Consider the following 271,558-nt stretch of genomic DNA (forward strand, 5'->3'; position numbering starts at 1 on the left):
TCAGATTGGCTTAGCTCCAGCCATTGAAGCCCCTTGGAGTGAACCATTAGATGGAAGATCTTCCTCTCTGTCTCTCCTCCTCTCTGTATATCTGCCTTTCCAATAAAAATAAATAAATCTTTAAAAAGTGGGGAGCAGGGAGGCAGACAGGAATGTTTCCTTGTAGCCAACTCCCATCTCCAAGCCTCACAAGATACAGCTTGGGGATTTTGCTGACTCTTCCCACCTGCCTCAGGCAGCCCAGCCCCAGCTCCTCCTTTCCTGGCCACAGGCAGCAGTGAGGCCACTCACTGTCCTGCGGCTCTTCCACTACCCCCATCAGCACTCGAATGCAACCATTCCCTGCTTAACCGACAGCTCTAAGAGGAGGCACTCAAACTGCCCTTTCTCCTTTGGTCACAATCAGGCGGTTGTTTATTTTTTAGGGGAGGGTCTCTCCCCCCCAAGTGCCCACAGTTGCTGGGGCTGGTCTGGTGCCCTCATGAATGTCCCAATCGCCTGAACCTTCATGGCCACCACCTCCAGGGTCTACAGCAGCAGCAAAGTGTGGGGGTGCAGGCACTTGAGCCTCCTGGCTGAATGCCTACCTCTCAACTAGCAGTGCCGTGTGATTCATCCTGATACATGTGAAACTCCAGTTTCCCCAGAAATCCTCTGATTCAGTTGAAACCACAGTTGGGAGTTTAGAATTTAATTTCCTAGGCGCTGTGTTCGTCGGTTTGGTTGTTCGGGGTCAGTGTTGAACACTTCTTGTGCCTTAACGTCGAGAGATGCCAGCATCTTGCTGCAGACTTGTGTGTTTCATTGGCTTGGCCCGGGAGAGTGTTGGGCTGTTCCCACAGCGAGGGAAATTAGAGGAGGCTGGAAACAGGATCAGGCTTTACTCCTGAACAGAGGTGTCATTTTCTAACAAAGAAGCAGGAAGTTTTTGTTCTCCAAAACATGCCCCCACCCAGGGGATGACTTTTCCCCTGAAAAAATGTTTTTGGCATCCTGTGAAGCGTTTGCCAGCCACGGAAGCTTCACCCTGCGGAGGCAACTAGGGGGCAGTGAAGACACCGCCTGGACCCCGCTGGCCACCAGCCAACCCCATCCTGGACCCTTGACTGATATCCAGTGCTGCCACAAGACAGGAAAGATAGTCCCAGGAGACCACAAAGGCCCTGCCTCTAACTAAAGAGGCCTTCACAATGTGATCACAACTGCGCACTGAGTTGTTTCAAGATTTTTAAAGTCAGTTTGAAAGGCTAGGCACCCATCAGGGTCACATTGATTTTTGGGTGTCTTGAGTTCACTGGTGAGCTGGCAACTTTGCCGTGCGTTGGGAATGGCAAGCAGTTGCTGGCTAGGGAACAGGAAGTTCCGGGGTGGAGGGAGCCGGGTGCGGAAAACATTCCGGGCCACGAGGACGCCTCCAGCCCTCAGGTCAGCTCGCTGCCCACCTGCCGCTGCCCCCTGCGCAGCTGCACGCTGGGCTTACTCAGCACGCACTGTGGAATGGCCACGGTCAACAACAGAGAGCATCTACTCCAACACTGGCATCCCATATGGGTGCGGATTCAATTCCCGACTGCTCCACTTCCCCTCCAGCTCCCTGCTTACAACCTGGGAAAGCAGTGAAGGACAGCCCAAGGTCTTGGGACCCTGCACCCGTGTGGGAGACCTGGAAGAAGCTCCTGGCTCCTAGCTTCAGATCCGCTCAGCTCTCTAGCCGATGCAGCCACTTAGAGAGTGAACCAGCGTGTGGAAGACCTTACGTCTCCTTCCCTGTAAATCTGCCTTTCCAGTAAAAAATGAATAAATCTTTAAATAAAGGACATTCAGAAGGAGCTCAGGAAAAACGGCGCCGGCAAGGCGGGGTCCTCATCGTGCCCACTGACCCCACTCAGCGTGCAGCCCTCGACAAGCCCCGTGCACCACCACCGTAGTTAGGCTCCATGGTCAACACTGAAGCCCTCCTCGGAGGCCTGTGAGCAGGCGGCGCACACCCACCTCCCAGGAGCACCAGCTGCTGGCTCGCACACCCAGCAAGGCCAGGCACCTGGCCTCGAGCTCGCGGGGGCTGCCACAGAGTTCGCAACGCAGCCTGGAAAAGAGGGGCGGCCGCCAAGAGCCGCGGTCTGGGAGAACAGCCTGCCCACCGTGCGCCTAGAGACACAAGGGCGCGTCAGCGGGTGGCCGAGTGCCCACCGACCCAGCGTCAGAGGGTGGCCGAGTGCCCACCGACCCAGCGTCAGCGGGTGGCCGAGTGCCCACCGACCCAGCGTCAGAGGGTGGCCGAGTGCCCACCGACCCAGCGTCAGCGCGTGGCCGAGTGCCCACCGACCCAGCGTCAGCGCGTGGCCGAGTGCCCACCGACCCAGCGTCAGCGCGTGGCCGAGTGCCCACCGACCCAGCTTGGGAGCCCGAGCCAGGCTACTTGTCCCCGGCCACAGTAGCCTCACACTACTCGTTGATTTGAGGGTGCCCTGTCCCAGACGCCCAAAACGCACTCCTTGCCACGTGGGATCATATCACTTGTGACAGGCAGGGGTGTTTGTGTGTTTCCAGGCGGAGGAAGAACGCGGTGGAAACTACCCTGCTTGACGCCCTGCCCTGAAGAGAAATCCTAGGCTGCCCGATAGGGCAGGTTCCGTAAACGGAGGCCATGGATGCCCCAGCACAGGGAAAAGCCAGCGCTTCTAGAAGCACTCCGCCATGGCCAGGACAGGTAAGGGCAGCCCGGAAGTGACTGCACGTCTCTTGCGTCAGAAGGACGCGCCGTCGCTCGCTCGCCACGCCCCCGGCGGCCCGCGCAGGCGCAGGCGGCTCTGCGTCCTGGCCGCTGCAGAGAGCGACGGTCACCTCTTTCTCGAACGCGTCGCCTCAGCGTCCGCTAAGGAGCGGGTTCCTGGCGAGTCCACACTCGGCGGAACGGGCCGACAGCCTGGAAAGGACATGTGGAAGAAGGGCCGGTGCGGTCCGAGACCTTGGCAGCCCGTCTGGGTCCCAGCTGCTCCCCTGCCGGCAGTCCTGGGGAGCCCGCACCCACATGAGAGCCCTGGCCGACGCTCCTGGCTTCTGCCTGGCCAAGCCGTGGCCATGGCTGCCGCTTTCGGAGTGAACCAGCTGATGGACGCTCCGTCCAGCTCAGGCTCAGTAACTCTGCCTTGCAAATCTTTTTTTTTAAGCTCTTGCCCGCCCCCCCCCCCCACCGCTTTTACTCAACATTGCCCCATTTAGTACAAGGTCCTAAACAAGGCAAAAGACAGAAAAAAAGAAGTAAAAGTCACCCAGATCAGAACTGAGGACGCAAAACTTTAATCACAATACCTTCATTTGAGTACAAAAAAAAAACCACCCTGGAATGAGTGAATTCAGCAAGATCAACTAGGAAGAGTATTTCAGAAGCTTACGGACAACTGAAAAGGTAAAATGTATCCAAAATATTTAAAGGTCATGAACAGCTTTTTCATTAATGCACATTTACCATGAGCCTTTAAAATAAAGATTGTTTTGTTTTGTTTTGTTTTGTTTTTTGGAAAGTCAGATTTACAGAGAGAAGAGACAGAGAGAAAAATCTTCCATCCAATGGTTCACTCCCCAAGCAGCCACAACGGCTGGAACTGAGCCGATCCGAAACCAGGAGCCTTTTCCAAGTTTCCCACATGGGTGCAGGGTCCCAAGGCTTTGGGCCATCCTCGACTGCTTTCCCAGGCCACAAGCAGGGAGCTGGATGGGAAGTGGAGCAGCTAGGATATGAACCGGCGCCCATAATGGGATCTTGGCATGTGCAAGGAGAGGACTTTAGCCACTAGGTTACCAGACCAGGCCCTTCCATGGATTTTTTGAAGACCCCATCAAATGCATGGCTCACAGAGACTTTTTGGATTGACATAATCTTAAAAAAAAAAAGTTACAGGGAAAGGAGGAGACTGAAGGTTAAGTTTTGTTCACTGTCCTGCTGGAATGCTGGCGTCGCAGGCAGTGGCTAGCTTACTCACTGCACCACAAGGCTGACCCCTAATTCCAACTTCTGTAACATGTACAACCTGCTTGTATTTCTATATTCCTCAGGCAATCCAGGGATAGCATGTGGAGACACCTTTTGCTGTGGCAGCGGAAGCACATGAGGTACATAGAATTAGCTTAACAGGATAGCATGCAACGTCTTGTCCACAAAAATCTAAAAAAGATTGCTGTAGCAAATGAAGAAGTGATTGTAACGTTCAAGACAGTGACGTCAGCACTGGTTAAGCCGCTTATTGTGGTATTGTAGTCCAGCTCAGGTTCCGTTTCTGATCCATTTCCCATTCAACTCCCTGCTCATGTGCCTAGGAAGGCAGCAGAGAAAGGCCTAACTGGTTGGTCATCCACGGGGGAGACCCGGAAGAAGCTCCTGTTCCTGGCTTGGGCCCAGCCCAGGCCAGCCCACCCCTGGGCCGTTAGAGGACGGAACCAAGACGTGGAAAACCTCTTTGCTTCTCTGTCTCTCCTTTTCTGTCACTGTACCTTTCAAATAAATCAGTTTAATGATAAAAAATCTGGGGCCTAGCACAATAGCTCCATGGCTAAATCCTCACCTTGCAAGTGCCAGGATCCCATATGGACACCAGTTCATGCTCCAGCTGCTCCACTTCCCTTCCAGATCCCTGCCTGGAAAAACAGTAGAGAATGACCCAAAGCCTCGGAACCCTGCACCTTTGTGGCAGACCCAGGGGGAGCTCCTGGCTCCTGGCTTCAGGATTGGCTCAGCTGCAGCCGTTGCAGCCATTTGGGGGGTGAACCAGTGGATGGAAGATCTCTCCCTCTTTTCATAAATCTGATCTACCTTTCCAATAAAAATAAATAGATAATAAAAATATGGAAAAGCCGAAAATATTTTGCAGCCATGTAAAGAGCCGGAGAAGGCATGCTTCTTGATTTCTAAATTTGCTGTAAAATTCATCATCAAGACGATGTGACATGAGGCTGAGGTCAGATGGCAACACCAGGAACTCCCAGTCAAGTCCCGAGAGGCCTACATAGATGAACCCGTGTAGGTTCATGGGGAAAGCCCCGACCCGCAGGTGCAGAAGGGAGGGTAGGAAAGCACTTTCATGACCTTGAGTTCAGCAGCGATGTCTTAAGATGCCCAAAGCATAATCTCCCAAAGGGAAAAAAATAAAGATTGGACCTCATCACAGTTTAAAATGGGTGTTCTCAAAAAAGACACCACTTCAAAAATGGACCAGCAGGGGGTGGTGTTGTGGCGTTGTAGGTAAAGTTGCCAAATGCAACACCAACATCCCTCCTCACAAAGCTGGTTCAAGTCGTAGCGGCTCCGCTTTGCATCCAGATCCTTGTTTACAGCTTGGGAAACCAGCAGGAGATAGTCCACGTGTTTAGGTCTCTGGAAGACACACATGGAGTTCCTGGCTCCTAACTTCAGCCTGACCCCAGCGCTGGCCATTTCTCCCCCTGTCTCTGGCACTCTTTAAACAAAAATAGTTTCATGTATTTAAAGAAAGGCAGAGTGACAGAGAAGAAAATACAAAGAGTTGTTTCATCTGCTGGTTCACAGTGGTCAGAACTGAGCCAGACTGAAGCCAGGAGCGAGGAGCCTCTTCCAGGTCTCCCACGTGGGTGCAGGGCACTTGGGCCATCCTCCACTGCTTTCCCAGGCCATGATCAGGAGGCTCGATGGGGAAGTGGAGTAGCTGGGACTTGAACCACGCCCGTGTGGTATGCTGGAACCATAGATGGAGGACTAGCCTGATATGCCACCATGGCAGCCCCTCAAAGAACTATTTTTTTAAAGATTTACTTATTTTTGTTGGAAAGACAGATTAAAAAGAGAAACACAGAGAAAAAGAAATTCCATCTGCTGACTCACTCCCCAAGTAGCTACAATGACCAGAGCTGAGCCGATCCGAAGCCAGGAGCCAGGAGCTTCTTCTGGGTCTCCCACGCAGGTACAGGGTCCCAAGGATTTAGGACGTCCATAATTGCTTTCCCAGGCCACAAGCAGGGAGCTGGATGGGAAGTGGAGCAGGTGGGACATGAACCAGCACCCATATGGGATCCTGGCACATGCAAGGCAAGGACCTTAACCCCTAGGCTACTGCGCTGGGCCCATAAATAAATCTTAAAAAGAAAAAAAAAGAACCAACAAGCTATAGATGGGAGGGGAAAATCTTTGGAATATGTCTTTGTAACCGAAAATGCTGAGCATCTTCTCAAGTCAGATGCGCCATCGGCAGGCAGGTTGTGTAAAGAGTTTGGTAGCGCAGCAGGCTGCTTGCATCCCGGTTGAACCTAGCTGCTGTGGCCATCTGGGGAGTGAGCCAGCTGGTGGGAGATCTTCTGTCTCTCCTGCTCTCGCTGGCACTCTGCCTTTCCAACCAATCGATCAATCTGAAGTAGGAAGGAACCACACTGCTCCAATCAGAGTAACCCAGGCTGAACACCAGCGAAAATTCCAAAAGGCAAGTTTTCCGTGAGAACGCCTGCTGACTTGAAAAAGATGCTGGGCGTCACTTCGGAACCACCTCTGTCCTTCCACAATGAAGTTAAGGCTGGTGATGCCAGGTCATTGGAAGGCGGCGGTGGGGGGGGTGTCACAGGAGGCCTCCTTGGAGACAGCAGCACCCCCTCTCCCCACTCCTGCCCGTGAGCCCTGCAGGATGGCTTCGCTCAGGCGCTTCTGCACCTGGGAGCTGGTTAGAAGGCCGGATTCTCTCGGCCCCACCCACATGTGCTTTAACAGCCCCTGCAGGTGAGGGCAGAAGGAGGAGGGCCTGGGAGAAGGGCTGATGGGTTCCTTGCTGCTGCCTTCCCAGGCTTCTTAACAGCCGGGTGTGGACAGTCTGCTGCTTGGTGAGCGGGAGGAGGCCGGTGATGGCGTGAGGGCTGCTCGAAGCCGTGCAGTAGGTCGGGGACGTCCCGGAGGGGGCTGCGCAGGAGGAGGGGGACGGGCCTCCAAACTGGGCACCTGCACCCCCTTTCCACCCCTGACCCTCATGCAGGTCACACCCTACAAGTGCTGGGAGGGTTCCGGGGGCAGCCAGGGGACCCCAGCGCAAACCCCACGCTTGCTGCTAATGTCATCTTCTCCCCCATATAAATACTGCTGTTTTATTTGTTTTTTAAAGATTTAATTGTGGCTGGGCAGGTTAAGCCAGTGCCTGCGGTGCCAGCATCCCAAAAGGGTGCCAGTTGGAGTCTCCGCTGCCCCCCCCTTCCAGTCCGACTGTGAGTGTGCCTGGGAAAGCAGTGGTAGGTGGCTCAAGCGCTTGGACTCCCGATCCCAATACAGGAGATGTGAACCCCCTGGCCGTGGCCCAGCCCTGGCCCATTTCAGTCCGGGGTTGGGGGTGTGAACTAGCACGCTCTCTCCCTTTTTTTTTTCCCACTCTCTGTAGCTGTATTTTTGGAATAAATGAAACAGGTCTTTTTTTAAAAAAATAAACTCCTTTGAAAGGCAAAATGAGAGAGAATCCTTCATCTGCTGGTTCACTCCCCGGATGTCCACAGTAGCACGGGGCTGAGTCAGGCTGAAGGCCATGGGTTAGCAGGAGTTGGATCAGGAGTAGAGCAGCTGGGACTGCTCAATATGGGCTGCCATTGTCATGGGTGACAGGTTAACCCTCTGTGCCACAACCCCAGCCCCCACCCTTTGTACATCTTAGGGGGAGACGAGTGCTATCGCATCATGGTAAACAAGGCCTCCACCTGAAGCCTTCTCTCGGCCTCCTTGATAAAACCTGTGCATTTCATCGCACCCTGCAGCCACTCTAACGCACCACGTGCTCTTTCTGTAACCCCGTCTTGGCACTTGTTATCCGGTGGCCTCCCCCTGCTCCCCTGTGGGTGTTCCTGGGTTGTTCTGCCCACTTGTCATTGTCCAGGAGTTTCTCAGAAGCCCTTGAGTGCGGTAGGCACCTCGGGAGTAGGGGAAACCAAGGCCTCTCCAGCTAATGCTGCCGGCCAGTTCTCAACATTACCCAGCAGGGTGAGCGCGAGCGTGGCCTAGGACCCGGCCTCTCACACCACAGTCCTTGTCCTGTCTGCCAACCAGGCCAGCTCCCACGCGAGACAGACATCATGAACCTCAGTAGCGACAGCAACACAGCGGGTAGACCTGTGAGGACATTGCCCTGGGGTGAGTGAGGAGGAGCGAGCCCCAGCGCCAGGGCAGAGCTCTGCCCACCCCGCTCTCCACACGCCTCCCTTCTCGCTTGCAGGGTGTGAACTGAGTCAAGAGAAGCGAACTTGCACCTGGAAGCCCCGCACAGAGGGGAAGGACTGCAGGCTGTGGCTGAGCACGGTGGGTGCCCCCTCTTCCTGCCTCCCTCCCCGACCAGGTGACATGGGTTACCCCACCAGCTCCCCAGGGTGATGAGGTGCCTCTGTTGGTTTGCAACTCAGATTTGCTTGGGGGAGAAAGCCAAAGATGAGCTGCACCGCGTGGAGGTCATGTCCCCAGCAGGCCAGGAAGACAAGAAGGTCCCACCCATCACCATTGCCTGCCTGCAGACCTCTGTCCTGCCCATGGTGAGCCCCATCCCCACCCCAGGGCAGGACAGGTGTAGGCTGTGCCGGGACTGTGGGGGAACTGGGGCAGTTGGAATGACTGCTCCTCCCACATCAGTGGGAGTGGCCAGGAGGCAGACAGAGCTCCCAGGTACCGGTTCACTCGCCACGGCCAGCCAAGTGCTGGATCAGACACTCCATCCACATCACCCGACAACCTGAGCCAGCACCTCCCGTCTCCCAGGTGTGCTCGAGGTGGAAGCGGGAGTCAGTTCTGGAACCCCGACATGGAACCCAAATCACATTTTTAAATCGTTACCTGCCAGTGCCTGAAACACCATGGATGGTTTATGCATTTGGCTGAAATTCTCGTTTCCCATCAGATCTGCTGTGTTTGGGAATAATGGCAAGTTGAGATTTTTTTTCTGTGTGTGTGTTTGCCGTGGGGGCTCGCCCTCCAGTCCTGTGCTGGCTAGCTGTGCTGGAGGTGACGCCTGTCGTCTTCCTGGCCACTGTGGAGTGATCGGCAAACACTACTTGTCAGGCCGAAGATGACTCCTTGAGTCCCACTCCGTTTTTACCATATTTGCAGGGCAGGAGGGGTGGGGGGAATCGCGTGGTGGTGTATTAGATTAAGCTGCCAATCTCATATGAGCATGCATTCAAGTCCTGGCTGCTCCGTTTCCACTCCAGCTCCCTGCTAGTGCACCTGGGAAAGCAGCAGAGGACGGCCCAAGGGCTTGGGTTCCTGCACCCACGCAAGACAGCCCAGTGCAGTTCTGGGCTCCTGACTTTGGACCAGCCCGTCTTTGGCTTTTGCAACCAACTGGGGAGTGAACCACCAGAAGGAAGATTTCTTTGTGCCTGTGCCTCTCTGTAACTTGGCCTTTCAAATACATATTTTTTTCTCTTTTCAATCATGGGGATTTTTTCCTGGGCATATACTTCTGAGTTCTTTCTGACTTAATCCATGATTATGGTGATGATATGAATCAAATATCTCAATCCTTTTGTGTTCCTGGCATATATGTGACTTGCTCCTAGCATAAATGCTAGAATTGCTTTTCTTTTCTTTTTATTATTATTATTGTTATTGGAAAGGCAGATTTTACAGAGAGAAGGAAAGACAAAAAGATCTTCCATCTGCTGGTTCACCCCCCAGGTGGTCGCAAGGGCCTGAGCTGAGCTGAGCTGATCCAAAGCCAGGAGCTTCTTCTAGGTCTCCCACGCGTGTGCAGGGTCCCAAGACTTTGAGCTGTCCTCGACTGCTTTCCCAGGCCACAAGCAGGGAGCTGGAAGGGAAGTGGAGCAGCCATGACATGAACTGGCTCCCATTTGGGATCCTGGCACATGCAAGGCGAAGACTTCAGCCACTAGGCTACTGCGCCGGGCCCAATGTTTCACTTTTTCATACCTTAAAAGCTGCATTTGGCTCTTTTTATTTTTCCTCCTGAGTACTATGTACACATTTTCAGCTTTGTGCTTTTTAAAATTTTTTGAATATTTTTCATTTGAGAGGCAGAGTTACAGAGAGAAGGAAAGAGATCTTCCATTTGCTGGCTTATTCTTCAAAAGGTTGTAAGAGATAGAGCTGGGCCAGTCTGAAACGCAGAGCCAGGAACCGGGTCTCCCCCACGGGTGCAGGAGCCCAAGGACTGGGGCCGTCCTCCACCACTTTCTCAGGTGCGTTAGTAGAGAGCTGGATTAGAAGTTGAGCAGCCGGGACTTGAACTAGTACCCACATGGAATGCCAGTGTTGCAAGCAGAGGCTTAGCCTACTATACGATGGTGCTGCCCTCCATTCTTCCTTTTTTTTTTTTTTTAACGAAAGATTTATTTATTTGAAAGAGTGACAGAGATCTTTCATTAATTGATTCACTTCCCTATGGCCACAAGGATGGAACTGGGCTGACCGAAAACCAGGAGCTTCTTCCAGGTCTGCCACGCACGTGCAGGGGCCCGAGCACTTGGGTCATCCTGCACTGCTCACCCAGGTGCAGCCACAGGGAGCTGCATGGACAGTGGGGCAACAGGAGGTGTGGCATCGCAGGCGGCCCTCCCCTGTGCATTTGCCTTTAACCAAACCGTTTTCAGGGTGTCACAGCTTAAGAGAGTTCTCCAGTCCCTCGCTGCGTTGGTCTGCGGGCATTCTCCTTCTTGTGTGGTTTCTTGGGGGAGCTGGTCTTTGAGCGCTTCCACCTGGGTGCTGTGTGTCGTGGCTGAGGAGCGTTCCAGTGTGTGCATGTGGGTTGCTCCTCACTACAGGGCCTTTGTGACTAGCCTGGGATTTCATACGAACTTCACGTGCTTTGGCCGTTCCCCAGCAAGCACACTGAGGCCTTACAGAAGTGAGAGCTACAACTAAGGGTGATTGGGTTCTTTATTATCCAAATTTTATCAAGCGAAAAACTGTTCCCACGATTGGCTCCTGCCCCCAGAGCTTGGGTTCCCGCAGGGGTGGCAGGAAGCAACTGTGTGAGCCATCACTGCTGACTTCCTGTATTAGCAGGAAGCTGGAGTCGGGAACCACAGTGGAGAAATGAGCCCAGATGCTCCAGCAGCGAACTGGGCGTCTTAACCCGCCTCTTAACCTACTAGGCCCCATCTGGATCTCGCAGGAGACTTCTCATTCCTGCTTCTCTGCCTGTCCTGGAGGCTGTGCCTGCAGCAGGCTTGCTGCAAGTCCTGGGTTTGGGTTCTTTTCATCTTCACCACTTGCGCTGGACCCCTTTTAGTAGGGGTGCCAGCCTCACCCAGGGGTCCTGGTTGTAACCCTCTTCCTCCTCCTCCTCTCCTGGCCAGAGGTGAGCCTGAAACTGTGAGGCGCTGGCTGCTGGCAGGTGCATCCTCCCGGCGCTTGCTCTCACACCTGCCCTGCTGCCGGTCTGACGCCTGACACTCCTTCCTGCCTGGTGTCATCTCACACAGAAAGGCTCGTCACATCTTCTGCAGCTTGTCCACAGCTCCTCTGCTTATTGTCCCACAGCCCTGAGCTGGTCTGCAAAGCCTTGGCTTCCTCCTCCCGCCACCAGGTGCCTCTCTGAGGACTGAAATGAAATAAAGCAGGCAGGCAGGCAGGTTCAGCTCAGTGCCTGGCTCGTGGGAGAGGCTCAGACACCACCAGCCATCCTCACCGCTGTTCTAGAGCATTCTTTAGCCATGGCAATGGGGAGAAACTGCCAGCTGCCCGTCGACCGTGCTGGTTGTCCAGAGGTGACTTCAAGCACAAGCCGGGCTCTACTGGGCACCGGGCACCGGTTAGCTGCATCAGGTGGGCATCTCAGTGGCATGGTTGCACAACCCTCTGGAGGTTCAACCCACAGAGCCTGGGGGACTCCCACAGGTCTAAGGTCAAGACTCTAGTTGATTGCATTTCTCCCTCCCTGGCGTCCAGAGTACATGCCAACTGGCCATGTACTCACAGGGCAGGCGTTGGCAGGGGGCAGGGCCTGGCATCTCCTCTTATATCCAGGGAGTGGGGGTACACTTCCCCCGCTCACAGCTGCCCCCCACCTGCTTAGAAGCCCCTCTTGTGATGACCTTGGTGACAAGGAGTGGCCAGGTGCACAACCTTCTTGTACTGGACACCCACACCTGAGCAGGTGTGAGTGCGTGTTGTGGGAGGGGTGAGCCCTGAGCACCCCTGCCCCGTCCCTTCCCCACTGCTTCTCCCCTCAGGTTGCCTTGTCCGAAGTGGACCTTGCCCCTCCCGTCACTTTCCAGCTGCGGGCCGGCTCGGGCCCTATGTTCCTCAGCGGTAAGGAATGTTACGGTGAGTCCCGGCAGCGACCTGGCGCCAGTGCAGGGCCCAGAGTGCAGGGCTGGGCACCTGCGAGGCTTCAGAACACGGGAGCCCTTCTGGAACTGTAGGAGTCCCGAAGGGTGGTGTGATGGTCAGAGCCTGCAGTGGAAGTGCCCAGTTCTCTGCTTGCCTGCCCGCTGCTGGCTGGCCTGCTCTCCACTAACCAGCCCCTCTTCCACAGGGCACTCACTTGCCCCACCCCCTGCCCCCTCAGGACAAGGTCTACACCTTTCAACCACTTGTCGCAGGCACCCCACACCAGGCTTCTGTGGGAGCTGGCCCAGAGCAGCCCCTCCTACCAGCCCTGTCCCCCACAAGGGCACATGGGGGTTTCCAGGGCACAGCAGCCTGGATGGAAGGTGGGCGTGGACCCCAAGACTGAGATGCGCCTCTCCTTTCCCCTGCCAACCCAGAAACTTCAGACCAATCTTGGGAAGAGGAAGAAGAGGAAGAGGAGGAAGAGGATGAGGAAGAGGAGGAAGAGGATGAGGAAGATGACGATGCAGACACCTCCCTGCAGGAGAGCCCTGTGAAACCCACCAAGAGGCAGATGTCTGTGAAGCAAGCGAGCGTGGCCAAGGTGGGCGACGGAGCCTGGCTCTTCTCAGGGACTTGGGAAGCACCTGGCACCCAGATCCCGGCCGGATGCCCCCCCCCCCCAGGTGCTGTTGTGCAAAACAGGCCGGGACCACAGCCAGGTGCTGGGCAGGAGTGTCGTGGGCCTTAGGGCGCCTGTCCTGGCCCTCGCCCAGCTCCCTTCATAATGCTGCTTCTTTGTTCCCAGAAGAAAAAGCTGGCGAAGGAAGACGAGGTGGTGAGGTAACTATTTCCATCTACCAGGTTCACCCAGATCTGTTAGCACGGGCGAGAGTGCTAGGGAGCACATGGTGTGTGGCACGCACACACAGGTACACACACACACAAGCACAGAGGACAGCCTGGAGCCGGGGCATGTCCTTTCTCTGAACCTGGGACCTTGTAAAGAGCCATCCAGAGCGTGGGGGAGATTCTGTGCCATGACATCATTGAAACAGCAGGAAGGAAAGAATTGCCAGTGGTCTCCCAGAGGCACAGTGTCCCGTGGCTCAGTGGCCTGCCACCTGAGGACCGTGAACAATCGGCTACCTGCAGGGGGCGGGAGTTAAGAAGTTAGCAAATCGTTCATTCTCACTGTATCTCACCTATCATGAGAAGTCTGACACCCCCTCCACCACAAGTACTCCCACATGTAAACAGTGGTGGGACCTACAATTTAAGTGATTCCTTGTCTGTTTGCCATCTTTTGGGCAAGGTAGTTAACATTCCTTCTATAAGGTAAAAGACACTAGATGAAAAACAGATGAGACTTAAGAAAGGGATGGGGAATCGTATTTTAAAAGGCAGGGTGGTCTGTGGTCCCTGGTCCCTGAGCAAGGCTCAGGGCTCCTCCCTAGCCCTGGGGGGGTGGGACTCAGCCTGCCTGAGGGACCTGAGGGGGCCCAGCCCAGCATTGAGCTGAGCTGCCTCCTCCCCTCCTTCCTCACAGCTCCACCCCCCTCCACTCCAGGTCTAATCTTCAAGTCAGGAGCCCAGTGCAGAAGGTGAGTAGATCTCAGAAGGGTCGGGGGTGTCTCTGGGGAGGGAGGACCTGGAGACCAGAGCTTTCCCTTCACCGCTCTCCTGCAGGCCAAGTCCACACCCCGCCCCAAGAAGCCAGGACCCAAGAAATGAGGAGGAACCCAGAGTGGCTGGGGCTGTGTGTTGGCGGGGGAGCCTTCAGTGGGAGCAGGTGCACCCACCCCGCACCTTGCACCTGTGTCTAAGTGCCATGGGTTCTAGGGTGGGGGTAAGGGAGTGTGGGGAGGAAGGGAGTCACAATAAAGATTGCTGTACCTGACTTTTCTTTTAAATATTTTATTTATTTTTCTTTGGAAAGGCACATTCACAAAGAACAATCTTCCATCTGCTGGTTCCCTCCCCAAGTGGCCACAATGGCTGGAGCTAAGCTGATCCAAAGTCAGGAGTTAGGAACTTCCTCTAGGTCTCCCACCCGGGTGCAGGGTCCCAAGGCTTTGAGCCGTCCTCTGCTGCTTTTTCAGGCCACAAGCAGGGAGCTGGAAGGGAAGTAGAGCAGCCAGGACAGGAACCAGTGCCCATAGGGGATCCTGGCACATGCAAGGTGAAAATTTAACCATATTGTGCTGGACCCAGTTTTGCTGTATCTGAATGTCCCCCTCCCCACCCTGGAGCTCTCCCATCCTCATGGCAAGGACCCCTCCTTCCCCAGTTTCATGCCCAGCAAAGGGTGGCCATAAAACAGCACCCAGGCTTTTCCACCACTCACCTTCCCTCCTCCTGGAACCTACCCACTTCACACACTACACCTCCTTAGTTCCTGGGCTCCTGCCCAGCCCTGGGCTCCTGCCCAGCCCTGGCCTCTGCCCTCAGCTAACAGCGTGTCACAGGTATTCCACAGGTTCTGATGCCACCATGAGGAGGTCCCTGCTCGGGACCAATGTGTATAGGGTCGGGGAAGATATGTACCCCTGCCACCCTGTCCTCACGCTGTTGTCACATACAGAACTGTGTTGGGACCTGGTAGGGAAGGGCCAGCTGGGGAAAAGCCAGGTGTCAGGAGGGCCTTGAGGGGAGAGGGATGTATAAGCAGACTATGGCTTGAAACAAGGGCTCAGTCATGGTCAGAGGGCAGGAAACGGGCAGCAGGTTGCCTCATGCGTGCCTCATGCTTGCCACCTGCTTGCCACCTGCCTCATTGAGAGAGTATGAGACTGAGTGTGTGTGTGTTTCCTCTGGGCTTTTCCCAGCCCCTTCCCAGAACAGGCATGGACCAGGACGAGGAGCTGGTCCAGCCCACCCACTCATGAGCCCACGTACAGGCCTGGGGAGGCCAGAGGAACTTATAAGCCTGCAGTCACAGCCGCTGGCAGAGCTCTGGTCCTCATGGGCATCTTGGTTGCACACAGTGAGTGGGGATGGACAGCTTGGCTGCCACACCCCAAAGCCCGAGGTCACACAGCTTACTGGGTGGTCGGGGAGACCAGAGCCCTTGCTTTTGACCCTTCTGCAGATGAGAAGAGGGGAGGGAGAGGAGCCAGGCATCCAGGTGGTCTCCAATCCCGTCTATGGCAGTGAGTGCCAATGTCCAGAGCGGTATACGTGTACATACCCACATCCACTGCACAGTTAACGGCATTGCTGGGTGTGGTTTGCCCAGCCACCTACAGCAGAGATCTCAGAGCCCTGAAATAGATAGGTTGGAGCTAGACTGTGTATATGTCCTTTGCCCTGCCTCTACTCCCATCCCAGCCCCCCTCCACCTACTGCTGAAGCAGGTGGTTGGTTGGTGCTTGCCTGCAGCTGGGCTGTTAGGAGAGGGCAGCTAATAGACACCCCAGACTGGGGGTGCTGAACTTGGCACTAGGGTGGAGATTAAGCCAGGCAGCCCAGCCAGTTCTCTAATCACCTCCTGCCAGCCCCCCCCCCATTGGAAGTCCCTGGGGGAAATGCCTGCCCCTATTTAGGTAAACTGAGGCTAAGCCACAGAAAGGGGGCGCTGGATTCTGTAGTGAGTGCTTTATCTCAGGTGATGGTCCTGGTGTCAATGTGTGGACAGCCTTGGCAGCCAGTTCCTTTTATTTTTTTAATTTAAAAGTGACAGGGGGGACAGAAATCTTTCTGCTGGCTCGCCCCCACCCCAAATGTACGCAACAGTCTGGGCTGTCAGGGTGAAGCCAGACACCAGCAGCTCTACCTGGGATCCCTCATGGGTGCTGGGGCCCAAGCACTGGGGCCCTTGTCAGCTGCCTTCCCAGGCGCAGTAGCAGGGAGTGGGTGGGAAGCGGAGCAGCTGGGACTCTGTACTAATAGGATGCTAGCATTGCAGACAGTGGTTTAACCTACCACACTTACAGGGCCCAGCCAGGGCCACTTCCTTATTATAAAATGGGAACCTGAGACAGGACACATAGCCTGCGGGGAGTGTCAGGCCAGCACACAGTCTGTGCTGCCTCCCTCCCTGCATGGGGCCACCACAAGTTGTCCATGAGGGGAATCAGAGAGCCAAGACTGCAGGTACCAACTACCAAGGGACAGGCTACCTACCGGCTGTGTCCCAGAACGCCTAAACCAGCCAGGCTGCAGCATCCATTACCAGGGAGACCCAGGCTGAACAACCACAGAGTGCCCAGGATGCAAGGCCCTGAACAGCCCCTCTTCCTGTACCCCCTCCTCCACCCCCCTCACCCCTGGCTGGGAGCTCTGACTGCTCAAGGGAACACCCCTCCATCATGGCACCACAAGCCTGAGCTGTCCCTGTGGCCTCTGTGCTTCTGCCTTAATCCCCAAGACCAAGGGCTGGGAGACCATTAGGCTTCAGAATGCCCTGCCTTGGAGTCCTGGGGCTGCAGCTGTGTGAAGCACCCTGTGGAAAAGGAAGGGGTTCAAAGGGACCTAAACTGATGTGAAGAATGAAGAGCACGAAAAACATCAGGGGGGCCAGCCATGGCCCCAGTCCCCGGGGGGTGCCAGCATCCTCCCTGTCCTTCTCCAGGTCTCTCAGGTGGAAAGAGGTGGGGGAATGGGGGATCTGAACTTGGAGGACGGGCTAAGCCCCTGCCAGGTTTGACATCCTTTGTGGTTTGGTGCCCAAGTTCCATTCCCTCCCTGCAACCCCAAAGAGACAGGTTATGCTGACCCCACCCTCCCCAGACCCTCTCTGGCTCAATACACCTGTCCTGCCACACCCAGCTGCCTGGTGTCTTGAGTCTGGGAGGGAGGAGCTGGCTGCGTACCTGGGGAGGGTGGTAGACCACTTTGTGGATTCACATAGCTCAGCTAGCTAGAAGGGACCTAGGGGTGAGAGTTTCACTGGGCTACTCATCTCTCTGGGTAAATAAACCTCATCCGGTCTTTCCCACCTCCCTCCCTGCCCCCTCCACATCTCCTGGGGGGTCTAGGGACCAGACTTGGGGCTCTGCTTTTTTAGATGGGAGGACTTCCCCAGGGAGCCCCCACCCCAGGCCCCACACGGTCCTCTCTCCCAGGGCAGGAAGCCAGCACTGATGGATGCAGAAGGAGCCAGGCAAGCACCTGGCAATCCTGAACTTGATGTTCACTCACCAGCGGGAGCACTGGCCCCCTATGCCCTCCTTCCCTCCTCCCTTTCTGCAAAATGGAGCTGCAGCCGGCCTGGCACCCTGCAACCAGGGGCTGAAGGTAGCATGAAGAGAATGCTGGGTGCTTCGTCCCAGGGGATTAGCAATCTGGGCCTGTGAGCCCACCAGCCTTCATCTGAAACCGGACTGGGAGAGGAGCCGTAGGGGTCCTTCCAAGTCCCCAAGCTGCACCTGGCCTGCCCCCCAACCTGTTGTGCCCACTGTCCTCAGCCACTTGCTCTGAGGCAGCCCGACCCCTCCTTGGTGGTGGCGGCGGCAAGCTGGGGGAGACTGGAAGAGCAGCCGCCCCACTCCCAGCTGAGCCCACCCCCTTGCCCCCTGGAGGGAGCCGCCTCCTTTAAACGCTGCTTCTAGGGAATTCAGGCCAGAACCTGCTGCTACCAGAGGAGGAGGAAGACCACGAGGACCTTAGGGCCTGCTCTGCACCTGTGGCTCACCCTTGGGGAAATGGGGTACCACTGTGCTGCCTGAAGGGCTCCCGGAGGAGTCAGCTGACCCTGAGACAGGAGGAGTGGGACCCGTCTTCTCTCATTGCCCCACACTGACCACTGCTGTCTGGGACGTCCAGTCTGGCGAGCCCCTCAGGCCGGAGACTTCCCTGCAGGAACTCTGGTGGTGGCTCTGTCCTCCGCCCCCCTACACCCCGCCCTTGCACACTGGGGCAGCCCAGCCCAAGGCTGGCAGCTCCCCCTGCCCGACCCACTTCGCAGCCTCACTGGCCAGGAAGGTGGACACCTCACGCCTCAGTCTCCCAATTACACCCTCCATCCCCTCCTCCTCCCCCTCGCCTTCCCTCTCCTCCTCCCCTTTCTCTCCTTCTCTCCCCCCCACCCCTGCAAAAACCTGTGGTTCCACAGACCTGGGCTTCTCTGGAACTCTGCTCCTGGGGTCTGCCCACGTCTGCTCCTGGACTTGGGGGAAGCAGAGAGCAAGCACCCCAAAGTGTCACGATGAGAACCACCGGCCGCCTGCTGCCCAGCCTCACTGTGTAAGTGCGCTGCCCGCTGGCTGCACTTTGCTGGCCTTACGCAGCCTAGGTCCAGGTCCCCCTTCCCGGGCAGGCCGGCAGCTGTGGCCCCTCGGGTGTGCTGTGAATACCCACACCTGGCCTGCCCTGTCTCCCCACACAGGTGCTTACAAGTCCTGATGCTCTGCTGTCAAACCCAGGTAGGCCGGCTCCTCCAGCTACCTTCCTCCACCCCCAATCTTTCCATTTCACCGAAGGGTTAGGGGAGGTGGGGGGACAGACACAGGGCACGGGAGGCGGGGGCGGTCTCTGCCTGTCTTCTCCCGCACCCCTCTCCTCTTTTTATGGGGACTCCCTGTAAAAGGCTTAGTGTGTGGTACTGGGCTGGAGTCTTGGGTGGGGAGAGGGATGCCAGGTGAGGTGAAGCAGGTCCGGATGTAAAGCATCCTTAGCCCACTCGCACTGACGCAGGTGTCTGGGGGCAGGGGATGGGGCATGGGGGAGGGTGACCCCTCACCTCCAGGGCCAGGGGGTCAGGCCCAGACAGGGTGGTTCGGGAGGAGACGCCGGGGTCAGCTTCTGCACTCTCCCCAGTCCCTACACACCACTGCCGTCACGCACGCCTCCCACCCCCACGCCCTTGCCCCCCCCATGGTGTGCAAGGCTCTTGGTCCCCCTTTTTTTGTGATTCTCCATGGAAGTGCAGTTATTAAAATGCACTGGCCCAGAACCGTGAGAGGAGCCGCCCCGGCTTTCCCAGGCAGGAGGCCGCTCCCTCTGCCCCTGCCTCTAAGTGGGGACTTGTTTTGAAGGTAAATGCCTTTTTTCCCCCTCTCTCTGGGCCAGGGGAGAGGGGCTGCCTTTGAAGCCGTGGGGGGGTGGGAGAGAGAAGCAGTCCCCCCTCTTCCTCCGTCTCGCCGCCATCCCCCCCCCTTTGGCTTCAGACATCCAGAGAAGAGTGGAGAAGAAAGCCCCCAGCCCCCCAGCTTGGCCCGGGAGGGGCGGGGGGGGGGTGGGCCCAACCTGTTCTGGAAGGGGAATTAGCACAATGGTGCGGCTAGCAGGGCCGTTTATGGCCTGGCTGAGGCCCCATTCAGGACTCCGGGAAGGTGGCAACGCTGTCCTTTCCCCCTCGCCCCCCTGGGAGGCGGGGAGAGCCGGCAGCCATGCTTGAGGGGCTGGCTGACAAGCAGCTGTCTGCAGGGCTGCAAGGGGAGGTCCCCCTGCGGCGGGGACATGAAAGGCACAGGCAAGGTCCCGTGGGGAGAGGGGAGCTGTGGGCTGTGGGCTGAGGAGGGGGGGCGTGGGGCTGCTTTTATAAAAGGCTTGTGCGGTGGAGGGGAGGGGGCTTCAGGGAGTGGGGGCTTCTCTCTCTTGACCTGGAACAGGCTGCCAAGAGGGGCGGGCGGCCTGAACCTGGGCCAGGCTGGGAAGAGGGTGGGAAGCACCCCACCCCTTAGCAGGCTGGCCAGGTTCCCCACCACTCCACATGCATCCCAAAGACAATGTTTTGTCCTGGGGTCCTGGCCCCCGAGACACTGATTCAACCGAAGGGTTAATCCCCCCCCCCAAACAAACACACGCACACAGGTTAAAGGAGACTGCCCCTTCACCTCCCTCTTCCTCCTGGAGACAGCCTGCCCCTCCTTCACAGTCTGATCCCAGTCTGGCCCTGTCCAGATGGCTGGGACAGGGTCTGGGATTAAGGATTGGAGGCAGGAGCCCTGACCAACAGCGACCAGGTGGAGAGAGATGGGGAGGCGAGGCAGCGGGTTTAGGGGATGCCATGGGCCACGTACCCCTGCTTCTCTCCTCGCTACCTTACAGATTAGATGGGTTAGGGATTGGGACAGTGCCTGGGTGGAGGGTGCTGTCCCTGCCCAGGTGGGCAGGTGGCAACATACCTGGCTTCCACCTACCTATGCCCAGGAACTAGCTCACCCTGAGCCTAGAGGGGAGAGGCTGCCAGGGGACCTGCTCCACCTAAGAATTGAGGCGGGGGAGGAGGAGATGACCATGAACTTGAATCCCAACTGGTGCTATCAGAGCAACCGTCCCCCCACCCCCACCCCGACCTCCTCCAGGGACCAGAGATACCTAGGGAGTGAACAGAGCTCTACTCTGCCAGTAGGGCAGGGACAAGCCAGGGAAGGGACATGCCATGTGCCATGTCCCCTTGCTCACAGGTGGACACAGAGCCTAGGGGAGGGGTTGGGGAGCAGGGAGCTGCCTGGCTCAGCCAGGGGCCTCAGAAATGTCAGGAGCCACTCATGCCCTTCCCAGGCAGGACACATCACCTGTCCCGTCCCCAGCACACTCACTCCTCCCTGCCTCGCCCCTCCCACCCCCGATGGACCAGCGGTGGTTGGCGCCCAAAGCAAATTGACACTATTTTTCCCTTGGTAACCGCAAAGGGGGAGAATCACCCGTCTCCTAATTTTAACCAGTATGTGAGGGACCAGGGTGCCATGACCGACCAGCTGAGCCGGCGGCAGATCCGTGAGTACCAGCTCTACAGCCGGACCAGCGGCAAACACGTGCAGGTCACTGGGCGACGCATCTCCGCCACCGCCGAGGACGGCAACAAGTTTGGTGAGACCAGGACCCCCAGCCCCAGGCGCCCCCCACCCACCACCTCCTTACCCAGGGTGAGGGGTGGGGCTGTAGGACAGGGGATGCGGTCACCCTCAAGTCCCCGAGGCCAAAGTGGGACCGAAGAAGTCCCCTTGGAGGAAGGAGCCCGATGGCCGGACCTGGCTGTTTCCCCACGCCCTCACCTGCCTGGGATGGCCAGGCTGGCCAGCAGCCCTGCCACATGATGAAGGGACAGATGGGCAGACGTAGCTCTTTCTCCCACACCCCAGCCAAGCTCATCGTGGAGACCGACACGTTTGGCAGCCGTGTGCGCATCAAGGGGGCAGAGAGCGAGAAGTACATCTGTATGAACAAACGCGGGAAGCTGATTGGCAAGGTGAGGCCGTCGGGAGGGCTCGGCTCCAGCGTGAGGGGCTGTGGCCGGGTGAAGAGGCAGGTGCCGTGAGCCTGCCTGGGATGCAAGTTCACGTATATCCAAGTGGGGGGCAGGGGCTGTCCCTGAACTTCTGCCAGCCAAGCTCATGCCAAGTCCAGCAGAGGGTAAACGGTCACTCTGCCCAGCAGCAGGGGACCAAGAGACCCACCCTCTTACTCCAAGGGCCCCAGTGTGGGCGGGGGAGGGGACAGGAGGGCTCCTCTGCGCGGAGCCCCCAGCCCGGCGAGCCCTCACGTGCATGCCCGCCAAGGCTTCGGTCCACACGGACTCCAGCGATGCCCGCAGACAGGGTGGGTGGACCAACTCGCCCGCTCTCCCCCACCCCCCTCTCTGCTCCTGCTCCCCCTCTGTCGCGCAGCCCAGCGGCAAGAGCAAGGACTGCGTGTTCACCGAGATCGTGCTGGAGAACAACTACACGGCCTTCCAGAACGCGCGGCACGAGGGCTGGTTCATGGCCTTCACGCGCCAGGGCCGGCCCCGCCAGGCGTCCCGCAGCCGCCAGAACCAGCGCGAGGCGCACTTCATCAAGCGCCTCTACCAGGGCCAACTGCCCTTCCCCAACCACGCCGAGAGGCAGAAGCAGTTCGAGTTCGTAGGCTCGGCCCCCACCCGCCGGACCAAGCGCACCCGGCGACCCCAGCCCCTCACGTAGGCTCCTCCCCGCACCACATCCCCCTCACCCTACCCCGCGTCCCTTGGCGATCCAAAGACTAGGCTGGGCTGGGCTGGGCTGGGCTGGGGGGCCGGGAGGGGCGCCCCGGAAGCATTAGCGCCTCCAGCGGAGGAGAGAGGGCAGGACTGCCGCAAGAAAGGCCGGGCAGGGCTTCCCCACCCCCGGCCCGCCCACCCACGGTGCACCCACCACCCCGTGCCACGCACGCACCACGCCTGAGGCGTTGCAAGCCCGGGAGGGAGCCGGTCTCAGCCTCTGCACCCCGCCCTGGACACCCCCACCCCGAGCTCCTTCTGGCCAGGCTTCTCTGTGTTTGTCTCTGGGGACGCAAAAAGAAAAAGGGGGGGGGGAAGCAAACGAGAGCTTGGCCACAACGCAGTATGGCATGATCCAGGCATGTCCCCCGTGTCCCCCCTTTCCAGCCCCTACTCGCCTCCAGCACCGGAATAAAACAAATTATCCCGCACACGGGCTGCCCGCGCGCCGGCCGGGGTTTGGGACGGGGGAGGGAGCCGTCCTGCGGGATGCGCGCAGGTGCAGGCGTGCTGGGCCCCGGGGCCGGCCCTCCCCGCGCGCGGGCTCCGGTTTCCTGGACTCGCGCGGCGCGTCCCGTGCTACCTGTTGGGGGACGAACGCCAGGCGCGCAGGGGCGCGGAGCCGCCCCTTCCCCTACACACACACACACCCCTCGCGGGCGGCGACATTGCTTTTTTCCGGTGAGGAGGGCCGAGGGCGGAGGAGGAGGGCGGCGGCGGGCGGAAGCGGGGAGGGGGCGGAAGGCGGCCTCAGTTCCCCCCTCTCCAGCACTCCCGCCCCGGGTTCCCGCTGGGGCGCGGGCGGGGGTCACACCTGAGGCAAATCCCAATTAGCGGCGGCTGAGGGGGGCCGCGCGCTCCGCCGGTGGCCTTTCCCACGGGCCGCCAGGTGCGCCTTGGTGAGTGGGCGAATCTTATCAAGGGGATGTGGGAGCGGAGCGAGCGGCGCTTCCTGGCAGGGACTCCCCACCTCCGGCGTCTTCTGCGCGCCCCCAGTTTCAGGTTCCCCTATCCCCTGCCCCCGCGCCTTTCGGAGAAAACGCGGGCGAGGAAGGATCGCTCCCAGTCGAGCTGAGAGGAACCCCGTGTCTGCCTCGCGGGGTCCGCGGAGTCGCCTGCAAATAGGAAGGTGGGCGCACCTGAAGCGCGAGCTGATAATGGCCAGGGCTGGATAAAGAGTCTGCTTCAAAGCTTGGACGATTTAGAAGGTGGGGACCTCGGGCCCCCAGAATACACCCCGTCCCTCCCACTTATCATAATCGCACCCCCATCACAAAGAACCTTTATCCTGCCGTGGAGGTGGGGGCGTCGGGATGGGGGCAGTTTTCTGGTGTGTTGTATGGGAAGCTACCAGCGGATAGCTGGCGAGTTCAATGGGACTTTCAACCTGGCGCAACAGCCGCCAATTAGCACAGGACAAAGGACGGGGGGCTCCCCAGGTGAGGAGGCAAACACTGTGTGTGTGTGTGTGTTGGGGAGACCTATCAAAGCCTCCGATTTCCTCAGGAATTTGAGACATTCTTTAAAACTCCAGCCGCCTTTTCCCCTCAATCCCACCCCCCACTCCTGGCCACCAGCCGGGCACTCAGGTCCTCCCGCCCCATCCAGACCCTCGCTGGGGTTAGAGACCGCTTCAAAGGTGGAAAGCGGCCCCTTTTGTCTGGCCTCTTGCTTTCTTGCCGGCCTTCCTCCGGCCCCTCCCTCGCTCTCTGTGACCTGCTCAGTGCTGGCAGGCCTCTGGAGGCCGAGGGCCAGAAAGCTCTCACTGTTCTCCCTCTCTGGCTCTTGCAGGTGAGACCTGGCCAGGCCGGACAGAAAACAGGGAGGGAAGCTGGTGCCACCGCAGGGGAGCAGCCTCCCCCAGCCTGGGCCTCGGGTGTCCGATGCCCTGCTTCTGGCCCTGGGTCTTTGGCAAACGTGGTGGGCAGCAGGAGGAGGGATCCCCAGGGACCCTAAGACATACTCACCAGGCTTCCTGGCCTCTGAAGGTTGGAAGCTGTGAGCACCCAGGCAGGTGGCATGGTGCCAGGCGTGGGGCGGTGCTAGCAGCTGATAAGAACCCCTTGGGGTTGGGATGCAGTGAAGAGGGGGCAGCCTTCCCCGCTGCCCCATGTCTGTTTTGGTTAGAGACTTCTGGCTGAGAGTCACTTTGAGACCCATCTCACCCAGCCCTGCCTTGTCCTGGAAAGGTGAGGCAGAGGAGAAGGGTACCGTGAGCAATCAGCAGGGGGCAGCCTGGTCCAGGGGGGACAGCCACTGACCTCCCTGGCCCCCTCCACGAGAGGCGAGCCCATGTGGCCACCCCATGTGTCACTTGTGGTCCCCTGATCGTTGTCCTGGGCTGCCTGTGAAACAGCTCTTGTGTGCCCTCGGGCTGTGAGCGCCCCGCCCCCGCCCCTGACCCTCTCAGGCTGCAACAGTATGCTTCACAGCCTTCTTCCACAGCTGGGCACTGCATCGAGGGCCCAACAAACCTCACCCTAAGCCAGGTGAGGCAGTGTGTCCCCCTGCCCCTGCCCTTCAGCACAGTGCTGTTGGATCTTTGTAAGGGCCTCTGTGGGGCCACGTGATGGGAATCAATTTCAAAATGAGCCTGCTTATCCATTGATGAAATGCCAAGGGGTTGCCTCAATGGAACCAAGATCAAATGAATTGCTGAACCAGACGGTGCAAACTCTCCTGCCCTCAGTATGCCAGAGACCTGCCTGTGGGCTCTGCTGGCACCAGAAGGCTCCTTCATGTGGCTGCTGGGACTCCTGGCCAGCCCCCTTCAGGGCACTGGCAGAACTGGAACTGAGGGTGCTGTCCTCAGCTCTGTCCACTAGGTTCCCTGAGAGCTCTCCACAGAGCTCTCTCAGCCTCCCCACTGGGCTTGCAAGCACTTACTCAATGACACCAACATGGGGACTTGAGAACATTCATGGTCATCCGTGGGAGACTGGAATCCTAAATATCTTCTGGTGCCACTGTTTAAGAGCCATGCAAGTCTTTTCTTAATAGACATTTTCCGTGAACTTTATTTTTTGAGGAGGCAAGAGCTCTGGGCCAGGAGCCAGAAACTCAGTCCAGGTCTCCTCCACATGGAGTGGGAGCCCACCTGATTTAGCCATCACCTGCTACCTTCCCAGGGTCTGCAGCAACAGCAGGCAGGGGCCAAAGTGAGTATGGAGTTCAGCTGTTCCCATAGGGAGACCAAAGCCAGGAGCCAAGTACCTGAATCATCCTTCACCCACCACCTGCCAGGGATGCATTAGCAGAAAGGTGAATTTCATTGTTGTTCTGTTTTCATTCTAAAGATTTCTTTTTATTGGAAAGGCAGACTTACAGAGAGGAGGATCCTTCTGTTCACGGACTCACTCCCCAAGTGGCCCCAATGGCCAGGGTTGGACTAGACTGAAGCCAGGAGCCAGGAGCCTCTTCCGGGACTCCCACGTGGGTGCGGGGTCCTAAGGCTTTGGGCCGTCCTCAACTGCTTTCCCAGGCCACAAGCAGGGAGCTGGATGGGAAGTGGAGCTGCCGGGACATGAATCAGTGCCCCTATGAGATCCTGGCACTTGACGGGGGAGGATTAGTTAATTGAGCCAATGTGCTGGGCCCTAAACATGGATTTCTTGAGTGATGTCTTAATTCCGCTGCCAAAAGCTCATCCCAACTACAGGCGTCTTAACCGGGGCCAAATAGCTACCCTTATATAGTCCCCTGGTTTTTGTTTTAATTTATTTTTATTTATTTGAAGGACAGGGAGGGAGAGAGAGATCCTCTATCTATGGGTTTACTCCCCCAAAAGCTGGAGACAGATGGAGCTGGGCCAGGCTAAAGCCAGGGTTCCAAAACTCAAGTAGAGTCTTCCATGTGGGGGTCAGAGAGCCAAGAACTGGAGCCGCCCGCTGTTGCCTCCCAGGGTGCATGTTAGCTGACAGCATAGCTAGGACTTAACCCAGGCACACGGTCCATGTGGGATGGAGGTGTCACCCATGGGCCCTCTTACTTGGCCCCAAACACTTGGCCCTCCGTGAGCTATTTGGGAGATCTTCTGTCTAGATGGATTTTCAGTTTTAAAAAAGATTTCATTTGAAAGGCAGAGTTACAGAAAGAGAGGCAAGACAGAGAGGTCTTCTACCCACTGGTTCACTCCCACTTTGCATTGGCCAAAGCTGGCCTGGACTCAAGCCAGGAGCCAGGAGCTTCTTCCGAGTCTCCCATGTGCGTGTGGGTGCTCAGGAACTTGGGCCCTCCTCCACTCCCTTCCCAGGCACATTAGCAGGGGACTTGGATCAGAAGTAGAATAGCTGGGACTTGAACTGGTGCCTGTACCACACTGCAGGCAGGGGCTTTTAACTGGCTACACTATGGCACTAGTCCTAGATTGTATTTTATTTTTTATTTTTGGCATCAAGATAAACTTTAATTCCACTTCTGGCGAACTTGGTGCAACACCCTCACCTTAAGCTTGAACCTGGACAGAGTCGGGTCTCTGTCCTGGTTCTGTTCGTCAGCAGGTGACCCCGACCTTAGCACAGAACACAGGTTTAGGTGTTTATTGATAAGTTATGCAGGCAGCTGCAGAAGCATTCTCATTGGTCAGGAAGCCTGCTGTGTCTTAAGGCAGAGGAGGGCTGAAGGGGCCGTGGGCTTGTGTCCACCCTCCATGCTTAGGTGGACTGGAGGACACAAGGGTCTTTTGGGGTACTTAAACAGCTAATCTAAATATATCTTCCCTAGCAACTTCTACGCACCACACCAGCCCATGACTTAGTGCATAAGGTGGGCAACATAGATCTCTCAAGGCCCTTGAAGTTTAACTGGAACTCTCGGCTGGGAGTTTTCCAAATCTCTGACATTTTGGGGGTCATGAGGCAGCCTTTGGGATCTCCGAGAGGAGGCAGAGAGAGAACAGGAACTGCTGGGAGCATGCGCCGAGCTCTGGAGGTGGCCCAGGCAGCTCCCCTCACCTTCACAGTTCCCACGTGGCAGGTATGGGCAAATGTACCCTTGGAGATGGGCACCGTCCGTGGTCAACAGAGTGGGTGCTGAGAAGACTTGGGGTATTGCATGACCCGTAGGAGGTGGGGAGATGCTGAAGGGGCAACTGGCCTGGGTAGAAAATGAGTGGGAAACTTAGGAAGCGTTTGGTCTTGGAACTAAGGGAAGCGAGGGCTTGGAGGCTGGCAGGGAGAAGGTGCAGCCCCCTCCCTGCTTCTCCCCTGCCTTCCACTGCAGTTGTGCCCGCCTCCCCATGCCCTGGGCCTGCCGGTCTCTGCGCAGAGAGTTAATATTTAGACAGTTGAGGGGCACCCCTGGCCTCTGGTAGGTCAGTGCACAGGGCGGGTCCAGGGGGCACTGGAGTGAGACCAAGAGAGGTAGACAAGAGAAGCTTGTGATGTGTGTCCTGGGGGAGGATCAGGGCCTGCTCAGGACACTGGCACCCAGTGACCTTGGCTGGGGACGGAAACCTGGGATCCATGCCTGTCTGCCTGCCTGCTGTGGACACAAGCACTCAGGGCTTCGGAAGGTAAGCCAGGGGGCAGCGGGCAGGTGGGCAGGTGTGTAGTGCGGTAAGGTAGTGGGCTGGGGAAGCTGGCCTGTGGTCATCCTAGCCTGACTTGGGAACAGGCAAGCCACCCCAGGGACCGGGCACCCTTCAGTTCAGCTGGGGGCACCAAAGGCTTGTGCGGTGCCCTGGGTAGAGCAGGCCAGGGGAGAGAGGATATAATGGCCCTGCTGCAGCCTCTTGGCTGGCCTGGGCTGGGCTGAGGAATGCGCATGCACACCCGTGCCCCAGGATCCCTTGCACCAAAGAGTGACCTTGGCAACTGCCACTCCTTGGGTCGACAGAGGGAGCCCTAACTCTGCAATGCCCCTTGGGTTCAGGGTCCCACTGGCTGGACAGGCCACAGACTGCTGCCAGCATGAGTTCCCGGGAGGGACTCAACTTGGGGTTCAGCAGCTAGCAGGGAGCTAGCCCAGGATCTGGCTTTTCTCCAGGTCCAGGAGACTTAAGGATTTGGGTGGGGGCTGGGAAGAATGGGGACCAGGGGTGGTCTCCAGTGCTCTCTTGCCTGCCACCCATGCAAGGGACTAATCTCCCCAGAGCCGAGTGTCCCTGAATTAGGGTTCTCCTCACCCTAAGGTCCCCCAGAGGGAACAAGGGAGGGGAGTTCGCCTTGCCCAGGCTTCCTGAAACCTTGCTCAGCCCAAGAAGCTTCCATCACTGGGGAGCAGGCAGTGGGAGCCAAGCTTCCTCTTCTTCCCCGCCCCTGCCGGAGCCCCGGCCGGGCTGCTGGTGGGTTGTCTTAGCAACGGGAGGCGGGGAGGCGATGCAGCCGGTGATGGAGGTGTTTGTCGCCAGGGAGGCTGCTGCGCTCCTGCCGCACGCCCCGGGCCCCTGAAGGTACCGCGCGAATCGCCCCCTCTCCCCACTCCTCTCTGCCCTCTCCCATGGGCCCCTCCCCCTCGCTGCCCCACCCCATCTTCGCTCTGTCCTCCCCGCCCAGGGTTTAGGACCCACCTCGTTCCAGTCTTTCCCAGCGGCAGGCTCATTCCAGCCTGCCTCTGGGGGCCCTTGCACCGGAAGCCATATCTCTCGGGGTGGGGTCTGGTGGGGGAGGGTTAGACGAGCCAGCAGCTGGTGGTCGGGAAATCAGGGACCAGACAGGCAGGGGTGGGATACGCAAGTCCTTGGTGCTTGCCCTGCTTGTCCTTCCCCCAACCCCTAGCCACGCGGTGACGGGGGACTGGGAAATGGATAACTCTGGGGTATGTATGTAATAGGGGGCTGGGGCCTCTGGCAGACCCTGATGCCAGGTTAGTAGGGTGGGGCCGGAGGAGATAAAAGGCAGGAGAGAGACTGGGCAGAGCTGGCAGCGCAGACACAGCGAGCACCCCTCCCCTTCCCCCCTCGTGCCGGCCTTTCCCTGCGAGGTGATTCTTGGGGCTTCTGACGCCGCCTTGGCGGGCGCAGCCAGCTTCGCACTCCGGGTCTCGTCTTCACCGCTCCTGCGCTCCTGCGTGCGTTCAGAAGCCCACACTGGAGGTGGTACGGCTGCTGCCTGCCCCTAGTGCACGGCACTCCACTTCTTCCAGAAAGAGACCCTGAGGACACGCACCTGTCCCCACCCCCAACACCCACCCACCCCTACACTGGTGATTTTCCATTTATACGCCCCAGAGCCCGCTCCCCAGATTCCCCCAACCACAACTGATGACATCAGCTGACCGGCTACTGGCAGTGGTTGCTAGGGCGACGGCCAGGCTGCCTAGGTAGGCAAGTCTGCAGGCCAGGCAGAGCTGGGTCATGGGGGTCTGGCCCCTGTTCCCCTTACCTCCTTAGGGCACACCCCCCAAAGGCACTGAGTGACTGACGAGCCTGGACTGACAGAGGTTCTGCCCCCAAATCGGAAAGTCACGTTCCCTAGTGCGCTCCCTGCGCCCGAGCCCTCTCCTGAAGCGGCGGGGGTGGGTGGCGGGCGGTCAGCGCTGGCAGCTAGCTCCTTTTTTTCATGAAACTGCCCTGCGAGGAAAAGCGGGATGCTTCTCATGGCCTCCGCCGTGCCCTATCGCGGTTCCCAAGGGATTCAGGTTACCCAAGTGCTGTTCCAGTCTCCAGCCTCCCGCCAAGGCTACGCCTGGGGTGACCAAGCTGGCACCTGTACTTACTTGCTCCTACCCTCCAAGGGGGCAGGGCCCGCCCTCTCCCAGGGGGCCCTGTTGCTGTTGATAAAGATGATGGGGTCCGGGAGAAGCCCATACCCGCCCGGCTCCCCTTAGCTATCCATGGGGCTCCCACCCCCGCCACGCGCCCTCTTCCTGCTGTTTGTGTGCGTGCAGGGAGAGGATGGCCGGCAGATTGTGCTTCGTCATGACGCCGGGTTAATGCTCCTCTTGTCTGAAACTGAGCTGCTGGGGTGGAAAAGAGCTCGCGCATCCCAACCCACGCCCTCCCCCACCCCACCCCACCCCAGTCCTCCGGCTCCCAGCCGCTGCCACCACCGCTGGCTGCACGCGCTTCACTGCCGGAGGTGGAGAGAAGTGTAGGCAGAGTGCGGGGACGCCTGGCCGCGCCCGTGCGCGCGCACCACACCGCCTCCCCACGGCCCTGGCTTGTGGAGAGCAGCAGCAGGCTGGGAGCCCTTGTGAGATCAGACCGCTCAGCCACGACCAGCTCCGCTCCTACGCCCGCTCCCACCCTTACCCACCCAAGCCTGCGCGCTTCCTGTTATTTGTGCTCCGTTGGGGGAACGCTCAGCTGGGTTCTTGGAAGAGACGCGGCTGGTTACACCTAGACTCCTGAGAACCGGGGGTGGGGGCTGGGTCCTCCCCCTGCCCCGCACCACCCCTTGGGGGGGCTCGGGGTATCTGGGCCTCCTGCGTGGGGAAGAGGTAGGTGGCCAGAGGACGGGGAGTAGGGGGATGGGGGCCGTCACCGCCAGGCTCCCCCTCTGCGCAGGCACTTGGGACTGTCCTACCTGCCTGGGGTTGATTTTTATCAAACCGCGCTGTGGTTAGGGGAGGGGCTGCTGGGGTCATGGGATCCATGCAGATGCCTGCTGGCTTTTCGCTGCCCGCCAAGCTGCCCTGACCTAGGCATCCCAATGCTGGGCCCTGGGAATAAAGGGTGGAGGAAGCCACTGTCTGTCTCCCTCCCATCAGGCTGCCGGACACTGGAGGCCGCGGCCGGGGGTGGGGGAAGGGGTCCTGGTTTGGGATCTGTTGATGTGCTGCCAGGGCTGGGGCAGAGTAGGCCCACATGGTGCTGGGGAAGGGGTGTCTGGGGCTCCCTGATCCTGGCTGTGCCCTTCCTGTGCCTCCCCCAGCCTGGTTACCAGGTTGTGAGAATCCGGGGAGCTGCGCTAGGAGGCAGGCTGTTGAGCTGTGAAAATGAGAGAGGGCGAGGGTGCCGTGACAGGTGAGGCCTGTGTGCGTGTATGTGGCCATGTGTCCCACGTGGGAGCAAGTGCTAGCACCTGCTGTGGGTCCCAAGGAGGAGAGCTTAGTAGGTGGGTGGGTGCCAGTGGGCGTTTCTACAGCAGCAGGGCATGTCATTGTGTGGGGGGCCTCACTGGGAGAGTGGGGGTGTCATGTGGCCACACGACAGGCTGTGGGGTGTTCCGTGTGCAGCTGTGTGTGTGAGGTCTGCCACCAGGCCCCCAGGGGCCTGAGCACACCTGGGACTCTTGTTCTGTCTACAGCCAGCTGCTGCCAAGCGCCTGGGTCAGCAGCCCCACCTGTGGGTGGGTGGGTAGCTGTCTGTTCAGTTGCTCTTGGAGCTGCTGAGTGGAAGATGCAAGTCCCTTCCATCAACATGGGCCACACAACCAGCTGTAAATACAGACTTGGAGCAGGTGGAGCCTGGGCTGGCTGACCCCTGCTGGGTCCTGAGCGGGAGGCCTGGCCCACAGAACAGGAGAAGACAACCAGAAGAGGAAAGTTAGGGAAGAGGAAGGGAAGCAACCGGGCTTGGCAAAGGCTCGGGGTGACCCATTGGCCCAGCCCCACCCCCCACAACACACACACACACACACACACACACACACACACACACGCAGCCCTGCCCCAGCTCCACCCACCTCACTCCTCTCCACCCTAGGATGCTGTTTTTGGGAACTGGTGACCTAGCTTGGATCCTGCCTTTATTTCTGGCTTTGAGTTGTTGCCACAGTAACTGCGGGGGTGTGGGGGGGGAGAGTGGGAGAAAGAGAGGAAAGGAGACTGAAAGCAGGAAGAATCTAAGGAAGACAGGGAAGGAGGTAGCCAGGCTTGTGAACGAGGGGGAGGAAAACACTGGACAGAGTGCTGCCACCTTGCCAGCTCCCCCGCCCCCACTAGAGGTGCGATCTGGTGAGGTAGGACCAGGATGCCTCCCTGTGGCAGGATTAGCCCTCAGGGTCACCTGGGCCCCAAGTTCAGGCTGAAGTAGCCTGGGGACCGATGGGCAGGTGTAGGAGGGAATCTCTGCCTTGCGTGGCCTTTGGCAAGTTAATCTCCCCATGGATCTTGTCTTCGTTTCTAAACCAGGAAGGCTCCATCCTGCGTGGGGCTGACAGAGAACATGTGAGATTGTCCTTATGATGGCAGGCACTGCCCAAGGCTGCCAAGCTGCTGGCCAGCCCGTGGGTCTCTGTGCAGGGCAGCAGAACCAGGATGAGTCATTACCTGGGTCCAGGGCGTGTGGTGATGGGTGTGGATGGGCGCCAGGCGGAAGGTCCCTGTGGGCGGGTCTTATCGCGCCATCCCTGCAGGCTGCAGTTGCCTTGGAGATGAGAGGGTGGGTGGTGTGAGGTGGGGCTGGGCTGGTGGCTCAGATAAGGCAGGGGATTGGGGTGGGACTGCGATGACGGGTGGGGGAGGGAAGCTGCGCCCCGTGTCTGCCTGGAGCCAGGAGTGTCTTCCGCCACCTGGGCTTGCCTTCCGCCCCCCCATGACGTTTTTGCTTTCCTTCTGTCCTTTCCGCCCTTCCTGCTGCAGCCTGCCCTTTGGGTCTGTGTCCACAGAGGTCATTGAGGGCCTTGGGAACTCACGCACACGGTTGGAGTGTGCGTGGATGAGAGGGGCCGACCCGGAACAGGTGCAGGAACAGTGCCGTGGGGGCGGGGCCATCTGTGGGTGGAGTAGGCAGCTTTCTGGCATAGTGTGATTTAAGAGAAGAATCCACCTCTCTCTCCTTCTCTCTGACCACACACATACATCCACTCTTCTACTCCAACAGCCTAGAATTGTACCAGTAAGAACTTCATTCTGTAAGGCTAGTCCTACATTACCATGCAAGGGTCTGAGACAGACTTTGTGTGCACTGAATATTTAAAACGTGTTTGAGAGGCAGAAAGAAAGAGACAGACAGCCACACAGGATGAGAGATCTTCTATCCACTGCTTCACTCCCTTAAATGCCCCCCACCCAAGTCTGGTAGCTGGGGCTGGGCCAGGCTGAGTGAAGCAGGGAGCCAGGAATTCCATCTGGGTCTCCCATGTGGGCGGCACGGATAGGAGCTGCTGCTGCTGCTCGGACATGATTTTGAATCCCATTCCAGGTGGCTGTGCTGGGGTCTGGTGTTTGTACACACGTGAGTGTGGGTCTTTTCCAAATAATGGTTATTTTATTTATTTACTTGAAAGCCCGGAAGAGAGAGGTATCGTCTACTTGCTGGTTCATTGTTCAAATAGAACAGCCAGGGCTGAGCCTAGCCAAGGCCCAGGAACCCAGAACTTCATCCAGGGCCCCCCTGAGAGGTAGTAAGCAACAAATCCTGGAGCCAGCACCTGTTGCTTCCCGGGCCACTCGCACATTGGCAGGAAGGTGGATCAGAAGCAGAGCCGGGACTTGAACTCAGGCAAGTCTGCATTAAGATGCAGGTGTCGGGCTTGGCGGTGTGGCCTAGTGGCTAAGGTCCTCGCCTTGGTTCCATATGGCCGCTGGTTCTAATCCCGGCAGCTCCACTTCCTCTCTGTCTCTCCTCCTCTCAGTATATCTGACTTTGTAATAAAATTAATTAATTAAAAAAAAAAACTTAAAAAAAAAAAAAAGATGCAGGTGTCCCAGCTGTGTCGTAACTGCTCTGCCACGTGCCTGCCATGGGTCCTCCTGGATGACCGCGTACACCTATGAGGAGATTGGCTCTGAACGCCCCACCCCAACCTCCTGATCTGGCAGCCACCACTCAGGCCACTGTCCTACCCCGAGGGGGTGACACCACAGCCAGCGCCAAGCTCAGCGGAGATTTGGGCACTTTTTCTTTCTTTTTGTTTTGTTTTTATTTTTCTTCCTCTCTTTATAGATTTATGTATTTTTATTGGAAAGGCAGATATACAGAGAAAGAGAGTCAGAAAAATCTTCTGTCTGCTGATTCAATCCCCAAGCGGCCGCAATGGCTGGAGCTGAGCTGATCCAAAGCCAGGAGCCAGGAACTTTTGAGTCTCCCACGCAGGTGCAGAGTCCTAAGCCTTTGAGCCGTCCTGAACTGCTTTCCCAGGCCACAAGCAGGGAGCTGGATGGGAACTGGGGCTGCTGGGATTAGAACTGGCACCCATATGGGATCCTGGCACATGCAAGGTGAGGACTTTAACCACTAGGCTACCACACTGGACCCTGCACTTTGTTTCTAAAGGGATCCGGTCCCTTCCTCCTCCCTTGGCAGTCTCCCACCTCCAGGAAAAGGGACACCCCATCTCTGTTTTCAGCCTCACCCCTCATGCAGCCTCCTGTTCGTTCTTACCTATTCACCTGCCTCCTAAGGTGAATTCCAACCTGACTTCTGCCCTGCCCACACACACACACTACCACCTGCTCCACCCCAGGTTTGGCACCTGCTGCCTCTGGGGTCTCTTCCATGTGTCACGCTTTCTGTTCCCATCCCCACTGCCCCCAGCCTGAGCACCTTGCACCCTCTGCCTAGCTATTCGGTCTCTCAAGCGGCAGCTACATCTGAAAAATGAATTCCAATGAATTCTTAATCTTCAGTGGCCCCCATTGCCCACAGAACCCAACCTTGCCCTCGGCTGGGCCCCCTCATCCCACTCCAAACGTTTCTCTGCCTCCACCCACCCCCCTACGCCATGACTCAGCCTTATCTGCCATTCCCCAGACACATCCCAAGTGTCCCCATGCTGTGCTTGCTTCGCAGCATGGATACCCAGTGTCTCCTCTTCCCTGCCCCCACCCCCGCCCACCGCTTTGTCCATTGAGAATCCCTTTTTGGAGGCAAGACACATGAAACCTGCATCCTCTGTGGGTGCCAGTTCAAGTCCCAGCTGCTCCACTTCCCTTCCAGCTGTCTGGAAGACGGCCCAAGTGCTTGGGCCCCTGCGCCCACGTGGCAGACCCCGATGAAGCTCCCCTCTGTTGCGGCTATTTGGGGAGTGAACCAGTGAGAGGAAGATCTTTGTCTCCTCTCCTCCCTCCTTCCTTTTTGTTTGTTTGTTTGTTTTTGTTGTTTTTACTGGAACTTTGCCTCTCAGGTAAACCTTTAAGCAAACACTCCCTTTCTCTGTAGACTATGCCGGCAACCAGAGTGTGCTTCAAATATCGCCCCCAAGCCCCACCTGTGCTCCCTTCCCTGACACTGCCAGCGGGAGGGGTCTGTCTCCGTGGCCCCTGCAGCCCTCTGTCCTATCTTATCAGCACATGGCAGTGTGTGGCTTGGTTTGGCATGGGTGGTGCGCCCAGTTTGTCTATGCTGTCAGGGGCTGTTCCCAAAGTGTCCCTTGGATGGCTAAAGCAGTAGGTGACGGAGGTGGCAGGTGGGCGCGGGAGGGACTTAGGTCACAGGGAGTAAGCAGGTTTGACAGCAGTAAAGACGGGTAGGAGAGAGCGAGCCACTCAGCCCGTACCTGGACACCTTTTGAGCAGCATAGCACGTGGTGGTCTGCAACGGCCACAAGACTCCTCATGGGACTCTGGTGGCCACAATCTTGCTGGGGGGCTCGGATTCCAAAAATCCTGGAGAAACCAGATGACCCTCCGATCTCTCACTGCCACTCCCCATCCTCCCACCCCAACCTCAGTACAACAGTAGACATTGAGAGTGATGCCAGGGGCAAAGACACCGGCATGCGCACCCCGCTACCCCCCGGGGCCCTCCTCCATCACCTTACCTGTAAAGTGGGCCGACTTTCCAGGATTCTCAGTGGGGATGCGTGCCCATCACCGTACCCCGCCAGTAGACAGCTCTCGCTGCCTTCAGAAGTGAGCTGTCAGCCTAGCAGGGACCTGATGCCAGGGTCTTCATGCTCCCACAACTCAAGAGTGCTGGAGGCCTCCCACACAGGGCCATGCGGGCAGGAGATGAGGGGGGTGGCAAGGGGATGCACTTGACTGATGGCTGCCACGGGAAGGCAGCCTGGCCAGGCACCTGGGTGGGGGGAAGTTCTGCTTGGGGGCCAAACAGGAGGTCCTACTGCCCACATTTAGGTAAGACGATGAGGAGTGCCAGCAACCAGGCGCTGCCACGACTCTGTTGCTAAGAGTGGCTACACAAAAGTCCCCCCAAGTTCATGGGTCCCTGGGATGACAAATAATAATATGCCACCTGCAGTGCGCCAATGGCTGCCAAAGTCCAGGCTTAGCCAGGAGCCAGGAGCTTCTTCCAGGGCTCCATGGTGGGTAGCAAGGCGCCCAAGCACTTGGCCAGCTGCTGCTTTCCCAAGGGCATCAGTAGGGATGCCTGATCAGAAATGGAGCAGCTGGGACTTGACACTGTTGTCAAGGGTCATGGCTTTGCCCTCTATGCCACAGTACCAGTCCAATGTGTAATGCTTTAAACTTTTCATGTTAGAACTGCCCTAATACTGACAGAGCAAGCCTAGGGCACAGAAATAGGCAGGTTCCTCAAAAAGTTCATGGATAGGGCCGGGCGCAGTAGCCTAGCGGCTGAAGTTCTCCCCTTTCAAGCGCTGAAATCCCATATAGATGCCAGTTCTAATCCCAGCAGCCCTGCTTCCCATCCAGCTTCCTGCCTGTGGCCTGGGAAAGCAGTGGAGGACAGCCCAAAGCCTTGGGACTCTGCATGCATGAGATCCAGAAAAAGTTCCTGGCTCTAATAAGTAAAGATTCATTTACTTTTAGTGGAAAAGTAGATTAGATTTACAGAGAACAGGAGAGACAGATCTTCCATCCACTAGTTCACGTGCCAAACGACTCAACCGGAGCTGAGCCGATCCAAAGCCAGGAGCCTGGAGCTTCTGCCAGGTCTCCCATGCGAGGCCCCAAGGCTTTGGACCATCCTCTGCTGCTTTCCCAGGACACACACAGGGAACTGGATGGGAAGTGGGGCAGGCAGATATGACCCAGTTGCCAATATGGGATCCTGGATTTAGCCATTGAGCCATCATGCTGGGTTCCCCCCTTCCAAATATATATATTTGACAGAGTGAGAGAGGGTTCTTTTTTTTTTTTTAAGGATTAATTTATTTTATGTGAAAGATTTTTAGACAGAAGTGGGGGGAAAGAGACACCGAGAGAGGTCTTCCGTCCACTGTTTCACACTCCAAATGGTTGTAACAGCCTGGAGCTTCTTCTGGGTCTCCCATGTGGGTACAGGGGCCCAAGCACTTGGGCTGTTGTCTGCTGCTTTCCCAAGCAGGGAGCTGGACCCGAAGTGGAGCCGCTGGGACCCAATACTCTGATATAGGGATAGGCATCGCAAGTGGTAACACGAGGGCGGCCTCTCTAGGAGGACCTGACAGGGCTGTGTAAGCCTTAGGCTTCCTTGCTCCCTCGTCCAGGTCTGACTCGCTGTGTGCTGGGTTTGCTGGCCTGGGCAGGGCGGGCGCAGGTGTGGCCTCGCAGGGGCAGGGCCCGCAATAGCAGCGTCAGTGGGAAGTGACCGACCCCTGCTGTCATTTCCCTTGCCGCCCTGGCGCAGGACAATGGCTTGTTGCCTTGCCTGGGGCACGCCTGCACACTCACTCGGGGGCTGCCTGGGGAGCTCCGGGACCCCACCCCCACCCTCCCCTTCTAGAGGCCCGACTTCCCTTTTCCCTCCAGACCCGGCCTGGACCAGGTTCGCCGAGGGATGAGGACGCTACGTCCAGCTGGGACGCCCGTGGTGCAGCAGCTAGGCCGTGCCTGACGCCTCATTCTCTCCCGGCGCGCGCGCACAGGGAGCGCCATCAGTAACCCCGCCTGGTGAGCGAGCACCCTGCTGCATGGAACGGCTACAGAAGGTGCGTAGGGGGCGGGAGGGTTGCAGGGCACTGCACCGGCCCCCAAGAGAGCGGGGGACGTCTGGGGGAAGGGTGGGGAGGTTGGCGCAGGAGTCGAGGGCGCCACCTAGCCTAGGGTAGACCCCCGCACCCACACGCATACAAACACCCACTCACATGCCCACGCGCCCGCCTTCTCGCTCTCCCCAGCAACCACTTACCTCCCCCGGGAGCGTGAGCTCCTCCCGCGACTCCAGTGTGCCCGGCTCTCCCTCCACCATCGTGGTGAGTAACCCCTGGTGAGACCAGCAGCACCTGCAGGTGGGGGCGAGGGGGAGGGGCAGGACACCTGCCGGTGCTAGCTAGAAGAGACGCCGCCCCCCACCCCCAATGTAGAGAAGGCCCCCTCTGCACAACTCACTTCTGCTAGGCTGTTTCTGCTTCTTGGACACCCAAAGGGCTAGGCCAGAGGAGTGACCGCTTGTAAGGTTGCGCTGTCTGGAAGCCTGGGTTGCCCAAGCCAGACCAGCCTGGACCTCAGATGGATCCTGGACGTTTGTTCCACTTGTACTGTTCCACCCCTCCCCCCACCAGGCCAAGATGGACAATCAGGTGCTGGGCTACAAGGACCTGGCTGCCATCCCCAAGGACAAGGCCATCCTGGACATCGAGCGGCCCGACCTCATGATCTACGAGCCGCATTTCACGTACTCCCTCCTGGAACACGTGGAACTGCCCAGGAGCCGGGAGGTGAGCCGGGAGTGGGTGGAATCCCCCTGGGCCCTTCTTTTTGTTTATCTGTTGGTTCAGCCCATCTGCCCTACACCCCCTGCCCGCCTTCCGACTCTGCTAGCCACAGCCAGGAGCCCAGAACCACCTCGCCTGCCACCTCCCAGAGTGCACATTAACATTGAGTCCTAGCTTTGGAAGCAGAGGCAGGACTCGAACCCAGGCACTCTGACAAGGAATGTCAGGTGTCTCCAGCAATGGCTTAACCATTGCACCAAATGCCTATCCTTTTCAAAAGTAAGTTTATTTATTTACTTATTTATTTGAAAGGCAGAGTTAGAAAGACAAGACAGATTTTCTATCCCTTGGGTCGCTCCCCCCATGGCTTCAACCCACCCTTATCTCCCACATGGATGCAGGGTCCCAAGGACCTGGACCATCTTCTGTTGCTTTTCCAGTCCATTAACAGGGAGCTGGATTGGAAGTGGGACAGCTGGATTACACCCATTTGGGATGCCAGCATTGCAGAAGGTCGCTTAGCTTGCAGTGCCACAGTGCCAGGAGGGTAGAACACTCAGAGCCCTGAGTGGCTGTGTTTACCTCCTAGCCATGCCAGCGGCTCAGTGTGTAATCTTGGGGGAAACCACTTGACCTTTCTGTGCCTCTATTTCTCCATCTGTAAAATGTGCCCAGAGGATTAACTGCCACCGTGCCAGTCGCAAATGCCTACACTTCTTGAAAAATATCTTTATTTATTAGAAAGGCAGAGTTGAGAGTGAGTTATCTTCCATCTGCTGGCTCACTCCCCAAATGGCTGCAATGCCCATAGGTGGGTAGAGCTGAAGCCAGTAGCCTGGGGATTTTCTGGGTCTGTATATGGGTACAGGAGTCCAAGGGCTTAAGCCATCCTCTGGTGCTTTTCCAGACCATCAGCAGGGGACTGGATTGGATGTGGGACAATTGGGACACCCACCAGCACTCGTATGGGATGCTGGCGTTGTAGGAGACAGCTTAGCCTGATAGGCCATGGTGCTGGCCCGCATCTACACTTCTGAGTTGGCTTTCTTGGAGCCCCAGCAATGCAAGAACCCACCAGTCAACCAACACACTGTACATGGAGGATGGTCAGTGGGCTGGCACGTTGAGAGCTGAGGTGGCTCTCAGCAAGGTGTGGCAATAGCACCTGGAGAGAGAATGCAACGGGCAGAAAGAGCCAGACCTCCTAAGCTGTGTGATGTGGTGGGCTCCGTGTCCCCTCCACCCTGGAGGACAGTCTGGGGGCATGCGATCACACCCAGCAGGTGCTTGTCACCTGCACTGAGGGTCAGGGTGCCCCCCTCTCTAGTCACAGACTGTTTCTTTGTTCCCTCAGCCCTGAGGGTAGGGCTGCCCCCACACCACGCACACACCCAGGAGGCTTCCCTTGGCTTGGGGGTGCCAGGCACCTTCTCCTAGGCCATGTGCTTCCACTTGCTTCTGGCAAGATCTGGGACTTCACCCAGCATGGACTGGGAAGCAGGGTGGGGGGTCAGCCTGGGAGCTAGCAAGGGTCCTAGAGACAGGGTGATGGAGGCAGGGGTGCTCCTGGCAAGGAGAGGCTGGGCTGGGGGGGAACGGTTCTTTGGTGGCTGCAGGAATGATAGTAGAATGCCCCCTCCCCCGCACCGTTGTGGCTCTGATCAGCCCTCCCATCTCCCTCCACAGCGCTCGCTGTCACCCAAGTCCACATCGCCACCACCCTCCCCAGAGGTGAGTCTACCCCATGCACCTGCAACTCGCCCAGCTCTGTGCCCATGCCCCCCACCACCCCACACCTCTGCGACATATTCAGGCTATGCTATGCAAAGGCCAGGGGGTCAATAGAGTCAGAGGACCACAGTGGGCCCCCAGGCCAGCTCTGTATCCCTCCGGTCTGTGCAACCCAGAGGCCTGTCAGCAGCCGGAACCCTTGGGTGGGGAGTGGGAGGCATGGCTGCCTGGACGGGGTAGGGAGAGGTGCCAGCAAGGAACAGCGGCACATGGTCCCTGCAGGTGTGGGCCGAGAGCCGGTCCTCTGGGATCCTCTCACACGCAGCAACTCCGAGAGCCACCGGGACGCCACGCACCAGCCTGCCCCATTTCCACCACCCTGGTAAGTGAAACTGTCCTTCTCCCATCCCCCCCACCACCCAGCAGACTGCCTTTGTCATTCTGGAACCCCTCATGGCTGAGCTGTGAGCTTTGCTGGAGCCAGGACCCCAGCCAGGGCTCCTGCCTGCCAGGAGAATGGGTGGGAGGTCCCCCAGTTTCAGGACTTCCCATTTCCTTCTGGGCTCCTGGCATCTGTCTCATGCTGAGCTGTGCCCCCTCCCACAGAGACCACTCGCCCAGACTTCAACATCTATAAGAAACCGCCCATCTACAAGCAGAGAGGTGAGGCCCCCCCACGTAGCGCATCTACTTCCCACCACATGTTGGCAGCCACGGGAAGTGGGGGTGCAGGGGAGTGAGTGACTGTGGCATGGCACCTCCTCTCGGGTCGGTGGGCAGAGGTGGGACCTGGGGCCATGGTGCCCATCTGCTGACCCCGCCCTTGGCCTTGGCAGAGTCCCTGGGAGGCAGCCCTCAGAGCAAGCATCTCATTGAGGACCTCATCATCGAGTCGTCCAGGTTCCCTGCTGCCCAGCCCCCCGACCCCAACCAGCCAGCCAAGATCGAGACGGACTACTGGCCATGCCCCCCATCGCTGGCCGTTGTGGGTAGGAGGAGAAACTGGCCAACAGCGGGGAGGTAGCTGGGGAGGCTCCCCCCGCCATCCCTCCACGACTGCCCCCCAGCCTCAGCATCTACTCCCAACACCGCCTGTGTGTCTCCCAGAGACAGAATGGAGGAAGCGGAAGGCATCCCGGAGAGGGGCCGAAGAAGAGGAGGAAGAGGAGGAGGATGACTCCGGAGATGAGATGAAGGCTCTCAGGGAGCGGCAGAAGGAAGAACTCAGTAAGGTAGCACCTTGTGCCTCCCACTGCAGCTTGTGGCCATGCTGGGTCCTTAGCTAGCCACAGGGTCATGGCGAAAGAAGCAGAGTGTGGGAAGATGAGAGCGTTGGCCACTGCCGGGGTCAAGGGCTGGGGACGAGGAGGCTGCTGGGCCGGAGCCCCCACAGAGCAGCCAGACCCACCATAGCGTCATCTTGGACTCAAAAGAGCTGAATGACCCCAGGCTCGGGGGCTCCAAGAGCTACCTGGGGGACCCAACATAATGGCTCAATTGGCTACATCCTTACCATGCAAGCACCAGCATCCCATATGAGCGCCAGTTCATGTCCCAGCTGCTCCACTTCCCATCCAGCTCCCTGCTGGTGGCCTGGGAAAAGCAGCAGAGGACGGCCCAAAGCCTTGGGAATTGCACTTGCATTGGAGACCCTGAAGAAGCTGCTGGCTCCTGGCTTCAGATTGGCTCAGCTCTGGCCATTTTGGCCCACACAGGTGCAGGGGCCCGAGGACTTGGACTATCCACTACTGTTTTCCCAGGCCATAAGCTGGGAGTTGGATGGAAGTAGAGCAGTCAGGACTCCAGCCAGCATCCCTGTGGGATGCTGGCATCGCAGGTAGAGGCTTAGCTTGCTGTACCACGGGGCTGGCCTCCAGTCCCCAGTTCTGAACCTGGTAGGGATGAGAGATCAGGACCTGAATGTTGGCATCTGCCCCCTCCCTGCTAGGTGACCTCCAACCTGGGCAAGATGATCTTGAAAGAAGAGATGGAGAAGTCGCTTCCCATCAGGCGGAAGACTCGCTCTCTGCCGGACCGGACGCCCTTCCACAGCTGTAAGTGCCAGGGTGGAGGAGGCTGGCTGGGAGGAGGGCATCCTTTCAGTTACACTTGGCGTCCTCTAGCCGTGACCCTGGCCATGACAGTGCCAGGCCTGGAGCTGCAGGCCTTGAGGAAAGATAGTGTTAGCTGAAATAGAGCCAGCCTGCTTGCTTGGAATTTTTTTTTTTTTAATTGTCTTTCAGAGAACAGGGGGGAGACCCTCCCCCTGCTGCTTCCCGCCAAGTGGCTACGGCGGTCTGGGCTGTGGCGAACAGAAATCAGAAGCCAGGAAATTCTGCTGGGTCCCCCATGTGGGTGTAGGGGCCCAAGCACTTGGGCCATCCTCCTGCTGCTCTCCCAGGCCACAGGCAGGGAGCTGGATGGGAAGTGGAGCAGCCAGGATAAGGACTGGCACCCCTATGGGATCCTGGGGCTTGCTTTGTAGCCACAAAGCCATTGTGCCCAGCTCTGCCTTTGTTGATTCTAACACTCACGGTGGGTCTACTTGCATGCCAGCCCTGGGCACACCGTGAGCAGGATAGATTTATCTGCCAGCGGACCGGCAGCCTGCACTCGTGTGCAGGGTTATGTGCTGTCCGGCTGATGCGCCTGTAGACTTGTGATCAGGCGTGGTGACTCTGGGAGACACGCTGTCAAAGAGCAGCATTGTAGGAGTCCCAGGGAGTGAGCAAGCTGGCTGTGCTTTGGTGCAGCGCCAGTGTTGCAGTCCAGGTGTGTCCACTTCCTGTGGCGCGTTCGCAACGCCTCGATCACACACAGTCACTGGGTAAGCCAGGCATTTTCCACACACTGTTCCAAAGCCCGTGTCGTTCTGTCCACTGGAGCGTGCAAGGCATGTGTGTTCGGATGTATTAGAATGGTCAGAACCTCTTTGTCGTGTTGAGGCTGCAGAGGCTAAATATGGAAGCAGAAATGCTGACTAAAGCGATCGGCAGCGAGTGGGGATGAGAGTCCCAGGGGCCGCGTTCTGTGGCACCACAGCCAGTGGAGATGGATGCCCGAGGGCAGAGACCCTGTTCAAGGCAACAGCTGTCTTACAGCTGTGAGTTTGCACCTGTCTCCGTGGTGAGCGGAGGAAATGACTATTTCTGTATTCCAAAGCCAAGACTTTAAAATGTTGTGACTAGGGCCCAGCGTGGTAGCCTAGCAACTAAACTCATCTCCTTGCATGCTCCGGGATCCCATATGAATGCCAGTTCTAATCCCAGTGACCCCGCTTCCCATCCAACTCCCTGCTTGTGGCCTGGGAAAGCAGCAGAGGACGGCCCAAAGCCTTGGGACCCTGCACCTGCGTGAGAGATCTGGAAGAGGCTCCTGGGTCCTGGCTTCAAACTGGCTCAGCTCCAGCCACTGCAGCCACTTGGGGAGTGAACCAGTGGATGGAAGATCTTTTTGTCTCTCCTCTCTCTAAATCTGCCTTTTCAATAATTAAAAAAAAAAAAATCTTAAAAAAATTCAGTGGAAAATGAGATGAAAAAGATAGGTTTATTGTGATTCAAAGTCCTTAAGGGTCTCCCCCGTCCCCTGCTGCTGCCAGGCAGGGGATAGGGGCTGACCCACCGAGGGCCTCTTGCTCTGTCTTACAGCTTTGCACCCAGGAACGTCCAAGTCGTCCTCTCTCCCTGCTTACGGCAGGACCACCCTCAGCCGGGTAAGGTCTGCCTCGGGACCAGAGATTCTGCGAGCATTGTGTGCGGTGGGGAGGGGGCAGGCCTCTGAGTGCTAGGAGAAACAAGGAGGTGGGGGTCCTCCTAAGCCTCTTCTGATCCCCCCCATGTCCCCTCCCAGCTACAGTCCACAGACTTCAGTCCCTCGGAGAGTGATTCCGGAAGCTCAGGTGAGCCCCTGTGCCTTTGGTGAAGGGATGTGGGCAGGGCAGAGGGAGGGGCATGGCGGTGCCCAGGTAGGGGCACAGGCCTCTGAGCCCTGACACTTGTCCCCCGCAGGCCTGCAGGTGAGCACTGCCTGATGCAGCCGAAGGCGGAGGAGCACCTTACAGCTAGGGCCAGGCAGAGCTGGAGGTTGGAGGTGGCGGGGGCAGGAGGGGGAGTGGGGCCACCACGTTGCCTGGGGAAGACACTTGGAGAAAGGAAGAGCCCGGGTAAGGCCGGGCAGGTCTCCCTGCCCGCTCTGGCTCACTGCGGCTTTGGTCTCCCTAGAACGGAGAGGGCCAGAGGGGGAGGATGGACCGGGGGAACTCCCTGCCCTGTGTACTGGAGCAGAAGGTGAGGGGCAGGGGACCCCCGCTGCCTGGAGAGCGTGGGGGTGGGCGCGGCCGGGGCCATGCCCGCGGAGCCCAATGCACTCGGCGGTGGGGGCCTCCTGGAGTCGGTGATTGGCAGGGCTGGGGTGGGGGACAGGGATGGCAACATGGCATGAACCCGGTGGCCTCTGCAGGCTGAGGAGGAATGGGCGGGTTTTGGTGTCAGTCTAAGGTGGTCCCCTACTCCCCCCACCCAGATCTACCCCTATGAAATGCTGATGGTGACCAACAGGGGGCGCACCAAGCTGCCTCCCGGGGTGGATCGCATGCGGCTGGAGGTATGCAGGGAAGAAGGGGGTGGGTGGGCTCTGGGCTGTCACCACGTCGTGGTGGTGACCTGGGGTACGTTGCCGGGGCCACCCACTTCCCCTCCCCTCCCCTCCCGCAGAGGCACCTGTCAGCCGAGGACTTCTCCAGAGTCTTCGCCATGTCCCCCGAGGAGTTCGGCAAGCTGGCCCTGTGGAAGCGCAACGAGCTCAAGAAGAAGGCCTCGCTCTTCTGACCGCCCCTCTTGGCGCCTCTCCTTCCCCTTCTGTGGCCGACCCCTCCCTACTGCTGCAGGGCTCTGGAGCGGGGGCGGGTGGGGGGACCCGGGGAAGTGCAAAGCCGAACCAGCCCCCTCTTGACTTGGAGGCTGCGAGCACAGGGAAGTGGGGGCCCACGGGTGCTAGGCAGCCATGGCTTTGGTTCCCAAAAGGAGTTGAGGGAGGCTGGGAGCCACCTTTCTTTTTCCCCGGCCCTTCCTCCCCGTCCATCCAGGTCCAGATAAGCAGGGTACTTACACTCTGTATTCTGTCCCTTCCCCCAACTCCAACATGAGGGTCCCCAGAGGAGGCCAGGAGGAAGAAGGAAGGGGGCCAGGCGTGCCAGCCAGCTGCCTGGAGCAGGGCCTAGTAGGACACTTTTGGCCAGCAGGGAGGGCTCACCTCTCTTCCCTTCCCACATGCGGGAGCTCAGCTCTGCGGGACCCTACCTGCCCAGAGCGGAGGCAGGTGCAGGGGAACACACTGGCACTCGAGGCACTAGACTGGTCCTGTCCTCCACTTGCAACCCCCGAGCTTCCAAGCTTCTGGCTGCAGACCCGGCTTCCCCAGAAGCCTTGGCTTAAGAGTGGAGACACCATCTACCCAAAGCCTCCCCATGCTGCTAGCACAGTGAGCTAGGACCCACTCCCACCGCCTGCCCCTGGAGGACTCCGTCTCCTGGCAGCCAGAGTCCCCCCCCCCCCCCCCACGCCCGGGAGTAGGTGCCAGCGGAACCTTGGCCTGCTGCTTGCCTTGGATGGAAGTTTAAGGGGCCAGGCTGGGCCCCTTCTGAGGGTCCTGGCCGCCAGGGCCCCCCGCTACTCCCAGGCACTCCCTCCTCCTCCACTGCGCTCTCTAAAGAATGTAATTTATTGGGGCACCCCCCGGCTGCTCTCTTCACCTCACTTTTGTGCCCTACCCACTCACACTCCGGCTTTCTGTCCAGACCGTACGTGTATATATAATTATATATATATATATATATAATATATATTTTCACCCAGGTCTGGCTTTGGTTCGTGCCCAGAGCCTGGCTGTCCCCTCTCTGCTGCGTGTGTGACACTGCTGGCAGGGGGACTGTCTGCTTGGAATTAAAAGGTTGCATCGGGTCCCTAAATCTGTTTGTTCTTCAAAGGCCACCAGCAGAACAGCGTGAGAGGAAGGCGGGGAGGTTGAGCAGTTGAGGACCCGTGACCCATCAGGGTGGAGTGGGGGGAAGCATCCATGACCATACTGTCCCCCAACCCTGGTCCCAGATCACAGGGGCTGGTCCAGGCGGGGTCCTATCTTTCCCCTCTCTCGGGGGTCTTCAGATAAGAGCCAGGAGGTGGAAGAAGAGGCCTCTGTTTTCCACCAAGACCTCGAAGACCCTGCCGCCCTGCTGTGACAGGCAAGTTCGACATTGGTTCTGTGGTACTCAGAGTCCATCACATGGTCTGGGACACATACACACCCACACACACTACATACACCACACACATACACAAATGCCACATACACCTCATGTCACACACAACCCCCACCCCACACGTCACACACAACCCTCCACACCACACACGTCACACACATACCACATACATGTCACACACACAGGAAACACTCAGCAATATAGCATCCACAGATGAGCCGATTGGCACTGACCAGGCAGGATGGAAGACGGGTAGTGGAGGACTCAGCCCAGGCCACAGGAGAAGGTGTGATTTGGTCTTGACTGGCTAGGCAAGGCCTTCCAAGGGAACAGATCTGGAACCATGTGTTGAGGGCATGAGAGGGAAGAGGGGTAGCAAGGGAGTGCAGTTTCTATTGGAAGAGCAAGAAGGAGACTGGCTGATGTGGAAAGAGGGTCCCAAGGACTTGAGCCGCCATCCGCTCTGTTCCCAGGCCCCTCGCAGGGAGCTGGATTAGGAAGTGAAGCAGGCGAGACATGAACCACGTTCATATGGGATCCCTGGGCCACAGGCGGGAGATGTACCAACATGCCACCCTGCTGGCCCCACAAATAAACATTTTAAGAGAAGACTTTTGAAATAAGAATCGCATTGGAAGGAATGATTTGAGAGACAGTACGCTCCCATCTGCAGCCAGCAGTGGGGCTGAGGCCAGGGGCCAGCAGCTCAATCTAGCTCGCTGCCACATGGGTGGTAAGAATCCAGTCCCTTGCGCTGTCACTGCTGACTCCCAGCGTGCCCATCAGTAAGGAGCTGGGAGAAGTGGACCGGAACTGGAAACCAGGCATTCCGGTGTGGGATTCAGCTATCCCAAGTAGTACAGTAACTCCTGCCCAAAATGCCTTCCCCTTCACTGGGAAGTATCTGTCGTGGGCAGATTGGATCCTAAGCCCCAAAAGATGATGGGTTCCAGAGACTTGGGAGCACTCAGCGTGAAGCTGGCCGGTCTCTCTAACAAAGCTTGGGGAGAAAGTCTCAAAGGACACACGCAGATGTAAAACCTTCAACTAGAGAGTGCTCTCCTAACTTTTTTGAAAAATAGATCTTTTTGAAGCTAGCATGATAGCTCAATTGGCTAATCTTCTGCCTGCATGCACCGGCATCCTATATAGGCACCGGTCCTAATCCCGGCAGCCCTGCTTCCCGTCTAGCTCCCTGCTTGTGGCCTGGGAAAGCAGTCCAAGACAGGCCAAAGTCTTGGGACCCTGCACCCACGTGGGAGACCTGGAAGAAGCTCCTGGCTCCTGGCTTTGGATCAGCTCAGCCATAGCTGTTGCGGCCATTTGTGGAGTAGTGAACTCAAAATTGAAAGATCCTCCTATGTCTCCTCTCTGTAAATCTACCTTTCTGGTAAAAATAAATCTTTAAAAAAAAGTTTAGCTATTAGCATATACTTGTCAGTTGAATCTTAGGGCTATTACGAAGGAACCAATGAGAACAGAATTAAGGCCACCTGTGTCCAGTGTCCCTTGCTGGGCCCTGCAAGCCTGCAGGTGACAGGAGAGATTTTGTTGCAAGGCCTTTCCGGTTAATTTCCCTGGCGGCAGAATTGAATGTATCGGTGTTCTCCAATGCACTTGGTATAGAACATGGGGACTGCATGTACGATGACTTGTTAGCGTAATGTCTAATGTAACTCCTGTGGGCTCTGGCTCCCCACTGCAGCCAGCTCCCCGCTGCTGCAGAGCCTGGGAGGTGCAGGGACAACGCAAGCCCTTGACTTCCTGCCACCCTGGGCTCCTCGCTTCAGCCCAGCCCAGCCCTGGCCATCATGGACATTTCAAGAGGAGTTGCAGATGGGAGCTCGCTCTCAAAGAAATCCAGCTGAAAGACATTCATGGAGAACATGTGCTGTGTCTTTTTTTTTTTTAATCTTTATTCAAAAGGCAGTGTGACAGAGAATGAGAGACAGAGAAATCTTCCATTGCTAGTTCATTTCCCAAATGGCCACAGTGGATGGAACCGAGTCAATCTGAAGCCAGGAGCCTCCTCCAGGCTTCCCTCCTGAATGCAGGATGAGCAGGGGAATAGATCGGAAGCAGAGCAGCCAGGATGTAAACCAGTGCCTGCATGGGATGCCAGTACTGCAGGCGCAGGATTAGCCTGTATGCCACCGTGCCAGGCCCATGTTGGTTATTTCTAAACGACGTCTAAAAGATGTTGCCGTCGTCCGGAATGGGAGACGCTGGGTTTTCACCATCTGTTAAGGCCGCGCAAGCACAACCGGAATGGGACTCCCAACACAAAATGAGCTCGCTTGCTCTCTTCACAAATAGGCCTGACGACTCTGCATGTCCGGGCTGCTGGAAAACAGTTGTTTCCGAGCAGTTGCCAGAGAACCCTGGCTCAGCCTGCTGGCAGCCTCCACTACCCAGCACCCACCAGCTTGCCCCAGTTCCCCACCCCAGCCTCTGAAGACCTCAGCCCCTAGAATAATAGCAGAGAAAGAACAGGCGAGACCCCAAGAAGGATGTAGGTTCCAGGATCCTGCAGACCCCCACCCTGGCAGAAGGGGGCAGTTGCCCTTCTTAGCTGAGCTGTGTCCGTGCTAAGTAGTAACGCACTTAGCCACATACCAGTCCTCCATTGAAATCTCCATAGAAATTTCTCTGTTCCCGGGAGGTCAAGCCAGGGGTAGCACAGTGGTGCTGGTGCGCGTTTCCGCCACTCCAGGAAGCTATGCGCCTGTTAAAGGCTTGGTGTTGCTCAACCCCCACCCCCCAATATGTCTAACGGTGCCAGAAAGACCTGGGGGTGGCAGAGGGGCGGCGGCTGGGGAGGGGGTGGGGGTGAAAAGGCAGTTGTACTGGTTTCAATCAGCCCACTTAGAAAGCTAACAAGCTGACTCTAGCATATAACTTGGCTTAACCAGACCAGTGTGTCTGCTTTGCCGGCATCTCGAGGCGGAATGCATAGAACGCCCGATGAGGGCTCCATTCGACTTTTTTCCCTTGCGCGCTGAGGTGGCCGGGGACGCATTTTTCCGTGTGTTCATTTGCAGGAGCTCAGGAACCGGGTACGGGGAGGGGACACTCAGATTGGACGCACACACAACTCCCCACCCCGCTGTGCAGCAGGAATGCTCAGTCCTCTTCCCCCTAAAGCACTTCCAAGTCTCCTTGCCTAGGGGTCTCTCTCGGAGTAGGGGCGCCCCGGCTCCGTGGGCCCTCAGGCTGCGCGCGCCCCCCCAGGCCGGGCTCGGCCGGGACACCGGAGCGGGGCGGAGCAACCGGCCCCGCCTCCGCCGCCGCACCGGGGCCGCCTCCCGCGCCGCCAGCACCGCCAGCACCGCCGCTCGGAGCCGCGCGCAGCCGGCCGGCCGCCATCATGCTGAGCCGGCTCGGGGCGCTGCTACAGGAGGCCGTGGGGGCGGTGAGGCCCGGGAGGCCGGGGCGGGCGCGGAGCGGGCGGCCGGGTGGCCGGGGAGGGGACGCGCATGGCCCTCCTCCCCGCACCCCGGGGTGGGGAGGGGACGCTAGGGACACCCTCAACTCCCGGCCTGGAAGGGACCGCAGCGCCCTTTCCGGTGTCCCTCGCGGCCGGCGGGTGCGCTCTCGGGAGTGGAGCGCCCGGCTCCCGTTTGCCTGGTCCGGCGCCGGCAGGACGCCCAGCTTGCCAGCTAGCTTCCTGCTTCCTGCTTCCTGCGGCCGGGGATGTGGCTTGGGACCCTTGCTCTTCTGTCCCGTGCGTGGCCTCCCCGGCCTCTGGGAGCCCTCGTTACCCTCGCCCTGAGTTCCCAGACCCCTCTGAGCCTCGGGCGCAGGCCTCCCACTTGGCCGCGAGGGTGCGGGTGGGTGGGCACCTGGCCCTTGCTTCTCAGCTGTCTGCGCTGAGGTCCAGGCGCAGCTGCCAGTTAGGCTGGTCTGGAGTGAGGCTGATACCAGCTCGTGGTGGGGGGCTGGGTGTGTGCGTGCGTGCGTGCTTGCGTGCGTAACAGGAAATGATAAGGAGTTGTTAAATTCCGCGAGTTCGTTTTTGCATTGCTCTTGAAACCCAGGGTGAGGTTGTCTTCATGGGGTGCTCAGGGTGACAGCTGTGGCTGGAGGAGCACTGGGTATCCCTGGGTATCCCAGTCCCAGCTACCCCTTCCCCCAAGCAGGAAAGAGTCCTCATGGAGAGTGGCCTGTGTCCCACACCCCCTCCCTTTCCCCAGCATTCCTGTCCGCTGAACTGGCTCTCTCTCCTTGTTAGATTCATTCATATTTGAAAGGCAGAATTGCAGAGAGAGATCTTCCATTCTCTAGTTCATTCCGGCAAGAGCTCAGGAGGTCCAAAGCAAGGAGCCAGGATGCTCCTCTGGCTCTCCCACTTGGGTGCAGGAGGACCAAGTCCTGGGCCGTCCTCTGCTGTCTTCCCAGGCACGTGAGCAAGGAGTTGTGTCAGAAGTGGGGCAACTGGGACTGGAACCAGCACTTCCCTGGGAGGGCAGCCTCACAGGCGGTGGTTTAAGGCACTGCCAGCTCCCCTACTGGAGGAGTATTCTGAGGGGTTACAGTCCAGACACCCTGTCTCAGAAACAGGCATAACTGCTTCTTGAGAGGAGGAACTGTGGCGTGAATGGATGCCCTGGGAGCTGGCTGAGCGAGCTCGTGGGGATTGTATATTCCCTGGCCCCTGGGAAGCTCGTGATCTCATGGACAAGGTGTGCAGAGCCCACGGCGCAGGGCTAGGTGTCGGGGGATGGCATGCTGGTACTCCCCAGGGAGTGTTTGGAGGACTGTGTGCGCGGGGTGCGCCACGTGAGGAAGGGTTGCAGTCCTGGCGCTTTGAAAGCTGCCACCAGGCACTAGGTGCTCAGCCCTGATGTCCTCACTTCTCCCCATCGCTGCCCCCTTCTTTGGGCTCTTCCTGGCATATGCTCCCCTCCCTCCCACAGCCACCTGCTACAGTCCCCCTCAAACACCTCTCACAACCCCCGTTACTACAGAGCGTTAGTACAGAGTGACATCCAGGCTTCCTGGCTTGGCCTCCAATCAGCACCACCCCCGCCCCCGCCCACCCCTATCCCCAGGCATTCCAGTGGGCACCATCTTTCCTTCCCCTCCAGCCCTGGCAGTTTAGGACACCCCTACCTCCCCGGCCAGATGCCCTGCCCTGATGGTCTGCGACCACTTGTGCTGCTGCTGCGTGCTGCTGGGCTGTGCGCTGGGATTCCAACTGCTGCACAACACGGTCCTGGAGGTGTGGCTACAGGTCAACCTGACATTGCTCAGGACATCTGTGCATCTTACACGCAGGAAGCACTGCCTAGCTTCCCAAGGTGCTGCTGGGCTTAGGGCATGAGGCTGGAAGGAGCTGCGTGCAGCTGGGCCACCTGTAGAAGGCCTGAGGGAGCTGCCCCTGGCTGTGTCCTCTCTCTGGCCACTTGCAGGGGCCTGGGCACATGCAGGGGATGTCACAGGGCATCTTGGGCCTATGCAAAGACCTAGAAATAGAGATGAGCACGTGTGGGTAGTAGGGACTGTTTGATGCTGTATTTGTTTTTAGGGGGTGGTACAGTGGCTCAACGGATTAATCCTCCACCTGCAAGTGCTGGCATCCTATAGGAGCATCAATCTGTGTCCCAGCTACTCCACTTTCCATCCAACTCCCTGCTTATGGCAAGGCAGTGGAAGATGACCTAAGTCCTTGGCATGCACTTGGATCACTTATGACGCCTTTAAAATGTCACTTGTCCTCTTTAAAAATCAGGGCTATTGGACCTGGCACAATAGCCTAGTGGCTAAAGTCCTCGCCTTGCACGCTCTAGGATCCCATATGGGTGCTGGTTCATATCCTGGCTGCTCCACTTCCCTTCCAGTTCCCTGCTGTGGCCTGGAAAACAGTTGAGGACGGCCCAAAGCCTTGGGACCCTGCACCCACGTGGGAGACCCGGAAGAAGCTCCTGGCTTCAGTTCGACTCAGCTCTGGCCATTGCGGCCACTTGGGAAGTGATCCAGCAAATGGAAGATCTTTCTCTCTGTCTCTCCTTCTCTCTATAAATCTGTCTTTCCAATAAAAATAAATCTTTGAAAGAGAAAATTATTTTATTGGAAAGGCAGAATTAGAGCGATCTTTCATCCACTGGTTTACTTCCCAAATGGCTGCAACTGCCAGACCTGGACCAGGGCAGAGCCAGGAGCCAGGAGCATCTTACCGGTCTCCTATGTGAACGTGGGAGCCCAAGCCCTTGGGCTGCCTGTCCCTGCTTTCCCAGGCGCATTAGCAAGGAGCTTAACTGCAAGTGGAGCAGCCAGGACTTGAACTGCTTCCGAATGGGACGCTAGCATCTCAGGTGGGGAGGCTTAACCTGATACACCGGCCCCAGGAGTGGCCTTTTCTTGGAGAAGTTTTCAGGGAGAGTGTTTGTTTCCTGGTCATGGCCAGTTCCAGCTGGAGCTTAGAAGTGGAGGGGAGGCTAGGGGCTTGCTTGGAATGGACTCACCAGCATACGCCAAGGTCAAGGAACCCTGTGAGGAGGAGGGGGCCACCGCCAGCTAAGGAGGGGTGTGTGGGGTGCAGTCTGAGGCCTTGGACGGGCCATTCTGCACTGTTCTGTTAGTGTTTCCTGTCCAGCTAAACGGAGCCTGGGACAGCCGTGAACATGGGTTTTCCCGGGCTGGACTCGAGAGGGCCCTGAAAGCCGTGTCTTGGCCATGTATTATAGGGGTGCCGTTTTGATGGCGCCTTTCCTTTGGGACGGGGTATGTTGTTGTGTCCCTGCCATGTCCCTCTGTTATAGAGTGACCACGTTACATCACAAAGCCTGACCCTAAAGGATCGGGCCCACCATGGCCCCGAGCGGGCACGCACGCGGGATGCGATGCGTTCTGATGAGTTGCCCGGTCTGCTCTCTCTCTGCAGCGGGAGCCTAGCATTGACCTGCTGCAGGCCTTCGTGGATCATTGGAAGGGCATCACTCACTACTACCTGGAGAGCACAGGTGAGCCTCCCATCTCTCCTTCACACACCGGGTGTGGGTGGGGTCGCCGGCAGGACAGAGCTGGTGGGAGACCCACCTTGGGGCCTCCTGTGGCCCTCTCAGCTCCCTGCCGATCTTTGGGGGAGTTGTGGAAGGGATGAGTGGAGACAAGAAACTTGGGGGTCTCCCTGGCCTGACTGTGCAAGGCAGAGGTGCTCCATTCACCCCAGCTTCTCTGGGGTAGGCAGACCCAGTTAGTTGTGCTCGTGTTTTTTTAAAAATTAGATTTTGCTGTATTCATTTGGAAAATAACATTGTTGCTGTCAGAGAGGGCTTCCATCCGCTGGTTCACTCCCCAAATGTCCACCATAGCCAGGGCTGGTCCAAGCCTAGATCTTAAGGCCAAACTCCATCTGGGCCTCCCACGGGGGTGGTGGGAGCCAGGTACTTGGGCCTCCATCTACTGCCTCCAGTTACATTGGCAGAAAGCTGAATCGGAAACAGAGTAGGTAGGACTGAACCCCAGAACTCCAACATAGGAGCTGACTCAATCCCAAGCCAGGAGCCAGGAGTTTCTTCAGGGTCTCCCACACAGGTGCAGGGTCCCAAGGCTTTGGGCCATCTTCTACTGCTGTCCCAGGCCTCAACCAGGGAGCTGGATAGGAAGTGGAGCAGCCAAGACTCGAACTGGCACCCATGTGGGAAGCTGGTGCTGCCAAGAAGAGCCTAATGTGCTATGCCACAGCGTCAGTCCCCAGCATATACCTTTGTTAATAGCATTCTTTGTAACACGAGAAACCCCCAAAAAGTTGAAAAGTGTCCTGTGGACCGTCGGAGGGACCGTCTGAGAGCCTGGTAGGCCTACCTGCTCACTCCTGGTGCTGCAGAGCCTGTCCCTGTGGGTCTGCCCTCTGCTTTATGGCCGGTTGAACAGTAATGTTGCCTGTGTCCACTAGGTGGCAGAAACTACCCCACCCCAATTGTGCCAAGTGTGAAGGCCTCTCCATTGGGCCTCACTCCTCCAGGGGCCAGGACTGCCCTCAGATCCCAGCGAGGTCCCTGCTGCAGCCTGGAGGACTCCGTGGACATCCCTGTCCATCAGGAGCTCCAAAAGAGCCTGTAAGCCACAGGGGCTTCACCCGGAAGCAGGCCTTTAAATTTCCAGAATGCTCCCTAAACCAGTGTTTTGGGGGCAGACAGGAAAAGGGGTGAGCCAGCTGTCGGCTCAGAAGACTGCCATAGCTATAAGGAAATCAGTATGGGCTCCTGCTAGTGTGTGTGTGTGGTAGGGAGGCACTGGCAGGCCTGGGGCCATCCTCCAGGTGGGCATGCATGCTGGGGCCTGGGCCTTGCCTGAAGGGCTTTGGTATCCTCACATCCCTAAGCCCCCACCTGTGTCGCTTCTACTTGGCCTCAAGCCCCTCTCCGTGTGTCCCATCCAGGAGCCCACCCTCTAACCCCGTTCTTGCCTGAATCTCCACCAGATGAGAACACCCCAGCCAAGAAGACAGACATTCCCTGGCGGCTGAAGCAGATGCTGGACATCCTGGTGTACGAGGAGGGCCAGCAGACGGCCGCTGACGAGGCTGGGCCCTGCCTGGAGTACCTGCTGCAGCACAAGATCCTGGAGACCCTGTGCACCCTGGGCAAGGCCGAGGTGGGCAGGCCCCAGCCACCCTGCACCTGCCGCCCGGAGCCCGGGCCTCTCCTGTGCGCCGTCTAGTTCCAACATGTGGGGGTGGGCAGGGGAGGAGTGCTGGGACTGTCACTCAGAGCAGGTGCTCTGTCAGCATCACCCCAGCCAAGGTGTCCCAAGTCCCCGACCTGTGCCAGGCGCTGACTGAAGTGGACAGCAGCCCTGGTGGTGGGAGAGAAGCAGGATGATATGCAGCCATGGGGGCTGGCCCCACGACCCCCAAGCGAACCCAAGTCCAGGGCTGCTCAGCTGCAGCCTGCAAAAGGTTGCAACAGGCCCAGCGCGACGGCTCAGCAGCTAGATGCTCGCCATGCCCGTGCTAGGATCCCCTATGGGCACTGGTTCCTGTCCCGGCTGCTCCACTTCCCATCCAGCTCCCTGCCTGTGGCCTGGGAAAGCAGTCGAGGACGGCCCAAAGCTTTGGGACCCTGCACCTGCATGGGAGATCCGGAAGAAGCTCCTGGCTCCTGGCTTGGAATTGGTTCAGCTCTTGCCATTGGGGCCATCTGGGGAGTGAATCAGTGGATGAAAGATCTTTCTGTCTTTCCTTCTGTCTGTAAATCTGCTTTTCCAGTAAAAAGAAATAAATCTTAAAAAAAAAAACAAAACGGAGAGAATACACCATTTGTGTGTAAACCACAAACAGCCGGTCATAACTATACTTCTTTTTTCCTTTTTGAAGACCATTTGTTTCTTTGGAAGGCAGAGCTGCAGAGAGGAGGAGACAGAGCGCGAGCTTCCATCCACTGAGATTCCTTCCCCAAAGGCCACAATAGCCAGAGCTGGGCCCACTGGAAATCAGGAGCCAGTGGCTTCTTCCGGGTCTCCCGTGTGGGTTCAGGGCCGTCCCCTGCTGTTTTCCCAGGTGCACTAGCTGGGAGCTGGGTTGGAAGTGGAGCAGCCAGGACTTGAATTAGCACCTATACAGGATGCCGGAGCCTCAGGCAAAGGCTTAGCTTACTCCATGGTGCCAATTGCCCCCATCCCCACCACACACAAACTTTGATCTGGGGCTGGCTGCCCCCGGAGACTCAGAGCATGTGGCTGGGAACGGCTGACTGCAGTGAGTGGTCAATGATGGCCGGGCAGGAGGAGAGGCAGGCTTGGAGGCAGCTGTGTGGGTGAGGCGGCTTGCGGCCCGCTGTGACAGGGCACTCTCCCTGGCCCGCAGTACCCACCGGGCATGCGGCAGCAGGTGCTCCAGTTCTTCAGCAAGGTCTTGGCCCAGGTGCGGCACCCACTGTTGCATTACCTCAGCGTCCACAGGCCTGTGCAGGTAAGGGGCCCAGGAGCCCAGGGGTGCTGCTGATGGGGGGGCTGGGGGGGGCACCCTCTTTCTCCGTTTCTCTCCCACTGTCTTCCAGAAACTTCTCCGGCTTGGGGGGCCAGCCCCTGGGTCCCTCACAGAAAAGGAGGAGGTGCAATTCACCACTGTTCTCTGCTCCAAAATCCAGCAGGATCCGGACTTGCTGGCTTACCTCCTGGAAGTGAGCATTGGCCGGGCGGGATGGGGAGCGCACCCGCAGGAGGGTCAGGAGGCCCTGGGGGGGCTTTGCTGGCTGAGCCTCCTCCCCCTCCCAGAGCTGACCCCCCCGCCGCATGCTCCTGGGCCTCACCCCTACCTCTGGCCTATCTCACTCCTCTCTCTTGGCAGGGGAAAAAGATGATAGGAAGGAAGAAGTCATCCAGAGACACAGCCAGCCTTGGGGACAGGGACCCAGCCCACGGCAGTGCCCCCGACAGGGGCCCCCAGCGGCCCGGCGAGCCCCGAGGAGCGCAGGCCTGGAGCAGCCCCCCGTCTGCTGAAGTCGAGGAGACGGATGGGGGCAGTGGGGAGAGCAGTCTGATCACAGCCCTGCTTGGGCTGTGCAGGAGCAAGGTCCGAGCACCTGGGGAGGGTGGCCCAGCATGGGGTGGGGGAGGATTTACTGCAGCAATTCCAGGGGTCCCTAGAAGCCATACTCCGTCTTTTTCAGAAGAGCCGGGTGGCCCTGAAGGCACAGGAGAACCTGCTGCTGCTGCTTAGTGTGGCCTCTCCGGCGGCTGCCACCTACCTGGCACATAGCAGCCCCTGCTGCCTTGCCATCGCCGAGCACCTCTGCAGGCTCTACCATGCCATGCCCGCCTTCCTGGATCCCGCAGACATCGCTGCTGCAGAGGGCATCAGCTGGAGGTGGGTGCCAGCTCGGCAGTGCCCTCAGCCGCTGCCCCCTTCTTCCATCAGGCTCTTTGCACCTTGCAGGGAAGCATCTGATCCCAGAGCCTCCCCCACCTCCCACCAAGAGAAGGTGGAGGGAGAGGGGCAGGGGCACTCAGCCAGGCTGCTTGGGCCCCTCTTCCCTCAGGTTACCCAGCGCCCCATCTGATGAGGCCTCCTTCCCGGGCAAGGAGGCCCTGGCTGCCTTCCTGGGCTGGTTTGATTACTGCGACCACCTTATCATGGAGGCACAGGCGGTGAGCAGGGCCGGGCACAGGCGGGGCGGCCTTACACTGCTGTTCTCTCTACTTGTCCCAGCAAACATGGGGTCAAGGGGCCCAAGCCACGAGGGACGGGGGTTGTGCTGTCAGGCCGGGCGCTGTGTCTGGTTGGTGAGAACCACCATGGTGGGCCTAAGACAGTGCCGTGTGGCCCTCAGGTGGTTGCTGAGGCCTTGGCAAGGGCCGTGGCACAGAAGTTGTTTGTGGAGACTCTGCAGCCGCAGCTTCTGCACGTGTGAGTATGTCCAGGTCCCCTGGGCATTGGCCCTGGCCTGGCTTCTGCTAAGGGCAGGTTCTGTCTGAGGGCTCCTGTCTGCCAGGCCCGCATGGTTGTCCGTGTAACTCGTGTGCCACGTGGGCTGATTGGGGTCTCCAAGCTGCTGGAGAGAAAAGGGGGCGTGACCCAAGACACAGGAGCCCAGGGAGGCACAGTGCCGTCCCTGCCCCATCTTAGCTGTCTGTGCGTGCACCTGCTCAGGCGCCCCTCCCTCTAGGTCTGAGCAGAGCATTCTCACCTCGACCGCTCTGTTGACGGCCATGCTGCGGCAGCTCCGCTCCCCGGCGCTGCTGCAGGAAGCCGTAGCCTTCCTCCTGGGCGCCGAGCGGCAACCCGAAGCCCCCGAGGACGACCCCTGCACCCTGTGTGCCCACCTCATCGGGCACTGCGACCACCTGTCAGATGAGGTATGGTGGAAGGGACTCTGCCTGCCGCTCCGCCCCCAGGGGGAAGCTTGGGGTGACTCCCCAAATGCTGCTTGCCATGCTAGCACTCTGAAGGGGTGAGCCACCCCCAAAACCAGCCTCATGGTGATTGGCAGACTTGCTTGCCCTTATTTCCCATATGTTGGAATGACCTACTTTTTTTTTTATTAAAAAATTTATTTGAAAGGCAGGGCTATATAGAGAGGGAGAAACAGATCATCCATCATTGGTTTCCAACAGCCAGGGCTGGGCCAGCGGGAAGCCCAGGAGACTGGAACTCCAAACTGGATCCCCCATGTGGGTGCAGGGGCCCAATCATTTGGACCAACCTCGGCTGCTTTCCCAGGTGCATAAGCAGGAAGCTAAATTGGAAGCATAGCAGCCAGGACTCGAACTGGCACCGATATGGGGTGCCGGTATCGGAGGCAGAAGCTTTGCTGCCTACACCGCCACATTGGCCCATCCATAGTTCTCACTGCACATTCTGTCTTGCACTGGGCTTGGCCAACCCTTGGGAGGAAGGACTAAATTAGTGACAGCAGAGTCCGGTGGGTGGTTGGGGTAGGGGGTGGGCGGGAGACTTGCCTGGCGACCGTCCCTCACACAGATCAGCATCGCCACGCTGCGGCTGTTTGAGGAGTTGCTGCAGCAGCCCCACGAACAGGTGCTGCACAGCCTGGTGCTGCGCCACCTCGACGGCCGTCTCTATGTGGCGCGGGGCTCGCCAGAGCCTGAGAACTATGAAGACACCCTGTAAGTGCCACCCAGCCCTGCCCAGCGCTCATGCCCCTGCCAGGCTTGCTCACTCATTCCCACGCTCACACGTTTGCTCAACCACAGGGATCTGGAAGAGGACCCCTACTTCCCCGACAGCTTCCCGGACAGCTTCCCCGATTCCAGCTTCCGGCCCTCCGCCAAGGCCCGGCCCCCTGCTCCCACCACCCGCTCTGGCTCTGCGCAGGAGGGTCAGACAGCAGTAACGGAGATCGTCAACAGGTGGGGAAGAGGTTAGACCATGGCAGCCACGTTGGTGTCCCCACATCCGGCGTGGGTCGCAGCCCTGCCATGGCGGGGTGAGTGGGGAGACCAGGGCACCTGCACAGCCAAGCCTCTTGTCTCTCAGCTTCCTTTGCCTGGTCCCCGAGGAGGCCAAGACCTCGGCCTTCCTGGAGGAGACGGGCTATGACACGTATGTCCACGATGCCTACGGCCTGGTGAGTGCCACCGACTACAGCCTTTGGGAATGGCTGGGTTTCTTCCTGCACCCCTACCTCACATTTCCCCTGCTGGGTTCAGTTTCAGGAATGCAGCTCCCGCGTGGCCCCCTGGGGCTGGCCCCCAACCCCTGCACCCTTGGACGTCCAGGAACCCGAGAGGCCTTTCTTTGAGGGCCGATTCCTTCGGGTGCTGTTTGACCGCATGGCCCGCATCTTGGATCAGGTGGGCCTCCCAGAACAGGAGCTACAGGGGTCGGGGGGACAGGGTGGGTGTTGGGGAGCCGCGAGTGGAAGTGGGCAGCTGCACGGTGGCCCCCGCCCTGCCCCGTCTCTGGGGGTGGGAGGCGCCATCTGGCCTCTACTATACACGCTGGGACACGTTCTGGGCCCTCAGCCCTGGGGAGTTCATCACTCACTCACTCACACACACACACACACACACATCACGTGAGCCTACCGCCCCTGCACATTCCCACTGTCCAGGCCCCAGGCTTGGCAGAGCCGCCTAGCGTCCCAGCTCGCCCCCTTCCCTGCCGCTGGGCATCGTCCACCGTCTGTTCCCTTCAGCCATACAGCCTGAACCTGCAAGTGACCTCGCTCCTGTCCCGGCTTGCCCTCTTCCCCCACCCCCACGTTCACGAATACCTGCTGGATCCCTATGTCAATCTGGCCCCTGGCTGCCGCAGCCTGTTCTCTGTGCTGGTCAGGGTAAGGACGGGAAGGGCTGCAGGGTGCCCGGGCTGTGTGAGGGGCATCCTGCCAGCTCCCGTCTCACTCTCCGCTCACCCCCGAAGGTGATAGGGGACCTCATGCAGAGGATTCAAAGGGTGCCCCAATTCCCAGGAAAACTGCTCCTGGTGCGTAAGCAGCTGATCGGCCAGGGGCCTGGGGAACAGTAAGTACCGGGGCCAGGTGGCTTGGTGGGAGGAGCCAGGGCGGTCCCGACCACTGGGCACGCCCCACCCAACCCCACCCCACCCCACCTGTCCTCTCTCCCCCTCCCCTTAGGCTGGACCACCAGACCCTCCTGCAGGGCGTGGTAGTGCTAGAAGAATTCTGCAAGGAGCTGGCCGCCATCGCTTTTGTCAAGTTCCCCCCACACGGCCCCCAGCTCAAGTTGCCCTCACCTCCGGAAGGGCAGGTCTGAGCTCAGAGGAGCTTCCTGCGCTCACCTCTGCCTAAGCACGCTGCCTCCCTCCCTCCTCTCCTGGGGGCTGGGGGGACTTTAGCTTCCAGGTCAAGGAACTCTGGGACCTGGTGGGCCACAGCAGACTGGGTCTCCGGGATGCCATGGGAGGGGGTAGCAAGGGAAACCGCTTGGTTGGCAGGCAGCCCATTGCCCTGGGGACCGTCCCTGGAGGTTAGGCTGGGCATATGCCAAGTGAGCCCCCAGACACTCATGTATCACGTGCCTGCTGTCCTCTGGACCAGCCATGGGTGCTCAGGGCCAAGGTCTGTGATTGAACTGCTGGGGCTGCGGAAATGGCTGCGGTGGCCAGAATGTCAGCTAAGACATGTGGGGTCAGGAGTCGTGTGTGTGTGTGTGTGTGTGTGTGTAAAACACCCAGGACCACAGCAGCTGCTGGGGCCCGACTCCCCTGCCTCACTGTCTTGAGCTGTGGAATGAGGCAGCAGAGAGAACCAAAGCAGAAGCGCCCACATCACACTTCATCCTCCTGGAGGCTCTTGCAAAATTTCCAACCACCTCATGGCCAGTGCCCAAAGCATGCTGTGTGCCCAGGCGGGGGCAGCTGCTAATGAGAACTTAGGTGCAGCTGCAGCCAGTGGCAGGCAAGCCGGGTAGGGGCGGGCGTGTTCTCTGGCGCCTCCTGAACCCGTCTCGGCAGGTCCAGCACACCTGGGCAGAGAGGTCAGAGACCAGGGAGGCTGGGTCCTGCCCCGTGTCTGGTGATCCCGAGGGAACACCCTTCCTCCTTGGGCCAGCGGGGACTACTCAGGGTATACTGATGGAGAGGCCTGGCAGCAAGGGGCCGAGGCACAGGCATCTGGTGGCCTTCTCCCTGCATGCCCTCTGTGGCGGGTGGGCAGGCAGGCGGGCGGCAGCCCCACCCTGGGGCTCAAATATGTCCTGACCTGTAGGAGCACACAGGGCGGGCAGGCGGCACCAGGCATTACCTCACAGGCGAGCTGCTGTTGCTGGCTGGGCTTCCTGGGCCAGGAGGCAAGCGCAGGCAAGAGCCCCCCACACTTCCTCTTTCTGCCCATGCTGGCTTCGGGCTGCCAGGAGGTGACATGAAAGAGGAGAAAACTTGGTGACCTCCGCCTCCTCTCCCTGCCTGCCTGCCTCCCGGGATGGAGAGAAGACTCGATGCTGCTGGCAGCCTGCATGCACACAGGGCAGGTGTGGGACAACGGCAGGTGGGCCATGCGGATGAAGGGCAGGATGTCCAGGCCCTCAGCTCTGGGCGGTACGCCCTGCTATTTGCACGGTTACTCCCCAAGACAGCACAGCAATAAACAGTGTGAGCCAGTGAACCTGGGCTGTGTGTGTTCTCTACTCTCCTTCTGCCCGGGGCTCCACCGCTAATTCAGGCCCATCCTCTACCCCCCCACCCCCCGACTCAGACAAATTCCTTTTCTAGCCCTGGGCGGCGGCGGCGGCGGCAGCGGGGGGCTGTAAATAGACAGGCTCTGGCAATGCAATCCTGACGCTCTTCCAACCTGCCAGGAGCCAGACTTTTCTTGGCCGTGTACTTGGCTCACCTATGGCTGCAAGCCTGCTGGCCTGCAGACATCCCGGTGCGGGGTGGGAATGGCAGACAGCACCTATGAGCACACAGCATACTGGTATGCCTGCTGGAGCTATGGTTATTTGACAGGTCTTCAGAGGGGGGGCAGTGCAGAGGGAGCACTCCAAGGCGAGGACTGTGACCATGGGCTGTCTTGGACTCAGCTGCAGCACATGCAATAATTGTCCCAGCTGCCCAGCATGGCTGAATGTGGCAGTGGTGGCAGGGGGCAGGGCTTCATCTGATAGCCTTCGCCTACTGATGTGTGCCCAGTCTTAGCAATATGATGCCGGGGGACCAGTGTAGGTCCCCCAGAGACCAAGAGCTGAGCCCAACACAAAGGTTTGAGTTCCATTCTTTAGAAGACATGTATCTTTGGTGGGTTAAGGCCTCTCACCAGCCCCCAGGGGACCACTAAGAGGAAAAGCAGCAGGGAGTTGGTGGCAGAGCAGCTGCGACAGGGGATTCTAAGGTTCTGGCCCTCCAGGGCTGGAGCGTGGTTACCATAACAGCCGAGGGAAAGCCTTGTCAGGTGTCCCCATTCATGAGCAACACCCTGAGCTTTCAATGTAGCAACTGGTTGTCACTCCCTGACACTAAGCACAGTTGAAAACCATCCCACGGAGGCAACGCAGTGGCCTAGCGGCTGGGGTCCTCACCTTGCATGCACCGGGATCACATACAGATACTGGTTCTAATCCCAGCGGCCCCGCTTCCCATTCAGCTCCCTGCTTGTGGCGTAGGAGAGCAGTCGAGGATGCCCCAAGGCTTTGGGACCCTGCACCTGTGTGGGAGACCTGGAAGAGGATCTGGGCGCCTGGCTTCAGATTGGCTCAGCTCAGGCTGTGGCGGAGCTTGGGCAGTGAATCATCAGATGGAAGATCTTCTCTGTCTCTCCTCCTATCTGTGTATCTGACTTTCCAATATAAATAAATAAATAAGAAAGAGAAAGAAGGGAAGAGAAGAGAAAAGAAAAGAAAGAAAAAGATCACCATCCCACATGCTATCCAGGGAGGGAAGTCTGGGTGGCGGCTGCTGGTGGCCCGGGAGCTACTGGGCAAGCAGAACCCTTGTGCGCTCCCACACAGAGACATTGGGGCAGCAAAGATAAAGAACAATGCCCTTTTACTCAGCCATGGCCCTGTGGCTCCCCATCCAAGTCCCAGGTACCTAAAAGACAGGGTGTGGCAGAGCAATGGACGTCCCCTATAATGCCAGGGATGGGGGTTGGGGGAGATGTATGGGTGTGCCCTCAGCAGCAGGACCCGTCACTGGGCCCTCAGCCCCGAAACCCTGGGGACCTGACCAAACTCTGCTCCCAACATGGAGCCCAGTTGGGCTTCCCTTGTTCCTGCCTCCCTCGGGGAGCCCCAGCACCTTCTTATCGGTTCAACGGCACCACTGAGCAATCGCGCAGTCTCTGGCGGAGCTGGCTCTGCAGGTCCTCGTCTGCCACCTTCCACCAAGCGTAGTTCTCACCCCGAACTTTCGGGGGCTCCTCGGCTCGGACACCTGCACTGTGGAAGGCCACGGCCACCAGCACGTCCAGGCAGATGCCGTCTGAGCCGTCCCTGCCCAGGTGCTGCAGCCCCAACACACCCTTGGGTTCCACTGTCAAGGTGTGCAGGGTCAGGCACTCCTGGAGCAGCCGCAGGACGGCCACCTTGAGGCCGCCCCTCTGCTCTGCGGGGGTGAAGTCACAAACAGTGACAGGCAGGTGAGGTGTCCCCACCGTGCCCACCAGCACCCACAGCGTCTGGACACCGATGAAGACAGCTATGAGCCGCTGGCACACCACACTGCAGGGAAGCTCCTGGGGCAGCAAGGGAGGGTGCCAGGCTTGCTGGAGGTACTGGGCAGCCAGCTCTAGCAGGTGCACGGTGTCATGGGCACGTAGTGGCGTGGCCAGGGAGGTGCGTGGGAACCAGCCAGCCTGCAGGGACTCAGCGTCTGCCTCCTTGGAAGTTTTGAGAATTCCACCTAAGGGGAGGGGGCAAGGAAGAACCAGGTGTGTGTGTGTGCCATGCCTGGCACAGGACATGGACAGCAGTGGGCACTCTGGGATACAGAGTGGATGGAGGGGAGGGGGGACAGGTAGCCAGCCCAGAACCACACTGCCCCCAGGTGAGCCCCCACTGCTCACACCTGTGGGGCGAGCCAGGAACACAAAACGGACCCAGCTGGGGCCCCGCTCTTCCACGGCCAGCAGAGTCACTGGTTCGCACTGCAGCCCAGCCTCTTCCTTCACTTCCCGCCGCAGAGCTTCCACAATGGTTTCCCCAGGCTCCATCCTCCCCGCCGGCAGGTACCACGCGCCCCGGCACTCACGCTTGGCCTCCTGGATCAGGAGCACTTCATCCTGGGAGAGGAGGAGAACTCAGCTTCCAGCACGCACACGAGAGAACCTGCCCCGTCACTGCCAGAGACCACCCCCATCTCTGCCCGCCGGCTGCCCCCCCCCCCCGGGGTCCTGGGAGCGAGGGGCTGAGTTTGCATGGGAAGGCTTGGGATTTAGGGTCTGAAACGCCCACTCCCTACAAAAGCCCTGTGCCATGGTGTTGCATATTCATCTGCCTGCAGTGCCAGCATCCCATATGGGCACAGGTTCCAGTTACTGAACCTGCTCTGCTTCTGGTCGGGCTGCCTGCTAACTACCTGGGACAGCAGCAGCGATTGGTTCAAGTTCTTGGGACCCTGAACCCATGTGCAAGACCCAGAAACAGCCCCTAGTTCCTAGCTCCTGGCTTTGGATTGGCACGCTCTGGTCCCTGCAGCTATTTGGGGAGTAAATCAGTAGACAGAAGATAACTCCCTGGTCAGCAGGCTTTAGTGTAGGTCTGATCATACCATCGCCAGGCTTGTGAGGGCGCAGGTGAGGCCAATGGGCCACTCAAGGAGAAAAGCTGCGTCCCCCACCCCGGGCCTCAGTTTCCCTCCGTGTACCCAGAAGGCAGCAGGGCGCGAGTGCTTTGCTTAACTAGGCGGGGGGCGTCACGCGCCGGCGAAAGGGGGTGAGGGCTGAAGCCCGCTGGCAGGCCCCGTTGCGAGTCCGTTCAGCCCCTCGCCCCGAACCAGCCTGGGTCCGGCCCGGAAGGAGTCCGCTCACCTTCTCGTTGAGGAACACGGCCAACACCACGTAGGACACGTTTGCTCGCAGCCGGGCCGGGGGCGGCGGCTTCCCACCGGCGGGCCCCGAATCCCAGTTCTGCACCTGCAGCCCCCTGCCCCCCAGCACGGCCGCCAGCGCCCTCGTCAGGTCCTCGGAGGCCATCGGCGCCCTGGGCCCCGCGCGGAGCCGCCACAGCCGGGCTGCGGAAGAGCGGGGAGGCCCCGCACCCTGAGCCCCGCGCCCCCGCCGCCGCCTGGGGACCCGGCCCAACGCGGAAGCGCTTGGAGAGCCCTAGCCAGCTGATTGGCTGCGCGCCGCCCCGGCCCGCCCGGATTGGCCGGCTCCGCCCGGGAGGCGGGACCAGCCCGTGACGGGAAGCCGAGCGCCGCGGAGAGCCCCAATGAACCCCCTGCTCGCCTCGGGCCCAGCTGTGCCGCTCTCCGTCCTGTGGCTCCCGCGGCCCATAACGTCATTTCACCCTCCACTCCAGCAGCGCACGCGTGTATGCGCCAGGCTCTGAGGCTGACGTCATGCTGCCTGCAGCGCGGGGCGCCGCGGCGATGAGGTCACAGGCGCGGTGACGTCACGGCGGCCTAGGGCGTCCTCCCCAGTTCCCCCTCCACCTGCGTCCCTGGCTCTCTCTTCGTCCTCAGGACCCTCAGGACGTTGGCCTAAGATGGTCACGGCCCAGATGACTTTCTTCTCACCCACCTCTAGCATGTACAGACGGCCATGATGCAGGGACCCCAGATGCTGATCTGGTGGAAGAGATGGGACGCAGACGTATAATCAGGCTGCAGGCTAGGAGCTAAAATGCTGGGTGTGGGCCACGGGTGGAGCGCCCCAGGGAGAGAAGCAGAGGGCAGGGCTGGGGGCCCAGCAGGCTCAGCAGGCCCGGTGGCCTCGGCACCTTTCCCACGCTGGGACCCTGTGCAGGGTGCCCCAGCCCCAGGAGAGGCCTCCCTGTAGCTCCTCCAGCTGCGGCTTAGGCTGTGACCACCCCCTTGCCTCCCTGCCCAGGAATTCCAGCCATGGCCCCTGCTGAGGTCCACAGAGCCGGGGAGGCAGGGGCTTCTCTGGTGGGCTCACTGGCTTTTGAGACACTTCCTTAAAAAAAAGAAAAATTTAATTGAAAAAGCTGCTGGTCCCAACTGCTCTGCAACATATCTCAAACAACTCAGTTTCCTGCGGCTAGGCTTAACAGCCTCCCCACCCAGATTTGCTGTTTGTGCGCGTGATCCCTCAGTTTTCCCATCTGTGAAGTGGGCGCAGCATGACTGCCAGACTCCCTGCTACTGCCTCCAGGGCATGACTGAGAGAAAGCCAGTGAGGTCATGTCTGGGCAGGGCCCTGGGAGCTTGGAGGCGTCCTGAGATAAACAGCAGACAGCCTAACCGCCTTGGAGAGCGAAGGCTGCCCTAAACCACAACTCCACGGCACCTCCGCCCCCGCCCACCACTTCTCACAGGGAGCGGCTCCTGTCCTGTCCAGCAGGCCCCACTGGTCCCTGGTGGGGAAGTGACGGGGTAGTCCCAGAGATGTAGTACACGGGTTCCCAGGCCCGGAGGCCCTTCCCCAGACTCCTGGGAGACACAGAGGCGAGAAGACAGCTGGAGTGGGCAACCACAGCACCTGGTGGACACCCGTGCCCCAGCTGGCATGCTGACCAGAGCAACGCTGAGCCAGCCACTTTGGGACCAAGGAGTGTGTGTGTGTGCGCATGCCAGCACATGACTTGGAAGGTCCTGGGGGTGGCAGCCACAGGGACAGGGACACGGCTGGACAGTCAAGCAGGTCAGGGCAGATCCCTGGCTCAGGACCAGTGAATGGTGAGGGGGGAGGGGTGGCCTGGCAGCAGAGCCACCTTGGACTGGCAGTGACCTGTCTTGGGAGTGGCTTCTTGTGGCCTCCAGGTTAATGTCAGACAGAGCACTGTTGGGCTCTGGGACAGAAGGATTAGTGGGCAGACAGGAAATCCCAAAGACTGTTATGGATGGTGGACTCCTTAGCTTTGCTGAGGACTTTTTTTTTTTTAAAGATTCATTATTGGGCCCGGCGGCGTGGTCTAGCGGCTAAAGTCCTCGCCTTGAAAGCCCCGGGATCCCATATGGGCGCCGGTTCTAATCCCAGCAGCTCCACTTCCCATCCAGCTCCCTGCTTGTGGCCTGGGAAAGCAGTTGAGGACGGCCCAATGCTTTGGGACACTGCACCCGCGTGGGAGAACCGGAAGAGGTTCCAGGTTCCCGGCATCGGATCGGCGCGCATTGGCCCGTTGCGGCTCACTTGGGGAGTGAATCATCGGACGGAAGATCTTCCTCTCTGTCTCTCCTCCTCTGTGTATATCTGGCTGTAATAAAATGAATAAATCTTAAAAAAAAAAAAAAAAGATTCATTATTATTTTTTTTATTGGAAAGGCAGATATACAGATAACAGGAGAAACAGAGAGGAAGATCTTCCATCCGCTGACTCACTCCCCAAATGGCTCCAACAGCTAGAACTGAACCGATCCCAAGCCAGGAGCCAGGAGGAGCTGCTTCTGAGTCTCCCACGCGGGTGCAGGGTCCCAAGGCTTTGGGCCGTTTTCCACTGCTTTCCCAGGCCATAGGCAGGGAGCTGGATGGGAAGTAGGGCTCATATGGGATTCCAGTGCATGCAAGGTGAGGACTTTAGCCACTAGGCTACCGCACCGGGCATTTTGCTGAGGATTTTATATGAGGGAAGGAAGGAGAGGTGTTGCCAACGTGGGGATGGTATGCCCGTGGCTCTGTCTGGGCTGGCGGCAGAAGGTGGACATTGAACTCCTGACCCTGGTGCATGTGGAGGCCTAAGGTCCTCAGCTGAGTCCCAGGGTCAGCCCCCCAGGGACTGGCTTTGTTCCCAGGTGCCTGGTCCAAGGACAAATGGGCATTGACTCACCTGGTGTTTACAAGGACCCAACACGAGGGTGCTTCCAGAAGTACGTGCAAAACAGGACTGAACGATGCTCATCTGGGTCCAAAAATTTCTTTCAAAATCCATGTGTGTGTGTTTTTTTTTCATAGCACACGTGTTCCAAAAACTATTTTCTTAAAAAAATATTTATTTGACAGAGAGGACTCTTGTCCATGGCTCATTCCCCAATTGCCCACAATTTTCAGGGCTGGACCAGGTCAAAGCCAGGAGCCCAGAACTCCATCCGCGTCTCTCCCATCCGGGGCTGCAAGGACCCTGATGGGCATAATTCAGGGGACATCATCTTCCCCCAGAAAAGGCCCTGTGTTGGGGTGCCAGCAGGGCACAGCCAGGGAAGGTCACATGGGATGAGAAATGGGTTTTGATGCTGCTTGGAACGCCGTGAGCTACGGAGTGCGTGAGGGAAAGGAGGGCTAGCCCGTGTTTTAATCCAGCAGGGAGCTGTGACGAGCAAGTCAGTGAGTCAGAGAACTTGGTTTAGATCCCAGTTCTGCCACTGAAATTGCGGCCTGCCCGTGGATGGTTTACTTTGCCCAAACCTGCCTACTTCCCCTTCTGTAAGGTGTAGGGAAACCACCTCAACCTCCATCGAGCGATGAGGAAGATGCTCACCAGACAAGAGTGGCAGGGTTAAGTTAGAGCGTCCTTCTAATGCAATCCTTAGTCTTTTTCTTTCCTTCTTCCTTTTTCTTTCTCTTTCTCTCTCCCTCCCTCCCTCCTTTCTTCTTTTCTCTCTCTCTCTTTCTACACGGGGCCCAGCATGATGGCCCAATGCATGCACCAAGATCCCATCTGGGTACCAACTCTTGTCCCAGCTGCTCCACTTCCCATCCAGCTCCCTGCTTGTGGCCTGGGAAAGCAGTTGAGGGTTAGGGTTAGGGTTAGGGTTAGGGCGGCCCAAAGCCTTGGGACCCTGCACCCACGTGGGAGACGCAGAAGAAACTCCTGGCTTCTGATTGGTTCAGCTCCAGCTGTCGCAGCCACTTGGGGAGTAAACCAGCAGACAGAAGATCTTTCTCTCTGTCTCTCCTCCTCTCTATAAATCTGACTTTCCAATAAAAAAAAATCTTTTTCAAAAAATGAAAGTTTAGGGTCCAGAATGGTGGCATACCAAGCTAATCATCTACCTGCGGTACCAGCGTATGGGTGCTGGTTCACATCCGGGCTACTCCATGTCCGATCCAGCTCTCCACTTCGGGACTGGGAAAGCAGCAGAGGATGACTCAAGTCCTTGGAACCCTACACCCCCACGGGTGACCTGGAAGAAGCTCCTGGCTCCCAGCTTCGGATTGTCTCAGCTCTGGCTGTTGTGGCCACTTGGGAAGAGAACCAGAGCTAGAAGGACTCTCCCCCAACCTCTCTCTCTGTGTAACTCTTTCAAATAAAATAAAACACAGGTTAGGACAACACAGAGAAATGTTAACAGTTACAATGCTGCAGGCACAAGCACAAGATGTGCTTGTTCCTCGCTAGGTACAACAGATCCTTGGAGGGAATACAAGAAGGCAATGGACAGACGCAAAAGAATACGGGTTAGGCTGGGGCAAGTAGACACAGGCGATTCTGCGATTTTCCACATGTTTTGATAGCATTTTATACTTATAATAAAAAATTTTATTTAATAAAAAAAATTCCCCAAACCACAGCAGGAAAAATTGGATATAACAAGAGCTGGACCATGTCTGGAGCCTGAGATACACCGGGAAGGGAGCGGGGTGGGCACAGCTACACCAGAAGGAAGGACGGATGGACTGTGGGGAGGAGGTGGGCAGCGTGTGATCCAAGCTCCATACCAGGCAGGCTGAACCTGACGGTGGCCGTGGCCACCCAGGACAGAAGGATCTGGACCTGGGCTCACCTGGGGCCCCAGGCCTGGCTCTCTCCAAGTCAGGATGGGCCCTGGGAATCTGCTGCTGGGACAGAACTAGGCGGGCCACCTTGCTGTTGGTCCCGAACTCTTCCTCCAAAGCATCTTCAGCAAGCATCCCCACCCCCACCCCCACCCCCACCCCCAGGGGCTCTGTCTGCTCCTTAGTGGGAGGGGTACTAGGAAGAGGAGCAGTTGAAGGGTCTAGCTCGCATACCCTCCCCCTCCCCCAGACCACAAAGCCTACAGGAGCTGGGCAACCTCGTGGTGGCAGTGGCGGTCAGAACACAGGCTTTAACGGATATCATGGGGAAGCAAGGAGAAGGGGGCACGGCAGAGTGGCACTGCCCATGTCCCCTCCCACCCCAGCCAGCCAGCCAGCCTTCCCCAGTTTGGCAGCCTCTTCTGGCCAGAAGGGTAGGTGTTTGACTGGAACTGAAGCGTTCAGGAACAGTAGTATGGGAGGCAGCGGAAGTCAGAGTTGCTTAAGCCAGAATGATTTCAAAGTTCCCCTGATGGGAGGGCTGATGTCTCCAGGGATGTTGAGGGGCAACGAGGGGGGCGAGTTGCAGGGAGGCAGTTGCCTCCAATGTGGGCTTGGTACCCCGTGGATTAGGGGGAGCTGGGGTGGGGCAGGCATCGCTCTGGCGGCCGTGCAGTTGTACCAGTGAAGTACCAGTGTGCCTTGCCTGTTGCCCAGAGGGGCGCTTGTGAGATGGACTCAAAACCCCAAGCTCCCCAGTGACATTCCCTCCAGAGGCGCCACCTGCTCCCACCCCCCCCGCCCCTTGTCACCTCCAACACCCAGGGGCCCACTATTTTTTAGCCTCCTGTAATGTCGCCACAGCCACCTTCACTGCTTGGAACACAGCCCAATCCATCTAGGAGAGAAGAAGCAGACCCAGAGTTTTTTTTTTTTTTTTTTTACGACATCCCAAACCCTCACCCTTGGTTCCCTCCTTGCCTTGGCACAAGAACTGGACTTGCTAAGCCCGCCCACCATAGCAGTGCCTTGACAGGGGTGGGTGGGTGGGTGTGTGTGTGTTGGGGGTGGAAGGAGCTAGACGATCTCAAACACCTGTAGCAGGTCAGCCAGGGTCATTCTCACCTGAGCAAAAAGCAGGCGGTGGTCGGCAGGCAGGCTGGGTCCCTGGTGGCAGAGCTGAGCAGAGAGGGTGCAGGTCTCAGGGGACAGGAAGTGCTGGGTGACACTGACCGTGCTGACCAGGCCTTGTACCTGTGCCGGGAAGAACACAGGAAGCCGGAGAGGATGCGGAGGATCAGCAGAGGGCTCCCGATCTCGCCTCCTCCTCCTCCCCCTGCCAGCCCTGGCTTCCTCTGAGCCTGCAGAGAGCACAAGGCCAGGTAACACAAGAGGCACGGCCAAGAGTGGGGCCCCAGGAGTGCCACAGGGGACCCAGAGTCCCTCCCCGTCAGTACACATGCTGGCCAGACCAGGACAAGATGCCATCTCAGGGGCCAACACCAATGACCTTGACCTGTCTCAGCTTCGGGCACCACTGCCTACCCCACCCAGTTCTGCTACTCCTCTCTCCACCCCTGCATAGCCCACCCACCACTGCCAGCCCCACCTGGTGGGGTGCTCCCGCGGGCACCAGCACAGCCTCTCCGGGGGCCTGCAGCAGGGTCCAGCAGCTCACACCCCACTCCTCCCGTAGGCGCCGCCGCAGCCCCGCATCCAGATAGTAGCTGCCTGGTGCGCCGGGTTCCAGGGTGCCTGCCGCCCGGGCAGGACATACCTCAAAGAAGGGAAGGATCAATGAACGGGCAGCAGTGGCTAGAAGGGTAGGGCAGAGCTGGGGGAGGACAGGGGTGTGGGACAAAGTCCTGGAGCCTGGGAGATCAGGTAGGGGCCCTGGTGTGTGTGTGTGTGTGTGTGTGTGTGTGTGTGTGTGTGTGTGTGTGTGTGTGTGTACACAGGGCAGGGCAGCTGGAGTGGCAGAGCGAACACTGGGCTGGACAGAAGCAAGGATGCAAGGTGCCATGGCAGGGCGTTCAGCTCTTTGCTTTTCCTGCGGGTGGAGAGGCCTTTGGTGGACTCCAGGATCCCATGTGTGGCTCCTCTGTCCCTTCTCCATGGTGACGCCCAAGAGATCACTTGGGTGTACAACCCTCACTCACATAGTGTTTGTCCCAGTGGCTTTTAACCTGCCTCTGAGTCGGCTTGGACTGCGCATTGAGCTGTGGATGAGCAGGTGTAACTGACCCAATGCTTTTATCAAGCTCTGCTGAGAGCATGGATCGGGAACAGGTGAGAATAGCCAGGAGTTCCCACTTACCAGGGGGTGGGCACCTGCTGGTCCAGCCTGAGGAGTTATGATGCCAGCTAAATCCAGCCAGTGCTTATGATAGGGGGATTTTGGAGAGAGCCCCAGTTGGGGGTTAAGACTTCCCTGCTCTGGAGATTCAAATCTATCCAGTGGCAAGTGCAGGGTGTCCCAGCCTGCCAGGGGAATGCCACGGCCCACAGCCAGCCACGCCCAGTCACACCACCTGTTTACAAAGAGGTTCCTCTGTCTGCTCCTGTTTGTGTATGTGCGTCTTTGGGATACACGAAATCCCACAACCTGGGACCTGCCCTAACCTTAACTCTGACGTCCTATCTCCCGCTGCTATCTGGAGTTTGCTGCCTTCTGTCCACTCCCATCATCCCTTTCTCCTGCCCAGTATCTTGGCCTGATCTCTGAGCTGCCTCCTCTGGGTTGCGGTGGGGGTGCTTGCACCTAGGGAATGCACACCCAGGGGTGCTGGTGCAGACAGTATGAGCTTCTGGGGTCAGGCAAGGGGCAAACAGAAGGGCTAGGGCTCCCTCCTCACCATCTGCAGAAAGCGGCGGATGCGCTGGGCGTCCTGTGCTCTGAACACATGCCACACGGTGCTGACCTGGCTGCCCGGAGACCACAGCCCCTCCCCATCCAGGCCCGACAGGACATCTGCGAAGGATATAGACCATTCAGGCAGGCCCCCCAAAAGGCAGAGGTGGACCTCTATAAGCAGAGCTTATTCTCCTCCCTGCCCTCCACCCTGCTTATCTCTGGCTGAGGACCCACCTCTCTGTGCCCGGTGCCAGGCAGGCAGCGGGCCTTCTGCATGTACCAGGACACTGACCAGGTCAGCCACTTCCACACACAGGTTTTTGGTCCCCAGGTGTCCACGGTGTGGGCTTACGCCTGCATAGGGCATGGGGAGCAGAGTCAGAGAAGCACCCCGGAGTCCCCCAGGAACTTGGCACATGAACTAAACATGTGCCCGGCAGCATGATGGCTCAATTGTCTAATCCTCTGCCTATAAGCACTGGCATCCTATATGGGTGCTGGTTCGTGTCCCGGCTGCTCCACTTCCCATCCCACTCCCTGCTTGTGGCCTGGGAAAGTTGTGGAGGATGGCCCAAAGCCTTGGACTCTGCACCCATGTGGGAGACGCTGAAGAAGCTCCTGGCTCCTAGCTTCAGATCAGCTCAACTCTGGCCATTGTGGCCTTTTGGGGAGTGAAGCAGCAGATGAAAAAAACTTTGTCTGTTGTGGGAGGGGCAGCAATAAGGGTTCACTCACCATAGGATGCCCAGAGCGTGGGTTCCAGTGGCTGCAGGGAAGGGCCTGGCGGGAGGTAGGTAGCCAGGTTGAGTTTTCCATGGCGTGCACAGTACTCCGGGAGAGGTAGGCTGGCAGCCAGGTTCTCTGCCCTAAGGAAAGAAGGGCCATCGGTGTCAGCGGGCCCAACCCAAGCACAGAAACCTGTCCCCCACCCCAGGGCAGCCTGCAGTCATCGTGGAGGGTCAGGGTCAGACGAGGAGCGGAGAGGGAGGTGTGGAGGAGGCGCAGGGTGTGGTCAGGGAGCCTGGGCTTCAGACACACCTACTGGTGTCTTGGTCCCCCAGAGCTCGGCGCAACAGGAGGACAGAGCCTTCGTCTGACTTGGAAGCACGACCTGAAGCTGCAGACAGAAGAGGCGCTGACCCAAGCTTCTACATGGCCACCGCACCCCCGCCCATCTCCTCTGGGTCACCCCCATCACTGTAGCTCAGGCTCCTGGCTGCTTACTCTCAGGCCGAGAAAATCCATTCCAGAAGGCTGTGCTGCTTAGGCTGCTGGGCTGGGGAGGCCCCAGGGGGGTCAGCGCCTGTACCTGGCCCCCCAGCGCCCCGAGGGCTTCCCTTGTCCACAGGTCGCCTCGCAGTGTCCTCTGAATCCCCGACACTAATACGGGCTGAAGGAAGCAAGATACGGCTGGGAATGAATGGGGCCGGGGAGGGGGGCAGCCATGACAGCTGTCGGGGCGGGGCTAGACCCTGCCGCTTCCCCCACCTCCCGCCCTACGTCCCCACGCCTTGGGGGTGGAGAACTCAGAGAGTGGATGGAGTAGGAGTTCCCGTCAGCCAGCCGCACCTGGCCCTGGCGCCAGTGCTCTTGGAACAGGTGGAGGCTCCGCCCCGGCCTGGGCTCCTGCAGCCACAGTAGAGCCCCATGGTGAGGCAGCCTAGGCCGCCCAGGGGACAGGGGCAGGCTCAGGCCCTTGCGCAGCCCGGGCCCCAGGGCCTTCTCCTGGATCTTGCGCTCCACCACCTGCGCGATGATACTGTCCAAGATGTTGGTGATGCGGTCATCCTGCGGGCAGGAGGGACACAGGGCAGGCAGGCAGGCTCAGCACTGGCCTGGCCCCTGGCCCAGGCTTCCAGGGACCCCTCCCCTGTTCGCCACCCCAGCTCTCTCCCAGCATTTCCTCATGCCCACGGGTTCGCTTACGCTGGGCAGGGCCGGGGTGACAGGTGCGAAAGCCATGTGGATTCGCTCATGTCCCAGGCAGAGTTTGACAGCGGTGGACGCCAGCAGTTCACAGAGGGAGGGACAGGGTAGCGGCCCTCCACCTGCACCGTCCTGTGTGGAGTTCTCGGTCGAATCTGGGGTTTCTGTGGGAATGGGTGGGGAACTTCCCACATTAGCAACCCTCAGCCCAACTCTGGGCTGGCTCTCTTAACCAGCCCGCCCAGCCTCCCTCCTGCACCGGCCACTCACCCTCTTTGATGTCCTTTGTCTTGTGGGTGTCTCCGTTGCAGGAAGGTTGTGACGTTGGCACAGTTTTCTCTGGCAGCTCCTTCTGCTCAACCCATCCACCACCGCCATCGCAAACCCACAGAGATTTAAACCGGGTTAGCCACAACCACCAGCCAGCATGAAAGAGTACTTTCTACCACTGCATGCGACGCCACCAGCATCCCAAAGAGGTGCCAGTTCTGCTGCTCCACTTCCCATCCAGCTCCCTGCTAATGGCCTGGGAAAGCAGTGGGCAATGGCCCAAAGCCTTGGAACCCTGCGCCTGCCTGGGAGACCAGGAAGAAGCTCCTGGCTCCTAGTTTCAGTCTGGGCTACCTTGGATGTTGCAATCAGTTGGGGAGTGAATCAGCACACAAAACATACTACTGTTTCTCTCTCTGCCTCCCTCGCTCTAACTTTTTCAAATAAATCATTAAAAAAAAAACTATGCAGAGATTTCAATCTTTCTTTTATCAAAATAAACTTATATTTTTATTCCATTTTCCATGAACTGTCTGAGGTTCCCCTCAGGTACCAAACTAGATGCAAACAGATACATAGATGAATGGACGGAAGGAAATACAACAAACAGTTAAGGGTGGAATCAGAGACCCCTGAAATTTCTTCCTTATACTTGTCTGTATTTCCCAAAAGTTCTGTGATAGCTATACAGTGCTGTGCCTGGCACACAACACACATTCCAAGCACTGACCCTGGACAAGTGTTATAATAAACACACAAACGTTGTAAGTGCATACCAAACGGCTGCTACGTATCGTGTGTCCTGGAGGAGCCCGTGGCCCCCAGAAGCAGCAAGCACTTCCAGCATGAAGTGCGAGGGATTGGACTAGAGTTTGCACAAAGTGGACTGTGCGGGTGGGGTCATCCACGAGGAAGGAGCTTAATCCCGGTGGAAGATGGCGAGGCCTCTGCGGTCACTCGCTCTCTTGTCCCTGTCCAACCCCATCAGAAGACTCACAATCCCCACCCCTCAAGGTCAGCCATGCGCAGGCATGATGCCTGTTCCCAGGGCCCCACCACAGCCTCTCACCTGCTGGCCTCCGTTCCCAGGGGCCCACACCCAGGCATCAGCTTGGCAGAGGCAATGTCCCCGGATGTCAAACTTGACCCAGACTTGGTGCATCGCGGTGCTCAGTTCCACCAAAGCTGGGGTGGAGGTGAGGTGGGAAGGAGAAGGGGACTGTGATCGCCCAGCCCAGCCCGCAGCCAACCAGGAGGGCGTGGCCTTGGGCCAGGGGACAGCCAGACAGGAGGGGGCTCCGCCCTCTGCACGCCCCACCCTCCACAATGGCTCACCCTGGCTGGAGACAAACTGGGTCAGCATCAGAGAGCAGGCAGGGTGCCCGGCCTCCTGGGCACATGGCTCCAAGGTCTGTTCCTGAGATCCTGTGCGGGTAGAGGAAGGGAGAGGCTGCAGGTCTACTAGAGAGCAAGGTCACCCTGGGTGAAGGCCAAGGATGTGACGTCCCGGTCCAATCCGCAGACCTTGTGAGTGAGCCTCAGCTGCTACAGAACACAGAGACCCCGATATGTGCAAGGAGCCCCACGTGGCGGTCACGCAGAAGAGAATGTTCCAGAACAGATTGTACCCTGGAACGCGGTTTGTTGGGAACACTGGGAAACTTGGAGTCCTTGGAAGGCCAAGTGGAGCCAATGCAGAGAAAGCTGAGACCCGTGGAGTGGGTCGGGCCAGACCGGAAACCCCTAGTCTCCATCCTGGGCAAGCAAGTGAGGAAGCACTCCCTTGGCTGTGCAACCCCGCACAAGTTGCTGAACCACTCTGTTTCCTGTCTGGAAGGCAGAGGCCCTGACTCCTACCTCACCACCAGTCCCACCCCCATCTCACCTGCTTTCTCCCTGGTCCTCCCAGCGCCCACCATGCGGCCACAGGCCACACACAGCCGGTGGCTGCAGCGGGGGCATCTCCAGTGGGTGTTGAAGAGTCCATGGTGGCAACGGCTACAGCAGCGTGCACTGTCCAGCTTGTCCTCGCTCACAGTTGGCCCCTGGCCTGCTGACCGCAGGAGAGAGCAGGGTCAGAAGGCCAAAGTGACGCGGGCCCCGGTGAGGAGCCAAACATAGCAGAAGAAACAAGGAGCAGCTGCCCTTGAGGCCCTCCTCCCACACCACCACCACGCCCCGCTGCCACCTGCTCCAGGCATGGGCCCCTGGTCACTGTCCCCTACAGTTCTGATAATGGTCCTTCTCCCTCCCTCCAAAGTCGACTGTGCCACCAGATTTAAAAGCCCAGGGGTCAACAGCCCTCTGAAAACAGAATGAAGGGGCCAGTGAGATGGTGTATCATGCTAATTCTCTGCCTGCCGTGCTGGTGTTTCTTATGGGCATCAGTTCATGTCCCAGATGCTCCACTGCTGATACAGCCGCCTGTGTTTTGCCTGGTAAAGCAATGGAGGATGCCTTAAGTCTCGGGTCCCTGCACTCACATGGGAGATCTGGAAAAATCTCCTCGCTCCTGGCTTTGGATCAACTCAGCTTTGGCCAGTGCAGCTATTTGCAGAGTGAACTAGTGGATAGAAGATCTTTCTCTCTGCCTTGCCTCTCTCAGTAAAAAAAAACTCTCCCTTCAGGCCCAATGCGAAAGCCTAGTGGCTAAAGTCCTTGCTTTACATGTGCCAGGATCCCATATGTGTGCCAGTTTGTGTCCCAGCTGCTCCACTTCCCATCCAGCTCCCTGCTTGTGGCCTGGGAAAGCAGTCAAGAACAGCCCAAAGCCTTGGGACCCTGCACCCACATGGGAGACCCAGAAGAGGCTTCTGGTTCCTGCTGTTGGATTGGCACAGTCTGGCCATTGCAGCTGCTTGGGGAGTGAACCAGCAGACAGAAGATCTTTCCCTTTGTATCTTTTTCTCTCTGTGAATCTGCCTTTCCAATAAAAACAAATAAATCTTTTAAAAAAAATAGAATGGAACTATAAGGAAACATTTGAGTACAAATCTAGTTTTGCCATCCATGCACATGGTAGGGGTTTCATGGGAAAAAAATGCATTTCATGGAGGACAGAGCCTGTGCGACAAAACATGAACTCTTGGTTTCGCAACCTTTTTTTTAAGGCATCCTCCTATCAAAAGAGGGAACTTTAAGAGATGGCTCCTTGGGCCAGCGCAATGGCACAGCAGGGAAAGGCAGTGCCTGAGATGACAACATCCTGGCAGCATCCTGGCTGCTCCATTTCACATCCTGCTCCCTGCTAATGTGGCCTAGTGCTTGGGCTCCTTGCACCCATGTTGCAGACTTGGAGATAGCTCCTGGCTCCTGGCTTCAGATCAGCCCAGCTCAGGCCGTTGTAAATATTTAGGGAATGACCCAGTGGATGGAAGATATCTCTCTCTCTCTCTCTCTCTGTAACTACCTTTCAAAAAACGAAATACAGGTGGGTCCTGCCATCACCCCAAAGCAGCAGAGTTTAAGGGGAGAAGATCCTTGCTAAGCCACTGTTAGCAGATGGAAGGCAGGAGGGGGCACTGCAGCCCACAAACACCTGCTCACTATTGCCAGGCTGCCTCACGAGGCGCTCAGCCTCTGGCCTGCCATACAGCTGCTCACATTCCAATGAGGAAGATGGACCCAGAGGACCCGAGGGTAGGAAGGAGCAGGGGTGGTGGGCAGCACCAGGTGGCCTCCGCAGGATGAGAGGCTCCTCATCCGACTGGGGAGGAATTCGACAGGGCCCTGGGGAGGTACCAGCGCCTGGATTCCCGGAAGGGGAGTGTACAGTGTGACTCCAAGCCGAGAATAGGAGGAGACGATCCTGCATGGGGCTATGGGGCGAGAGCCAAGAACCGCAACAACACCTGCCTGCTAGGCGTCCCCCCCCGCCGGGTCTCCCATCAGTTCCAGTCGCCCCTCTGGGACTTCCCCCCTCACCACGGCTCTTGGCACGCAGTCATGTTTTCCTGTTTTCTGACAAGTCCTGCTGTCTGCAAGAGGATTGAGCTGTACCATTTCCCAGCAAACACACTCAGCACCACCCAGCCAGCCAGAAATGTTGGCAGCACTAACAGCCTCAGATCCTGGCACATACCTAACAAACGGCAGGCAGTGCAGGTGGCTAGGAGCTGGGCAGGGGGAGGAGGGAGACACACATGGCGGGGGACCACCCCAACACAGGCCCTGGAGCCTGTCTGCTCACCTTCACGCTGTGCCCAGGCCAAGGCCTCTCGCTCCCTCCGCAGCAGGCGGCACAGCCGGTCACCCAAACCGCTCAACAGGTGCTTGGCAAGGCCCAGGTGGGTGCCATTCTCTGGGTCAGCTGCTGCGCTTCCCTCCTCAGAGCTGGGGACCCACTCTTCCTCCTGATGTTTCTGCTGCCGCCGCTCCCCTACCAAAAGCAGTCTGGGGAGTAGGTAAGAGAAGGTGAGGAGGGTGTGGCAAGGGGAAAGGAGAGGGCAGAGCCGAGGTTGAGGCCAATGGACTCACCTCTGCACTTGATGTGAGTGGCAGCTCAACCCCGCTCCCTCTCCGGCTGCCTGGGCACACTTGTGGCACTGAGCAATGCCAGCTGGAAGAGCTGCATCCTGGGGGCCAACCCTGCCATCCTGGGGTCCTGGGGGAGAGGTTGAGGGACAAAGGAGCTGGTCAGGTGTCTGGGTCTCCTGGGCTTATGGGAACCCCAGCCCATGGCTGAACACCCTCCCAAGAGGCCTCATTCAGAAGCAGCTGGAGTGTCCCCAACACCCCACCAACGGATAGACGGCTAAGCAGAGCAAAGGCAAGTGCTCCAACGGGCACAGGAGGCAAGGAGAGGGGTGGTCCGGGGTGCTGGGTGCCAGGCTCGTCCTCTTTGCACAAGTGTTAGCCTCAACTTTGATCCAGTGACGTCACTGGCCATGTGACAACAAAACAAGGCAATCTCAATGCCAGACAGACGCTGGAGAGGAAGATGGCCAGGGAATTTCAACTCCGGAGCCACAGCAGCAGCAACACCCTCAGAACAGCCAGGGTGTCCAGGAGGGTGCTGACAGACGCACACCAGGAGACACAAGGAGACAGTGGCCAGTGCCTGGAGGGACACGGTCCTGCTCCGTGTGGCTTCACAGTCCACGAAGCTGAGAACTGAGGCTGTGACAGCAGGGCAGAGGGGACCCTCTACAAGCGTGGCACGGGGGCCCAGGATGTATCCAAAGCCCTCCCTTCCGGCAGAGTTCCGTATCAAAGTCCATGACCTGGCTGGCTGGGAAAGAAAGAGGCAGAATGTGGGGTTCCTGAGGCCCTTTTAGAGCAGTAACCCCCAAAGGGTTCTGCGGTGCAGGGAATCGCAGTGGCAGGTATCCATGGGGTGTGGACGATCTGCCGGCGCGTCGTCAGAGTCTCTGATTGCGTGACCTCAGGGTTTCACCTTCACAGCTGTGTTCATGATGCACGTGTCATCTTGTCACCCATTGTACAGGTGCAGCCATCGAAGCCAGGAGAGGTGGCCGTCCCTCACCCGAGGTCACATTGCTATCAACTGGCAAGGTCGGGAGGCAGGCAGGCAGGCACTGTGGCTCCAGAGCCTATGCCCTGAACTGTGTCATCACATTGGCGCCAGCATGCCAAGGCTGGGGAGGAAATGAGATGGGCATACGGACGGACAGAAGCAACTCCCAAACAGACCACAGAGGTGCAGAAAGAGAAGCTGGGCCTTGTCTTGCAAAGCTCAGCCTGGCTGCTCCCCTAACCCCAGGCAGGCAGGATTCCTGCAGCTCCCTCTGCCTCCCTCCCCCCATCCCCAGTTACCTCTCTGATCAGCACGTGGTCTTCTTTCTGCTTCTGCTTGGTCACCTGCTGATGCACCCAGCAATTCCTGCCAGCCTTTAGGCCCCTGGCCTGTGACGCCCAACGCAGGGTCAGGTGGGCGCTTGGGGGCGGGGCTGCCTGTGGCTCCCTGCCCTTCAGGGCTGCCTGCCCTCTTGAGGTTCCTGAGCCCGGCCGCCAGGCCCTCCTGGCTCCCGGAGCAGTCCCCTGGGCACCCAAATTGCTCAGAGTGTCGCGTGAGCCATGTCTTCTTCAGCTTGGTGTGGTGGCTAGGGGGGCAGGCCCTGGGGCCCCCGGCCTTGATGGCTTCTTCGCTGGAGTCCCCTGCTTCACTGGGACTCCCGTCCAGGCCCTCCTGGCACTTCCCACATGGGCTGAGTCCCTCATCTCTGTCAGGTGGCTGGGATGGGCAGCAGCCACCCTGGGTGTTAGGAGCTCCAGGAGAGGGGCACCTAGGTATGGCTGGTGATGCCAGCTGGTAGCCGAGGCTCCCACTTCCTGGCACAGGCCAGACATTGCTGAAGGTATGAACTAGGCCTAGGCCTGGGGGACAAGGGGGCCAGAGCGGCCGGGGCACGGTGTCAGTGTGCCCCAGGAAAAGCGGGCCTGGATTCTGCTGCCTTCCGACTCCTGTCTGGCCATTCCTCGGGCGGGACTCTGGCCGCTCCCCTTCTCCGGCTCTCAGGAGACTGCCAGCAGCGGTCAAACCCAGCAAGCCAGGCTCCGCAGCTGCCGAGGGCTCCTTGGCTAGCCTGAGCGTGCTCGGATCCTTGTGGTAAAGGCCCTGAGGACGGGAGAACGGGTTATGCTGCAGCTGGCGTGGGTTCCCTGTGTCACCAAGGATGGGCAGAGCTGAGAACCCAAGGGGACAGGCTGCGGGAGTCCCTTTCCCCAAGGCCCTGCGGGACACCCCCTCTCAGGGCCCCCTCCCTTCTCCCTCCCCTCAAGGGCCTTCCATTGCCCCCACCATCCAGCAACAAAAGGTTTAAGGCCCAATCTGCCTGGATACCTGCCCTGCATCAAGAAGGGTTTGATATAATATTTGGGTCTAGGGGTTAGCTGAATGGTGAAGGGATGCTAGACAGGGTTACAGGGCTGTCGGGTGAAAGACGGGGAGGGTATTGCTTCTTACTACCCACCCCCTGCCCCAGCTTGCCCTGGGCAAGGCCATGCATTCCAAGCTCAGGGTGTTCATAGTTTGTCCTTGGGTGCATAATGGGTGAGTCAGCCGCTGCCGTGGCCTAAAGGCAGGCGAGGGCCAGTGAGGTGTTCAGAGCCAACTGTTTGGGGTTGACTTTGGGGCGTGGGACTGCTGAGAGCTGAGACTCCTCCACTGGGGGCTGCCTTAGCAGGAACCACCATGAGCTATCCTACCCTCCACTCCCACCCCATGGCCTAAGTCCCCAGGGACTCACCTTGCTGCCCAAGCTGAAGGCAGAGGGCACTTTGGGCTGGCCTCCAGTGTAGAGCCAGGGGTGTGGGGCCAGAGGCCAGTCACATGGTCGCTCTGGGGGCAGGCCAGACACCAGGTAAGGTGGCAAGCAGGTAGGCACCCACAAGGGAGCTCGCTCCAGGATCTTGGTCTCCAGGAGGAAGGGGCAGTGCAAGGGCCGGAAGGCCAAGGGGTCACTCTTGAGCTGGCTGGTGGCAGCAGCTGTGGCCGCGGCCTGCTCAGGAATCAAGGGGCTGTAGTGAGGTGGGCACACCGGCCCACAGAAGGCCAGCGGGTGGGTGAGCGCGGCCTCTTTCCAGCGCAGGCCTTCCTTGGGGCCCAGCCAGCTAGCTTTCCTCTCCCGACTCTGGAGGTCTTCGCCCTCTGCCAGAGGCAGCGCGTCCTTGGGGCCCTGGGGGAAGCCAGTGGGCAGCCAGGAGTCCGGGGTGCTCAGGATGCCCCTCCAGAAGGGGGCAGGCTCCCCCAGACACAGTGCCCCATGGGGCAGTGGGGGGCCTGGCTCTTGTCCCACGGGGCCGTTCTCAGGGGCCGTCTTCTCCCAGGCCGTGGTGTCCCTCAGAAAGCTGGGTGCAGTCTCCATTGCTCTCCTGCCCTCATGGGGCTCCTTCCCAGAGAGGGTCCCTGGAGGGAGCAGCAGAAGCAATAAAGTCCTCTGGCTGCCTGGCTCCGCGCCCCGGCAGCATTGAGGGCAGGCCCTTGGCCCACCTTGCTACCCCAGGGTCCTGCGTGTCTGGGATGTGGGGAGTTGACCCCTCTGTCTCTCCCTGCCACCAGACCCCTGGACCTGGATGGTCTGCCTGGGCCAGAGCCCTGACCAAAAGCTGCCATTCTTAGGGTGACCTGTTCTAGCCTTCTGAAGCCAGGACCCTGGGCTCCAGCCACAGGGGAAGAGAATGCAGCAACAATGGACTCCAGGAGGCAAAGGAGGCCCTGACGTGCCCCTGAGTAAATAACGTCACTCCTTCTCCTGGCGTCAATAGGACTAGGGTCTCAGAATACTTTCCACGTTGCTAACCCCACCCCCACCCCGTGCCTGAGGATGCTACTTGAGCTCCCCCCGCCATCCCCCAGCCAGTCTAGCAAGATGGAGAGACGCAGGTCTGGCTGGCAGGGCGGGTAGGGATATCAGCCAGGGCTGCTGGCTGCTGGCTCCCCCTACACCTGGGGCTGCCTCGTGCAGAAAGCCTGTCTCTTCCCAGTTCTCTTCAGATTTTTTTTGGCTTCTCCAGCAAAGAGTCCCAGGACAAATGTGCTAGGGCTGGAATCTCCGCCCTTGCCGTCAAGGAGATGAGCCGGGTTAGCCAGCCCAGGAGAGGGGGGATTAAGTGGCCTCGGCTGACCGGCCACTCCAGTCCTCTCTCCCCCTCCCCAAGGCGGCAGTACCAGGCCGCTGCTGGGAACTGGCTGCAGCCTGACCGCGTGTTGGGGGGAGGGAGGGCAGGAGGCGGGGAAAACGAGCCGAGCCCCAGAGAGAGGCAAGCGAGGGAAAATTGAACCGTGCGTGCAAGAGACCAGGATGACAGGTGGCACGCGCGCGCGGCGCGGTTCCCCTGCGCAGGCCCGAGAGCGGGGCGCCGTGGGAGTTACGGCATTGCGTGCGCGGACCAGCCACGCTGGGTACCCTGAGTTTGAGAGTTGAGGAGGCCAGGTCAGGCCCAAAGGGGTCCAGAAGAACTGTCTCAGCTCGCAAAGCGTCCAGAGCGCGCGTCCCTGGCGCAGCGTCGCAGGCGCTTACCTGGGCTTCACGGGCCGGGCTGGGCGGCGGTGGCGGTCGTCTTGGCCGGCGCTGGGCGCGCGCTCCCCATGGGCCGGCTCCCGGGCCTCCCGGCTGGCGGGCGGACCGGCGTGGACGACTCGTTCTCCGGCTCGGTCTATTCACCGCTCTCGCGTTCTCCTTTCCCCCCACGGAGGGCGGCGGAGGCGCTCTAGGGCCGCAGGTTGGAGGGGTCGGATTCCGGGATCTGGAGGATGCGGCACACGGCGCGGATCGGCCGCACCAGCTTCTGGGCCGACGCCGTGGGTTGCGCCATGGGACGCTGAGACTCCGTGCTGCGCCGCGGGGAGGACCGGATCGGGGCTAGGGAGCGGGGTGCCCCCAGAAGGAGAGAGGCAGCTGGGGCCCCGGGGGGAGGGGAGCGGGGAAAACGCGCACCCCGGATCGGAGGTGTCCGAGTCCGGGGGAAGAGAGAAAGGCCGAAGGCCCCGGGGGGGAGGGGGTCGCGCCTGGAAGGGCGACGGGCCGATCCGGTGACCCGGAGAGAGACACCAGCGAGGGCGCAGCAACCGCGCCGAGCGGCTAATGCAGGGAGAGCGCGGCGGGACCTCCGATCGCCATCGCCAGACGCGCAACTGAGAGTGGGGAAGCTGTTCCGCAGGTTTCTTCCTCCAGCACCCTGCGGGAAACAGGAGCCCGTGATTCGGCGCGCCCCGCCTGGGCCTGCCCCCTCCTGTGCCCCGGGGGCTTCCGCCAACGCCCCGCGATGCCACCGGCTGCGCACGGGGAGAATGAGCCCTTTGTTACCCCCCTCCAACCTCCCCCCCCCGCGGCACCCGGGCGCCTGCCGAGAGAGGCTCCCCCAGGGCAGCGTGCCAGCTTCCCAGCCGCCCCACCCTCCCGTGGGCCCGGCCCCGGAGCCTGGCAGGCGGGCAGAACCCCCCCCAACTATAGGTGCCAAGCCCGGGAACTAGAGCAAAGGGCGGCAGCGGCTGGCCCAGGCCACGGTGGGGCGGGGTGCCCCCCGGGGTGCTCGGGCGGGCCCCCCCCTTGGCTGCCAAGGGGCAGTGCCAGAGCTGGCAGGGGCAGTCGGGTTCTCACGGGTCAGTGATGGGGGCGACCTGACCAGCCTGCCCACTGGACCACTGTCTGCTGTTCCTCTCCAACTCTGGCACCTGGGCACATCAGCTGGCCATCTCCTCTCCCCCAACACCCCCAAACCCTACTAGGAGTCCAGTGGGTGAATGGGAGAGCCTGGGTCCTCCCAGCCTGGGCCTGGCCGTTAGGGCCTTAAGTTTCATTCAGTGTCCAGAGTTAAGAGATGGACGCGGAGGAGCTGGGCCCACCCAACTCCCGGGTTCCCCAGTCTGTCCTGTAGATCGGCTCTGGCCCCCCAGTGTTTCCAATGCTCCCAGGCTGGACTGGAGAGGCGCCCATGGGAGTGGCTCCTGGGAGGGAACAGCGAGTAGGAGAGGAAACCAACAACGAGCAGGGCACCCTCCACCCTGGAAGCATCCCGGCTGCTCTGCGGGGGTGGTTCCAGAGCAGAGCAGACACAAACAGACAGATTCAGACACACACAGAAACCCACACGCCCAGTGGGCGCTTCCCTTCCCTGAAGGCACCCCTGCCCGCCCCTCGGCTCCCTGCTTCCCTGTGGGAGCCGGCCTCTCTCAGCACTTCCCCTGGGGTGTTTGGGGGCCAGGAGTGTTCCCCCCACCCCCACCACTCACACCCGACCACCCCACGGAAGGGAGAGCTCTGGAAGCCTTCATCTTGGTCCCAGCTTGTACACACACTGCTCCCCTAACACCCCAACTCTGGTCCCTGGCCAGGGGAGCCTGCCTCCTGGTAGTCGTGGAGCAAAAAGTCCGTGGCTACGTGGCCGAAGAGGGAGGGTCTCTCACCCACACCCTGCAGGAGGGGTTCTCACGGGGCTGGAGACAGGCCCAAGGGACATGCCAGGTTCTTGGATTCCCCTCCAAGGGGTGGGGGCAATTAGGGGGTGGCTGAAGAACCGCAACTGGATCAGTCAATCATGCGTGCGTGGTCTGCAACAGTCTAGGCCTTGAGGCCCGGCCTCTCTTTCCCAGATGGACTCCTGGGGTGTCCTGGGGTTCCCCCCTCTGACCCCTGAACTCTATTGGGCCTCCCTCCTCAGCAGCCAAAGCTTGTGGGGCAGTCTGGTAGTTGGGGCCCCCGGGAAGAAGCCATGGTAGCATTGGGGGGAGGGGCGCTGGCCAGGAGGCCCAAGAGGGTTGGTCACTGTCATCTTGTAGGCAATGACCTCCCTCCGTCACCTCCAAACTCTACTCCAACCTCCACCATCTTCCTTCCCCCACCCCCAGCTTTCTCAGGTCATAGTCCTTGCACTAGACCCTGGCTGCTAGGGCAGATCCTGGGCCAGCAGCCACACCAGGAGAGGGGGGAGGGCTCGTCGGAGGCTGGGGGCAGGGGTCCGGGCAGGGGGCAGGCTTCCCTTCCCCATGCTCAGCAGCTCTCGGCCATCCACGCCCCCCACCCCACTCCATCCTGCAGGCCATAGGCCCCACAGAATCCTTGTCACGGCTGCTCTGGGCTTGAGGATGGAACAGGGCTTGAGACACGCAAAAGATACAAACACACCAGAAAAGCCCGCACAGAGTGGTAGACAAAAGCCAGCCAGCCGGCCAGGCAGCCCTGCGGCTGGCTGCCTGCATGCCTGCCTGGTGGGTCTGACCCCAGCCCACACCGACCCCGGCCCCCTCAGGCACTGACACACGCTCACTCACTCACTCGTGCTGGCGGGCACGGCAGCTGCCCTGGCCATCCCCAGAGCCCCTTACCTGGGCAGACCCAGTGCCCCCTCGGGTGGGCGAGCGAGCAGCCCCCCCACCCCCCCTTGCTCAGAGGGTAGGCGAGCAGGCGGGGCCGGGGGGCGAAAAGGAGCCCCGGAGAGTCAGGCCAAGCTGCCACTAATCCGGGCGGGGAGGGGGGGCACCCACGTCAGAGCGGGGACTGCCTGGGCGGAGGGCATCTGAGGACATCCCCTCCCACACACGCGGCCGCCTGGGCACCTAGCCCTGCTTCCCCAGCCCCTTCATCCTTCACACAGCTGAGTTGGCCGCCCCCCACTCATCCTGCCCCCACCCCCTGTAGCACCACTGGGGGGAGGGGAGAACAAGAGACATTCCCCGACCCCCAGGGCGGTGGGGGGAGAATTCTCCCAGGACCTGGGGGAGGGGAGGGGAAGAGCAAAGATGTTCTGGCAGATACGAGGAAGCTCTGTGGCTGATGCCACCCCCACTCCAACACCCCATCCACCCCCACCCACCTACCCACATCCTTAACCTAATTCCTCTTCTGGAGCCCCCTCCCCCCCACTCTGCAGTGTAACTACTGCATAAAGAGAGCCCCCTCACACTTCCCCAGGACACCCCTAGGATGCCCCTGACACTGACCAAGCTTTGGACTGTCCCAGCACAGGCAGCCAGCCCTCCCCACAGTATGCCCCCAGTCCCCGAGGCTGGGGTGGGGTGGGGGAGGGAGTCTGAGAGCTGGAGTGCTTGACTCCACCCCTTGAGGTGCCGGGGTGGGGTGGGGAGGGGAGGGGAACAGTACCCACCAGGATCGTCCAACCCAGGCCCCTGCTGGGGGACTGTGCTGCTGGAAGCAGAGGCTTATCAAGTGGCTGAGGGGGAAAGCTAAAAACACAGCCATGTGGCTGGTGTGTGCCTTGACCCCAGGGGTAGAGGCAGGGCCAGGGGAGCTGGACACCCAGTCAGGTGGGGACCGAAGAGGCTGAGAGGTGGACCAGGCACCTGCTTGGAGAAGGGAGCGCCCGGAGCTGAAGGTAGTCTGCACCCAGGAGCTGCTGCACCCCACCCCCACCCCAGGGTGCTGCTGGGGCAGGCCAGGTGGGAAGCAGCTGCTGCGGAGCAGGGCTAGGAGCCGGTGGCTCGGTGTGTGATCCTAAAGGGGTAGCCTCAGATGCCTCCACTCCCACCCTGATACTGAGCCCTAATCCTGCCCAGGTTGGACATGGCACAGGGACCTATCATACCAAGGAATCCTGTCTAGATGGTGCTGGGCAGAAGTTGGGTCCCCATGGAGGATGTTGGCAGTGGGGGTTGGGAAGGAAGCCCACTGACACCCAGACAAGCATCAAGTGCCCCGGAACCTCAGGATTATATGTCCACTTGGCCAGAGATGCCCCCTGCACTTGGACTTGTCCTCGCTCCTTCCCCTCTGGCCACAGGATGTCTTGGCACCTGGACAGCTGCAGTCAGCCACTGACCAGACCCAGGGCATTCTCAAGGCTTGGCAGTTGCGGGGGGGGGGGTGTCCCGGGCAGTGCAGGCCACAAAGCCCCGCCATGCACAAGGCTACATGGTCCTCTCCTGCAGGAGCTCAGGGTTGCTCTCCTCGGGGCTTCTTAGGGACTGTGCTGGCCCTGTGGTGGCAGCTGTGTTAACCAGGCCTGGAAGTCAGTGGGGGTAACCAAGGCAATGCGCATGCTCCCCAATGGCACTGCGGTGCAACCCCAAGTTCCAAGCCGAGACGGAATGAGCTGTGGTCGCTGCTAGCAGGGGCATGGCACCAGGCCGAGGCACCAGTGGCTGCAAAGGTGGAAGTACCTGTAGCTGACTTCCAGGGGCAGCCGATGTCTGTGTGGGGCCCTGAGACCACAGAGCTGGGTGGGGAGGAAGACCCACACAGACCAGCACCGCCAACGCTGCCAAGGGGCCCAGGACCACCTTGCTGCCCTCTGTGCACTGTCTTCAGTGGAATGAGGGGTACAGGAAGTCCCCCAACAACCTCAGACTCCAAGTCAACTCTGGGGCCTTGCATTCCTGCGTCCTAGGTAGTGCCGACCGTGGACAAGTCATGGCGGCCCAGCAGGCCTCAGTTTGTTGCATCCATAAAATGGACTCGGCCTCTACCCATCTGTCTGGGTGGGAGGATTCCAGGGAGATCGTCTCCGTGTGAAGCGCCTGGCACCAGGGCACACGGAGCATGTACCCTGCAAGGTGCGCTGCTTCTCTGCCTCCTGGGCAAGAAACGGCTTGTTTGCTTTGGTCCTGCAAAGCGATTACGTGCGTGAGCCCGAGGCAGGCTGCCTGTTGCAGAGCCTGATTTGCCCTCTCAGGAGCTGTGCCATCCTGAGCACATCATTTGTACCTTGTGTGCCCGCGTTTTCCGGTTTGTCTGCTGGGTTAGGAAACGCATTCGGGCGCGGGGGGCTCGGAGGACTGCTGGCTGTGTGGTGGTCCTCGCTCCAGGGAGCTGGTCACTGGCAGTGTTTCCATCCCTCTGGGGTTGGCTCATCCTGGTTGGGGGTGGGGGGGGCTGGCAGACACTGGCCGAGAATCCATGGCACCAGGCACGCCAGGGAATGCCGCGGCAGGACACAGCTGAGCTCTGGTGCCCAGCAGATCAAGTACCACCCCCGAGTAAAACCCGATAATCCCCACGCCAAGAGTTAATCCATGCTCCCTCGGGCCACTCCAGGTTACCAGCCCTGCTACCCTTCCTCCCAGCTTCTTCTTTTCCGGCTCTTTGCTTAATCCCAAGCGGGAGAGGCACAAGCAGACATGGTGGGGGTGGCTCAGAGGAGCGGCCCTGGGCACCGCGTGCAGCCCTGCAGCGTCCAAGGGTGGTGGGGGCCAGAGCCAGCACTGGCTGGCCCCAGAAGTTCACGGGCAGGCAAGGGGGAGGCACGGAGCCAGCCCAGGCCAAAAGAGCCTGGGTCCCCGGGGAAGGGAAAAGGGCAGGGAGGAGGAGGCGGTACAGGGGAGGCTCTGCGGATGGCACAGGCTAAGGAGCAGTGACCACAAGCGGCAGGGAGGGCCAATGGAGGCCACGCCGGATTCTGCATGGTTCCTGCGGCCAGCCAGCCAGCCAGCCAGCCAACAGCAGGCGGCTTCGCAGGGCGGCGGCTCTGGCCAGTCTCCCAGCACCGCCCTCCTTGACCTGGAAGCTGAGGGCAGACGAGATCCCGGCAGCTGCTGCCCTCTTGTGGCCATGGCTAGGAAGGCGCAGCTAATAGCCAGGAGGTGCTTGGGGACTGCAGCCTCAACCCCTCATCCTGTGTGTCCTTAATGTTTCTGGGAGCTGTGCCCGTAGCAGGCTGTGCACCCTCATCCTAAACCCCCAAGACACTCCATTTAATGTCGTGTGTGATAGGAAGTGTGGGAGATGCGTAAGGTTTTTATGTCATTTATTTTATCAAAACATCCACCAGCTGAACCTCTCTCACCAACTCAAGTCACACAGCCACGACACCCATGCACATGGTACGCACACACACGCCAGGCCTCGGAAGGCATGCACACAGCTTGGGGGCGGGAGGAACTTTGGGACCCACTCCTTGTGGGCAGAGGCAATAAATAAGGCCCCGGGGTGGGCTTGCTTTGGTACACAGTGGGTGCATCCAGACGCAGGGTCCCCCTGCAGTCAGCAGCCACCGCCAGCTCAGGAGCAGCAGGAGCAGGGTCCAGGGTGCAGGCAGCTTCAAGTGTGCCCTCTGGGAAGGTATAAGGTAAGACCAGGCCAGCCTCCACAGACCCTAGCTGGCCACGTCCGAGGGCAGAGTCTTTTTCCTCGTGCGGACCTTCAGGGAGCGGGAGGTGCCCTGGGCAGGGGGGAGGAGAGAGAGAGACAGAACAGGTGCATGATGAGAGGTGTGGGCGGGGAGGGCTGGCAGAGCCCCCACCTCCTTCCTTAGCACTGTCCTCCACCTACCTCTCGCAGGGGTGGCTTTCTCTTGATGGTGCGCAGGCTCTGGCTGCGGCTCAGCGGCTTCTCTCTGGGCCGGGCAGGTGGTTTGGAGGCGACCTCCGTGTCCGACCAGCACTCATCATCATTGGTGTCGCTGTCCTGCAGGCCCCCGGCCCGGTACCCTACGGGGAGAGGAGGCAGGAAACCCGCATTTACACTTGATTCCAATTTTGTCTGGGTGGGCAGCATCTCTCTCTGCGCCCACTCACCGATGGGTGGCCGCCTGCTGGGGACCTGTTCCTCCAGGTAGAGGGGATCCTGATAGCTGGGAGCAGGGTCGTCGGGGATGGAGCGTAGATCCTGCATGGAGAAGCTTCGCAGCCGGCCCGCCAGGGCACCCTGACTCTGTGGGGAGTCGGGGGCCTCTAGGTCAGGGTCTAGGGCTGACCTTCAGCAGTTCCCAACCAGAAGTGGCCAGGGCAGCTCTCCGGCCCTGGGTCCTCATGATACCCAGCGAGCGGAGGGGGCAGTGTGGCTGCAGATACCACCCCATGCTTCCACTGGCCCAAAAGGTGCTGCCTGGCTGGGGTAGGGGGGCACCTTGGTGGCGGCCTGCACGGCGGCCGAGGCGGCAATGTTGAGGCCCCGTTTCCCGAAGCTGAGCACCGTCTCATAGCTGCGCTCCTTGGCCTGCACGATGTACGTGTCAATCTCCTGCGGACCCAGGAGGAGGAGAAGCAGAAAGAGGAAGAAGGGGAGGCGGCTTGGGTACACAGTCCTGACTTCTGCAGGCAGCCACGCCTCCCGCCTGGCACACCCCCTTTTCCAGGATACCCCTCCATTCTTCCCAGGGGGTGGGGAGTACCTTTTCGTGGCGAGAGAGGGACGGATGTACAAATTTGCGGTACAGCAGGCTGGCCCCCTTGGTGTACGGCGACAGCAGCCACAGCACGAAGGCCATCTTGATCTCGTAGTAGAACGGAAACCTGGTGGGCAGCAGGTGAGCTAGGGCGTCGGGGAAGACCCCTGCAGAGTGTGGGCCACCTCCGCCCCCCACCCGTGCCCCGCGCACAGACCAGGACACGAAGACGTCCGTGACAGTCTCCGTTGCCATGAAGAGTGCGAAGACGATCCAGTACATCATCCAACGGACCTGTGGGTGCAAGGGTCAGCGGTCAGTGAGGTCAGCGGTCAGTGAGGTCAGCGGGCGGCCGGGCGCAGAGAGCCCGCCGGGGCCAGCCCAGTCCTGTCCTGCTGCTTGGCTGTCCTTCCCAGCCTGCCTTGACCCCTCCGTGGGAGACAGGGGGCTTCTGCCTCTGCAGCAGGAGGAGGGGCAGCCAGTCAGACCCTACCTCGCCCTCCCATCCCACTCCCAGGTCATCCCTGTACCTACATATTCCCGGATGTTCTTGGTCTTCACCGCTTTGTAGGAGGCGTAAGCCGGGTACAGCATCCCAAACACCAGCCTGGAAGAGAAGCCCCCCGCGGGGAGGGGGAGGGGTTCCACACTGCACCGGCTCTGCCAGGTGGATGCCTCCCTCCTGGACGGGGTGGGGGCGGGTGCCAGCGAGGTGCCAATGCTGGCCCTGTTTTTCCCGCTTGGCCCGTTGGCTTGCACAACTCAGGGGTGCCTGAGTCAGTGCCCCGGAGGCCACCTCTCCGCCCCGCTGTTTACAAACAGCCCCTGCCTGCCCAGGCAGGCCTGCACCAGCAGCCCATGGGGGCACGGACGGAGCCAGGACCCAGCTGCTCAAACAGGTGCCCCAAGCTCACCCACGACCGGGCTGTCCCCGCCCACTAGCAGGGCGACCAGGAGGTCCGACTGCAGTGAGCCGGGGAGGGGGATTGTCTGAGGAGTCGAAGGAGGGAGGCTGGGGCCAGGGGACTGGGGCGAATCATGGGATCATGTGATTATTCACGTGGAGGCAGACACCTGCGCTCCACCCACAACGTGCCCTATCGCCTGGTGCTTTGCCCAGACTCAGTGCTGGCCCCTGTGGCCTTCATCCCACGCCACCTGCCCCGCAGTGCGCGCTGGCCCGGGTGGGCGCAGGGGGGGCGCTGGTGGTCCAGGGGGGTGGCCAGGTGGACGGGGCCGAGCGTCCGCCCGCAGCCCCACAGGTCCGTTACCCTGGCGTTGCGCGCCGAGGAGGGGGTGGGGGTGTGAGGGCGTAACTCCCGGCCCAGCAGCTCCCACCCCAGTAGGTCCTGGGGGGGGGGGACCGGAAAGGGGGTCCGGAGAACGGCCATACTTACACCACCAAGCGACAGATCATCCAGGACACCATTGTGGGGACGAAGGGGGAAGACCCCTCCCCAACCCAGGAGGGAGTCCGCAGTCCAGCAACTCGGCCTGTGAGACGCAGGGGAAGCCGGATCGCGATCGCTCGGCCGGTTGGCCCCGGGGACCGGGAAGCCGCCTCCGGGGGGTGGGGACGGCGGGCGCGCCCCTCGGTCCACCGTCCGGGTGAACGCGGCCTCGGCTGGAGACGCTGGCGCGCTTCCTCGCGGGGCTGGAGCGGGCGGCCGCCTGCGCTGCGCTCCCGCGGGTGACCGCGGTCCGGTGCACCGGCCACCAGCAGCCCGGGGCTGCGGGGCGGGGTTTACGACTCAACTTGAAAGTTGCACGGAACTGTGAGCTGCCCAACCCCGGGGCTCGCGCGGCCGGCGCAGGCGCGGGGCGGGACGGGCGCGGGCACGGGGGACGGCCTCTTAAAGGGACGCAGCGCTCTGAGGAGGTCGCGAGGGGCGTCCGTGGCACAGGTGAAGGCGAGTGGAAGCCAGGTCAGAAAGCCACCTTCCCTCTCGCCTCGGTTTTTCCTCCGCTCTCTGTGAAATGGGAACGGCATTGGCACGCCATGAGTGTGTGTGTGTGTGTGTGTGTGTGTGTGTGGCGGGGGGAGGGTCCCCGGCGAGCACCAAACACGTGGTGGGTAGGTGGGTGGCTGGGTTAGTTTGAGCGGCTGTTAGGGAAGTTTATCCTGTTGCGTCCAGGCAAGAACAAGACTAGCTGCCCTAGGAACTAAGAAGCAGCAGGAAGCCCCTGTTTTGTAGGACGTTTGTGTGTGCTTTATAAAGATACTTATCGGACTGGCCAAGGTTACCTGTGGCTACAAGGGCTAAGCTACCTTCTTAGCTCCGGTTAGGGGGTCCGGGCTGCTCTGTTTCCCATTCAGCGGCCTGGGATACCTGGGGACCCCAACCCAAGTCCCTAGCTCCTGCACCCATGTGGGAGATCCAGCTGGAGTTCCACACTTCTGGCCTACACTGCTCTGTGTGCACCTTGGGGTGCCATTTAAGAGGCTGAACCCCCATATGGAAGCTCTCTGCTTTATTCCCAAATTGATCGCAACGGCTGGAACCAAGTCAGTCCAAAGCCAGGATTCAGGAATTTCCCCTGGGTCTCCAACATAGGTGCGGGAGCCCAAGGGCTTAAGCCATCCTCGGCCATTGCAGGAAGCTAGATTGGAAGTGGAGCAGCTAGGACTGAAACTAGCGTGCACATTGAGAGCTGGGGGAGGACTCCCCTGCTACAGCCAAGTGCCTGCCCATGCCTGGATTTCTTAGAATGTTTTATTCGAGAGAAGGCATGACACGGCCAGCCCCATCAAATGTCCAGGATGACCAGGGCTGGGCCAGCTCACACCTCCCAGCTGGGAGCCCAGTCCAGGTCTCCTGTGACATTGGCAGGTATCTGCTGCCTGCTGGGATGTGCACGGAGCTGGCAGCAGGAGCCACAGCTAGACTGGGTACTCTGTTCTAATTCACAGCCAGGCCAAATGCCTGTTCTAGGGTTATCTCATAATTCCGCTTTCCATGTCCCCCTCTTTTTAAAATTTTAGAGTGGTTTTTCTTTTTTAAGATTTTATTTATTTTCATTGCAAGGCGGATCCACAGAGAGAAGGAGAAACAGAGAGAAAGATCCTTCTTCCACTGGTCCACTCCCCAAGTGGCCATGGCCAAAACGAGCCCATCTGAAGTCAGGAGCCACCCCTCCAACCCCCTCACAGGTGCAGGGCCCCAAGGCTTTGGGCCATCCTCCACTGCCCGTCCAGGCCACAACCAGAGAACTGGAGTATAGCAGGACACTGTGACCCTGGAAGGTCAGGGAACACAGGATTAGTTGATTGGATAATATTTGCATGAGAACAACCGAATGGCTACCTTTTGTATACCTGATTGGATATCGTTTGTATAAGAACAGTTGAGTGGACAGCATGTGTGTGAGAACACTTGGTAGAATATACAAGACAAAAGGAGTTCCAAACAAGAGTACAGAAACAGTTCAGGGGTTTTGTTGCTAGACTCAATACCTCCACCCTTATCCTATATGACCCTCAGTGTATAAAGTCCGATGCCACTAATAAACTTCCGGCTTTGACCATCAGTCAGGGTCCACGCATGTTATTATCAGCTCTGTGCACCAAGTCCACATCGCTGCAGGACAGCGACACTGGAGTAACCAGGACACAAACTGGTGCCCACATGGGACCCTGGCACACGCAAGGCAAAGATTTAGCCACAAGGTAACTGAGCTAGGCCCCTAAATCTTAGGGTTTTTTTAAAAAGATTATTTTTTATTAGAAAGTCAGATATACAGAGAGGAGGAGAGACAGAGAGGAAGATCTCTGTCCGATGATTCACTCCCCAAGTGACCACAATGGCCGGTGCATGCCGATCTGAAGCCGGGAACCAGGAACCTCTTCCGGGTCTCCCACGCGGGTACAGGGTCCCAATGCATTGGGCCGTCCTCAACTGCTTTCCCAGGCCACAAGCAGGGAGCTGGATGGGAAGTGGAGCTGCCGGGATAAGAACCGGCGCCCATATGGGATCCCAGGGCGTTCAAGGCGAGGACTTTAGGCGCTAGGCCACGCCGCCGGGCCCCAAATTTTAGCTTTTAAGAAATGTTTTCATTTTATTTGAAAGGCAGAAAAACAGGGGAAAAGATTTTGCATCTGCTGGCTCATTCCCCCAGATGCCCACAACCACCATGGCCTGGCCAACCTAGAAGCAAGAATTAGGGACTTAGACTTTGTAACATCATCTCCACTGCCTTGGCTGCTGCCTCTGACATTGGAAAGAAGCGTGTCCCCTCCCCATCCCGCCGCAGGTGCTGGGGCAGGGGTGGGGTGGGAGCGAAGCTGTTTGGGGCCTGGGGACTTTTTATTACAGCCCTAGTTAACACCCACCCATCTGCAGAGGGCCATGGGAGCCTGGCGGAGGAGGCTTCTCGGGGGAGAAACAGCACGGTGATTATGTGGTCTTAATTATTATTATCAACAATGTGATGGTATTGCTGGGTGTGAGAATGGGCAGTGAAACCAGCCCCGAGGGGAAACTGAGTCTCCCCCTCCTTGCCACCCCTTACCACCCTCCCCTGCACATTCACCAACCCCCACCCTGCACTGAAGGGGTGCGGGGGAGGGTCCTAGCCACAGAGGGGGTGTCTCAGTGTGTCCTGTGGGAGGGGCATTGTCGCAGGCAGGTGCACCAGCTCAAGGGTGTGGAATGTTGCCTGTGCACTGGAGCCTGGAGCCTCATACCCTTGACCTTGCATGTGTCCCCTCTCCCTGAGCCCTGGCTGGCCAGTTGTGGTGGTGGCTCACACAGAGGCCCACTGCCCTGTTTGCACAGTCCAGGGTGTGAGGTCGGCCTGGGACCATCACCTCCGGGACTCTTTGTGGCTTGGTGTGGACCACGCATCTTATCTGGTCGTGAGCTGTTGACTCAGTGGCTTCATTCTACAGGATTGCTGTCTGGACACAGGGACAAGCCTCGGGGCAGGTGACCAGGCAGGCCATGCCCACTCTGGGCATCGGGGGTGGGGCGGACAGAGGAGAGCAGTATCTCCCCACCCCTATTCTTGTTTATGGATGGCAACCTCTGCCACATACAGAAGCTGGGCCTGGTTCCCACTTTAAGGAGCAAGAGAGGAAGACATGGCTACCTTTTACCCACAAGAAGGGTCATGCACAGGCCAACTTCCACTGCTGTCCCAGGGAGCTGGACTGGAATCGGAACAGCCAGGGACTCCACATGAAATGCCCGCACTACAGCGGCAGCCCCATCTGTTATGCCACAGCACCTGCCTGCTCACATACAGTATCATTGTTTTGTTTTGTTAAGATTTATTTATTTTGGGGCCTGGTGCAGTAGCCTAACAGATAAAGTCCTCGCTTTCCACGCACCAGGATTCCATATGGGCGCCAGTTCTGGTCCCGGCGGCTCCACTTCCCATCCAGCTCCCTGCTTGTGGCCTGGGAAAGCAGTGGAGGACAGCCCAAAACCTTGGGATCCTGCTCTCACGGCGGAGGCCCAGAAGAGGCTCTGGGCTCCTGGCTTTGGATCAGCACAGCTCCAGCCATTGTGGCTACTTGGGGAATGAGTCAATGAACAGAAGATCTTCCTCTCTGTCTCTCCTCCTCTCTGTATATCTGACTTTTAAGAAAAGATTCAATTATTCTTATTGGAAAGGCAGATTTACAGAGAGAAGGAAAGACAGAAAGAAAGATCTTCCATTTGCTGGTTCACTCCCTCAAGTGCTGCAACAGCCAGAGCTGAGCTAATCCAAAGCCAGGAGCCAGGAGCTTCTACCAGGTCTCCCACATGGATGCAGGGTCCCACGGCTTTGGGCCGCTCTCGATTGCTTTGCCAGGCTTGAAGCAGGGAGCTGGAAGGGAAGTGGAGCAAGCAGGACATGAACTGGCACCTGTATGGGATCTTGGCACATGCAAGGTGAAGATTTAGTCATTAAGCCACCGTGCTGGGCCCAGATTGCGTTAATCTGAGGGCTTCAAATGTATTTAACACACTCCAATCTCATGTCTCTGCCAGGTGTCAGGATGTACCGATTGTAGAGATGAGGAGACTAAGACCAACACATGGGCTTCTGTGTTAGGAGCTGGGGAGCTGGCAGAAGCAGGGTTGAGGTTACACCGACTGGCCTTGAACACTCACACCAGGTGAAGGGACAGCCCAAGTCCACAGCCACACGTGCCAGACCTGCTGCGTGATAGGTCCACGGTGTGACTCCCGGAGCTCTGGACCGGTTCCCCCAGCTCTCATCTCCCCTGCCTGTTCCTACGTGCTCACTAGGTGACAGGTGGTGGGAGGGGTCCCTGCAGGCTCAGAGAAGTGGAAGTGACCAGCCAGAGGGGCTATCCTTCCCTTGTCCTGACCCTGACCCTTTCACTGCAGCACACTGAGACAGCAAAACCGTCCCTTTGCTCCAGTCCTTGTGGTGGATGGACAGGGACCAGAGTGGAGTCCCCACTGTGCCACCCAGTGCATGTGTGCTTTCCGTAAGACCCCTTCCCGGGCACAGATATGACTCACACAGGGTGGTCTTCCAAAAATCTTTGTATGGGGGGCCCAGCACAATGGCTCAGTGGCTAAATCCTTGCTCTGCATACTCCAGGTATTCCATTCACTGGTTCACGCCCCCAGATGGCTGTGGCTGGCGTTGAGCTGATCTGAAGCTAGGAACCAAGAGCTTCCTCGGGAACTCTCGCATGTGCCAGATGGGCTGGAGGAGCAAGCTGGGCCCTGAGACACAACTCCTGCCCAGAAGCCCCACCTGCAGACAGTGAGGGCAGGTTGAGACAAGAGACTGCCCGGTTGGCCTTGGCTGTCCTGATCGGACGTGACCTCTTACAACAGACTCAGATGACAGGGAAGTCTCCAGGGACACTGCGGTGATGGCGGGAGGGGAACGGGAGACAGTGAGTCAGCCCAGGTGGTGAAGACGTGTTACAGGGTCTCAGCACCTGAGCGCCATGTCTGTGAACTCCCAACCCCATCACCAGCCAGCCTTGGTAGCTGGAGGAGGGGGGCGCCCTCTCCCCCAAAAAGGGAAGGAAGCCAGGAGGAGGAGGGGGGCCTGGAAGCTAGGGGGCCGCTGTGTGCAGCTGGAGGACGCCTGAAAGCCAGCAAGGGGGTGGAGCTTTTTATTGGAAGCAGGTGAGTCACAGCATTGCCACGCCCCCACCCCACACCAGTGGCTCTGGGTATCCTACACTCGGAGCCCCCCTGCTCCTTCTGGTCCAGGCTGTCATCCAGGGCAGTGCACCCCAGCCCTCGGCAGGGGGCAGCAGATGCCTGGCTCCCACACGCCCCATCCACAGGCTCCTGGCAGGGCTGGGTGTGTCTTTGGCCTTGAACCAAGCTGTGGCCCCAGACCCGCTGTAGCCAGACCCGCTCCCCCTGCACCTGCATAGGTGGCTCAGGTGCTTGCAGGTTACCCAAGGAGTCATCACAGCTCGGGGTTCTCGTCCCAGAGATGAGGTGGCCTGATCGGGGTGGGGCTGGGAGGACAGGGGCGTAGTGTGAGCCTGAGGAGGAAGGAAACGTATACAGGGTTGTTGTTTTTTTTTTCCAGATGGGGTCAAGTCCATGGTGGGCTGGGGCTCAGCGTCATAGCCAGTAGCTCCAGGGGTAACAAGGAGAGACAGCCCAATGTCATGGCTAATCACTGTGACAATTATTGCTTTGGGGCCAGGGGGCTTTGCTCCCAGGAGTGGGGAGGGGAAGCACAAGCTGGTACAGCCCTTGCCATCCTGAGCAGCTACAGGGCTGAGCAGGGGAGGATCCTCCCTTCCCCCTCCAGGACGAGCCCATGGGCAGCAGCCGACCCGCACATGTGCTCCGAGCTGTGGAGACGGTGCATGGGCGAGCATGTGGGAATGTGCCGGCGACTACGTATGTGGGAATAAGCGGGGCAGAGGCCTGTAAGTTTGTCTAGAAGCATGACGCAGGCGGCTGGGGGCTGCCACGTGGAGCTGAGCAGGTGAGCCACACCTAGAGCACCAATAGGAAAGGCTGCCCTGTCCCCGCCCAGCGCATCTTCCCAACCCCCTTACAGCTCATATGCCTGGTGGTGGGGACAGGGAGCAGGAAGGGAGGGGAACCAGGAGGAGCCAGCAGATGTAGGGGGAGGGGCACAGGCAGCCCACCTCCAGGAGTGTGCACGCACTGGGGGTTTGGCTGTGCCCGGGGTACGTGTGTGAAAGCATGGTGTTGATTGCAGGATGATGCCCGCTGCCTCGGGCCAGTCCTCACGTGTGTGTGTGTGTGTGTGTGTGTGTGTGCACGTTGAGGGCACAGATGTAGTGGCTATGCAGTATCTCCTCCACCTGGGATGTACCTGCCGGTTTTCTGTCCCTTTTCCCACCCCATTAGGCACTGAGATCCACCACCACGTGTCGGTATACCAGCGTCTGTCCCTTGAAGCTGGGGGCCAGGAGCAACTGGGCATCTCCAGCGGGCATATAACAGAAGGCCCGGGGGGCCTGCACAGCAAGCTCCTGGAAACGTACGAATTTCTGCCGCCCCTCATCCCACTGGTAGATCTGGGTGAAGGAGAAGTCGCTGCCCAACGCCAGGTAGCGGCGGCCGCCCACCAGGAAGGGCTGCAAAGCCAGCGAGCCCCGGGAGGGCAGGGCCTGAACTTCTGAGAAGCGAGTGCCTTCCCAACGCAGGATCTTGGAGTCTCCGATGTAGCGACTGAGACACAGGTAGCTGTCGCGGCCCACACGGAAGTGCTTCACAGCCTGGGCGTCGGGCACCTGGCTCACCTCCCCCTGGGCCACAAACTGTTTCTGGCTGCGGCTCCACTGGTAGATGACAGGCGCCTGGGAGCTGCTGGACACGATGAGCCGCGGCTTGCCCTCACCATCCACAAACTCTAGGTCGGTGTCCCGGTGCCAGGGGTGCAGGGCCTGGTGGGAGTAGAAGCCATTCTGGTGCCAGCGGTAGAGGCTGGTGGCGCCCGCCTTGGAGCTGTCGGCCACGGCGAAGTACCAGTCGCCGTCGATGCGGAAGGCCTCTAGGTCGTTGGGCTTCCGCACGCGCTGTGGGTCGATGTCCTGCAGCTTCGTGAAGCGCGTAGTGTTGGGGTCCCAGTGGTAGATGTAGGAGCCACCAAACAGCTGGGCCACCACCATGTACAGCTGGCCGTCCACCACCATCGGTTTGCAGTGCACAGCCGATGGGGCTGCCGGGACAGCAGACAGAGAGGCAGGCGTGGTCAGAATAGCTGGCAGCTGTCCCACCCCGTGAGAGAAGGAAACGGGTCCCCTCCAATGCTGGGCTCTGCACCTGCCCAGCACCACTCAATCAAACTCATAACTTTCTGTCTCACACCCAATTGTCTTTCTGAGCGTCAGCTCTGCCCCTGCCTCCCAGGAGGCGGGACCAAATATAAACCTCCCCTGAACTCTGAATCTTTAGTCATAACACCAGCTACTTGAGCTTTTCAACAAGCTGATTAACCTGAACACCGGAGCCAGGCTCCTTCAGTACCACCCCTCACTCACTACCACCCCTACCAAGCTAGGGTCAACACCGTCACATAAGACATAGGTACCTGGGATCCTATCGTAGTCGCGAAGCTGCCTTTCAACATAGTCCCACTTCAGGACAGTGCAAGCGCTGGCACCTGGCTGGGCCACGGCCACATAGAGGTCGCTGGAGTACAGGAAGGGCTCGGCCGAGACGGCGGGGAAGGGCAGGGTCTGATACAACACGAAATCTGTAGAGACCAGGAGGAGAGGTGCCTGGAGCAGGTGCTCCCAAAGATCGGGGAAGGGAGGGAGGGAGGATCCTGCTGGGGGTGGGGTGCAACTGGGGGGCAGTTTCCAGGTGAGAACAGGGGTGAGGGTGGGGGGAGCGACGGGGCTCCTCCTACCCGTGGTGATACAGTCAAACTCCCGCAACGGCAGGTCCTGCACCTTCTGCTCCTGGAAGCGGGGTGGGCTGGCGCAGTAGATGGGGGCCACGGTGGTATTGGTGTGTGCCAGCCACTCCACCAGCCACTTCACCTTGCAGTCACAGTTCAGGGAGTTACCCCTCAGGTCCCTGGATGGGGAGAGGGAGGCACAGCCCCACGGACAGAGGCTTGGCCTATCTGTTGCTTTGGTCAAGAGTCTTCTACACAGTGCCCGGAACTACACAATGCATTGCCTTTCCTCCAAAACATCCATCCACCCTCTGGGAGACTTCTTTTTCTCAACCAGATAAGGACGAAGGATTGTAGCCGTGCTTTGTGTCTTGCCTATAGATTCAGCTCAGGTACACAGCTTACTTGATCCCAATGCCACTAAACAGCCCCACTCCAAGCCCTCCCTCCCTCATCAGGTCTTAGGGTCACCCCGCTTCTGACTCCCCACCCCTCTCCTTCTGGGGCCTGCTGGACTCAGGCCTTACAAGTCGCTCAGGATGTCCAGGGGTCGAAAGATGTCTCTTGGGAGTGTTTGCAGGTTGTTGTTGGCCAGCGAACTGCAAGAGAGACCACCAAGGGAGGGCAGAACAAACTGGACAACTACCCAACCAAGCGATGACAGCAAATATCTGGGTGAATGGAGACCCTAGGGCCGACTACGCCAGCCAATGGACAGTGCAAGGGTTTCCTCATTCTTAGGTCAGTGAGATCGACAGCATTTCAGAAGTATCAAAACCATGTGGAAGACCCAGAAGAAACTCCACGTAAGCAGAACCCTTGGAGCATGCTCCACATTGGGGATCCTGGGTTGATATGGGCACCCCATCCCTGGGTGCTGGAGCGGTTGGGAGGCTGTGTGTGGCTTCTCCCCTTATCCACCCCCTTCCCTGAGATACAGGAAGAAGAAAAAGAAAATTTGGAAAAAACGGTCTCATCTACTTTCCCCCAACCCTCGATCCTTCCCACCCTGATCATGAAAAATAAAAATTAAAAAGAGAGAGAAAGAGACAGACCGGCCCCATCCTGGGTTACTGGATCACTCAGACATGGTGCCCGAGGCCAAGGCCACCCAACAGAGGCCTCTGGGGCCAAGCCGGTACTCACAGGTGGGTCAAGGATTTCAGCCCTCTGAAGGTGAACTTTGACAGGGCCCAGATGTCATTGTTTTCAATGAAGCTGTGGGGAGAGCAGTTGGAACCTCAGGGATCCCCCCTCCAAATTCCTCCAGGAGCCTGGAGCAGATTTCACCCTGAGCCCCAGCCTGGGGTCCAACCCGTGTTGCTGAAAGGCTGCTGGCCCTGGGATGGTACCCTCCGCTGTGTGGGTACCAAGGTCAGAGGGCTCAGGGGGAGTGCTCAGTGACCCTCCCTCGCTCCTCCCCCCGCCCAGTGCTCCCCCAGGCCCGTGCTCTCTGCTCCAGGCACCCCTCCCCTCCCTCCCACGCACAGGTACTGTAGGTGGGACAGTCCTGAGAAGGCGTTGTCTCCAATCAGCGTGAACTTGTTGGAGTTGAGCAACCTGGGGAGACAGAGGTGGAATATCAGGTAGCTGCCAAGGACCTGTCCCAGGCCCCAAGCCTCAGCCTGCTGCTTCACCTCCTCCTCAAACCGCCCCACAGGGCAGGGGATACCACAAGGCCTGGCTGGACAGACCCAGAGCATCCCTGCCCTCCCCAGGAGCTGGCAGGCCACACGCCAATTCCCAGGCTCCGTGCTTGCTCCTGAAGATGGGCAGGGGGCAAGCCTCTCCCATATATGTCTGGTGTTTCCTGTCTCCCCCACCCTTACCCCAAGAGAACCTCCTGCCTTCTCTCCCTTTCCATGGTCCCTGGGGTCGTGTGGGGAGAGTGGTTGGGGGGGTGGTTGTCTTTGAGATGCCTCTCCCTCATCTCTGGCATGGCCCAAGCTATTGCACGCAACTCCCTTGGGTGCCCTGAGAAGCTCATTCCATGGCCCACATGCCCCCTTCTGGGCTTGGGCACAGTCCAAGTTCCTGGCTCTTAGTCTCCAGCCCTGCCCCCACCCCTCCTGACAGGCTGCTCCACCCTCCAAAGCCAAAGTAAGGACACCTCCACCATCTCCCTCTCCAATTGCCCCCCGACACACACACACACACACACACACACACACCCCGGGCCCTGGCTTGCTCCCCAGCCTCTCCCCACCCCACCCGCCCCTGCAGTAGCCTTCGCCTGGCTGGCTCTGTGTCCATACAGGAACTGCAGCAGCGGTAGATGGGAGAAAGCTCCCTCCTGGATCTCGGAGAAGGCTGCGTTCACCAGGGTCCTGAGAGGGGGATATTGGAATCAGTACTGGGGTGGGGGAAGAGAGCCTGCAGGGTTGTGGGGGGCAGCTGAGGGCAGCGGCTTCTGTACTCACCAGCCCTGCCTCTGCCCTCCCCGGGCAACGGACCCCCTGGAGGAGCAGTAACCCCCAAAGGTGCTTCTCTTACTGGTACCTTCAGCACCATCCATGTACCCACAGAGTGCTGTCAAGGAGGGAGAAGCGACTCTGGCCAGCTCCCTAAGCCTCTTGAGCAAGGGGCAGTGGGGGTCTTGGAGGAGCTGGCTGCAAGCACCCACTGGCTGCCCTGAGCAGCTGGCTCCCATGCAGTGCTATGGAGAAAGGCACTTGTCCAGCACCCCCGCCCCCTCTCTGCCCGCCTTGCTGCCCGTTCTCCCTCCTCCTCCTCCTCTCCCTCCGACGACAAGGGGCCTTTCTTGGCCTTGGAGTGACATCACAGGCAGGGACCCAGAGGTTCATGTAAACACCCCAGTTTCACTACCAGGGGACATGCCTGCCACACAGTAGGTCTCTGTAATGGCCACCATGGGTCTGGGCCCCCTTCCCCTGGTCTTGGCCACCGCATCTGCTCCAATGCAGAACTAACTCCCTGTGAGCCCCTAAGCGCTCCCACCCTCACCCAGGCACTTCACCCAGGAAGATGGGGTTCCTGCCTTCCTCTGGCACCTCTTCCCCCACCCCTTACCCCCGCCCCAACCAAGGGGACACTCACAGGGAGATGACCTCGGAGGGCAGGCTCCTGGGCACGGCCTTGGAGTCCACGCAGAAGGCTGTGTCCCTGGTGCAGGAGCAGCTGGGCGGGCAGGGGGGAGTCTTGGGGGGTCTCTTGGCACTGACTTGGATCATTAGGCACAGGCTCAGCACGGACAGCGCCAGCAGCCCCTGCGCTGCGGGGCCCTGTGGGGTCCGCAGCCGCACCATGCCGCTTGCGGTCTGCAAGCACTCTCTCCTGCTGTCTGTCCCACCGTTCCCCCGCGAGCAGGGCCACTCCGGACAGCCAGCCTGCAGCCGCTGCCGCAGCTAGGGGCCCGCCCGCGGGCTGCGCAGAGTTGGCTGCTTCTGCCTTCCCCCTACTCCGGCCGCGCCGGCTGCGGTCCTCCGTCCCTTGCTCAGTCCTGCGCGCCGGCGCCAGCGGCTCAGAAGGGATGCGCGGGAGCCGGGAGCTGCAAGCCTCAGGTCTGAACGGGTGGGGTGGACGCTGACTGCAGCGTGGCGTGGCGGCGCCGGCGGCGGCGCGGGCGCGCGCGGGGGCGGAGAGGGGCAGGCCCGGGGCCTGGGAGTCGCCAGAGGACGTGGTAGTGGCGCCCTAGCCACGGCTGCCGCAGCTGCTGTGTGCCCTTTGGGGCCAACCCATCTTTAGGCCATCTGCTTGTGCCTTGGCAGTCAGGGCGCGGTACGCGGTGCAGGAGTGTGCCCACGTGGCTCAGGCCTGACTGTGCACACCTGTGTCTGCGGGGTAGGTCTTGGTTGAGTCCAGGGAATGTTGTGAGTGCCATATGTATACCATGGTTAGCTGGCTAGCTTATAAGCACAAGGGTGTGCACCCTGTTTGACCGTGCGCGCGGGTGTGTGTGTGTGGGGGGCGGTTACAAGGGAATTCACGCATCTCCACAGCTCCCCAACAGAACAGGTCTTTGTGTCTGCCCAGATGAATGGGGGATGTAGCCACTTGGGGTTGCAGCGGGAATGTGTGGGATTCGGGAACATTCCTCACTACACAGCTACTGCCTAGTGGGGCTGGGGGCCGGAGTGGGGATGGGGCTGGCCTCCTTTGGAGTCTAGTCCTTTGTTTAAGAAATGATTGGGCCAGGCACGGTAGCCTAGCGGCTAAATTCCTCACTTTGCACGCACCGGCATCTCATATGGGCATCAGTTCTAATCCCGGCAGCCCTGCTTCCCATCCAGCTCCTTGCTAGTGGCCTGGGAAAGCAGTGGAGGACAGGCCAAAGCCTTGGGACCCTGCACCCGCGTGGGAGACCCGGAAGAGGCTTCTGACTTCAGACAGGCACAGCTCTGGCCGTTGCTGCCACCCAGGGAATGAATCAACAGAGGGAAGATCTTCCTCTCTGTCTCTCCTCCTCTCTGTATATCTGACTTCCTAATAAAAACAAATAAATCTTAAAAAAAAAAAAAAACGAGAAAACCTGAGCTGTCCCATGAGGGGCCAGGAGCAATGCCTGCTGTCACAGCCGCTGGCCTTGACCTTTAGGGGCGGGTGGCAGGAGCCCCTTTCACAGATAAGGTTGTGGAGGTTTTGGCGGCAGCTGTCTTTTCACACTAAGGTCTTGGGAGTGCAGGCCCCCAGAGGCCCTAGGGATTCTTGCTAAGCTTCCGGGAAGTCCTTGAGGTCCAGCAATGGTCCTCTAAATGTTGAGAAGTTGTCCTTTTGGCCCAGGTGCCATCCCAGCAGTGCGCTGGAAATTTCCAGAAGCCACAGAATGTGTGTGTGTGTGTGTGTATGAAAGATCTGGGTCCAGCGCGGTGGCCTAGCTGCTGAAGTCCTCACCTTGAATTCGCCGGCATCCCATATGGGCGCCGGTTCTAATCCTGGCAGCTTCATTTCCCATCCAACTCTCTGCTTGTGGCTGGGAAAGCAGTTGAGTACAGCCCAAAGCCTTGGGATCCTGCACTGGCATGGGAGACTTGGAAGAGGCTCCTGGCTCCTGACTTTGAATAGGCTCAGATCTGGCCGTTTAGGCTGCTTGGGGAGTGAATCATCAGATGGATGATCTTCCTTTCTGTTTCTCCTCCTCTCTGTATATCTGACTTTCCAATAAAAAATAAAAAAATCTTTAAAAAAAAAGAGAGAGAGAGAGAGAAAGATCTTCCATTTAATTTTCACTCCCCAAATGGCCACAATGGCCAGAGCTGAGCTGATCTGAAGCCAGGAGCCAGGAGCTTCTTCTGGGTCTCCCACATGGGTGCAGGGTCCCAAGGCCTTGGACCATCTTCCACTGCTTTTTGAAGCTTTAAGCAGTAAGCTGGATGGGAAGTGGAGCAGCTGGGATACGAACCGGTGCCCATGTGGGACCCTGGTACTGCAAGCAGAGGCTTAACCACTATGTAAGCCTCTATTAATGATCTTAAATAAATATTTTAAAATCCCTTGATAAATATTAAAGCAGTCAATATTCCTAACTAGAAACCTACAGAGAAACATCTTCGACACATGTTAGAGTTGCCAAGGGGTTCTGGAACCAAAGCCTTTGAGAAAGCTGCTCTTTCCTGGATTACTACTGGGAGGAAGGGGCGTGTTGGGGGCCGCAGCGGGGGAGGATGACAGTCCTGGGGGCTCAAAGGGCAAGGGGATCCTGATGGAGTGGGGTAATAGCCTCTTGTGTGTCTAGTACTGTGCCGTTCTAACCTCAGTCCGTGGGGCCAAGCCCTCTAGCTTGAGATGCATGCCCAGCTGGCCCCAGAAACTGGGACCTCTCAGGCCTGGGCAGAGATTCACATCCTCCCAGTAAGGGATGCCCCTGGCCCGGGAGGCCCAGTGGGCACTGCCCATCCAGCTGTTTGTGCAGCCTTCCCCACGCCAGCCCGGAGGGGAGGGAAGTAGTAGGCAGGCGGTGGTGGGGGCAGGGGTAAGGGTGGCTAGGGCAGCTGAGCAGCTGTCCCCACCGTCCCCTGGCACAGCTCTGCCCAGCACACAAAGGAAAGAGTGAGTTGTGAGTTCTCTGCAGCTGAGGGGCTGGGTTGGGGAGAGGAGGGCGGGGAGGACCAGAGGAGACACACACAGAAGGGGTGGCTATCATGGGACTCTGTCCCACACACTTCCTGGGAGAACCCAGGGACAGGCCAAACAGAGCAGTCCAAGGGACTGTGCCCAGCTCTAGGGGGTGGAGACGATGACATCAGGCATGCTGCCAAGCGGACTGGCGTACACATAGTGTCACTGGGTCCTCATCACAGATCAGCAAGATGGACAGTAGTCCCATGTCACAGATGGACACGCGGAGGCCTCGAGAAGCAAAGTGACTCATTCTGGGCCAGCATCAAGATACAGAAAACATAAGACCCAGCAAAGTCAGCATGTTTGATTGAAACAGCTGCGGTAGGGGCTGGTCAGGGTGGGGGGCCCCATCCCCTTCAAGGTTCCCTAAGGTTGCAGACCTCTAACAGGTGGGTGCCAACATCTGAACTTCACCTGTGAAATACGAGGGTAGCAGAGTGTTTTTAAGAGAGTCAGCGATTGGCAGGGTAGTTACTAAAGATGTTACCTACCTACGATGTCCTACATCCCTCATCAGAGTGTGGCCGTTTGAGTCCCAGAGACTGTTTGGGATCCAGCTGCCTGCTAGTGTGCACCCTAGGAGGCAGCGAGTGATGGGTCAGGTGCTTGGGTCCCCGACATCCACATGGGAAGTCCATGTTTAAGTTTGCAGTTCCTAACTTCATAGCTGGGCCCAACCCCAGCTATCGTGGCAAAATTTGTGGAGTGTGAACCAGTGAATGGAAGATCTCTGACTCTGTTTAGTAAGGAAAAGAAAGGGCGGGGCATGATGGCTCAGTGACTAAATCCTCACCTTGCACACGCTGGGCTCCCATATGGGCATGGGTTCATGTCCCACCTGCTCCACTTGCCATCCAGCTCCCTGCTTGTGGCCTGGGAAAGCAGCAGAGGACGGCCCAAAGCCTTAGGACCCTGCACCTACGTGGGAGACCCAGAAGAAGCTCCTGGCTTCTGGCTTGGGATCGGTTCGGTTCTGGCTGTTGCTGCCATTTGGGAAGTGAACCAGCAGATGGAAGATCTTTCTGTCTTTCTCTGTGTAAATCTGCTTTCCCAATTAAAAAATAAATAAATCTTGAAACAAACAACAGGAAAACAATTTAAAAAGCCATACAGCTTGCAAGAACTTCAGCCCAAGGGTAGGTAGTCGGCAGGGGAGGCTGCAGAGGGCAGAGGCCTTCCAAGAAAGTTCATATTGGTCCCTGCTCGGACCAAGCCCCCAAACTGCTGGACAATGCTGCCCCCTGCCCCCTGCCAGAGATGCCCAGAAGGACCCCAAGGTGCTTGCTGTTCCCTTTGGCGGCTCTCCCCCCCGCCTGGCCGGCTGCCCACCTGGCTCAGCTCCAGCACCAGTGAGTCAGCCATTGATCCTGGCGTTGCCAGGACGACTGGGTGGAGGGGGCTCTGGGGAGCCGGCAGGGGTGGGCACTGCGGCTGAGTCGTCTCCTACATCTGGCACCTGCCCACAGCTCAGGCTGTGCTGACAGGGTGATGCTGTTTCCTCCCTGCCCCCTGCCCCAGTCAGCTGGGGCCACTCCCTCTGGCTGCTGATGGCTTGGGCAAATATTAAAAGGGAGCAGATTGTGGGGTGGGGGACTGAGGAAGGTTGTGGGAACAAACATTTCCTTCCTCCTCTCATGCCTGTATAGTTATGCAACATGGAGAGAGAGGGTCCTTGTGCCAGGGCTGGGGAATGGGCCCAGCTAATGACCCAGGAGCGGGGCCAAAATGTGAAGGAGCCAGGGCAAGGGATCGGCATGGAGTGGTGACAAAGGGGCTAGGTTGGGAGGTGGGTGGTGATGTAGGGCCCCGATGGACACATTTGCAAAAGCTGCCAAGTCAGACCATGACCACAAATGAAGGGAGAGTGGCAAGAGGAAAAGGTGGTGCCAACCTCGAAGCCACCTGCCAATGTGAGAGTCAAATACAGACAGAGCTTTGTGGGGAGGAGTAGGACAAGAAGGACCAGGGGGACAGTGATGGGGTAAGGAATCCTCTTGGGGGCACATAAGAGCAGGGAGACAGTGGGCCGTGGAGCCCCGCAGAGCAGGCAGCCTGGGGCCAGCGAGCAGGCACAGGGAGGCTGGGAGCCAGCCAGTCACCACACCCAGCCCCGAGCGAGCTTGCCTCAGGAGCTGGAACGCAGGGTCAGGCATAGAACCTGCCATCCCGCAAAGCAAGGACGGCACACGTTGAGTAAGAGTTTCCCACCAGTGGGGACAGAGTTTCCGAACTTGGAAAAGCATGGCTGGGGAAGAGGGCCAGTCGGAGGTCAGGTAGGAGATGTGTGGGATGAGGCCAGGGCAAGGTGGAAGAACCTTCCAGGTCTCCCAGAGAAAATGCATGTCTGATGTCACAGTCCTCCCTCTGGCCTCAACAGAGGTCTTTGGGGGGGTCTGCCAGCCCCCATCAAACTCACCCCCTAGAAATCCTTCTGGGGCAGCTGCCAGCAACAAGGGTGGGCAGAGGCCAGGAAACTCCTGTGGGGACTGGTGCCAAGGGCTGAGGGGCAGGTCTGCTCAGTTGGGGTCAAGAAGAGTCCCGTGCAGGGGCCAAGGGTCCTCTGGACTGCCGGTGGGGCTGCTGTTGCAGCTGGCTTATCGGGGCCTTGGCTCTGGAGGGTGAGGAACAAACAAACTTCAAAGCCAAGGACTTGGCTGGCCGGTGGCGAGGACCTGGCCCTTCACCTCTGCTCTCTCTTCCCAGGAGCACATATAAGGCCCTCGGCAGCCCCGGGAGGTAAGGCAGGAGAGAACCCGCAGCAGGATGGATGTGGGCAGCAAAGAGGTCTTGATGGAGAGCCCACCGGTGAGTGTGAGCAAGGTGTGTGTGTGTGTGTGTAGAATCCTGCCTCTCCCACCCTCCCCCAGAACTGCGGCCTCTTCCACATCAGTTTGCTCAGCCAACCTGTGACTATGTTCAGTTAGGACAGGGGACCCCAGGAATCCCTGAGACAGAACCCCTGGGGGAGAAGGATACGGGTCCAATCATTGCAATATAAAGAAATGCCAGCTGCCCTAGGAATTGGTCAGTAGACAGGGCTGGGAAGCTGGCAGCATTGTGGCACAGCAGGCTGAGCTGCCACCTGTGAGTCTGGCATCCTGTATCCAAGCTGGTTCAAGTCCTGGCTGCTCCACTTCTCCACCCAGGCCTAGCTACCCTGCAAATGCACCTGGAAGAGCAGCAGAAGGTGGTCCAAGGGCTCGGGTCTCACGTGGAAGCCCTGGATGGGGTTCTAGGCTCCTGGTTTCAGCCTGGCATAGCCAGTCTAGGGCCACTGGGAAGAGAAACAGTGGATAGAAGATCTCTCTCTCTGTGTCTCTCGCTCGCTCTCTCTTTTTTTAATTCTCCAGCTCCCTCCTTCTTCCCTGTCTCTCCGTCTTAAAAAACAAAAAATAGAGTTGTTAGAAAGTAGGTCAGAGGAGCCGTTGAGTACTTAGTGGGTCCTGGAGAGATGACAGGTGGATTCAGAGAAGAGGCTGGCCTGGCAGAAGGGGAGGGAAGTGCAGATGAAGCCATGGAGGCATGGAGAGCCTGGGCTAGCCGTGGCACTCATGGGACCCTGGCTGGCTGTGGCTGTGGGCTGGGGCTCTAGAAGAACGAGCACGGAACTTAGGTGCCTGTAGACTTGGGCCTTGCTCTAGGCTCCTGGGGGTTGGAACTCAGGCTGTTTCTTCCAGGAAGCCTCCTCTGCCCTTTGCGGTGGTGGCCAGTCATCCCTCTGAGCCTGTGTATGTGTGTGCGTGTGGGAGGGAGGGGGCCTGTCCAGCTGGCACAGGACTCAGCTGTCCCCTCTGGGCAGGACTACTCGGCAGCGCCCCGGGGCCGCTTCGGCATCCCTTGCTGCCCTCTGCACCTGAAGCGTCTTCTCATTGTGGTCGTGGTGGTGGTCCTGGTGGTCGTGGTGATCGTTGGGGCCCTGCTCATGGGGCTCCACATGAGCCAGAAGCACACGGAGATGGTGAGGGGGCTGGTTCTGGGAGGGATGAAGGGGACAATGAGGGACGAGGGAGGCGGGGGGTGGAGTGTGTGTGTAGGGCGTGATGTCCCCCCACCTTGGGAGCCCTCTGAGAACTAAGGGGCCCACAGGCACTGGAGTGGGGAGAGGCACCACGAGAATGTCTTCTGGCCTCCTACAGGTGCTAGAGATGAGCATGGGGGCACCAGAGGCCCAGCAGCATGTGGCCCTGAGCCAGCGTGGGGGCACCACGGCCACCTTCTCCATTGGCTCCACTGGCGTGGTCACCTATGATTACCAGCAGGTGGGTCGGCCTGCATCTCCTGACCCCAGGGTTGAGAGGGGGAGGGTACCCAGGCCCAGACTGGGGTCACCAGCTGCGAACTCATTACACCTGGCTCTCCCTACCCCCCAGTCCTTTGGCCTCCCGGGGGGGGGGTGCCCATTCCAGCTTAGGCAGTGGGCAAGGCAGGGGCCTTCCCATATGAACTCTGTAGCATGCCATACCCAGCTGCTGATTGCCTACAAGCCGGGCCCAGGAACCTGCTGCTACCTCATGAAGATGGCTCCGGACAGCATCCCCAGCCTGGAGGCTCTGACTAGAAAATTCCAGAACTTCCAGGTGGGTGTGTGGGTGCAAGGAGGCGGGGCTGTCTGCTTCTGCTTCTGGGGACTGCATCTGAGAGGCCAGTATCTCCCCCCCTGCCCCGCCCCCAGGCTCACCTGCCCTACCACCCCTGCTGCATCCCATGCCCCACCTTCCAAGTTGCTGGCCTCCAATGCTGGGCATCGGCCTCAGGTCCCATAATAAAGGCTGCAGGTGCATCTGAGTCTGGGGTCCCTGGGACTCCAAGCCTGTTACTCTTTCTAGGCCAAGCCTGCTGAGCCTGCCTCTCAGCTGGGCCCAGATGGGGGGCCCGGCGCCCCAGGCCCCGCGACCTCTGGAGGAGCAGACCTGGCCTTCCTGGGTGTGGCCATGCGCACCCTATGTGGTGATGTACCACTCATTTCCATCTAAGACCCCCTTGGACTGCAGGTGAGTTCGTGTCCTAGGGACCCCCGGCTCACAGCCACACGTGCGAGACCCCTCCTCTACCTCCAGTCCCGCTCCTTCGCTCTTTCGGGAGAGTCACCACAGTGCTTTTGTCCCCACAGGGGAAGCCCAGAAGCGCCTGGAGGGAGCCCGGAGCAGAGCCCGCCACCACAGGGGCCCGGCCTGGAGCAACGGGCAGGGAGAGGTGGGGAGTGGGCAGCGGAGAGAGGCAGTCCCCCACGGCCGGGGACCCCCTACCACAAGATATTAAAGCAGTCTGAGGTGAAACATCACCGTGGGTTCTGACTTTTGTCTTCTTCCGACTCCGTGCGCGTGGTCTGGCCTAGGGGAAGGAGGAGTGCTTCGGTGGAGCCAGGGCGCAGAGCCGAGAGCTCGGGGTGGGAGGAATGGGGTCCACCCCGGCGGGGCAAAAGGGGGCCGAATGGGGACGCGACCCGGGAGCCATCCACGGGCGCCAGGCGCCCCCCAGTGGTGTCTCCGGGAGGGATGGCGAGACGCGAGGGAGCGCGCGGGTCCGGGAAGGGAGCCACACAGGGCGACGCGGCCCGAGGCACAGGGACCGAGGCCAGGGGAAGAGCCAGCAGGCGAGCGCCCTGACAGCGTGTCGCCCGCCTCCGCGAGGGCCGGGTCCCGGGGCCGTGGGGAGCTGCCGCTAGAGGGCCCCTGCCCGGGAGCTGGCCGAGCCGTGCGCGCCCCTCCGGTTCCCCGGCCTCCCCGGATCCCCGGCCCTTAGGCCCCCGGAGCGGCCGGAGCCCCCCTCCAGGGTTGGCGCGCGCGGCTCGCTCGCCTCCGCCCCCGGCTGGCGTGCAGCCCGGCCCGGGCCTGGCCCGGCCCCGAGGTGGAGGGGCCGAGCTCGGGCGAGAACCCGCCCTCCAGCGAGCTCATTTCCCTAAAAAGCCGGAGAGGGGCAGGGGGAGGGGAGCGAGAAAGAAAGGCAGCGAAGAAGGGAAGGGAAAGGAAGGGAAGAGAAGGCAAGGGACGGTGAGGTTGCGGGGCCGCGGCCGAGGGCGAGCGCGGCCGGCCGGCGCGCGCGGGGGGCGGGAGACAGGAAGGAGGGAGGCGAGCGGAGGGAAGCGGGGGGAGCAAGCGAGCGAGCGAGCCCGCCGCTCGGGGGGAGCACCTCCCTTGCCTGCCTGCCTTGCCTTGCCTTGCCTTGCCTTGCCTGCCGGCCGTCAGTCGCCTCCCGCGCCGGGCGACCCACTGACCCCGCGCGCACCCCGCGCGCCCCGCGCCGCCAGCATGCCTGGCGTGGCCCGCCCGCCGCTGCCACTCGCGCTGCTGCTGTTGCTGCTGCTGCTCGCGCGCCCCGGCCGGCCCCTGGACTTGGCCGACTACACCTATGACCTGGGGGAAGACGACGACCCGGAGCCTCTCAACTACAAAGACCCCTGCAAGGCGGGTGAGCGCCAGCGCTGGGGTTCCCCCCTCCCCCCCTCCGTTGTCCGGGGCTCGCTGGGCCGGCGCGCACCGCAGGCGGGCGGGGGCGCAGGCTGCTTTAGGGTCTGGGGTTGGGTGGGGGGAGGACAGTCCAGTGTGGGAAGCCGGGAGCTGCCTGGTTGGCAATGCAGTGGGGGAACAAAAGAGCGAGGGATATAGGGAGGGGAAGTTTGGGGGACTTTGCGTACTGAAGTTTTGGCTGCCGCTGGTGGCCGCCGCTTGCGGCTGCTTGCGGTCCTTGGCGAGGATTCCCCGAGAAACCTTCATCCCGGGGATCCCTGGTCCCGAGAGAAAGCAGCCGGCGAGGAAGCTGTGTCTTCTGCAGGGAACTTTTCTGGCCAGATTCTGTTGCGAGCGACTGCGCGCGCCGCCTTTTCCCTTCTCCCCATCTCTGCTCCTTAGCACTGGTGGTTTCCAGCCCCGCCGTGCCCTGGGATGCACCCCCCTCCTGGGAGTGGGGGAGGGAGTGCTCCGCCGAGGACCCCCATCCCCAGGAGAAAGAGAGTTGTTCCAGGGGTCTTCCTCTGTCCTGTGGTTCCCGATGGCAACAGCTTTTTGGGAGACCAGCAGGGGACAGATGTCAAAGCTATAAAGAACCTAGCCTTGGAGGGGTGGGTGGTGGTGATGGTGAAGTTCCCCTTGCCCCTGCTGGCCGTGCCAGGAGGCCCCTGCCAAAACCAGGGTGGGGTGGAAAGTAGGTGAAATCCAAGAACTCTGCTTTTCTCTGCTCCCTCAGCCCCAGTGTGTGTGTGTGTGTGTCTCCCGTTCCACTGGTGAAGCCACCAGGGTCCTCTCTTGTGGTGACCGAATGGCTAGGAGCTTGGGTCCTTGGCCCCAGCCAACGACCCGGAGGCTGCCTGCTGAGGATGCAAAGCCGCAACAAGGAATAAGAAGGGACACTCTACTTCCTGGCTCCGGCTCTGACTTGAGTCTGTCACCCAACAGCTAGAGCTAGGTGCTGGCAACACTCTGGTGTGGCCTGTGTGTGTTGGGCACGAGGGGCTCTGGAAGTGGGGGAGGGCAGCTGTCTCTGGACCTGACCACCTGCCCCTACCCGGCCTGGGACCCTGATGGAGGTTCTCCTTGATGGAGGTACCCTCTGTGGGTGGAAGGCTGATAGGAAACAGGTGAGTGGGGGAAGGGGGGCACCAAGCCCTTGAACCCCCTTCCTCCTCCACACCTGCTGGGCTCCCAGAGGGAGCTGTCCTCTTTCTCACTGGATGTGGGGCTGGGGGTGGGGAGGAGGTGGGCAGAAGGCAGCATGAACACACAGCGTGGGCACTGGAGGCAGACGAGGTGGCTTGCCAACCTGGACCTGCCGCTCAGGGGCTGTCCCATGTTAGGCACGTTGATAGAACTGTCTGCATGTCATCTTCCTCATCTTTAAAATGGACCTGGTCATATGGTGGGGGAGTTGGTGGATGGGAAGGGAGCGTTGGGTACGTGTTGGCCACCTGCCTACTGCTGCCGGCTGCACCTCAGACCCCCTTCCCTTTGTTTTTATCTGGAGAGAGATACAAGCTTGAGTTCTGGGGATGAGATGGTGTCCCCATTAGCTGAGCTCCAGGTAAACAGGTTGGGCCTTGCTAATGCAAAATGCAGCATCACTTTGTGGATGGTAGGGTTGGAAGAGCTGGGGAAAGGTGGTGATAGGATGCCACACATGGCCAGTTCCATACCACGAAACTTTGTGTTTGTGGCCTAAAAAATCCAAAGCATTGTATCCAACGTGTAAGGTGTATAGGAAACCCAGGTCAGTTTCATAGTTTCCAGCTCTGAGATATCTCATGATGTAGAGATTTCAGAATCTGGAAGAAAAAAAAAAAAGCAAAACCCCAAATGCTCGTGGTCTCACTTCCCAGTTGAGGGTCAGTGCAGCTGGACGGAATTGCTGCTGTGGGAGGAAGATGAGGCAGGCTGCCTCCCGCCCTGTCCTCTGGGAGCTGACAATCACACACACACACACACACACACACACACCCCACCCCACCTTGCAGGGACCAGACCACATATGGTTATACAGACCTGGGCTATGTGAAGTGCCAGGCTGGAGGGTGGTGTGCCACTGGCTCCACACTTGGTGGCCCTGGGGCTGGCGCTGGGGTCTGCACAGAGTGGAACATAGTCTTGAATACAAGGGGCTAGAAGGGGCTGGAGTTGTGATACAGCCTGTTAAGTCAGTGCCCACAATACCAGCATTTCATCCTGGCACTGGTTCGTATCCTGGCTGCTCCAGTTCAGATCCAGCTCCCTGCCGATACCCCTGGGAAAGCAGTGGGAGATGGACCTAGTGCTTGGTCCCGTGGGAAGCCAAGATGGAGCTCTGGGCTGCTGACTTTGGCCAGGCCCAGCCTTGCCCACTGCGGAACTGAATCAGTAGATAGGAGATCTTTTTGTCTGCCTTTCTACTTCTGTATATCCCTGCCTTTTAGATATATAAGAAATTTTTATTAAAAAAAATGGGTGGGAAATCGCCATTCTGATGCATTTGATTTGTGCTAGTAACGGGTGTGATTTGGGGAACAGCAAGCAGCCAATGGCTCTATCCCCAGTCTCAGATTTCATGCTAGGGTGGGGCTGGCTGAGCTGGAACCTCAAAGGGGAGGAGGTGGCGGTGTTGGGGGGAGGATGGGGTGAAGTGAGGCTGGTGCGGAGCTGGGCCAGGCCCCAGGTTGGCCAAGAGGAGGTCTTGAACCCAAGCAGGCCAGGTACAGGTCTCACGAGGCACCCCTCCTTTGGGTTCCTGGTGTTGGTTCCTAAAGCCCATCCCTGGAGGAAGCTGAGACAGGGCTTTCCAGGCTTCTACACACACGTGTGCACACACATACACACATACATGTACCAGTCATTGCCAAGGTTCTACACGCAGGTGCACACACAAACACACCCTCTGCAGAACGCATGTACCTCTGTCCAACTCTGGGCCGGACTCCAGGTCCCGGCCCTCGAGGCACAAGTGTCTGGATTCTCCTCTGTGTAACTCTTGCCGTCTATGGCAGGTGACAGGGTGGGCAAGCATACCCTCTGACCTTTGCCCTCTCAGCTCCCTCCTCCTAAGGAGCAGGAGGGAGACCACATTCACCCCCGCCCTGGGTCCCCATGATCTTTCAGGTGTCCCTTCGTTTGAAGTCATTCTGGTGTGGCTCCTGCTACTGCAAGAGCACTGCTTAGGCCCTGGATAGCCTGAAAGGGACCCGGACAGCGGCAGGAAGCCAGGGAGGGTTTGTGTGTGTGCTGAGAGCTGGCCATTAAGCCCACCTCCCCTAGTCCTTACCTGGGGCATGTCCAGGTAGCTCTGTTTCTCTACCAGGTTGGGATGCCAACCCCTGGCATGGCAACCTTCCTCAAGATTCCCAGCTCTGCTCAGTTGCCTCTAGCCCACTGGCCAAAGGCCCTTAGCACCCAGTGAAAGACCCAGTAGGCTGGCTATAGGAGCAGGTGACACAGACTCCAGGGAGCCTCCTAGGAGGAGAGTACAGGCCCTGGACAGTCCCTTCCAGACACCCAGTGAGTCACCCGCCCACCAGACCCCTGGGCTGTGAGTCACCCTCTCTCAGTGCCCCGAGGGAGGAGGAAGAGCCAGGCAGGGTCCTGGGCTCCAGACAGAGGGGCCCAGTGGAACTCCCAGGTGCTGTGTGCCCTGGGGGAGTCCAGTTCCTGCAGGGATTTGGGGAGAAGGTACTAGGGAGGTGGTGGGGTGTGTTGCTGCTTGCAGCACCAGGGACCGCTTCAGAGTATCCCAGGGGATACTCTCTCACCTGTACACACTACACATTCCTGTCCGTTTCTTTTATTTTGTTTGTTGGAAAGGAGAGCTACTGAGAGAGGGATCTTCTAACCAGCGGTTCGCTCTGAAAAACCATCAGTGGCTGAGGTTGGGGCCAGTTCTCAGGCCGGCAGCCCTGCTGGAGTTTCCCACGTGGATGATAAGGACTCAAGCAGCCGAGCGCTCAGCTCCTGCCTGCTTTCGGGGGTGCACAGGCAGGAAGCCAGATCCAAAGTGGGTCTGGGATCCAAACCCAGGCACGCTGATGTGAGATATGGGTGTCATAGCCATCGAGTGGCCCAATGCCTGCCCTCCGCCTCCCCCGCCCATCACTCCCTCCATCTATTTCCTCTTCTTTTTTTAATTTAAGATTTCTTTATTTTTTATTGGAAAGGCAGATTTTTACAAAAGGAAGGAGAGATAGAAAAATCTTGTGTCAGCTGCTTCACTCCCCAAGTGACCGCAACAGCTGGAGCTGAGCCAATCCGAGCTTCTTCCGGGTCTCCCACGCGGGTGCAGGGTCCCAGGGCTTTGGACCATCCTCTGCTGTTTTCCAGGCCACAAGCCAGATGGCAAGTGGAGCAGCCAGGATACAAACCGGCGCCCATGTGGGATCCTGGTGCATGTAAGGCGAGGACTTTAGCCACTAGGCTACCGTACCTGCCACCCTCCATCTATTTCCAAGAGTGCCTGTCTCCTTTGGGTGAGGCGTGCGCATCTGCGGTTGTTTGTGTATTTGCACAGGGAAAGCAGCCGTGTGTGTGTGTGTGTGTGTGTGTGTGTGTGTGTGTGAGTGCATGCACATGTACCACTTGTGCCAAGAAGTACTCCGGATCCATGTAACCACAGCACACAGGCAGGAAAGGCCACGTGTGTGTTGGCCAGGCCTGCACGTCCTCTCCTGGCTAGATCACACTTCCTGTGCTACAGAGGCCTGGCCATGGAGTGGCCACAAGTGTCCCTGACTGCTAGGAGACTTTATGCCCCCTGTCGAGGACCATCACCACCCTAACCCTGACCTTGACCCAGGGGTTTTTTCTTTGCAGCAGGAGGCATCCCGGTCCCCTGTTTGACCTCATCCCAGATGAGCAGGACCCTCAGGCCCTGTTCCTGGCCATCTGCCCGCCCCTCCCTCCCACCCCCCACTCCATTCCCATGCATTCTTGGGCCATGGCATCCCCACTGCAGGGTGCCTGCTCCCAGCTGTGCTCTGCCTTCCAGTTGCCAGGGGCCCCCGGGGGACCCACAGGCCAGTGCTGACCCATGGCCTTTCTGTGCCGGGGTTGGCTGCCACCAGGGAACCGGAACGGGTGGCTGTGTGTGTCCTGCGAAGGCGTGCTGCTAGGCAAGCGTGGAGCTTCTGTGTGTGTGTGTAAGGGGGTGGGGTGTGTGGTTGGGGGTCCCCGTGAGGCGCTGTTTGCTCTGCTCCTGGAAGAGTTTATTCAGCTTGTCAGTGAGTACAGCAGGCCCAGCTGGGAGCCAGGCTGACTCTGAAGTCCTCGTGCTTTGTGACACAGCGAGAGGTGGGTGGGAACGGCCGGCCATGCACGTGTGTGATCATCCCCTCCACCCGCCATCCCACAACTGCAGATTCAGCCAGAAAAGAGGTGGGGGGGAGAAGCTCTGTGTCTGCCCCAGCCGCACCCTCCCAGTAGTGCAGCCTCGACGCAGCATTGCCGCGGTATTGGGTATCTTCAAAGTACAGAGGAGGTTGCGTGTCAGTGGTGTGCAAATGTGGTACTACTGCCTAGGATGAGGGACTCCGACAAAGGGAAGAGCTGCTGAGTGTGTGGGGTCCTGGGAAGCCCCTGATGCAAAGCGGTGATTGTGCCTACATGGGTGATGCCCGTTGGTGCAGATGGGGTAGGCTGTGGCACAGAGGAATCCCACCCAGTCTTGGTGAGACTGCTCACACTCTGGAATGGCAGGGGTACCTTCTGTGCCATCCTGGCAGTGGCTGAGCCGCTCACAGCCACCGAGAGTGACTCTTTATTTTACTATTATTTTTTAAAGATTTATTTCTTTCTATTACAAAGTCAGATATACAAAGAGCAGGAGAGACACAGAGAGGAAGATCTTCTGTCCAATGATTCACTCCCCAAGTGAGCCACAACGGCCGGTGCTGTGCCGATCCGAAGCCGGGAACCTCTTCCCAGTCTCCCACATGGGTGCAGGGTCCCAAAGCATTGGGCCGTCCTCGACTGCTTTCTGTATGCTGTTGACTGTAGGGCTGGCCTGTGGGGTGGGAAGCAGGTGTCACTGCCAGAGCACTCTGTCCCACCTCCAGCCCAGTCTCGCTCCATTCCTCCCTGCTTCCTTCCCAGGCTGAGTCCAGCAAGGAAGTCTCCCTCGTGGGGCCTTTGCACAGGCTGTGCTTCCCCTTGCCCCACACTCCTCTCCATCCATCTCTCCCTAGCTCTGGGAATCGAGATGGCCCATTTCCAGGAAGCCCTCTTTCTTTCAGGCCCTTTTCTCCCAGAGAGAGAGCGCGTGCGCCAGCCTGGGACTCAGCATTGCAGTGACTTGCGGGCTGCTCCAGGCCTGTGAGCTCTCAGTGTGTGTCTGGGTTTCCCACATCCGCCCGTCTGCCCGAGTGCCTATCTGGCATGTGGTTTCCTTTCCTTCGCTTCCCATTGATTTCATGGCTATGGCATTCGCTGCCGTGAACGTCATGGGCTCAGCAGAGTGTCAAGGTTACAGGCACACAAGGAGGAGATGCTGTGTCATCTGCCCCCCTCGTCTTTTCTGCCCAGCACTCACTGCTCCAGGCTGCTGTCTGTTTACTGGTGTGAAAGGTTGGTTCCCAGAGAGCTTGGGCTGCTTACTGGCCTCAGGCCTGGCCCCCAGTGGGAGCTAAGTAAGTGTTGGCTTAAGGGTGATGCAATCAGTGACCTAATTGTGCCTTCGTGGAATGGACAGCCTGGTAGGGGCTGGCCATCTGCTTGGTTTTTTTTTTAAGTTTTACTATTTTTTGCTTGAAAGTCAATATTATAGAGAGAGAGGGGAGAGAGAGATCTTCTACTTGCTGGTTCACTCCACAGATGGACACAATGGCCGGGGCTAAGCCAGGCTGAAGCCAGGAGCTTCTTCCGTGTCTCCCACATGTATGCAGGGACCCAGGACTTGGACCAGCTTGGGCCATTTTCCCAGGCTATGAATAGGGAGCTGGATGGGAGGTGGAGCTGCCAGGACATAAACTGGTGCCTATATGAGATGTTGGCATTGCAGTTGGTAGCTTTAACTGTTGTATCATAACGCTGGCCAGGTCTGGGGTTTAAAATATATACATTTAGTTATCTTTATTTTGAAAGGCAGAGAGAGAAGACAGTGAGAGCTCCAAACACCTGTGACAGGCAGAGCTGGATGAAGCTGAAGCCAGGAGCCTGGAACTCAGTCCAGAACCTGCACATGAGTGCCAGGGACCCAACGGCTTAAACCTGCTGCTTCCCAGAATCTGCACTGGCAGGAAGCTGGCATCAGAAACCCAGGCTCTCTGTTACAGATGTTGCATCCTAAATGATGTCTTAACCCAGTGCCCAACACTTGCCCTTCTGTCCGCTTTGCTGGAGTTTTGACAAGTAAAGAAGGATGGTTTTCCAAGAGATTGGTGATTGTGGTTTTATTTTTAAGACTTATTTATTTTTATTGGAAGGTTATATATACAGAGAGGAGAGGAGAGACAGAAAGATCTTCCATCCACTGGTTCACTTCCCAAGTGGCTACAATGGCCAGAGCTGAGCTGATCCAAAGCCAGGAGCTTCTTCACCCATGTGTATGCAGGGTTCCAAGCCTTTGGGCCGTCCTCGACTGCTTTCCCAGGCCACAAGAAGGCAGCTGGATGGGAAGCAGGGCTGCCGGGACACAAACGACACCTGTATGGATCCCGGCGCATGCAAGGAAAGGACCTTAGCTACTAGGCTACTGCACTGGTGTGTTTGAAAGAGTTACACAGATAGGGACAGAAATTTTTGCTCTCTGTTGGTTCACTCTCCAGAGGATGCAGCAGTGGGGGCTAAGCCAGGCTAAAGCCAGGAGCTTCTTGTGGGTCTCCCATCTGGGTGTGGGGGCCTAGGCCCTTGGACCACTTCCCACTGCTTCCCAGTCGCATTGGTGGGAGCAGCTGGGAACCTGGCACCCATTTGGGATGCTGGCATGGCAGGTAGCAGCTTTGCATGCTACACCACCACATTGGCCCCAGCAAGGGGATTCTTGGAAGATCATCCCGCGTTGCCCTTCCTCCTCCCGTGGCCTTGGAGGGGTACGGTAGCCATGGGGGCTGTGGGTGCGTAGAAGGATTTACCGGACCCCTGCCTCTTCCTCTCCAGCTGCCTTTCTCGGAGACATTGCCCTGGATGAGGAGGACCTGTGGGCCTTCCAGACACAGCGGGCTGCAATTCTTACCCAGCGCTCGGCCTGCAGGGCATCCATCAGAGCTACAGGTACGTCTGAGGACAGACTGTCCCCACCACATCCCAGAACTGGGTTCCAGACTTGCCGAAACAAGGGCCCTCTTTCTGTTCCCAGTGGGGCCCTCCCAGGACACAGGCCGTGAGCTTGAACCCAGCGCACAGGGCTTGTCTTCCCCTGGGATGTCTCTTTCCCCTCCCTAGAGTTCAGAACCCACATTATCGCTGCTGACACAGCTCACAAAGCACTCTCCAAACTGTTACCCAACTCCTCACACCCCTTTCCCCACACACACCTCCATAAGGAGGCGGCAGGTGCAGAAATCTACCAGAAGGAAAGTGGCTCGCTTAGTGTCCCGTGGCTTAGCTGGTGCCTGAGCTGCGGCTGGAACCCAGGCCGTTTCGCTCCGTTATCTGGGAAGCTTTGTCACTCCTCCCCAGCAGCCAGGAGGGCCTTCAATTTTGTCACTGCTTGGTGCAGGGCCACGGGCAGGGCTGTCATTGTTGGTGCTTGGCATGCTTGGGACGTGGTCCATTCTGAGACTCCGCAAGTAGCTTGGCCATTGCCAAAGGGCAGGATTCCCATACAGGTCCACTGTGGCCATACCAGAGTGCCCTGGTGTGGGCACCCAAAGAGTAAAGGTCACATTCCTCAGAGAGGGGCCTGGCATAGCCTGGCACCAAGTGAGGTTTACGTGGCTACAGCAGAGAAGAGGGGGCACGGTCCTGGTGTCTGTGACATGGAGACTGTGTGCTCCCCAGGTGTGAGGAGGGTCGTCTCCACCATCTCAGCTCTCTCACACCATCTCCTCGTCCACAGGCACAGCACTGTGCTCTGCCCCGGTTACTGTCAGTTCTCGTGAGCTGCGGGAGCTGGGAGGGCTTGGCGGAGTCACTCTGGGTCCATGGAGCTGCGAGGTTGCTCTGTGCTGGGTCCCTGAGCGCCCTGCGTTTGTGCACGCCCAGCTTCTTTTCTCCCCGCACCCTTAGGAGCTCGGGGTCATAGCGTTCTTGCCAACCGAACTGAAGATCATCTCATGTTGTTTCTGTCCACAGACATCTTTTCTTTTGGGTTGCTTTTTTTCTTTTTTTCTTTTTTTTTTTTTTAAAGATTTATTCATTTTATTACAGCCAGATATACACAGAGGAGGAGAGACAGAGAGGAAGATCTTCCGTCCGATGATTCACTCCCCAAGTGAGCCGCAACGGGCCAATGCGCGCCGATCTGAAGCCGGGAACCTGGAACCTCTTCCGGGTCTCCCACACGGGTGCAGTGTCCTAATGCATTGGGCCGTCCTCAACTGCCTTCCCAGGCCACAAGCAGGGAGCTGGATGGGAAGTGGAGCTGCCGGGATTAGAACCGGCGCCCATATGGGATCCTGGGGCTTTCAAGGCGAGGACTTTAGCCGCTAGGCCACGCCGCCGGGCCCTCTTTTTTCTAAAAGTTTATTTTTGCTTGAAAAGCAGAGTTGCAGAGAAAGAAGAGGAGACAGAGAGATAACTCTTTCATCTACTGGCTTACTCCCCACATGGCCACGATGGCCACACTGGTCTGGTCTGAACCTGGGAGCCAGGAGCATTTTTCCAGGTCTCCCATGTAGGCATAGGGACCCAAGGATTTGAGCCATCCTCTGCTACTTTCCCAGGCACATTAGCAGGGAACTGGATCAGAAGTGGAGCAGCTGGGCCTCGAACCAGCACCCATATGGGATGCCAGCACCACAGGCAGAGGCTTAATCTGATGTACCTGGCACTGGTCCCAACACACACTTTATTAAACAGGTGCTTGTTGTCTTGACATTAAACTTACAGCCAGCAACCATGGAACACATTTATCTAACACGTATGTGCCCTTTACACATTGCACCATGGCTTCCTTGTGCTCGGGCACACTGGAAGGCCAGTCTGAACAGCAGAATCCCCAACCAAAAGGAGAAAAAAAACAATGTCACTCCATGGTTCTCTCCAACACCTTCCTTTTGCCCTTCCAGGAAACACTTCCACCACCGCCTGCCCAAGCCCTAGCGGTCAGTCCCCGAGGGACACCCGTGGAAGATGGAAAGGCCGGGGCCGGGGCCGGAGCCGGGGCCGGCGAGCAGCCACCTCCAGACCCGAGCGGGTGTGGCCCGACGGGGTCATCCCCTTTGTCATTGGGGGCAACTTCACTGGTAGGCACGTGACTGGGGCGGAGGGAGGGAAGCGACAGGTCTAAGCTGCACCAGGGGGCCTTACCTGGGGGGGGGGTGGTTCTTCCTGGGCAGTCTGGTTTTGGGGAGGTGGATGCAGCGGGGCCCCTGTGGCAAACTGGCTTTGTTCCCTGCTCCGGCTAGGCAGCCAGCGGGCAGTGTTCCGGCAAGCCATGAGACACTGGGAAAAACATACCTGTGTCACCTTTCTGGAACGTACTGATGAAGACAGCTATATCGTGTTCACCTACCGGCCCTGCGGGTGAGCAGGGGACCCCCACACCCCAGCCCTGGGCACTGGACCCTTGGCCATGGCCCCCACCTGCATTCTTCCCTTCTCTGGCACCACTGCTGCTCGCAGCTGGGTACCAACTTGGGACCACCTGTTTCCCTGCACACCCTCATCCATCTCCCTCACTCTCCAGGTGATTCTGTCCTTACCCCCTTGCCCAACGACCCCCCCTCCCCTAGCACACAGTCTGAACACTTGGCCTCAAAGCAGCCCTCCCCTCTGCCCCTCCACTCCCACCCCTTGTCCATCACCACTGCCCCCCTGGCCCCTACAGCCTGGCCCGGCCCCTGAGTGGATGCACTCCCCCAGCTCGGGACCACCCCCCTGAGCTGGCCCCGCCCCCCAGGTGCTGCTCCTACGTGGGCCGCCGTGGCGGGGGCCCCCAGGCCATCTCCATCGGCAAGAACTGTGACAAGTTCGGCATCGTGGTCCATGAGCTGGGCCACGTCATTGGCTTCTGGCACGAGCACACACGGCCCGATCGGGACCGCCATGTGTCCATCGTGAGGGAAAACATCCAGCCAGGTACGCACCTGGGATTGGTGTGGGGGGATGGGGGGGACTGATCCATTGGCCATGTCCTGGGTCACCTCGATGTGACCGTCTCAGCTTCGCTGGGTAGCTGGGGCATTGCCCATGCCTTCTGCTTCCTCAGGGCCCTTCCTCAGACTGGCTGGGGCTGGGGTTCAGCAGCCCGTCCCTGAAGGCTGTTTTAGGTTTTAGCTTGATTCTTTGCTGCTTCTTGGCCACCTCCAAAGGTCCGCATTGCTCTCTCCGGCCCCCACTGCCTCCTCCTGGGCCTTCCCTCCAACAGACCCCCTGTTCCTTGGCCATTGGACAGGATACCTGCTGAGAGCCTCCCAGGCCCTTGGGTCTGGGAGCCACTCCACCTACCCATGTCCTCTCCCTGGCCTCTGCAGGTCAGGAGTACAACTTCCTGAAAATGGAGGTGCAGGAGGTGGAGTCCCTGGGGGAGACGTATGACTTTGATAGCATCATGCACTATGCCCGCAACACATTCTCCAGGTGAGAGCCAGGGCCGGGTTGGGGGACAGCTCCCCAATTCTGTTTCCTGCCTTGCCTCACACTGGCCAGCCCTGTGAGGGGCAGAGGCGGCCTTGACCCCAGACAGGGCGTCCATGGGCACCTCCTTCTTGGCTGGAGCAAGGTTCACCACCTGGTGCCGTGCACACAGGAGGTACACCTGAGTGGTGCCCAGGAGCCCACATCTGGCACTCTGCTGTGTGGTCCAGGGGGTGCCTGGTGACCCCAAGCTGGGGCTCTGGCTGAGTAGCTGTCTTCCTGGTCTTCCTCCTCCCTCCTTTTCCTCTTCTTCTTTCTCCATCCTCCTTCTCTTCCCTCTCTTCCCCCCCCTCCTCTTCTGTCTTCCTCTTCCATCTCCTCTTCCCCTCCTCCCCTCTCCTCCTCTCCCCTGCATTCCTCCTCGTGGAGCCATTCCTCCCGCCCCAAGGCTGAGCTCATCATCTGCCTCCCCCCACCACACGCACTCACTCACCCAGACCCCTTCCTTGTGGCTCCTGGCCCCTGCCGCATTCCGCCCAGCTGGGTGTGAGTCATAGGCCATGGGGAGGCCATGGCTGGCTGCTTCCCCCTGCTCTGCACCTCCCAGATGAAGGCACCAGCAGCAAGGGGCTGGGAGCTGTCGGGGCTGTCCCCAGGGTTGGGGCGGCCACGGTGGAACCTGCCCTTTGGCCCTGTTCCAGATGCTGTCACAAGCAAGGCAGAGAGGTGGCCTTGGGGGCAGAGGAGGGAGTGGGGATGGGACGTGGGAGAAGGATGGGGCTCCCCAGGCCGGTGACTGACCTCCCCCTCCTGGCCTCCTGTGGCAGAGTTGCCACGGGGGCACGCAGCGTGGCTGCCGGACAGCGGGCAGCATAATGACAGGGTGAGCCGGCTCCGCCCGTTCTTGTCCTTCTACTGGTGAGCAGGAATGTCCGCTGGGCGGAGTCTCACCCTGCGGGGGAGTCCCCTTGGGCCCCCCACCTGCCCTCAGGCCCTGCCTCTCTCCTCTCCGCAACCACACACACTATACCCCTTCCCCCACCAGGGGTATCTTCCTGGATACTATTGTGCCCAAGTACGAGGTGAATGGTGTGAAGCCACCCATCGGCCAGAGGACCCGGCTCAGCAAGGGGGACATCGCGCAGGCCCGCAAGCTCTACAAGTGCCCAGGTCCGGGCAGGGAGGGGCATGCGAGGCAAGGGGAGGTGAAGGGAAGGAGTGGCAGAGACTGCAGTGTGTGTGGCAGGGGTGGATGAGCAACCTCAGGGTCCAAGTGGGGCTGCCCCGAGTGTAGGGAGAGGCTGGCACCATCCCCTCTGCATGGGATCCTGGGGAGCAGGGAAGGGGCCAAGGCCCATCCCAGGGACTTGATCATGCCGGAAGCCTGGTTGCCTTGACCACAGGGCATCTGGCTTCCCTGTGAGCATCAGGCCAGGGTGGGCAGGTAGGAGGGTAGACGAAGGGTGGCTGGCCCCTCTCTTTGCTCAGCTCTGGGGTGGGTGAACTGGTCAGGGAGAGGGTGCCTGCGTGCAGCTGCCCCAGTCGCTTCCTCTTCTTTGGCAGCCTGTGGAGAGACCCTGCAGGACAGCACGGGCAACTTCTCCTCCCCTGAGTACCCCAACGGCTACTCGGCCCACATGCACTGTATCTGGCGCATCTCGGTCACGCCGGGCGAGAAGGTAACTGTGGCCTGGAGACTTACAGAGAGAAGGAGATACAGAGGGAAGGTCTTCCAATCATTGGGTTACTTCCCAGATGGCCACCCACAACGGCTGGAGCTGGACTGGTCTGGAGCCAGGAACCAAGAGCTTCTTCCCAGGTCTCCCACATGGGTACAGAATCCCAAGGACTTGAACTGTCCTCTGCTGTTTTCCAGGCTGTAAGCAGAGAGCTGGATGGGAAGTGGAGCATCTGGGACTTGAACCCTTGTGGGATACTGGCATTGTGGGTGGAGGTTTAACCTATGCCACAGTGCCTCCCGCCCCCCACCACCCCTCTGACTTTGTTTAATGGATCAGGAAGCTGAAGCTAGTTTACTTGCTGAAGGCTAACAAGACCTGAAGCGGGCTTGGAATTTTCCCTGGACTTGGGGCCTGGCCCAACCTTGTGTGTGCTGGTCCCCAGGCACCTGTGGGTGAGCTGCTAAGCCCCAGCTCTAGGCTGTCTCATCTGACTCCTCCAGGCTTTAGCCACAGGGTCCCCAAGGGCCTTTCACCTTGTGGGTGCCTCCTGAACAGCCCCAGCTCCCACTTAACAGTTGCCCGGCCAGGATGGTCTCAGCTACCAGCTTCCCTGTAACCTTGGGGATTCAGCCGCTGGTTCTCACACTTGCTGCGCCTTGCAAACCAGGAAAGCGGGTCAGAGCCGGCCCCCTCTTCATTGGCTTGGCTTGCATAGGGCTCTTCCAGGAAGAGTTACTTGTGCAGGCGAGCGGGGTGTACACATGTGAGCAGATCTTTGTTGGGTTACTCAGGCTATGGGTTGTGTTGTCCAACCGCAGCTCTGCATGCGGAGTCTCACCATGCAAGCAGCTGGTCATGCCCTTGACCTCTGTCTTGGGCTCCTCGGCTGAGCCCAGCCTGGCCACGTGTTTCCTTGCCAGCAGTCTGCTTAGTCAAGGACTGACGCTGTCCTTGATGGTTTGGGATTCATTCCCTGCACTGACACCTCACATGAGTGCGCACACACACACACACACACGCCCCATTGGACGAGTGAGAACACTTTTGTGCTGAATTCTCAAGATTACACCCGCTGACCACATCTGCAAGCTATTTGTCCTCTGATGTCACTGATGAGCCAAGGGACAGATGCCAATTAAAGAAGTGTTTGGGGAGTTGCCTCCTCCTCCTCCTCCTGTTCCGGGGGTTTCCGTTTCCTCTCCAAAGGCGGCTCCTTCGTGTGGATGGTGATTTGAAGGTCATTGTTGGGCATGACAGATTTTTGGAGTTGAGTGGTCCAGTCCTCATTGCTCTTCTTGTGGCTTTTCACCATCTTCTCCCCCAAAGTGAGCCCGTCCCTTGCCTGGGCTTCTTCTCATTCCAGTCGCTCTTTCTGACTGCAGTCTTGTTTGCTGTTTCCAGCCGACCAAGCCCTGACTTCCTTCATCCCTTGCCCAGGAGTCCCCGCGTCTCCAGCTTTGTAGTGTAACTCACAGATAGTACTGATAGTAGTGAGCAACCACTCTGTTTTAAAAAGATTTATTTATTTGAAATGCAGAGATACTGAGAGAGAGAGAGAGAGAAATCCTTCCTCTGCTGTTCAATCCTCAGATGGCCACCTTGGGCCAAGGTTGGACCAAGGTCACAGCTAAGAGTCTGAAGCTTCAGCCCGGTCTCCTGCATGGGTGTACGGACCCAAACCTTTGGCCCGTCCCCCACTGCTTTCCCAGGTGCCAGCTCTAGAGTTAGACCGGAAGTGGAGCAGCCAGGACTGAGACTGGGATGCTGACATCAAAGGTAGCAGCTTAACCCGTTATCGCTGTGACACGGACCCCATGCATCACGTTCTTTATGCGTGTTACACCTTCTTGCTTGGTTGATTTTTATTTGTTTGTTTTTATTTGAAAGGCAGTATTACAGAGAGAGAGAGGTATGCTGATTCACTCCCCAAATGGCTGCATTGGTCGGAGCTTGGACTGGTCTGAAGTCAGAGGCCAGAAACTTCTTCTGGGTCTCTCTCATGGGTGCAGGGACCCAAGCACTTGGGCCATCTTCCACTGCCTTCCCACTAGCGGGGAGTTGGATTGGAAGTGGAGCAGCCGGGATTCAAACCTGTGCCCATATGGGATGCCGGCATGACAGATGGAGGCTCAGCTGGTTATGCTACGGCTCCGACTCCTTGTCAAGTTTTTAATGAATTTCAGAGGAAGAGGGACAGGTGATCGTTCCCATCTGCTCGTTCACTCCCCAAGTGCTGGAATCATCAGAAGCTGGACGGGGACTGAAGCCAGGAGCTGGGGATGTCATCCAGGTCTCCCACGTGGGCAACAGCAGCCCTACTGCCTGAGCCATCATTGTGGCTTCCCAGGGTCTGCACTGGCGGGAAGCTGAGTCAGCATTGGAGCTGGGAATTAAACCCAGGCACTCTGCTGTCAACGCAGATGTGGGGCATGACCCATGCCTTTTTTTTTTTTTTTTTAAGATTTGTTTATTGGGCCTTACACAATGGCTCTGCGGCTAAATCCTCACTTTGGAAGTGCCAGTATGCCATATGGCACTGGTTTATATCCCAGTTACTCCACTTCCCACCCAGCTTCCTACTTGTGGCCTGGGAAAGCAGTCAAGGATGGCTCAAAGCCTGGGGACCCTGAACCCACGTGGGAGACCCAGAGGAAGCTCCTGGCTCCTGGCTCTGGATCAGCTCAGCTCTGGCCACTGGGGGAGTGAACCAGTGGATGGAAGATCTTACTCTCTGTTCACTGTAAATCTGCCTTTCCAATAAAATGCATACATATTTAAAAAGGAAAGATTTATTTATTATTTACTTGAAAGGCAGAGCAACAGAGGAGATGGAAAGGCCAAAAAAATTGATCAACTGGTTCACACTGCAGTAGCCTGGGCTGATCCAACTAAAGTCAGTACTCTCCAGGTCTTCCACGTGGGTGTCAGGGACTCAAACACTTGGGCCACCTCCCGCTGCCCTTTCCAGGTGCATTAGCAGGGCGCTGGATAGAAATTGGCAGAGTTGGGGCTCAAACTAGCACTGCGTCATGGGACGTTAGTGTCATAAGCTGCAGCTTACCTCACTGACACCAGCTCCATGGCCAATCTCTTCAGTACTAGTTTAAGTGCCCCATTCCTCTGCCTTTCTTGGTGCAATAGCAGGTAGCTGAATTGTAAGTGGAGCAGCTGGGACTGGACGTGGCAATCATACGGGATGCTGGCACTGCAGACAGCATATTTGATATGCCTCAGTGGCCAGCCCTGCCACATACTTCTGGAAGTCCCTTTGTATGGGGCTTCCAGAGTCACATACCCTTCTGACAAACCACTTTAGTTGAGCGACAACCTCTCCAGCAAGCCTGTGGGCCTGGCAGCTGGGACGGAGATGCAACTGGTAGTTCAAGGAGCGTGGGGTCAGGTGGCTCTTGTCGGGTTTTTTTTATGGTTCTGTCTGGAGCTCCAGGGAGAGAAGTAGGGTAGGGATCAAGATTCCAGATGAATCAGTGCCCAGCTGTAAAAAGGCATAAAGACCAGGCCTGGCCCTGGGTGAAACAGTCAGTTTGTAAGGGACCCAAGGTTGGTGCTGTGGACACATAAACACTGCAGGGGCCCGAGTCACCGCTTGATAATGGCCATGGTCTTTGTGAGTCAGCGTCGGGCACAGTAGAAGGTGTCCTGCACATAGGATTCTGTTATCCCCCAACTCACACTTTGACCTGTTACCCCTGCTGGGAGATGAGGGAACCCCAGCTGGCAAGGTGACGTTTTAGATGAAGCCTCTGATTGCAGTGCCAGCATTCCGTGTGGGCGATGCTTCGAGTCTCAGCTGCTCTGCCTCCAATCCAGCTCCCTGCTTGTGTCCTGGGAAAGCAGTGGAGGATGGCTCAAAGCCTGGAGACCCTGCACCCACATGGGAGACCTAGAAGAGACTTCTTACTTTGACTTGACCCAACCCCAGTTCTTTGAGATCCTTTGAAGGAATGAACCAGATAGAAGACCTCCTTTCCCTTCACTGTTAGTGTAATCCTGCTTTGCAGGTAAATAAGTCTTTAAGAAACAATGGTGTAGGAAGCAAGACTCAAGTGCTGGAGTGGATCTGCTCCAGTTCATGTGGAAGCGCCTTTTGCTTCTAGGCTACAGACTCCAAAGTCTGGCCTTTCAGGGAAAACTTGCCATGCACCTGCTCTGACGGCTGGACTTTGGCATCCGTTCTAGCGGCCAGGAGCTTGTTTTTCTCTTGCCTGCCAGTTCTCAGTTCATCATCACAAACACCCCTTGTTGATAGGAAAATCTTAGACAAACATGCTTGGTGCTGCGAGGGCTGTGGTGTAGTGGGTCAAGAAAGCCTATGACTTTGCAAGCACCTGCATTCCGTATGGGTGTTGGTTTGTGTCCCGGCTGCTCCACTTCCCATCCAGCTCCCTGCTTATGCACCTGGGAAAGAGGTGGAGGGTTGCTCAAGTCATTGGGACCCTGTACTCATGTGGGAGACCCAGGGCAAGCTCCTGGCTTCAGACTGGCCCAGCTCTGGCTGTTGGTGACCATTTGGGGAGTGAGCCAGCAATGGAAGTTCTCTCCGTTTGTGGGCAATGCTGCCTTTCAAGTAAATAAATATTTGAGGACACCCCTTCCCCCCAAGCCTGCTCTCACATCATAAGCAGCTGACGAAAAGCCAAGGCATGGAGCCCCAGCGAGGAGGGTGTTACAAGAAGATCCTGGTCAGCTGGCCATAGCTTGCTGAGCAGCCAGAGATAAGGACTGCGGCTGTCTTCCAGGCCGGCGGCGTCCACACTCCGCGCACGTCCCGGCTTTGTCATGTTCTCCCTGTTTTCCAAGCTCCAACCTACGTCCTCCCTGCTACTAAATCCTTGCCGTGCAAGCTGTCAGGGGGCTGCGGGGAGCTGTTTGTCTTCAGCGTGGTCCTTGAGCAGTGGCCATCACAGAGCAGGGGCAGAGAATCGAAGTTAGGTTTTTTGTTGTTGTTGTTTGTTTGCCTGTTTTTAAGATTTATTTATTTTAGGCCCGGTATGATGGCTCAATAGCTGAATCCTCTCCTTGTAAGCTCCAGGATACCATATGGGCACTGATTCATGTCCCCGGTGCTCCGTTTCCCATCCAGCGCCCTGCTTGTTGTCTGGGAAAGTAATGGAAGATGGCTCCTGGCTTCAGATTGGCTCAGCTCTGGCTGTTGTGGCCACTTGGGGAGTGAACCACTGGACAAGATATTGCTTGCCGTCTCTCCTCTCTCTATATATATCTGATTTCCCAATAAAAATAAAGATTTATTTATTTTTATTTGAAAGAGTTAGGGCCCGGCACGGTAGCCTAGCAGCTAAAGTCCTCGCCTTGAACGCCCCGGGATTCCATATGAGCGCCGGTTCTGGTCTCGGCGGCTCCACTTCCCATCCAGCTCCCTGCTTGTGGCCTGGGAAAGCAGTTGAGGACGGCCCAAAGCCTTGGGACCCTGCCCCCGTGTGAGAGACCCAGAGGAGGTTCCTGGTTCCCGGCTTCAGATTGGCACATCACCGGCCGTTGTGTTCACTTGGGGAGTGAATCATCGGAGGGAGGATCTTCTGTCTCTCCTCTTCTCTGTATATCTGACTTTGTAATAAAAATAAATAAATCTTTAAAAAAAAGAGAGAGAGAGGAAAGGCAAGGATTGAGATCTTCCATCTAATTTACTCACCAGATAGCAGGAGCTGGGCCAGTTAGAAGCCAGGAGCCAGGAGCTTCTTCTGGGTCTCCCATGGGGCCCAAGGATTTGAACCAGCCTCTGCTGCTTTCCCAGGTCAAAAGCAGAGTTGGATGGGAAGTGGAGCAGCTGGAACATGAACTGGCGCCCATTATGGAATGCCAGCGCTGTTGGCGGAGGCTTAACTTGCTCTGTCATGGTGCTCGTAAGGAAGTAACTTTCACCAAAGTGCTTAGATCTGCGTCTCAGCCATACCAACTGCTGAGTGTGTGATCTCGGGGGAAATTACTGGACCTCTCGCTTTATTTCTCCATCTGTAGGATGGGCTCAGTGGTCACAGCTCCTCCATGGAGTTCCTAGGAAGATGGGGCAGTTACAAAGATATTCTTGGAGTGCTAGCCGACCTGTGTCAGAAAGGCAACTGGTCCCTTTTATCTCAACCCGATTGAAGAAGACATCCTCCAGGGAGCTTCCCCAGCCCCGACCCCCATCATGGCCTCCATGTCCTTCCTGGGATTGCAGTGTGAACTGGTCATGTCTGAGCACTTGCGTGCGCAACTCTAGTGGGAAATGTGTGTGACTGAGTGCTTCCTGTGGGAGTTTAGTGAGACGGGAGGCAGTTAGGAACCTGTAAGAGACGTGGGTGGGAAGGCCCGATTGGACCAGTGTCTCCCCAAGAACCTCCACGGCCCCCCAGCTTCCCAGCGGAGCTTTGAGTAGGTTTAACATTTTTTTTCAAGACAGGGCCGCCAAGACCCAAGACGGCTACCAACCCACAGACCTGGAGTCACCAGCCAGGAAGTGGAGTGTGGGCCAGGGTTTTCTTTGGCGATGGCAGTGCCCCTGCCACCCAGGCACACAGCTGTGTCCACAGGGCAGTGGTCGATCCGACTCTTAATTAGCCACCTCTGGTCCCAATATAGCCTGTGCCTGGCCTCACAGGAAGATGGCCACTGTTATACCCTTCTTTCAGCGTGGGGGCTCTGCTTCTTCTGGCCCCCCTCTCTAGGTCTGGGATGGGCCCTGTCGGGGCTCTGCCAGCCGGGCGTGGCTGCTTCTCCAGAGAGCCTGAGCTTGTCTCCCCAGGACAGGGCTCCCAAGCACAAGGCAAGGGCCTGCTGCTTGGCCCGGCCCTGAACAGCATGGTGCTGGGCAGGCCCAGGAGTGCCATGTGGGGCTGGAGGAGGCTGTGAGCTTAGTAGCCCAAGCTCCTTCCCTTGACTGTCTGCATCCCTTCTTCCTCCAGCAGCTGCTTTGAGCTTTTTAAGACAGATTGTTTTAAATTTATTCCTTTCTGAAACAGGCATGTGCGTATGTATTTTTATATATAAACCCATCCCCTGGTTCGCTCCCTAAATACTTGGAACAGCTAGAACTGGACCAGCCTAAAGCCGGCAGCTGGGGATTCGGTCTGTACCTCCTACGTGGTGGGTGGCAGAGACCCAAGTCAGTCCTCTGGCTGTCACCTGCTTGCTGCGCCCCTCGATCCACAGGGTGGCGTATGCTAATGCAGGGAGCTGGCATGGGGAGTAAAGGGTATGGGCTAGTTAACCACCGTCCCCAGTGCCTCTTTGAAAACACGCTTTTGTTGTCGGAAGGATGTAAAAATGGCAAGTGCGTGCCTAAAATTTCAGAACCCTTTAGAAATGCATCACAACGTCACTTTCTCTCCTTGATCCTCCTTGGAGGTGGCGGGGCACTGGGGATGCCAGTGTGTCCCTGCAGCTCCTTCTAGGCATGTGTGGATACTCTGTGTGTGTGTGTATCTGTGTGCGGGCATGCGTGCATACAGAAGGGATCCTGGTCCCCCCAGTTAGCGTCACCTGCAGCTTGCTTTGCACTTGACCTTGAATATGGTCATCAGTCACCCCAGCCGGTGTACATTTCCCTGCTTCCTGTTCATGGCTGCTAAGTATTTCATTATCTCTGTTCTCACTCATAGAGTTCCCCCGGCAGGTCTGTACTGCTGGATGTTTGGTGGGTGTTTCCAAGCTTCCGTGATCAGCACACGCGCTCCCATAGCTAACCTTAGGCTTCTTTGTCTGTAGGTTCCTGTTTACTAACTACCCACTGTGTGCCCTCTTGGTTTGATTTTTGGTATTGGCAGGGGAGGCCAGGGAGGGACAGGCAGCAGTAGACACCTGAGTCACTCTGTACCAGGTCAGAGGTGGACACGTTGTGGGAAGGACAGTGGGGCTGGGGTAGGATTGGTCATTCCTGTGGGTGGGCAAGCAGGTGGGTGTGGGAGCAGCACCTGGCAGGAAGGAAGGAGCCCATTAGCTGGGGAGCCAGGATGAGCTGCCAGGCCCTGAGACTGAAACAGGCTCAACATGGAAGGTCCCTGTAGGGTCAAGTGGGGCTGAATTGTGGGTTTCATCAAAGGTGCAGTTTTCACATGAGTGCTGGGGAGGGAAGGTCACATGTCAAGATGTGCTGAAAAGGTGGGCCAGATTTGCTTTGCCATATGACGTGCCCCCTCCCCGCCCCCCGTCGCCTGGGACCCCTCGTTGCTGCCTCGGTGAGCTTGTTCGGTCCTTTGCTAGGAGCTAGGAGCCCAGGGAGTTGAGCCACTAGAGCCCGGCTCCCTGGGAAGAGCTGGGACAGGTTTTCAACTTCTGTATTGCAAAACACCAGGTCTTGCAGCAACGCTGATAACTCTGAGTGGGGTCAAAGAGGAATAGTAAGAGTGGTGCATTCTAAAAGTGTGATCTTGCCGGACCTAAGTGCAGGTCAGGTTCCTGTATAAATACAAGAGAAGCAGCACAGACTGAACTGGGGGTGGTGGGGAGGTCATGGATATGAGAGGCCTGGAAGTAGATCCAGGTGGATGTGAGAAGTCCTTGAACGTTTCCATACAGGTGGCGCTTGAGTGGGACCAGCAGCCAGAATCCCCTCTGCTTGGCCAGCCATGGCCTTGACCTGGCTATAGACAGCAGTTACCAGCACCTGCCTGGGGACCTTTTCTTTTTAAAATTTATTTGAGGGATTGGTACTGGGGCACAGTAGGACCAGCCTCTACCTGTGATGCTAGCATGCTATGTGGGCGCCAGTTCAAGTCCCAGTTGCTCCACTTCTGATACAACTCCCTGCTTATTACCAGGCAAGGCACTGGAGGATGATCCAAGGCCTTGGGCCCCTGTACCCATGTAGCGACCCAGGGGGATGCTGCTGGCTCCTGGCTTTGGTTCAGCTCTACTCCAGCCATTGTGGCCATTTGGAAAGTGAGCCAGTGGATGGAAGACACACTCTCACTGTGTGTGTGTGTGTGTGTAACTCTGCCTTGCAAATAAAAATAGAAAAGTCCATATGGGATTCTGGTGCATTCAAGGCGAGGACTCTAGCTGCTAGGCTACCACTGTGCTGGGCCTGGAGTTTATATTTTTTAAGTTGCCATGAGGCGAGCTGTGGCTGGCTCTTCAGTGCAAGGCAGGCGCTCCTGGCTTGGACTCCCCTGGTCTTAATTTTGTGATGAGAGCTCTGTGAGCCTAGAACCTGCCAGGTGACTATTCCTCCCTACCTGTGCAGCCCACCTGCGGTAGGCATGGCCCTGGCAGTGGGGATCAGATGTAGCACCATCGGTGTAACCCCCTTGCTCCTTGCGCCCCAGATTATCCTGAACTTCACGTCCATGGACCTGTACCGCAGCCGCCTGTGTTGGTACGACTACGTGGAGGTGCGTGATGGTTTCTGGAGGAAGGCACCTCTTCGAGGTAAACAAGCTCCCTCTAGACACTTCCACGCCGTCTCCTCTTTGCCCTCTCCCCGCACCCTTCCTCCTCCTTCTTCCTCACTGCTTTACCTCCTTCTCCCTCTTCCCTTCCCTCTCCTCTTCCTCTCCCCTCCTCCTCTCTCCATCTTCCTCCTCCTCCCCCTCTCCAAACCAACACCTGGCCAGGTGGTCCCCTCAGGAGCCCTGATGTCCACAGTTTAGACCCAGCTGGCTTCACCCACATACTCCCTGTGTGATTCAGGGTAAAAGTGCTCTGTCCACGTCTCCATCCAGATGTCCAGGGTCTTGCTCAGAGGGTGGCTGTCCACCAGGCTGCAACGGGGAAGCCATGGCAGGGCCCTCCCTGCTCCGGCTGCAGGCTGTTCTGAGCACCCTGAAACCCTCTCCACCCCGCGCCCCCTCCTCCCCCCACACACGGGTGCTTTCCAAGGCTCCGGGTGCATGGAGCAGCCTAGTTCTAAAGAAGTTTGTTTCCGTATGCCCGGGTCGGGCTGGGGGTCCTTGGACCTTGCTTGTTCCCCCCACCTTTGCCTCTGTGTGTGTTGTCTGGGTGGGACAGCGGGAGGGGATGGTAAGTGGGGCAGCGCCACAGAGCAGACGGTGCTGTAATCAACTGGGTGGCCTGAGGGCTCCGAATCCCAGCGTCTCAGATGTAGCGGAGCCAAAAAAAGTAGGCTTCTTTCGGTTCATCCAAGTTTAAAACTCCGGCTTAAGTTTTGTTATCGCATGCGTGTGTTTCCCATGACCCTTCTGACCCCCACCCCCTGCCTCAGACACACACACACACACACACACACAGTTCCTGGTCCTCAACTCTTTCACCTTAGTCACCCCAGCAGCTGTCGTTGCGACACTCCTTCCTGCCGACGTGTTAGGGCTCTCCCAGATCCCGGCAGCTGCCTTTTCCTTCAACTTGCATTCCTGGGCTGGCAGCCTCTGTCCCTGTGGGAGGCTGGGAAACACCCAGCCTTGTTGGCAGTGCAGTACACCCTTCGCTCCCGAGTCAATCCGTGCTGCCATTGTCTCCACGCATGGCCAGCCTGGCCTGCTGGCTGGGTTTCTATGCATGGGTGGGACTGTTCTAGAACCCCAGGCCCCGAATTCCGGGATTTAGTCAGGACGTGGGGCATTCCCCTCGCCTTCAGGCCTGTGGAAGGCTGCCTCGCTGTGGCATGCAGAGGGGACTGTGCTGGGTTTTGGCTTCCTGTTTTTACGTGGGGCCCACACTGGAGAACTGATGGAAACCTGGAGAACCTGGCAGAGGTGTGGTGTGGCGGGGTGGGACATCAGAACACGGCTTACAAGCGGAGCATGGACAGTCGCCCCTTGTGGAAAGCCATCTTTATCCCGTCTGGCAGCCTGGAGCTAAGCTGCCCTGACATGTGCAGGGTGGAAGCCTTCCAGAGGGGTGGGGCGGCAGGGCTCTTGGCATTCTCTCCTGTCCTCCTCCTCTGCACAGGTCGGTTCTGCGGGGGCAAGCTCCCCGAGCCCATCGTGTCCACAGACAGCCGCCTTTGGGTGGAATTCCGCAGCAGCAGTAACTGGGTTGGAAAGGGCTTCTTCGCGGTGTATGAAGGTAGGGGAAAGAGGACGGGGTGGTGGGGAGAGAGAGGAAGCAAACAAGGACCTCCCAGCAACCTGGAACCCAAGGGGCAAGGTTCTGGGCCTCCTAGGAAGGAAACAGAATGGCAGGGTTAACCGGGGCTAGAAGCTGTGGGTACTGACTAAGACTGGGGGCCTTAGGTATTGATTATAAGACTGAGTGCTGTGGGTACTAAGGCTGGGTGCTGTGGTACTAATGCTGGGTTCTATGGGTACTGGGTGCCCTGGTACTAGGAAGCTGGAGGAGAAGTGGGAGGGCCTTCCAGCAGGACAGAACATACTGATGAGTCCCCCTCCTGCATCCCCAAAGCCATCTGCGGGGGAGACGTGAAGAAGGACAATGGCCACATCCAGTCGCCCAATTACCCAGATGACTACCGGCCCAGCAAGGTCTGCGTCTGGAGGATCCAGGTGTCCGAGGGCTTCCATGTGGGCCTCACGTTCCAGTCCTTCGAGGTAGGTTGGGGCACGCTGGGGGAAGGGTGCAGCCGCCTCACCCCCACCTGCAGCCGGCTGATCATGCCCTCCAACCAATCCCCCCAGATCGAGCGCCACGATAGCTGTGCTTACGACTACCTGGAGGTGCGTGACGGGCACAGTGAGAGCAGCAACCTCATCGGGCGCTACTGCGGCTATGAGAAGCCGGACGACATCAAGAGCACCTCCAGCCGGCTCTGGCTCAAATTCGTCTCGGACGGCTCCATCAACAAAGCTGGATTCGCTGTCAACTTCTTCAAAGGTACCCGCTCCCCCACTTGGTCTGCCCCCACCCTGCCCAGCCTGGGTGCCCAGAGGTAGGGAGCTGGGGTCCACAGTGCTGGCTTCCCGCTACCCTGGAAAGCAGACACACAGAGCCTGCGGGTTTCTGAACTTGGCCTCCCTGGCAAGAGGCAGGAGAAGGGAGCCCAGGGTCCTATTCTGGGGTCTCTGCTATGCCCTCTCCCGCCTTCCCTACGCAGAGGTGGACGAGTGCTCTCGGCCCAACCGTGGGGGCTGCGAGCAGCGATGCCTCAACACCCTGGGCAGCTACAAGTGCAGCTGTGACCCCGGCTATGAGCTGGCCCCGGACAAGCGCCGCTGTGAAGGTGAGTGCCCCATCTGCCCACCCCACCCTCACCATAGTGCCCTGGCACAGCCCCATCCTAGGGAGAGGTAACGGGGTCCGCCTGTCCTGCCTGCCCTCCTCCCAAGTCCTGGATAGGAAACACCAGGATGCATTCAAGCCAAGTGTTCTGCATGCTGGCTTGGGAGTGGATTTTTTTTTTCATCCTGTTTGTTTTGGTTAAATACTGACCTTGGCCTGCCAAGTGATATCTGATCCATAAGGAAACTACTGTGTGCAGAGCTGTCTCATGCTTGTGTGTGTGTGCGATACAAGCCCTGGACCATCTCCTCTCTACTTCCCCGACCCAGCCCTGCCCTGTGGTGGGGACCCCCTGGTACATCACGCCACCCCCCTTATGTCCCAGCTGCCTGTGGTGGATTCCTCACCAAGCTGAACGGCTCCATCACCAGCCCCGGCTGGCCCAAGGAGTACCCACCAAACAAGAACTGCATCTGGCAGCTGGTGGCACCCACCCAGTACCGCATCTCCCTGCAGTTCGACTTCTTCGAGACCGAGGGCAATGACGTAAGTGCCACCCCCAACCCCACTTTTGTTGGGGGGTGGGCTAAAAGGGGCGGGAGTGGAGAGAGTGAGGACCCAGCTCCATGGCTGCCTCCTGTCTTGTGGAGGTTGCACCTGTTTCCCATCACAGTGGGATTCTGCACATCAGGGGTATGGACCTCGGCAGGTGTACCCAAGTCAAGGAGGCCTGTGTGTGTGGCTGGTAGGAATGAGGGCCCTCGGGGCAGGGCCAGCCTGTGGCCTGGTGCTTGTGCAGGTGGGCACGGCAGGATCTGATGAGGGGGCAGCAGGACGCGAGAGAGGCCGAAACACCCATGGCCCAGGGAACTTCCCCTAGACTGCGAGTTGTCAGGAAGGGAGGTGGAGAGGCTTCCCGGAGGAGGCAGCCAGCCTGGACCTGGGCTCTCCCGGCAGGTGTGCAAGTACGACTTCGTGGAGGTACGCAGCGGCCTCACAGCCGATTCCAAGCTGCATGGCAAGTTCTGCGGCTCCGAGAAACCTGAGGTCATCACCTCGCAGTACAACAACATGCGCGTGGAGTTCAAGTCCGACAACACTGTGTCCAAGAAGGGCTTTAAGGCCCACTTCTTCTCAGGTACCACCCAGCTCGCTCGCTGCTCCTAGCCCTGGCTGGCCTGGGGAGCTTACACCTGCTCTGCTCCTCCCCACACTCCCGCCTTCCCCAGAAGGTCCACATAGTGAAGAGGGGGAGGGCGTGGCGGCTCTCAGGAGCTCGATGCAAGGCCCAAGGGGGGCAGTCAGGGAACAGCCAAGTTCAAGTTGGCTTTGGCCAGGAAGCAGAGGGAGGATGAAGAGGAGGGTGTGGGATGGGGCAGATTTCTCTGGCTCTGGCAGCGCTTCTGCTAGGCTGCGTGCAGCCCCATCAACAGGAGACTGCGGTAGCCTCCCGTGCCACTTCTACGCTCCCCCTTAGCCAGGGCTGGGGTGCCCAGGAGCCCACCAGCTGGGAGCAGCCCCCCTGCTTGTGGGGCCGGTGAGGGGTGTGGGGGTTTCAGTGGAAACTGCAGACTCTTTCCCAGGAGTTTTCTCTCTCATGTGATGAATCCCTTGTGCTTGGCAGTAAGGCCTGTGCGGGATGGGGGTGTCTTCAGAGACCATGGGACTCTTGGAGCGGGACTGGGGGAAAGCAGGAGGCCCTGGGGCCTGCTGGCTGGAGCAGGTGGTTTTGTGGCTGAGTAGCCCAGGGGATCCTCAGCCCCAGCCCGCCCCGTGGGTCCAGGAAAGAAGCAAGAAGCCATGCCTGCATTTGTCCACACTGGCTCGCTTCTCCCCCTCCTGCATCCTGGAGTCCCCTAGGTGGCTGCCTGTACCCCTGCCTGCCCCACCTGGATGCCACGCACCTGGTCCCTTGCTTGGCACTGCCAGCCACCCTGCTCTGCTTCAAGTGCCCTGTTGAGCTTGACTCAAAGCCCTCCACTCCACTGCTTGCTGAGCCCCTCCCTTTGGCAATGCCAACCCCTTCCTTCCCTGTGCCCACCTGGAGAGTGGGGAGCTCCTCCGAGGTGCTCGTTGGGGGTCTGCTGCCCCGGAGGAGGGGACCATTACCTGCTTACTCTTTGTCTCTTCCCTGCCCTTCTGTTGCTCCAATCTTGGTGTCCCGGCGGGGGGTGGGGTAAGGGTGGAGGGAGCTGACCCTTAACCTTTGTCAGGCCTGCAGTTACTGCCTTGCCCCTCCCCCACCAGACACTGCCACCTGGCCCTCGGGCCTGCACAGACATGCATACATGCAAACATGTACATACATACACACACACATACGGGTGCGCACACACGTCACCCTGTTGTGTGAGAAGCCTGTCCAGGCCCCCTCGCCGCTGGGCATCAAGCACAGCCCCTGGGGGCGTGGGGGCTTCTGGTGGTGGCCCCCCCATCGAGGAGACCCTAAGGCATGAAGGAGAAGAGCGAACCGGAGGCCTCCCGTGAGACCCCAGCCACCCTCGAGGGCAGGTGGGCACTGTAGGGTGAGTGCCAACTCCTTGTCCAGGCCTGTGCCCGCCTCCCTCCACCGCCTGTCTCTGCCCCTTCTTCAGAGCTGCTCCCAGCTCCGAGGGTGAAGATACCCACTGCTCTCAACCTGTGCCCGAGCCCTCTGCCCCCCACCCTGCCATCTCTAGGAAGACCCTACTCTCCCTCACTTGTGCGCAACCAAGGACACACCTACTCAGGCGGTCCTCTGTGAGCATCCCTCTTGCCCTGCCACATGCCAGACACACTTCTTAAGGTGTTAGGGTTTGCAAGACACAGGGAGAGGTGGGAACTGAAACGCACCCGGAAAGTCTGTGCACTGGACATTCCCCTCCCCAGAGCCCTTGGGAAGAGAGCACGCCTCTTCACCTTGAACACGTATGGGTTGCTAGGGGGTCTTGCCCAGTTGAGCATGGTAAAGAAAAGCAGGGACTTCTGGGAGCTTGATGCTCCCAGCCCCGTCCCGGGTGGGAGACCCTTGTCCCTGGCCAGGTGGATGCCAGCAGGGAGCTTTTTATACCCCTGGCATTCATCTCTGAAATTCTGAGCAACCACTGGGCTCTGGTACCCTTCTCTGAATGCCTGCCTCTCTAGGCCAGGAGCGGAGTCAATCCCCCAGTAGCTAACAGAACCTAGGATGTGTGGCTGAGGGTCCCACATGTCTGGCCACGTGTTTGCCTGTGTGTCAGCACTCAGGTGTGTGTCTGTGTGAGTGTGCCCGTGTCTCCTAGCCTCTGAGCAGTCTGCTGATGGGCTTGTGCATCCTTGCGTGTGTGTTTTTGTCTTTAAGTGGGCTGCTGCGTGCGTACCCACACGTGTCCGGCGTGTGTGTGTATGTGTACATGTGTGGATGGGGCCCACAGGCCCTGGGTGGCTCTGTGTGTGAACAGTCTTCTGATGAGCTTGTACGTGTGCGTGTGTGTGTGTGTGTTTGTGCACTTGCTCCGTGATTACATGTCTGTGGATGTGTCCTCACACGCACACAGGGGTTTTTTTTGAAAACTTAGTGGAAAGTGGATCTTCTGGAAAAAAAAAAAAAAAAAAACAACGCAGGCCTAGCAGGCCTATCCACTTCCACAGACTTCACCAGGGCGCCCCCATGTGGGAGTGGGTGGTGGGTGATACACGCGTGGCTGGCGGCCACAGGCATGTCCATGCCACGGGTCAGCGGCTGTGTTCACGACAGTGACGCCACACGAACACCCCGGTGGGCAGGGACCCCGTAGGAGTGTGTCAGGGTCTCACACATGGGCTCCAACAGGAATCCAACTCCCCTTGCCCCCTTGCCCCCAGCCCCTGTGCCCCCAGTCCACCACCACTCCAATTCTTCTGTCTCCCCAGCATGCACGCCTCCGTGGTGCTGTCCCTTTAGGCCGTCTCCCTGCCATAGGCTGTCTCCTGTCCCCTGTCGCTGTGTCTCCCCCAACTTCAACCCCGCTAATCCAGCCCCGACTCCATTGCCCGTGACCTGGCTGCCCCGGACATGGCCGCCTGCCTGCATGTCCTGCCTGCCTGCCCGCTCTGCCCCGAGAAGTGGGGGTTGGGGGGAGTTTAATTCTTACTGCTCTCCCTCCCTGGCCCTCCTCTCCCCCAACCTCCCGACCCGCCCCCCGGGTCCCTTTTCTCCTTCTCTCTCTCGTTTCAGAAAAGAGGCCAGCTCTGCAGGCCCCCCGGGGACGCCCCCACCAGCTCAAATTCCGAGTGCAGAAAAGAAACCGGACCCCCCAGTGAGGCGGGCCAGGCCTCTCCCCCCCGACCCTTCATTACTCAGGAACCTCATTCAACCTTGGACGGACCGGGCTTGCGGGGGGGCTGGCTCCGGTGCCCGCCCGGCCCCCCACCTCCTCCGTGCTGGTCATCCCCCTGGCCGCACAGAACTGGTGCTCTCCTGCTCTTCCTCTTTGTCCTCCTCCTCCTCCTCTTCCTCCCAGTCACAGGGAGACTTAGTGCTGCCCTCGCCCCCCCCCCCCGGCCCCCAACACCGCCGCTCCCGACCCCACCCATCTCAGTGGTGTCTGTGACATTGCCCCGTTGTGAAGTAAAAGAAGGACCTCGCGTCCTGGTCCCTTCTCTTGCAGTCTGCTTGTCCGTGTGTCTGTTTTACCACTTGTCCGTCTGTCCAGTAAGCAGGTAATGGTTAGAGGGTGCCCCTCGCCCGCTGGTCAGCACCAACCCATGGCCCCACATCTATCCACCAACATTTCTTTTCCCCAGCAGCCAGGCCATGGCCCCCAACCCTAAAGCTGGCTCCGCTTGACTCAGTGCCTGGGACCGCCAGCGTCTCCCCTAAAGCCCTGTTGCCTCCTTGCTCCCCTTCCCCCCTGGCTGCAGCCGCGGTCCCCATGTGCTCGGGGTAGGGCTGGGAGTACAGACAGGCAGGCAGGCAGGCAGGAGACCTCGCCTCCCGGACCCCCGCACCCAGAGCCGGCCACCGGCCCTTTGCTCCCCTGCAGACAAGGATGAGTGCTCCAAGGACAACGGCGGCTGCCAGCAAGACTGCGTCAACACGTTCGGCAGCTACGAATGCCAGTGCCGCAGCGGCTTTGTCCTACATGACAACAAACACGACTGTAAGGAAGGTAAGGCTGGCCTGGCTGGCGGCTCAGGCCCCGAGCCCGGGACACAGGCCTGGGAGGGCCCGGCGCTGGGCAACCATCTCCATCATCTCCCTTGGTACGCAAGGGACTCCGGCCCCCTGCCTGGAACATCCAAGCTCTGCAATGGTCTGTTCATTTGATTTATTTTATTTCTTTATGTGAGTTACAGAAAGAGAGGGAGAGATCTTTCATCCACCGGTTCACTCCCCCAGATGGGCTACACTGGCCAGAGCTGGGCCTGTCCGAGGCCAGGAGCTACCTTTGGGTCTCCCACTTGCCTCGTAGGGACCCAAGTAATGGGGCGATCTTCTGTTGCTCTTCCAGCCCTGTGCTGGTGTGCCTGGGAAAACAGGACAAAGTTGCCTCAAGCAGCCAGACCACTGACATCCACCTGGGAGATGTGTAAAAGGCTCCTCCCCTCTGTGCAGCCCAGTACCTGTCACTGTGGCCACTGGGGAGGGAACCCGTGGATGGAAGATCTTTATCTGTCTGCCTCTCTGTAACTCTGCCTTTGAAATGCATGAATGAACTTTTAAGAATCACATTTTCCTTTTTTTAAAAAAAGATTTATTTATTTTTATTGAAAAGGCAGGTTTATAGAGAGAAGGAGAGACAGAGAGGAAGATCTTCCATCCACGGGTTCACTCACCAAGTAGCCACAATGGCCAGAGTTGAGCTGATTCGGAGCCAGGAGCTTCTTCTGAGTCTCCCACGCGGGTGCAAGGTCCCAAGGCTTTGGGCAGTCCTCGACTGATTTCTCAGGCCACAAGCAGGGAGCTGGATGGGAAGTGGGGCCGCTGGAATTAGAACCAGCGCCCATATGGGATCCTGGCATGTGCAAGGTGAGGACTTTAGCCACTAGGCTACCGCACCGCCAGGCCGAGATTTCTTTTTTAAAAAAAGCAAAGGAAAAAAATGTCAAGGGTGCAGGTGGTCTTCCTATCACTGAGTGAGTTTCAGGAAAGCTAAGGTCTCAGTGCCCTAGGGGAACTGGAAGTGGCCCCGGGGCCCAGGGTGGGGGCGGCCCTTTGCTGTGGCTGACCTCACTAGGGCGTGGGGAAGACTGAGTCAGGTACTAAAGTCCTCGTGCTGTCGCGACCAGTGGGTGACAGAGGTGATGTGCCTAGCTGGCTCAGACCAGAGATGCAGGGTGCGTGACCCTGGGAGAGCCTGCCCAGATTGCTTCCCTGGTCTGGCTTGCCACCAGGTGGGCTTCACCAGCTAGCCTTTTCCAGGCACAGGCAGCTGAGGGCAGTCAGCGACATGTGCCTGCGCTGAGGGGCTGGGGGGTGTAGTGGGCAGGAAGGGCCTCCCCCACAGGAGCTCTCAGACCTCCCACTGCCCTCACTCACTCCCCTACAGCCGGTTGTGACCACAAGGTGACGTCCACCAGCGGTACCCTCACCAGCCCCAACTGGCCAGACAGATACCCCAGCAAGAAGGAGTGTACCTGGGCCATCTCCAGTACCCCTGGTCATCGGGTCAAGCTGGTAAGGCGCCCAAGACCCCTCTTCACTCACCACCAAAGGCACCTGCTTGGACACTGTCTGTATCTGCCACCTCCAAAGACCCCAACAAGTCAAGGGAGCCTGGCTGAGGCCCTGTGCACACGCAGGCCTCCTTGTCCCAGCCCGTCCCTCACGCTGCACCTGTTCCCAGCCTGCGCAGTCACTGTGCTTCTTCCTCCTGCTCTCCTCTCCCTGGTGTCCCCCAGACCTTTGTGGAGATGGACATCGAGTCCCAGCCCGAATGCGCCTATGACCACTTGGAGGTGTTTGATGGGCGTGACGCCAAGGCCCCCGTCCTCGGCCGCTTCTGCGGCACCAAGAAGCCCGAGCCGGTGCTGGCTACAGGCAGCCGCATGTTCCTGCGTTTCTACTCCGACAACTCGGTGCAGCGGAAGGGCTTCCAAGCGTCCCACTCCACAGGTGAGGCGCCATGGGAGGTGGGGAGGTCCCCTGCCCTGCGCTGGGGAGGGCAGCATAGTGAGTGACCTGCTGGCCTGAGTCTCCAAAGCAGAGAGCTTCTGATCCCTGTAACCCCCCTGGGGCTGGGGACTGTGGGAGACTGGCAAGACAGGATGTACTGGAGGACTGGGCCAGGGGGCACTCAGGGTGGGTGCTGGGGAGGGGAAGGAGGGGAGAAAGGGTCATAGTTAGAGATTTTGAAGGTCAGAAAACAGGGCAGTGATGACGACTTATGGAGGAGGAAGCAGGAGCAGGAGTTAGATGCAATGGGGATAGGGAGGGCTGCATCTAATTGGCTGCATCTCTGAAGTCAGACTCAGGCGAACCAAGGATGCTGTTGGCTGCATATTCGAAAGTGCAGTCACACCCCCCCACCTCCTCATGTTCAACACCCCCCCACCCCGGAATACAGTCACTCACTCATTCCTTCATTCACTCAGGCTTGGTGCTTGTAACCTCAGTACAGGTCCCAAAAGCAAACCGTCACACCGGAGTCCCCAGCCCTCCAGGGGGCTTGCCCTGCAGGTGGCTCATTCCCTCGGCTTCGGGGGGGGGGGCTGAGTCTGTGGTGTGCATAGTTGGCTGTGACTCAGGCCCAAGCCTCACCCTGCCTGGCTGTGTGGGACACAGCCGGAGTGTGGGCAGCTGTAGCCGGAGAACACATCTGATCGGAGCAAGAAGAAAGCAAAGTGCGGGAGTGGAGGCTCTCCGGGCAGCGAAGGGACCCCGCCGAGTTCAGGGTGGGCCCAGGTGACCGCCCCGATGATGAATGGGTGTATGTGTGTGGGTGGCTGCAAAGGCTGGAGCCAGAGGCCTTGCAAGCCAGATGCAGGGCACCTGCCAGGTATCCCCAGGACGGATAATGGGGTCCAGGGCCTCCCTGACTCCTCCCCCTTCCCCTGATACAGGCCCCTCAGGGGTACTCAGAAGGAGTTGCTGGGGCAGCCACCTTGCCTGGCAGCTCCCCTGCTCTGCCCCTGCCAGCACAGAGGCCCGATGCGGAGGAGGCCCAGAACTCCCATCTGGCCCTCCGAGCCGCCGATTCTGGCTCCCGCCACGCTTTTCCAAAACCTGAGCCGCTATTTTAAAATCCAACATCTTGGTCTAAAACACACAGCTGCTCTCTTGGAAGTGGAAGTCCTGGCAAGGCCACACCCCCGCAGTCATGTGTGTGCGCAGATCCCCCTTTCAAAGGTCCCCTTTAGACCAAGCCTCATCCTACAATCCCCTCCCCACTACCCAGAGGTGAGCAACAGGGCACCTGCCCCTGGGCCTGTGGCAGGGGCGGTGTGGCCTCCAGGGCCCTGCAGAGCAGCTCCAGTGTATTGGCATGTGGCATGGCAGTACTCAAGGGGTGTTGGCCCCACGTCTTGTTGTTCCCTACCCCTTCCCATCCTTGCACCCCTTTGCAGAGTGCGGGGGCCAGGTACGGGCTGACTTGAAGACCAAGGACCTGTACTCCCACGCCCAGTTTGGCGACAACAACTACCCTGGCGGTGTAGACTGTGAGTGGGTCATCGTGGCCGAGGAGGGCTACGGTGTGGAGCTGGCCTTCCAGACGTTCGAGGTGGAAGAGGAGACCGACTGTGGCTATGACTACATGGAGCTCTTCGACGGCTATGACAGTACCGCCCCCAGGCTGGGGCGCTACTGCGGCTCCGGGGTGAGAACCCTTCACCCCACCCTGGCACCCCTCCGCCAGGCTTGCCTGGACAGCAGCAGCAGCCGCACCACCTGCCCTTCCCAGCAGGCATCCTGACATGCCTGCGGCTCAGCTGGCCTACTGCACCCCAGGGCCTTCCCTGCCCCCACCCCCGGAAACCTGGGCCTAAGAGTTCCTAGGGTGGGGCTGTCTTGGGGCCCATGCAGGACCTGTTTGGTGGAGCCTGGGAAGCAAAAAGGTCCTCCTCCTTTCCCCCACCCTCCGAAACCCCTTGCCCTGCTGTAAGACTGCTGTCAGGGCTGCTGCCTGTGGCCCTGCCACAGCTGGGAGAGGTAGAATATTCTACAAAGAGGCCGTTAGAGTGGAGAGCCAGGGATGGGATGGTATCTGAACTGAGTTGCTTTCGCCAGTCTTGGTATGTGTGTGTGTGGGGGGGGGCACTCCCAAACCTCTAGCCTCTACCTCTGTCCGTCTCTTCCCCGACCAGAGGGCAGCCCACCCTCAAAGCCATGCTCCTGCAGTTTCAGCAGCCCTGAGCCTCGCCTCCCGTTCTGCAAACAGGCCGTGGTGGACTCCACACGGGGTCCGTTTCTTTCTCAGCCACCCTGTGCTCCCCTCATCGGTTTCTGCTGTCATCTGGAATCCTTTCCAGCTTTCCCATCATACCCACCCCCCTGCACACAGGCACGCTTTCCCATACATGCACACACATGCAAAATGCTTTTCCCTGCATACTCGTACATGCATGTACACATGATTCCACATGCATGTGTGCTAGCATGCTTTCTTGTGCATGCTCACACCGGCACACATATATACACACCTGTCCTCTGGCACAGCTCACATGCACTACTGAATCTTACCTTCCTGCCCTGTGCCTCTCCTGGCCTTACTCCAGGGCAGCCTGGGGCCCCAGGGGGGAAGAGTGGGGTTCCCAGGAGCTGTGGCAGCTGCCGAGCCTGGCATTGGCTGAACTGGTCCCCTTAGGAGCAGAGCTCAGGCCTCTGCGTGTGACTGGCAGGGCTGGCAGAAAGGGAGAATTGGAGGTGGAGAAGCAGGCCCCTCTGCCTGCTGGTCCAGCAGCTCCAGCAGCCCTCCCCCACTGTCTTCCCATCTGAGTCACGTATGAAAAGCCAGATGTCCCCAGAGTCTTCTTCCAGAGACACCCAGGTCCTCCAGGGTGAGACCTCAACATGCCACCCCCACCCCTCCAGGTTCTCAGTTTCCCCTGTGCTTGAGGCCAGGGCCAAGGCAGTGACCTGCAGGCTGCCGTACTGTGAGTGGACTGTAGGGGGCGCTGCCTGGAGCAGACCATGGTCCATATACCAGGGAGGCAGTACGGCTGAGTCGGGCAGGGGGTCACTTCCAACCGGAGTTGGCTTGGCCTGCAGGAAGACAGCCCTCTCTGGTCTGCCCTGCTGCTCTGTAGGCTTGGAGAGCAGCGAGTTTTTGTTCCCTTTTGCAGTGGAGGGAAGGGAGGCAGCCAGCCGGAGACCACACAGCTTAACCAGCCAGTGTGGCAGTGGCCAGTGTGCAAGGGAAGACTGACCATGAACTTGAGATAGACTCCCTCCCCACCCTGTACCCATGCAGTTCAACCCCAGGCATGCCTTTTGAGGCCTGGGCTGGGGGCACTGTGAGGAAACTTAAGGAGCCCCTGCTGCCTACCCACCCACCCAGCTGTGTCCCTCCTTCTGTCGGCAGCCCCCTGAGGAGGTGTACTCGGCTGGAGACTCAGTCCTGGTGAAATTCCACTCGGACGACACCATCACCAAAAAAGGCTTCCACCTGCGGTATACCAGCACCAAGTTCCAGGACACACTCCACAGCCGGAAGTGACCGCTGCTGCCCTTGGCCACCAGGGGGCCAGTGGACCAGGCGCCAGGACCTTCAGGTGCCGCTGTCCACCTCCTCCTCCTCCTTGGAGATGGGGGCCTGGGGAGACTGCACTTCTCCATCAGCACTGCTCTGTGATGCCGGTGGTGGCAGTAACGGTGGCAGCAGTGGGCAGAGCGAGAGGGCAAGGGCCAGGAGGCCAGCGCTCTCCCTGAGACACTTGAAGGGACCATTGCCCCTCTCTGCCCGCCAGGGGGAGGGGCCTGTCAACAGTGCTGCCTCCCAGCCTGTCCAGCTCTACGTTACCATGACGGCAGAATCTGCCTTGGAACGTGTGCTTCTCCCACCCTCTTCCTGGGCTTTGAGTCCTGGCTCCCCACTCCCCACCCCCATGTTTCCTGGGGGACCACAGGAGGGGAGGGAAGGGAAGGGGAAGGGGAGGAGAAACCAGACGGAGGGTGTCTTTTGGGGCCCAGTGGCTAGCCAGTCATACCCAGGGCACCCCAGCCAATAAACAGAAAGTGTTACAGCCGATACACAGCTGCCGACCCTGTGGCCACGTGGGAGCAGGGCTGTCTGCAGCCAGATGTGCAGGCTGGCTGCATCCCAGAATGGGCCTGTGGCCCATGCACCTGTGGCCTTGCTGGCTGCCCTTTCCTCCCACCTTTCCAGGCCCCCCGAGGGTGTGATCTCACACTTGGGTGTGCACGTGTGCGTGCACACACACACACACACACACATACTGTCTTGCACTGGGCCCCGGCACTCTGCAGGCTCACGGCTGCACACATCCCTCCCACACATCGGGAGGGCTAGAACATTCTATAAAGAGGCTGTTTTGGTAGGGAGGGAGTAAGAGTTCGCATTGCGTGTGTCCATCTGGGATTGCTTTCTTACTGAGCTGGGGAAGGAGTCAGTGTTAGGAGGGGAGTCAGGGGCAGAGTGTGTTGGGGGAGCCAGGAAACTCCCAGTAGCTAGGCCTGGTGGGTCTGTTTGTTGTTGACCTCCCCCGCAGTACCACCCAGGGTCTGCCTTTCCCATAGCCACATGCTAAGCGCCAGCCCCTGTGGGTCCTCTCCTCTCCCACCTCTACCCCCACCCCTGCAGACAAGAGCCAGACACTTGTCGGGCAGCCACTGAGCAAACATTCCAGCCCAGGCCCCTCTCCCCAGGCAACCCCAGACTGTCTGGTCCAGCAGCCTTCTTCCTCCCCTGTCAACAGGAAGGCCGCCTCCTCCCTGCTCCCTGCCTGGGTCTCCCTAGTGAGGGAGAGAGACCTCCCTAGAAAGGACCCTGCTCTCCTATCTGGGCTCCCAGACTTCCGAGAGCCTCCAGGGACCTGTGAGTCTCCCTCTGGGCCCAGGCTGCTCTGTCCTGTCCTGCAGGGGCAGGCCCTGTTGCAGCTGCTGTCCGGCTGGGCCCAGCCCCGGGGGACCCTGGAAGCAGAAAGCAGCAGTGCAGCTGGGCACATAGCTCGCCCTCTCTCTCGCTTACTCACTCGCTTGGATCTCACAAGTACAGAGGGGTCCTCTTCCGGTCAGGGGGCAGCTCTGTCCTCCAGTGGGGGTCCCAGGCCAGGTGGTCATGGCCACCCCTTTTGGCTTCCTCCTCCCTCTGAGGCGTATGTTCAGGACAGCATGGTGGAGCCAGCAGTGGGATGGAAAGAAAACTCTGCCCTTCCCCCACCCTCTGCGATGGTTGGGGCCTCCTGGACATCTCACACCCGGACTCTGAGCATGCCCATCCACTTGGGCATGACTATGTAGCAGAATTTCTCTCAATGGCTGCATTTTCATCTGGAGCTTTAGGGACCCCAAGCCCGAGGGAGCTGACTTCACTATGTGGAGCCCCAGCACATGAACCAGGAATCCCCTCACCCTCCCCGGGAGCATATCCCAAGAGCATTCCTGGGGAGAGGAAGGTGGGTAGCAGTGTGCCTCCTTGGGGTGGGTTAGGTTACAGGCTGTAGGCCCTGGATTGCATAGTGAGTTAATACCCAGGGCAGGTGTTTGCCTAATGGTCAGTTATCTGGGTGCTTTTCCCAGCTCTAGCTCCTTATTCCAGCTGCCTCCTAATGTGTACCCTGGGAGGAGCCTGGGGATACCCAGATTGGGTGTTTGGCTCCCGGCTTGGGGGCAACCTTCCCCTGGCTCTTGCATGCAGGCACTAGGGGAGTGGACCGGCAGAGGGGGAGGTCTCTGTCCTCTGGGCCCAGGTCACCCTCACCTTCCGATTGCTCCTGGAGTCTTGGTGATGGCGGGTTAGGTAGGGGAAGCATCCGGGATCTACTGCTTAGCCCTGGCTGGGACTGGGTGAGAGGGGATAGGGTAGAGCTGGCATTGAGGTGCCCTAGCCCTTCTGCAGGAGACAAGTGTGGCCCCCAAAGTTGGAGGGGAAGGGGTTGAACTTTTCTCTGGGAGCAGCCCAAGCCTGGTAGTCACAAGCCCTGGCTGCGTCCTGCCTGTGATAGTGGCCTGGTCCCAGCACAGCTGCCTGCCAAAACCAGAAGAGACATCCAGTACAGTCTGTGAGGCAGCCAGAGCATGGAAGTTACTGTGCCCCTGTGCAGTAAGGAAGGTTGGGGCCCTGCTCTGCCTGTTCTGCCAGCCTCACGTGTTCCCCAGCGGTGGAGGGGTCCACAGCTCCACCGTCTGCTGGCTGTGTGACCCAAGGTGAATCACTTCCCATCTCTGTGCCTGGATAGAAACAACCCTGCTCCCCATGACGGGTGCTCCCAGCAGCCCAGTGCTGGCCATGTGCCAGGGGTGGCCATCTGGACAGAGCAAGGGGAAGCAGGCTGTGTGGAACAGGGCCTTTCTACCGTCCCCTGCTTCTGCCCCATGCCTGCGTCTCCCACCCAGGGGACTCTGAGCCAGGTTCTTTGCCCAAGAAGCCCTAAAAGGTACACCAAGGAAGACTGAAATGCACCCCTCCACAGGAGGAGGCATCCTGGGCAGGTCAGGAGCGGGGAGCCTGCAGTCACCCTGACCTTGAACTTCTGGACAACAGGTGCTCCTTCGCAATCAGCCTCCCCAGCATATGGTACTCCACAGCACCCCCTGGCATTATCCTGGACTACGCAGCATGGGGGTGGAGGCCCCTGGGAGACACCATTGGTCCCTGCACCATTGGCTTGCACACAGGTGAAAGAGACCTGGGGATAGGGCAGTCCCATGGGAAGATTCATGTTTCCTGGTCCAGCCCTCAGGCACTGCCTGCTACCTGCAAACTTCCGCCACCCCGATCACTTCTTTGTGCTTTATTTTCCTCATCTGAGAAGTGGAGACAGTGCTGCTCAGGGCCAGTGTATGCACCAAGGGGGTAAAAGCCCCTCACAGCAGGCTTGCAAGCCAGAGCTTCCTTCCTGTCTCAGGGAGGCGGTGCCCAGCCTCTCAGGGTGACACAGGCATCTGGCCCTGAGTCAGACTGACTGTTCTGGAACTGCTCCCTTCTGCAGAGGCCATACATTTGAATAGAAGGACAGGCACAGACGCAGGGGTGACTCAGAGCTGCGGGAGGGGGCAGGGGCACCTGCAGCTCCGGGGGTGGGGGCAGGGGGCGGGGAAGGGAATTCCAGCCATCCGGACTGAATGGTGCAGTGTGCAGGCCACAGCCGTGATAAGGGCAGCACATTGGGACTGGCAGGGATGGAGGGGCGGCCTCCAGGCTCCAAGAGGCTTCAGCTTCCCCCTGTGGAAACTTTGATGACCTTCAAAATCCCCTTCTAAGCTGAAGGTGTGAGTGCATGTATAGCAGGGTCTGGGTACATCATTGGAGATGATTCCAGGTGAGCTGATCTGGGGGCCGTCCCCACGCCAAGGGGGGGACACAGCTGCCCTGCGCCCCTGCCCCAGCTTCCTGGAGCCCAGCGCAAGCTAGTGCTGTATTTTTAGCGTTTGTTGATCCTTCCTGCAAAAGTCTTGTGTTGCAAGTCCTGTCAAAGAATGGGAGGAGGATATTAGGGAGTGTGTGTGTGTGTGTGGGGGGGTCTTTAGGAGTGAGGAGGTCACCCTGGTAGTGCCCCCAGGACCGCAGTGCTTGCCTCTGACCTGAGACCCAGGGCTGTGTGTGCTCCTCAACACCTCCGCCTCACCAGACACTGACCTGGGGACTTCAGCTGGCTTAGTGCCTGGAGCTCCAATCAAGAACTGGCGAGAGCCAGCAGCTGCCGCCCAGCCTTTGCAACCCAAGCAGACAGAGGCAGCCAGGTCCCTCGGGCCAAGGTGGTTTTATTGGTGCACATGGCAAGCACAGCAGAGGCGGGTGGGCCCTCCGGCCACAGGGGGCACAGCAGGGGCGGGGCGGGGAGAGGGCCTCAGGGGACCACGGTTCTCTCCTTCTCCACCCAGACCTCCCATGGAGACAGCTGACCACACCACTCCCTGGCCAGAGGGAAGGTGGGTCGTGTCACCCTGCCCTCTGAGAGCACAGCCTTGCTGGCCCCTTCCGCCAGCTCACCCCCAGAAAGCCACTGGGGATGGGGGAGGGGGCTGCTTTTTCCTCCATCAGTCTCGGACATGTCCACTGTCGTGGTGACTTGCACCACAGTAGGCAGCAGGAACTTCACAAGGATTCTCCCAGGCAGCAGGGTGGCGGGGCAAGTGATGGTGGGGAGGGAGGGAGGGTGGCCGAGCAGCATCCACAGCCCAGGACTCACACACTCACACACATACACACACACACACACACACAGGAACACAGGGTGCTGTGGCAGAGTGAGCGAGCAGAGTGCATGGCTGGCTGAGGTGACACCCCCCCACACAAGTCCTCCCTCTCCACGGTGGGGCCCCCATCAGGGTATGAGGTGGCCCCTTCCTAGCTGAGGAAGAGGCAGGGTTCCTTCTGGGTCTCAGGGGTCTCCTCCCCCTCCTTGACCCCAGTAGCTGCAACTGTAGCAGCAGCCGCTGGCGCTCCCTGAGCCGGGAGAGGCACACTTGGGGTACGGTGAAGTATGCAGAAAAAAAAGTGGGGGAGGGGGTGGAAGTCCCAACAGCTCGGAACCCCCAGAGCCGAGGGAGGGAGGGTTTCTTTCTAAAGCGCAGGAGGAGCGTTCATGTGGGCAGGGGTAGGAGGGCGGGGCAGCTCTCCCATGCAGCAAGTCAAGGGGGCACAAGACTATTTATATGGAAGGAAGGGGCAGCCCAGCTCAGTGGGAGGGGTCATTCTGGGGTGGACCTGAGTGGGGAGGGGCTGAAGAAGGGCACGTCCCACAGCTCTCTGCATCTCCCGGGGAGCAGTCCAGCTTCACGTGCCAGGTGCGTGTGTGCGTGCGTGCGTGCGTGCGTGGCTTTTGGCCCAGAGATGCTTCCCAGGTTTGGGAAGTGCAGGATGGGGTACCCAGAGGAAGGGGGAATGTTCCGGAAACCCTGCCTGCCGAGGCTAAGAAGCCTCCCAAAGTCCACTGAGCCTGAGGGGTGGGCCCTGCTGACCACCACCTGTTGCGTGGGATGCCAGGAGGTGGTAGAGGGGCAGATGGGGTGGAATGGAGGGAATGGGCTGGCGGGGAGGAGGGGGGCAGAGGAGAGAAAGCCAATTCTCTGAAAGTCTGCTAGCCATCTGCCTGCTGCCTGCCAGCCTTCTCTCCCCAGCGCCCCCAGCCGAACCCGGAGTGGGCGGTGGTGGCGGCGGGGCACCCCTAGCGGCCCACGCTGATGTTGCACGTCTTGCAGCTGGGGTCTTTCTTGGCATCGGCTGTGGACAGGCTCATGAGCTGGTGCCCGCTGATCTCGCCCAGGGTGCCCAGAGACAGGTCGACAGGCTCCGTGTAGATGATCTCCAGGATGAGGTCCTGGGCATGGCGGAAGACCAGCTCCCCATCCTCCACGCTGCAGGTCAGGAACTTGTTGCAGGCAATGTCCAGGAGGGGCAGGCGGTCACGGCAGAAGCGGTCGCCCAGGGAGCCCTTGGGCGCCAGCACAAGGATGGCATAGTGGTAGGCCGTGTACATGCAGTAAAAGTCCGCGAAGTAGAGGTTTGTGCTGGGGTTAAAGAGGCGCTGGGCGGGGATCTGGAAGCGCCAGCGGCCGTAGGGGGAGTCCTGCGGAGGCTGCCCGGTGTTGAATTCGGTGTTGCAGCTGAAGAAGACGCCGTGGAGCATGCCGCTGGTCGGAGAGCCATGGCTACCGCTGTTGTCCTTCAGGTAGGGCTGCAACATGTTCCCGCAGTGGGTCCTGCGTGGCCAAAAGGACTCCACTTAGGCAGGCTGCGGGCTGGCTGTGTGCTGAGTGCAGCCAGGAGGAGGAGGGAGGCAGCCAGCCAGCTGCTCTTCTCGCCCACCAGCAGGCTGCCTCCACTGGTCACAAATAAGACAGTTCCAGAATGCAAGTTTGGGAGGGACCTGGGACAGGCTCACCTAGCCCACTCCTGTGCAGAGATCTGTCGGCCCCCACACCCACCCAGTTGAAAGTCCCACCAGCCGCTGGTGACTGACAAAGCCCCTGGCAGGCACCTTCTAGGAACAGCCTCCAGCCCTGGGATTCTTGCTTCTGCCTGACCTGCCCTCCCCTCACCTTCTCCTCCTTCAAGTCCAGCATAGGGCTCTGTTCTTCCCCTCCTCCCTCCCGGGAACACCAGGAATTTGCCTTGTACAAATATTTGCTAGCTTACTATGCACAGGACCCTGAGTTAGCTCTACAACGAGGTGCACTAATTATGCTGCAGCTCCCAGACTGTCTTTGTGACCGGACTCTGAGGATTCCTGCAGGGGGCGCTGCGTCTTTATCCATGGTATCACTATGGTTATCACCTGGGCCCTACCTCCCCTTTTAATGCAAGCGCTGAAGCCCTCTCTGCCCTGGGGTGGGTTGAGTGCTGTGGCAGCTTGCCCTGGCTCTGGCATCCTATGGAACCAGACTTGGAGCAAGGTCCGCAGGCATGTCAGGGAGGGTGGACAACCTGGTCTTGCCTCGCCCTTGCTTCTCCCTGGCTCCACTGGATAACACCATCCTTGCAGGCCTCCAGTGCCCCACCCAAGGGCACGGGTTTGATCTTGGATCGTCAGCTTACACTTATGTGGGGACTGCCAAACCTTTCCTCTTTTCCCCCCAAGTGCACACATGCAAATGAGACTGGCTACTGTGCTTGGACAAAAGGTGCGGGAGCACCAGCTCACCTTGAAGTCCTCTCCCTTGCCTCCACAGCCTGCTGATCACCTGTGATGCCTGCCTATAACCTCCAGTCTCCCTGGCCAGCACCCAGTTTGCAGACTCCCAGCATCGTTTATCCCATACTCCTCTTACTCTGTCTCCTTTGGCCACAGGACCTAACCTGGAAGACAGATGCTCCATGTGGTGCAGCCTCATGGAGTCCCACTCGCCCAGCCTTGTCCCTGAGCCCAGTCCCAGCTCAGAGGCAGCCTGGCTAGATGAGGGTGTGGGGTGGTGTCAGACAGTCGGGGCAGGGGTTTGTGGAGGAGGAACGTACCTGGCGTGCTGGAAGTATTCCTTGTGGTGGTTGCGGTAGAAGACAGCGAAGCGCAGCATGCGGCCAGCGATCTGCTCCGCCTTCTCCTGGAGCTGGGCCAGGTGCTCCTTGGCATAGTCTGCAAGAGCCCGGGTGGATTCAGGGGCAGCTAAGGGCTGCCCTCTGAGGGCCTGCAGCCCCCTCAGCTCTGACTACATCAGCCCCTGCTCACCTGCACCCGCCCTCCGAGCGCCTGCCAGCCACCTTCTCATCCTCCTGCAGATGAGAGGAGTCTCAGACTTAGCCGGGAGCGTGCAGAGCTGCACGTTGCTGTTAGTGTCACCTCTGCACCCTCATTGCCAAAGACTTGGGGCTCTCTGTATCGGGGAGGACCCTGCCTCTCACCCCAGGCCACCCTCGTGTGGAAAAAGAACCAGCAGATGATTGAAGGACAGGAGAGGGACAGTCCTTTATGTCTAGCAGGTGGGGAAGCAGGCTGCCAACGTGTGAGCCAGCTGTGATGACAGGTGGGAGTTCTGAAGGAGGAGGCTGGGCAGACCGGAGCCCCCAGGCCTCTCACATGGTGTGGATAGACCAAGGTGTGGGTCAAGGGTATTGGGACTCTATGTCTCTGCAGGAGCCTGGGACACCCACTGGGTGGGACACTTTAGGGAGTAAGCCAGGAAACTCTTGCCTTGAGGGGGTTTCCTGCAGAGAGTGGGACTTGGCAGGGAACTGAACAGAAGTGGCCCTGGGAGAACAACACGGGCAGCCCAAGGAGACTCGGCTGAGCCTTGGCGGAGAGGACCAGCTGCTGCAGCCTTGGCAACTCGGGGCCAGGCCTGTTCCCTGCTCAGTCCTTCCTTGTGACTCACAGAGATCCACAGTGCCTCCCAGCATGTGGGAGGAGTGAGTTCAATGCCAGGGTGGAGGCGGGGTCTTATCCTGGGGGGTCCTCAGTGACCCACCCCAGCATGAGGAAGCCCAGGCTATGTTCCCACAGGAGTGTGCAGAGAGCACAGTGGTGGTGTTGAGGGGGTGGAACCAGGAGCAATGAATAGGGATGCCTTCCCAGACAAATAGGATCAACTCAGCATGAAGCCACAGATGCAGGTCGGATCAACAGGGTGGGGTCTGCCCATATGAGGGACCTGGAGGCCACCATGCCAAACACAACAAGCCAGGCACAGGGAGGATGAACGCACGCACTCTTGTGTGGGGCGACCCGGTTCGTAGAGACTAAGTGAAGTGGTGCATGCCAGGAGCTGCGGGGTGGGGGTGGGATGGGAACGGAGGCTTGCCGTGGGAGCATCTGTGACAAGATGGAGAAGTCCCAGATGTTGGCTCTACCCACAGCCACATGGGTATAGTCAGCAGCCCTGAGCCACACACTTCCAGAGGGCCCAGAGACTGGAGTTTTCTAAGTGGGTAGTACTTGTTCCAATTCAATGCGGTGCCCTTCATGGGAAGGGAGTTGCCAGTACACCTGTGGTGCCTGTTTCAGCCTTGGCACTGAAGGAATGGCAGCCTTGGCAGGTGTGTCTCCCCACTGGGGCCTCCGGCTGGTGCCTCCAGTGGCCTGCAGGCATCCCCAGGACTGAGCGGGATTCAGAGCAAGCCCTGCCCTTGTCTTGGGGAAAGTGGGGATCGGGGCTGCAGAGGTAGCAGTGGAGGGAGGTGGGGGCGGCCTCACCTCCTGTGCAGAACTCCACGGTCTCGCTCCAGCCTGACACCAGGTACTCGCCATCACTCTGCTTCACGGCTGTCTGCACCGCCACGCTGTACTCTGTGCGTGGGCTCAGGAACCAGTGGCCCCTCACCGTCATGGGCAGCGGCACTGCTTTGGCCACCAGCTTGGTGGGCACATCCTGAGGAGTGGGTTACAAATGGAGAACCCGGAGTCAAATGGTGGGAGACCAGGCCCCATCACACTGGTCCCCACAGGTCCTCTCCTGTTCTCCCTGAAGGGGAGGGCCTGGGTTTCAGGGATTCAGTAGTGCCCACCTGGGTACCCCCGACTCCCCACTTTGGGATGCCACATTCCTGCAAACAGCAAGTGGTGATGGCACAGCTGGACATTCTCTGGCCCTCGTTCTCCTGGGACGCAAGGACCAGGCCCCGGGGAGGAGGCCCACAGAGAAGAGGGCATGAACACATCTTGGTTTCTGAGGAGGCTTCCAGAGCTCAGCGCACAGGCAGCACCGTCTCCACGGCAACCGCAAATGCTGAGAAGGCAGGGAGGAAGGGAAAAATCTGCCTTACTCCTGGGGGGCGGGGGGAGGAGTGGGAGGGGACGGTTCAGGGGGTGGCATCGCACATTTGTGTCACCGTGGCAACTGGCCTGCCAAAAGACACCCAGATGAGGAGAGCCGGCTTGTAACCCACATGGCCACTGGGGCTGTAAGGCCTGAGGACCAGCCTCGTCTGTCTCACCCTCTGCCTCCTCCCCACCCACCAGCTGTGGATAGCAGGGGAAGGGGCAGGGAGGGCTTCCTCTCACCCACCAGGTACCCCGGCTTCAGCCTGGGAGGAAGCAGGGAGGATACTGCAGAAAATTATCCCTCTCACCTTCATTTTCTAAACCAGGCAAACTGTCAGCCAGGAGTGGCCAAGGGACAGCGAGAAAGGGAGGCAGGCCTGGGAGGTAAATGGGGTGCCCTGCTCAAAGCCATGGGGCTCAGCAGCAGGCTGCTGCTTTGTCAGAGCCTGCAACCGACATCACCCCCCTGGTCCGGGCCCCGACTCTGTCACAGCACGCACTCATTTTGGCCCTGTGCCAAACGCCACGCAATCATTCCTCACTGGGTCCCCTGGGTGTTATGGTTTCCCGGTCACCCACCAACCTGGGGCTCAGAGCTGGCCAAACCCAAGATGGCACAGTGCAGGTGCAGCTGGGCCTTTGATCCCCAGATCCTTCCCGAGGGTAGGAAGCAGGGGAGGGGTCCCCAGGACGCCCTCTGCTCACCCGGTGCTTGAACTTGTTGGAGTTCTTATTCTCCTTCTTGTTGAGATCGATGAAGTAGTGGGTGACCCGCTCCAGGTCACTGTCACCCATGGCCCAGGAGATGCGGAATGAGTCACAGGTGATGTTATTGATCTCGATGCTGTGGGGGGTGGACAGTAGCTCCATGCTCCCCTGTGGTGTGGCCCCTGCAAGGATCCGCATGGGGAAGAATTCACACCCCCTCCTGTTCCCTCCATCCCCGGGCAACCTTGGGGGGCACCACTCCCCACTCCTGCCATGCACCTATTTCATGAACCTGATGGGAATCAGCACACGGGGGGAAACAGAGCAGCAGTCGGGAGGGACCCAGGATGGGTGGAATGCTGTGTCCAGGCCGGGGACCAGGGTGAGGGTGGGGATTGGAGGGATGGGGAGGGGGCTCTCTGTCCTCCTTGGATGGAGGGGTCTGCAGTGCACATGACACCTGCCAGGTGGCCGAGATGGTGGCAGTGCTGTGAACGCCCGCCGGGCAGGGACAGATTTGCAGCAGATGGAGCCGAGGAGGGAGGGGGCCTTCAGCCAGCAGGCGTGAAAAGAGAAAGGGGTGGGGGTGGAGAGCACGGGTGGGAGGCGTGGGAGAAGCAGGAAGCACCTGCGGAGAATCTGGGGGGCAGGAGACAGGTGGTGGCAGCCAGGAGGCTGGGGGTACCAAGACCCTTGGGGATAAGGCCTGCCCTGGGTCTCCCCCTGCCCTGGGTCTCCCCCTGCCCTGGGTCTCCTGGGAAGTCAGGGGGTGACTCAGTCAGGGTCACAATCATGCAGAACAAATGCTAGGTAAGGTCACATGGTACGTTCATGGTGAGAGGGGGGAAGCATGGGCCCCAGCCCCCTTCAAAGCTGTGTTTTTTGGCGATTGCTTGTTCCCTCCGGGAAATCATTAGCTCTCACTCACTGGATCATTTCCCAAACTCCATCCCTGACAAGCCTCGCCCTAAGGATGCACTTCCATGACCCCATTCCGCAGATGAGGGAACTGAGGCAGGGAGATGCTCCAGCATGCCTGAGGCCACACAGCCAGCCGATGATGCGAGCTTTTGAGTCCCAGCCCTCCATGATGAAGCTAGGGTTGAGCACCCCTCGTGTGTGTGTGTGTGTGTGTGTGTGTGGCCCACGCATCATGCATGTGCATGCCCAGACACATATTTCCACTGTTGAGTTCTCCTTTCCTTTCAAGGAATTGCATTTTCTCACACCTCCCACTCCTTTACTTCCACCCGCACATCTGGTGCTTTTCCAGGTAGGAAAGGACCACCGTGCCACAGCCGCTCAGGCTTGCGCTCCGGTTAGGAGGAGCCTGGCTGTGACTCTGACCTGGCTCCCTGGAATTCCAGGCCTCCGGGGGACAGCAGGGAGAGGGCGGACAGATGGCAGCTCCTCCAGGGCGTGTACTCTGGCGCTTTCCCTGTTCCTTCCTCTGGCCCAGGTCCCGGCCGACACGGCCAGGCTGAGGGGTCACCTCTTCTCTCTCTCTTCCCTTCTCTTTCTCTGTCCTTTGCCGAGGCACTGGGAATGTGAGCCCCTTGTGCCTGCAAAAGCAGGTACTTTTATTTATAGCTTCTTGCAGATCCAACCCACACTTTCCCAGCAATTAATCCTGCTCCTGAGCCTGGCACCTCTACAGTAACCTGTGGGCTGCCTGAAGTGGAGAGGAGGGTGGTGTCACGGAAAGGGGGAAGGCACCATGACCGTCCTTACCTGCCTTAGGTGTCACTCAAGTCCTGTTTTCTTCTTAGCCTCCCACCTAGAGCCGAAAGCCAGGGAGGGAGGGTAGGTTCTGTGCGTGGGGAAATCTGATGTTAACTAGGCATCGGGAGGCTACGGGGTCCATCCCAAGCTCCAACAGAACTGGCTATGTGGGAACAATCCTGTGATGACGGACCTACCTGTAATTGGCAGGGAGGGGTGGGGGAGCAGTTGGAAGTTTCCATGCCTGGCTGGAGCGCCCCCGAGAGAACACACGTATGCCCCCTGCATGCCCACGCTCACACGTGAACCTTCTGCACTCCCACCCAAGAGACCTGAGTGTCCCCGTGCCGCCCCCCTCCCCTTACAAGTGAGGCAGCCTGTGCCTGGTAAGTGACACTCCTGATTCTAGGAGAGCCAGGATGGGCATGAACCCAGTTGCTGCATGCCCAGGCTATGAAGCTTGGGTCAAAAGCAACACCCACATTCCCTTATGAACCCAGCCCACGGCAGGCACGTACACGCCCGCACGCAACCTGCACACACACTGAGCACACCCACTTCTCCGCCCCCCTCACTCCCACACATCCAGGTCTCTCTTGCCATCCGACCTTGTCTACAGATGCCCGCCCCCAAACACACACATCCCTGGCATTCCCCTCTCGCCAGGCTGTCGCCTCCACACAGACACACATGTGTTCGGGTCCACGGGCTCAGGCACACACACGCATGCACGCACTCCCTCCTCTTAAGCCATATTTGGGGAAACGAGAAAAGCCACGGGCAGCAGCAACATGCATGCGCGCCGCCCCCGCAAGAAGGCACGCAGCCCCCTACGCCTGCCTGCGCACACATGTACATCCACACACACGTCAAACCACCCTCTCCTCGCCCCCCCCCCCCAGCGCCCCAGCTTGCACATCCTGGTATTTGCTTTCGAGTCTCCCTTCCTTGGGCTTAGAGAGTCACACAGACACTTTGAACACGGGGCTTGCCTCTGCACACACTCTGGCAGCCCAACAGGTATAGTCCCACAGACCTGCCACGGGCCACGCCGTGGCTCCCCTCACTGCCCACCCCATGCTGCCCAGGAGTTGTACCTTGCCACAGAGAGTCTCTTTCGGCAACAGACTCAACTATGCACACCCCAAGTGGCCTGTCCACTCCCAGCCCCCACCAACCCTCCTGCCTCCCGATGCCCATGCACTCATAGACCCCCCAATCACCACACACACAGTCTTCGATGTGTGTCAGAAAGCCATGTTCCCCAATATGTCAAAATCCACGCACATTCATCATCCACACTGGTGCCCTGAGCAATGCCTGAGGAAGAGCTGCCCCAGCCCACTCTCCCCGTTGGCATAGCTGATTGCAGCAGAATGGTCACGGGGAACTAACTGTGGGGCCCTGAAGGCTGGAGCCAGCTGGGAAGCTCTTTGCCAAGTGCCTGGAGGTGGCATGGAGTGGGGAACTGGAAGGGACAAGGTCGCTGGGCCCAGCCACCCAGGTGGGCACCCCTTCTCCTCACAGGGCAGGGGCATGAAGGACCCCAGTTCCTCTCCGGTATAGACCACAGGATGCTCACCTGTCTCCACGGGACTCTGCAGAGGAGGACGTGGCCAGGCGGAAGAGAGACAAGACCTCCTTGTGGCTGAACTGTCCAGGGCACAGGGTGGCGGGAAAGGAGGACAGCACGGATACCCGGGTCACACGTAGTGGTGTGCGCTCGTCCTCTCTGGCGCTACCCAAGAGGCAGCTTCCATGCCCCGCAGGCAGGCAGCTCCTGGCAGGCTCTCCGCAGCTCCTGCTGCCGCCACCGCTGCCTCCCCTCCCGTGGGGGGGAGAGCGATGATCCCCAGCCGAGCGAGCCGCGAGTCGGGGCGCGCAGGCAGAAGAGGCAAGAGCGAAATCCAAGCAGCGAGGTGGAGAGGCTTAGAAGGGGAGAGAGAGAAAGAGGGAGAGAGAGAGAAGAAAACGGGAGAGCCAGCCGAATCTGGCTCCACCAATGGGATCCGCGGCTGCACAGCGTCAGGTGATAGTCAGCAAGCTGGGTCCTTGCTGGCGGCGGCGGCTGGGTGGGAGGGGAAAGGGCAAAGTGGCCCTGGGGAGCCTCGCAATGACCACCTCTCCTCGACAGCTGCTGCCACCTCACCCCTCTGCTTCCAGGACATAGCGGTGCTCCCCCGCGCAGAGTCCCTCTAACACCCCCGCCCCTTGGAAACCTTCAGACTTCAACGCCAAGCTTCCAAACTTTAGAATGCTGGGAGATGGGCGGAGCTTAGCCCAACGGCCTGGGGCCCTCTGGAATCTGTTGGGGGCAGGTGTGGCGAAAGGGCAGGGAGACCTTGCAGGGGGGGTGGAATCTAGACGGGGCCTGTGAGATGGGGGGAACTCCTGTGCACAGCTTAATTTTTCCCCGGTGTTGGAGGTACTTTCATTGGTCCCTGGCTCCTTTTCTTACCAACGCCACCAAGAGATGCTGATCTGCAGGCCAGGGAGAAGCTGGCCTGCAGCCCAGTGGCCCTTGGGTGTGTTGGGGAGAATGAAGGAAGGGTTAAGGAGGCGCCTGCGGAGCCTGGGTGGCCTCACCCAGCACACCATGCATGCATCCAGAGGAAACATTCCTAAGGCTGTTCCACCACTAGGAGCAACAGCATTCCAGAGTCTGTGCTGGGGGTGGAAGGGTGTGGGCTCTGGCTCCATCACCTGCTGGCTGCCGCGTGACCTTGGGCAAGCCACAGCCTCCCGGGAGGGAGCTTCGGTTTCTTCACATGTCAAATGGGACCACACGAGCTTCTTGTCGGTCATGGGATGCATTTATTACGTAACGGACTTCACCCTGGGCTTGCCTCATTCTCCGAGCCAGCCAGCATCACCTGTCATCACTGCTGACCACATCTGCCTGTGGCAGAGGACCACCCACCACCTTCTGCTGGCACAAGCAGACTTGTAGGCGACATGGTTATGGTGCCAGAGGTCTTCCAAACTTCTAGTGGGAAAAGCCCGATGTGATTCCAAAGTGCTCTGGCATCCAGATCAACATGTTTTCAGTTCATGCTTTCCCGGGGACTTTTTTTAAAGATTTATTTATTTTTATTGCAAAGTCAGAGATATACAGAGAGGAGGAGAGACAGAGAGGAAGATCTTCCATCTGACAATTCACTCCCCAAGGGAGCACAACAGCCAGTGCTGTGCTGATCCAAAGCCAGGAGCCAGGAGCCAGGAGCCTCTTCCAGGTCTCCCACACGGGTGCAGGGTCCCAACTGCTTTCCCAGGCCACAAGCAGGGAGCTGGATGGCAAGTGGAGCTGCCGGGATTAGAACCGGCGCCCATATGGGATCCTAGTGCGTTCAAGGCGGCGAGGACTTTAGCTGCTAGGCCACCGTGCTGGACCCTCCTGGGGACTTTTGAAGACTCCACATGCAACAATTAAGTGGCAGAGTATAGGCAAGGTTTCAGAGAGGAAGTGCCAGCTTCAGGCAAACAGTGTGTCGCCAGTCCAGGTGCGGGGGGGTGGTCAGTGAGAGGCGAGGACCACGGAGAGGTTAGAGTGTTCACGTGGGTGTGGGCAGCTGTGCAAGTCTGAGCAGATCCTGAACCGCAGGACACCCTGTGCTGGCAGGTGCCCTCCCCCGACAGGATGAATCAAACACTCCCTGGCCGACCCCACCCATCGCAGCCCCGTGCTGAGATGTTGAAACTCCAGAGAGAGGTGCCTAAGTAACTGCCTATCACCTGGCGTCTGGCATCTGGACATGGGAGGATGGCAGGGGTCCCGGGACTTGGCAGCCCCTGCTAGGACAGAAACCCATCATGACACCAGATCTGCCCCTACCTTCTCAGGATGTGGTGCGTAGGTCACGTGAGCTCCTGGCTCCCTGGCCCTTTGAGAAGGTATGTGCGAGCATGGCAAGGTGAACTCTCTTGGGGCACCTGCCTCTTCTCGCTGGTGAGGACTCTTTGGGAGGGAAAGAGAGAGGGGGAAAGAATGAACTTACGCAAGTGCAAACTGCCAAGACACCCTGCTGCTGGGTTCCCATGTTAAGAGCTTTCACTATACACGTCCTATGAAATCCTTGCAGGATAGGAACATCTCCCTTTAGAATTTCAGAAGGGTGAGCATTGAGCTTCGTGGGCAAGACACTGTATCCCATGTTCAAATGCTTGGCTTTCATCGTGGCTTCTGTTCCCACTAATGTGCACCCTGGGAGGCAACAGGTTCAAGTATTTGGGCCAGGGCACTCAGATGGAAAAACCCAAAAGCAGCTCCTGGCTTTAGATCAACTTACCTCTGGCCATCGAAGCCATTTGGAGAGTGAACCAGCAGATCAATCTCTCTCTCTCTCTCTCTCTCTCTCTCTCTCTCTCTGTCCTTCTCTTTCTGTAACTCTCCATTTCAAATGAAAATTTAAAAAAATTTTTGTTTTTGACCATTCAGAAATATGCACGTAATAGATGTCATTTATTACTAACAGTAGAGCTAAAGTGTAAACTTGCTTCAGAACCTTCTCCCAGTTATCAACATCTTTTCATCACACTATCTCTCCATCATCTGCAACTGCTATCCTATATTCTTTTTGTTAGGTTATGGAACTGATCTCCTATTCTGTGACTATTGTTGTCTGTTCTAAACAAAGCTGCTGCGAGCCTCTTTACAGCAAAACCTCTCCCCTTTCCTTCATTACATTTCTCATAAAACGCTAAGGTGTATGGACTTTCTTTGAATACAGATTCAGACAAGCTATAAAAACCCCTTATGGAGAAATGTGAACCTGAACTGGATGTTTGGTAATATTTTGGGGTTGTTTCTTCTAACAGTAATATTGATTTTGAAAGACATTTTATTTCATTGAAAATTACAGAGAGGAGAGAGAGAGACAGAGTTCGAGCACCCAACCAGTGGTTTATTCCATAGATGGCAGTAAACACTTGAGCTATCTTAGGCTTTTCTCAGGTGCATCAGCAGGGAGCTGCATCGGAAGTGGAGCAGCTGGGACTTGAACTGGTGCTCATATGGAATGTCAGTGCCGCAGGCAGTAGCTTTACCCACTATGCCACAACGCCAACTCTTACTGCATTCCTATTTTTTTGTCTCAGGGAGTTTCTAATCTTTAGAGATACATATTGTAATATTCATGGGTGAGTTATATAACATCTGTGATTTGTTTCAAAACAATCCCAGAAAAATGGGTGGCAGTAGGGGGGAAACAAGGAGATGGTTAAGGCTGGGGACTTTGGGATTCAATCACCTATTCTCTCTCCCCGGGGGGCCTGGTGTGCAATTTCCACAACAAGTGCTCCATTTAAGCTACAGTGGTAAGGAGCGCACTCGGTAAGGACCAAGGCAGCTCCAGGAATGGGGCTCGTCAAACACTGGTGAGAGGCGGACTCTCAGCCTCCTTGATGACAGGGAGGGACACCGGCATTTGAGTCCGAAGGAGACTGAGTGCAAAGCAGGGACTCTGCACCGTGCGAGGGCAGGGCCAGGACGGAGGCCGACACATCTGAGCATCAGGTTGCCTGCCAGAAGCACAGGCAGCTTGCCGCTCGCTTCTGCACGTTCTAGCGCGTTCCCCACGGCTGCCCTAAGTGCAGCGATGCTCTGGGCTGAGGAAGCAGGTGCCCAGGCAGGCCATAAAAACAGCGGCCTACGGTGGCACGTGCAGAAGAACCGTGCAGATTTCCCAGGGCATATTGGCTTTATGTTATGGGTATTTCACATCGGCATCCCTTACCAGTTGTTTAGTTTTGAATTTAATAAAGTATATGAAAACGACTGTAAAAACTCAACATGCTTCTAAGCTAAGGAATAGAATAACATTTTTTTTTTTTTTTGGTTAGCATTTTAAAAATAAGAATGAGCATTGTGGCACAGCGGGTGAAGCTGCCCCGTGGGGTACTCACATCCCTTATTTGAGCCCCTGGTCCCAGTCCTGGCTACTCTTGTCCCATTTCAGTTTCCTATTGATGTGTCCTAGGAGGCAGTGGGGGATGGCTCCTGCGTGAGGGGGTTGTGTGGAGTTTTGGGCTCCTGGGCTTCAGCCTGGACCAGCCCTGACTGCCTAAAGTATTTGGGGAGTAAAACAACAGCTGGAAAAAGCCAAACCTTTCCCCTTGCTCTGTCTCTCAGGTAAAAATCAATAAACGAACATTAAAAAAACAACAAATTTTAAGATGTGGACAAGGCGGAACTATCAAAGAATGCTAAAATGCAATAGGAGAGACATTAATGAAATATCAGAGGGACAAATGATTCCAAGGGAAAAAGCTAGGGAAAAACAAGAGAATTGCAAGTGAAACGAGACACAGAGGGACTCCTAAAGACGCTTCTGACGGTACTGCTGCTAATCTGCAGTAGTTCCTCTTCATGTCATCTTTCCAATGGTCCTCAGAACTCACAGGAACCTAGGCCTGGCACTGTGGGGTAGTGGGTTAAGTCACCACCTGTGACACTGGTATTCTACTTTGGAGTGCTGGTTTGTGTCTCTAAGTCACTTGGCTTCTCATCCAGCTCCCTGCCTATTTCTGGGAAAAGCAGCAAGAATGGCTCAAGGACCTGGGCTCCTGCTGCCCACCTGGGAGACCCAGATTAAGCTCCTGTCTCCTGCCTTTGGCCTGGTCCAGCCCTGGGCATTGCAGCCATTTGGGGAGTGAACCAGCAGACGGAAGGTCTCTCTTCCTTCTCTGTCTCTCCCTCTTTCTCTGTAACTCTGCCTTTCTCTTTCTCTCAAAGACTTACTTTCATTAGAAAGTCACATTCACAGAGAGAAGAGACAAAAGATTTTCCATCTGCTGGTTTACTTCCCAAGTGCCCACAACGGCTGGAGCTGATCTGAAACCAGGAGCCAGGAGCTTCTTTCAGGTCTCCCACGTGGGTGCAGGGTCCCCAGGCTTTGGGCTGTCCTAAACTGCTTTCCCGGGCCACATGCAAGGAGCTGGATGGGAAATGGGGCCGCTAGGATTAGAACCAGCGCCCATATGGGATCCCAGTGGGTGCAAGGCAAGGACTTTAGCTACCAGGCTACTACGCCGGCCCCCTTCCGGCGTATTTTTTTTTTAAAAGAAAATAAAAGTATAGCATTTATAAACATGTATAGCACTTGTTACAAACACTTCATAATAATGCCTATGATTCTATATGTTTTTATTGTTGCAGTGCACTCAATTTTTTTTTTTTTTTTGAATTTGAAAGGCAGAGTTAAAAAGAGAGGAAGAGGGAGAAAGAGATCTTCCATTTACCGGTTCAGTAGCTGCATTGGCCAGGGCTGGGCCAGGCTGAAGCCAGGAGCTGGAACTCCATCCCAGCCTCCCAAGTGGCTGACAGGGACCCAAGCACTTGTGCCATCTTATCCTGCTTTCCTCGTGCCATCAGCAGGGAGGAGGATCAGAAGTGGGGCAACCAGGGCCGGAACTGGCACTCATGTGGGATGCCGACCCTGCAGGTGACAACTACATGTGCTACACCACAACGCTGGCCCCAGAGAGTGCATGTCTACCTACTAAGAGCAAATGACCGGGACAGCGTGCTGCGCTCTGCCAGCAGTCACCCACACAGCTCGTGTTGGCTGCCTCCCTGGATGCCACCCTTGTCTTATCTTCAACATCCTCTTCCTGCACTCCTGGCGGCTACAATACAGCTCGCCGTGGCTGGTTCATCTATGCACTCTGTACAGCAAATGAAATCACCCCAGAATGCATTTGTCAGAACGCACGTCCCTAGTTGAGTGCCTGGGTATTTTTGGTGACGTGTTTGAAAGCCATTTAGCATATGAAGAACCGTAATGTGCGAGTTCAGACTGGCCCTGTGGAAATGTGGCAGTTTCTCCTAAGCCTTTGCAGACAGCTAACCCTACAACCCACCCCTTGCACTCGCGGGCACTTATCTTAGAGACAGGATGTGGCATTACACACCAGCCGCGTGCGTGTATTCAATGCAGCTTGACCCCCTAACACCCCCAAAACGGGAAGCAATCCCGATGGCTCCCCAAGGGTGAACGGTGCCACACTCCAAGCATACTCAGCAAGGAAAAAGAAAAAAAGGAACGAACAGGAACAGTGCGTTGGAGCATTTCCAAGAAATGCTGCCGAATGGAAAGAAAAAAAAATTAAAAAACCACCCAGCCATCCATCCTACAGAGTCCCATACTGTCTGCCTCCATTTATGTAACACTTCTGAGAAGAACAAAATTATAGAAATGGAGAACGGATTCGCAGTGAGCAGAGCGGATGGAGAGTGGTATTACAGGAAAGGCACCTGGCAGGAGCCTCGGGCACACACGAACGTCACCAGGGTCAGCTTCCTGCCCGTGATCTCTGTGACGCGCAGAACACAGGGCCTCCAGTGGGAGACCGTGGCTAGGGAGACCCAGGGGAAGTTCCACGATCACTGCTTCAGCCTGGCCTAGTGGTCAGTCACTTGGGGCACGGACCAGTGGATAGACGTGTTCTGACTTCCAAATAAATAAATAAATAATAAAATCAGTGCGTGCCAACGTGGTAGCTCAACAGGCTCATTCTGCACCTGTAAGTTCTGGCATCCCATATGGGCTCTGGTTCACGTCCTGGATGTCCAGCTCCCTGCCGATGGCCGGAGAAAGCAGCAGAAGGTGGCCCAAAGCCTTGGGAGCCTATCCCCACGTGGGAGACCCAGAGGAAGCTGCTGGCCGCTAGCTTCTAGCTTTGGATCAGTTCAGTTGAACCAGTAGCGGAAGATCTTTCCTCTCTTTGTAACTCTCACTTTCAAATAAAAACAAATCATATATATAAAAAAACAGGCATACAAGAATTACCCATCGGGCTCGGCAGCGTGGCCTAGTGGCTAAGGTCCTCGCCTTGATCCCATATGGCCGCTGGTTCTAATCCCGGCAGCTCCACTTCCTCTCTATCTCTCCTCCTCTCAGTATATCTGACTTTGTAATAAAAATAAATAAAAAAAAAAGAATTACCCATCTGGTATCATAACAGACAGGTGAGAAGGAGTGGACAAAATTATGGTATAACATAAGAGCTCTGTGAAAGGGACTGAATATATTACAAGGAAATGGTTTCTTTTCCTCTAACATTCCTTAATGTTAAAAGATGTTTTCATATATTCCATCTCGTGGTTCACTCTCTGTGTGAACAAGCCAGGAGCCAGGAACTCCCAGGTGGACAAGAGTGCCTTGACCCTTGGCCAACCCTCAGCTGCTTTCCTAGGCGTGCAAGCAGGCAGCTGGATAAGAAGTGAAGCCAGGACTTGAACCTGTGCCCATATGGGCTGCAGATAAGGCAAGCGCCCCTTAAAGGGCAATTTTCTAATGTTCATCAGAGTCACATTAAAACTTTCTTAAACCTTCAAATCCTTCCACGTTTTGACCAAGGTCGCACACTGGGCTCATATGGTCATGAGGAGCCCAGGACGGGTGGGTGATCGGGCAGCGGTGGGCCCAGGCTCAGCTGCTCCAGAGGCGCCCATCGCCCAGCACCCACAAGGCGTCAGCCCCAGAACTCCATGGGGGCGGCTGGGAGCCGGGGCCAGGGTGTTGCCTGCTCCCTCCCTCCCCGCGGCAGTGACTGCGCCAAGGTCACCGCAGACAGCCCGCGGGGAAGGTTCTCACAGACTCGGGAAGCCCTGACTGTGGATCCGGGTCTGGCTCTCGGTCCCCGCGCCCCATCCCGAGTCACGCGACCCCACGGCTCCCTGCGCTACCGAGTCGTGGAGAAGTCCCACGTTGGATCCTGGAATTCGCCCAGGCGCTGCCTTCACCTCGGTGACCCCAGCACCCCTTTAGTCGGACTCCAAGAAGCCCTCTCCCGCAAGCGCCACAGCGTAACCACAGCCCAGGTCGGTCTCCCCCGTTTTCTCCCCCTCAAGCCAGCTTTTTCGCCCTCTCAACCCAGCTTTTCCCGACTCCGGGAAGAACCGGGAAGAGAAGGCGGAGGGGAAACGCAGACACCGCCTAATAAATACTGTGACTTGGCCCCGCCCCCTAGCGTCACTTCCGCCCCACGCCAAGATGGCGTCGCACGGGCCTTGCCACGCAGACTTCCGCCCGGCGCGGAGAGCGAGGGTCGGCGGCGAGTGGAGGCGGCGGTGAAGCGCGTTGGGCACGCGGGTGTGGAGCCGCAGTAGGGGTGTGTCCCTGCCTCGTACCTGGTCGGGGGCTCGGGGGGACGAGGACGGTGTGAGCCACCAGGCCGGGGAGCGGCGCCAGCGTGGGAAGGGGAGGAGCCGAGACGCCCCCGGAGGGCCGAGCTCAGGGGCGGGATGTGGGGTGGAGTGCGAGCGGCCGGCCACGTGGGTGGGGTTCCGTGTGGCTGCCGTCGAGTGACTCTGTCGCCCCTTGTCTTCCAGGCGACATGTCGGAAGGAAACGCCGCGGGCGAGCGCAGCGCTCCGGGAGGACCCCGACCCCTCCTCTCCGGGGCCCGGGGGCTAATCGGGCGGCGGCCAGCGCCCCCTCCCACGCCGGGCCGTCTGCCCTCCATCCGCTCCCGGGACTTGACTCTCGGGGGAGTCAAGAAGGTATCCCCGCCTCCCCTCCGCACACATACCCTGAATTGTTGAGAAGCTTGACTGGGCCCCACACCAAGTTCCTGGTGGTGGTGGTGGTGGAGGGGCTTGGGGTTCAGCTCTTGTGCCTGTGTGAGGGCCCTGTCTGCAAGGAGCTGGAGGGGAACTGCTATGTACCACATGGGAGGCCCGTGCAAGGCGGAGGATAAGCCAGTTGAGCCACGGCTCCCAGATTATTCCAAAATTCCAGCTTTGCAGCCTGGCACATCCTAGACAGGGCACTGGAGCTCTGTCAGGGTTGGGGGTGACCAGAAGTGATGACAGGGTGTGAAGCAGCCGGCTTTTAAAGACTCCGCTTCACCTAGGGCAAGCTTTGGTGCCAGGTCTAATGGTGTCACAGTGTGTGGGTGTGCTGTGGTCCCCGCTGGAGCCAGGCGGCCACGACTGCCCCTGTGCTATCTGTATAGTAGATTGCGGGTGAGCGACGACAGGAAATGGCAGGCCTTTGCATGTGTGTAGACAGTCCTAGAGGGTCTCCATTCAGAGGGTGGGCAGGTGCTAGCCGAAGCCCAGTTTGCGGTGTGTGACTGCTGCCACCGTGGCGGTGTCTGTCTAAAGGTCTGACAATGCTGTGGTGTGTGCGGAAGAGCCTCAGGGTGGTCTTGGGCCCTAGAAGATGCCCACTGTGAGGACGGGGCGTTTGTCCTGTATTTTAGGAGGTCAAGACGTAGCAAACCAGTGATTCCCGGCTGCATTTTACTTTCAGAAAACTTTCACTCCCAATATCATCGGTCGGAAGATCAAGGAGGAGTAAGTAACCGAGGGCCTCGTTTTGTGGCTCTGAGCTTGGCGGCTGTCGGGAAGGGGCTAGGTGATGGCTCCTCTGTGTGTGTGTCTCTCTGAGATTTATTTATCTTTATTGGAAAGGTAGATTTACAGAGAGGAAAGATGTAAAGAAGGGTCTTCCATCTGTTGGGTCACTCCGCAAGTGGCCACAGTGGCTAGAACTGAGCCAGTTGGAAGCCAGGAGCCAGGAGCTTCTTCTGGGTCTCCCACATGGGTGCAGGGTCTCAAGGCTTTCAGCTGTCTTCAGTTGCTTTCCTAGGCCACAAGTAGCAAGCTGGGTGGGAGGAGGAGCAGCTGGGTACCAACCTGTGACTATATAGGGTGCTGGAACTAGCAGGTGGAGGATTAGTCAGTTGAGCCGTGTTGTTGGCCCATTTAGTTCTTTTTGCTAGTGGTTGTTAACTTTGGCCCTCAGATGACCCTGTTAAAATTTTTTTTCAAGATTTGTTTGAATGGTAGAGTTACTAGGAATGGGTTGCGGGGAATGCCTTCATTTGCTCGGCATTGTGTTCATTCTCAAATGCCTGTAGTGGCTATGGCTCGGCCAGGCAGGAGCCGGAAACTTCTTCCTGGTCTGCCACGTAAGTGCAGGGGCCCAAGAACTTGGGCCATCTTCTGCCGCTCTCCCAGGCACATTAGCAGGGAGCTGGGTGGGAAGTGGAGCAGATGGGACACGAACCCATTCCCATGTGGAATTGTGAGCCTTGCAGGCAGCAGGGTAATCCACCCTGTCACAACGCTGACCCCGGTAAGGTGAAAAAGTGCAGGTGCCTGGTGCTTGGAAATTGCACTTGGCTTTGATTGCAGTATGCTGGAGTGATTCTCTTTTCCAGCTAGAATTAAGAGACAATAATTTAAACTAGGGGTGGGGGAATGCCCAGTGTATGGGCCATTTAAGACACACAAAATCATTTGGCCGTGCCGCATCAAGGCAACTGCAGGCAAAAGCTGAAATTTAATCGACCTACGTCAAGCTAGTGTTTAAGCTGGTCATTTTGTATGGCCCTTGAGTGATGTTATAAATGTGCAGATGACCCTTGGCAGAGATAAGCTGCCTTTCCTTTGGTTCAGACAGACAGGATTACACTTTCCCTTAAGTTCTGCCCCTTATGGCCTTTCTGCTTTTAGTCAATGTTGCCCCTCAGCCCAAAAAAATCTGTTTTGGTCAAGAAGATGAAGTAAGGCAGAGTGACCTTATCCAGGAAGCAAGGAAGGTGCTGACCTTGGGATGGCGTTCTCATGGGTGGTGGGGCTCAAGCTCCCCGATCAGTGGAGGAGTGTGTTGGAGCTAGTGCGGGCGGTTTCCCGGCATTCATTGGTCTTTCCCAGGCCCAAGGAGGAAGTGACTGTCAAGAAGGAGAAGCGCGAGAGAGACAGAGACCGACAGCGGGAGTGGCATGGCCGGGGCCGCGGCCGCCCGGAAGTGATCCAGTCCCACTCCATCTTCGAGCAGGGGCCTGCTGAGATGATGAAGAAGAAAGGTAACGAGGCAGGGGCAGGGGGTGCGGGGGCCAGTAATGGGCCCCAGTCAGGCTGTCCAGGAGAAGGCCGGCGCAGTGGACCCGCTCTGCAGCCCTTGTTTCCACCCAGGCTGTCAGCCTCCACCTAACGTGTTCCCACCGTACGGGGTGGTTTCCTGCAGGGAACTGGGATAAGACAGTGGACATGTCAGACCTGGGCCCCTCTCACATCATCAACATCAAGAAGGAGAAGAGGGAGACGGACGAGGAGACCAAGCAGATCCTGCGCATGCTGGAGAAGGATGACGTGGGTACTCGGAGGGTGGGGGAGGGCTGCTGGGGAACTCGTTGGCGGCCGGGGATCCGGATGGGCAGCAGCGGGCTCTCTGGTTAGACTGAGGTCTCTGTTGTGACCCTCCCGCTCTGCTCTGGCAGTTCATCGATGACCCCGGCCTGCGCAATGACACTCGGAACATGCCAGTGCAGCTGCCACTGGCACACTCGGGCTGGCTTTTTAAGGAGGAGAATGAAGAGCCAGATGTGAAGCCCTGGCTGGCTGGCCCCAAGGAGGAGGACATGGAGGTGGATGTGCCAGCTGTGAAAGGTATTGTGGGGTCATCACCTTCTCCAGGCTGTCCCCAAGAAATCCCTCCGGCCCGTCCTGAGGCTGCCACTCCTGGTGAAGTCCTCTTCCAGTCCAGCTGTCAAATCCGTGGGCTGGACCAGGAAGTGGCCACACCTCTGCTACAGGTCTTAAACGTGCCCTCTCACCCCTCTCCGTAATTGGCTCCTTGCTGAGCAGTCGCGGGATGGACTGGGGCACAGGGCTGGGCATGGGGAGGCAGCGCAGAAGACGCCCACTTGGTGTCTCTGCTGTGTTTGTCGCCCCGCGCAGTGAAAGAGGAGCCCCGAGATGAGGAGGAGGAGCCTAAGGCCAAGGTCCCTCTGCGAGCAGCCCGCAAGAGCCCGGGCCTGCCCAAGGACGTGTCTGTGGCGGAGCTGCTGAGGGAGCTGAGCCTCACCAAGGAGGAGGAGCTGCTCTTCCTGCAGCTGCCAGACACCCTCCCCGGCCAGCCGCCCACCCAGGACATCAAGCCCGTCAAGACAGAGGTGCAGGGAGAGGACGGGCAGATGGTGCTCATCAAACAGGAGAAGGACCGGGTAAGGCTTTGCCAGGACTCAGGTGAAACCCAGGAGTGCCGGGCCAGAAAGGGAGCTGCCCTGTTGGGGCAGAGCAGGTGTGCCACCCTCCCCACTGCCCATGCCGCCAGGTGGCACAAGCTTGTATTTTCAACCTCAGTGAGGGCCTTGGGACTGTATGCTTCCAGCCCCAGTTTCCTGTAGGTGTACCAGCTTTTTAGGATGAATTGTTCCAAACCTAAGCAGGTGCCTAGAAAAGTTCACAGAACATAGAGATAAAAGTTTATTTGGGTGCAGAAAATCTTGAAATGCATGCGTGTGGGTGGTCTCGAAAAAAAAAAATGAATGGAAATGCACATTATGAGAAACTGCCTGGCTTTCAGATGGTCCTGCACCAAAATTAACTTTCCGTTTTCCGCAGTCTTTTTTTACACCCACTTTGATGGGAGCGTGCACTCCCGAGTCCATCCCTCAGCTTTACCTGTTGGTATTCTGTCTGTCTGTCTGCCATGGGTTTTGGCTCTTCACCAGTAGCAGAAGGCCCCTTGGAAAAGGCCCTCGCTTGAGAGAACGTCCCTCTGGCCTTTGCTCTCAGTGCCTGCCTCCAGGAGATGGACTGGGGACTGTTGGTGGAAGATGGCCCAGTCTCCATGCCCCTCCCTCTCTCCGCAGGAAGCCAGGCTGGCAGAGAACGCTTGTACCCTGGCTGACCTCACGGAGGGTCAGGTGGGCAAGCTGCTCATCCGCAAGTCGGGCAAGGTGCAGCTGCTCCTGGGCAAGGTGACTCTGGACGTGACAATGGGCACCGCCTGCTCCTTCCTCCAGGTGAGCACCTCATACCACCCTGGGGGGGGGGGGGGCAGTGGGTGGGGGACAGACAGGCTCTGCAGGGCTGGAGCGGCGAGAAAGCAGGGCTGCTCGCCAAGGGGGAGTGTTGCTTAGTGCGCAGCACCCCGGCTCCGGTGCTAACACCAGTGGGTAGGGGGCCATGTCTGAGATTCTCATCCCTGCCTCTTGTCCCTTGCAGGAGCTGGTGTCTGTGGGCCTTGGAGACAGTAGGACGGGGGACATGACTGTCCTGGGACACGTGAAGCACAAACTTGTGTGTTCCCCCGATTTTGAGTCCCTCTTGGAGCACAGACACCGCTAGGCTGAGCAGATGGAGGAAGAATGGACTGCCCACGGCTGTTGCCTGCTGCAGACACCGTGTTCTGGAGGCTGTGACCCAGAAGGGGGCTGTGTGTGCACCCACTCCAGCCTTGAGCAGCCAGCCTCCCGGTTCTCCCCACAGGTGCCCCACGTGGCTCCCTCCCACATCAGGCAGCAGTGGCGTGGCGACCTTTCCACCACGTGGACGTGGCAAGTCCTTGCTGCTGGGGGCCTCGCCCTCACTATTTATTTTTCTATTTAAAATCTGCAGCCAAGGGCATCCTCTCAGTGGATGGTTGGCAGGGAAAGGACAGGCTCCACTTGGCACCGCAGGGCCACTGAAGGAGGGGAGGAGGAGGCCAGAGGGCCTAGTGCTTGGCCATCCTCCTCCTCCTCCTCCTCCCTGAAGCAGTGTGAGGTGGGGAGCAGGGATCGGGCCCAGACTTAAGTGCTCGGTCCCAGCTTGTCCACTGTTGATTCTGTGTTCATGGATGGACCCCCTAGTCTTCACGAGCCTCATGTGCCTCATCTGGAAAGTGGGGCTGGTACCTACCTCGCAGGTTGGTATGAGGACTAGGCAGAGTACTGTAGGTGACAGTTCCTTGCGCAAGGCCAGACGCACACCCTGTAGGCACTCAATAAATGCACATCGGTTCCGTTTGCTTGGCTGAGTCTACTTTCATATCAGATAGAGATTCCATGGCTCAGAAATGACCACTGTTGCGCACTCCCTGCTTTGGCACACTGGCTTCTTGTTTATGATTTTTAATTTTTATTGGAAAAGCAGATTTTACAGAGAGAAGGAGAGAGAAAGGTCTTCCATCTGTTGGTTTGCTCCACAGATGGCTGCAGCAGCTAGAGCTGAGCCAGTCCAAAACTTGTTCCGGGTCTCCCGTGTGGGTGCAGGGTCCCAAGGCTTTGGGCCATCCTCGACTGCTTTCCCAGGCAACCAGCAGGGAGCTGGATGGCAAGTGGAGCAGCCAGGACACAAATCAACACTCATGTGGAATTCCTGCGCATGCAAAGCAAGGATTTTGCTGTTGAGCCATTGTGCCAGGCCCAATTTGTGCTTGTTTATTAAACAGAGCTGCTATCCACTGGGTCTCTTCTCCAAATTTTACAAGAGCAGGGGCTGAGTAGAGCCAACCCCTGAAGCCACGGGCTCCATCTGGGTCTCCCATGTAGGTGACGGGCACCTGTTCCCGGAGCCATTGCTGCGGCCTTGTGGGGTAGGAAGTCAGGAGCCAGAGTTGCGTGTCAAGCCCAGGCACTGTGAGATGGGATGTGGGGTCTTAGCCAGCGAGGTCAGTCACCCTGTGCCTTTCCCTTCTTTGTCCCCCTTCTTTGTCTTCCCCCACCCTGAGTCCTGGTCCTTCCTGGTTTGCTCTTGGCCAAGTGCTTCTTCAGGAGTTAGTGCGTGTAGATTCTGTTGGAAGAACTGCAGTAAGTCAGAGGTGTGTCTCCACACCCAACACTTCTGGACTTCATGTCCTGCAGCACGTAAGTAGCCCGCGCTCCTACAAGCGTCTCTTGAACTGTTGCTCAGGAAATGACTGCGAGTACTCAACTCAGAGTAATTACCGCACAGTATCAAGTACTGCTAAGACAAAAAACCTTGGGTAAGAGAGAAGTTAGAATTTTCAACAGATGGCCTTCCACTTGAGCAGCCTTCAGTTTGAGAAGTCTGGCTGCCTCCTAGCCCAGCCTCAGCAGGTGCCACCTGCTGGCTGGATCCCACCCCCAGCTCACCACAGTGGCCAGGGAGTTGCTGGGACTGGGTGCCTGTTCCCTTCAGTAGGTGACTGTGCTCTGTGCAGCCCTGGAGGAGCAGCTTTTCTGCCCGTCTTAGCAAGGCTGGGGTTTTCCCTGATTTGGGGGGAGTGTAGGTGCTGATGGCACAGCTGCCCTTGGCACATTACTTCTAGAACCCAGAGGCTCCAGGAGGAATGCTTCCTGATGCCTGCCAGGCAGCCCATAGAGGCGTGACACATCTCCCTTCAGTCCTTCAGTTGCTGGAACCTGTTGTAAGCCCCTCACAGCTGGGGTTTGTCTTGCAGAAGCCCCAAGGCTGCACCGCCTGGAGTGCTGAGCAATGGCGATGCCCCTGCGGAGGTCTGTTGGAGAGTGCTGCTCTGCCTCTGCACTGCCAACTGGAGCGGGAACTGTTCCTTGGAAATAGGCTGTGAAAGCTGTGTGTGGTCTAAGATCCAACCTCTTCAGAAAGTCTGTTTGCATGGGAGTGTCAGTGAGCTGCCATCAGCCCCGTTCATTTCCCGAATGAACAGCTGGGGTTGGGAATTTAGTCTGTCTCACAGGGGTCCAGGAATGCGGTCATTTGTGCTGCCATCAGCTGGGAATTGAACCCAGGTCCTCTGATCCTATCCACTCCTAAACCCTTGCTCCCCCAGACAGCTTTGGTGCTTTTTAGGGCCCAGTACTTTCTTTTAAATTCTGATTCCCCTGAAGTTCCCATTGTAATCCTTTCTTTGGTTCAGAAATACCCATTTGCTTACCTTTTGCCCCTTTGTGTGTGTGAAGCCAGTGGCCCTTGGTTAAGTATGTTACAAGTCTTTAGCGCTTTAACTGCCAGGAAAGATCTGAGGAAACACCTTTACCCCTTGCACCTTCATTTTGTCATTTTACATGTCTTGTGGATTGAACCTGCTGACCCCTGTATCAATCCACATGGCCTCTCGACTCCTGAGGCCCAGAGGAGGTGTCGTCCATGAACATACCGAGGGCAGTGGGAAGAACGAGGCAGTTCTGCTCCTCTTGGCTGTCTCCAAAGCCTGTGTTTTCGCATGTATGTGCAGATAGCAGGAGAGAAGGCCAAAGCTGAATGTTCATATCTTGAGTGCAAATGAGTGTGAATGTATTACAAGCTGTGTCGGTGTGTTCAGTCCGTCAGAGGAAGGACGGCGAGCTTTTGCATTTTTCCAGCTATGTGGTGAACTGTTGTGTTCCGAGTCTGAGTTTGAATCTGCCACCAGTGAAGTCACCTTCCCGCAGCTGAGCTCAGGTGTGTCTCTTTTTAAAAATATTTATTTTTATTTTTATTGGAAAGTCAGACATACAGAGAGGAGGAGAGAATGGAAGATCTTCCATCGATGCTTCACTCCCCAATGGCTAGAGCTGTGCCAATCTGAAGCCAGGAGCCTGGAGCCTCTTTCGGGTCTCCCACGTGGGTGCAATGCCCAAGGCTTTGGGCCGTCCTCGACTGCTTTCCCAGGCCAAGAGCAGGGAGCTGGATGGGGAGTGGGGCCATTGGGATTAGAACGAGCATCCATCTGGGATCCTGGCACATAAAAGGTAAGGACTTTAGCTCTAGGTTACCACACCAGGCCCAGCTGTATCTCTTGATTTCACATACAAATGAAACAACGATAGCTTTTTTTTTTTTTTTTACAGATATATTTATTTTATTGGAAAGTAAGATATATACAGAGAGGAGGAGAGATGGAGGGAAATATTTTCTGTCCAAAGATTGACTCCCCAAGTGACTGCAATGGCTGGTGCTGCACCAATCTGAAGCCCGGAGCCCAGATCCTCTTCTGGGTCTCCCACACAGGTGCAGGGTCCCAAGGCTTTGGGCTGTCCTTAACTGCTTTCCCAAGCTACAAGCAGGGAGCTGGATGGGAAGCAGGGCTGCCGGGATTAGAACTGGCGCCCATATGGGATCCTGGTGTGTTCAAGGTGAGGACTTAAGCCGCTAGGCCACTGTGCCAGGCCCAACAATAGCTTTTTAGAGTGCACATGAAGCATTTGGTGCCTCTAACAGAGCATTGGTGATGGAGATTGGCCGACAGTGGCTTACGCAATAAGGGTCAGAAGTCTGGAAAGGGAGACATTTTCCAGAGCTGGACGGCAGCCACGACGTCATCAGGAGGTTTCCTGAATCAGTCTGCCATCCTCACTGTTGCAAAATGAACTTTCAAAAACAGCTCTGAGCGCCATTTGATGAAAACAGGAAGCCAAGTGGGCAGTGTAAAGGACGTTTCACGTCATCCTGTTCTTACTGGGGAGGGATGTCTTTCATGTGCTCCAGCAGACTTGAAGTGGGAGCTGGACCACTCTCCTGGAACCAGGAACTTGCAAACAGGTCAGGTAGACCAGTGAGCCCCATTGAGTCCCCCATCCCATTACTGGGCCGGGAGAAGGGGTTTTGCTTGGGGTCAGAGCAGAGCTGAGTGCAGTGAGCTGGATGAGCCCCACGAGCTGCCACTGTTGAACATTTGCTGTCTGGTAGGAAAGCTACAGACAGAGCGAGCTGCATTCCCCGTAGCATTTAGTCACTTTGTATTCTAGAGAAGAATATTTTCGGGCATGTCCTTTTAGACTCCCCAAATTATTTTTTAATTCTACATTTTTGCCTTTTCAATTTGAAAGGCAGAAAGATGTTCCCTTTTCTGATTTACCCCTCATACGTCTGCAGCAGCTTTGGCTGGAACAGGCCCCAGAGGCTGGAACTTCATCCTGTCCTCCCATGTGAACGGCAGTGACCCGAGTACTGAAGCCATCACCCTGCTGTCTTTCCAGGGTGCGCATTAGCAGGAAGCTGGAATTGGAAGTGGAGCCGAGAACTCAGACCCAGGCACTGTGGTATGGGATGCGGGCATTCCTAGTTCATCTCACCCACTGCATCCAGTGCTCCCCGAGGCATGCTGTTGTGTCATAGCCTCTGTTCACTGAGGACTATGTAGTCACCCCCTGGTCTCTTAGTGGGAGTTGGTTCTGGAACCAGGAAGAGCAGTCTGGGTTATTCAAGTAGTATCCATATAGTTGATCAATGTAGTTGGTCAAGTAGTATCCATGGCGAGGGTGCATTTTCTGGTGTGGCCAGCTGGATTCTAGGCACATAGATGTTGCGCCCTGTGCAATAGCTGAATGGCTAAATCTTCAGCTTTCAAATGCCAGGATCCCATATGGGCACTGGTTCACATCCTGGCTGTTCCACTTCCTTTCCAGTTCCCTATTTGTGGCCTGGGAAAGCAACAAAAGATGGCCCAAAGCCTAGGGACTCTGCACCCACATGGGAGGCCTGAAAGAAGCTCTAGGCTCCTGGCTTTGGATGGGCTCAGCTCTGGCCATTGCGGCCACTTGGGGAGTGAACCAGTGGATGGAAGATCTTCTGTCTTTCCTTCTCTCCGTAAATCTGATCTGCCTTTCCAATAGAAATAAATATATATATTTTGAAGATTTGTTTTTTTTATTGAACGTCAGATATACAGAGGAGGAGAGGAAGATCTTCCGTCCTTTGATTTACTTCCCAAGCGACTGCAAAGGCCAGAGCTAAGCCGTTCTGGAGCCAGGAGCCTGAGAGCTGCTTCTGTGCTGTCTCCCATGCAGGCACAGGGTCCCAAGGCGTTGGCAAGGTGGAATGGGCGTGGGGTTGACTATCCTTAGGTAGGCACCCTTCCTCCCAGCTACACTCTGTGTCGGATTCAGAGTACTGTACAAAATGGTCCTTCTGGATTCCTCCTCTCCAGTGAACCTGCTCACCTGGTTGGTCCGCCCCCTAGTGGTTGCCAAGCCTAAAGGGCTCTAGAGGACCGCTTGTGTGTTACAAACTGTATGTAGACTTTGTTAACTTCCACGTTAGTTATTTGTTCATCTCAAGTGTGACCATCTAAGTTTGAAGTTTTTCTCCCCAATAATTTTGTCTGCCAAACTGAATAAGAATTCTGCATGATACCTGCAGTTCCCAAAATATGCCCCCATACATCCTTCAGTTCACCCCAATAATGCCATAGTATTCCTCCAAGTTTCCAAGGGAAGCACAACGATACCCCACATCTGTAGGATAATATGCTAACTACTATGACTTTGGGTTACTCATAGTATCATTAAGGTAGACCACAGTTTCAGTGTTGTTCTGTTAGCCCTTTGATAACATTCTTTGTGTAGTTGAGTTTTCTAGTTGCCATGATAACAGATACTGTGTACATACCAGCAAATGAATGTGGTGTCGTCCAGTCTGATCCCAAGCTTGGAGTGGCCCCCAGTTCATCCCATTACCAAGTGATAGCTTGAAAATGGAACTTGTGGCATAGAGAATTAAGTCACTGCATGCAATGCTAGCATCCCGTATGGGTACTGGTTCAAATTCTGACTGCTTCACTTTCAATCCAGCTCCCTGCTTATGTGCCTGCCACTATGTGGGAGGCACATATGGAGTTCCAGTTCCTCACTGAAGCCTGGCCTACCCCCTGTCCATTGTGGCCATGTGGCTAGTGAACCAGCTCATAGAAGATTCCGTCTTAACTGCCACCTCCTCTTTCTGCAACTCTGCCTTTAACGTAAATAATCTTTAAAAGGTAGAATGAGTATAATTTTTTTTTCTTTAAATGCCCTGTCTCTCTTTGTTTTTTTTTAATGTCCACCAAATTTTGAACACATGAATATGTGTCAAGCTATTTGGTCCTGACCACTGTAGATGGATTGAATTTTGGAATCCCTGTTGCAGTTGCCTGGGCTGGGCCAGGTCAAATGATTTCACAGACCTTTGGCCACAGCCCAGACATCCCCACCCCTGCTCGAAGTAGAATCAACAGGATATGGATGTAGACAGAGGAAAGGGAGGTTAGGAGAGTAACTGGCTCATGACTATGGCAGTGGACAAGTCCCATGAGGTCATCTTCAGGCCAGGGACACTGTGAGGCTGGTGGCCTAGTCCCAAGGTACAAGTCCTCAGGATCAGGGAAGCTGATGGTACAACTCTCTGGTTGAGGTCAAAAGCCTGAGTATATGGCAAGGAGTGGGTGAGGTGTGGGGAGTGAGAAGCCTGGAGTCTTCACATCCTAGCACGTGAAGGGCGTGTCCCAGCTCTCACTGTTGCTAAGTGCGAAAGAGAGCACACTTGACCCAAGCGAAGGATGTTAGGAGGAATTTTGCTTCCCAAGCTTGGTGACTCCGGCTCCCACTGCACTCCAGGACCACTAAGCCAAGCCGCCAAAGTCAGGGGGTTTTAAGCTCTCATCCTGCAATCAGATGACAGCCACGCACTACAAACAAAGCTCCCATGTGCAGGAGGCAGGAAGGTTCCTGGCCTCGGATCGGTGCAGCACCGGCCGTTGCAGTCACTTGGGGAGTGAACGTCGGACGGAAGATCTTCCTCTCTCTTTCCTCCTCTCTGTATATCCATGTTTCCAATAAAAATAAGTCTTCGAAAAAAAAACTTTTAAGGATATTTTATATGTAATAAAATTATTTGATTAGGATACAGTATGATGACTCAATTGGCCAACCCTCCACCATGGAGGAGCTGCTCCACTTCCCATCCAGCTCCCTGCTTATGGCCTGGGAAGGCAGTGGAGGATGGCCCAAAGTCTTTGGGTCCTGTATCCACATGGGAGACCCTGAAGAAGCTCCTGGCTCATGGCTGAGCTCTCGTAAACCAGCAGATGGAAGAACTTTCTCTTCCTGTTCGTAAATCTGCCTTCCCAATAAATATAAATCTTTGAAAAATTATCAATTTTAGTAAGTGTAATTAATGCTGCAAACATCATCATATATTTTTAAGTGTATGTTCATATTCCTAATGAGTTCTCAGTCGCACTTCAAGTTCTCCCCACTCCCAGCCCCAGGCAAGCACTGGTTAACATGCTGTCCATAAAGGCTTCTCTTCCGGACATTTCACATAAACGAAGTCCTATGACATATGTCTGGTTTGTTCACCTAATGTACTGTGTTCACCTGAGACAGCATGGTACTGTCATGCATATACAATAGTGGTCTCAGGCAATTATATAAAGGAGCTGAAAATTTCCCATTTCTTAGTGACGTTATAACCATTGTAACATCGTAGCACAATTACTCATTATTTCTGGTCATGCTGATATAAACAAACCGACCTCACTTCCAGTCATATAAAAGTGTAGCAATACATATTTGCACAGTACATAATAGTTGAAAAAAAAGTAACAAATGACTATGTCATTGTTCTATGTATTATGTTGCTGTATGACTTTTTCCGTTTTGTTTGAAACGTAGGGACAGAGACAGAGATCTTTCATCTACTGGTTCACTCCCCCAAAAGCCTGCAACAACCAGGGCTTGATCAAGCCAAAGTTTAGAGCCTAGAGTTCAATCCAGATAACCCACAATGGGTGGCAGGATTGTGTGGGCATCCAAGTCCCTCAGGGTGGCAAAGGTGAGCTGTCATTGGAGCGCATTTCTGCGTTGCCCAAGTTGAAACTGCTCCTTAGCATGCCTGCCCAGTTGACGTGCAGCGTTCGTAGATCGTCATGATGCCAATTTAGAAAAAGTCCATGTTTTGTTTCTTCACAGTTTCCAAGAGAGACCCAATCATTTAGGCCAGGGATGTTCTGAAGATCAGATTTGCTGTAGTAGCTGCGAATCCCTCCATGCAGTTGCAATAAACCCGCAGCTCCATCCTCGGCCATAGAATTTGTCAGGCTATTCTGGAACCAACATGAGATGATTTTCCTGTTCCCACAGTTCACTTATTGTTGCTTCCCAACCCGAGTATTTTCATCATTTGGGGATTTCTGTTTGGATGATCGTTCTGTCCACAACAGTTTTATAACTGCTTGGAGCCAATTTAAGCCGACTATTACCTATTACTAGAGCAACAAGTCCACACAGCGTCCAAGCACGATGGATTATCTGCCTTCCCATAAGCTGTTAGGCAGAGGCGGAAGCTAATCGAAGTAACACCATGCTTGCTAAGTAAGCCTATTTATATGAGTGAGCTCTGACAATTAGGGGAGCCTGGAACTAAAAAATGAGTTTGTTTTGGTGCAAAAGAATTTTGAAATCCATCCACCCAAAAGGTCTTCCAAAAGTCCATAGAAAAATGTATGTTATGAAAAACGATGCATGAGTTTCAAACTTTTTAGCACCAAAAATAACCTTGTCTTTGGATTTCTTTATTCCACGAACATTTAAGAAATTGAGAGGAACAGAGCAAGTGAGGCAGAGCGCTCCCATCTGTTGGCTCATTCCCCAAATGCCTGCAGGGAATGTAGCTCCCACCAGAAAGTGTTTTTTTCTGTTGTCGTTTTTACTGCAGCAGGCATTTGGAAAGGGATGTGCAACGCTCTGCGTGAGACCGATTACACGACATGCTTTGCCTGGGCTCTTCACAGCTTGTCCAGCTGTTCTGTTTATTGAAGCCAGCCAACTGTTTCGGAGATTTCTTCACCTCCTTCATGTTCCTAGTAGTAAAACTGGAGAGTGTTTCTCCTTCCTCCCTCCCCTCCTCCTCCTCCTCCTCCTCCTCCTCTTCCTCCCCCTCCTCCTGCAACTCCGTCTCCTCCCCTTCCCCTCTCCTCCTCCTCATCATTCATCAAGATGAATGACATGATCCTCAATGTTATTACCCAAGTTCTTTTTCTTTCTTTCTTTTTTATTTGAAAGGCAGAATTATAGAGAGAAGACACAGATCTCCCATCCAGTGGCTCACTACTTCTCAGATGGACATTAACAGCTGGAGCTGAGCTGGTCTGAAGCCAGGGGCCAGCATCCTCCTCTGGGTCTCCCATGTGCATGCAGGGGCCCAAGGACTTGGGCCATCTGCTGCTGCTTTCCCAGTAGCATTATCCAAGGCTGTATTGGAAATGGAGCAGCCAGGCCTTAAACTGGCGTCCATAGGGATACGGGCATTGTCACCCCTGTCTTTGTGTGGCTTGAAAGTCACGTGGTGTATATGCGTTGTGGCTGGCTGTTCTATCTACACATGGCTTGTACATGAAGGTTTTTGAAGTTTGCAGTTTTTCTCAGCTTGCTCAATTAGCCCTATTTTTGACTTCCGCCTCAAGGTTGTGGATAAGAGAGGCAGAGAGAGACTAGGAAAAGAATTTCGGAATTTGCCTTTCTCAACTTCTCTTGTTAACCCTTGGCTGTCCCCTGCCTCACTATGTTCAACAGTCTACAAAGAGTGTAGGGACATCTTTTTCCCTTAAGATTTATTTTGAAAAGCAGAGTGAGAGTGAAAGAGAAATCTTCTACCCACCAGTTCACTCCCCTAAATGGACACAACAGCCGGGTTTGCGCCAGGCCAGGGAACTCTGTCCTGGTCTCCTATGTGGGCGGCAGGGGCCCAGGCACTTGGGCGATCTTCTACTGTTCTCCTTGGTACACTTGGCAGGGAGCTGGATCAGACACAGACGTGCCCAGATTTGAACCTGCACTCCGACTTGGGACTTGGGTCTGACAAAGGGGCGTCCCAAGGCTGGCTTCTTTTTGGATGTGGGTACACCTGCCTTTAAAAGCCTTAAGTGTGACTCTAAATCATCTTGTAAAACCTGGGTGTTCTTATTTGAGAAAATGGTTGGGATGCGGGGAGGAATCTTTGGGTAGCCATCTTGTGTGGCTGCAGGCCTAGCTAATGATGTAGCTTTTGGCTCACAGATTTAGGCAGCATCTCTCGGGGTTATCACTTGGTCTCATTAACGTATGTACTTTTGCAAACAAGCCTAGGGCGCTTAATCCTATTTTACACATAAGTCAAGCCCAGGGCTCCTATCACATCATTATGTGTTTGAACTTGAACTCCAGTTGAGTACCTAAAATTCCCAATTCCTCTAACGGACAGGGTCGGCCCCAAGTCACGGTCAATACGAACGTGGAAGCCAAACGTGTACACAGGCCGCGTCCTCGCAAAGCGAGCGACAACAGCAAACACCTGCCGACTCACACCTCCCGGCTTCCCCTTGCTCACGTACTCAGCCCAGCCTGTTGGAAAGGGGCGAGTCCCTCTCTCAAACCAGCCAATGAAATGGCTGGGTCGAGTGTGTGTGGCAGTTGTTTTGGCCTATGGCTCAAGCACCCCTGACAGCCCTCCCCTCCGTGCCCCCATGACCGGAAATGAATAACCGGGCGAGGGGCCTGTGCAATTCTTCCGCGTGGCGGTGGTTGTGCGCGCCCTGTGGTTCTCGTGAGGCTCTGTGGAGGCCGGCTAAGGCGACAGAACTCAGCCCAGGTGTGGAAGGCCAGGAGGGCTGAGGTGGCTCGTGTGCTGGCTGGGCCTTGGCACCCTTGTGCCCCCGAGGCTGGTGGGGGGCTGCGAGGCCTGGGGGGAGGGACAGCGCGGCCGGGAAGACGTTACTCGAGGCCGCCTGTGTGGGGGAGCGTGGACAGGCCCACGGGGGCCGGGATGGGCGCGCGAGGAGGGTTGCGGCCCAACAGGGAGGGATTTTGCTAGGTAGTGACCTGGAGTGGACAGGACCCCCAACCTACTCGCTGTGGTTTTGGGGTTGGCGTGAGGGGAACAGAAAGACAAAAGGTTCATGTCGTGCAGCAGCCTGGTTTATTGGGAGTGAGCGAGGCCAGCCCAGAGCCCGTGGAGAGGCTGAGAGAGGCTAGGCCCGGCCTGTCCTGGCGGCCCTTTCCTGTTGACCCTGTCCATTGGCTAAGTAACAAATCAAGAGTCCACGTTAAAGGACCTTCCCCTTCTCCAGCCCCTCGGACGAAAAGAGGTGCTTGAAACCCCACGAGTGGGGACGGCAGGCGGGGAAGGGTTCAGGAAGAGGCCCTTCCGGATCCTGAATGAAGTCGGCCCGCTGAGTACGGTGTAATTGGCTTGTTGGAGATTCTTGCAAGGAGGCGTGAAGATCCCAGGCTTAACTGAAAAAGGGATTTTAGCCAGAGAGGGAGACCTGTTCTGCCTCTGAGAGTTCAAATAGCTGTGAGTATAGAAAGATGATTTTTCCCCCGAAGATGATGAATAATTTCCACCTGCCCTACGGATTTATAAATTGTGTTAATCAGTCTTGTCTTTGTATAGGCGTGGCCTAATTTATCGGCAGCTGATACTTAAGATTTTTTTTTTTTATTTTCTTCCCCTACGTTGGGAAAGGATTGTTTTCCACTTACTAAAAGATTGTTTCAGGGGGCAGGATCGGGGGCAGGATGAGGAGAGGAGCCCCTTAAAGACAGCTGTAGGCTATGAAGTGATTGCTGAAGGCCTGCTGGGCTTCAGTATGCGGGGAGGGGGCCCCTCCCTGGTGGAGGGGAGTGAAACAAGGGTTTTCTGGAAATGAACTAGATTAAAAACTGAAGCAACTCATGAGATCAAGGCGATACATTTAATATGATCATAGTTCTGAAAAAATAAATAAAGGACCCTGAGGATAGAGATGGAAAGCAAGATGCCAGCCTAGGACAATTTGTTGGCGATAATTATGAACTGAATAATCGTGAAAGGTAAAATGTATCAGCCTAGATCGTTACATGCCATTACATGCCCACTGCTTTCTTCCACCAACATATAAGATGGTTGGCTTACTGGGCTTGAGTTTTCTGAGGGTTGTTCGGTGGAAGGTGTTCAAGACAGGCTCGGGCCTCCTAAGGGATTGCTGGTAGAGGGTGTTTTAAGGACCGGGAGCTGTTGAAATGAAAATGTTCCGAGAGTCTGACACTTGTAAAGGAGTCTGTGTTCCCAGAAGAGGAAGGAAAACAGCTGGGACCTTTTCCACCGTTTTGCACTGCCGGCAGGTCATTCGTTCACCGGAACAGGCTACACACCGGTGTCCTCTCTGAGCCTGCCTATGGATCCTGTTCGGCCACCGTTCAGGGGCCCTGCTCCTGTCCATCCATCTCAATGTGTGCGGATGCCAGGCTCTTGGTCAACAGCTGCGAAACCTCTGGACCCCAGCCTGGGCAGGGCAGGACCTCTAGGACGCGGTCACATGTTTGGCAAGCCAGAGGAACCCAGCACGCAGGCTGGGCCACCACAAAAGGTAAGATTCAGAAAGTGTAATAGTCTTCCTTAGTCTTCCCATCCAGCTTACCTGGATGAGAAGAAGTAAGGGGTTTCAGAGTGCAGGGAAAATTGCCACATTTAATCTGAGAAGGAGGGGGTTTTTTTCTTTGTTCATCGACAAATTTTTGCACTGGCTGGGCCTATAATTCAAATCCGTGAATTGCTAGGCTCAAGAAAGTGGCTCGTAATGAATGCTAAGTGGACCAGGAGAAATGTCAGCCCTTTAGCTTCCATTAAGGGTGCTTCTATAGAAATAACCTCTTGTTCCTTCCTCAGCTTTTATGTTCTCTCTCTGAGTTGCACTCCTGCCTCTGAGATTATTAGAGGTTGAGTATTCCTTATTTGTTTTGGATTTCAGGTTCTTTTGTTTTTGCTTTTGAAATGCTTTCATATCCATAGTGAGATACCTGGATAGGGACCCAACGCCGAACGCAAAATTCATTTGTTTCACATGTACCTTATAGTCTTTTTTAAAATTATTATTTTTTCTTTTTTTGAAGATTTTTTTTTACATTTTATTATTATTGCTATCATTTTATGATACAGGTCCATATTCCCTTATCCCAGCCCCAATTCCCTCCCCCACCTAGTTCCTCTACATCATTACTAACACATAGTTCTTCATACTCAGTCATATGTCCATCATTGCGGGCATGGACAATGGCAGAGAGTCCAGCAGCCTATAGTCAAGATATAGTAAACAGTTTCATTGTCAGTCCATCTTTGGAAGCAGAAATGCATACCACACTGCATCCTCACATCTGGATGTTAGTCTCCATTTCACAGCTACTGTACATCCCCTTAAATGAAAAGTCATGATACAAAATCAACAATAGAAAGAAATAGAAATTTACAATGCCATGAAGTTAAATGACATGTTACTAGATATGACAGTCTCCATTACACAGCTACTATACATCCTCTTAAATGAAGAGCCACAAAACAAAATCAACATCTGGGAGAAAAAAATTAACAACACCAAGAAGTTAAATAACATGCTACTAAATGACTAACGTGTAGCTGAAGAAATGAAAATCAAGAACCTTCTTGAAGAAAATTATGCCACTGCATGATCTATGAGTCATTGAATGATTTAATCAGAAGGAAGTGTTTTGAAGAGATGAAATCAACAGAAAACAACAAAACCCAGGTGATATAGTTTCCCCTGATATTTGTTGAAGTGTGTCTCCTCCAGACAATAAACAGATGGGTTTTGCTTTTTAATCCAGTCTGCTAATCTATGACGTTTGATTGAGCTTAAGCCATTTACATTCAGAGTTTAATATACATGGTGTGGGCCCGGCGGCGGGGCCTAGTGGCTAAAAGTCCTCGCCTTGAACGCCCCGGGATCCCATATGGGCGCCGGTTCTAATCCCGGCAGCTCCACTTCCCATCCAGCTCCCTGCTTGTGGCCTGGGAAAGCAGTCAAGGATGGCCCAATGCATTGGGACCCTGCACCCGCGTGGGAGACCTGGAAGAGGTTCCTGGTTCCCGGCTTCGGATCGGCGTGCACCGGCCCGTTGCAGCTCACTTGGGGAGTGAATCATCGGACGGAAGATCTTCCTCTCTGTCTCTCCTCCTCTCTGTATATCTGACTTTGTAATAAAATAAATAAATCTTTTAAAAAAATATACATGGTGTTACTTTGGTCCTCTCATTTTAGGAATGGGTTGTTCATTGGTTTAGTCTTCTGTTGTCATTTTACTGGGATGTTCTTCCCATTTTCCTTTGGTTTTGGTAGGTGCTATATCCTCTTCTCTGTAAAGAGAACATCTTGAAGTATCATTTGTGGGCAGGTTTGAAAGAGGCAAATTCTTTTAGCTTTTCTTTACTGTGGAACAAGTTTATTTCATTTTCAAAGATGAAAGAAAGCTTTGCTGGATATGTTATCCTAGGCTGACAATTTTTTTCTTTTAGAATCTGGAATCTATCACTCCATTCTCTTCTTGCCTGTAGAGTTTCCTGTGAGAGATCTCCTGTGAGTTTAATTGGCATTGCTTTATATGTCAGTTGATTTTTTTCATGTGCATTTTTAAGGATCTTTTCCTTATATTCAGTTGAAAAGAGCTTGATGATCATGTGTCGTGGTGAAGATTGCTTTTGCTCAACTCTGTTGGGAGTTTTGTGCCCCTCCTGGATGCTGTTTTCCAATTTCTCTAGATTAGGGAAATTTTCCCTTATTTCATTAAATAAATTTTTAAACCCAGCTTCTCTTTCTGCACCTTCTCTAACTCCCATAACTTATATTTGTCCTTTTAATAGTGTCTTTCAATTCTTGAATACTTTTTAGCTTAACCCAGCTCTGCTTCCAGCTTTCTGCTTATTTCCCCCTGGTGGCAGGAAATATCTTCTGATTTTGGGATTCTTTCTTCTGCCTCCTTCATTCTGTTTTGGAGACTGTGCACTGTACTTTTAATTTGCTCCACTGTATTCATTTCTGATATATCAGCTTTAAATTGATTCATTTCCATTGTGTCACATTCCTTGAATTCCTTGAATGCCTGCTGGACTTGCTTCTCATTGTTGACAAGTTTTATAACAAGTGTTTTGAATTCTGTATCCCCCATTTTCTCGATGTCTTTCTCAACTGTGAGGTTGGCAAAGGGTTTTGCTCCTTTGCAGGGAAGCCTTCTATAATATTCGTTGTGCCTTTTTCTCTTCTCTTGGTCATTGTACTTGTGGTTATCAGATTCTTCTCCTTGGGGCAGGTTTCTAAGCTGTGTCACCCTAGGTCTACAGTTTGATTTTTTACTAATTTTAGTTGGTACACGGCTCTTTGTTTGCAGTCACTTGTGCAACTCCCTCCAGCAAGTTCCAGGTCTGGGTTCTTCTGTTAGATTTTCACCATGGTCTTCTTAGCCCCAGCTCCTGGCTCACCAGTCTCCACCTCCTGTGATACTGTGCTGAAGTTGCACCGTTGTCTGTACAACCTTTTTCGCACTTTCGGTTGGAACAGGTGTCTTATATAGCTAGGTTGTTGCTGGTGCTGATCTTGCCAGAACCTGTTGGCCATTAGGTCTGAGGGCCACACATACCTATTTTGACCCATATGAAGCCATAGTCAGTATTATTTTCCTGTGGGACCAGTGCAATCCGCTGAGCTTAGCACATGCACAAGTTACTGTTGTCTCCTGCAAATCTTAAATTCTTTGCCTCATTGTACAAAATTGCGCCTGATATGCCACTGCTAGAATTCTTGATCTGATGGTGATCAGGTCTGAGAGCTACCCTGACCTGTCTTGGGTGGAATCTGTAGGATGCCACGTTGTTGCAGTTCACTCAGTCAGAAATTAGTTCACTCCCAGATCCGTTATTGTGTAGTCCTGCCCCATAACCCTTGCCTCCTTAAACAAAATGGCACCTGATACAGCTCTAGCAGGCGGACTGGACTATGAAATCCACCCTGTTCCTGCACTGCCCATCTGGGATCTGCCGCTCAGTCTCTGCTTCGGTCAAATCAAACAGACCAGCAGGACGGACAGTTCTTTGTCTGGGTTCACCTCTGGAGCTCCCAGTAAACGTCGCTTCCCACCTTTTTGCTGGTGGAGTTCCTGCTGCCGCTGGAGTTGCGATCACCGCTGGGGTATCAGTCATTGCAACACCACACCATCATGTCTGCTGCTTTGCTGTGTCTGTCAGTCTCCAGGTACCCCTCTGCTGTTCTGTCCTCTTCCAGTTCCTGGAATGTGCCCTCTCTGCTTCACACTGGCTAATATTTCTCTGTTTAAACATGTCTTTACTCTGTTTCGCCATCTTGATTCTCTTTAGCACCTCTAAAATTTTAAGATTCTTACCAAGACTTAAAAAGCTATCATTTCTGGTTTTGATAAAGAAAGGGGTCCCTTCTCTTTGGTTTACTCGCCCACCGTAGCCTGAACTGGACTGGGCTGCTCTGTGTGGAAACTAGGAGCCGGGAACTCAGTCTCAATCTCCTGTCTGAGTAGCGGGGCTCCAATTACGTGTGCCATCACCACGGCCTCTAGGGGGCTGTGTTAGCTGGAGCCAGGTACTGAACTTTGATATGAGATGTGGGTCTGGCACTTGCTAGGCCAGATTGCTGACCCACAGGGTTTAAGCAACATTTTGGAAGAACTTTATTTTGTTCACAGGAGGCTGTGGGTCTGGTCTCCATGTTCCGAGGCCTGGGCCTTGATGTGGCGTCCCGGACGTCTGTGAAACGGGAAATGCCTGCGTCAGGTATGTGGAGTGCCAACCTTGAGACGTGGTGCTGGGGTGCATGCTTGTTTTGTTCCCAAGTCCATCCAGTGTATCCTCAGAAAAACAAGCACGCTCTCAAGCTGAACTCACGGGTGCACTTTGGTTTGGTCCTCTCAGGTAGAGGCATTTTAGGGAGAGGCTTGTCTGCCCGCATGCCACGTAAGGAGAAAGAGGAACCAGGTCTCACTTTGCCGGATCCTTCCATGTTGGCAGCCAGTGATAGCAAGATGGCAGAAGCTTCTGTCGGGTGGAATAGGTGAGTCCAGTTAGTTTCTTGTGTAATCATCACATTTAGCTGGGATATCGTAAGTCTATAGAGAAGTTCCAAGAAGGGTTATGTTATCTCACAACGAGGGAATTTGTGCTTTTATATTAACAGTATTTTCCCAGAGTGGTTAGCAATTGTTGAGCCAGGTCAGTCATGGTTCCCTAGAGGGCATTTGCCCTCCTCACACGTCAGCCTGATCCATGTGTCCCACTCTGTGCCCCTTCCCCCTCTGTTCTGCTGTCCTAAGATGGCTGGGAGTGTCAGTGTGGCGAGCAGTTGATGCATGAGCCACGTTGGCGTGTTGGTAGATTTTGAGGGAGCCCCAAGGCTGTGCTTGCATCTCTTTGGCCCCTCCAGATGAGACTGGAGCCTCGCGTGGTGGGGGTCCTGCGGTGGGGCGTGGGTAGACACACCTTGGAGAAAGCCCTCACTCGCTTCTCTGGCATTTCAGAATGCTTGGAAGAGGGAGTTCGGAGGCTGCTCTAGTCCCACTGGGGAGAGCAGCCGGTGGCGTGAGCAGGGGCCTGGACAAGCCTCCCAGCACATTTGGCCTCACTTCCTGGAATCCCGCGCGGCTGTCCCCGCCTCCCCCGCTGCCCCAGTCTTCACTGCATTCTCCAGAATGTCCTTCACTCCTGACTGCGGAACACAAGGACAGGTAAGGCAGGACTGCTGCCCTCTGCTGCTGCCCGATCCGAGAAGGAGCCCCTGGGAGGTGTCTGCGGGGGGCTGGCTGCGGGATCACGGGTCGCTGTTTGTGTGAAGTCCCCAGAGTCTGATGGAGAGGAGGTTTAGTTGTGCACGTGTGGCCGGTACCGAGAAGGGGCTCCCTCCCAGTCTAAGCAGACCTTTCGTTGCTTCCCAGTTCTCTGCCAGGTCGAGGGGAAGGAAGTCATCTATGAGAACCAGTGTCGTTTTGGTCTTTCTCTGCACAGCTCCTTGCTGGGTTCTTAGCTAGCCTAGTTCCTGCAGTGCTGCTGCTGGGACAGGTGGGGCAGATGTTGCTTGCAGTCTGCCTCCTAGCCTTCTGAACTTACATTTATGTCTTGGTTCTTAAATTTGTTTATAAAGTATGAAAAAAAAATTGGTGATGGTGGTGTGGGCTGGTGGATTTTGTTTTGTTTTGTTTAGATAAGGTGGGTGCTTTAAGCAAACCTTTGTTTTCCAGAGAGGTTTTTGTGAAGCAGGGATCAAAGGGAACTCCTCAGTCTCTGGGATTGAACCTCATCAAGATCCAGTGTCATAATGAAGCAGTGTATCAGTACCACGTGACCTTCAGGTAGCCACAGCATCTGTGTTCTCTGTGGTGTTTGCTTCTTGGCTGGCAGTCCTGAGACCGTTCCCCTGCATGCTGTTCTGTGTGATGGCCTGGGGACCTCCCCATGCTGTTCTGTGTGGTGCCTGGGGACCTCCCCATGCTGTTCTGTGTGATGCCTGGGGACCTCCCCATGCGGCGGTGCATGCACTCAGACCCTCGCAGGAGGTGGAAGCTTTACAGCCCCAGTTCAGATTTTGACCTTCAAAGTTATTAACGTTTTATTTAGTGCCAGGTCCTCATCCACTGGTTTCACTCCTCAGATGCCTGCCATAGCCCAGACAAGGTCAGGCCTCTGCAGAGAGCCTGGAACTCAGTTTAGGTGTTCCGCATACTTGACAGGGATCCAGTTAGCGGGGCTGTCACCTGCTGCCTCACAGCCGCACACTGGTAGGACTTTGGAATGGGAAGTATTAGTGGGGACTTGAACTTGGACTATCATCCGATGCTGGTGTCCCAAGCCGCAGACTGCTGTACAAACCTGCCTGCCCCCAGGTTTCAGTTTGACGGGCGCAGGTTTATGTTTGGTGCTAGCTGTGAGTTTAATCTGAATCTAATCTCGGTGACTCCGCTTCCCATCCAGCTCTCTGCCTGTGGCCTGGGAAAGCCGTTGAGGATGGCCCAAAGCCTTGGGACCCTGCACCCGCCTGGGAGACCTGGAGGAAGCTCCTGGCTCCGGATCAGCTCAGCTCCAGCTGTTGCAGCTCCTTGGGGAGTGAATCAGCAGACAGAAGAGCTTCCTCTTTGTCTCTTCTCTCTGTATATCAGACTTTCCAATAATAATAAATATCTTTTTAAAGAAACTGTAGTTTTACATATTTGTGCATCAAAATAAACTTTAAAAAAAGATTTAATTTTTTTATTAGAAAGTCAGATTTACAAAGAGGAGAAACAGAAAGATCCTCCATCTGCTGGTTCACTCCCCAAGAGGCCACAGTGACCAGAGCTGAGCTGATCTGGAGCCAGGAGCTCTTCCAGGTCTCTTTCTCTCCAGGTCCCTAGGCCCTGGGCCATTCTTGACTGCTTTCCCAGGCCATAAGCAGGGAACTGGATGGGAAGTGGAGCATCTGGGACACGAATCAGCACCTGTATGGGAGCCTGGCACATGCAAGGTGAGGACTGTTGGGGAGCGGAGAGAAGAGAGGTGAACATTACAGGATTGAGTTGTGGCATAATGTGCTAAACTTCCATCTGCGGTGCTGCTATCTCATAGTGGTATCTGTTTTGATCCCAGCTGCCCCACTTCTGATCTGTCTCCCTGCTGATGTACCTGGGAAAGCAGCAGAGGATGGCTCCAGTGCTTGGGCTTCCTGAACTTACGTTGAAGACCTGGATGAAGCTTCTGGCTCCTGGCTTCAGCCTGGCCCAGGCCTGGTTCTTAGAGGAGTGTTTGGGGGGGGCAACCAGCAGGTGGAAGTTCTGACTCTCCAAACTCCACTCTTAAGTCTTCCTTTGTAATAAATAAATCATCATCATGATCATTTTTTTTTTTTTCCGAGAGAGGAGAATCCTTTTCCTGAGAACAGATTGACAGGATTTTAGGAGACAGAGGAGGAGGAGCCTCCTGAGCGTCTGCGTTGAACGGCCAGGGACCTGTCATGGACTTAGGTCTGTGACCTGTGGGCCTGGACCTCCGCCACCTGAGGTGGCCCTGGGCACGGAGAGCACATCGAGTAACAGATTGGCGTCACCTTGTCCTGCCGCGCGTGGGGAGAGGCTGAGGAGCCCAGCCCTGTGTTGGTGTCAAGTATTTTACGTATTTGTTTTTAAGGATTTATTTATTTGAAAGACTGATATACAGAGAGATTTTCCACCTACTAGTTCCCTGCTCGGATGGCTGCGGTGGCTCGAGCTGGGCTGCTATGACATAACGTCACGAGCCAGAAACTTCTTAGGCCATCCTGCTTCCCCGACACGTGAGCAGGGAGTGACATCAGAAATGGAGCAGCTGGGACTTAAACTGGCGTCCATGTGAGAAGTTGGCCCTGCAGGTGGAAGCTTAATGCCTCCAACGCAGTGTTTGCCAGTGATTTTTTTTTTTTTTTTGAATCTTCATGAAGTTGAACACTTTTCACCCTTCGTAGTCATGGATTTGTTTAACAGTTTGCAGATGTTCAAGCTTTACTCTGACATATTGGAGCAATCGGTGTATAAAACAGCTGTTGGAGTTTTTCAAAGCTGTGAGATTTGTGACTGGAAAAAAAGTTGAAACTGCCATGAGTCAAAAATGGTTGGAGTGTAATCCTGCTTTTCAAAAACATTCTCTTTAAAAGCCAGCCACCTCTCAAGATTCCAGAACAAGGATTAACAAACTGTGATTGGTTCAAAGGTCAGACGTGGTCCACTGCCCGTTTTACTGATAGTTTTCTTGGCATATGGCCACACATATATTGTCTATGGCTTCTCTTGGGCCGTGTGTTGTGAATATTTGTGAAGTATTTCTGTCTGGTGCTTTGTGTAGAAGTTTCTAGATCCCCTGGTCTAAAGTCTGTAAGAATGTATGTTGACATGTTACGGCAGTTGTCTTTAAGCAGCTTTTTTACCTATATTCTAATATTTTTGCCAAGGCTTTAATGAGAAACAGAACCATTGGAAAGATTTATTTATTTTCATTGGAAAGGCAGAATTACAGAGAGAAGGAGAAATAGAGAAGGAAAGCTCTTTCATCCACTGGCTCACTCTCCAAATGACCACAATGACCAGAGCTGGAGCCAGGAGCGTCTTCGAGGTCTCCCACACAGGTGCAAGGGCCAAAGGTTCTGAGCCATCCTCTGCTGCTTTCCCAGGCTGTTAGCAGAGAGCTGGATTGGAAGTGGAGCAGTCAGGACAGGAGCTGGAGCCCATGTGGCATTCCGGAGCTCGCAGGTGGAGTTATTGCACCAACCCCCAGGATTGAGTTTTTAAATATGACCACTAGATGGGGCAGCAGTTAAATTGAGTACTTCACTAACATGCCTGTTGTGTAGCTGTAGTAAAGATTGCTGTTGAATCAAATGGAAGTAAAATTCTCTTATTTTTCCTAGCCCCAATGTGGAGTGCAAAAGTATGAGGTTTGGCATGCTGAAGGACCACCAGGCTGTCACTGGAAATGTCACTGCTTTCGACGGCTCCATTCTCTATCTGCCTGTTAAGCTTCAGCAGGTGAGACCAGTCAGGACATGCTGCTGGATGAGACCTAAGAGTGCTCTGGAGTGGCCTGGGTGAATGGCTGGAGCTGCGCCGATCTGAAGCTAGGAGCCAGTTGCTTCTTCTGGGTCTCCCGTGTGGGAGCAGAGGCCCCAAGACTTGAGTCATCTCCCACTGCTTTCCCAGGCACGTTAACAGGGACCTGGATCAGAAGTGGAGCAGCTGGGACATGACCCAATACCCATAGGGGGGGTGCTAGCACTGCAGCTGGAGGCTTAGTCCACTGTGCCAAGGGGCCAGCTTCTTTTTTGCAATTTCTTTTTATAAAAGCTATGGGAGTCTCTCATACTGCACTCTATAGCAGCTGACTAGGCAAGGCCAGAGTCAGAAAGCATGAAGTGTATTCTGAGCAGTCACCTGCAGCCTTCCAGGGTGTGCCTAGCAGGAAGTGCAATTTGGAATGGAACTGGGCCTTGAACGCAGGTACCTTGCGGGCATCCCATGTGGCGCCACGTGTTCACCCTCAGAAAGTTGTAAGGTGTTTTCGTGTTCTCTGGAACACGGCAGGGTCCTGTCAGGACTTGATGATTTCGTCATTTTTCTTTACCTGTGCATGTTCGTTTCTTAGGTTGTTGAGTTAAAAAGCCAGCGGAAGACGGATGACGCCGAGATCAACATCAAGATCCAGTTGACGAAGATCCTGGAGCCCTGCTCGGACCTCTGCATTCCCTTCTACAATGTTGTCTTCCGCCGGTGAGGGAGCGCCTGAAGGCTGGTGTTTGCCGAAGTCCTCAGGAAGCTGGCATGGAGTCCAGTGTCTGTCTGGATGGGTTTGGAAACATTGAGCACTGATGTTGACTTAATTTCAAAATTATCTTATAGGTGGTAGGCCAGAGTTGGGTATATAAAATCAGGGTTTTTTTTTTTTTTTTTTTTTGATTCTTTAAGGAATTTTGAAGTGGTGTTTTAAGTACTTCTTTTTTTTTTTTTAAAGATTGATTTAGTTTACTTGAATGTCAGTGTTACAGAGAGAAGAGGAGAAGGAGATAGATTTTCCATCTGCTGGTGTGCTCCTCAGATGGCTGCAGGTCAGAACTGAGCTGATCCAAAGCTGGAGCTTCTTCCGGGTCTCCCACGTGGATACAGGGATCCACGGCTTCGGGCTGTCCTCTGCTGCTTTCCCAGGCCACAAGCAGGGAGCTGGATTAGAAGTGGAGCAGACTGACCCGAACAGTCACTCATATGGGATGCCAGTGGTGCAGGCTGAAGATTAGCGGGCTATGCCACCACCACTGTACTGGCCTATTTAGTGTATTTAAAACAGAGCTGTTAGAAAGGGGCTACTTACAAGGGATAGTGTGTGCAAACATTTCCTGGAAGAATTTTTCTAGTCTGATGAATTTCTTGGAATACAGGAAGTTAATGATTCTGCATTTTACTTTGAGAATCTGTTTTCCTGCCACTGTGGTTCCCAGGCTGCCTCTTAATGAAATAGAAGCACATCAGTGTCGTGTACAGCACAGCTGGGAACAAGCAGCTCTGTCTGTCATACTGCTATTTGCAAACTTAAAAACTGGCTCTCGTGTTCTTTGGGATCAGTCGTGCACGGGGCTGTGAGTGAAGCCTGGGCGATGAACTCAAGCTTTAGTCAGCTACCGAGCAGTCTGTTGCACACACGTCAGGATGAATGCTTTGATAATAACTTTTTATTTCAGCACGCTTATTCTCAACATAAAAGCTGTATTGTACAGAGAGCACAGACTTTTTACAAAATGTGTCTTTGAAAGAGTTACAGGGAGAGAGAAAAAGAGGTCTTCCATCCTCTGATTTATTCCCCAGATGGTCACACAACCTGGGCTGGGCCAGGACAAGCTGGGAGCGTCCTCAGGGTCTCCCACGTGGTTGGCAGCTTGGCCCACCTGCTGCTGACCCAGGTCATTAGCAAGAGCTAAACGGGATGACTGGGTGTGGAGCAGCCTGCATGTGACCTGGTGCCTGTATGTGCCGTCCTAGCCAGAAGCCTTACCTGCTGCACCGCAGCACCGGCCCCGAGCACACGCTTCAGAGCCGTCAGGCGTCCACAGCACAGTGTGATAGGGTATTGGAGCATGGTTTGTGGTTACGCTGTTAGGCAGCTGTTCTCGCTTTTCATTTCAGGGTAATGAAGCTCTTAGATATGAAGCTTGTGGGGAGGAACTTCTACGATCCCACGAGTGCCATGGTGCTACAGCAACACAGGTTGGTGGCCGGTTCCCCCCGCTCACATTTGGATGTTCTGGATGTTAAAGACTGTGGAAATATTTGTGGTAGTAAATAAGTTATCAGTAAATCTCCTCTCGAGTTTGGGTTTTTTTTTAAGCAACTGTACCATGATGCTGACTCCATTTCTGTGCTAGGTTTTTGTCATTATTTCTCTGGAAGGGCAACAGCGGCTGAAGTGTTGTGCAGAACCCCTGGGTAAAGATCACCTCTCTCTCTCCCAAGGTTGCAGATCTGGCCGGGCTACGCAGCCAGTATCCGGAGGACTGATGGAGGGCTCTTCCTGCTTGCTGACGTCTCCCATAAGGTCATTCGGAACGATTCTGTGCTGGATGTCATGTGAGTGAGCAACAGCATCTCCCTTGACGTGCTGCTGACTTTCTGGAAGGTTTAGGTGTGACGGGTGCTGAGCCAGCTTAGGCAGAGCTCTGCTTGCATTTGTCAGTGTATTATAGATTAAGAGAACGGAATGGATGGATGTACCCTTGTTCCTAAGACCTACTGCAATGCGCCTCTGCGTGAATGTCCGCTGTGTTTTGAAGAATTTGACTTAACACAGAAGGCTTGGTTTGGGGTGAATGTTGGGGTACACATAGGTTAGCTGCTGCTCGGGCTGCTCGGGCTGCTTGTATCTCATACCAGGGTCCTGCTTGGAATCTGGGCTCTTCTACTTCGTCTAGCTTCCTGCTCATGCGTTCTGGAAGGTAGCAGGGGATGGCTCCGGTGCTTGGGACCCTGCCAGCTGTGTGGGTGGCCCAAACAGAGTTTGCGCTCCTGGTTTCAACCTGGTCCAACCCTGCCTGTTGTGTGCATTAACGCAGTAAACCAGCAGATGGAAGATCTCTGTTAATTTTTCTGCTGTTTAAGTGGGTCAGTATTTTAAAATTTTTATTTGCTTTTTAAAAGATGTATTTTTATTGGAAAGGCAGATTTACAGAGAGATCTTCCATTTGCTGGTTTACTCCCCAAATGGATGCAACTACCAGAGCTGAGCCGATCCAGAGCCAGCAGCTCGGAGCTTCCTCTGGGTCTCCCAGGGTTGTGCAGGGTGACTCGGGCCAAGGCAGTGAGCTGAGAGTGGTGGAAGAAAGAGATGATGACAGAGGGCTCTGTAGGGATGCTGTGTGTGAGGCCTCAGGGCCCTGACTACAGAGCTCCTTCAGGGGTGGCTGTAGAAGCACCCCTCTTCTGGCAGCATGGAGGGTAGTCTTGGGAAAGTGAGGCAGAAGTGGGGGATACCAGTTCAGATGCTATGGGATGCTGATCTATATTGTTAGTTTTTGAAGGTGGAGACACGTAAAGGCACACAGAGAGCTACCATCTGGTTCATTCCCCAGCTTACAGTGCCTCAGGCAGAGCCGAGCTGAAGCCTGGTGCCCGGAAGTTCCTTTATAATCTCTCGGGGGGTATGGTAGGAGCCCGATTCCTGGAGTTGCCCCTTGCTGCCTCCCAAATCCCAGGTTCTGGCTCTGCTGGCGTGCACCCTGAGAGCAGCCGCTGGTGCTGGCCAGGAACCCGCAGCCCCGCCAGCCACGGGAGACCCAGCTGGAGCTCTGGGCTCCTGGGCCGCCAGTGATTCAGATGAATGAAAGACCCCTCCCTCCCTTTCAGATCAATGGAAATAAATGATTTTGTTGAGGAGAAAAATGTGCAATTAAAAATGGCATTTGATTTCTTTTTGTACTTTGGCATTTCTTGAGTGACAAGTACATTCAACATTTCTAGAAAATAACATTTGCCTGAAACCGTAGGGTTTTTTTTTTATTCAAAGTAAAATAGGTGCAGTTTAAAAAAAAATAAAATAAATAGGTACAGTTTAAAGTTGTTGTCTTTTATGTCTTCTCCAGCTTTGCATGTTACGATAACAAGATGTAGGCCTGTAGTCTTTATTCCCCACTACCCAGGCCCTCTATCATTTACTCAGTTGCCCCCTCCCAATCTCCAACCTTCCTTTTCCAGTATAAGGAAACAGTTGGGGGACAGCATTGTAGCACAGCAGGATCCCAGCCTCCCTTAGGAGCATTGATTTATGTCTGGCTGTTCCACTTTTTTTTTTTTAAGATTTATTTTATTTTTTTATTACAAAGTCAGATATACAGAGAGGAGGAGAGACCAAAGATCTTCTGTCTGATGATTCACTCCCCCAAGTGGCTGCCATGGCCAGAGCTGATCCGCTCTGAAACCAGGAGTCAGGAGTTTCTTTCTGAGTCTTCCCTGTGGGTGTAGGGTCCAAGGCTTTGGGCCATCCTCCACTGCTTTCCCAGGCCACAAGCAGGGAGCTGGATGGGAAACAGAACCCCTGGGATACGAACTGGCACCCATGTGGGATCCCGGTGGGTGCAAGGTGAGCCCTTGGCTGCTCCACTTCTGACCCAGCGCCTTTCTCATGCATATGCAAGAACAGCAGAGCATGTATCCTGCCTCGCACGTGGGCGTCCACGCGGCACTCCTGACTGCTGCCCTGTGCCTGGTGTGGTCATGGTCCAGTGGATCAGGGATCCGTCTCCCCCCTTGATCTGTAACACTGCCTTCCAAATGATTAAGTAAATAAATTTCTGTAAAGAAAAAGAAAACAATAATTAGAAAAAAGGCATTTCTTGAGAGAAAATGAGAATCGTCATAAGGGATATTAACTATAACTTAAACTGTTAGTATGAATTCTATACTGTTGGTTGCTTCTGACTTTCATAGTTAAGCATCTGTGTATTGTGGACCCACAGCAGTTTCACCTCTGTTCACCTGCTGTGACACGTGGGTCATGTTAGTCATTCTAACCCATTCACTTCACAATGTGAAATAGGCACACCCTGTACCTGGTTAGTATTACATAGAAGGATAAGGCGATATTTTCAGTCACCTAGTTATGTGTGGTACACATAATTCTAAGTGATTTAGGTAAAATTTATGTGAAAGTTCACAGGAGACCTGTGTGATGAAAAAGTGCGTGTGGGTTTGAAGTGTTTTGCACCAAAATAGACTTGTCTTGACTTCCCTGTTCTGTTTCCACTAACCTCCATGATTATCACCTTTACATCTGCATCTGGCCATGGTGGTGCCCACAGCCCTTCAGCCTGGCAGGTTCCTTCTGCAGTGGCCAGCTGCCCTGGCCCTTTCCTTGGCTCCCTGGGTGTGTGTGTGTGTGTGCGCGCGCTTGCTGAGCGCTGCTGTGCTGCCCGCTTACGGCACTGTTCCTGACCTTACCTGCGTGTGCGCCGTCTCATCCTTCACCTGTAGCATCTTACTAGTGGCTTCTGATAGGCCCATATTTGGTGCTTTGCCTGCAGGTAGGAAAGAGCAAATATAGTTGAGAGAATGTTTTATTGTGCCTTTTGTAGTCTGCATTCTAGTAACGATGGTGAAAGCAAGTAATTGTTAGAACACCTCTTTTTAAAGAAGCTTGTGACTCTTACGTGGGTGCTGCTTCTAATGATTTTTCTTCTGCACTGTTGCTGCTGATTATTTTCTGTTTGAAGAAAGTGAACACATGGCTAGAGCCTTCTGGAGCTGCTACCTGGCCGTGGTGATAGCCCTGCCTTACACATAGTGCTGTGTGTGTACCATGTGATCCAGAAGTCTTTCTTCTTTCTCAAAGGCACGCCATGTATCAGCAGAACAAGGAGAACTTCCAGGATGAGTGCAGTAAGCTTCTGGTTGGCAATATCGTTATCACCCGATACAACAATCGCACCTACCGCATCGACGATGTGGACTGGAATAAGACTCCAAAAGACAGCTTCACCATGTCTGACGGCAAGGAGGTCACGTTTCTGGAATACTACAGGTGGACAGAGACTCTGGGTTTGGGCCCAAGGGTGGGGGTAGAATGTCGTCTCCCAGCCTTCAGCAGGATGTTGGAGTTACCTGATATCTTGACATTTTCAAAATACTTGAATGAGTGATGTGCCTTAGATTAGATGAGTTTGTTTATGGGAATATATTATTCTCAGAAATTCCTTGAATGCTTTGGGAAGCTGCTATATAATTTTTTTCTCAGGGCTTTGAATTGTCTTTATGTTGCTGATTTTGTTAGATGTCTGGTTATAAGATGAGCTTTAATTCATTAATCATGGCTATCATTTTGCTTTTTTGTTCCCTAGGCTCTGCACCCTAATACACTTTTTCTTTGGCTTTGAGTCTTATTTCTCTTGTATGTAACCGACAGTGTAGTGTGAACCTGCTTTTTCCTCTTATAAATGAAGTCTTTGGCATAGATTCTAGACAAGGGCATTGTGCAGATGTATACTTCAGTCCTGGTTGTGAGCTCTGGACTGTGTTGCTGTGAGAGTGGTAACGCCGTTACTGAAATGTTTCCCTGCTTCCACCTTTAGCAAAAACTACGGGATCACCGTGAAGGAAGAGGACCAGCCGCTGCTGATTCACAGGCCCAGCGAGAGGCAGAACCACCATGGGATGGTGAGCAGACTGTCCGGCGTCCATGTCCGGTCCTGTGCGTCATTCTGTGGGTTGCTCTTGTAGCTTGCTCTCGCAGCTGTTGAGGGATGGGGTGGAGCACTGCTGACAGCGTGGTTGAGGGAAGCTGTGCACGGTTTGTGACGTGGATTCTCTCTTGAAGTCTCCACAAGGAGGAGCTAAATATCCAAGAGTGATTTTAGTTGAAGATGCGACTAGTTTCTTGTGATGCAAGGTGCAAACTTTGGGTTCACTAAGGAGAGGGTAGACGTTTCTTTTCACAGAGAGTTGGCCTGGAGGAAGGTCTCTTGCCTCCAGACTCCTGGAACTGCTCAGGCTGAAGAGAAGCCAAGGGCCGAGAGCTGGAAACACATAGTTTGATGGGATATATTGTTTTACCATTGTCTAGAGCCCCAGCAGAGACAGGGTTATTTTGTTTCTCTAGTTTTCATTTCCTTTGGACAGCTGCAGCATTTTCCCCTTTCCCTGATAAGGCAGGCTGTGTGTACTATGACTGAACGGAGAAAAGTACTAATCCCCTGTCCTTGTCTGGGGTCTCACATTCCTTGGTATCCAAAGGAGGTCACTACAGGACCAGCCCTGGACCATAGGGTATCTGTGGGTCAGGGAAGCCCTGTCCTATTCCCATTGCCTTATTTTCCCCCTGTGTTTTTTTCTCCAAAGCTCCTGAAAGGTGAAATCCTACTGCTGCCTGAGCTTTCCTTCATGACTGGAATCCCAGAGAAAATGAAGAAGGACTTCAGAGCTATGAAGGTCAGAGTTCCATTTGTTCCCACAAAGTGCCTTCTGGGTAACAGTCTGAGTTAGAAGCAGGCCGGGTTCTGGCCCTGACACTGGCTTGAGCTGTTGCCTGGGCAGATCCCTCCTCCCAGCTGCTAGCTTTCCTCTCTGTGAAACATGATCAGTGTCTCTTGCTGTACTCAGTGTGTCAGAGCCCATCACGGCCTCCTTTGAGGGACTCAGTTATCAGGTCAAAAGAAACCAGCAGCTCTGTCTTCATCCTCCCTGGTCAGATGACCATCTGGGAGGTTCTTTGCGAGTGCTGGATTATTGTAACTTCCTGTAAACCTCCAGCTGAATTCAAAGCGTGGAGGAGGTGATGCAGCAGAAAGTCACATGTCCGAAGACGTGGCTGGGGCCTGTCTGGTGGGCTTAGGCCCCACGGAAGCTCACTGCCAGCAGAGACTGGCGTGGCTTGCCCAGCAGTGTGGGTACCAGGCTTGCACACGCTCTCTTCCGCTGAGAGAGCTGCTCGTGCTCTGCTGCGTCGCTGTCAGCTCCTTGTCTGCCTGACATGTCGCGTCAGATTGTTGAACATCACGAAGTGAAGCTCAAAGTTCCCATAAAACGTTTATTTCCTTCGTGTTGACTCTGCCCCTCCTGCCTTGGCTGTGTGGGTCACAGTGCCTTCCTTATGACTCCCAGTTGCCTAATAATTTTATGGTCACGGTGCTATCCATGATAATGTAACCACCTGAACTTCCTGAACAGTGGCTTTGCAGTTTATTGGTCCTAGAACCACAGAGAACTCATGTGATCTAGACTCTTCATATACCTGTGAGATATTGCTCAGTTAAATATGGAGCAGGTCAAACACTGTGGCAAGTTCTGAGCAAAAAGTACCTATCTTGTGATGATACTGAGTGGCTAGTAAAGCATGACATAAAATATAAGAGTGATGATGGATTTCTGTATGTTTGCCTGGATGACTGGCATAAGGATGGCAGGGCCAGGATGGCACTTCAGGTCTCCCACTTGGGTGACAGGACCCCAGTGCCTTGAGACATCACTGCTGCCCCACTGTGGGAAGCTGGAGTCAGAAGGACAGGCACTCGGAGGCAGGACACAGCTGTCTTCACTGCCAGGCTGACTGGCCACTCCACGGCTCTGTCTTAGAGACATTGGGGTCCTCACACTGGACAGAGGGGTGCTTAAAATGAATCCTCGCCATTCTCTCTCTCTTCAGGATTTGACCCAGCAGATCAACCTGAGCCCGAAGCAGCACCATAATGCTCTAGAGTGCTTGCTCCAAAGAATTTCCAAGAATGAAATGGCCAACAGTGAGCTGACGCGCTGGGGGCTCTGTCTGCAGAAGGATGTGCATAAGGTAAGCTAGGTCACCTGGTGGCGTGGGAAACGGTGCTTGTCACCAGGGTCTTAGAGTTCAGTGACATAACGTGATAACTTGCTAACTTACCTTAATTTCAGAATTTTTGCCTTGTTTACATTCTGGCTTGCTTTCTGCTTTTCATTCCCAGTCAGGATACTTACATTTCCTTGACCTCATTTAATCTGATTTCCCAGGGAATGGAGCTATTAATTTCTGGACAGATAGCAAAAGGAATATTGACTTAATTTTCAGGGTCCAAACCCTACTTAATTTTTAAAATGTATTTTCTTTCTTTGAAAAGCAAAGCTAGAAACATGAGTTTCCATTACTGGTTCATCTCCCCAAATGGTTTCATTGGCAGTGGCTCAGCCAGGTCAAAGCCAGGAGCCTGGAATTCCATCTTGGGCTCCTATGTGGCAAGAAACTAAGCACTTGAGCCATCTTCCACCAGTTTGCCAGGTGTATTCGCAGAGAACAAGATTCCAGCCGGTGCTAATTTGGGATGCTGGTGTCACCGGCAGAGGCTTAATCCACAGGGCGGCAAGGCTGATCCCCTTTTTAAATTATTCTTAAGACATCGGATGTCTTTCTCTCGCTTGCGTGCTCTCTCTTTTAGATATTTTTATTTGAAAGTCAGATTTACAGAGAAAAGGCGAGACAGAAAGAACTTCCACCCACTTGTTTGCTTCCCAAGGTCAGAGCTGAGCCAATCCAAAGCCAGGATCCAGGAGTTTCTTCTGGGTCTCCCACATGAGTGCAGGGTCACAAAACTTTGAGCTGTCCTCTACTGCTTTTCCAGGAAACAAGCAGGGAGCTGAATGGAAAGTGGAGCGGCCAGGACACAAAGTGGCACCCATGTGGGATGCCAATGCATGCCATGCAAGGACTTTAGCCACTAGGCTGCTGCACCAGGCCCGTATCTTTTCTTTTCTTTTGTTTTTTTTTAGACTTTATTGTGGACTTTTATTGCTCAGAAGGTTCAGTTCACAGTAATCAGGCAGACCTATGGGGTGCTGCCTGATGATCCTACGTAAAATTTGTAGCCAGACCTCTTCTTACCCTGTGAAAATTAAAAAAAAAATGTTTATGAGATATTTATAAGGTGAGGAAATGACAGACAAATTCAGGCATACAGAGTGAGCGGGGAGGGGAAGGTGAAATAGAGACCTCTCCCCATTTGACCTCTAGCTCGCTTTCCATGAGTCTGGGAATGGGAGTGATCACAAATTAAGCCGTCGTATTGTTTTTAGAGCTATAGATCTGATGGATACATTTTTTTCTATTTTAGTTTTTCATAGTTATGACATGGCTTTTTTTCTGGTGTGAACAGTAATCAATGGTTAGCTTTATTAAGAAATGTTGTACTTAGTTTTCTACCTTTACTTTTGTCCTTAACATAGTGTTTGGAGGATAGGAAAGGGTTTGCACTAACACTGAAGATGCTGGTTGGCATGCTCACATGCCGTATTAGGGTCAGTGGGTTTGTGTCTGGGATCTCTTCTGGGCTCTGCCTTCCTGGTAATGTCCACCCTTGGGGGCATCAGGTGCTAGCTCAGGTGGTCCCCTTGAAACCATATAAGAGAGCTTGGATTGAGTTTCTGTCTCCTGCCTTTGACATGGCCCAGTACCAGCTGTCGGGGGCGTTTGGAGAGTGAACCATAATTGGGAGTTCATTTTTCCTCCCTTTCATGTCTGTCAAATACATTTTCTAAATGTAGCATTAATTTTTTTTGAGTCAGCATTCGACATGCAATTAAGATTTCAGTTGGGATGTCTATCCCCCAACTCAGGTAATTTGGGCAACCCTTGTTCCTCTGCTTTAGCTCCAGCTTCCTGCTGCTGCAGACCCTGGAGGAAGCAGGTGATGGCTCAGGCGGTTGGTCCCTGCCACCTTTTTGGGAGACTTGGATGGCGTTCTTGGCTTAGGCTTATTTTAAAGGTGGCAGTTGAGCACTTGCCAGGTGAACCAACAGATGGAAGATCTTTGACCTTACAGAAAAGTAAAAATAAATATGTATTTAAGAACTGGCCAAAGATTATTTTTCTCCATTCCCTGGTGCTAAGGAGACTGTTTTGGAGTTGTTTCTTGTGATGCCATGTTGGAAGCGTGGATGAAAGAGCAGTACCTGGTAGATCTTACCTGTGTGATCCAGATTTTTATTGACATGGACTCTACTGCTAGGAGTCTCATCTTCCTGCTATTCTGAAAAGCTTTAATAGGTAGGATTTGTGTTAGGGCTTACCAGACCTCACAGAGAACAGAAACACTGTTTTACTAAATAGTAATTTGTGGGTGACTCATGTCATAGCTATTTTATGTTCTATTTAGATTGAAGGACGTGTTTTACCAATGGAAAGAATTAACCTAAGAAACACTTCATTTATCACATCTCAGGATCTAAACTGGGTTAAGGAAGTAACCAGAGACCTTTCCATCTTGACTGTAAGTACTTCAAGTAGTACAGAGGACCAGTGTTCTAAAAAATGTGAAAATTAGGGAGTTGAACTGATGGAGTTACTGATCTGAATTACCTGCTAAGCAGAGCAGTTGATGAGTAGTTTGCCTGTCCCCAAACTTAGGAAGTGTCAGCAAGTTGCTATGGAAATTCCTGAAGTGCCAGCCTATTAATATTTTTTTCCTCCTCTTCACCAAAGAGTTTCTGGAGAGTGATTTTATCCATGAAAGAAGTCAAATTTGATTAAAACGGTGCCCCACAAAGGCAACTACTATATTAGCTATTTGCATTGAAGAATAAAAGGTATATAGTGGTTTCTGAATGTTTTTGGTTAGCCTAGTGTTTGTGGCCATGTGCAGCCTAACTTTCCTGAAGTTTATATTGAAATACGATACAGGCAAGGTGCACTTAAAAGTGTTAAACTTGATGAATTTTCACAGATTTGTGTAATCAGGAACAAGGTTTAAGAAACAACCTGCCCAGCCCCACGGGCTTTCCCCTTGATGCCTCCGTAGGGAGTGGGTTACTCCCTGTCTCTCAGCACGCACACTCTAACCTCTACTGACTTCTGACGGCAGAGGTGTTTTCAATGACTGTTGTATGTTGTATATTCGTGGAGTCACACAGTGCACTTTTGGTCTGGCTTCCCTCTTCTGCAGCCTTGTATTGGTGACTGTCGTCCATACTGTTGGCCATGGTTGTAGAACTTCCTTTCTCAGTTTCTATATTGTATTTCATATGTTGCAGCATGCTTATCACCTTTGTCCCTGTTAATAACAGGAGTCAGATAAGCTGAGGGTGTGAAGAGCAATTTATTCCTTAGGAAAAAAAAATCTTCTAAGTGCAAAGTTAGAATGTCTTTAGTTGCAAAAAGTACTAAAAACTAGCCTGTGGTTGTTCCTAGATCCCCATGCATTTCTGGGCACTTTTTTACCCAAAGAGAGCAACGGATCAGGCACGAGAACTGGTTAACATGTTGGAGAAGATAGCCGGCCCTATTGGCATGCGCATGAGCCCCCCAGCCTGGGTTGAGCTGAAGGATGACCGCATAGAGACCTATATCAGAACCATTCAGTCCATGCTGGGAGTTGAGGTAACTAACTAATTTGAATCAATGTGTAGTATCTCTGTTGTAAAATGCTTGAATGTCTGATTTTAAATTACTTGAGTATCAATCTGTTGACATATAGGAGCCTCTGTGTTACCCATGTACACGTGAAATACTGAACTGAGAAAGTATTCTCACGTTCCTTGGTTTGCCTGATTCTCTGTTGGTTGGTGTTCTCTCTCTCTCTCTCTCGGACTGTTTTTGTCACGTACTTGACTATGAGAAGAGGTTCATTATCTATCGAACATGTTGTACTCAGGAAAGCAGCTACTTGGACCAGGTGCCAGCCTGCACGATTCAGCCCTGAGCTGTCATGGTTTGGTCTGACTCAAGAGACCAGCTGCTTTGGTGATACCCTTGGCAGGTGGCCCATCAGTTGGGGCCTGAGTCTGAGCAGGTCACAGCACCCACAGCTCAGTAGCTTATCTGGTAGTAAATAAGAGTAAGATTAGGGATAGAGCAAAGGCAGATGGAAGGTTTGGGAGGCGTAGCTCGCCTTTGAATTGCAGACTTTGGTGGAGAGAATTGTTCTGGGACGACCAGTGTGCACGCTCTGTTTGATCCATCCCTCTGGGTCTGTCATTTGTAGCAACAGTGTTGAATGCTGCCTTTCTAGGTTCCTCCTGATCGCTCAGCTACCCTGCCTCATGGCACCCCTCAAGCCTGTTTGTTGATATTCTTGGCTACATCCACTCCCTTCATTCGCAGCTTCTCATGTCTCATTTATCATGAGAACACGCAGCCAGCAGTTTCCACTCATGATTGAACATTCATAGCGTGCCCAGCCTCATCTCGTGTTGGGCTGGTATTTCTCTGCCATCTTCAGGACACTCTGTGTGGTTACTGTTCTGTTTACGAGTGATCGCATACACAGATGTCTACATCAGATAGAGAAGTAACGTAACTGGATGAAGTGGGACTAGAGGGGGTTACTATAGTGAATTAACAATCCTGTGATCCAGAGAGAGAAGTAGTATTGCCAAATTGACTTTTGTTTTGGAAAGGAATCCAAAAATCTGGGTTTTCCTATGTGTACATCACTGTATGCTCAAGTATTTATTTAAACAGACAAATTAGTTATCTTTATAGGGAATTAAAAAAAAAGATAAATCTGTTTGCTGTGTTCAGCCCATCAATTCCCAATGTATGTCATGGCCACGTGACTGATAGAATTGCTGGGACATGTGTCCTCTGAGAAGCCTTACCTGACAAGCCAGTCTTGAGTTGAAGCCATGTACTGCTGACCTCTGATTTACAGCATTTTCCAGCACAGAGGGTTGGCAGTCTTATTCAACTTGAGTTCTCCTTTTTTTTTTGTTCAGACTTTGGGAGGTCCTGTGTCTCAGATGTCCTGAACACTGAAGCTGCTAGCTGTAATGTCACTCTCTAGTTAGAGAGGTAGGGGCCGTTGTTTAAGGACCCTGCAGGAGCTTCCCTCACCCTGTGCCACCTGCTGCTGCTGTATCCCATTTTGTCTCAAGCTTCTGTGGAACAAATGCTAGAGGCTGCCTACTTTCACCACTTTGGAGGGAGCTGAAAGTGAGCAATGTAGCCCTATGTGCCTTGAAACCTCTTCCTTCTCCAGACATCCAGTCTCCTGGTGGAGACATTTTCAGTATGCTACTACATTGCCTGTTCATGCAGAGCAGCCCTGAGCCAAACACATGCTACTTCTGGTTCAGTGTTCGCCATCTTTGTTTGAGTTCCCTGTCTCCGTTAAAAGGCTCGTGGCCTTGCAGGTTCCGACTGCCTTGACTCGGTGGCCATGCCAGTCTGAGTGTTCCAAAGCCTGACTTGCTTCCTCTTGCTTTTACCCAGGGGAAGATCCAGATGGTTGTCTGCATCATCATGGGAACCCGGGATGACCTCTACGGGGCCATCAAGAAGCTGTGCTGCGTGCAGTCCCCGGTGCCCTCCCAGGTGAGTGGGCCTTGGGAAGGAGACACGCGTATGTGCCACAACCTGAAGTAGCTGTGAGAAGCCAGGGTACGGCGAGCCTGCCGGAGAACAGTGGATGTGCTGAGAGTAACCTGGGGAATGGCGGATAGCCAGCCCTTCCTAAGTGCTGCCTAGGCGCCCCCAGGACTGACCTGCTTGCTGGGAGGGTCAGACATGGGGTGGTTCCCTGTGAGTGGGTTCTGAGAGCACACTCCTTTGCTCCGAATGGGGAAAGCTGATTTTCCTATGGGACTGAGAATTGCATGCCGTAGGAGACCCTGGGGAAAGCTTTTGTTGGTTGGCTGTCTTGTTTGCTTTGGCATATGCACAGGCATGACTGGCAACGCCAGAATTGGAGTGATTAGCTCTTGTCTGCTGGCCTGCATTTCTGAAGTACGGTATGTGCTTGAGACTTAGCATCCTTTTCTGAGGAATGACTCATGCCTTGCGTTTCCCCACATTTTGTGATCCCTTCACTTGTAGGTCATCAACGTCCGGACCATTGGGCAGCCCACCAGGCTTCGGAGCGTGGCCCAGAAAATCTTGCTTCAGATAAACTGTAAACTGGGCGGTGAGCTCTGGGGAGTGGATATTCCTCTGGTGAGTGATGCTGCCGTGTCCTCACTCACCTTGTTCTCTGGAGAGAGCCGCCTGCCCGTTCCCTGATCTTCCTCCTCTAGTCCCCCTGAGTGCCTGTCGAAGTATTTACTCTGTAGTCTCAGTGGTTCCCTGCCGGTTGTCCAAGCCCAGCGACTAAAAATAGTTTTTACGTTTCTAAATGCTGAAAACAATAGAAATAAGACCAGTTGTTCATGACACATGACAACTATGTGAAACTAAGCTTTTAGTGTATTCCAGTGTCATTTAACACAGTTTATTTGGTTTATAGCCATCCTTGTTTTTGTACTGTGCTTACTTTTGAGGGGGGAAGATGGAACCCCTGAGCTTTTAAATCTGTATCCTGAAAAATGTGGAACCTACTCAGTTTATATAAATTAAAAATAAGAGTGTAAAATATCCAGTTCCATTAAAAAGAATCCTCATCATAAGAAAAGGCCAGATTGAGGAGCTCCTAGAGATCTGAAGACTCACAGAGCCTAGAAGGTCCCTGTGTGATCCTTTTCACAAAAAATGTGAGATGACCTCTAATGTAGAACTCTATCTCACCATGTTTATGGTTTTTTTTAATATTTATTTTCATTGGAAAGTCACATTTACAGAGAGGAGGAGAGACAGAGAAAAAAAAATCTTTTATCTATTGGCTCACTCTGCAGTGACCAGAGCTGAGCCAATCCAAAGCTGGCAACCAGGCCTTCTTCCAGGTCTCCTGTGTGCGTGCAGGGTTCCAAGGCTTTGGGCTGTTCTCTACTGTCTTCCCAGACCACAGCAGGGAGCTGAAAGGGAAGTTGAGCAGCTGGGATGTGAACCAGTGCCCATATGTGATCCCAGCACTCGTAAGGTGAAGGACTTAGCCACTAAGCCATTGTGCCAGGCCCCAGCATGTTTAATAGTTGTCAAATCAGGCTGACATCATGGGACAGTAGGTTAAGCTGCCACCTGTGACTCTTGGCATCCCATATAGGCACCAGTACAACTTAGGACTGCTCTGTCGCTTTTCTCTGTAACTCTGCCTTTCAGCAACAACAGCAAAAAAAGTCTTAAAGAAAAATAACCTGTCAAATTGATGGTCGTCTTTCTCTTTGTTTCCAGAATTAATGTTTGCATGTAAACAGTCGGGGCCGTTCACTCTGTGCTCCAGCTAACGAGTAACACAGAGCATAGAGTGCGTGGGTTTGGCATTTACTTTCTTCTCTTCTCCCCCAGAAACAGCTGATGGTGATTGGCATGGATGTTTACCATGACCCCAGCAGAGGCATGCGCTCCGTGGTCGGCTTCGTGGCAAGCATCAACCTGTATGTGCCACTCCTACTTGCATTGCGCTCACTTGCATGTTCTGGTGCTAATCTTACTGTAAGCCCTGAAAAGATTTTCAAGTATAATGGGTCGTAGGCTGCCATGTTCCTCTTCTTATGGTGCTTGTTGAAGCAGCCGGTTGACCAGGTTGTCTGGGAAGCTCCCAGCGTGGAGCTGCCTCTTTCAAGGATGGGGCTGTCCCACACAGTTGGTTCCCTCCTGCCCCTAGAAATGAGGGTTTTTGGTTGGTTGTCTGGGATTATAAAATAAGACATTCTCATTCCAGTTACCTGTGGAGATTTATAAAGTTTTGTATTACCCATCTTTTGCCAACTAGCACCGAGACATTAATGTGTATATATTTAAGATTCCCTTCTATGTATATGCATTAATGCATTTATTTGTATGCGTTTTGTATGTAAATGGGACTACTATACGTGTTGTTCCCCAGCTTGCTTTATGTGGACACCTGCTTGTATCACTGTGAGTAAATCTCCGTCAGTCCCTTCTCAGCAGCCGCACAGAATTTGTTGTGTGCTATGTCCCCTGACTGGTCCTCTGTTGGTGGCTGCAATGCTAGGTTTTTGATCAGATGTGGTTTTATTATAAATGCCTGCGATTGTATGTATGTTTTTGCATTCTAGAACACGGGGTAAGGATATCTTACATCACTGTGTGTTTTTCATGCAGCATAAACTCTTGTTGTATATTTGTTGGTAGATTGACTGATAGAGACATGCAGACCACAGGGCGCTCCCCGTGACTGCTCCTTCATCTTTGTCTCTCTCCCTTCCTCCCCCTCTCTCCCTCTCTCCCACCCCCTGCCCCGGGCCTGCCCCAGCACTCTCACTAAGTGGTACTCGCGAGTGGTGTTCCAGATGCCACATCAGGAGATCGTGGATAGCCTGAAGCTGTGCCTGGTGGGCTCTTTGAAAAAGTTCTATGAGGTGAGGAGAACCAAAGTTCTGTTTCTGGGTTCTGCAGGCCTACGTGGGTGAATGCTTCGGAGCAGGATCCTGAATCCAAGGTGAGTGTCTGCAGCCTCCCTGTGGCCAGCAGCTCAGAGCTCCTACCGTTGGGCCTCCGCTCGTCCAGATCGGCTCCAAGAGCTAAATGCTCTGGCTTGGTAGTCAGTTGGATGACTGCAGATGCAATCTTTATCCCCTTATCAAGGGAGTTAGGGATAAATTTCAGCAATTAAAGAAGCTTATGAATTTACTCAGCTTTTTATGACTGTCATTAGGCTCTGGCTCTTTTCATTTTAGTTTGCGACAAATGCCTCCGTGTCGGTCACCCCGTAGAACTCCTAAGAATGTGAACCCTGGAGAATTACTGTCATTAGTCTGATAGTAGGTTTGGAACAGTGAGCAAGCAAGGCATTAATTTTTGTCTTGGCCAGTATATCAAAGGAAGGTCTGATAGTGGGTTTCATTTCTCAGGGTCAAGGTTAGCGCTCTGTACTGAGGTTAAACAGTATGAAACATATAATTTAATGTAATTGAAGTTAGTCCCTAGAACACTACCACCTTGTCTTTTTATACTTCTCAAAGTGTCCACATAGTTTGATACTGTTGGTGTTAGAGGATTCATAAAGTAAGAAAAATATGGGAGATTTTTCTTTGCAAGGGGACATGGGCTATGCTGCTTTGTCACCAAGTTCTTGCAGATCGTCTCTGTTTTCCTTTGAGATTCTGTGTGATCCAGATGACTTAAGAGAAACCTTTCCCGTTGTCCTCCCCCCCCCATCCCTTAGCTGGAATTGTTGCTCTGTGCCCTCCTCTGGCCCTTGGTGTTCCGTGTAGTGCTTCCCACCGCCTGCCTATGGCAGTTACTTGTATCTTTATTTGTTTTTCCCACTGAGTTGCAGGCTATGATGACTGTAGAACACATCAGCCTGAAAGTTAGTGGCCTGCGGTGAGCTGGGAGGATATTTGTGGCCAGGACTTTGGACAGCACGCAGTGGGCTCCAGTTCTGCAAGGGGGCCTCAACCTGTGGTCTCCCCACATGACAGTCTGGGCTCCCTCAGCTGTATGGCAGCAGGGATCCAAGTGTGAACACTCCACGAGACCGAGAGTCAGGTGGAAGGCTGATGCTCTCTCTGCCACAGCCTTAAAGGCAATGTAGAATCTCTTCTATTTTCTGTTTGTTGACAAATATGCCGAGTCCCAGCTAGGTTGAAGAAAGTTCTAGAAGAACATGAGTGACTGGAGCTACTGCCATGGCAATTTCCAGAAGGCATACTCTGCCACAAGCTTTGGAGCTTTCTTGGTTTTCTGTCCGTTACAGTGGCTTGCACCCAGCTGCTTCCTGGTGACGCTCCTTGTGGTGTATTACATAGAATTTCTAGTGTCACAGACTTGAGTTAAATACCAGTTCTGTTTTTATTTTTTCGTTTTAAACGTTCGCTATGAACTTTGGTGCTATTCATTAAACTCCCCTGATCCAGGTCAAAGAGAAAATATACTTAGATTTATTCTGAGTCTGGCAAAAAGCTAGTATACCTCGATATCCTGTGGATCAACAGGCTTCGTTTCAGTCAAATCCTTCCTAGGTTCTCCCTTCCACGCTGCCTTTGGCCACTTAGCCAGCTGGTCTGCACTAGTGCCCTTAGCAAGACAGGTCTTTAAAGTGTTCCATCACGTCTCTTCTGGAGCCTGTCCCATCCCGTGTGGTCTCGTAGCATATCGTATACCCTTGTTGAAGGTTCTGGCTCCTCCAGACTGCGTGCTGATCTTCCCCAGAGGCTGAGGGGCAACCCTGGAAGTTCTGCTACCTCCGATAGTTCTCTTCTTCTGGGTTTTCATTTCCATTTAGATCATTGCTTGCTCGTCTGGGTGCATCTTCTTCGTTCTGTGTCTGTGATTCGCCCCCTCAATTCATGTCAAATAATTCATGTTAAATACTAAAAGGCACCTAAATATGTTTATCACTTCCTTAAGTAGATGACTTTCCTGTTTTCCCTTTTCTGTATGGAGATTTTCTTTGGCAAACAAAAAGATTTATTTATATTGCAAAGGCAGATATACAGAGAGAGAGACAGAGAGGAAGATCTTCTGTCCGTTGATTTACTCCCAAGCAGCTGCACAGGCTAGAGCTGAGACAGTCCAAAGCCAGGAGCCAGGAGCTTCTTCTGGGTCTCCTACGCGGGTGCAGGATGCCAAGGCCTTGGGCTGTCCCTGACTGCTTTCCAAGGCACAAGCAGGGAGCTGAGTGAAAAGTGGGGCTGCCAGGATTAGAACCAGCACCCATATGGGATCCTGGTGCGTTCAAAGTGAGGACTTTAGGTGCTTGGCTACCGCACTGGGCCCAACCACATTTTTAAAAGCATCTTATGGGTGGGCATTTACCCTAGCAGTTCAAGTGCCCATGGCCCGTATCAGGAGTGCCTGAGTTTGAACCCCAGCTTCAGTTCCTTCACAAGCCCATTCCTAGTATCTCAATCCATGTTGACACATTCAACAGTTATTTTTCTGTTATGATCTTACCCATACCAATCACAAGTTCTAGCTTCCTACAAATGCAGTTCTTGGGAGGTGTTGGTAATGGCTGGAGTCGTTGGGTTTCTGTCATCCATGTGGAAGAACTGAATTGAGTTCCTGGCTTTGAGCTTGGCCCTGGTCGACACCAGCCATTGTGGTGGGCATTGGGTTGTGAACCAGCAGTGCAAGCTCTGTCAAAATACATGTATGTCTTGGAGTAGAGAACCTGGGCTCATCAAAGGAGTTGGGGATAAATTTCAGCTTGCATGCTTCTCTGGCTCCAGGCTCCAAGTTTCTGTGGGCTCTAGAACATTGCAAAAGTGATGACTACCACATGGAATCCAGATTGGGTTCTTGGCGACTGGCTTCAGCCTGGTCCAGCCCCAGTCACGTGGGTACTTGGGGAATAAACCAGCAGGTGGGAGCCCATTCTTGCTCCTCTGTGTACTCTGTCTGCCTCTGAAATTAAGAACAAAGCAAAGCATACCTCAAGTTGTGATTATTCTCAAATCTAAGAGCCAGACTCCTAGATCATCCTGTGTCAGGTTGAATATACAAATGTTGCTTTCCTGGCAGTGTTTTTCAAGTACACAGTTAATATTTATTCATTAAATAGCTCCTCAGTAATTATTAGGTGCTGGACACTGTTCTAGGCACTGGAGAAACAGCGATGACGTGAACAGATGAGGCCGAGCCTTCACAGGGCTCACATTCTAGCAGCGATTGCTTTGTCTGTATAATACACGATGGAGTCTGTGTTATAGGTTTAAAAATGAGTGTAGGTTTATTTTTAAATGTTTGCATATTTTATTTGAAGGAATGATAGAGAAGGAGTAGGAGAGACAGATCTTCTGTCTGCTGGTTCACTCCCCCAAGCATTCAACAGAAGCAGGGCTTGGCTGGAGTGAAGCTAGGAGCCTAGACCACTTTCTCAGTCTCCCACATGGGTGGCAGGGACCCAAATACTTGAGCCATCGTCTGATGCCTTCTAGGCTATGTTTTAGCAGAAAAGTGGATCAGAAGCAGATTAGCTGATTCTCAAATCCTGTACTTCAGTGTGGGATCTAGGTGTCCCAAGCAATGACTTCATTGCTGTGCCAAATGCCTGCCCTGAGTGTAGCTTTTGACATGTTGCTTGGAATGCTTAAAAAGTGATACAAAGGGCTCAGGCAATGGCTCAGTGATTAAATCCTCCCTCTGCATTCTCTGGGATTCCATATGGGTACCAGTTCACGTCCAGTTGCTCCTCTTCCCATCCAGCTCCCTACTTGGGGCCTGGAAAAGCAGCAAAGAATGACCCAAAGCCTTGGCACCCTGCACCCACGTGGGAGACCCAGAAGAAGCTCCTGGCTCCTAGCTTGGGATCGGCTCAGTTCTGGACATTGTGGAGTGAGCCTTTTGGAGAATGAACCAGCAGATGAAAGATCTGTCTCCTTCTCTCAATAAATCTGATTTGCCTTTCCAATAAAAATATTTTTTGAAGTAATACAGTAATGTAAAATGACTGGGTGTTGCTCCGGGTTAGAGCTACATGTTTTATGATATTTGACCTGAGACTTGAGTGTCAAGGAGGAGCAGCTCTATCATGGTAGACAACTAGGCAAATGGAATGGCTGGATGTTCATGGCTTAAATGTAAGCGTAAGCTTGGTGCTGTGGTGTGTTTATGGACGGAACAAGTTCCAGAGACTGGAACGGCAAGAAGCGTTCAGATCGTTTTCCTCTCTAAGTTAGATTTGTACTGTTTTTGAGTTGAGGTGAAAGAAAGTAGCCTAGGTTAGAGGTGACACAGACGCTGCCTCGAGGTCGGCCGTTTGGGTGGAGGTGCCAACCCTTCCCGAGGGCATAGATGTGAGTGCAAGAAGAATGCAAGAGGCAAGAACAATAATTTAACAAACTCAGTTATTAAAGCCACTTTCTTAGAAAAGGGAAAGTTGAGTTTGTTTTGCTTTTGTTGTATTTGATATGCTTGTTCAGCATCTCTGCGGAGCTGTGAGGTGGGATGGTGTGGGATTCTGGGAGGAGGTAAGAATTGGGAGCCACCTGCAATTAGATGACACAGCCATCACCCAGAGAGACAGTTAGACCAGGAATAACACGCCAGACCTGGGATTCAAATAGTGATTTAGACGTCATACAGGTAAGAGGTCAGTGAGGAAAATGAAAACCAAGGAGATGTCACAGAAACCTATTGAAGAATGCATCGTGAAAGGGAGAGGGTGACGGTTCCTACGGATACTTCTGGTTAGTGTGGATAAGGCCATAGCAGAAATACAGCTGTTGGATGTGTCAACACGAGTGAGCTACTAGGAATGGGATCCTGATGGTAATGAGTTATAAGAAGTTAAGAGCATGTGGCAATACATTTTTTGTCCTTTGAAAAATACCTTTTTTTCATCAGAAGTTTGTGTGTGTGTGTGTGTGTGTGTGTGTGTGTGTGTGATGGTACAGAGGGGAAAAAAAGCAAACCCACTTGTGCAGATCACAACCGATCACTTCTGACACCAGATGTGTGGCTTCTCGCCACACAGCAAGCGTGTCGCAGTCACCAGCTGTATGGCCTCCAATTCAGTTCTGACACTGTCTGCCAGAGATGGCTTCGGGCCTCCCAGCTGGAGGACTCGGGTTCCAAAGTTTACCCTTCCCTTCTTTCAGATGCCAGGTGTTCTCTGTGCTTCTGACAAGCCTGCTGTAAGTCAAGGAAGGTTTCTGTAGCCCCTTCTTTGGGATGGATTAATTTTCTTGAGTGTTCCACAGAGCTAAAGGAAACACATTTTATAGGATACTACAAAGGAGAGAGATGCAGAAATGCACAGGGCAAGTTGTGGGCTTCACTACCCTCTCCAGCAACTTCTGCATTTTGAGTTACAGAGAAGCTCTCTAAGTCTGAATGCCTGGTACCCGCTGTGCACGAGCAGGGAGCTGGGCTAGAAGCAATATGGGATGTAGGTGACACCGGTGACCCTCTGCGTGTGGGATAGTTCCTACTTCTGATACCCGCTGCAAGTCAGGGCATGGAAATTCCCATAATATGCTCAGGTTTGTGTGTGGGGGGAGTGGTAAGGGTTTTATTCATTTTTTTCAGTTCTAATAGATTTTTATTTTGAATTATGTGGCACAATTTTGTATAGGCTGGGAGTCCCCCCCAAACTCCCACCCCCATCAGATTATTTCCATTTTGTTACAATAGTGTAGTCCTTCATAAGGAATCATAATTCTCTTATTTAAGTGTACCCCAACATTGTTGGCACAGACAATGTCAGACAGTCCAGCATCCCATTGTCTACACAGGTCCAACAATTTCATTGGGATCCATCTTTCGTCTGGAAGCAGGGATGCATATTCCATTATACCCCCAAATCTGTATTTGATAGACCCCAGTACTCCATCACTATACATTTCCGTAAGTGGGAAGCCATGAAACAAGGTCAACAAGTGGTGTGAGTTAGAATAGCCACAACAACAACAACAACAACAACAACAACAACATCAACAACAAATTACAGCACCATGAAAAAATGCACTGCTGAGTAACCAACATATGGGTTCATTTATTTTTTAAAGCCAGAGAGAGAGAAGGAGGGAGGGAGGGAGGGAGGGAGGGAGGGAGGGAGGGAGGGAGGGAGAGAGAGCCAGAGAGGTTTTCATCCTCTGGGTCACTCTTCAGGTGACCACAACAGCCAGTACTGGGCCAGGTGAGTCAGAAGCAGGGGCGTCTTCAGGTCTCCCATGTGGGTGCTGGGGCCCACACGCTTGGGCTATCTGCTGCTTTGCTCAGGTCATTTGCAGGAAGATGGGTTGGAAGCGGAGCAGCCAGGTTATGAACTGGTGCTCATATGGCATGCTGGTGTTTGAGGCAGCAGCAGCTTTGCCTACTTTGCCACAACACTAGCCTCCGTGCTCAGGTTTTTTTTTGAAAAATGATTATTTATAGAGACAGAAGGAGAGTTCCTGTCTGCTAGTTCATCCTTAAAATGTCCATGACGGCTCCCAGCTGGGTCCGAATCCAGACACTGAAGGCAGTCCAAGTTGCCCTCCACGGTGGCATGCAGTGCCTCCCCAGGATCAGGGGAGGAGCCAGGACACAAACTCAGGCATGTGAACGGTCCAGCCCTGGGTGAAATGCCCACCCCCCGCTCAGCTTTGCTAATGTGTGGAAGGTGATCTGTGGAGCCCCCTGAAAGCTGTCTGTGCTCGTGGTGGCCGTTCGTCATGAGGTAAGGATACAGGTTACAGTTAGCTCAGGGAGGGTATGCGTACACAGAATCCAGAAATACCATACTGCGCATGGCGCTTCTGCTCTCTTCTTGTGGAGTACCAACCAAGGATGCTTACTCCAGCCCGCGTGCTCAGAGGTGCATAGGGGCTCCAGGACACAGGTACGATGGTTGGAGCAGTGGATCACCTTTGTGGCTGATCTGAGCTGTCTCCAAGAGCCCTAAGCACTACCCGAGGCCATCACCAAAGTCTTGTGTTTCTAGCTAAGTAGGCAGAGCTCTCAGGTAAGCAGAGACTACCCTGCAGGAGCCGCGGGCAAAGACCAGACTTCTCAGTGTGGAAAGTGAAGTCTTCCTATCCAGCTGCCCTCTGGACTTGGACTAGAGTTCTTTTACAGCACAACCATACTTATGTGGCAGTTTACATTTATATGATAGTCACAGCAGGTGTATCATTGTGAGTATGCCTGACCTATGAAAGAGCCAGAGTGAGGGAGCAACGGATTAGGAGAAAAAAAATTTTTTTTTCACTAAGAAACCAATGCACACATTTTCAGTTTTGTAAAATTTGTATTTCATGAACATACCCTTAAAATTGTATTGGGGGAGGGGGCAAGAAGCAGAGATGGCTCCCATCCGCACGTTCACTCCCCAGATGTTAGCAGTGGCTGGTGCTAGTCCAGGCCAGAGCTGGTACCTGAGTAACACGACCCAGCTACTTCTCAAGCATCACCTGCTGCCTCCCAAGGTGTCCACTGGCAGGAAGCTGAAAACAGGGCTGCACTGGAACCCAGGCATTCCCCTGTGGGGGATACACATCCCAAAGGGCAGCTCGCCCAGGACACCACACTTATCCCCATTTTTTCAAGGCCAGGCTTAGTGCGATTGCTCAGTTGGCTGTGAGTGCCAGTTCTGGTCCCAAAAAGCTTCCTGCTTGTGCCCTGGAAAAGCAGTCGAAGACAGCCCAAAGTCTTGGGATTCTGCACCTGCATGGGAGACCCAGAAGAAGCCCCCGGCTTCTGGCTTTGGATTGGCTCGGCTCCAGCCATAGCAGCCACTTAGGGAGTGAGCCAACAGAAGTTTCTGCTTTCTGTAAAGTTGCCCTTCCAGTAAAAATCTTGAAGTCTCTACTAATTTGTTTACTCTTTTGCCCTGGTGTACCAGCATGCCAACTGTAAAAGTTAGCTAATGGTTAGCTAAACCTAGTCTTCCTCAGGCGACACATTTCCATTGTGACATCCTGAAGAGGCTTTCGCCCCGCCTCCTAGTACAGCCCATTCCCAGTATTACCACAAGACTGTTCATCTGAGTTAGTTGAATCTTACTGTTACATGGAAGATTAGTGATACAGTATGGATGATTAGTTCAGCTCATCATCCTGTTGTATGACTGAAATGTCTCCCAGAGTCGTGCCATGAGGTTGGCAGGCCACAGGATAGTGGACATTTCAGCAACAGCTGTTTCAGTTGGTCCAACAGATGGTATCATCTCTCATTTAAATCTTCTCTTGAGCCACCAACACAATACTGTATTTCCCTTACTGTGTAACCATTTATTCATGCTTTTATACCACGCTCCCTTTCTTCCTTCTCCATTTATTTCCAAACCTTTGTACCTTTTTAGGGGATTAGCTTTGGCCATTGTACTGCTCTGGGTTGCTGGCAGTACTTGCTGCTAGTCTAGTGTCCGTCCCTCGGGTCCCGTTGACACGTGGCAGGGTTGTGGCAGTGTAGACCAGCAGGTGTCACGGGCAGCACAGCTGAATTCCCAGTGAGACTCACTCGGCCAGACGGAGTGAAAGCAGTGTGCCCTGGCTGTTCTGCAAACATCAAGTTTCAGGGTGTAGTTGCAGTTTCTTGCTTAGAGATCGGGGGGGGGGACTAGTTGTATCCCCAAGATGATGGAATCCTTTTGTGGCACCTGAGAATATGGCCTTATTGAGAAGTCATTTCTGAAGTGGAGAAAGGCAGGCGTTGTGGCATAGTGAGTTAAGCTGCCACCTTGGATGCCCACATTCCATATCTGAATGTCAGTTCAGGCCCTGGCTACTCTTCTTAGGACCCAGGTTTTGACTGGTGCTTCTCTGGAAGCAGCAGCCAACAGCCTAGGTGCTTAGGCTCCTGCCACCTGTGTGGTCTGAAGTCAGGAACCCGGAACTTTCCAGGTTCTCCCACATGAGTGCAGGGGCCTGAGGGCTTGGACCATCCTTCACTGCTTCCCCCAACTTATCAGGGAGCTGGGTGGAAAGTGGAGCAACCAGGACTCAAACTGGCATCCTTATGGGATGTCAGCACTGCAAGCCCAGGGTTAACTTGTTACGCCGTGGTACTGGCCCATGTCTCTAATTTCCAAGCTTGCTTAGTACCCCATAAAAATGCTATGTACCATGAAGTAATCATTCCTAATTCACCTTTCTCCCAACTCCTGTGGTAACTTCTTCGTGTGGAACTGCTATTTAAGTATATCTTACTGCAGTAACGATAAAGCATGTGATCTTTCACTGAGCGTGAACTTTTTGTTTAGTTCCATCCACATTGTAGTATTTACCAATATTTTGCTCTCTTACGGCTGAATAATATCCCATTATCAATTCCTAACAATCTGCTCATCTGTTGGACATTAGGACAGAGAATTACAAACAGATCTTTCGTCACTGTTTCACTCCCCAACTGCCCACAGCAGCAGGGGCTGGGTCGGGAGCCAGAGACAGACTGTCTCTGTCTCCCATGTAAGTGGCAGGGACCCAGCCGAGCCGTCACCTGCCACCACCTGGGTGCACATCAGTGGGAAGATGAGAGCGGAGCTGAGACTGGGGCATCCTGATGTGGGATTGTGTATGAAGTGGCGTCTGGATTTGTTACACTAAATGTCTGCCCCCATTGTCACCTTTTACTGTTGTAGCTAATGTCTCTATGAACATGCCTCTACATGTATTTGAGTACCTGTGTTTAGTTCTGTGGTGAAAAGGCTGGTCACGTGGTCATTCCTTGTTTCGCCTCTAAGGAACTACCAAGCCATTTTTCACGGTGGCTGGACCATTTTCCAGGCCTACCAATAGGGCACAAGGGTTCTAGTTTCTTCACTTCTTCACGTTGTTAGTACTTGCTGCTTTCTGCTGGTTTCCAAAAGTAACATTTTTCATATTATTGTTTCACCTACTTGAAAGCGTGAGAATATACAGGAATGAATCCTCCATCTACTGTTTTTTTCCCCCAAATTCCAGTAACAGCTCGGTTGGGCCTGGCTGAAGCCAGGGGTCTCAAACTTTGTCTGGGTCTCCCAAATAGTGATGGAGCCAAGTCTTGAGTGATCATCGGCCACCTCACAGGAAACGTTAGCAGAAAATCAAGAAGCTGGGACTTAAAGTGGCACTCCGGTGTAAGATGTGGGCATCCTACATGGTGAACCCTGATTATTTTTTTTTTAAGATATTTCAGTTTATTTGTAAGAGTTCCCTAGGGCGAAAGAATGAGGGAGGCAGGGAGAGAGAGAGAGAATCTGTCTTCACCCAATGGCTCACTCTCCAGATTGCCACAGTGACAGGAACTCGGCCAGGCGGATGGCAGAGGTTTCCTCTGGGTCTCCCATGTGGGTGCAGGGCCGAGCTCTTGGCCATCTTCTGCTGCATTTTCAGGCGCACTGGGAGAGAGCTGGATCAAAAGTGGAGCAGCTGGGTGACACTTTTTGATACACCACAATGCTGGTTTCTGATTCAGGCTTCCAGAACATTTTCTGCCGTGTGTATGTGGCTCTTGCTTTCCTACTTTTTGCGATGCCTCGTAATTCTTCATTGAAAACTGGATCATCTTTAAAAATATTTACTCAGAGCCAGGGAGAGGGGGGCTTGTTGGGGACGGGGATGGTGTTTCCACCTTCATGCCGCAGCCGGGGGCTGCGAACTTCATCTAGATAGGTCTCTGATGTGCGTCAGGAATCCAGGTAGGCGAGGCATCATCCATTGCCTGCCAGGCTGCACTTGAGCAGGAAGCCTGATTAAAGTGGAGGTGCTTTGCTAGATGCCAGGCACTTTGCCAGCCTGTGAAGTGGACATTTTTAGTAATACAACATGAGAACACTGCAAATCAGATGTCCACCTCCAGGTGCTGCTGTGTGATCGCTCTGATCTGAACTGTGCGTGGACTGGAGGGAAGGTCACCTTCATGCTTGGCCAGTACTGGCCAGAGCTCTCTTCTGAGGACTTTGCCTTTCTCCCTGCTGCTGACTGCCGCCGTGCCGCGGGCTGGAGGAAGGAAAGGCAGCAAGGCAAGGGAAAGCCCTTCAGGGCTCCCCGTGGGGTCCCTCCGGTGTGCTGGACAGAGTGCTCCGCGGAGGTTCGCATCCCACCATTCAAAAGCGTTGGCTTTCCACCGTGGTTGTCCATGTCCTTGTTGCTTATTCTGCCTTTCAAGTCCTTCCTGAGGAGTGCTTTGGAAAATTCAATGAGTTTTTTTTTTTTTTTGAAAGATTTATTTATTTACTTGGAAGGCAGAGAGAGATCTTTCATCCACTGGGTTCACTCCCCCAATGGCTGCAATGGCCATAGCTGAGCTGGTTCAAAGCCAAAAGCCAGGAGTTTTTTGGGTATCCCATGTGGGTGCAGGGGCAGTGGGTTAAGGCACCAGTTGGGATGCCCATCTTCTGTACTGGAGTGCCTGGGTCACGCCCTGATGCCGCCATGGTTTCACTCCAGCTGCTTGTTAATAAGCTGGGAGGCCTGGATGCTGGTTCAGTTCTTGGGTTCCTGCCCCATGTGGGAGACCTGGAGGAAGCTCCCGGATCCTGGTTTTGATCCACTTAGAGCTGTTGCAGACACTTAGAGAACAGGCTAGCGAGTGGAATCTCCTTTCGGGGTCTCTTTCGGGGTCACTGTGCATGTCAAATAAATTAACCTCTTAAAAATTCCGTTAAAAAATTTTTTGAATAGAGAAAATTCATTAAGAGTTTTAATAGTGAATTGGAAACTGATAAGTAATGAGGCTACTTCAAAATATGAAAGTGAAAATAGGAAGTTTATTTTGGTGTAAAAAGAATTTGGAATCCATGCATAGGTTTTTCTTTAAAAAAAGTCCATGAACTTTTTAGAAACCTCTTACATGTGTAGATTTCAAAAGAAAAAGTAACTCAAACTACTAGTTTTGCAGTCCTGGAAGGAAACTGACACATGACATTGTTATATACTGAAGATAACTTTGAATAACGAGGACTAACCATAGACTTTCCATGGCAAATGAGAAGTGGAAAGATTGTCAACGAGAGGCTTTCACAAAAGAAAAGCACACACAAAAAATGGATAAATGGCAAATTATCCCAGATAGAAATTTAGAAAGAACTAAAGAGATGACAATAAAAAGGAAAATTATGAGAGCAAATTTAAATACATACCACCTAAAATAATAAGGTCATAGATATATTTGTGTATAAATATGAATAAGATCCACAACAGTACATTTAATGTTATATATAGGATAATTCCCATGTGCTTGGGCCTTTGCGTTGTTGAAAAAGAGGTAAAAATATAAATTTAAATCGTGCTTTGATACAATGAAGACAATAGGTTGTATTCTCTTGGGTAGCCATTGTAGAATAAAAATGTATCAGATGGGACAGCAAAACACGTTTAAATGTCTTTAAATGGAAGAAAGAGAACACAGCCAGGGCAGGTGTGAAGCACAGTGGGTTGACCAGTTTGGGACGCCCACATCGCGTGTCAGAGTGCCTGGGCGCAGCCGCAGCTGCTCTGCGTCTAACCGAGCTTCCTGCCCGCGGCCGGCCTGGGAAGCAGCAGGTGATGGCCGAAGTGGTTGCGTTCCTGCCACCCATGCGGGAGATTTGACTCCCAGTTCTTACCTGGTTGTCACTGGCATTTGGGGATCCCCAGATGAAAAATACTTTCTCTCTCTCTCTAGCTCTCTGTTTCTGTATCTCTGTGTATTGCCCTGCTTTTGAAATACATCTTCAAAATAAAGGCTTTTGAAAAAAAGATGTAGGTGACTAGATGGGGGACGTGGCAATATTTACACAATGAAAACACGCTAAGGAGAAAACTATGTGTTACATGATGCCTTTTGTAAGAATTCAGGTGGCCAGCCTGGTGGCTCAGCAGACTAACCCTCCACCTGTAAGCACTGGGATCCCAGATGGGTGCTAGTTTGTGTCCCAGCTGCTGCACTTCCAGTCTGGCTCCCACCTTATTACCTGGGAGAACAGAATGGCCCAAGTCCTTGGGACCCTGCACCCACACGGGAGACTCACATAGGAGCTCAGATCTGGGCAACAAAGATCTGTCTCCCCTTCTTTCTGTAAGTCTGCCTTTCCAGTAAAAATACACATTTAAAAAATTGGTCATGATATAGATTTCTGTAAAGACAGGAAGTAGATGAGGCTGCCTTGGCCAGAGTCAGGGTGTGGGGGGATGAGTAGGATGTGATCACTAAGGAGCGTGGAACTCTCTGGGTTATGAAATACCATCAACTTGATGTTGGTACTGGTTACATACAAAAACCTGGGTTGTACATTTTGAGTTCCAGAAAGTAAAACATGTCTCAGGTCTATAGAGACTGGCAGGAGATTAGCAGTTTGCAAAGGATGAGTTGATCAGGAAAGAGGGTATAGTTTCAGGTTCTTTTTAGATGGAATAGAAAATTTGATACTGTTGATACATGCACAACTTTGTGAATACATTATAAATATATAATACTAAAATATGCTATGTATTCTGAAGTATACTGCTTAATTGTGTACTTCAATAAATTTCATGGTGTGTGAGTTTTAAAACACAAAGGACATACTGAAACAAAAACAGGCCTGGTGCAGTAGCCTAGTGGCTAAGATTCTTGCCTTGCGTCCACCGTTTTGTGTCCCAGCTGCTCCACTTCCAATCCAACTCCCTGCTCGTGGCCTGGGAAAGTAGTGGATGGCCCAAAGCCTAGGGACCCTGAACCTGCGTGGGAGACCCAGAAGAAGTTCCTGGTTCCTGGCTTTGGATTGGCTCAGCTTTGGCTATTGTGACCACTGGGGGAGTGAATCAGTAGATGGAAGATCTTCCTCTCTGTCTTTCTCTCTGTATTTCTGCCTTTGCAATGAAAATAAATCTTCAAAAACAAAAGCCGGTACAGTTTTGTAACTGACAGACCTGTCCTACAAGAAACGGTTTCTCTAGGCTGAAGTGAAATGACAATAGGTAACTTGAATCCACAGACAGAAGTAAGTATTAAAAGGTACTGCATGGGTACATGTACGATGGCAAAAAGATATTGGTGATAACTTTTCTGATTTAAGAGCTGCCTAAAACAGCAATTACAAGTCTAGATATATTTCCTTGCAGCTTATAAAATTGTAATGTGTATGGTGATGCAGCCATGTAGCATGTGGGAGGGAATGGACCCATGTAAGCAAACTTTCTGAAAATACTGAAATTAATTTTGTATTAACCAAGTGCATGAGAATGTTGTAAATTATTAACCTTGGTCTTCAGGAAAATAAGAAAACAATTAAAATATACAGTAGACAACCATAATAGTATCTAAAAGCAATCTGTTTAACCCAGAACATGGACAAATAGAAGAATAAAAATAGTAGAAAAATCTAGCAAGATAGGAGGTGTAAATCTTATAATGATATTACATGTAAACACACCCAAATGCTACAGTTGAGAGATTGAAAGAATGGATTAAAATCAGATTGTTTAGGCAAGCTGTCTACAAAAGGTATTTATAACTTTAAAGGTAGCACAAGCTATGCCAGGGTAGCAAAGTAAGCTCAAAATATGGAAAATATTTTATAGAGAATCTAAAAACATCAGTGAAATCCATGGTTGTTTTGTTTTTGCCGAGAAAACGGAAAATCTTTAGAGCATGCATTAAAAAATGAAGGAACCTTATTAAAATCAGGAAATGAAGAGCGACCATCAGGCCTGACTCTTTTTTTTTTTTTTTAAAGATTTTATTATTATTGGAAAGCCGGATATACAGAGAGGAGGAGAGACAGAGAGGAAGATCTTCCATCCGATGTTTCACTCTCCAAGTGAGCTGCAACGGGCCGGTGCACGCCGATCCGAAGCCGGGAACCAGGAACCTCCTCCGGGTCTCACACGCGGATGCAGGGTCCCAAAACCTTGGGCCGTCCTCGACTGCTTTCCCAGGCCACAAGCAGGGAGCTGGATGGGAAGTGGAGCTGCCGGGATTAGAACTGGATGGGAAGTAGAGCTGCCGGGATTAGAACCGGAGCCCATATGGGATCCCGGGGCTTTCAAGGAAAAGACTCTAGCTGCTAGGCCACGGCGCCGGGCCCCATCAGGGCTGACTTTAAAGGGAGTGAGGGTCTTTGGCCCTGCATTCAAGACACTGGTTAGGAAGCTTTCATCGTGTAGAGGAGTGCCCAGGGCGCAAGTCCTGTCTCCACCTGATGCAGTGGACAGCCCACGCACACTGTGGAAGGCAGCAGGTGATCGCTCAGGCTTTGGGTCCGCATCTGACACGGGAGACCAGATGCCGCTGTGCGTCCTGGCTTCCACCTTGGCCAACATGGCTGCTGCAGGTCTTTCGGCAGTGCCTGGGTGGGAGGTCTGTGTCTCGCTGAGAGGTCTGTGTCTCGCTGAGCCTTTCGAATGAGTTTCTTGAGAAGAATGAGAAAATACTGGGGGCTATCATATGCCCAAATGAGGGGTTTCTGGCCAGATAGGAACTAATCTTTTGATTTATAGCTGACATTTAAAGGAGAATTAATGTCACCCCTTTAAAAACTCTCCCTAAAATATAGAGCATTTGCCATGAAAGGGAGCATCAAAAGATTTTTGGAAATTTCACATTATGTTTTTCTTTTTTAAGTTTTAAAAAGTCTGTTTGAAAGACAAAGATCTTCCATCTCTGATTTACCCCCCAGATCCCCACAAGAGCCCAGCCTGGGCCGAGCTGAAGCCAAGAATCCATCTCTGTGTCTCGTGTGGGTGGCAGCGGCCCCCGTCTTGGGCCATCTGCTGCTTTCCCAGGCACACTGCTAGACTGCAAGTAGAGCGACCAGAGCTTAAACTGGCACTCTGGTGTGGGTTGCTGGCATCACAAGTGGAGGCTTAACCTGTGCCACAGTACCCACTCTTACCGTGTTGGTGAAGTTCCATTCTATTCCTAGCTTACTGGCAGTTGGTAATTTTAAGAAATTTGTTTATTTTGATTTGAAGGGCATTTACAGAAAGGAAGGACAGGAATTTTTCATCTGCTGGTTCACTCCCCAACGGCAAGAGATGAGCTGATCTGATCAAGTGCTAGGAGGCGGGAGCTGCTTTTGGGTCCTCTGATTTCCCAGGTCATAAGCAGGGCACTGGATCAAAATGTAGCAGCTGGGAGTTGAACGAGTGCCCCTGTGAGATGCCGGCACTGTAGGTAGGGGGTTAGTGTGCTATGCCCCCGTCGTTTATTTTTAACCACAAATGGATGTTGAATGCTTTTTCTGTCTAGTGAAGTGATTATATGATTTTTCTTCTTTAATCTATGTGGTGAGTTATTCTTTATTTTTTAATGTTTAGCCAGCCTTATAAAACTGCTTGTTTTATTAGTTTTCTGTAACTACTTATAAAAAAGCACCACAAAGTCAATAGTTCAAAACACAGAAATGTATTCTCTTGCAGCTCCAAAGAGTTGAGGTTTTGAAATAGTTATCATTAGGGCCTTGCTTCTTCTGAAAGCGGTAGGGAAGGGTATTTCTTCAGGTTTTGCTTCTTACGGTTGCTGGAAACCCTTGGTGTGTCTGTCGACAGCTGCGTCTCTCTCAGCTCTGACGTCTGAGTTTGTGTCTCTAAACTTGCTCTTTTATGGCCAGTCGCTGGACAAGGACCCACCCCAGTCCAGTCTCCCTCCACCTTCACTCGGTTATGCCTGCAAGACGCTGCTTCTAATAGAGTTCTTGTATTCATGGGTTCCAGCTGGGCATGAATGGAGAAGGGCAGCATTAACTTGGGTGCAGACAAGGTGTATAATTCTGTTGGTACTGTGAGAGTCACTTCAGTGATGCACTTTGCATCTTTGTTCCTGAGAAATACCGATCTGTAGTTTTGTTGTGATGCTCTTAGCATGAAGAACTTCTTTGTGACACCGATTTCTGTTTCCTTAACGACCAGTGAGAACTGTGCTGCTTTTCACATCTGTGTTTTCTACTTACATAAGCTCTGTGGAGAAATGTCTGTTCAAATTCTGTCGGATTTAGGTTGCCTGCGCCAGGGAGGTCTGAGAGTTCTTTTTGTGTGCTGGATACTGGACCCTCTAGTGAAGTAGGGAAGTGCCCGAGAAAGTTCCTGGAGGGGTAGGAGTTTGTGGGCATGGTTAAGACATGTCCTGGGCTGCCTGCATTCCATGGTGGGGCGCTTGCATTCAAATCCAAATCTGGCTTCCAGGTCAGGCTCCATGGGATCTATTAGGTGTACTTGACGGCTCAAGTACTTGGGCCCCTGCCACCTTTGTGGGAGGCCCAGATAGAAATCTCAGCTCCTGGCTTTGGTCTGGACTAGCGCTGACACTGGGCCGTTCAGGGAGGGAATCGTTAGATGAAAGGTGTCTGTGTGTGTCTCCCTGTCTCTTGCTCACTCTGCCTTTCAGATAAAATGAGTAGTTTTTGAAAATTACAAAAATGCTACGGCTCACCTCACATGTGCTTGATCAGGATAGACTAAATGCATCCCCTCCCCCCCACAGAAGGTCAAGAACTAGACAAAGCCAGTCCCTCTCAGCACTCCCATTTATCTTCACACTGGAAGTGCCAGCTGATGCAATTAAAAAGAAATTAAAGATACACAGATTGGGAGGATACAAAGAAAACTATAAGTAACTTGATTATGTAAAACAAAAAATTCCAGGAAATAAAAAACGCTTGCTAACTTGATGACAGATGGATATGAAATGAATACGCACGGGCAGACTTTGGCCTTCCATCTGCTAGGTTCTCCCCAAGTGACCACAACAGCCTGCATCCCAAGGACTTGGGCTCTGCATGGGAGACCTAGAAGAAGCTCCTGGCTCCTGGCTCCTGGCTCCGGATTGACTCAGCTCTGGCTGCTGTGGCCTTTTGGGAAGTGAATAATCAGATGAAAGAGCTTTCTCTCTGTAAATCTGATCTGCTTTTCTAATAAAAACAAAACCAAAAAAACCTTGTCATATGTATTAAAAACACAAAGCTAGAATTTCCAGCGGATAACAGGATGGCATTGTGGTGACCTAGGATTTGGTGATTTGTTTTTCAGATATCCTGAAAACAGTGTCTGTGAAAGAAAAAAAAATAATAGGTGAATTTCACTGAAAAATGTTTTTTAGATTTATTTATTTTTATTACAAAGTCAGATATACAGAGAGGAGGAGAGACAGAGAGGAAGATCTCTGTCCGATGATTCACTCCCCAAGTGACCACAATGGCCGGTGCGTGCCGATCTGAAGCCGGGAACCAGGAACCTCTTCCGGGTCTCCCACGCGGGTACAGGGTCCCAAAGCTTTGGGCCGTCCTCGACTGCTTTCCCAGGCCACAAGCAGGGAGCTGGATGGGAAGTGGCGCTGCCGGGATTAGAACTGGCGCCCATATGGGATCCCAGGGCTTTCAAGGCGAGGACTTCAGCCGCTAGGCCACGCCGCCGGGCCCATGCCTAAACCTTTTTATGATGTGAAGGGGAAAGATGACCCACAGAGATGAACACTTCATTTTTTAAAAGAATTTTCCTATTGCTTAATAATTGGAGCCATGTCTTTCTTGTTCATAAGGCCTAATGTAGCACCTCACACTCGATATCTGGTCAACACATGTAAGAGGAAGAGGTGATGGGCGCCAGCGCTGCGGCATAGCACGCTAAGTCTCTGCCTGCAGCCCCACCGCTCACTGGCCACTGGTTCTTTTCTTGGTTTTTCCATTTCCCTTCCAGTTGCATGCTTGTGACCTGGGAAATGAGCAGAGGATGACTCAAGTCCCTGGGCCCTGCACCCATGTGGGAGCCCCATGGAAGTTTCCTGGCTCCTGGTTTCAGACTGGTTCAGCTGTGGCCATTTGGGGAGAGAGCCAGCAACTAAGGATCTCCGTGTTTCTCTCTTTCCTTATCTCTCTGTAAATCTACTTTTCAAATAAAAATGAAATCTTAAAGGAGGTGATGTCAGAGAACATTGTAGACAGGTTAAATTTCTGTTTTTCACTCCACTGATTTCACTATAGCCCTCCTCTACTCCAGAATATATCTTTCCCTGATAACTGTGGTATGTAGTTTTTTATTTATACAAAAATATGTGGATAAGGTATGTTATTTTATCCCTCTTTGCTTTTATAAGAAAGTAAAGTGATAATTTTTCTCCATTTTCAACTGGGGAAGCCAAGTATTCAAGGTCATTGCTAAGGAACAGTGGACTCCGACTTGGTCCGAAGGCTCCTGACGAAGGCCACCGTTCTCTCTTGTGTCCTTCTCTGGGATGAGTGTTTCTTGGATCCAAGCTCCTGTGCCCACCCATTTAACAGGTTGTCATTTGGAGGACCTTGGAAAGTGGGGTGTGACTGGGGGGGACTGATTGGACCCCCGAGAGCGTGGTGCCCTGGTGTGGAGACTGATCCCTTGGGAGAAGGCCCTGAGTGGGGCTGGCTTCCAACCGAGGTTCCAGAAACAGGGATCTAAGGAAAGCCCAAAGCTGCCATGTGGTCCCTTCACTCCTTAAGCTCTCAGGATCAGGGGCAGGGGAGGAGGATGTTGCCCGTGGCATCCGGGTCTTGTACAAGTTGTTCGCTTCATGCCTGAGGGCAGCTGTGTCCTTCCAGCGGGACATGTCAGAGTCATTTGGGGGCTTAACTGTGAGAATGCCGTTGGCACCCAGTGTACGAAGACCAGGGATGCAGCAGTACTAGGGTATGGTATAGCTCAGGACAGCTGCCCAGTGCCCTGGTGCTGAGGACAAGACCACCAGACTGGTAGTCACACCAGCCTGTCTTCTGTTGGGAGGCAGAGGAAACGGAAGTGCTGTTACCCAGGAGAAGGGAGTAGATGTTGAATGGGAAAAGTAAAAACAAAAAAACAAAAAGTGTGTAACGTCGGCAGTAATTGCAGTGTCCAGTCTGTGACGAGGAACTTCCTGTTTGTAAATGTACTTGAAGATTCTTAGGAAAGGGGCATTTGGACAATATTTGAAAATGTGAATTTAAATTTCAAGAAGATTCCAGGTATTTTTTTTTCTCCACTGCCCCCCCAGGTATTTATTTCTTTAAAAAATTTCTTTAAGTGTCTTCTATAAAACTTGTGAAGGGTACAACAATGCATATTAAATTCACACTTAATTCATCATGTCAATTTTTGAGGGGAATTTAATAGAAACCTAGAATGGACCACACTCAAGTGGTCAAAACAAACTTTTTTTTCCCTTGTAATTTTTACTTATTTGCAAGGTAGAGAGAGAGCTGGGGAGAGGTCTTTTATCTGCTAGTTCACTGCCCAGTTGCCTGAAGCAAGCCAGGGAAAGCCGGGAGCCAGGAACTCAGCCTCTGTGTGGGTGGCAGGGACCCAGCTGACTTGAGCCATGAGCTGTGGCACATGAGCAGCAAGATGGATCGGAAGCAGAATAGCCAGGACTCAAACCAGTTCGTCTGGTCTGGGATGTGGGCATCCCAAGCCATGGCTTCCCCTGCTGTGCAACAGTGCCCATCCCCGGAATGACTTCCTAACCCCTGTGCGAGCCACCCACTTCCAGGACCAAATAAACCAAGGCACTTGGAGGGGCACCTGTCACGTTAGACACAGTGGAGCCTCTGTGTTAGCATGTTCCTGACATCCCCCCAGTCTTGCCTAAGCAGTTGTCCGTGGTAAAAATGCATGTAGCAGGAAGACTGTTGAGCCTGCGATTGGACTGCCACTCCTCTTTAACTTTGTCCACACTGTGGATGTGACTCATGACTGGTCTATTTTGCTTTCGTGTTTTACGATACCTTTGCTGCTCCGGGCTTGTTTTATAACCCTGTGGCAGTCTGGAAGAGATTAGAAGTGTCATCCTCCCCCCCCCCCCCCACCTATTGCCTCCCATCTCCTTGCCCTTAGGACACCGTTGTTCATGAGGCAAGCTGCTAAGAGCCCGAGCCGTGTGACCCGAGTGAGCCCCACAGGGCTCCTGACCAGAAGTGTCATTTCAGGTGAACCACTGTCTGCCAGAGAAGATCGTGGTCTACCGGGACGGAGTGTCCGATGGCCAGCTGAAAACGGTCGCCAACTACGAGATCCCCCAGCTGCAGAAATGCTTCGAAGCTTTTGAGAATTATCAGCCCAAGATGGTGGTCTTCGTAGTTCAGAAGAAGATCAGCACCAATCTGTACCTGGCTGCCACGGAGCACTTCGTGACCCCCTCCCCTGGGACTGTGGTGGATCACACGATAACGAGCTGCGAGTGGTAAGTGGCGCAGCAGAGTCCCGTGGGTTAGCAAGGCCACAGCAGACCCCTTGTCTGTCTCCTGGCTCTTGGAACAGGGAGGTTGCCTGGAGAGACATGGGATAGAATCCTGAGATCCTTTTGGTGGCAAAGCAATCTTTTTAAAAAAGCTATCTGAGACCAACAAGGATGACAAACCTTTTGCCTCTGACCTACAAAATACTGAACACAATGTTTTCGTGAGAAAATTCAAGCTGCACCTTCTCCGTGGGGATGAAGTATTTTCTGTCATCAATCTTCTATAAAAATGTTAAAAATGTTTTTAAAATGTATGTGAGAATCAGAGAGATGGATCTTCATCCTCTGGCTCGTTCCCCAAATGGCCCCAAGCAGCCAGGGCTGGACCAGGCCCACCTCAGCCACCATTCTGTTATTACTTTTTTAATGTGGTTCATATATTTTGAAAGAGTTAAAGAGGGAGAGACAGAGATCTTCCATCTGCTTCTTCACTCCCAGGAGGGCCACAGTGAACAGGCTGAAGTCAAAATTTTTTTCTGGGTCTCCCGCATGGTAACGGGCCCAGATGCTTGAGCTGCTCTTCCCAGGCTCCTAACAGCTGGATTAGATGTGGAGCAGCTGGGACGTGAACTAGTGCCCATGTGGGATGCCGCTGCAGGCAATGGCTCTACCCACTACGCCATAATGCCAATTCCCTGCCACCATTCTTAAATAGTCTCTTGAGGAATTTTAACAGAATTTTAGCCTTACCTGGGGGCTGGTATTTTGGTTGGTAAGCTACTGACTGCAACTCCAGCATCCCTTACAGGTGCTGCTTTGAAACTTGGCTGCATCCACTTTGGTCCAGCTCCCTGCCAATGCCCCTGGAAAAGCAGTGGAGGATGGCCCACGTTTTGGGCCCCTCTGCACCTGTGTGTGAGACCGAGATGAAACTCTGGGTTCTTGACTTTGGCCTGGCCCAGCTCAGCTGTGAAGGCATTTGGGGAGATAATTGACAGATGGAAGATTCTTTCTCTTTCCCATCTGCCACCACTTCCCTCCCTCTCTATAACTCTGCCTTTCAAATAATTTGGAAGATCGGTAGCCTATCTTTTCAGCCCTGTCTGGACACATGACTGGATCCCTAATCTGTGCTTTTATCTTGCTAGGGTGGATTTCTACCTCCTTGCACATCACGTGAGGCAGGGCTGTGGCATCCCTACGCATTACGTGTGCGTGCTCAACACGGCCAACCTGAGCCCTGATCACATGCAGAGGTGAGCCGGTCGTTCACTCCCTTCTCCTCCTGGGCAATAGCTCTGGCCAGCTAGCTGGCGAGGCCTTGCCTGCCCTCAGCCAGTGTGCTGGCCCAGAGGGTCTTCCTCTCCCTCACAATAGTGGTATTTTGTTGAGGAATGATAATCCTGGATTTACAGCAGAATTACTTGAATGACTTTCCACCACAACACTGCTGATGCTGGCCTTAAGCCCCAATCATCTGATGTACCTGGACTCTAGGATGCAGGTGATGACGACAGCCAGCCCTGATTGGAGCTGGGATGCCCTTGAGGTCAGAGGAGTGAAGTGCCTTGTGGTCCTGACCTTCTGCAGCTTCCATGGCCGACAAAACCAACTTTGTCTTCTTTTCCTTGTTTTGACATAAAAACAGGGAACTGCCTCAAGGGAGTTTGCCCGTGTGTTCTGACTTACACGTGACATTAGAAACAGTTCCACACGTGTGTTCCCGGGCTCCCCAGTTTGCTGGTGAGCAGCTGAGCCGTCGCATCCCTGACGGTGGTAAGTACATCCCTGCTAGAGGTGGCAGGTGATAAGGATCGTGTTTTCTTTTTGGCCTGCAGGTTGACTTTCAAACTGTGCCACATGTACTGGAATTGGCCCGGTACCATCCGAGTCCCAGCTCCTTGCAAATATGCCCACAAGCTAGCCTTCCTGTCAGGCCAGATCTTGCATCATGAGCCAGCCATCCAACTGTGCGAGAACCTGTTCTTCCTGTGACTGCCCAGCCCAGGTCTCAGCTGGGCTGACTGCGGAGCTGGCTTGAGAGCAGCATTTTCCCTTTCTCCAACCCTGTAGAATAAGATATCTTTTGTTCTCCTAAAGCTGGTGTCGCCAAAAGCCAGGTGTCAGCTAGGAAGTGCCCTGTGTCCCTTGCAGAGCGGAGGGGAGCAGCACGCGCTGCAGAAACCCAGTTAGGCCTCAGAGCTGTCCTCGCTGAGCAGTTCCCACTCCTGGCAGCAGCATGGAGCAAGCAGATGAAACCTTTGCAGGTTTCTTGAAGCAGAGTTAGTCCACACAGGCCACCTGGAGAGGCGATGGAAAGAGCCGCTGTGGCTGGTGGCTGGTGTGAAGGGCATGTAATCAGATTGGCTCATGGGAGAGTCAGTTCTTTGTGGGGAGTTTACAACGCCTGTGACTTGAATTGGATGTTCAAGTGGCTTTCAGCTGTCCTTTGGCCTCCTGAAAGAATCCAAGTGAAGTTGTGTTTAGTTTGTTTTTTTTTAAAGTATACCTTTCAGACACATTGTGGGAGATCATATTGAGGTCTTGTTCCCTGCCAGTGTACCGACATGAGCGTTACCTCTTCATGGCTGGCGTTCAGTTAAATCTGTTGGTTAAGTTACAATCTTGGCCCGCCGGCAGAGTTTGAGATGAGGTGTGGGTGGCCTTGGTTGCTGTTGAGAGGGGGGATTGCCTGCTTCTCTTGTGCAATAACCTCTAATTGGTGGGTGGTTCATTTTGCCGGGAACTTTTTGGAACGCAGGCTGAGATTTGCAGAAGTCGGCTTTGGAAAAACATGACATTCCTACCAAAGTCCAGACGGGACACATTACATGTACTGCTTGTCCACCGGGGCCTGCAAGAGTCAGTGTTTTTGGGGAGACCCTGTCGTTCTGTGTTGGTTTCTCACCCCTCCCCCACTCTTCTTATTTTCAAATCTTCTTTCAGACCCTTCGGGCAGCTTTCTAACATGTCTTGCCTTCGTGGGGTTTTAAAAGCCAGTTTTATGCAACGTCTCAGATTTGTATTTATTTTGGGGCTGAGAGTGACAGGAAAGGACACGGTGGAAATGCCCTTTTCATCTGACGCTGTGTGAGAGGACACACTTCAGCCTCAAGGTCCTTAAAAGAGCAAAGCCCAGAAAGTTCTCAGTTGACTGCAGGACCCAGCACAGTGCCAGGAGCAATGAGTGTGGCGGGTTCTCTGGGTTCGCATGGAGTCTGTAACATGGGGTGAGGCTACGACCTGGAATTTAAACCCTGTGAACTCGAGCTAAATGAGCCCTTGGTCTCTGCTGAGCAACGGAGTTTCCTGATTTTCTTTGGCAGCAGTTTGAATTTCACATTACAAGTTGGATTTCCTGATAGCCCTTTTTCCCCCTTTTCTTAGAAAATAAGAACAGACAGACAGCTTGACTAGAATCCTAAGATGTGTTCACTTTTTAGTCCCAGTTTGCTTGTCTTGCTTTTCGGTTTTCATGCCAAGTGATTGGACCATGAGGTGGAAATAAAGCCAGTCTGTAGGGGTGCACACTTGTGCCTAAAGTCTCGTCGTCTCTGTTGCCTGGTGGGCTGCTGCTCCTGCCGCAGCGGCCACTCTCCCTGCATCCCTCTGTGCTGCCCAGGTGTGCAGGCCTGGCCCCACGGTGAGGAGCCAGGTCATGTCACTGCGAGACTTGCTGGGGACAGCAGCAGTCTCCGGTCTGGAGCGGATCACTGGGCTGCTGGTGTGTGCGTGCGCCTCCTTAGAGCACTTTTCTCCCACAGAGGGGCAGAGATTCAGCTTCGAAAGATCCACCTTCCTCACCTTTTTTTTTGTTTACTGTTTTATGTATATTTTCTTTTTAAGCTAACTTATTTTATAAAGATTTACTTAATTTTATGGGAAAGGCAGATCAGATTTATGGGCCGGCGCTGAGGGCATAGTGGGTAGAGCCATTGCCTGTGGCACAGGCTTCCCATAGGGACAGCTGTTTGAGACCTGGATGCTCTAGTTCCCAGCCAGCTCCCTGCTAACATGCCTGAAAGGCAGTGGAGGCTGGTCCAGGTGCTTGACCCGGAAGAAGCTGCTCTGGGGGTGAACCCCAGGGGGAAGGGTCTCCGCTTCTCCCTTTCTCTGTGACTCTGCCTTTCAAACAAGTAAGTCTTCAAAGAATAGGTCACCCCAAAGAGCCTCCCTTCATGTGGAGATTGTTTTGAAATACAAGCAAATTGCTTAATGTGCCTAAAAAAAACCAACAAAGCATGGATCGCCCTTTAAGGAGCTGCTGTTCTCGATAAAGGGTTCACACCAGTGTGCGTCAGTTTGAACACAGTCCCCTCGGTGTTAATCTCGTGGGATTAACTTGGAGCTGAAAAGGCCAAGTGGATCATCAAGCTGGATGAGCATTGTAACCAAAGTCGGCTAACTAGTATACATAGAAGTATGTGGGTCAGGTCCGGGCTAATCCTCCACTTGCAAGTGCCAAGATCCCACACTGTTGCTGGTTCCTGTCCTGGGTGCTCCAGTTCCCATCCAGCTCCTTGCTTGGAGGCTGGGAAAGCAGCAGAGGATGGGCCCGGACCTTGGGTGCTTGCATCTGCTTGGGAGACCCAGAAGCTCCTGGCTCCTGGCTTTGGATTGGCTCAGCTCTGGCCATTGCGACCACTTGCGGAGTCAACCAGCAGATGGAAGATGCTCTCTAATCTACCTTTCCAATAAAAATAAATCGTAAGAAAAATGTGGATGAGAAAAGTAGGGAGGTGGGTTCCAGTTTGTATTCCAAACTAACCTTAGAAACACACCGTACCTTGCGTGGCTTCCATATGGGGATGAATGAAGACGTTCCCCTAGATGATGCTTCACAGCCCTGCACTTTACATCCACCCCTCACGTGGCAGTCCCACACGCCCTCTTCCCCGGGACACAGCCTCGGGAATGGAAGCAGGAGACTGCATGATGCACAATACCTGTGAGCTGACCCGCGCCCCTAGGCCATCGCCTGTGCAAGTCCCACCCACTCCACTTCCCACCCAGCTCCCTTCTGATGCACTTGGGAAGGCCATGGAGGATGGCCAAGTGTCTGGGTCCCTGCCACCCTCATGGGGGGGGACCCAGATGGAATTCTGGGTTGCTGGCGTCAGCCGGGCCCAGCCATCTGGACAGTGAAATCAGTAAAGGGAAGATCTCTGATTATTTCTCCCTCTCTGTAACTGCCTCTCAAATACGCAATTAAATGACTGAAAAGATGAATAAGCCCCAGGTGGAGACACCGTGAAACTCAGAAATCCTCAGGTACACATCCATCCCATTTGTGTGTCCAGGTATGGCTCCGCCTCCCATGCCATGAGGGGGCTGCTGGGCCCAGGGCCGCCTTCTCCTGCCTTCTCCTGTAGCCCTCCCCGCGCCGGCTGGATGTACTGTCACTTTGCACAATTCTCTCACACACCTTCCTTCTGCCTACACCCTCGCCCTTGTATTTCTCTCCATGTTTACTAGTTGCTGGAAATCGGCTACCATTAGAAAACATTCAGTGTTCCTGAATTTCATGGCTTTTCCTATTTCCATGTTAATCCTACAAGATGAATGTAACAAGGGGCTTCTTGATGCTGAAGCAGGTAAACGTGGCTCATTCTGATTGGCTGCTCTGCCATCTCCCAGCTTGTAGGAAGACTGGTCCATTTTAAAAGTTGCTGGATTCCACGGCACTGAGTTTAAATAACTACTCTGGGTCATGCAAACAGTGGCCTCCCATAAAGGCTGTGTAACAAATCCAGCCGCTTTTGTTTGTTTACTGTGTGGAGTGCATAACCTCCCAAGGCAGGTAGATATTTACAAAAGGTTACCTTGCGTTTTTTTCTTGTTAAAAAATAAGAGGAAGGAAGGAAGGAAAAGAAAGAGAAGAAAAAGCTGGAACCCCTCTCCAGCCAAATCCAGTTGAACCTTCGGCTGGTGGGAGAGCCTGGATGGGGAAAGCTCTTGTCCCCTCCCCACTGATCAGCTTGTGGGTGCAAACCCAGCCAGGAGGGCCCCACCCTCACCCAGTACCAATCAGGGCTCGGGTCTCCTTTCCCTGGTTTGTTTCTCAAAGCTTCCCTGTCTCCGGGAAGTCCTCCTGTGTTTCTTGTCTGGTAGCTGTGGGATCTTTTTGGAAGGGAACCGGTAACAGCCCAAAGTGTCCCAATTTCTGTTCTCAGTTCCCTTAAATATTGCCCAATATGAAACTTACCATGAGCTGGCCTGTCCCTTCATCCGACAAATATTTATCAGGAACCTGTTATGTGCAAGGTGTTGCGTTAGGGGTGCAAATACATACAGGAATCTCTTCTAATTAAGACAGATGAACCAGCTAAGTCTCAAGTTTTCATTTTTCCGAATGCATCAATGAGATTGACACAAGAACAAGAGGTTGGAAATCCTCTAGAGCTTACAGTAATATCCGCTAAGCCTCACGAAGAACACAAATTCAGACTGCCTTACAAACGGCGCTGGCTGAATCGATCCTTCCCCTCGTTTCGCAAGTTACAAAGTGGCCTCCCTGACATGTGCGACACTCGCTTTTGGTGGAAGGGCGCAAAGCGTTTCAAAGGCTTACGGGACATTGTTGACATGACCCGGCCTATGTTGTCACTGTCACTGCTCTTGCTCGGGGAAGATGGCCTTGGGGCCAGCAGTAGGGCTGTGAGGGTGACGTGGCTTTCCTCCGAGGCTCTCACTGCAGCGTGTTAGGTGTGCCCAGCAGAGAGTTCTCTCTGAAACACGATGAAGTTAGGACATTTCTCTTGCCTTTGCTCACAGCTTTGGGGCTGATCCATACAGTGAGGCTACACAGATCAACAAGTGACCAAAGACTGATGCGGCTGTTCATTTCAAGCAATGAGAACTGTTCAGGTGTATCCTATGAAAACCCAGGTCACCACCTCTCACCATGCAGTGCATGGTTCTCATCCTTTGATAGGGCAGCTTTTTTCAAACTTGAAATATAGATGACAAATAACCAACTTCTGGAAAATTTTCTTGAGTTGAATAAAGAGAGGGAGAGACAGAGATCTCTCATCCACCGGTTCACTGCCCAAGTGGCCACAACGGCCAGAGCTGAGCTGAGTTGATCCCAGGAGCTAGGAACTTCTTTTGGGTTTCCTGTGTGGGTACAGGGCCCCAAGACTGGGCCATCCTAAACTGCATTCTCAGGCCACAAGCAGGGAGCTGGACAAGAAGTGCAGCAGCCGGGACACAAAGCAGTGCCCATGTGGAGTGAGAGAAGGTTGGCACAACAAACAGGATTAGCTTACTGTGCGAAGGTTCCGAGGAAGAACTTCCTTGAATGCATCTCACGATCAGTTATGTACCTCTCTTCTTGTTAAGCTGAATATTTAGTGGAAGTAACGTTTTCAGTGAAGTTAATGCTGTTTTGTTCCCCAACAGTTTATGCCATTTTCTCAATGAAAAAATGCTTCAATTATTCACCTGTTTTCTCTAAAGAAAACTCTAAAAACATTAACTTTAAAGTTACCCTAAGTGGGGGCGGGGTGGTGGCAGGAGTTCTGCGGCGGGTCACGCTGCTATCTGTGGTGCCGCCATCCCCTACTGGCACCAGTTCAAGTCCTAGTTGCTCCACTTCCCATCCAGCTTCCTGCTGATGTGCCCAGGAAAGCAGCAGATGAGGGGCCGAGTGCTTGGGCCCGGGGATGGTGGGGGTCCTGGCTCCTGGCTTTGGCCTGACCCAGCTGTGGCTGTCTCTGCCTTTTGGGGGTAAACCAGTGGATGGAAGATCTCTCCATCTCTTTCCGTAACTCTGCCTTCCAAAGGAATAAAGAGCTCTTTTAAAATAATTTTTTAAAATAAGGTTGTCATAAATGGTATAGTTATTGCTCAACTTAACTTTACATAGGTGTCTTGTACCTAGTGTGATGGGACATAATCAGGTTAAGGTCTGATGCAGCTAGAAGGAGATTTTAAGAGAAACAGCAGTAATCTCTGATCGTGAAATCCACGTGTTAAACCCTGGTGGGAGCTCTTTGCACTACGCATGTGTATTAAGCACCTTGTGAATTACTGGTGCACTGTGTTGTCACTTGAATATTCGAGTTGCAATGTTAAGTGTTTTTTAATGTGGGTTACTGTAACAAGAAAAAGTGGACCAAATATACTTGAGGTGATTCAAGAAGCGCGGTGGATTTAGAAGTGTGTGCAGGGCTTAGGGCCAAGGACAGCGAGAGGCCAAAGGGGCGAGGACGCCTCCAAGCTGGCTAGGGTGGGCCACCAGGTAGGGTTTCCTGAGGGGTCGATGCTCAGAGTGGAAGCCCTTTTTATTTGGCACAGCTCCTCTGTTAATGATTAATTCTGTTCCCCTCAGGGGTGACTGATAACTTATCGCTGGGCCCCTGTGGACTTTAGCAGCTGCACCTCCAGTCTTTGATGGTGAACAACTGTGGATGCTGTGATAGGTCGTGAGTGGGGAGGACGGCGTGAGTGGGGAGGACGACACCTGGCCCGGAGGAGACAGGGTGGCCTGTCTGCAGGTAGTGCTTTTGGGGCAGCGCCACGCACTGCTTCTGGGATCCACGCAGGTCCATCACCCATTTCCTTGCCGTTCCCCAGTCCTTGAAAGAAGGGCGGTGAACACGGCCCCGATTCCGGGGGACCCACAGTCCCAGCCAGCTGGCACCTGAAAAAAACAACACTGCACTTGCAACCAAGGCAGGCAGGGTTTCTGGGAAGACGAGGCAGAGAGCGGGCTTGGGAGAAATTCACATTCCTCTGGAATGACCTGGTTAATAAACGCAGCGCGGTTGGTTCCATCACTGCCCACACCTCTAGGCGCACACACTGAGAATCGGGCCTGCTGTCACCTGCCTTCAGGACTGGTCCTCGCTCCCCCAGCCCTGGGTTCCTTGGGCCACTAGATTGTCCACCAGGGGACAGCAGGAGCCGCAGGGGTTCTAGTCCCCTGTCCCGGCCCGCTCCACAGCACTGCCCTGGAGGACTGAGGGGAAGAGGTCTTTCCCCCAGGGGGCTCACGGGGGCCCCAAGAGCACGTGCCACAGTCCGGCTAGACAGCCCCTCCCGTCGGTCTCCCCCCACCCCCACCTCAATCCCATGGGGCTGCAGCTGGCAGAGCGGCGGGAGGAAATTATGAGCAAACCAAGAAGCAGCTTCCTGAGCGGCTGCTTTTCGGATGGGGGTGCGGGGAAAGCACTTCCCAGGGCCTAATATCCATCTCAATAGGCCCATTGCGCGCCGTCCTCCGGTCCCCTGGAAGCGACCCTCCTCACCAAAAAGCAAAACAAGCCAAAAACTCCCGCCTCCTCGGCTACGGGGAGAGCAGTGCTGGTTTCCTAAAGGGCCAGGAGGGCGCGGGCCACAGTGGTGTGACCTCTGATTGGGACAGTGAGGGCAAAGAGGAGACTTGGAGCTCGGACGGGACTTCTCCTGGCTTGGGAGAAACTTTCCCGTTTCTCCGGCGTGCCGCCTTCTCCAGAGCTTTACCGGGACTAGGAGGACAAGAGAGGAGCGTGTAGAGGAGGATACGTGTGCAAAAGCAGGTCGGAGCCGGGCGAGCGGCGCGCTTCCGCCGGTCGTGCCTGCCCGGAGCGCAGGTGGCCGGGGCGCACTCGGTCAAGGTCTGTGGGGGCGGCTTCTAGCGAGGAGGAGGAGTCTCGGGGCCGAGGCCGATGCCCTAGCCAGTATCCGCGGGCGGGCAGCAGCCGGACTGGCGCAGCCCGGCCGCCCCACGTGGCAGGCCCAGGAGGGGAACGGGGTGGGGCCCGCGCGGGCGGCCGGGGGGCGGGCCCGCCGTGACGCGCCCGGGTATATAGCCGGGCATGCGCGGCGCCAGCGGCCGCACGCAGGGAGGGGGCCGGGCGCTGGCTGTCTTGGCAGACGCACACCTCGAGTGGCTGCTTCTGCTGCTGCTGCTTCTGTTAGCGCCGCCGGCCGCCGGGGCCTGGCGGGCTAGTGCGCAGGGCCTCCTGCCGGCTGTCAGAACCACGTACAGGTGAGCAGGAGTGTATGCGGGGCTGGGCCCCAAGGGAGGGCATCAGGCCCCGGCCTGATGTGTTCGGGCACGGGGTGATGGGGGAGGCGCCGGCTGGGAGAATAGGGGTGGGGGTGGGGGTGGAGGTGGCTCCGCGTTTCTGCCCAGGACTCGGGGCAGCCAGGCAGGAGGCGGGCGCACCTGGCCCTGGGGTGCCACGGTGGCGAGGGCGGCGAGGTCACAGCGGCGCTCGGTGCAGTTTGTGAGAAGCCCGCGGGGATGCGGGAGGCGGAGAAGGACGCACAGGACTTGGGTACCGGCGCTTCCAGGCGGAGCACTGGGGTCCACGGCGCGCAGGCCAGCCTCGTGGGGCACAGCCGTGGGGGGTACCTCCCGGACTTTGCTTTCCAGGAAATGTGTCCCCGCCCCCCATCCCCTGCATCCTTGCCGGACCCACTTTCCAGACGCAGGAAAAAGCCCTAGATCTAACTGGCGCTCGGTTCTCCAGGCTCTCCCCCGCTCCACTTTCGAGCGGGAGGGTGATGGCTTGGGTTGTTTCTGGGCCGGTGCTGACCAAGTAAGGTGGGCTAGCTCAAACTGCCCTCTCTCGGAGGGTGGCACCCTGGGGCCGTCCAGGTGGCTCAGCTGCAACCACGAGGTCCGATGTGGAGTCAGACTGTGCGTGCGCTCTGGCTTTGTAAGTAGGTTCTGCTCAGAGGGGCAGCTGGTGACCTTGCTGGGCCTGGGCTGGGGGAGAGTGGGCCCGGACGTCCGAAACCGGGTGAGAGCTGACTTTCTCTTTCTCTCTTTCTCTCTATCCCTCCCTCTCTCCCCCACCTCTCTCTGTCTCCCAGCCTGCTCCAGGGGTCTGAAGGGGAGGTGAGGGGTTAGAACAGTTCCCTGTATCAACACTGGAGTGCAAGCTCTGTATTTGCTAGGCTGTGTCCTCAATGAGCCAGAGAACTGACTCGCCTGTTCCTGGAAGGGATCCCACTCTGTTACCCCTTAAAACACAAGCCCTAAAGCCTGAGACAGGGCTGTGTAGCCCCCTCCCCCAACCCCACCACTCTGGACTCCTTGCTGGACCCTGGCATCCCCTTCCTTGCCACCAAGTGAGGGGCTTGTTTCTGCTTCTAGAAAAATAATTTTCCCTCTTCCCCCTGGACTCTGCTTTTGGTGAGAGGAGGAGATGGGAGAGCTGGACTGGGCCGGGCAGGGCTGATGGGAGATGAGCCCCGGGTGTTGGTCAGACCCCCAGTTACCAAGTGGGGCGAGGAGTTGGGGAGGAAGCTGCCGGTCCCAGCCTAGTCAGGAAGACTTCATAAATTGTGGACAGAGCCAAGCCCAGGGGCTGCCCGGGGAGCAAGGGACCTGTGGTGCAGCTGCAGGGCCAGGCTGCAGGCCTGCTGTGCCCAAGCAGGGGTCTGGAGGAGGCAGGATTGAGGGCCGGCCACACACTTCTGTCCCTGCCCACTGCCTGCCGTGGGGCACTGGTGCCACTGTGGCCGTGCTGGGACGCACAGCACAGGGCTTGTGGCATGCCCAAGTGGGTTATTTAGGGATCCCAGAAGCTCATGGGTGGGGTGGGCTACGGGAGTGGGAGGAGCCCAGATCCACTGGTGAGTTCAAAGCAGTTTCCCTGTCCTACAAGGGGGACTCCATTTTTCCTGGCCTAACCCTCTCTTGTCCTACTCACTGGTTCACTGATTGATTTTAAAGAAAAGTAACCACCCCTCTCCATACACACAGAGACAGACACACATTTGTTTTAGTTCTGGGAACAACTCTGGTTTTCTTTAGAGGAAAAATACTCCTCCTCTAGGCTAATAATAGTCAGGACTAACAAGGCGTCTGTGTGTCATGTCTGTCTCAGACCTGCTTCCTTCTCTCCTCTCTCTCTCCTCTCTCCTCTCTTCTCTCTCCTTTCTTGCTTCCTAATGAACTGTCTGCAGTTGGAAGGCAGAGTTACAGAGAGGGGGAAACAGAGATATACAATTTTCCATCTGCTGGTTCACTCCCCAAATGTACACAACAGCCACAGCTGGGTGGGCGTGAAGCCAGAAGCTTCTTTCTCGTCTCCCACGTTGTTAGCTGGCAAAGACCTGAGAACTTGCATCCTTTGATTTCCCCCCCCCCCCAGGCCATTAATGGGAAGCTGGATGGGAAGTGGAGCAGCTGGGACTCGAACTGGTATCCGTATGAGTTGCTGGTCTTGCAGGTGGCAGCTTAATGAACTGTGCCACGATAGCAGCTCCTGGGTTCTGTTTTCCCTCCCCTTTGCTGCCTTCACCCCTGCCTGGTCCGTGAGGATTCTCAGTTAGCTCCTCTCTACGCAGAAGTCCTTAGTTGAGGACCTGCTTGGCCGTGGTACACGATGAAGGGTTGTCAGCTGGAGGGCAGGCTGGTGACTGTTGCTAGCAGCCCATCTTTCTCTGGCGCACTTGGGGAGAGGAAGGGCCAGCAGCAGCTGTGCTTGCTGGAAGCCAAGGCTGGGCATGGCCAAGGCTGGGCATGGCTTCTGTGGTAGTGGTTCCTTCTTTTTTTTTTTTAAAGATTTATTCATTTTATTACAGCCAGATATACACAGAGGAGGAGAGACAGAGAGGAAGATCTTCCGTCCGATGATTCACTCCCCAAGTGAGCCGCAACGGGCCGGTGCGCGCCGATCAGAAGCCGGGAACCTGGAACCTCTTCCGGGTCTCCCACGCGGGTGCAGGGTCCCAATGCATTGGGCTGTCCTCAACTGCTTTCCCAGGCCACAAGCAGGGAGCTGGATGGGAAGTGGAGCTGCTGGGATTAGAACCGGCGCCCATATGGGATCCCGGGGCTTTCAAGGCGAGGACCTTAGCCACTAGGCCACGCCGCCAGGCCCGGTAGTGGTTCCTTCTGCAAGAGTCCCTCTTGTCTGTACCCTCTCTCCCTGGGATGGAGCCAGGCTGGAGCTCCCCACATCCCTCTTCCTCTCCCCCACAGCCTGCCCCAGCTGTTCCCAGCCATGGTGTGGTGCCCGCTCTGAGCTGGACTGCCTCTGCTGGACTGGGCATCTGTCTAGGCTGCCTGACCCCTTCAGGAGCGTGGTGGCAGGGGAAGGGGGGCTCCCTGTCTGTAGGTCATAAACAGGGTTCATCAGCAGTGGGGATTAGAGGCTGCTGTTCGGCATTGGGGTTAGGAAACACTTGAGGCAGGCACGGCCTCAATTGGAGTGCTTGGATTCAAGTTTTGGCTCCACTTCCTGTCCAGCTCCCTGCTAAGGCGTACCTTGGGAGGTGATAGGGGATGGCTCAAGGGCTTGGAGCCCTGCCACCTATGTGGGAGACCTGGATGAAGCCGTGGACATTTGGGGAGGAAAGCATGGGGTAGGGATTCTCTTCTCTGTCTCCCCCTCTTCCCTTCTCTTCAAAGGTTGAGAGTTGAAGCATGTTTTTAAATGATCTACTCTTAAAGCATGTTTATATCTTTAATCAAATAAAAGTTTTATTTATTTGAAAGGCAGGCAAGGTCTTCCACCCAGTGCTTCACTTACCAAATGTCCACACAGCTGGGGCTAGGCCAGGCCAAAGCTAGAAACCCAGAACTCGGCCTGTGTTTCCCACGTGGGTGGCAGGAGACCCGTCATCACCTACGGCCCCCCGGCTACTCATCAGAAGAAAAGTCCAGATCCAAACCCAGGAACCCCGATGTGTGTGGGATATGAGATGCTAGCATTTTATGCAAGAACTTCTCTCCTACCCCCCAGCCCCTGCCAAGATTTATTTTATTTATTTGGAAGGCAGGGTTACAGAGAGAGAGAGACAAAGATCTTTCATCTACTGGTTCACTCCCCTAAAAGGCCACAATGGCCAGAGCTGGGCTCATCCAAAGCCAGAAGCTTCTTTTAAGTCTCCCATATGGGTTCAGGGGCTCAAGGACTTGGACCATTCTCCACTGCTTTCCCGGGCCACAAGCAGGGAACTGGATGGGAAGTGGAGCAGCCGGGACTTGAACCGGCGCCCATATGGGATGCCGGTGCTACAGGCAATGGGTTAGCCTGATACACTGTGACACCAATCCTAGGCAGGATCTTAATCACAGTGCCAAAACCAACCCCTATTTTTAGTCACCAAGACTTTGGTTTAGGGCCAAGGCCTTTTCGTTGAGTCTTTCGATCTTTTATTTAGACTTGCAAATTGTGTGTTAAAAATCACACCACAGTATGTCATCTGAGAGTTCTCATTTCCTTGATTTTATTCAATTTTTTTTCCCAAGAGGCTTATATTTATATAGTTCAACTCCAAATCAGTGAAATATAGCCTGTTTTCTTGGCCTAGAACAATGGCTCAGTTGGCTAATCTTCCTCTCACAAGTCCTGGGATCCTATGTGGTTGCTGGTTTGGGTCCCAACTGCTCCACTTCCATCCAGCTCCTTGTTTGTGGCCTGGGAAAGCAGCGGAGGATTGCCCAAAGCTTTGGGACGCTGCAACCCCATGGGAGATCCAGAGGAAGCTCCTGTTTCCTGGCTTCAGCTCAGCTCAGCTTTGACTATTGCAGCCATATAGAGAGTAAATCAGCAGATGAAAGATCTTTCTGTCTCTCCTTCTCTGTAAAATTTGCCTTTCCAATGAATATAAAATAAACCTTTTTAAAAACTGTTTCTCTTTTTTTTTTTTAAAGTAAAAGATTTATTTGTTCAAAAGGCAGGTGACAGACTGGGCACTGGGAGAGACAGATCTTCCATCTGCCAGTTCACTCCCCAGATGGTAAGAGTAGCTGGAGCTGGGCCAGGGTGAAGCCCGGAGCTTGGAACTCCATCCAGGTCTCCCAAGCACGTGGCCCATCCTCTGCTGCCTTGCCCAGCGCACTCCCAGGGAGCTGGATGGGAAGTAAGTGCGAGGTAGCACCTTAGTCCTTGCTTGGTCCCTCCGCTAGCACCTGGGTCAGAGCCTTCCCTGTCAGCACATGGATCCCCGCGGTGTGTTCGTGGGGTGGCTGTGTCGCAGTCCGCAAGGGAGAGGTTCTGTCTTACTCTGCAGCAGCGTGCCTTGTCTCAGCCTTTTGCCATTATAGACGATGCTGTGATGGATAATTGTGTACAAAAGGTGATTCCTGCAGATGTAAGACCACAGAATGGGCACATTTTGCAAAGTGGATCTCCTGTTGCTTTCGTTGGAAATGCTCTAAGACGACAGCTTAGGAGACCCTTGCAAACCAAGTCACGTTCAGAATTTGTTTGTTTTTTTGTTTGTAAGATTTATTTATTTTTATTTGACAGACAGAGTTGCAGAACAAGGAGGGAGAGAGGCAGAGAGAGAAAGAGAACCTTCCATCCACTGGTTCCAGGTGCCTGCAGTGGCCAAAGCTGAGCTGGTCTGAAGCCAGGAGCCAGCTTCTTCCAGGCCCTTCTTCCTGGTCTCCCATGTGGGCGCAGGGGTCCGAGGACGTGGGTTATCCACTGCTGCTTTCCCAGGCCATTAACAGGGCCCAGATCTCCAATGTGGCTTCAGGGGCACAAACACTTCAGCCATCCTCTGCTGCTTTCCCAGGCACATTAGGAGGGAGATGGTTTAGAAGTGGAGCAACTGGGACTGAACTGGTGCTTCTATTACTATATAGTTGCCCCAAGCGGAGGCTTAACCTACTACGCAGTGGCCAGCCCCTGTATTTGTTTTGAAAACACTGAACAGCAGTGGCCTTAGGAGGTTGGGAACTAAGGCATGCTGAGTCTTGGCCAAGAGACCTTTCCCTGAGTTCCTAGCCTGGAGCTGGGAGCAGCCATAGGGGAGAGAAAGGTTAGGATACTGAGTCCCATACAGAGCTGCAGCCCTCTGGCTGCAGGGACTTGCCAGGTCTGGCAGAGTTCGGCTCAGAGCGCTTCTCCTCCAGGAAGTCAGGTAGCATGCCATCTCCATCCCCCAGGTGCCTGTAAAATATGCATGGAGGAGAGCTGTGTGCCTGGGGAAGATGAGCCACTCTCCCTTGGTGCGTGCTGCACTGTGGTGAGTGAGTGCATGATTGACAGAGCAGAGACAAGGAAGGGTCCCGCCCCGCCTCCGCCCTGAGCTCTCAGAAACTCGCAGCCACAGCTGAACACAGCCCTGGAGAGGCTGTCTCGGCACATGGGAACTTGAGAAATGGACTTTACAGAATTTTGTTTGTTTTTAAAAGGCAGAGTTACAGAAACAGAGCAAGCTTCCATCTGCTGGTTCACCCCCCAGATGACAGGCTAAAAAAAACCTCCATCCAGGCCTGCCACATGGGTGCAGGGGTCCAGGCACTCGGGCCATCTCTGCCCTTTGCCCAGGCATATTGACTGGGAGCTGGACCAGAAATGGAGCAGCTGGGACTTGAGTTGGCACTCACATGGGACATTGTTGTATGCAGTGGCTTAACTCCGCTATGCCACAAAGCAGGCACCAGAAGATAAGCTTTTCTCAGAATTTAAAAAATTTCACCAGGGCCAGTGTGATGGCTCAGTGGTTAAATCCTCACCTTGCACCTGCCAGGATCCCATATGGGCTCCAGTTTGTGTCCTGGCTGCTCCGCTTCCCATCCAGTTCCCTGCTTGTGGGCCTGAGTAAGCAGTAGAGGATGGCACAAAGCCTTGAGACTCTACACCTGTGTGGGAGACCCGGAAGAAACTCCTGGCTCCTGGCTTCAGCTTGACTCAGCTCCAGTTGTTATGACCACTTGGGGAGTGAACAGGCAACAGAGAAGAGAATTCTCTCTGTAGAACTGGCTCTCCAATAACTCATCATCATCATCTGCTTCTTCTTTTTCAAACACACCGGAGGAGCCAACATTCTGTGTAGCGGGTAAAGGCACCACTGGTAGCACCAGTACCCCGTAGGAGTACTAGTTTGAGTCTTGGCTTTTTAACTTTTTTTTTCCTTAAATATATTTATTTGAATGACAGTTTTACAGGGAGGAGAGACAGAGATCTTTCACTAGCTGGTTCACTCCCCAGATGGCCTCAACTGCCAGAGCAGGGCTGATCAGGAGCCAGGAGCTTCCTTCAGGTCTCCCATGTGGGTGGAAGGGAGCCAAGCACTTGGACCATCTGCTGCGGCCTTCCCAGGCACCCCAGCGGGGAGCTGAATGGGAACTGGAATAGCCAAGACTGGAGCTGGTACCCATACGGGATACGGGCACTGCAGGCAGTAGCCTTGGTCACTATGCCTCAGCACCCGCCCCGCCTGTATACCATCCAGGTACCCCCTGGCAGGTGGGCATTCCCTGTGTGCTGCCCTCCAAGCTTTGTCCCCTTCCTGCTGAGCGCCGTTACACTCCTGGCTTCAGAGTTCTTCGGTTCAATGGAGATTGGAGAGGGTGGGAGCACAGTGTGTTCTCACATCAGAAGCTGCAAAGATGGCTCAATCCAGGGTCAGAGCCAGCTGCCTCATGTTTCTGTAAGAATTCACTGCTCCCAGTCAGTCTGTCTGTAAAATGGGTTCATGAGAAGGCACGCCTAGCCCAGGCACAGGCCCCTGCACATGGGACTGAAACTTAGTGCTTCGCTGCTGCAGGGCCTGGAGGACTATCGCTCTGTCCCTTTGTTCATTCCTCCATCTGTCTGTTGGTTGGGGTAGCTGAGCAGTCATTTCCTAGTTTCTGTGGGTCAGGAGTTCTTATCTGGAGTCTGGAGGGGGTAGGGGCAGAGGAGAGCCCTCTGCCAGATTCCCCTGGCTGTGCTAGAACCTGCTTCCTTGGAGCCAGGAGGACAGAAGTTTCCCATCCCCTTGGCATTTTCTTGGGCAACCCCGGGAAGGCAGGGAAGAGGGGGCAGCAGCCCTGGAAGCCCTCCACAGCTTCCTCCCCTCCTCTATCTGAAGTCCAGCCCTGCTGAGTCCTTCCCTCGGGCTTCTCTCTCTGCCAGGGTGAGCTCACTGATGAGTTCTGGCCCACGTGGGATGATTTCCCAATGTGAGGTCGACTAGCTGGGTCACCTGACTCCCGCACCACCCCTTTTGCCAGATGAGACCACAGGAACCATGTCTTATTTGCACACCCCTCCCACACCCAGGCCAGGGTCGAGGGTCTCTGGGAATTGTGCTGATCACAGCCAAAAACTGCACCAGGCTGTGACTCCAGCTCTCCAGTGTCCTCCCCTGTGTGTTAGCTTCCCCTTGGCTTGGAACAAGCAACGGCTCTTGGTTCCCTCACAGCCCTGGAGGCGGGAAATCTCTGTGGCAAGCCTTGGCAGGGTCGGGTACCTTCTGGCAGCTTCCCCTGGAGGGGTGCCCCTGCTCTCTGTGGCTGCGGAGGGTCTCATCTCCACCCCTCCTCTGCTTCCGTGCACAGGAGCTGGTAGATAGATTTAGGACCTGTCTTAACTTGCACGTGACTTTCATCTCAAGATCCTTAACTGACAAAACCCCTTTTTTCAAGTCACACCTCCTTCAGAGATTTCAGGGGACTGAGGTGTTGGGGAGCCCCCGGTGCAGGACCCTGCAGGAGAACAGAGGATGACATTTCAGACTTGGCACGGGTCCCTGGCCTGAGGCTGCCTGCACCCTGCTGTGCTGACTCAGCTCTGAAACTAAGTGGATCTTGAGCCGGGCCTCAGCACACAGGTTCAGGTGGCCTTTGTGGGCTATTGCGCTGCTAGGTGTAACTGTGTCCCTCAAGGGCGGGCATGTCAGCAGTCGGGGGATGCCTGTGTGTGCAAAGGGGGAACTGAGCTCGGAGAGGTTCCACGTATGACAAAATGTCACACCAGGGGACTTTTCAGGGTCGGGTCCAGGAGTCAGGTGCAGCAGCCTCAGTGTTGGGTATACCAGATGTCTGTGTGTCCGGAGGCAAGCTCTGATCCAGGAGAACCTGGTGCAGTGACCAGGGCAGGTGGCAGAATTTACCTGCGAGTGAAGATCTGCCGAAACAGAGGACATGGCTTCCCGTCCGGTGTCTCGGGCTCCCTTGCGCATCTCCTGTGGGTCTCTGTCTTGACAACCTACCTTCAGGCAGTCCACGTTCTTCATTAGAAATACTGATGAATGGGGAAAAGACAATAGAAACTACTGTTGGAGGCCCAACACACTGTATTTGGCTACTTGTGTTTTTAGGAGTTTTTTTTTTTTAAAAGGTTATTTTTATTTATTTGAAAGTTACAGAGAGAAAGTGAGTATCCATCTGCTAGTTCACTCTCCAGAAGGCTTTAATTTTGGGGGGCCGGGCCAGGTCAAACCCACGAGCCAGGAGCTTCATCCAGTTTCCTACATAGGTGGCAAGGCTTCAAGCTTTGAAGCTATCTCTTACTGCCTTCCTAGGCGCCTTAGCAGGAAGCTGAACAGAAGTGGAGCAGGTTGGACTCTAGCCTGTAATCATGTGGAATACTGGTGGCACAGAGAGGGTGGCTTGACCCACTGTACCAGAATGCTGGCCCCGGTATTTTTAGCCCTTTTCTTTGAATATGCTTTTTAGTGGCTGCAATGGCTGGAGCTGAGCCGATCCAAAGCAGGAACCAGGAGGTTCCTCTGGGTCCCCCATGTGGGTGCAGGGTCCCAGGGCTTTGGACCATCTTTCACTGCCTTCCCAGACCACAAGCAGGGAGTTGGATTGGAAGTGGAGCACCCTATGGGATCCTGGCAGGTGCAAGGTGAAAATTTAGCCACTGAGCCATCGTACTGGGCCCTCCCCATGGTTCTTGCCCCAGATGACTAACATGTACCAAACATACTGGAGAATAAGTATTGTGTTAAAATTCAATATCTTGGGCCCGGCGGCGTGGCCTAGCGGCTAAAGTCCTCACCTTGAAAGCCCCGGGATCCCATATGGGCGCCGGTTCTGGTCCCGGCAGCTCCACTTCCCATCCAGCTCCCTGCTTGTGGCCTGGGAAGGCAGTTGAGGACGCCCAATGCACTGGGACCCTGCACCCGCATGGGAGACCCGGAAGAGGTTCCAGGTTCCCGGCTTCTGATCGGCGCGCACCGGCCTGTTGCGGCTCACTTGGGGAATGAATCATCGGACGGAAGATCTTCCTCTCTGTCTCTCCTCCTCTGTGTATATCTGGCTGTAATAAAATGAATAAATCTTTAAAAAAAAAATAAAAAAATAAAATTCACTATCTTATTGGATTTTATCACCTACTCTGAGGGTGAACCAGTTAGGGACTTCTTTTGTTTCCCCAAAAGGGAAAGAAATCCTGGCAGCAGACGTGACCCAATGCCTGGAGGCTGGTCGGTGATTCAGTCTTCAGACCTACACTTGCAGTCGGCTAGGCTCAGGGCTCTTAACCTCAATATTTGAGGAGTTAATTGGACTGCCTGCCTTTATTTTGGGAACAATGTAATACTTTGTGTTGTACACTTGCTTCGCTTGCAATTTTGTTACCCCCAGGTGGGAAGCAGTGTTTCATTTTTCTTCCTGGGCTGCATTCCCTGTGCCCTGAGCAAGGGGTACCTGCTGCTTATTATTGAACATGCACTTCTTCAGAACCTTTTTTGAAAGATTTATTTTATTTGTTATTGAAAAGGCAGATTTATAGAGAAGGAGAAACAGAGAGAAAGATCTTACATCTTCTGGTTCACTCCCCTAGCGGCCACAACAGCTGGAGCTGAGCTGAGCTGAAGCCAGGAGCCAGGAGCTCCTTTGGGATCTCCCACGTGGGTGCAGGGTCCCATGCTCGGCTGCTTTCCCAGGCCACCAGCAGGGAGCTAGATGGGAAGTGGATCCGCTGGGACCTGAACTGGCGCCAAGAGCTTGAAGTGGGAAGATGACTACTTGAGCCATTGCACCAGGCCCTGAATGTACACTTGTGATAATTCCCAGGGGGCTGACGTAATGACGCAGCAGGTTAAGCTCTTGATTGCTTGGACGCCACCGTCCTGCCTGCACTGCTTCCAGGCCAGCTTCCTGCTAGTGCTGGGAGAGCAGCAGAAGATGGCCCAAGTACCTGGATTTCTGTCTCCTACATGGGAGATCCGGGTGGTGTTCCAGGCTCCTGGCTTTGTTCTGACCCAGCCCCAGCGGTTGGAGCCACTAAGGAGTGAACCAACAGATGAAAGAGCTCCGTTTCTCTCTTGAGTCTCCTTCTCTTCCCCTTTCCTCTCGCTTTTACTCTACCTTTCCAATAAATAAAATAACATTTTAAGATTCCCTAGAGCTAAATATTTACTGCCATTCACTATCGTTTCCGTAGGTAGTGAATTTTCCAAAATGAGAAAAATGATGTAAAATGTTTAAAAGAATAAATGCCCACAGATAGTCAAGAGCATTTTAAAAAATGGAGATGCGGGGAAGTTGGACTTGGAAATTTTGTGGAATGTAACAGTGTTGTGAGGTGGATCGGTGGGATGGAATAGAAATGTCCAAAACACAGGCCTGAATATGTACGAGCATTTAGCAGACAACGATGGTACTGTTTTGTAATCATCGTCTCAGTTCTGTTCTGAGATTCGGTGTCTTCCCTGTAAAGCAAGGATGATACCTGCATCCCCCTTGCAAGGTGCCTGTTTGCTGCTGCTGTTGCACGTGTCTGAAGTAGGCAGAGGGTGCAAACCGTGCCCCCATTGGCGAGAGTTTTCCTTCCTACCATAGGACGCTGTTATTGAAGTTCCTTAGGGCTCAGGAGGGACTGGAAAATCTTCCCCCTTCTCTCTCTCTCTCCTCTGTGATTAACATTATGTGTTTGAAAGACAGAGCCTAAGGGAGATAGCCATCTCTTCCATCTGCTGGTTCACTCTGCAAATGGCCAGAAATCAACCAGTCCAGAGTCTGGAGCCTAGCACACCATCTGGGTCTGCCATGTAGGTGCAGGAGTCCAGGCCCTTGCGTGGACCATCCTCCACTGCTTTACCCAGGACATAAGCAGGGAACTAGATCAGAAGTAGAACAGCCTGGACTCAAACCAGCACCCAGGCGAGACGGTGGTGCTTGCAGCTGGAGGTTTAGGATGCTCTGCCGCTGCGCTGGCCTCTGAACAGTCGTAAAATTCTATCTTAATTTTGTTTGAAAGACAGAGATCTTCCATGTAGTGATTTGCTCCTTAAATGCCTGCCATGAGCAGGGCTGGGCTAAGCTGAAGCTGGGATGCCAAGAACTCCATCAGAGTCCGCCGTGGGGGTGACGGGACCCGAGCGCTTTGGCCATCATCTGCTGCCACTTCCGGGGTACGCCTTAGCAGAAGCCTGGATTAGTGAAGAGTGAACCGACAGGTGGCCGATCTTTCTCTAGCTGACTCTTTCTGAAATAAATAAGATCTTAAAACTGTCAGTAATTGCGATCGATGAAGTGAAAAGGCAAATGACTGATTAGCGGTGTTTGGACACGAGGCGGAAGGTCACTCAGTGAACTCTTACGTGAGCCATTAAGGAGAAGGGCGGTGTCTCAGCAAAGTTAGCACAAAAGACTGCCAGGTGGGGTATCCGAGAAGAGAGAGAAGTGCCGGTGAACCTCAGAGCGGGTTTGGACGTGCCAGTCACCAAAGAAGGGCCAATTAAAGGATCGCAAGAGCGTGTGTTTTCTCCCATCCAGGTGGCACGGATGTAAGGGTGGGGTGGATGCCAGGACCCAGGCATGTGGACAGCCGAGCATAAACCATGACTGGGAGAGTGGGTTAGCAGGTGGTGCGGTGAATTCTTAGCATGTACCGTGTGCCCTGGATCTGTCATCACTGCCCCTTTCCCCCCTTGGGTACTTTTTCTTTCTTTCTTTTTTTTAAGGATGTATTTGCTTATTTATATGAAAGAGTTACAGAGGGAGTGCTCTTCAGCCAGCTGGTTTACTCCCCACATGGCTGCAAATGATCAATTATAGGCCTGTGCAAAGCTGAGAACCGGGAGCTTCTGCCAGGCCTGCCGCACGGGTACAGGAGCCCAGACACTTGAACCATCCTCTGCTGCTTTCCCAGGCCACTAGCAGAGAGCTGGGTGGGAAGTGGAGCAGCTGAGCCTCGAACCAGCACCCATATGGGATGCTGGCATTGCAGGGGGAGGCGTTACTTACTTGCCCCACCCCCCTTAGAGGTCTTAACCTTGCTCTCCTGGGAATGGAGGAAGCCGAGATTCCCCCCAGTCCCACCCCACGGGTTGCAGGAGCTGGAAAGGTGGCAGATCCAAGCAGCTGCAATAGTTTCTAGTGCAGTTTTTTTTTTACTGGAAGTTCCGAGGTTTTTGGAAGCTGCAAGCTGGCTGCACTGGCGAGCATTCCTTCCATCCTTTCCTGGAAGCCAGAGGGCTCTGCGGGCCAGCCCTGGGGACTCCTGGTTTTTCAGAGTTTGACTATGGAGGCTTGACCAGGGAAACCGCTGCTGGTCTGTTGCTCTTTCACAAGCAGGGGACACAAGGGTTGTTCGTTCCTTCCCCTGCTCGCTGGTGCTGTGTCCCCCGTGCGCTGCCATCCCAAACCCGTGTGACACCCGTGTGCCTGTCTGTTCCTTCTCTCCCACCTCCCCCGTGTTGGACATATTCCATGGGACAGGCTGAGTCCCTGGGTCGGGTCCAGAGGGCAGCAAGCCACGGCCATCCCCACTGCCTTTCCCAGAAAGGTGCAAACAGTTCAAAGTCACTCACTCGCCCAGGCTGGGCAGCTCACCAGACTTGGCCCCCTGGATGGGGGTGGGGTGCCAGTGTTTCCAGCCAGCCAGCTCTGGAAACAGATTCTGAGCCCCACTGTCTGCTCCCCACCTCAGCCGCCCCTCCGACACCCACGGATGCTGCACCCCTTGAGGAGCCTCCTCCCCAGTTGAGTCCTTGACCGTGAGCCAGCCAGCCTAGCCTGGAGTGTGCTGTGCGCCGCAGCTGCTCCATCTGGCCATGACCTTGGTTGTCTGTCCCCCTCCCTGCACCCCTCCCTCTCCTTGGCCGTTCGCCCAGCCCCCTCCCCCTGCACTGCAGGATCTGTGTAGTTGGCTGGTATACCCTCCTGAAGAGACTCAGAGTTTCCGTGAGTGGAGGAGAATTCTAGAAACAGCCTGCATCCCGGGCCTTGGCCACCTTCTCCGTCTTCCTTCACAAAAAGCGAAAACGTTCCTTGGGCAAGATTATTAGGTGGGCTGTACTCTCAGGACAGTGGGGAAGGTGGGAGGCCACCTGACACCCTGCCTTCCCCTCCACCTTCCTCTTGGACAGCCGCCCTCACACACACACACACACACACACGTGTGCGCACATGCACCACCCCCACCTCATGTTTTATTTGCATTTCTACATGCTGCCCAGGAGTCCAGCTGCGTGGCAACATGTGTGGCTCTCTGAAGTCTTAGGTGTACTGCAAGACTGGGATTTCCTTAGACACTCAGTGATGGGAAGGGGTTATTTGGGACCATGATACACGCTAAGAGGAGAACCAAACAGGGTGTTTTAGTGTTCGGAACCAGCAGGAACAGTTTGGGGGCTCAAGGTGACCGTCTCTCTGAGGGAGCTGCTGACCTTGGAACCCGTCCAGATGATCCAGGGGAGGAGCCCTCCACGTGGAGGGGACAGCAAGTGCAAAGGCCCTGTGGTCAGAACGAGCCGGGCCGGTGGTGGTGGCCTGTGTGTGCAGTGACCTGCAGAGCAGGGGCCAGGCACTTAGAGTGCTTTCTGTGGGTGCCAGGAAGCCACTGAATGTTTCAAACACAGCAGTAATATGCTGCATGAGCAAATTCGCAGACCTGAGACCTAAGACCTGGAGTCATGCGCTGGGCGGGGAGGGGCTGGGGAGGGAGGGCCGTGTAGGTGCACCTCCTCCACCCACATTCCCAGGACAGGGAACAGGAAACGCCACGCGTGCTTCTCCACATCTCCCCGGAGAGGTTTTCAAGGATGAGTGGAAAGCTAGGGCTGTTCCACCTTCTGGGACCCTTGGCAGAGGTTGGTGAGTGCGAACCATGCTGTTCCAGGCAGGCCCGTGTAAGGGAGCCGCTCAGCCAGCCGTGCGCCCACCCCGCCCTCCTTGGCCTGGCCTGGGGGAGTAAGCCTTTAAGTCGGTTTAGAATGTTGATCCCTTTCTAATAGGCTGGGGAGTGGGGCTGCTGCCCCGCGTGGCCTAGGGGATCCATAGCGGGGGATCCAGGTTGCCGTGGCTTTGGGGTGCTTCTCTGTAGGTGCTCTTGAGAGCCCTGACGCAGGTGGAGAAGGGCAGGGGGCTGCCCTGGGGCCCTCCCTGAGCACCCACCCCTTCCGCCTCAGGCCCTGTCCACTGCCTGTCCCCGGCCACTCTGTAAGTTCCAGGAGGGTAGGGGATGTCGCACTAAGCCACCTCACAGGACCCTGAGGGAGCAGCCAAACACATGAACTTCAACAGCAGGAAAAACTTGCGGGGAAAAGGAATTTCTTTTGGCGCAAAAAGATTTTTGATATACATGCGTAGTTTTTTTTCATCATAGACATATCCATGAATTTTTGGAAGACTTTTTTTTTTTTTAATTTGTAAGGCAGAGTTACAGAGAGACTGGGAGTGGGGAGAGAGTTCTAACATACACTGGTTCACTCCCCAGGTGGCAATAATAGCTGGCAGTGAGCCAGACCAAAGCCAGAAGTTTCTTCCAGGTCTCCCACATGAGTGCAGAGGCCCAGGCACTCGAGCCATCCTCTGCTGCCTTCCCAGGTGCCTTAGTAGGTAGCTTAGGAGGTGAAGCAGCCCTTGTGCCAGCCCCAAAGACTTTCTATATGAAAGTTATATGAAGTTCGAAAAGTTGTGCACCGGACCCGGTGTGGTAGCCTAGTGGCTAAAGTCCTCCCCTTGCATGCCCCTTAATCCCATATGGGTGCCAGTTTGTGTCCTGGCGACCCCGCTTCCCATCCAGCTCCCTGTGTGTGGCCTGTGAGAGCAGTGGTGGACGGCCCAAAGCCTTGGAACCCTGCACCTGCATGGGAGAACCGGAAGAAGCCCCTGGCTCCTAGCTTCGGATCGGTGTAGCTCAAACTGTTGCTGCCACTTGGGAAGTGAATCAACGGATGGAAGACCTTCCTCTCTGTTTCTCCTCTTTCTATATTTGACTTTCAAATAAAAATAAGTAAATAAATAAATAAATGTTTGAAAAAATGAGGGGGCATGGCAAGTTCTGTCCGTCTAGGCCCTTCCCACCTTGGGAGGACAGACGCGTGGCCCCAGCTCCAGCAGGAAAGGTAGAGCTCCTTCCAGGATGTTCCTTCCAGAATGTTGGAACATTCTGGAAGGAGCCAAGGGCCTGGGCAGGAAGAGCCTGGACAGATGGCTGACTGCCAGTCAGAAGGCTGTGAGTGTGTTACTGGGAGAGGGACAGTGGGGGTCAGCCAATGAGATGGGAAACCAGAGGCAGAGGGCGGCTACAGCTCCATGTGCCCAGGGCCGGGGGTGGCCGGAGGCAGGCTGCTCGGGCGTAGGAAGTGGGACGTGTGGCGATGTGCCTTTGGCTCAGTGACCTGTGACCTCGGACCTCAGGACATGTGTATGGGAAGTGTGGACACAAGCAGGGAGTCCCCGGGGAGTGTGATTCATGAGTGTGATTGCACAGTGTGCCCTGTTCGCGTCTTTTTTCCCCAGTGTGGCAATCTGGGTTTTTTTTTTCCCTCTTATTTTTTCAACACCCCCTTTTTCTTACAAGGATAAGTCTAGTGTATTAGGCTGTTGGCATGTATTCACTATTCAGTAGCATTATTGAGAAATCAAGGGGCCAGGGCAGTCAGTGGCTAAGCTGCCGCTGTCCCGCCTGCTCCACTTCCCATCCAGTTCCCTGCTTATGACCTGGGACAGCAGAAGCTGCCCAAGTGCTTGGGCTCCAGCATCCTCCAGCCTGGATGAAAGTCCTGGCTCCTGGCTTTGGCCGGCCTCAGCCCTGGCCGTGATGGCCATTTGGAGAGTGAATCATGAGTGGAAGATCTCTCTGTCTCTCTCAGTTTCTGTCTCTCTGTTTGTAACTCCGATTCGTAAATAAAATGTTTGGTTTTTCTTTAAGGTTTATTTATTTAATTGATTGATTAATGAGTTTTTGCTTGAAAGTTGAAGAGAAATGGAGACGAGAGGAAGATGTTCGTCTGCTGGTTCGCTCCCCAAGTGGTCACAGTGGCCCAAGCTGAGCTGATCCAAAGCCAGGAGCTACCTCAGGGTCTCCCGCGTGGGTGCAGGGTCCCAAGGCTTTGGGCCGTCCTCTACTGCTCTCCCAGGCCACAAGCAGGGAACTGGAAGGGAAGTGGAGCAGCGGGAGCACAAACTTGTGCCATATGTTGTCCTGTGTCATTGCGCCACCCCCAATAAATAAATCTTGGCCAGGAGATAGAAGAAGCAAAACCGCAAGCAGCAGCCCCCAGACTTGCAGCTGGGACCCTGGCATTGAGCAGGAGCTGCTGTGGGGCAGAGTGGGGGGAGTCACTTTTTACTCCAGGCCTTGTCCGAGCCAAGGCAGACATGCTGACGTAAACACAGTGCTCAAAGTTTTAACGTATGTCAAGGGTGAGAGCGTGACCACGCATGCGTACTCATACACGCATGAGTGCACCTGGGTTACCCTACGGAGAAATACCCGTCATCTGTGGACTGTTGGCTGGATGATTTGCCTAACGTAAGGGGCTGGGGGAGGGGAGGCAGCACCTGGCAGCCCCTCCAGCTGCAGCCTGCTGGGCACCCTGGGGCACTTCCACACTGAGCTCTCAAGTCCCAGCTTTTCATGGTGTGTTCCCCTACCACCACCACTTGGGTCCTGTACGAAGCGGGGAAGGGGGCGTTTGGATTGACAAGCAGGAGGGTGGAATGAATTACACGGGGCTTGTGACTGCCTAAACTCATTTCCTGTCTGTGTATCCCGCGTCATAACAGCCCCACCCAAGAGGTTCTGGTGTGGTGGCTGGGCGCCGGGGGTGACGGGAGGGCTGGGAATTGCCTGGTCATTGTGGCCAGCCACTGCCCCCCCTTGCCCATGATGAAGACGATGATGATGATGGTCTAGCAGTTCCCTGGGTGGGATGGGGAAACTGTCTTCCCAGAACCAGGGCCTGGGCTGCTTTGTGGAGATGGGTGTGGCAGGGGAAGTGGTGGGGCAGGAAGCCCCAAGGGAAAGTGTAAGGGCTGTAAGTGGGCCAGGCTCCTGGCTAAGCTGGGGGGCATGGGGAACCATCAAGCAGGGTGGAGGGCCCACCTCCCCTCCCAAAGGGAGCCTCTTAGTCATTTCAAGAAGTCGGGGGTTCTTGGAGGCCCACCAAGAGTTAGGCTAACCAGTCACCACCCAGTTGTGAAGATGATGGGGGTGGGGAGGAGTGGCAGTGATTTTATTAGTTTAGAATGCATATATATTTTTTTTAAACAGATTTATTTAGTTTTGTTCAAAGGGCAGATTTACAGAGAAGGAAAGACGGATCTTCCATTTCCTGTCTCGCTCCTCAAATGGCTGCAATGGCCAGAGCTTATCCCATCTGAAGCCAGGAACCAGGAGCCTCCTTGGTGCAATGCCCAAGACTTTGGGATATCCTCCACTGCTTTCCCAGGCCAGAGGCAGAGAGCTGAATGGAAAGTGGAGCAGCTGGGACACCAACGGATGTTGCCACTTGCAGGTGAAGGATTAGCCAGTTGAGCTGTCATGCTAGCCCCTGAAATGCACTTATTTGAAAGGCAAACATAGATAGAGGACTCTGTGGCTGCTGATTGAATCCCAGATGCCTGCGTAGCGTCACCAACTCCATCCAGGTCTCCCCCTTGGAAGCCATCCCCAGATGCCTTCTAGGGTGTGCTATAGCAGGGAGCTGGGATCTGAAGCCATGCCAGAACTTGAACCTAAGCATGCCAATAGGGGGCTCAAGTGGCATCTTCATAACTGCCCCTGGCATCCACCCCCTCAGTCCAGTCTGGTCTCCCAGGCTCCTGGCTTCAGCCTGTGGCAAGGCAATGGATACCTTTCCTCAGGGTAGGCCCTGGGACAGCCAGTGGGGCTGGCAGGGACCGGGCTGATTTGGAAGCAGCTGTTAATGCCAAAGCTCCAAGGTGTTACAGGCAGAATGGGCAACAGCTCCTTGTTTGCCCCTCTGACCCCCCGAAATTGTGCAACATGAGTTTTGGGAGCAGCTTGTGGGAGCCCAGCCAAGGAGCTCCCGTCAGCTTCCCTGATGAGTCCTGCAGCCACTTCCTGTCCCGTGTAATTTCCCCTCCTTCTGCTAACGTGGCAGGCACGCTCCCCGGGTTTTCCCATCACCCATGTGGTCACTGTGCTGGCAGATTAGGGAGTAGGTGTAAGCCAGCTTTTATTTCGGTTACTTGTAAACGGAATCCGAGATAAGGGAAGTGTTAAGAGAAGAGCAGCTGGCTTCAGTCAGTCTGTGACCTGGAAGCAGGCGCTGAGCTTTTCTCTAGGCTGTTGGGACAGTACAGACAGGCACCTGTCAGGAGGCAGGCTGGCGCCGCATCCTGCAGAAAAAGTTCTCTGCTTCTCACTCCTTGTGTGCCTGACACTGTGCCAGCCCCGCGTTGAGGGCCACAGGGCTAGGGAACTTGAGTTGGGGAAGCTCCTAAGGAGACGAGGTAACCGGGAATCCAAGTGCTGGGAGAGCTGGCCATGAAGACTTCCTGGAAATGGAGATCAGAAGAGACCTCAGGTCAAGGTGAGGGCCAGGTCCAGCGGAGCCAGGAGGAAACTGTGGTGAAGGGCTTGGTGCCCTGGAGCCCACTGACTCGCTGATCTGAGCACCCCAGTGAGCTCGGTGGCCCTAAGGGGAAGTTCTTCGTGGCACACCAACTCTTGAACCCAGGCCCCCAGGGATTTATTTGATCCTGGGTAACACAGTTTCAGGGAGGCAATGGCTGACCACAGTGGGGGTGAGTCCCCATGCTCTCGGAGCCCTTAGGTGCCTGGCAAACAAGGGGGACTTTGACAGGCACCTGGGAAGGGTGCGTGTGAATAATGTGCCTGGAGGTGCTGCTAGGGGTCCTTTCCCTCCCTCTGCTGGCCTCAGTTCCCCCTCCTGGGGCTGCAGGTGCCTCCCAGGCAGGCCCTGACAGAAGCAGTGGGAGCTGAGTAAATGCTGACCCAGGAGCTGTAGGGCGCTGCTTCTGATTTGTTCCCCGCTGTGGGGCCGCTCAGCTTGCCTTGTTTGTATTTTATCCTGTGCTTGTCTTCCCTGGGGGACAGCAGCAACTGGAGGCATCTCTGCATCTCAGAGAGGCTGGGGAGCTGCCAGAGTGATCAGTATCCTGCTCTTGGCGCCACAGCAGCCACCTCCAGGTCTCCCCCTCTCTCCCGCTAGCACCTCTGTGGAAATTTTTCGCCCTGGGTGGCCCCGGCGGTGCCAAAGCCCTGAGGCTAAGTTCTGGGAGTGGGAGCTGGAAGGGGAGAGCATAGCCTTTTAGGGCAGGCAGCGGAGCAGCAGTTGGGCGGGTAGGCAGAGGGCAGGAGGAGGCACGGGTAGAAAGGGCCCAGTGAGTGCTGGGACATTTGCCTTGGCTCCTGGCTCTGCCCCCCAGCGCAGCCTCCTGGGCAGGTCCCCTGAGGACTGGCTTCTCCTGTCCTGCCAGGACCCAGGAGCTTCATCCAGGTCTCCTACTGTGGGGCAGGGACCCAAGCACTTGGGCCGTCCTCTGCTGCCTTCCTGGGCACATGGGCAGGGAGCTGGAGTGGAAGTGGAGCAGCTAGGATGTGACCTCGTGCTCAGATCCGGAGTGCTGATACTGTACTAGTGGCTCAACCCTTTTCCATCAGCCTGAAATGTCCTCTCCTGGAAGGGCATTAGCTGAATGCTAAGACCCAGCTTAGGATTGAACTTGAGGGAACTGGACTGTGGACTCAGGAGCCCCATGTCCCCTGCTGTGGCTGTTGCTTCCTCCCTGGTCTTTGAGTTAATGAGTGCTGGCCCTGGCTGCCTTCCATGTTTCTCTCTACTGGGCTTTCCAGCCTGAGTTAGTAGCAGAGTCTAACGTTTGAGCCCCGTGAACGTCTCGGTGAGTTCTGTGGTGATGCTACCGTGTCGTTCCTCCGGCCTCCGGGACACCTGCCGTCTCTTGGTTTTGCCGTTTGGCCCATTTAAAGTCTGATAAAGTCACTCCTTTGCCATGGTGATGCCTGGACTCGTGACGCCTGCTTGGGTAGCCTGCTGGGGCCTTTGCTGTGGCTGGCACCAGCACAACAGGGTGGAAGCATCTAGTCTGGGCTGCCACCCACCCGTGGGAGTGAGTGCCCCTGAATGGGAATGCATAATGGGAGAGGTGGGTGGGTAGGATGGATCTGCCCTGCCTCTGGGGAACTTCTCGACCAACTGCCCGGTTTGGGAGTTGTGTTCATCTCTACTGAAGGAGCAGGCGTGTGCCTCGGGTCGCCTGGTTTCACGGTGACCCTGGAACCCTGCCTGCCTGCCAGTGTGTCAGCCCATTGGTCTGCCTCCTGTCTGCCCCACCACCCCTCAGTTTAAAAGGAAGAAGAATGCAGCTTGTTTCTTGGCAGCTTTATATTGATTATATTGATTATATTTGTCTATATAGGATTTATTTTATTTTGCTTGGGAAGTCAGCGTTACGGAGAGTAAGAGAGAGAGAGAGCTCTTCCAACTGCTGCTTTCTCCCACAATGGCCTGAGCCAGCCTGAAGCCAGGCACCAGGAACTTCTTCTGGGTCTCCCATGTGGGTACAGGGTGCCGGGGGCTGTGCCATCCTCTGCTGCTGCTTCTCAAGCCATCAGCAAGGAGCCGGATCACAAGTGGAGTGGTCAAGACTGGATCTGGTGCCTGGGGACCAGCTCTGGCCATTGCAGCCATTTGGGGAGTGAATCAGCACATGGAAGATCTTTCTGTCTCTCCTTCTCTCTTAAATCTGCCTTTTCAATGAAAATAAATAAATCTTTAACCTCCCGATTTTTTTTTAATTTATTGTAAAGCAGAGTTAGAGAGAAAGGTTGATGGAGATAGAGTGGGTTTTACCCACTAGTTCATTTCCCAAATGGCTGCAATGGCCAGAGCTGGGCCAAGCTGAAGCCAGGAGCCAGGAGCTTCTTCCAGCTTTCCCACGTGGGTGCAGGGACCCCAGCATTTGGGCCATTGCTGCTTTCCCTGGCACATGGATAGGGAGCTGGGTTGGAAGTGAAGCAGTTGGGACGTAAACTGATGCGCACGTGGGATGTCAGTACCACAGACAGAGCTTCACCCATTCTACGCCACAGCGCCAGCCCCCGCCCCCATTTTTTCCCAGTGTTTTAAATGATGCGTCAGGCCGTGAAGGTACCCCTGGGACCTCCTCTTCCCGCCTCTTTGGGGTATCGTAGGCCTGACTGTGAAGTGTTTGTTGAGGCTGATGGAAGTGGGGAGAGGTGGTGGGAGCCTTGCTGGGATCCGGGGTGCAGTCTTGATTCTGCCCCTGGTGTTGCTGCCCGCCTGCTGTGGGTCACGGTTCTTCATCTTTGACCACTGTTTGCACATCTGTTACCAAGGCAGCGGGTTTCTCTGCTTGGCCTAATGGAATCAGTCCGTGAGTGTGTGCCGCTGCGGCCTCTGCTTTTCCAAATCCGTGCAGACCACAACTGCTCTCCCTTGTTTGCACAGCTCATCTGTCTGCGACACTCGTGACCGGGTCAGGTGTCTCCCTCCTCTGTGTGTGCAGCAGCATTCGGGCGGCATTGTCCATGATCCAGTCTGATCGAGCCAGCCTGATCAGCCAACTCTCACTCTGCCGTTTGCTGGAGAGGAGGGCACTGTGTGACTCAGCCTGTCCCGTCAGAGGTCATGGACTTTGACTTCTGCAGCGTCCATGCATGTCCCAAAGGCCTGAACGTCCCCAGCCACGTGGCCTACGTGCCTCAGACCTGGGGTTAACAGTAGTCACCACTTCAACCTGACAGTTGAACCAGTAAGAGGAGAGATACAGAGATCTCCTTCTGCTGGCTCACTCCCCAGATGGCCAGCATGGCCAGGCACAGGCCAGATCCAAGCCAGGAACCAGGAACCTGGAGCTCCATCCGCGTCTCCCACTTGTGTGGCAGGGTCCCAAGAACTTATTTTTTAAATTTCTTTTTTTGATATAATAAGTTTATTTTATTTTTGATGATGTTACATAATTGAGAGGGATGCATGCCTGTGTGGAGCACTGGTTAGGGTGGGGAGGGTGGAGAGATGGGAAGAGTGGAGGAGACAGCTGCCTCCAGTCTCCTTGTTTCTTCCTGGATCTGGGGCAAGTGGGGAGAGAGTGGGAGAGGGCATCTCCCAACAGCCCAGCTGCATCAGTACCTGGGAATGGGGGACGGCCACCCGATGTCATCCCAGGCTCCTCGATGTGGATGCATGTTCTAAGCATACTGCTCAAGTGGTTTCAGAAGTTCTGAGATGTTGATTTCGCTGCTCCAAGGTTGAGGAAATCCTTCGCAGGTCCATTGGCTATCATAGTCCACTTTAGAATCTCGATTTGCCCCCATCCTCACTGTCAAACCTTGACCAGGAGAGCTGTCCAATTTGTGCTGCCCTCCATGGTACTAACCACTCTTTGCGGGCCTCAGTGAACTTGTCATGTCCCCCGTGAGCTTCTGGGAATGCCATCAACTGTACAGATCTCATTAATCACGGAGACCTAGTTCTGACACATGCGCTGCATGCTCAGGCCACAGATCCTGTGGTTTTCACCATGATTGGAGTTCTGAGTCCAGTGATCCAGTTGTGGGGGAATGCCCTAGGAAACGTTGCCAAAGGTGACCCCAGACCTGGCTCCTTTATGTGCCAGCTGTTGTGGGGTCCAGCTCAGTCCGTTACCCACATCAGCCTACACACTGGTGGTTACAGTCACTTGTTCAGTTCTGTCCCCAGCCTCATCTCATATGTAAACCGATGGATGCTGCAGCCCATCCCTGCCCACCACACACTTGCCCTTACTCTGGCGGGAGCTGCAGCCTGGTTGGAGTGACCCCAATAAACCCCACTACACCTGCCCCCCAGCCCTGGTTCCTGCGCATGCCAGTATATGCAGCAGACTGATTGGTCTGCCCTATATTCCATTCAGGTCTCATACGCACCAATGGGCATTGGAGCCTAGCTCAGCCAAAAGGACCTTAGTATCCAACAAACACTCATGCCGGCAGTTGCCACCGCGCGTCCAGCCAGGCCCACCCCCAGCCCCGATTCTCATCCTCACCGGTGGGAGATACAACCCATCAGAGAGGTGTGCACAGTTTCTCTACTAGGCCCATTCCCAGCCCCGAATCCTGGACTTCTACAGGTGGTACTGTGGTCCAGCCTGACAGAACTTGCCCCCGCCCCAGCACCTGCTAGCTGATGCTGCAGCAAAGCCCAACCAGCATGCACTTATCAGTGGATATGGTCACTTAGCCCAGCCTGGCTCGTCCCATAACCCAACTCACATTCAGATCAATGGGATTTCTAGACCTGCCCAAGTCTGGAATGCTCCCAGTCCCTGCTCTCATTCTTACCAGTGGGAGTGGTGGCCCATCAGGGGAGCCCCTACAGCTCCCCTACTTGGTTCTCC

At 55.5% G+C, this 271,558-nt stretch overlaps 15 protein-coding genes across 32 annotated transcripts in view; 9 read left to right on the forward strand and 6 right to left on the reverse strand.

Annotated features, from left to right (window-relative positions):
- Positions 1 to 3,194: 3,194 nt before the first annotated feature.
- On the forward strand, positions 3,195 to 14,045 carry NPM2 (nucleophosmin/nucleoplasmin 2). Of its 4 annotated transcripts, none has more exons than XM_058657523.1 (9): positions 3,195 to 3,409; positions 8,039 to 8,122; positions 8,205 to 8,287; positions 8,389 to 8,514; positions 12,172 to 12,265; positions 12,709 to 12,875; positions 13,080 to 13,114; positions 13,821 to 13,875; positions 13,961 to 14,045. In XM_058657523.1, the coding sequence occupies exons 2-9, from the start codon at positions 8,065 to 8,067 to the stop codon at positions 14,003 to 14,005; spliced, it is 663 nt and encodes a 220-aa protein (XP_058513506.1). In that variant the 5' UTR covers positions 3,195 to 3,409; positions 8,039 to 8,064; the 3' UTR covers positions 14,006 to 14,045. The 4 variants fall into 4 exon arrangements, with proteins under 4 accessions (XP_058513506.1, XP_058513507.1, XP_004591439.2 ...); XM_058657524.1 differs by having other exon boundaries at positions 13,083 to 13,114; XM_004591382.2 differs by having other exon boundaries at positions 13,842 to 13,875; positions 13,961 to 14,040.
- A 6,805-nt stretch (positions 14,046 to 20,850) lies between these two features.
- FGF17 (fibroblast growth factor 17) lies at positions 20,851 to 22,238 on the forward strand. Its single transcript, XM_012928744.2, has 3 exons — positions 20,851 to 21,028; positions 21,301 to 21,407; positions 21,826 to 22,238. The coding sequence occupies exons 1-3, from the start codon at positions 20,905 to 20,907 to the stop codon at positions 22,117 to 22,119; spliced, it is 525 nt and encodes a 174-aa protein (XP_012784198.2). The 5' UTR covers positions 20,851 to 20,904; the 3' UTR covers positions 22,120 to 22,238.
- A 7,907-nt stretch (positions 22,239 to 30,145) lies between these two features.
- Positions 30,146 to 45,201, forward strand: DMTN (dematin actin binding protein). 2 transcript variants are annotated; one of them, XM_004591378.2, is made up of 16 exons: positions 30,146 to 30,554; positions 37,653 to 37,831; positions 38,021 to 38,095; positions 38,405 to 38,560; positions 40,244 to 40,288; positions 40,571 to 40,670; positions 40,895 to 40,951; positions 41,125 to 41,277; positions 41,396 to 41,520; positions 42,237 to 42,342; positions 43,936 to 44,000; positions 44,138 to 44,186; positions 44,296 to 44,303; positions 44,509 to 44,574; positions 44,810 to 44,890; positions 45,001 to 45,201. In XM_004591378.2, exons 2-16 carry the CDS (start codon positions 37,814 to 37,816, stop codon positions 45,112 to 45,114), a joined length of 1,218 nt encoding a protein of 405 aa, XP_004591435.2. In that variant the 5' UTR covers positions 30,146 to 30,554; positions 37,653 to 37,813; the 3' UTR covers positions 45,115 to 45,201. The 2 variants fall into 2 exon arrangements, with proteins under 2 accessions (XP_004591435.2, XP_058513412.1); XM_058657429.1 differs by lacking the exons at positions 44,296 to 44,303; positions 44,509 to 44,574 and having other exon boundaries at positions 30,148 to 30,554; positions 44,138 to 44,181; positions 44,797 to 44,890.
- Positions 45,202 to 49,858: 4,657 nt separating this feature from the next.
- On the forward strand, positions 49,859 to 60,747 carry FHIP2B (FHF complex subunit HOOK interacting protein 2B). 2 transcript variants are annotated; one of them, XM_058657478.1, is made up of 17 exons: positions 49,859 to 49,956; positions 53,428 to 53,506; positions 54,970 to 55,142; positions 56,353 to 56,457; positions 56,546 to 56,668; positions 56,836 to 57,060; positions 57,158 to 57,354; positions 57,527 to 57,635; positions 57,818 to 57,894; positions 58,154 to 58,343; positions 58,969 to 59,114; positions 59,202 to 59,357; positions 59,485 to 59,575; positions 59,658 to 59,801; positions 60,146 to 60,286; positions 60,373 to 60,473; positions 60,587 to 60,747. In XM_058657478.1, exons 1-17 carry the CDS (start codon positions 49,912 to 49,914, stop codon positions 60,723 to 60,725), a joined length of 2,241 nt encoding a protein of 746 aa, XP_058513461.1. In that variant the 5' UTR covers positions 49,859 to 49,911; the 3' UTR covers positions 60,726 to 60,747. The 2 variants fall into 2 exon arrangements, with proteins under 2 accessions (XP_058513461.1, XP_058513464.1); XM_058657481.1 differs by lacking the exon at positions 59,202 to 59,357.
- NUDT18 (nudix hydrolase 18) lies at positions 59,685 to 65,737 on the reverse strand. Of its 5 annotated transcripts, none has more exons than XR_009244451.1 (5): positions 65,435 to 65,734; positions 64,474 to 64,687; positions 63,706 to 64,308; positions 61,715 to 61,816; positions 59,685 to 59,822 (listed from the first exon to the last, which is right to left on the reverse strand). XR_009244451.1 is itself a non-coding variant. In XM_058657483.1 (4 exons), exons 1-3 carry the CDS (start codon positions 65,597 to 65,599, stop codon positions 63,710 to 63,712), a joined length of 795 nt encoding a protein of 264 aa, XP_058513466.1. In that variant the 5' UTR covers positions 65,600 to 65,737; the 3' UTR covers positions 61,391 to 61,816; positions 63,706 to 63,709. The 5 variants fall into 5 exon arrangements, 3 of the variants coding, with proteins under 3 accessions (XP_058513466.1, XP_058513465.1, XP_004591515.2); XR_009244452.1 differs by lacking the exon at positions 59,685 to 59,822 and adding an exon at positions 60,949 to 61,043; XM_058657483.1 differs by lacking the exon at positions 59,685 to 59,822 and having other exon boundaries at positions 61,391 to 61,816; positions 64,657 to 64,687; positions 65,435 to 65,737.
- Positions 65,738 to 70,986: 5,249 nt separating this feature from the next.
- HR (HR lysine demethylase and nuclear receptor corepressor) lies at positions 70,987 to 84,416 on the reverse strand. 2 transcript variants are annotated; one of them, XM_058657534.1, is made up of 19 exons: positions 84,272 to 84,416; positions 82,499 to 83,157; positions 81,066 to 81,867; positions 79,767 to 79,893; positions 79,480 to 79,682; positions 77,176 to 77,340; positions 76,626 to 76,715; positions 76,360 to 76,475; positions 75,291 to 75,372; positions 75,021 to 75,184; positions 74,664 to 74,882; positions 74,319 to 74,484; positions 74,133 to 74,211; positions 73,830 to 73,960; positions 73,329 to 73,448; positions 73,096 to 73,211; positions 71,850 to 72,017; positions 71,366 to 71,494; positions 70,987 to 71,138 (listed from the first exon to the last, which is right to left on the reverse strand). In XM_058657534.1, the coding sequence occupies exons 2-19, from the start codon at positions 83,114 to 83,116 to the stop codon at positions 71,073 to 71,075; spliced, it is 3,561 nt and encodes a 1,186-aa protein (XP_058513517.1). In that variant the 5' UTR covers positions 83,117 to 83,157; positions 84,272 to 84,416; the 3' UTR covers positions 70,987 to 71,072. The 2 variants fall into 2 exon arrangements, with proteins under 2 accessions (XP_058513517.1, XP_058513516.1); XM_058657533.1 differs by having other exon boundaries at positions 77,176 to 77,343.
- Positions 84,417 to 84,461: 45 nt separating this feature from the next.
- Positions 84,462 to 84,566, reverse strand: HRURF (HR upstream open reading frame). Its single transcript, XM_058657535.1, has one exon. It carries the CDS (start codon positions 84,564 to 84,566, stop codon positions 84,462 to 84,464), a length of 105 nt encoding a protein of 34 aa, XP_058513518.1.
- A 6,091-nt stretch (positions 84,567 to 90,657) lies between these two features.
- On the reverse strand, positions 90,658 to 93,637 carry REEP4 (receptor accessory protein 4). The gene is made up of 8 exons (XM_004591456.2): positions 93,206 to 93,637; positions 92,343 to 92,415; positions 92,026 to 92,102; positions 91,815 to 91,935; positions 91,550 to 91,663; positions 91,219 to 91,354; positions 90,974 to 91,131; positions 90,658 to 90,863 (listed from the first exon to the last, which is right to left on the reverse strand). The coding sequence occupies exons 1-8, from the start codon at positions 93,235 to 93,237 to the stop codon at positions 90,798 to 90,800; spliced, it is 777 nt and encodes a 258-aa protein (XP_004591513.1). The 5' UTR covers positions 93,238 to 93,637; the 3' UTR covers positions 90,658 to 90,797.
- A 6,411-nt stretch (positions 93,638 to 100,048) lies between these two features.
- Positions 100,049 to 105,561, reverse strand: LGI3 (leucine rich repeat LGI family member 3). The gene is made up of 8 exons (XM_004591377.4): positions 104,682 to 105,561; positions 103,880 to 103,951; positions 103,113 to 103,184; positions 102,771 to 102,842; positions 102,152 to 102,223; positions 101,634 to 101,803; positions 101,313 to 101,477; positions 100,049 to 100,940 (listed from the first exon to the last, which is right to left on the reverse strand). Exons 1-8 carry the CDS (start codon positions 104,888 to 104,890, stop codon positions 100,123 to 100,125), a joined length of 1,650 nt encoding a protein of 549 aa, XP_004591434.2. The 5' UTR covers positions 104,891 to 105,561; the 3' UTR covers positions 100,049 to 100,122.
- SFTPC (surfactant protein C) lies at positions 100,429 to 112,978 on the forward strand. Its single transcript, XM_004591455.3, has 7 exons — positions 100,429 to 100,461; positions 110,406 to 110,507; positions 111,502 to 111,660; positions 111,839 to 111,961; positions 112,169 to 112,279; positions 112,529 to 112,693; positions 112,813 to 112,978. Exons 2-6 carry the CDS (start codon positions 110,466 to 110,468, stop codon positions 112,673 to 112,675), a joined length of 582 nt encoding a protein of 193 aa, XP_004591512.1. The 5' UTR covers positions 100,429 to 100,461; positions 110,406 to 110,465; the 3' UTR covers positions 112,676 to 112,693; positions 112,813 to 112,978.
- Positions 112,979 to 113,829: 851 nt separating this feature from the next.
- Positions 113,830 to 150,719, forward strand: BMP1 (bone morphogenetic protein 1). 5 transcript variants are annotated; one of them, XM_004591375.2, is made up of 20 exons: positions 113,833 to 114,110; positions 122,240 to 122,353; positions 124,312 to 124,488; positions 124,651 to 124,768; positions 125,145 to 125,323; positions 125,719 to 125,824; positions 126,867 to 126,991; positions 127,385 to 127,500; positions 136,785 to 136,887; positions 138,367 to 138,483; positions 138,820 to 138,965; positions 139,053 to 139,248; positions 139,469 to 139,594; positions 139,979 to 140,139; positions 140,551 to 140,731; positions 144,576 to 144,701; positions 146,082 to 146,209; positions 146,434 to 146,647; positions 148,099 to 148,349; positions 150,054 to 150,719. In XM_004591375.2, the coding sequence occupies exons 1-20, from the start codon at positions 113,951 to 113,953 to the stop codon at positions 150,186 to 150,188; spliced, it is 2,979 nt and encodes a 992-aa protein (XP_004591432.2). In that variant the 5' UTR covers positions 113,833 to 113,950; the 3' UTR covers positions 150,189 to 150,719. The 5 variants fall into 5 exon arrangements, with proteins under 5 accessions (XP_058513500.1, XP_004591432.2, XP_058513497.1 ...); XM_058657514.1 differs by having other exon boundaries at positions 113,889 to 114,110; positions 124,312 to 124,496; positions 124,655 to 124,768; XM_058657515.1 differs by lacking the exons at positions 113,833 to 114,110; positions 122,240 to 122,353 and having other exon boundaries at positions 124,356 to 124,488; positions 125,108 to 125,323.
- Positions 150,720 to 155,148: 4,429 nt separating this feature from the next.
- On the reverse strand, positions 155,149 to 162,381 carry PHYHIP (phytanoyl-CoA 2-hydroxylase interacting protein). Of its 2 annotated transcripts, XM_058657570.1 has the most exons (5): positions 162,286 to 162,381; positions 160,552 to 160,736; positions 159,280 to 159,454; positions 157,608 to 157,725; positions 155,149 to 156,355 (listed from the first exon to the last, which is right to left on the reverse strand). In XM_058657570.1, the coding sequence occupies exons 2-5, from the start codon at positions 160,714 to 160,716 to the stop codon at positions 155,821 to 155,823; spliced, it is 993 nt and encodes a 330-aa protein (XP_058513553.1). In that variant the 5' UTR covers positions 160,717 to 160,736; positions 162,286 to 162,381; the 3' UTR covers positions 155,149 to 155,820. The 2 variants fall into 2 exon arrangements, with proteins under 2 accessions (XP_058513553.1, XP_004591430.2); XM_004591373.3 differs by lacking the exon at positions 162,286 to 162,381 and having other exon boundaries at positions 160,552 to 161,076.
- Positions 162,382 to 172,245: 9,864 nt separating this feature from the next.
- POLR3D (RNA polymerase III subunit D) lies at positions 172,246 to 177,701 on the forward strand. The gene is made up of 9 exons (XM_004591372.3): positions 172,246 to 172,386; positions 172,607 to 172,776; positions 173,531 to 173,574; positions 174,940 to 175,091; positions 175,253 to 175,377; positions 175,506 to 175,674; positions 175,966 to 176,231; positions 176,883 to 177,035; positions 177,238 to 177,701. The coding sequence occupies exons 2-9, from the start codon at positions 172,612 to 172,614 to the stop codon at positions 177,358 to 177,360; spliced, it is 1,197 nt and encodes a 398-aa protein (XP_004591429.2). The 5' UTR covers positions 172,246 to 172,386; positions 172,607 to 172,611; the 3' UTR covers positions 177,361 to 177,701.
- Positions 177,702 to 189,850: 12,149 nt separating this feature from the next.
- On the forward strand, positions 189,851 to 239,468 carry PIWIL2 (piwi like RNA-mediated gene silencing 2). The gene is made up of 22 exons (XM_004591371.2): positions 189,851 to 190,060; positions 194,193 to 194,280; positions 194,419 to 194,557; positions 195,021 to 195,227; positions 195,738 to 195,848; positions 198,908 to 199,025; positions 199,639 to 199,763; positions 201,168 to 201,248; positions 201,495 to 201,608; positions 204,862 to 205,050; positions 205,598 to 205,682; positions 206,364 to 206,453; positions 207,667 to 207,807; positions 210,140 to 210,253; positions 211,171 to 211,359; positions 213,193 to 213,294; positions 213,796 to 213,912; positions 215,137 to 215,225; positions 216,068 to 216,173; positions 237,050 to 237,303; positions 238,449 to 238,556; positions 239,139 to 239,468. Exons 1-22 carry the CDS (start codon positions 189,869 to 189,871, stop codon positions 239,293 to 239,295), a joined length of 2,916 nt encoding a protein of 971 aa, XP_004591428.2. The 5' UTR covers positions 189,851 to 189,868; the 3' UTR covers positions 239,296 to 239,468.
- Positions 239,469 to 247,174: 7,706 nt separating this feature from the next.
- SLC39A14 (solute carrier family 39 member 14) overlaps positions 247,175 to 271,558 on the forward strand; it is a 36,220-nt gene continuing 11,836 nt past the window's right edge. For 2 of the 3 annotated variants that reach the window (XM_058657527.1, XM_058657528.1), the window contains exon 1: positions 268,249 to 268,270. The gene's annotated coding sequence lies outside the window, so the exon portion shown is untranslated. Of the gene's footprint in view, positions 247,274 to 268,248; positions 268,271 to 271,558 lie in introns of those variants that run through there. The other variant, XM_058657529.1, reaches the window with a different exon arrangement.

This window comes from Ochotona princeps, chromosome 32 (genome assembly GCF_030435755.1).
Source record: "Ochotona princeps isolate mOchPri1 chromosome 32, mOchPri1.hap1, whole genome shotgun sequence".
Taxonomy (NCBI): Eukaryota; Metazoa; Chordata; class Mammalia; order Lagomorpha; family Ochotonidae; genus Ochotona; species Ochotona princeps.

Coding starts and splice junctions, on each gene's coding strand:
- NPM2 (XM_058657523.1), top strand. CDS start 8,065: ATGAACCTCAGTAGCGACAGCAACACAGCGGGTAGACCTGTGAGGACA. Junction 8,288..8,388: donor GCAGGCTGTGGCTGAGCACG/GTGGGTGCCCCC, acceptor TTTGCAACTCAG/ATTTGCTTGGGGGAGAAAGC. Junction 8,515..12,171: donor AGACCTCTGTCCTGCCCATG/GTGAGCCCCATC, acceptor TTCTCCCCTCAG/GTTGCCTTGTCCGAAGTGGA.
- FGF17 (XM_012928744.2), top strand. CDS start 20,905: ATGACCGACCAGCTGAGCCGGCGGCAGATCCGTGAGTACCAGCTCTAC. Junction 21,029..21,300: donor CGAGGACGGCAACAAGTTTG/GTGAGACCAGGA, acceptor CCCACACCCCAG/CCAAGCTCATCGTGGAGACC. Junction 21,408..21,825: donor GCGGGAAGCTGATTGGCAAG/GTGAGGCCGTCG, acceptor TCTGTCGCGCAG/CCCAGCGGCAAGAGCAAGGA.
- DMTN (XM_004591378.2), top strand. Junction 41,521..42,236: donor AGAAGGAAGAACTCAGTAAG/GTAGCACCTTGT, acceptor CCTCCCTGCTAG/GTGACCTCCAACCTGGGCAA. Junction 42,343..43,935: donor CCGGACGCCCTTCCACAGCT/GTAAGTGCCAGG, acceptor TCTGTCTTACAG/CTTTGCACCCAGGAACGTCC.
- FHIP2B (XM_058657478.1), top strand. CDS start 49,912: ATGCTGAGCCGGCTCGGGGCGCTGCTACAGGAGGCCGTGGGGGCG. Junction 56,669..56,835: donor TGCTGGCTTACCTCCTGGAA/GTGAGCATTGGC, acceptor CTCTCTTGGCAG/GGGAAAAAGATGATAGGAAG. Junction 60,287..60,372: donor TGTTCTCTGTGCTGGTCAGG/GTAAGGACGGGA, acceptor TCACCCCCGAAG/GTGATAGGGGACCTCATGCA.
- NUDT18 (XM_058657482.1), bottom strand. CDS start 65,599: ATGGCCTCCGAGGACCTGACGAGGGCGCTGGCGGCCGTGCTGGGGGGC. Junction 64,688..65,434: donor CCGTGTTCCTCAACGAGAAG/GTGAGCGGACTC, acceptor CTCCTCTCCCAG/GATGAAGTGCTCCTGATCCA. Junction 64,309..64,473: donor GTTCCTGGCTCGCCCCACAG/GTGTGAGCAGTG, acceptor CCCTCCCCTTAG/GTGGAATTCTCAAAACTTCC.
- HR (XM_058657533.1), bottom strand. CDS start 83,116: ATGGAGACTGCACCCAGCTTTCTGAGGGACACCACGGCCTGGGAGAAG. Junction 74,212..74,318: donor TGGATTTTCTCGGCCTGAGA/GTAAGCAGCCAG, acceptor TTCTGTCTGCAG/CTTCAGGTCGTGCTTCCAAG. Junction 72,018..73,095: donor TCCGCCGCTTTCTGCAGATG/GTGAGGAGGGAG, acceptor CCCTTCTTTGAG/GTATGTCCTGCCCGGGCGGC.
- HRURF (XM_058657535.1), bottom strand. CDS start 84,566: ATGGCGCAACCCACGGCGTCGGCCCAGAAGCTGGTGCGGCCGATCCGC.
- REEP4 (XM_004591456.2), bottom strand. CDS start 93,237: ATGGTGTCCTGGATGATCTGTCGCTTGGTGGT. Junction 91,936..92,025: donor ACGGACGTCTTCGTGTCCTG/GTCTGTGCGCGG, acceptor GCTGCCCACCAG/GTTTCCGTTCTACTACGAGA. Junction 91,132..91,218: donor CAGCAGGCGGCCACCCATCG/GTGAGTGGGCGC, acceptor CTCTCCCCGTAG/GGTACCGGGCCGGGGGCCTG.
- LGI3 (XM_004591377.4), bottom strand. CDS start 104,890: ATGGTGCGGCTGCGGACCCCACAGGGCCCCGCAGCGCAGGGGCTGCTG. Junction 103,952..104,681: donor CCCTCCGAGGTCATCTCCCT/GTGAGTGTCCCC, acceptor TCCCCCTCTCAG/GACCCTGGTGAACGCAGCCT. Junction 101,478..101,633: donor GTTTGACTGTATCACCACGG/GTAGGAGGAGCC, acceptor TGGTCTCTACAG/ATTTCGTGTTGTATCAGACC.
- SFTPC (XM_004591455.3), top strand. CDS start 110,466: ATGGATGTGGGCAGCAAAGAGGTCTTGATGGAGAGCCCACCG. Junction 111,962..112,168: donor TCACCTATGATTACCAGCAG/GTGGGTCGGCCT, acceptor TGCCATACCCAG/CTGCTGATTGCCTACAAGCC. Junction 112,280..112,528: donor GAAAATTCCAGAACTTCCAG/GTGGGTGTGTGG, acceptor TACTCTTTCTAG/GCCAAGCCTGCTGAGCCTGC.
- BMP1 (XM_004591375.2), top strand. CDS start 113,951: ATGCCTGGCGTGGCCCGCCCGCCGCTGCCACTCGCGCTGCTGCTGTTG. Junction 125,825..126,866: donor GCCCGCAACACATTCTCCAG/GTGAGAGCCAGG, acceptor TTCCCCCACCAG/GGGTATCTTCCTGGATACTA. Junction 138,966..139,052: donor TCACGTTCCAGTCCTTCGAG/GTAGGTTGGGGC, acceptor CAATCCCCCCAG/ATCGAGCGCCACGATAGCTG.
- PHYHIP (XM_004591373.3), bottom strand. CDS start 160,752: ATGCGGATCCTTGCAGGGGCCACACCACAGGGGAGCATGGAGCTACTG. Junction 159,455..160,551: donor CCAACAAGTTCAAGCACCGG/GTGAGCAGAGGG, acceptor CCCACTCCTCAG/GATGTGCCCACCAAGCTGGT. Junction 156,356..157,607: donor GAATACTTCCAGCACGCCAG/GTACGTTCCTCC, acceptor TTGGCCACGCAG/GACCCACTGCGGGAACATGT.
- POLR3D (XM_004591372.3), top strand. CDS start 172,612: ATGTCGGAAGGAAACGCCGCGGGCGAGCGCAGCGCTCCGGGAGGACCC. Junction 175,378..175,505: donor GCATGCTGGAGAAGGATGAC/GTGGGTACTCGG, acceptor CTGCTCTGGCAG/TTCATCGATGACCCCGGCCT. Junction 177,036..177,237: donor CCGCCTGCTCCTTCCTCCAG/GTGAGCACCTCA, acceptor TGTCCCTTGCAG/GAGCTGGTGTCTGTGGGCCT.
- PIWIL2 (XM_004591371.2), top strand. CDS start 189,869: ATGGATCCTGTTCGGCCACCGTTCAGGGGCCCTGCTCCTGTCCATCCA. Junction 213,295..213,795: donor AGTCCCCGGTGCCCTCCCAG/GTGAGTGGGCCT, acceptor CTTCACTTGTAG/GTCATCAACGTCCGGACCAT. Junction 237,304..238,448: donor ACGATAACGAGCTGCGAGTG/GTAAGTGGCGCA, acceptor TTATCTTGCTAG/GGTGGATTTCTACCTCCTTG.